At 46.6% G+C, this 279498-nt stretch overlaps 27 protein-coding genes and 1 long non-coding RNA gene across 50 annotated transcripts in view; 13 read left to right on the top strand and 15 right to left on the bottom strand.

The window, feature by feature from the left end:
• The first annotated feature begins 686 nt into the window (after positions 1 to 686).
• LOC117580677 lies at positions 687 to 3835 on the top strand. Of its 2 annotated transcripts, none has more exons than XM_034267295.1 (5): positions 687 to 1788; positions 1852 to 2562; positions 2632 to 3026; positions 3093 to 3331; positions 3388 to 3835. In XM_034267295.1, the coding sequence occupies exons 1-5, from the start codon at positions 790 to 792 to the stop codon at positions 3675 to 3677; spliced, it is 2634 nt and encodes an 877-aa protein (XP_034123186.1). In that variant the 5' UTR covers positions 687 to 789; the 3' UTR covers positions 3678 to 3835. The 2 variants fall into 2 exon arrangements, with proteins under 2 accessions (XP_034123186.1, XP_034123185.1); XM_034267294.1 differs by having other exon boundaries at positions 3093 to 3327; positions 3384 to 3832.
• Positions 3836 to 3907: 72 nt separating this feature from the next.
• Positions 3908 to 11368, bottom strand: LOC117580681 (ATP-binding cassette sub-family D member 3). Of its 2 annotated transcripts, none has more exons than XM_034267301.1 (9): positions 11301 to 11368; positions 10692 to 10862; positions 6655 to 6767; positions 6397 to 6587; positions 6234 to 6331; positions 5708 to 6171; positions 5213 to 5642; positions 4985 to 5159; positions 3908 to 4913 (listed from the first exon to the last, which is right to left on the bottom strand). In XM_034267301.1, exons 2-9 carry the CDS (start codon positions 10802 to 10804, stop codon positions 4500 to 4502), a joined length of 1998 nt encoding a protein of 665 aa, XP_034123192.1. In that variant the 5' UTR covers positions 10805 to 10862; positions 11301 to 11368; the 3' UTR covers positions 3908 to 4499. The 2 variants fall into 2 exon arrangements, with proteins under 2 accessions (XP_034123192.1, XP_034123191.1); XM_034267300.1 differs by having other exon boundaries at positions 11092 to 11351.
• Positions 11369 to 11831: 463 nt separating this feature from the next.
• On the top strand, positions 11832 to 14207 carry LOC117580679 (bifunctional lysine-specific demethylase and histidyl-hydroxylase NO66). The gene has a single exon (XM_034267298.1). The coding sequence runs from the start codon at positions 11961 to 11963 to the stop codon at positions 14061 to 14063; it is 2103 nt and encodes a 700-aa protein (XP_034123189.1). The 5' UTR covers positions 11832 to 11960; the 3' UTR covers positions 14064 to 14207.
• A 29-nt stretch (positions 14208 to 14236) lies between these two features.
• Positions 14237 to 14767, bottom strand: LOC117580693 (39S ribosomal protein L33, mitochondrial). Its single transcript, XM_034267319.1, has 3 exons — positions 14612 to 14767; positions 14446 to 14549; positions 14237 to 14385 (listed from the first exon to the last, which is right to left on the bottom strand). Exons 1-3 carry the CDS (start codon positions 14650 to 14652, stop codon positions 14336 to 14338), a joined length of 195 nt encoding a protein of 64 aa, XP_034123210.1. The 5' UTR covers positions 14653 to 14767; the 3' UTR covers positions 14237 to 14335.
• Positions 14768 to 24643: 9876 nt separating this feature from the next.
• On the top strand, positions 24644 to 55193 carry LOC117580683 (insulin-like growth factor 2 mRNA-binding protein 1). 5 transcript variants are annotated; one of them, XM_034267303.1, is made up of 6 exons: positions 32246 to 33053; positions 50449 to 50622; positions 51009 to 51383; positions 51460 to 52168; positions 52235 to 52390; positions 52457 to 55193. In XM_034267303.1, exons 1-6 carry the CDS (start codon positions 32941 to 32943, stop codon positions 52847 to 52849), a joined length of 1920 nt encoding a protein of 639 aa, XP_034123194.1. In that variant the 5' UTR covers positions 32246 to 32940; the 3' UTR covers positions 52850 to 55193. The 5 variants fall into 5 exon arrangements, with proteins under 5 accessions (XP_034123198.1, XP_034123194.1, XP_034123197.1 ...); XM_034267302.1 differs by lacking the exon at positions 32246 to 33053 and adding an exon at positions 42680 to 43042; XM_034267307.1 differs by lacking the exons at positions 32246 to 33053; positions 50449 to 50622 and adding an exon at positions 24644 to 24693.
• Positions 55194 to 63857: 8664 nt separating this feature from the next.
• Positions 63858 to 66196, top strand: LOC117580686 (mucin-1). The gene is made up of 3 exons (XM_034267312.1): positions 63858 to 64026; positions 64103 to 64930; positions 65002 to 66196. Exons 2-3 carry the CDS (start codon positions 64186 to 64188, stop codon positions 65673 to 65675), a joined length of 1419 nt encoding a protein of 472 aa, XP_034123203.1. The 5' UTR covers positions 63858 to 64026; positions 64103 to 64185; the 3' UTR covers positions 65676 to 66196.
• Positions 66197 to 67184: 988 nt separating this feature from the next.
• LOC117580688 (60S ribosomal protein L22) lies at positions 67185 to 69460 on the bottom strand. Its single transcript, XM_034267314.1, has 3 exons — positions 69340 to 69460; positions 68512 to 69156; positions 67185 to 67458 (listed from the first exon to the last, which is right to left on the bottom strand). Exons 1-3 carry the CDS (start codon positions 69349 to 69351, stop codon positions 67192 to 67194), a joined length of 924 nt encoding a protein of 307 aa, XP_034123205.1. The 5' UTR covers positions 69352 to 69460; the 3' UTR covers positions 67185 to 67191.
• A 512-nt stretch (positions 69461 to 69972) lies between these two features.
• On the top strand, positions 69973 to 72648 carry LOC117580687 (multivesicular body subunit 12A). The gene is made up of 6 exons (XM_034267313.1): positions 69973 to 70127; positions 71213 to 71482; positions 71551 to 71706; positions 71766 to 72123; positions 72205 to 72435; positions 72516 to 72648. The coding sequence occupies exons 2-6, from the start codon at positions 71259 to 71261 to the stop codon at positions 72633 to 72635; spliced, it is 1089 nt and encodes a 362-aa protein (XP_034123204.1). The 5' UTR covers positions 69973 to 70127; positions 71213 to 71258; the 3' UTR covers positions 72636 to 72648.
• A 1048-nt stretch (positions 72649 to 73696) lies between these two features.
• On the bottom strand, positions 73697 to 76681 carry LOC117580685 (rho GTPase-activating protein 15). Of its 2 annotated transcripts, XM_034267309.1 has the most exons (5): positions 76152 to 76681; positions 74660 to 76072; positions 74487 to 74592; positions 74235 to 74417; positions 73697 to 73954 (listed from the first exon to the last, which is right to left on the bottom strand). In XM_034267309.1, the coding sequence occupies exons 2-5, from the start codon at positions 75876 to 75878 to the stop codon at positions 73861 to 73863; spliced, it is 1602 nt and encodes a 533-aa protein (XP_034123200.1). In that variant the 5' UTR covers positions 75879 to 76072; positions 76152 to 76681; the 3' UTR covers positions 73697 to 73860. The 2 variants fall into 2 exon arrangements, with proteins under 2 accessions (XP_034123200.1, XP_034123202.1); XM_034267311.1 differs by having other exon boundaries at positions 73822 to 74417; positions 76152 to 76680.
• Positions 76682 to 76712: 31 nt separating this feature from the next.
• On the bottom strand, positions 76713 to 78466 carry LOC117580905 (zinc finger protein 675-like). Its single transcript, XM_034267666.1, has 2 exons — positions 78070 to 78466; positions 76713 to 78011 (listed from the first exon to the last, which is right to left on the bottom strand). The coding sequence occupies exons 1-2, from the start codon at positions 78388 to 78390 to the stop codon at positions 76713 to 76715; spliced, it is 1620 nt and encodes a 539-aa protein (XP_034123557.1). The 5' UTR covers positions 78391 to 78466.
• Positions 78467 to 78535: 69 nt separating this feature from the next.
• On the bottom strand, positions 78536 to 79838 carry LOC117580690 (3-hydroxyacyl-CoA dehydrogenase type-2). Its single transcript, XM_034267315.1, has 2 exons — positions 79711 to 79838; positions 78536 to 79488 (listed from the first exon to the last, which is right to left on the bottom strand). Exons 1-2 carry the CDS (start codon positions 79717 to 79719, stop codon positions 78730 to 78732), a joined length of 768 nt encoding a protein of 255 aa, XP_034123206.1. The 5' UTR covers positions 79720 to 79838; the 3' UTR covers positions 78536 to 78729.
• A 1294-nt stretch (positions 79839 to 81132) lies between these two features.
• Positions 81133 to 83348, bottom strand: LOC117580684 (transcriptional adapter 3). The gene has a single exon (XM_034267308.1). It carries the CDS (start codon positions 83209 to 83211, stop codon positions 81517 to 81519), a length of 1695 nt encoding a protein of 564 aa, XP_034123199.1. The 5' UTR covers positions 83212 to 83348; the 3' UTR covers positions 81133 to 81516.
• Positions 83349 to 83641: 293 nt separating this feature from the next.
• LOC117580680 (xenotropic and polytropic retrovirus receptor 1) lies at positions 83642 to 89569 on the top strand. Its single transcript, XM_034267299.1, has 7 exons — positions 83642 to 84075; positions 86019 to 86177; positions 86240 to 86638; positions 86741 to 87716; positions 87778 to 87947; positions 88023 to 88156; positions 88214 to 89569. The coding sequence occupies exons 2-7, from the start codon at positions 86109 to 86111 to the stop codon at positions 88488 to 88490; spliced, it is 2025 nt and encodes a 674-aa protein (XP_034123190.1). The 5' UTR covers positions 83642 to 84075; positions 86019 to 86108; the 3' UTR covers positions 88491 to 89569.
• A 144-nt stretch (positions 89570 to 89713) lies between these two features.
• On the bottom strand, positions 89714 to 103582 carry LOC117580670 (dynein heavy chain 6, axonemal). Its single transcript, XM_034267281.1, has 26 exons — positions 102637 to 103582; positions 102427 to 102571; positions 102015 to 102365; positions 101861 to 101956; positions 101678 to 101808; positions 101045 to 101619; positions 100575 to 100985; positions 100115 to 100505; positions 99782 to 100058; positions 99103 to 99717; positions 98583 to 99035; positions 97702 to 98525; positions 97048 to 97642; positions 96826 to 96975; positions 95502 to 96741; positions 95269 to 95448; positions 94945 to 95211; positions 94695 to 94880; positions 94273 to 94622; positions 94076 to 94217; positions 92995 to 93998; positions 92732 to 92912; positions 91910 to 92664; positions 90780 to 91848; positions 90224 to 90694; positions 89714 to 90168 (listed from the first exon to the last, which is right to left on the bottom strand). The coding sequence occupies exons 1-26, from the start codon at positions 103508 to 103510 to the stop codon at positions 89812 to 89814; spliced, it is 12090 nt and encodes a 4029-aa protein (XP_034123172.1). The 5' UTR covers positions 103511 to 103582; the 3' UTR covers positions 89714 to 89811.
• A 1129-nt stretch (positions 103583 to 104711) lies between these two features.
• Positions 104712 to 105262, top strand: LOC117580906. Its single transcript, XM_034267667.1, has 2 exons — positions 104712 to 104870; positions 104937 to 105262. The coding sequence occupies exons 1-2, from the start codon at positions 104792 to 104794 to the stop codon at positions 105260 to 105262; spliced, it is 405 nt and encodes a 134-aa protein (XP_034123558.1). The 5' UTR covers positions 104712 to 104791.
• Positions 105263 to 105479: 217 nt separating this feature from the next.
• LOC117580692 lies at positions 105480 to 106260 on the top strand. The gene is made up of 2 exons (XM_034267317.1): positions 105480 to 105638; positions 105705 to 106260. Exons 1-2 carry the CDS (start codon positions 105560 to 105562, stop codon positions 106088 to 106090), a joined length of 465 nt encoding a protein of 154 aa, XP_034123208.1. The 5' UTR covers positions 105480 to 105559; the 3' UTR covers positions 106091 to 106260.
• Positions 106261 to 122291: 16031 nt separating this feature from the next.
• Positions 122292 to 127230, bottom strand: LOC117580907 (axonemal 84 kDa protein). Its single transcript, XM_034267668.1, has 12 exons — positions 127210 to 127230; positions 126277 to 126365; positions 125771 to 126209; positions 125561 to 125718; positions 125407 to 125493; positions 125149 to 125348; positions 124727 to 125086; positions 124504 to 124660; positions 123304 to 124437; positions 123107 to 123228; positions 122974 to 123049; positions 122292 to 122907 (listed from the first exon to the last, which is right to left on the bottom strand). The coding sequence occupies exons 1-12, from the start codon at positions 127228 to 127230 to the stop codon at positions 122292 to 122294; spliced, it is 3459 nt and encodes a 1152-aa protein (XP_034123559.1).
• Positions 127231 to 131033: 3803 nt separating this feature from the next.
• LOC117581401 (potassium voltage-gated channel protein Shaker) lies at positions 131034 to 243292 on the top strand. Of its 8 annotated transcripts, XM_034268548.1 has the most exons (13): positions 156970 to 157078; positions 157348 to 157386; positions 215803 to 215926; positions 216050 to 216218; positions 216431 to 216527; positions 217257 to 217452; positions 217559 to 217680; positions 218276 to 218429; positions 218960 to 219131; positions 224800 to 224929; positions 240536 to 240726; positions 240967 to 241287; positions 241764 to 243292. In XM_034268548.1, the coding sequence occupies exons 1-12, from the start codon at positions 157023 to 157025 to the stop codon at positions 241278 to 241280; spliced, it is 1764 nt and encodes a 587-aa protein (XP_034124439.1). In that variant the 5' UTR covers positions 156970 to 157022; the 3' UTR covers positions 241281 to 241287; positions 241764 to 243292. The 8 variants fall into 8 exon arrangements, with proteins under 8 accessions (XP_034124437.1, XP_034124441.1, XP_034124439.1 ...); XM_034268546.1 differs by lacking the exons at positions 156970 to 157078; positions 157348 to 157386 and adding an exon at positions 131034 to 131308; XM_034268550.1 differs by lacking the exons at positions 156970 to 157078; positions 157348 to 157386 and adding an exon at positions 155286 to 155347.
• On the bottom strand, positions 140154 to 144541 carry LOC117581402. 3 transcript variants are annotated; one of them, XM_034268553.1, is made up of 15 exons: positions 144339 to 144541; positions 143490 to 143980; positions 143272 to 143429; positions 142610 to 143197; positions 142264 to 142548; positions 142073 to 142201; positions 141838 to 142012; positions 141651 to 141766; positions 141476 to 141584; positions 141320 to 141411; positions 141042 to 141259; positions 140885 to 140981; positions 140676 to 140818; positions 140380 to 140616; positions 140154 to 140316 (listed from the first exon to the last, which is right to left on the bottom strand). In XM_034268553.1, exons 2-15 carry the CDS (start codon positions 143945 to 143947, stop codon positions 140233 to 140235), a joined length of 2889 nt encoding a protein of 962 aa, XP_034124444.1. In that variant the 5' UTR covers positions 143948 to 143980; positions 144339 to 144541; the 3' UTR covers positions 140154 to 140232. The 3 variants fall into 3 exon arrangements, with proteins under 3 accessions (XP_034124444.1, XP_034124445.1, XP_034124443.1); XM_034268554.1 differs by having other exon boundaries at positions 143490 to 143983; XM_034268552.1 differs by having other exon boundaries at positions 143490 to 144045.
• On the bottom strand, positions 150946 to 151736 carry LOC117581403. The gene is made up of 2 exons (XM_034268555.1): positions 151568 to 151736; positions 150946 to 151501 (listed from the first exon to the last, which is right to left on the bottom strand). Exons 1-2 carry the CDS (start codon positions 151644 to 151646, stop codon positions 151116 to 151118), a joined length of 465 nt encoding a protein of 154 aa, XP_034124446.1. The 5' UTR covers positions 151647 to 151736; the 3' UTR covers positions 150946 to 151115.
• LOC117581404 lies at positions 152557 to 153207 on the top strand. Its single transcript, XM_034268556.1, has 3 exons — positions 152557 to 152752; positions 152813 to 153024; positions 153097 to 153207. Exons 1-3 carry the CDS (start codon positions 152671 to 152673, stop codon positions 153154 to 153156), a joined length of 354 nt encoding a protein of 117 aa, XP_034124447.1. The 5' UTR covers positions 152557 to 152670; the 3' UTR covers positions 153157 to 153207.
• Positions 233454 to 235880, top strand: LOC117581406. Its single transcript, XR_004573652.1, has 2 exons — positions 233454 to 233763; positions 234492 to 235880. It is a non-coding gene; the product is annotated as an uncharacterized LOC117581406 (long non-coding RNA).
• A 5440-nt stretch (positions 243293 to 248732) lies between the features above and the next one.
• Positions 248733 to 260050, bottom strand: LOC117581399. Its single transcript, XM_034268542.1, has 6 exons — positions 259798 to 260050; positions 253702 to 254684; positions 251830 to 252452; positions 251309 to 251768; positions 250841 to 251240; positions 248733 to 250760 (listed from the first exon to the last, which is right to left on the bottom strand). Exons 2-6 carry the CDS (start codon positions 253790 to 253792, stop codon positions 249089 to 249091), a joined length of 3246 nt encoding a protein of 1081 aa, XP_034124433.1. The 5' UTR covers positions 253793 to 254684; positions 259798 to 260050; the 3' UTR covers positions 248733 to 249088.
• Positions 260051 to 261015: 965 nt separating this feature from the next.
• On the bottom strand, positions 261016 to 263683 carry LOC117581073 (vacuolar protein sorting-associated protein 4B). 4 transcript variants are annotated; one of them, XM_034267955.1, is made up of 5 exons: positions 263520 to 263683; positions 262944 to 263080; positions 262012 to 262870; positions 261724 to 261952; positions 261016 to 261649 (listed from the first exon to the last, which is right to left on the bottom strand). In XM_034267955.1, the coding sequence occupies exons 2-5, from the start codon at positions 263077 to 263079 to the stop codon at positions 261548 to 261550; spliced, it is 1326 nt and encodes a 441-aa protein (XP_034123846.1). In that variant the 5' UTR covers position 263080; positions 263520 to 263683; the 3' UTR covers positions 261016 to 261547. The 4 variants fall into 4 exon arrangements, with proteins under 4 accessions (XP_034123846.1, XP_034123842.1, XP_034123843.1 ...); XM_034267951.1 differs by having other exon boundaries at positions 262944 to 263083; XM_034267952.1 differs by having other exon boundaries at positions 262944 to 263086.
• A 708-nt stretch (positions 263684 to 264391) lies between these two features.
• LOC117581532 (protein ELYS homolog) lies at positions 264392 to 271660 on the top strand. The gene is made up of 8 exons (XM_034268842.1): positions 264392 to 264533; positions 264670 to 265299; positions 265384 to 265691; positions 265768 to 266134; positions 266193 to 266383; positions 266439 to 267257; positions 267315 to 271218; positions 271295 to 271660. The coding sequence occupies exons 1-8, from the start codon at positions 264452 to 264454 to the stop codon at positions 271375 to 271377; spliced, it is 6384 nt and encodes a 2127-aa protein (XP_034124733.1). The 5' UTR covers positions 264392 to 264451; the 3' UTR covers positions 271378 to 271660.
• A 339-nt stretch (positions 271661 to 271999) lies between these two features.
• Positions 272000 to 279498, bottom strand: part of LOC117581534 — a 13817-nt gene continuing 6318 nt past the window's right edge. Inside the window, exons 1-3 of one of the 3 annotated variants that reach the window (XM_034268846.1) lie at positions 275956 to 276112; positions 273324 to 274427; positions 272000 to 273250 (exon numbers count right to left, since the gene is read on the bottom strand). In XM_034268846.1, coding sequence (XP_034124737.1) covers positions 272304 to 273250; positions 273324 to 274242 — 1866 coding nt within the window. In that variant the 5' untranslated portion in view covers positions 274243 to 274427; positions 275956 to 276112 and the 3' untranslated portion in view covers positions 272000 to 272303. Of the gene's footprint in view, positions 273251 to 273323; positions 274428 to 275029; positions 275903 to 275955; positions 276113 to 279498 lie in introns of those variants that run through there. The other 2 variants (XM_034268847.1, XM_034268848.1) reach the window with 2 other exon arrangements.
• Positions 276630 to 279423, top strand: LOC117581535 (molybdenum cofactor synthesis protein cinnamon). 2 transcript variants are annotated; one of them, XM_034268850.1, is made up of 8 exons: positions 276630 to 276777; positions 276839 to 277608; positions 277666 to 277844; positions 277909 to 278178; positions 278245 to 278403; positions 278472 to 278634; positions 278920 to 279018; positions 279074 to 279423. In XM_034268850.1, the coding sequence occupies exons 1-8, from the start codon at positions 276747 to 276749 to the stop codon at positions 279215 to 279217; spliced, it is 1815 nt and encodes a 604-aa protein (XP_034124741.1). In that variant the 5' UTR covers positions 276630 to 276746; the 3' UTR covers positions 279218 to 279423. The 2 variants fall into 2 exon arrangements, with proteins under 2 accessions (XP_034124741.1, XP_034124740.1); XM_034268849.1 differs by having other exon boundaries at positions 276702 to 276774; positions 276836 to 277608.
• Positions 279297 to 279498, bottom strand: part of LOC117581539 (uncharacterized oxidoreductase SSP0419) — a 12539-nt gene continuing 12337 nt past the window's right edge. The window contains exon 4 of the mRNA XM_034268853.1: positions 279297 to 279498. This exon is cut by the window's right edge and continues 325 nt beyond it. The gene's annotated coding sequence lies outside the window, so the exon portion shown is untranslated.

Genomic DNA, 279498 nt, shown 5'->3' on the forward strand with positions numbered 1-279498 from the left:
CAGACCATTTAAATATGTATGTATTCCCTCTGCTTTCGACTGAGTGTGTGTGTGTGTGTGTGGACCACTTTCACTTTTTCGGGTGCTGGTTCTAGTCGTCGCCGTGGCCGTGGCCGTGGCCTGTCTCATGGTTGAAACGATAAAAAAGCTTAGGCTTATGCTTTCTGCACATTTTGAAGCCAAATCAGCCTAAGCCCATGCCAACCCCCCCTGGCCAAACAATGCCTAGAGCTGAAAGCATGCGTAATTCAGTGCTGTGAAAGGAGTAGCGGGGCTGGCAGCAGCAGCACACATGTGGCCCACGAGAGAGCAGGAAGCAGAGTTGTACGGTCGCTGGGGGGGTGGGGTGTCTGCTGCTGTCCAGCAAAACAAATTTCGTTTTGATTTTTGCATGAACTTTTCACAATTTATGCGCCATTTGAAATGTAACGCACGTGTGTGTGCGTGAGCGTGTGTGTGTGTGTGTGTGTTAAATAACCAAAGCTGAAGGAGACTGCCCAAACACCCCCTGCCTTAGCTGGCTATTTTCAAATTCGAATTTTGGCGCGCTCTTGCTAAAACGAAGCTGTCAACCTTGTTCAAGCCGAGGCTGTCAACTCGAGCAAAAAAGTATAGACGTCGTGCCGCGCTGCCAATCAATCGTTGGCCTTAGCCAGCGCTGCTTGGGAACATATCGATACATGAGATTTGCTATCGATACTACTAGCGCCAAGCGATTACAGACTTTCGAAATAAACAATTTTTTTTGCGACAAAATTTTCGAGTGCCGTGTATTGTGTTGGCAACAGAATGTCTACGCTTAGGAATCCCACAGTGGCCACCATCGGCAATGGCAACAGCAGCAGCAGCAGTAGCACCATCGGCAACAGCAACAACAACAACGAGTCGCCGCAGCAGCACTCGTCGCTGGCCCACCAGGATGCAGGAGTGGCAGAGGCGATTGGATATATGAGAGAATTCAGCAGCCAGGCAGCAACCTACCATCAGCTAAAGACCGAAGAGTCGCTGGTGTATCTGCACCGCAGCATAGCGCTGCTGGGCACAAAGGTGCATCCGCATTACTATGCACCGACGCCCGGGAATCTGGAGCTGGCGCGCTTCTTTATGGATCTGCATGCGCTGATGAGTGCGCTGGACGGGGAGTGTGAGGTGCTGTGGGCATGCGTGGCACTGGTGCAGCACTGCAGCCGGAATCTAGAGGCGCGTGTGGCCATTGTCGAGAAGTTCTGCTTTGTGCCGCTGCTGAGTTTTCTGCTGAAGAAGACTGAGCGCGAGGAGCGCGTGTATCGCTTGCTGGTGCTGCTGCAGGACCTCACCTACGGCATTCACATCGCCTGGGAGGAGCCGTATCTGCCAGTGGTGCTCGAGCATCTGGTGGACATTGTCCACAATGTGGAGGGCGACGGTGACGGCGCGCAGCCGTCTGCGCATGCCCTGCTGGCCCTCTCCATACTGGTGAATCTCTGCTACAAGAACTTTGTGGTGCTGTTGCTCTTCCTGCGCAGCGTGCACATATCCAGCTTCTGTAGGCGCATCATGAAGTACGGCCTGCTCGCCTACAAAATGCTCATCATCCTCTCCGAGGATGTGCACGCCTTTGAGCAGCGCGAACTGCACACCTTCCTGCGGACATGCTTTGCGGGCATCGAGGACTGCCTCAAGAACTGGAACGTCGCCCAGCTGCGCCACATTGTGGACTATCTGCTGGACTCCCAGAGTCATGCGGGCCTCCACCAGGCCATGCTCTCCCACAGCCACTACTGCGAGGATGTCGAAAAGCTTTTGGATGTAAGCAGCAGCCCAGGGTCATAGATCATTGCATTATCATTGTCACTCTCGCATTTATTTCAGCAAATCGACTCACGCAGTACCATGGACGACTTGCACGAGGATACACGAAAGCATCAACAGATCTGCCTGGATCTGATATTCCGCCTCATCAGCTACATTCTGGATCTATCCGATGAGCAGAGCAGTGTTATCAGCCTGGACGCCATTACGCCGCGTCTGTACGAGATGCTCGGCGAGTGGCTGGTCTCCGATCTGTGCGGTGTGGCGGCCATTGAGCTGCTCTCCACGCTGCTGCGTCGTGGCAAGGGTGTTGCCGTAGCGCAGCAGATTGCACGCGAGCCCGCCAATCTCGTCAGCCTGGTGGCCAGTGCCGAGCGGCCCGAGACGACGCCCGCCCATGTCGTGGCCATTCTACGCCTGCTGCTGGATCTACTGTGCGAGCCCAAGACGGAGAAGTTGGTGCTATCGAAAGTTCCCGAGTCGTACTTTGATAAGATTTTGGCCTCTCCGCTAGCCCTGACGCCACAGTTCCTGAGCGGCCAGTCGCTGGCACAGGCTGAGGTGGCAAAGGCCATCTTCTGCCTGCTGCTGCTCATCAATTTTGCCAGCATTGCCAAGAAGGCGTACCTCGAGAAGTGTTGCTCTCTTCTGGAGCAGCCCCAGCTGCAGTACACCCTGGCCCGGGGCATGGCCAGTGGCAACGAGCAGGTTGTGGAGGCCGTTCTACAGATTGCCCGATTCGAGCACTTCCCCAAGTCGGCCGTGGCCAAGGTGAGCGAGATTAAAATCCTTTTACTATTTTCTTTTGGCATCCAATTTGCGTTTGCATCTCGTCCGCAGCACTTGGCAAGCATCAACAGTGTACGACTGAATTGCTCGTCGGCTGCTGCTGAAGCAGCACCGCAGCAGCAGCAGCAGTGGTACACACTCAGCTCAATCCTCAAGTGCCATCGCACGTTCATTAACAAGGAACTGTCGCAGCGCGTCGGGTCACTGGTCGACAACATAAGCGGCATTGTGAGGCGCAACGAGCTGCAGTCGGTGCCCGTGTCGCAGGTGATCGAATTGTACAACCATCGCATCGACAGCCTCAAGAGCGGCATGCTGAGCCTCCAGCAGCGGCTGGAACAGGCCAACAATCAATTGATTGGCAGCACCCAGCTGTCCAATGTCCAGAATGCCGAATTGGAACAGTTTCAGACCAAGAACTATGAGCTGCTCATCAGCCAGGAAAGGCAAGTGAAAGTCCAAAAATAAACAAGTCCAAATCTTGACTTTGTTGCACTTTCCCTCCCATTTAGGCTGCAAATACAGTCGAAGGATCTCAAACAGCAGACAGACAAGCTGAAGAGCAACATGAGCAACTTGCTGAAGCAGCTATCCGAGAACGAGGATCACTTGAAGGCCAGCGAGCGCCGCCTGGCCGTCAAGAGATCGGAAGTGGCCGGCCTCCGAACGGATTGCGAAGAGCTGAAAGCAAAACTGAGCTTAAAGTGCGAAGAGCTCACCAAACTGGAGACCTTCAGCAAGGATAGCGTAAGAGTCAAGACAGCATTCCATTTTCGGTATTGAAACCCTCTCTTCCTTTGCAGACTTCACGCATCGATAAGCTAAAGAAGTCTGTGCTGGCGTATGAGCAGAACATCAAGGAGAAGATGCGCAGCATTGAGGAGCGCGATCGTGAGCTGGCCAAAACGCACAAGAGCCTCGAGGAGCAGCGCGAGGGTCGCAAAAAGTCGGAAGATCTTGTGTCCGTGCTGGAGACACAGCTGCAGGAGAAGAAGGAGCAGATCGAGCACCTGGAGACGGAGCTGAAGGAAACGGAGGATATGCGCAAGACCATCATGAGTCTGATGGAAAGCAAAAAGCCCAAACGAAAGAATTGAACACAGTCCCAGTCCCAGTCCCATTTCCATTCCCATCGATTTTGGACATCTTAGCTTAGTGTTGCCCCTAAGTAAGCAAATTAAATGTACACTCCCTTCTGATTTTTTTTTGTCTCATTATTTTATATTATTTATGTACACATTTAATTGCATTTCACTGCACTGACACACTCGCACGTGTTGCAAAAAGATCCATTTAAAAACAAAACAAAAATAAAGCTCCAATTTAAAACCGAGAAATACAAAACAAAAAAACAAAAGCAAAAGGCATATAAAAGGATAATCGAATGTATAATTTACAAATCACTAGGAGGGACATTTGTGTACGCATTCTATATATATACATATATGCATATATAGTGTATATATTCTGTTTGTGTATGTATTTATATTGTGTATATTTGTCGTATAAATTTACTAAAATTTTTTCTTTGCTATATAGACTCTCTGTCGATAATCGTTTGTCATCCTTTTGGGTTGGAGTCAAGGCTGTTTTACTATAGTTCACGCTTAAATCTCTAATCACCAAACTCTGCTAGCTGTTATCTGTGGGTAGAAGTACAACTAAGAGCCGAATAGAATTAGCCAGGGAACGAAGAAAGGAATAATAAAATCACAAATCATAAAGCGAAGCAAGAAACGACGGTCGAGGTAGAGGTAGAAATAGAGCCGAGAATTGGAGTGGGAGCAAGGATTTGCCAGCACCGAACAAACGCAAAAAAGTGAAAGCCTTGAAGCGGAAATTGCACGTGGAAATTGCATGTTGGAGAGTGAAGAATTGCTGACATCGATCATTGGGAAGCGTAATTAATGGAAGCTAATTTAGGAGCCGAAATGCTCCTTGTCCTGGTCGATTGCCTCAAACTCGTAGCTGCCTCGGCCGTCGAACTGCAGGTAGTAGTCGTGATGGACCCACAGGGATTTACGGTGCGAGACTGTGAATAGCGTGATGCCCACCTCCCGGCAGTAGCTGTACATTTTGCCCTCAACATCCACGGACACGGCGCTGGTGCACTCATCGAGAATGGCAAACTGCGGCCGATGGTAGAAGAGACGGGCCATGGCCACGCGCTGCTTCTCACCACCCGACAGCACATCGATCCAGTCCTCGATGGCATCCAGGCCATTCTCCCGCTGCTCCAGATACGTCAGCTGAACAATGTCCAAATAGTGCATGAGATCCTCATCCGACTGGCCCATTCGTCGCATATCCTCACGCGTGTGTGGATAGATGATCTACGTGGAATAGAGAGGGATATCGTTGGTGTCATGAAAGGGAAATGGGAAATGCAATCAAAGGGAAATACCTGATCGCGCAATGTGCCCAGCGTCATGTAGGGCCTCTGAGGTATGTAGAAGAGCTTCCCCCTTGAGGGCTTCGTCACCTTGCCACCCCACGTGGGCCACAGCTCGCCAAGGATGCGGAACAGCGAGGACTTGCCGCAGCCATTGGGTCCGCAAACCAGAACATTGGTGCCAGATCTACAGGAACAGAGAGTCAAAGACCGAAAGGCGCTTCAGCTGCAGACACTTACTTGACTTCAAAGGTCAGCTCCTTGAGCAGCACATCGCCATTGGGCGTAACCAAAGGCACTTGCTCGAACCGGATGATGTTGTCCTCGAAGCACATGATGCCCTTGTTGGGCCCAAAGCTATCCGCTCCAGAGCCGCTGGCATTCTGGGTTATATTATTGCCATTGACCATGGTTCGCTCGTAGGTGCCCTTGTTCAGATCACCCAGCACCTTAATCAGCTCGGTCATGCGAGCGGTGAAGCCCGCAAGGCGTGACATTTCCCGTCCGGCCAACACCAGGCGGCCAATAGCCTCCGCCAGCTTCACCAGCATCCGGCCGTATGTGTAGTAGGCCTGCAGACGCTGTCCGCTGTGCTCCCCAGAGAGCAGTGGATGATTGTCGGTGAAGAAGGGTATGGACACAGCATAGAAGCCCACAATGGAGGCAAAGTCTGCAACAACAAAAACATTTAAGAGACTAAGCATTGGAGGGAGCCCAATGGGGGGATGGACATACATTTGCCGATGATGTTGTCGATGATGCCCATGCTGACGCGGAACTCAAGGAACTTGCTCAGATGTGCACGCAGCTTGGAGTAGCTGGCCAACAGGGTGAGCTTCTCGCGCACATTGCCCTGATAGAAGGCCACCTCCTCCGAATTGGTAATCAGCCTGCTGTTCACGTACCGGAACTCTCCCTCCAGCTTCTGCTCCTCGACGGTGAGGCGGCCGGTGGGGCGGCGCAGGCGTGTCAAGAACACACCGGCAATCAACAGGTACAGCATTAGAATCGAGGGCGTCTTGCCGCCCAGATTCACCGTCAGTCGGTACACATAGATAAATATATCCAGCACGGGCTTGCTAATGTTCGAGTAAAGATCCGTGGCGCTCTCACAGAACTTGTCAATGTCCGTTGTCAGCAGCTGGTCGGCGTTTGCTATTCTATTGTCCAGATTTGACATTTTGTAGTACGTGTAGCCGCTAAAGAGTAGAAGAAATCAGAATAAGATTTATGTTTCAAGATGCGAGCACCTCAAACTTACTTCAGGTATTGATTGTACAGATGATGCGTCAGATTTGTGCGAAAGCGAAGCTTCAGCTCGCCCAGACTCCACTTCAGGACATTGGTTACCACAGAGATCTGCAAGTGGGCAGGGTACAAAGGGGATTAGCCATAGCCGAGAGTTTAAGCAGTGAAAGTCTTACCGCTGGCAGGGCTGTTAGATATTTGAGCAGAGCCGCCTTGAATTTGGTTTTATTCATATGTATGATGGTGCTCTCCACAACCGTCGCATTCTGTATCATCCAGATGTCGCTCACCGAACGGCCAATCAGTGCGGCGGCCACCAGGACCAGCAGTCCCGTCTCCACGCTCCAGAATCCAGGAATGAGTATGGCTGCAACAACAAACAGAAAGCATTTATAGCGTGCACTCTGTACGGGTCAGGGAGTTAAAGGACTTACGGAGCAACTTTCGCAGCTGTTTGAAGAATACTGAATTGACATGCGCCTTGTTGGCCTTCTTGTCCTTCTTCTCGGCGATTGTGTACTGAATCTTGTTCTCATAGCTGGATTTTCTGCAAGCCAAACGGAAAGGATTTTTAAATGGTAGGAAAGTAAGGGGATTTTCATTGAGGACGGGTGCCTACAATCGAAGACACTAGCCAAAGGTCAGACAGGGGGAATTGCAGCAGATATCGCAGACAACTGCTTCGGCTTGTTTGCACCTGGCGGGGCTCTGAGGCTCTGGGGCTCTGGGGACTGGGGCAAGACAAAGTACAAAGCTCATGCCTGGGTTATCATGACTCTCTCTATGCTGTAGGTGTCGCGCGCAGCCATCGACACAAAAGATGATGAGTCGCGATGACTCGGCCATTTCTTGAATTCCAAACGCCATGGGCCGGCAGCGACGGCTCTCTAATTTATTCGTAATGCTCTTGTATTGTCTGTATTTATCGTTTGGCACTTCCTTATTTGGAAATCCGTGTATTAAACTCGTTTTTTTTTCTTTTCTTTCTGTTCGCCGCATGCGCGGGCGCGCGCTTGCTCGTGCAACATGTGTTTGGGTCCATAGGTCGTTCGATCGGTGAGTCTCCATCGCGCTCACTTACTCTCCCAACACCCCACACGCCACACACCTTTCTTACCTTCACTATCTTTCGATGGACCAAACTGTGTTTTCGATGCTGCTTATCGCCCACCGGCAATCGATTGGCTGGCGGCACATTGAACCCAAACGCGAGATGAGAAAGGTACATAAATACGAGGAAGACAAGCAGCAGCAGATTTTTGGGGCGCTGACTCAGGGGCCGGCCTAATTTCTCAAGGCACGGAGCAAAGTTCAACTGTTCTTGTTTTTCCTTTTGGCCTAGCCTAGCCTCTTGCCTATCTGATCGCTCGTTTCGTGCTCTCGCTTATCGTACTGATAAACATGTGCGAAAGAAATACAAATATACATATGTATTCCAGTTTGCATCTCCCTCTCTCACCCGCTCGCTGCTGACGAACATGTGCCAAACACAAACCCATTCCCGTTACGGAGCGCTGGTATAGAACATGTACACGTGTACGTACATGTACATATGCACGAGAGAGAACTTTCTTCATCTACCGATCGATCGGCTGCTGCACCGCGCTCTCCCAGAAGTAACTGCAATCCAGCTGGCTGGCTGGCTGGTGTCTCTCCGTTTCGTAAATGCATCCCCAATCCGCAATCAGTATTCAAATTGAGATTTAATTTCACGCGCAAAATTGGTTTGGCTCGCAATTACGTGAAACTGCGACATTGGATGTGCTCAAGTTTACGGCAATTTACAGAAGTAGAAAGAGATTTACATTACATAGAGGGAGACGGGGCGAGACGACCAACCTGTTGCCAACAGGGAGAAAGGCTGCAAGACGGAGGACGAGAGAGGTGGGGGCTAGCCCAATGAGTATGCCCAATGTTTGCGGGCTAATTGAGGCGTAATGTAACTACAATATGATAAATCTGACAAACAGTTAATAATAGAAATGAAGAAAATACCAAAGAAAGAACCACAACAACTCTTTTTACCGTTTTCAGTTTACCGTTTAGGTTGTGGTCCGAAATAAACGTTTTTGCCAATGTTACGCAACAGTTACCCAAACCGACACACACGCAGGCACTCATACACACTCGTACACCTGAAGAAGTGAGAAATGAGACGAGAAGTGCGCTCGCTCTCTTGTCTTGTTCGTTTGTCTGTCTACCTGTGGCATATGACGACGCGACGGACTACAACTACAACCGAAATTAGCATTTATTCTGGCTGGTCTGCCTGTCTGTCTTACTGTCTGCGGGTCGGTCAAATACTCGGCGTAGGAATAGCAAAAGGGAACCCGCAAAAAACGAAACCAGAATCATACAAAGTCTCATTTTTATAAGTGTAGACCCGGCATGGCCCCAGCCCAAGCCACAGCCCCGTGATAGATCACACTTGCCAGTCATTAAGGTACCTACTACCGGGTACTCGCACCGCACTCGTGTCTCGTAATATTTATGTTTGATACTCATACTCGGGAGGCCATTCAATTGTGACACTTGTGGCACCTGTCCTCCGTGTGTCCTCCGTAGATGATGCAATTGTTGGCCAACTCCACATACGCTTTCACCCCCACTCCAAGCCTCAAGCTTCATACAGTAGCACCCTGCCCGGCTAGCTGGCTGGCTGGCTGGCTGGCTGGCTGGCTGGCTGGCTGGCTGGCTGGCTGGCTGGCTGGCTGGCTGGCTGGCTGTCTGGCTACGTGTTTAATTGTATTGTAGGGGGCTGCTGCTGCTGCTGCTGTGGCTGGATGTCAAAGTTGTTAGACTTGCGGCTTGGGGTCGTGTAGATTTGCATTTGCGTTTCGAGTGTGCGCCCGCGGGCAGGTAATGCATACCCTATTGTGAGTCAGCAAGCCTCAGCAGAACTGATATGCCACAACGGATCAGGCGTAGGGCGCGAAAATATGCAATACGTCGCATAAATTTACCGGCCATTCCACACAACAGATGGGCAACGGGGAACGGAGAACGGCGGGAACGGGCAGCCCATTAAAATCTTTTTATTGCTTTCCAAAGTGCACACCGAAAGTGTGGAAAGAGCAAACAACAAGTCGATTGCTGACTGATATCGAGACCATTATCGAGACAATTATCGAGTGATCCCAATCGCATTCCCAGCGGAAATACCCACAACGCACAATCTCTGTCTCTCTAATTAATTGCTTTGGTCATGCAAGTAGAATTCAATTAAATTAGATCAGAAATAGATGTAGCATAATGCTGGTATCCGTATAGCATGGATCCGATCCCAGCAAATGGGGGTGGTAACAGGCAATCAGTCTAATCACGTCGAGGGCCGCCACTAACACCGATAGCTGTAGCATTGGTTAATATGGGAATCGTCTGGCCGTCCGGCCTGCAGATAAGATTAGCGTCCCCGAAACCCCAAGTCCATCGAATCGAGAACCCCGAAACGTGGCAGGGCCACGGTCCGTCTGCACATCATGAAATTTCGATTGTAAAAAGTGCTGGCACTGTTGACCACGGGCAGACTTTGAACAGCGAATCTCTTGTGTGGCCGTCGGCTGTCGATCTATGCACTTGTTTCGACCGTTATCCCATATGCAGGCGGCTACTCAGTAAGTGCACTTGGCGCAGTAAGTGGGGATAGTGAAGTGAAAGCCTCAAGTGAGGAAGCAGTGAAGAACCCTTTCCTATACAGATTAAGAGATAAATTGTGGTCGCGTGGGGATCTGCATCAATTGTGGCAATTTGTAGCGAATGATTGGAGAGAAAGCGTTAAATGTGCAACACCACATTATAGAGATTATTCTGAATCTCTCTCTCTTTCTCTCTGAACAAAAAATCCACACACACACACACACACACCCAGCCAGGCAGAGTGAAAGCCTTAACTGGGGCAATGCCCCATTACCCCGCCCTCTTCCATTGAGATCTTGGGAGGGAGCAAGATCAGTCGGAACATAACGGAACAGCTGCTCGTAGCTGGCTGTCCTTGAGGCTAGTGCAGAGAGAAATCGAAAGGCAGGTGGACGAATATAAAATGCATCAAATATGATCAAGAAACCAGTTTCAAAGACAACCCACTACCGGGCATCGTACGATCACACACACACACACACACACACAGAGAGGTATGTAAAGAGAGCGTCAGAGAACCGCAATAACTGCAACAAAAAAGTCAAGTCGCAGTTTCGGTCTAAAGGGGGGGCTGTGACTGCAGGCTTAGCGTAAATACTCGCGTACCGTAAATCAAATTCAATGTCAAGCACAATTTTTAAAAGACCCCGACCGAGACCTTCCCCAATGTTTTGCGCTGGCTGGTCAAAATAATAGCATAGCATAAGCAGTATATAAACAAAACGCGGGCCAGGAGAGCACGCCAAAGAAATTATTGTACTGATGATATTTTGATTAGGTTGTCTGTGTAAGCAATGGGGAATGGGGATCGTATTGTACAGCGGGGGGGACTCACCTCTTTTTGTTGGACATCTTGCCGTATGCAATTATCCACAGGGCTGCCGTCATGCCTGCCACACCAACAATGGCGCTTTGATTGTTGGCCAGTTTGCTCAATGCTGGGGCCATTTTGGTTTCAAGTTGTTAGAAACCAAATTGTAGGATTTGGAAATGTTCGTTTACTCCGCTGTGTGTGTCCCAAGGCACAACAGCAACCATAAAAAAAATATATAAAAAAAAATAAACAATTGCTGTTATTTATCAGTTAACTATTATAGTTTATTGCATGAATTGTTTGATATTGTTATTCACGCACACGCACACGCACACACAGGCGGCACAGGAACACACATATACACAAATATATGGCGAGAGGGAAAGATATAGAGAGAGAGTGAGTAATAAGTTGTAAACACCTGGTTTTGGCCTCACCGCCCTGTCTTTGATTTCGTCCTCTCTCGTCCCACTCTCACGCGCTCAACAGCCCTGCCTATTTACACGCCTTTGTCCTCTGCCCCTGCCTGTCCTGACGACTGGATTGTGCCAAGTGACTGTCACACACCACACACTGGTCCCTTTTATTTATTCAATTTCTGCCCCGCTTATCGCTTTGTCTAGTAATTACACACGGCTGCTGCTTTCGATTCGTGTCGTTTCGCTCTTATTTCCTTTCCGCGCGAGAAAAATATAAACTAACAAACGTGCGACCAGTGTGACTGCGGGCTTAATGATTAAAAATGCCGCCTAACCCTCTGAAATATTCCTTCCATTGTGAAAAAATACCAGAGATTTCCGTTCTAGTAACTACACGTTAACTACACATTTGGTACATATGTCTTATTTGTGGCGGAAGCCAAGGAGCTGTTTCGATGACCATCCACTTTTTCAACTCTCTCTACCCACAAGTTGACAAATTACTTACCATGCCATTCCCACTCGCGTAAAGTTTTATTCTAGTGTTTTTAGTAGACCTATTTTATTTGATAAGCAACACAATACAAATAACTTATCAAGGCTAGCTAAATTGATTGATTCTTGAGTCCTAACTAGCTGGTAATAATGAAAAGAAGATCAAAATCGAGAAAAAATATTGAACATTCACGGTATATTTAGAAATATATATTTGAGGGTCGTGCAGTATATTTGATGGTCACACTGCTTGTGCACGTGAGAGCGCGAGAGAGAGAGGCTAAAATTTATTTTCGGTGCTAAAATTTGAACAAGTCATTGGACGTAACTGGTATTTGACAATCGACTGATTATATTGCATTTTAACAGTGTCAAGATGTCAGAGAAGAAGAAAATGGTGTCGGCTTTTGCCGCCTACCGCAGCCCCCCAACCGCAAAGAATGCACAAAAAGGAGCAAAGAATGCCGGCAAGAACGTGGCCGCCAAAAACACAAACAGGAACGTGGCTGCCAGAAACGCTAACAGAAACATGGCCACCCAAAATGGTGTCAAGCAGAAGGGTCAGGCACAGAAGAACGGCAGCTACAGCGACGCCGCTAACTGCAGTAGCAGCGAGGATGACAGCTCCGACAGCGGCAGCGAGCACAGCCATTGCAGCTCCCATTCGGATGACTCGCACGAGGAATACACGCTGAATAGCCACTCTAGCACAGCCAGCCAGTCCCAATCCTCACCGGAAGCACTGGTCAATAAACGCCAGTCACTGAAGCGACGCCTCGATAATGAGTTTAAGAGCAAACCCAGTGGCGCCAAGCGCACTTCATCCACTCCAGAGGGCCCGTCGACATCGGCTGCCTGGGCCACACTAGCAGAACAGCAGCCAAAGGCTTCCACCAGCGCCAGCAACAAACGCAAGTCGCTGCCAGTTACCACAACACATGCCAAATCGTGTCCACTACCGACCAAAAATAAAAAGGTATCCCAAGGCCACCCGGCGGATGCTCCTTCATGTCCGCTGCTCAGCAAGAAGAATGCGCTACCAGTCAAGGTGGAACCCGTGGCCAGCATGCCATGCAGCATTAACATCGGTTCAGTGAAATCTGAGAACGCCTTGGAGCCACACAAGGATGACAGCATTAAAGAGGGAGAGCGGGCACTGGCTACGCTCATTGCACCGATGACAATGGCCGCCTTCTTGAGTGAACACTGGGAGAAGGAGGCGTTCAGAGTGGCCAGCACAAGTACGGACAGATTCTGCGATCTAATATCATTCAATATGATCGATCAGATGCTGCTGCAGAACCACGTGGAGTACACCACGAACATCGATGTAACCAGCTATGAGGACGGCGTGCGGCAGACCTTAAACCCGGACGGTCGTGCCTTGCCGCCCAGTGTTTGGGCACACTATCGACGCGGCTGCAGCATCCGCATCCTGAATCCCTCCACCTACCTTGTCGGGCTGCGGCAGTTGTGCAGCAAGCTGCAGGAGTTCTTCCACTGCCTGGTGGGGGCCAATGTCTATCTGACGCCACCCGAGAGCCAGGGATTCGCTCCGCACTACGATGATATTGAAGCCTTTGTGCTCCAGGTGGAGGGCAAGAAGCGCTGGCGCATCTACCTGCCCACCAAAGAACTGCCCCGCGTATCGTCGGGAAACCTCAGCCAGGCTGAGCTCGGGGAACCCCTCATGGACATCGTACTGAATCCCGGCGATGTGCTGTACTTTCCACGCGGCTGGATCCACCAGGCCGTCACAGAGAAGAACTCGCATTCGCTCCACATTACGCTCAGCGCCTACCAGCAGCAGTCGTATGCCAATCTGATGGAGAAACTTATGCCCCTGGTCCTTGCGGAGAGTGTCGAGCAGAGCTTGAATCTGCGCAAGGGCCTGCCGCTGAACATCTGGAAGAATCTTGGCGTGGCCAATGATAGTCTCAAGGGGCAGCAGCGCCAAAAGATGATCCAACACATCCAGAATCTGGCACAGCGCATGGTGCCCACCGCCAATCAGATCGATCAAGCCTTGGACCAGTTGGCCATACGATTCCAGCACGAGGCCCTGCCGCCCACCATTGCGCCCGCGGAGAAGAAGCGCACTGTGTTCGGGATACGGCACACCGCGGACGAAAATGGCCGCTGCTCGCATGACTACAAGTTCACAGCGTCGACGGCAGTGCGTCTGCTGCGTGCCAATATCGTGCGCCTCACGATCGACGACGGTGTCCTGCGCTGCTACTACTACACGGACAATGCCTTGGAGTACTGCAAATATGAGCCAAACTTCTTTGAGCTGGAGCACTGCCAGGCCACCACCATACAGAAACTAATTCATGCCTATCCCGAATACGTGAAGATCAAAGATCTGCAGCCCAAGGATACACTTCCGAATGAATTCGAAGAGCGCTTGGAGTTCGCCGAAGCCCTCTGGGAGCGCGGCATCCTTATGGTTGAGAAGCCCTTTAAAAATCATCCATAAGTTGTATTTGTACTACAACTAAGTAATTGCCAAATTCCCTGTTTGGCTCATCCTTTTGTAATTCGTGTTCTCCCGCAAAATTTGCAATTTGTTTGCGTCCCGAGTGTTAGGACAGCGACAGGGAGCTCGAACAAGAAAATGTGTTAAAAATAGCAAATAAAAATATATGTATACTCCAAGAAAGAAATGCAACATTCGTTTCTGTGTGTGTGTTTGTGTAGCGTAACATTTATTTGTTCTGTAGATTATGGATCTGTATCCATCCAGCCTGTTCAGGCGCTGCGAATTTTCTTGCGCTCGCGGTAGAGGCTCTCCTGTTGAACTGTGGGAAGAAAAACATCGATTGGAGTGTATGTAGCGGAGCATATATCACAGTACTCACTGTATGGATCGAAGCGTATCATCTCGATCTTCTCGGCCAGGCGTTCGCGGAACGCATTGTACTGATGTCCGCTGACCACGCTCTCCAGCACGACCATGATCCGTCTGCGGGCGGAAAACAACACAAATTACCCAATTATGCCTGGCCCTCAGCTGAATAAACTTACTTGCTCTTCACCTTCTTGAACAGAACATTGGTGAGGCGCATTTTGTGTCACTAATTTTATGTTTTCTTCTTTTTTTGGGGAAAAACGGGCAAAACGCCGCAAATGTTGTGCAAGAAACAGCTGATCAGTGTGACCGCGGACTCACCCTTAGAAATATACCGACGTATAGCTTCTCATTTTCAAAATATACCAATGGAAAATAAAACAACTTTTGCACCGCTCAATTTAAGCAGGAGAACAAATTGCATACATATAATAAAATTAATAAATAATAGTAGCACCTCTCTCACCTAGTATGAACATGACATCTTTTACCCTAAATGCGTAAAATACCCCAAGTGGCGTGTGGTTGCCAGACAGTCAAATGGCCTGGGCGCCTAATTCAAATTTACTTATTTGCGAGCACTTTGCTGCTGTGTAGACTGTACTTTGTGAAAAACTAACACCACCCAATTTTAAGCAAGCTTTGATTATTTTTCCGAATTTCAGAGATTCGTGTAATGTAATTACTTTGATTATTGCTTATAATTAATGAATGCATTCAAATAATCGGACGCGCCCAAAAGTATGCTATGAAATGTTCGCATAGTCTCGAAATTAAAATTTGAAATTCGTGTGTTTGTTTGTCTAGATTGGCTTTATCTTTATCATTTATCCTTCTTTTCGAAAGCTGCTCAGTTAACAGCTGAACAAGCCAAAACCTGGCTACCTGTACCTTTATTGCTGCCTCCTTAGCTGCCTTAACTAGCTGCTATATTCCTCTAGTCTGTGCGCATACGATCGGCAGAGCCGCACAGCTTTTGGCTTTCCGATGGGAATTGGCCACTGTGGGAACCGCTTTCGCTTCCCAAATCTTTTCCAAAAAACAGAATAGGCTGAAAGATTACTCCATTCAAAGAGCGCTTGCTGCGAACCAGTTGGAAAGGGTCCGTTGTGGCCCAGTCCGGTTCGGTCCGACGCTGCTCTATTGTCGCAGCCAGCACCCAAGTGTCCGCCGAGGTGTCCAAAGGACTATGATCATGGCGGGCCATTGTGGGCAAAACAAAAGAAAACGAATAACAAAAAGCTTTTTCTAGTTTCACAGCTTTTGTGGGCAGCGCTGGACAGCTGTCCGTTCGAGGGCCGGACAGGGTTCGGACTGGACTGGACTGGACTGGTCAGCGTGAGAACTGGCGGACGCGCAGCCTCCCGAGTTGGCCGCACAATGGATATGGAAATGGAATTGAAAATATCAGGCTACACTCTTATTTTTGGCCCTTTTGTTATTCAAAATTAGCCAAAATCAAGGCGGGAAGGACAACTGGCTGGACCAGCCCGAGACCGGGAGATGACCGACATCTGCTGTGGCGGCATCTCGAATGGCGCCCAAAAAACATGTCACCCGACAGATGTCCAAACTGGAATGTGATTTTCCTTCAAGCTATTTTAGTTTTCAAACTAAAAATCAAACGCACAGTACACACGGGAGAGCATGCTCCTGTGTCCTTATGTGTGTGTGTGTGTGTGTGTGTGTGTGTGTGTGTGTGTGTCCCTGTGGCATTGCCTGACAAAAGTCAATGATCGCACGGCTGCAGAAATGACTTTTTGGGAAATGAAAAGTGCCCCGACCAAATCGTAATCAAGCGCAAAGGATCAGCCAGAACAGAGCAGGACAGGACAGGACAGGACAGGACAGTAAGGAGCAGTACAGTACGGGGGATAGCATTGGATGGGCTGGTCGCTGATAATCCGTCTGCCGCTGGATCAGAGCACGAAGAGCCCAGACAGACACATGGGATATGTACGAGTACACAGTCCCTATACGGGACCCGAGGGACATGGCATTAGGGTGTACATATGAGCCACGAGGATTCGCTCGTTCATTCGGAACCTTTTCGGCAATTACCGAAAAAAATAAAGAAGCGAATTAATGCAGAGACGGGCACACACACACACACACACAGACAAGGGCAGCCACGATCAGGGGTGGAGTACTGCAGTGTGTCTGTGTGTGCTTAAGGATACTCTCTCGGGGGACGGACAAAAACTGAAAGGCAAAGGCAAAGGCAAAGAAAAGAGTTTTTTGCACCTGTCCCCAGAAGGAGCACAAGGAGCAGGACGGTACAGAACAGGACAGGGAGAGCGACAGCCGGACAGCAGGACAGCAGGACAGCCGGACAGCCAACGAAAGTTAAGGATAAGCAGTGCAGTTGTGAAGGAGTTTCGTGGCTCGTGGATCGGTCAACGGGCAACGGGCACCGGCGCGTGCCACTCAAAATTCCAGCTTAATTTTTTGCTGCTGCATTTCTTTTCTTTCTGTTTTTTTTGTGGTGTTTCACTTGAGCAACTCGCGGACATAGACATTATGTGGGTGCATATCCGCGATCCCTTGATCCTATCCGATCCGATCCGATCCGCTCCGATCCTAGGGCTCAGCTGTAAATGTTTTCGCGTGCCGCTTTCTCATTGTTATGCAGTTTAAATATGCATTTTTTTATGGCCGCCAGACATGCAACGATCCTTTGGTGCTCAGCTGCCCTGCCCCATGCCCCACCCAGACATTGCCTGCTCCCTCCTTCGTTGGTGTTCCTCGCTGCCAGGGACACTTTTGTTCGCCTTTTGTTTTCTGGCTAAATGCCCGTTAATTCGCGGCGTTAATGAGCACGCGGACCAGCACCCGTACCATAAACCGAAGCCGAAGCCGAAGCCGCCGCATAGTCCTGGGTGGCCTGCAGATGGTCCGTCCCTTAGCTGCTTCCTTGCTCACGCGCCAATATCCCTGCTCGAGTCTCATTTCAATTTTCAGTGTTTTGTTGATTGTTTTTTTTTTTTAATACGAAAATAACCTTTTTATTGAGGCTGCATAACAAGGCTGCAGCAACGGCAATCCGCCGATGAATGACACCCCAAAAAGGGTCCGATGACTGACCGGTTTTTGGCCCGAGGTGCCGAAATCCCCCCCCCCGACAGCATTCGCCACTCATGCATATGAGGTGCAATAGTGCAGGAGACTGCAAGAGATCTGGGCCCTGGGCTCCCTGCCCTACTATTTCCCATATTCCTCCACTCTGCCACAGCATTCCTTTTGCCGAAGGAAGCTTCCGATTGCCACCTCTAAGAAGGTTTCTTTCCATTGTTTCAATCGATTCCTCTTTTCTATCCATTCCGAGCCGTTACTCTTTGATTATTTGCCACTTTGCACTTTTAAGTTGCGTTTCTCTTCGATATGTTGAATGGTTTTGCTCTTCGGCTGGCTGGGGCTCTCTTTTGGTAAATAAATGTTCCTTCTCCTTCTTTCCTTTTTGTGGCTTTTGCTGTAATTTTGTAAGCATTAACAAGCAATCTTGCGAGATGATCCCAGTTTGGGCTGTCCAGCCTGCCAGTTGCTTTTCCTTTGGCCTTTTTTCGTTAGCTGGGACTCCTCCTTGCTGCCGCTGGCCATCAATTTGTTTACTTTCTTGATGTAATATTGAAATTTTATGTTTTCATTTGCACTGCAATTATCAGTTTCAGTATTTCATGTAATTGAGCTGACAACATTATCGGGGCCACACCTTCCTCTATGTGCGGTGCGGCGATGCGGCAACTCTTCATAATTGCTATATTTGAGGCAGAGCAGCCTCCAGCAGGTAAGCTGCCAACAGCTGCCCCAACCGTGTGCCTTTGGGACCACTCTCCACTCTTCACTCTCCACTCTTCACTCCGATTACGCAATCTCAACTCATTAAGCGCTGATTAAGACACTTGGGACCTGGTCCTGTCCCATCCCATCCCGTCCTTTCCCGTTCAGCCTTGCAATCTGCAACCTGCAACTTGGCACCGCTCCGCACCGCAATATGCAAAGCGACAACGCGCAGCAGGGAGATCAGATTGCACAAGATCCTGCACTGCACACTGCCACAAGGGTTGTGGCACGGGGCACGGAGCACGGGGCACAAACCATGTGGCACACGCGTTCTCTCTCTCTCTCTCTCTCTCTCTCTGCTGCACAAGCAGCGTAAGAAGATGGAGAAGAAGGAGGCTGCAATGATGCAACAGACAGACAGACAGCGAGGGGCTGACTGGCAAAAAGGGCACGCGACTTGGTCCTGCATTTACCTCGTTCCCTGTCCCCGTCCCCCCATTTCGTCAGCCTGCTTTGGCTCTTGTGGCACGGCAGGCACCTACCACCTTGGCGAAATGCACTCCTTTATCCTTCATCCCCCCCCTGTTCGTTGTTGATATGATAATTATGAGAAGAGTCAAGATTACGAGTATCGAATAGCACAAGGCATGGGCAACGGGCAACGGGGGGGTGGGGGGTGTGTGTGCAGTTTGACATGACACGACACAGGCAAAAGCTCAGGCAGCAGCAGCAGAATCTATTGCAAAAGCTCAGTCTCTGCCCGCTGCCGCTGCCCGTGTCTCTGCCGCTGTCCGAATTTCTGCCTCTGCATCTGCCCTTCCCGCTGTCTGAGTCACTCCCTCAACTGCATTCCCGTTAACCGTTCACCGTTCACCGTTCACCGTTCACCGTTCACCGTTCACCGTTAATCAAGAAACGAATGTGCTGGGGAACAGGAGAGTGCGCGAATGCGAGAAACGAAACTTTGAATACCCTTTGGCAGAATTGCTGGAACTCTTTTTAGCAACCATCTGAGTTTTGGTTGTCTGTTCAAAATCAGTTTTGCACATTTAATTCCTTTTTTAGAAGGTTTTGTGTTAATGTCCCTTGACCTCCGCCAATAGATACTTTTTGTGTGGCATTGGCACAGCTCTGGCTAGCATGTTAATACCCTTTTGAGGGGAGCTGCCAAAAAAGCGAAAAACCAACAAACACGGGCCAAACACCAGCAGCAGCAGCAGCAGGTGCAACTGAAGGAGATCAAGGATCGCCGATCGGCGATGCCCGATTGCCGATGCAGTCCAGTCTTGTGAGGGCATGGCTGGCCCCAAGGGAGAGTGCGATTGGCAGGCACTTTCGCTGTCCTGTCGGGTGTTTGCAGGCAGGATCGCGGCAGCGCAGGATGCATGTTGCATGCCACACGCGCTTTCTTCTGCAACGAGAGAGAGAGAGAGAGAGCGAGAGAGAGAGAGAGCGAGAGAGAAAGGAAAGCGAAGTGGAGCAAGGGCCCTGCCGTGAGATAGCCATCATCCAATCAGCCGAGTCCGAGTGTTCGTGTGTTCGAGTGTCCGTTTGCCGAACCGAACCAAACCGAGTGCAGAACTTATTAAAAACGCATTGAGGTCATCGCACTAGCAGATGAGGGCAAAGCAAAATGGAACATTAAGAGGAAGGAAGCAGCATAAGCAGGAGACTGACTGAGAAGAAATTAGCTCGTGGTACTCCACTAGGAACTAAAAACAGACAAAGAAGGAATACGACGAAAGAAAACTAAATCAAATAAATACTTGTAGGTGCAACCTCTCATACCTGATTCCTTCTTGCTTTTATCCGTTTGTACAGCTTCTCTTACCAGATCGATGACGTCAGCTCCTGCAGCAGCATCGCAGCAGCAAGGACTCCAGAACCCGGAACGTAACGCTTCGAGGGTCGAGATATATTTACGCACTTTTCAGCTCATCCCAGGCCAACCCAAGCCAACCCAAGCCAACCCGTGTGTTCCGGCACGGGACAACAGCAGCACAGAGCGGATAACGGGCAGGGGGTATGGTATGTGCGAGGGGTTGACACGCACGAGGGTTGCAATCTAATGAAATAATAATAATAAAAAAATAAATAAATAAGCCCAGGGCGGCGCGGAGAGCGGGGTGGCTTTCACATACAACAATTTTCGATCCGCAGCAGCGGCGGCATGACAAACGGGACACCCGTCGCTTGCTGCCAGCACACACACGATAGCTTTAGCACCGACGACAAGAGTGGGGAACGAGGGGAGATGGAGTAGGCTCTAACGATAAATGGATGGATAAGTGGTATTCGTAGAAGACTTGCAAAAAGTCTGGAGCCTGGAGCAGCACGAGTAAAACTGGAATATGCCACACAAAAAGTCCCATCCATGTACCAAAAGTGAATGGTGCATGAATGTCTGCGAGGTAACAGCCTTCTACACTCTTCAGAATCAGAATCCATGCTAAATATTCTCGTGGGTGTTGCCGTCGGTGAAAAACGTTTCGCGTTGCCTCTGCAGTCGGAGTCGCAGGAACGCAACGCAACGCAACGCAGCGGAATGGAATGGAATGACATGGAATAAAATGGAATTGGAATGCTCAGCGTTATCCCAAATCGAAATCGCAACCCGATATCAAAAAGTGCGTCGCAGTTTCGTCCTTGGGGGTGGGTGGTTTATACCATCCATCCCTTCCCACCCATCTGGGAGGGTAGAGTCAGAGCCCAGTCCAGTGCGAGGGCCGGCTGTAAGTACATTGTATGTATGTATGCACGCACGCACACGCACCACAATCACACACACACACACAATACACACACGTGGCGTATCCTCGACCTTGTCCTTGTCCCGTTTTTTGGGGTTGAAAAACAGTTGAGAGTTTCATGAAATTCGAAAACGGGATAGAAAATAATTCGCTTATGTGTGTTCCTGTATCTGTGTGTGGGTTGGTAACAGTCCGAAATTTGTGAACTTCTGCGACTGTTAGGGGTGCGCATCGGATTTAGCTCTTCTGCAGCCAAACAGGATGAGGAGGAAGGTCGCAGTGGAAATGGAAGTGTAAGTGAAAGGTGCAGCAGTGGAAGAGGAAGGTCGCAGTAGATGGGCGAAGGTGTAGACGAAGAGGCTAAACAAGCAAGATCAAAGGAAAGAGGAAATGAGAAAGTAGTGAGCAAAGGATCAAATCAGATCACACACATTATTCTGTAGTGCTCTTTCAGCACTTTCCTCGCACTTTCACCAGAGTCTTCCTTTGTCCCCCTTTTCGCCTGTTCTTCCACTGCCAGCTACCGTCGCTCGTTCGGTCTCCTGTCTCGCTTCTGCCTATCCTGCTCCTGCTCCTGCCGCTCGTTCTTTCTCATTGCTGTTGATCTGCAACTATGATGATTCCTTTCCCTACTCTCTCAGTTTCCTCCTTACTGTCTAAATATGGAGTTAAACAGCACAAATTTCCATAGAATTCCGATTCACCTCTGACCTTTGACAGACACTTATTTCCTGATGAGAAATATAATTATGATCTTGGCTTGTGTGTGTGTGTGTGTGTGTGGGTACACTTGTAAATTTATTTGTTTTGTTTTCTCTCATTTTTGGTACAAAGTTGTAATTTATCTCTCTCTCTCTCTCTCTGTCTGTGTGTTTCTCTTGGTGCGCTTCTTCTTGTTATATTTTTCTCGTCCTTAGCCGCTTCCTTCCTCTCTCTCTCTCTTTGTCTCTGTCTGTTTCCTTCTTCGTGTCCAATTCCTGAGTAGATTTTCATCGCAGAGCTGAGAGCAGCTGTGCCGACAAGCAGAATTTTCCGACATTTACACGAACCAACAGGGAAAACAGACGGACTGTCGGACGGACTGAAAACCCAGAGAGACAGACAGACCGACAGACAAATAGGCAGAAGGAACGAGTGCTTAGAAGAGGGGGGAACAGAGAGAAAGAGAGCAAGCGAGCGAGCGAGCGAGCGTCTGTTTGTGCTCTTGCCACCCCTGTTTTTGGAGTTTTTCCATGAGTTTTCCCGCCTGTGCTCTGCCACTGCCTCTCCGACCACACCGTGTGTGTTGTGCTCGTTCTGTGACAATGAAAATTTCGCTTTTCACACTCACCCTCGTGAGGCGTCGAGCAGCGCGACAGCGCAGCAGCGTCATAGGTCGACGGCAACGCCAACGCCAACGCCAACGTCAGCATCGACTTCGCCGCTTAAACCAAAACCAAACCAATCAGATGAAAAATATACATACGGTTTATCCATCCCGGCTCTTTTCCTCTTTTCCTCATTTCCACATTTCACTTTTCACTTTTCGCCTAGCTGTCCAGAGAGCATTGCTTAACCTTAACACCGGCTTCGGTCCTGGATTGGCACAGTGCATGCCAAAAGACCAGCAGCAGAGGCAGCCAGCTGCCAGCTGCCAGCCAGTGTAAAGAGATCAGTCAGTCTGTCAATGATTGAAAGGAATTTGCAACCAGAGTCAGTACTTAGTCTTTATCTTGTACATATTCACTTTGTAAAACTTCAGGCAAACAATCGGATGGAAAAAAAAACACAAATCGAGTAAAATATGTGCCATGGATGTGCATTTCTTTCAAAGAAAATTGTAAGTTACATTTTATTCAATTTTTGTAGTGCAAAAAACTATCATTTGGCATTTCATTTACATAATAATTAATGATCTGCTTGCATACTGTTAGAAGTTTTTGATGTGGGTATGTGGCTACTGGCTGCGAACAATTGTTGGTGACTGTGCTGTTAACAAGAAGCTGCTGCTGCTGCTGCTGTGCTGCTGCTGCTGTGTGCTGCTGTGCGCTGCTGCCTGCTGTGTAACGGATAAACTGGCGGATTACAGACGCCGCACAGATGGGATGGTCAGCCATTTTGGTTTCCGAGGTCTTTACTTAACTTTCACTACTCTGTTCTCTGTGTGGGTTTCTGTTTCTCTTTCTGTGTTTGTGTGTGTGTGTGTGTGCGTGTGTGTGTGGGTGTTGGGAAAATGCGACGCTGCTGCTCTGCCGCTGGCTCTGCTGACGCTGAGTTTTCCTCGCATTTCCATCGAGCCACAGACATCCGAGGGTCGTCGCCAGTGCCCGGGCTGCCAGTTCACTCGTCGTCGCCGTCGCATTAGTTCGTTCGTTCGACTCTCAACTCGACTCTCAGCCACAGTACCAGCCACAGTACCAGCCACAGTCACAGTTACAGTCACAGCTCCACAGGGTCCAGGTTCAGGTTCAGCTTAAGGTTCAGGTCTAACCACAGCTTCCGCCCCAACACCACCGCCCACCGCCCATCACCCAACGGCCAACGATATAACGGAAAATCGGACGCCGTCGGTTATCGTCGTTTTTTTTATGTTGATGCAACCGCCTCCGGCTGAATGCTAGTGACAAAAATATCAACCAACAAAAATATAAGAAATATTACAAGTGAAAATACAAAGTGAGGCCAATAAATATATACAAACAAAAAAATACAATTCCGCAAAGAAAAATATTCCCAAAAATCAAAACCCCAGCCAGCCCCACCACCATACCACACCACACCACACAATATTGTAAGCAGCTTACAAAAGAAAGAGAGAGAGAGGATAGTGGAGTGGAGTGTAGAGTGTAGAGTGCAGAGCAGAACAGAGCGGAGAGAGAGTCGGAAGAGCAGCATAGCAAACGCGAGATAGAGAGAAGAAGAGACGGCGTTTTTCGGCTCTCCTTTTCTTTTCTTGTTTCGTACACGCACTCCACGCACTTCCAGCTGCTGGCATCTCGCTCGCACCGCCACCGCCACCGCACACGCACATAGCCACCCCAAAAACCAGAGTTGTCACCTAAGCAAAAATCAATAAACCATAGAAAGGAAAATAGAAAGCGAAAAGGAAAACCAAAACGAAAAGAAAACGCAAAAGCAAAAGCAAAAGGAATCCAATCCAATCCAATTCAATTGAATGAAAGCAAAACACACACAGAAACTCAGCCCATGGGGCATGCAACCCTGAACATGCCTAGTCCCCCACCCCCCCCAAAACCCAAACCCAAGTACAATCGGAAAAACTTAGAGCTGTTGCCATTTACACTTCTGTCAGATTCATGTTACAAATTTTTAGTTCCTTTCAATTCAGTTTCAAATTTTTCTCACTTTTTTCCGAAATTATTCAAAAAACAAAAGTCACACTCTCTGACATTGTCCACAACAACCACCGCCCCCAACCACCAAACACACACCGCAAAAATATAGCAAATCAAGTGGAGATCCATGGCCAGATCCTAGCCGCATCAACATTTAACGTGGATGGAATAGACGCACATTTAATTGTGGAATTGTGGAATTGGGGAATGTATTAGAAGCACAAGCAAGAACCAACCAAAATCCCACAAGAAACAAGAAAAAACCCTCTAGCCACCCCCCCCTGCAGTTAGCTAAGAAGAAAGGAAACTCCAATCAGCTTCAGTCTCTATGAATCAATCAATTGAAATCAATAATCCAATGAGTGATCAGTTTACCTCAAGCGAATTCAATTTGTGAGTATATTCCAAAAACCATAATCACAAATTAGTTTGATCGATTCAGCATTCATTTGCTTACAATATTCACAACGCAGTTGAGTTTTCCACACACCAAAAAGGATGTGGCCCACGAGTCTCTGTGAGATCTTTGGCTGCTAAACTGATTGAACATCGATGATGCAGGGAGGGAGCTTCTTAAGTATTTAGTTATATGTAATTATAAAAGCCTGGCATCAGGCTTCTGCAACTTGTAGGTCCTTTCTCGTTCATAATTTTCACGGAAGATTTGTACGCTATGCTGCACACACCCCATCCACAAATAGTTGCAACATTGTTGTAGCTGCTGCCTAGAGTGTGGACACGGCATCAATGGAGTTTTGGGTGTCTCAATGGTGGCTGGGCTCCACTGTGGTTGCGCTTGGATGTGGCGTGCCGCTGGGTTGGAGGTATCCCGTGTCTATTTTAAATGTCGACAGCACGAGACGCGCGTGGCATGAATGAAGTGTCTGCCTCTCTCTTTGCTGCCGCTGACGCTGCTGTTGCTGCTTCTTTCGTCTTCCTTCCTCATTCTAATCTGACTCGTCTCATCTCATCTCGTTTCGTTTCGTTTCTTCTAAATTTAATGCATTCTCGAGTGGGGCCAAAATGCGCGTGGAAGATGCGAAAAATTAAATCAATTTTAAAGTTCAACAGCCCCAAACCCCGTCTCCGTCTCCGTCACCGTCACCGTCACCCAGGGGACAGAATTAGATGCGAAAAACCTATAAGAAATTCCTTGATTTCCTACCCACAATCCCCCCAACCCCCAATGATAGATATTCTCTCGTTTACTTTATCTACTTACCGCCATCTCAACTCTCATCTCTCATCTCATCCCCTAACGGACAGTACTGTACTTTAGATTAGAGATGATTTGTGGCCCTGTCCTTGAAAGCCTTTGGCTTGGCTCTAAGAAAAAGCTTAGGTAGGCAGCTGGCTGCGATCTCTCTCTCTCTCTCTCTCTCTCTCTCTATCTCTGTCTGTCCCTCTCTCTCACTCTCTCACACATTCTGTGGCGTTGTTGCACGCTTCATCTATTATATAATGGTTGGCGTGTCCTGTAGCCACTCGTTGCCATTCCCCCCGCTGAAATCATTTCGCGTTCAATTGTTTAATGTCCTGTGTTCTGTGTTTTTTTGTTGCCTGTATGTGTCTGTATGTGTGTTTTTGTGTGTGCGATAGAGAGCTGGCGTCAGGATACGCCGAAGATTAACCCTAGAACGGTGTCACATTTGTCTGTGCCAGGCCCTGCCATGCCGCCATCCTGCTTTCAGATCATTTTTTCCATATACCCTTGCAGATCCATCTCTTCATCTTTCGATAGATGAAATATTTAAATATTTATTTGTATTATCCACGAAATCAGAATCTCTTGATATTGCAAGATTGCAAGATAAACCAGTTACAAGTTGCATTAAAAAGTTTAAGGTAAAAAGTGCTTCTCGATTTTGTAGCTCTGATTGGAAAATGCGCTCTAGAAATGTCATATGGTACAGACTAAAACCTTCCAGGTCCTGGCAGCTGGACAGACCAATGCAGTAACAATATTTACATTTTATTTCCATTTGCATCAATTTTCCAAGGCATTTCCCTTCCAGCAACTTTCCATCCATCAATTGTCCGTCTATCTGCATTCGCCATTGCATTCGTCAAATTGCAATCCACCACTGAGCCGACAGCGGCCCGCCACAACCACCCAACCACCCAACCACCCATGCAGAGAGCCATTCGCAGAGGGCGGACAGCCAGAGACAGAGACAGGCGGACATAAGAGCAAACGGACATACGGACAGACAGACGGACGTACACGGAAATATGCACATAGCTCTCGACATTGCCATTCGCAGGACTCCCGGGAAGGGTTCTCTTTCGCTCTGCCACGTGGGCTGTTGGGTGGGTGGTGTGGGGGGTATAGGCCTGCTATTGCATACTTTTGCGGGGTTGCTGCCACTCTGGCCAGGCCTCTACTGCTGCAGTTTGCTGCGCGCGCGCCATTTTGTGCCGCATGCAACAACGAGTGCAACAGGCTGGCTGCGTGGGGGTCGTATCGGGTCGTACGACAGTCAACCTTCGGTTATTCGCCGATGATGCCACACAAATAGGGGTGATCAGGATGGTCAGGCTGGAGAAGGTGGACGGACGGACGGACGGACGGCCGCCTGCCCACGCCCACCAACGACGCACTGACGGGCCACACAACAGCCAGGGCTGGGCAGAGCGGTGCAACCCCCTTTGTTGGTGGGAGGATGTTTGTTGCAATATTGGAACGTGACGAGTCAGAGCCATTGCCATAGCCCATGGCCCATAGCCACCCCTGTGGTGGTTGAACCCTCTTGACGATGCACTTTTGTTGCAGCTTTTTGTTGGTTGTGTGGCAGCAGCAAGGAAGCTTTTCAAGCCGCTAATTGGCTTGTCAGGCAAGGGGATTCGGCACGGTGCGGTTCGGCTCAGTTCGGTTTCGTTCGGTTCGGTTCGGTTCGGGGCATGCACTGTCCGCCCGCCAACCCTTTTGGGCGGCACGACAACGCAGGGCATGGCAAAGGCAGAGGCTGAGGCAGGGGCACCCTTTCGACGGTCTGAGATGATGCCTATTAAACGTCAATTAATGTCACCTTGAACAACTGCAATTGCTGCAGTTGCCACAGCCACACACACGCACACACACACACACACACACACACACACACCCCTTTTGGACCCTTTCCTTTTCTTACCTCTGGATCCTCCTCCCTGCTGCCACAACCTCAACCGCTGATGCTGCTGCTGCTGCTGCTGGCACTGCTGCTGCTGCTGCCTCTGCCGCTGCCTCTTCTTAATTCTGATTTTGTTTTGATTGCGACGCGTGCAGGGCTTACAACCAGAAGAAGAAGGCAGGGCAGGGCAAAGAGGCAGGGAGGATGGGAGTGTGCCTGTTCCTTTGCCTTGTGCCTTTTGAAAGTGTTGCAACGCATTGCATGCAACAAGTGACCTTCGGGCCCATCCCTTTTCAATTGGATAATTGCAACAGCAAACGGCAGCGAACGTGCGAACGGGGTATGGAGGGGGAAATTGAGTGGAAAAGCTGTGACAGAATGACGGGAAATGAGACCCATGGAATGAAGGCCTTCCTTTAGACATTTTGTTGGATTTTTCTATTAAATTTTCCATCTCCATATTCAAAGAATTTTCTTTAGATTGGTTCGTTTTTGTCAACGCATTTTAATACAATTTTCCATCAATTCATTTATATCGTGTGTGGGGCACCAGACTTGAAGGATCTCAGCTTAATATTTCCAGTCTTTGATGAACATTATTTTAAGATATTTTCAAGCACTCAAAAATGTTCAAACAATGCCAAAAACAGAGGGAGCAAAACCCTGCCAGTCATTAAATCAATTTTGAAAATTTCAAAGGCCGCATGGGATTATATAATTTTCCAAATAATAAATGTAAATATGTATTTATGAACATAATATGTACAAATGTACATACATACATACATAGATACACACACACACACACACACACACACACACACACACACACACACACATTGAAATGGCGCTAAAATGTTCTCTTTATGTGGGCGCCTAAAATACAAGGACTAATCTTCGTTCTCTTGGACTTGAACTTTTGCCAGCAAAACGAAACAATATATAATAAAAAAAAAAATAAACTCAAGGACATTGTACTAGCCCCCTTCCAGCCCTTCGCAAACGCCTCCCCCCGCCCCACACCATCCCCTGTAACTAGGTTCCCTGTGAAACGAGCTTAAAGCATTTTTGGACAGATTCGTCCTCCCCTTCCCCTTCCCCTTCCCCTTCCCCTTTCCAACTGCTCGCATTTCGTTTGCGTTTTTCAATTTTTGGCAGCTTTTTGCGCTATTTTTTTTTGTTTTTTGGTTTTTTGTTGCTGCCTTCTAAGAAACGGCAGAGGGGCAACAGGAGCAGGACCAGCTTTTGTGTCCACTTCCTTTGCCGCTTCCTTCTTCCTTTTCGAACTTAAGCGCCGCCGTCGTCGTCGTCGTCACCATCTCTCTCCATCCACAATGGTTCCCCCGTTCGCCAGCCTGTAGGTGCGAGTGTGTGTGTGAGTGTGTGTCTGTTTGTGGGTTCTCTTCATTTTTTGGGCAACAGCGACGGCGACTGCGACGTCTTTTGGCCACTCACTCACTCACACTCACTCACTAGCTCACTCGCTCACTCACTGAAATTTTCGGCAATACATACCGCAATCGCATTTGCTTTCGTGCGTCTTCTTGCCTGCTCTTCCGTTTCGTGCTGCTGCTGCCTCTCTGCGGCTCTCCGGCTGCGCGAGTATGCGTGTGAGTGTGTTTGCTTGTGTGAGCGTCGTCGCGACTCTGTCTACGCGCATAGGAATTTGGGCAGCAGCGGCGACGACGATTGCCGAAAAAAAGAAGAATCCCAAAGGCATGTCGCTCGAGTGAAATTGTCGCAGCGCTGCTTCTGCTGCTGCTGCTATCTTCTTGCGTTGCTGCTTCTGTTAGCATGTGCTGCTTTCAGCTCTGCCGCTGCTGCTGCTGCTCTTTGATGGCGGCCTACTATTAGCTCTTCAAAATCCGCTGCTCGTTCCTCTGTTGAAAGAGAGGGTTGCAGTATTCTAATATATAATTTTAATACCTCTTTTAAATAGAAACTATATTATTTATATTTGTTGTTTATCATACAAAAGTATCGAAATTTGAATTGTATGACATTTGGCCTCGCTCATCACGCCAGCATTGGTGCTCTCTTTTTCTCTCATGCGAAATGGTCATCGCACTCAAGCAGCGACGACAGCAGCGTTTTCTCTTGCTACCCTTGAACAACTTGATCGTTATATACTGTATGAAAAGTTTGTAACCAAAAAAACCAGCTAGCGTTTCTTCTCTTCAAAATAAACAACTCCGAAATTAGCGTCGCACTCAAAATCCCAATTCAACAACGGCAGCGACAATCGCGAGAAAACTTAAGCAAGCAACGCTGCTGGTGTCGCTCTTGCTGTTGTATACGAATCATAATCGCACTCAAAGTTCAAAAGCTGCGCTCCCACTATATCTGAGTGCGTTGTACCGCAACATTTAGGCAGACATGGGGCAACATTTAGCAAAATGATTTTTGGCAACATTTGCTAACATTTAAAGGCCCATAGTATGTTGGTTTACCAACTCTCACTCGGAGTCGTTTTCAAGTTCAAGTTGCACCACGAAATAGAGGGTATAGAATCTTTCATACCAGCACTCCCCATTGAGTGTAATTGTTCTTTTCACAATAACAATCAGCTCGAAAACATAGCAAACACTCAAGGCGCGAGCGGCGCTCAAAATCACACTCAAAATCCGAAGCGACAGCGACGCCGGCGGCGGGCCGTACGGTGGTTGTGGAAAAATGTAAAAGGAGACACAGTGGACTTTTGCTGTCTCAATCTTTTCTCGGCCGCGGCAACGAAACAAACAGAAATTTGGTTAAATTTTTGGCGGTTGGCGCTTTTAACCGAATTCATAAAAGTAGTTCCGTTTCCGTTGATATTTGTTATCCCACAGTACCATCCTATCTGTAAGCAACGTAACGTCGCGGCTCCGCGTTCTGCTCCTTCACCAGTAAAAACAAACACAAAAAATCACCAAAAATATACCATTCGCAAATACAACAAAACAATTTGTTTAAACCAAAAACACACGAAAATACCGCCGCACACCGCAAAGACAAGCCATACCTATATTTTTTTTTTGTGTTTGTTGGTTTTGTTATCAGAAACTAAAAACGTATTCAAGTTTTTCCACGTTTCGCGCCACGGATCCGTCATTCATTCAGTCACGGGCGGCCCCTACTGTGTCCCGTCCCGTGCCCCTGTTCCCCATGTGCGCCTACGCCTGCGTCCCCAAATAATTAGAGAAAAACTTGAACAAAAACAACAAGACCCCCACACACACACACAGAGAGCGAGAGAGAGAGAGAGCCACCAGAGAGGAGCAGAAGCAGCAGCAAAGAGTCACAGAGAACGCGCGCGGGGGTGTAGTAAGTGCGAGAGGGGGGCCTTCTCCATACTGTTGTTCTTTTTTTTCGTGGCATATTTTTTGACTTTGACTTGTTTTTTTTCACAATATTTTTGGTTTTACTTTTGTTTGCTTTGTGCGTGTTTGAGTGTGTGGTGCGGGTGTAAGTGTGTGTGTGTGTGGGTGTGCAACAAAAAAATATATCTATCTATACAAAAATGTCCCCTAGATATTGCTTTTCCCATTTTTTTTTGTGTTATTTTTTGGTGCTGCCCCAAAAAAGATCGCCTGCCAAAAAATAAGTAAATTCATATTGAAGAACCTTTTTTTGTTTTTGGAAAACATTCCATTCTGTAAATTTGGCAATCACAAATAATAAAACTATCAAAACGCGCGTAAACACAAAATCAAAGTCAAAATCCACACACACACAAAAAACCAACAGCAGCAGCAACAGCAAACACACAAAAAAAATTCGGCACTCTGACATCATCTGCGCTCTCCTCCCCACACGCCCCTTACCACTACTACTCTACTCTGCACAGCTGCCCCTGCCCGTCCCTGCCCCACTGCACGACACTGCCGACAAGAAAACATCAAAAATTAAAACACAAGAAATATATAGCAACAAAAGCAAGAGCAAGAGCAACAGCAACAGCAACTAAATGTAAGCCACCAGAAAGAAACGAAACAAAACAAAAGCAGAAAAGCAGCAGCAAAAAAATTTCCCCATTTTTGGGCACATTTTTTTTTTGGAGACCATATGCGAGAAGTGGTACTTTTTTAACACACTCACGGGTATATAGGGAAAGAGGGAGAGTGATTGTTGGCAGGGGGGATCCAAGATCAAAGTCATCAGCTTTTGGGGACAGCGCCAGCAGCAGCAGCCAAAAAAAAGCTCTCGCTCTCACGCATAAATCTCTTCTAATGGTCCACCACCACCACCGTCCCACCAATAGTCAATAGCATAGCCCAGTTCTCTCGATGTCTTCTCTCCCTCTCGCGAGTAGCTTGATGACGAAAGCAAACAGCAGTGTGTATGTGTGTGTGTTTGTGTATGTGCCAGCAATGACAGCAAAAAAAGAAAGCCGGCCGGCCGGCGATCTCCCAGCTGTTTTAGTGGGTGCAAAACAGAAGAAAAAGCTGTGCCTGCGTGTCGGTGCCTTTACCAAAAGAATCCTTCCTATCTCGACTCCCTCTTCCTCTCGCTCTTCATCTCTACCTCTCTCTGTCGCGGAAAATCTCGCAGCCATAAGCTTAAGACTACAAACATTTTGCTGACGGCCATCCAAAAACTAACCACACTTTTCCACTTAACACCATTCTCTTTCACAGATTATTCTTCCCTTTTTGGCTCAACTGACACCACATATAAAAACAACAACAACAAAATCCTAAAAGAAAACCAATTTTTGTTTGGAACTCTCTCTCCCAAGGAAAACTAAATTTGAGCGCACAAAAACCACAACGTAAAAATTGTAACAAAATTCAACAACCAAAAACGGTTTTCAACAAATTAAACAACGAACACAAAACAAAACGGGAAACGGTGTAAAGACCCCAAACAGAAAATCAATAAGTAAAACATAAGAAATGCTAACGCGACACCACTAAAAAATCAAATATATTTCAAACAAAGAAACGCCAGACCCCTGACCAAACCAAAAGTTTTTCCGGGCTCAGAAAAAGATTTGTTTCTACGACCAATAATAACAAAAAGCAAGCAAAAAAAGAGTAATCGTCCAGGACATGTGTGAATCGAGTAATTGAGCGAGAAAAAAGCAAAGAGCAAAAAAAGTTCCATCATTCCATCCTCCTCCCACCCAACAACAAAACAAAACCACATGAAAAACACGGGGAAAAGTAAAGAAAAAAGAGAAAGTGAAGACTAAGAGTGAGAGTAAGAGTAAGAAAGGTATTTTTAAAGCTCTTTTCGAATCAAAGTAAAGCAAAGCAAAGCAAAGCAACGCAAATCAACCCTCCTGCAAGCCAAGCCCCGAAATTCAGAAATTCTAAAGTGCTCCTCCCCAAGAAATAAATTTCGGTTTTCACATCGTTTAGGCAGAGAAGAAACAAACACACACGAAAAAAAAAACATAATTATTGCTATAAAGACTACTTTATATATCGTATATCGTATATCGTATATAAACGCGTGCTAAGCCAAAGCCCGGAAAGTCGATCAAACAAATCCAAGTCCCTCGTTAAGCCAACAAAAAAGAATAAACAACAAAACGAAAGCAGCAAACATGGCATCCGAATTGGATCAATTCGCCGACTTGGAGCTATCGAAGGAGGATCGCGAACAGATCTTCGATCCGCCATTGGATCGGCAGCAGTTGGAAGGTGCTGGCACCTCAAGGTATGTAACTATCAAATCACAAGGATACATAAAACATCCTCTATCTGCCATCTCTATGCCAAGAACCTAAAACCATACCCATCTACTCGTACTATCACTGAATTCCCCACCCATTCAAATACCCCCCCCCAACACCATAAACTGTAAACTGTAGATTTGTTTGTGTAGTTTTGTTTGTGTGATGCTTTGTAGCTTTGCCACCCACAAGAACTCAAGGATATACCACCAGGCCCTACTCCTTGCTCCTTGCTCCCCACTCCCATTCTCCCTCCCTGCCAGAGTACTTGAGACGGACGCAACAAAAAATGGCGGCAACCAATTCGTTTGCGCTGCCCACAAAAATCTACTCTACTCTGTGTCTCTGTAAGCTAACAAAGGGGGAAGGAAGGATAGGGATTGGTCTTTCTGGCCAATCCACAATTGCACAAATTATCACGCCAAATAACATGAAGCTTGCCCTTCGCTCGCAACAACTCCTTTTGGACATACAACGCTGCTAAATAGCAGCTAATTTCCTGTGATAAATTGGGCATATCACCCAGTGGCATGCAGCAGCAGCAGCAGCAGCAGCAGTAGCAGCAGCGGCGGTAAAAAAAGGCTCTCAGTGCAAGAAAAAAGACCACGAAAGATCCTCCTCATCCTCTGACCCTCATCAACGTTTCCCTCAAGGCTCAAGTGGTGTAAGCAAACACTGGAAGGAGCAGCCCCAGCAGCAGCAGCGGCAGCCCTAGGAACTGAACGGAACTCTCACCTCCAAGTAGGGTGGTGCAGGGAAGGGGAGGGCAGGGCAGTGCGAAACTATCATCATTGTCACATAAAAACCAAAGCCCGGAGACCCCAAGGGTCTCTCTCTCTCTCTCTCTCTCTCTCTCTATCTGCCAAAACAGTAGCTCTACCTGCATCTAAGCTCTCACCCTTTTTTGATGCTCCTTCCCCGAGATGCCTGAGGAGTCTTCCTTCCTGATCTGACAAAAATTGATATACTTGCCACACCGCACGCACACACGCTGGACTCTGGACGTGGAATCGAGTTCAAATAGGGTGCGAAGAGCGATCAATGGATGGACAGAATGGGGGAATGGGAATTGTCCAACTCAAACCAAACTTCGACCCAAATCTGTTGAGGCTTTCAGCTCAGCTTCCAAGTGCTAAAGAAAATGTTTATCCAAGACCTAAACAGATTATTTCTTCGCTTCGCCATCCCCAAGAAGGCGCTGTCCAAGTGAATGGTTGAATGGTTGAATGGTTCCTGTTGTAACTATGGAGAAGATCAGCTTTGATCCATTGAAGAAAGTATTTTTCGAGCATCATGCACACGACATGCAAGCAATCGCCTAACCTTTAAAGGGTAAAAGATCCCTAGACAATGCCCGAATGCAGCACAGCAGAAATCATCACAGTAAAAACTAGAGCAATCTTATAAACACTACATGTTGAGCCAAAGAAAGAGCTTTATCTGTGAGAGCTTTGCGCTCAGCGGTAAAGCGCATTGCTAGGCACTTATCACGCCTGTGGTCGCTCCCAGGACTCTTTCTCTCTCTTTGTCTAATGCCGTTTAGATGTGCCTCGCTCTCGCTCTGCCTGTGGCTGTGTGTTGGTGTGTCTGTCGGGGGCTGCTGCCACAGCTTGTTGCGTGTTAAGCCGCTTGTTGCAACAACGGCTAAGCTGCTAGGCAAACCGAGCCGAGTAGCAACAGCACAAAACAAAAATCCTTACGAATTTCTTTGAAGGAATTCAAAGCCAACAAAAAGAAAACAATTTAAAAAAAAAACGAAAAAAAAAAAAGAATCTCACACACCAAGAAAAGAGAAGCAGGGAAACAAGAGAGACACACAAAGATATAGAAATATATATATACGAAGAGAGAGAGAGAGAGAGAGAGAGAGGCAGAGAGAGAGAGTGAGAGAATGAAATCGTTTTTCTGTAGCATTTGGTTTAATCCTCCAAAGGAAACATGCCGCTTGCCACAGGAGGCTTTCTGCTTCTGCTTCTGCTTCTGCTTTAGGTTTTTGTGCTTAGAAAAAAGGGAAGGGTTCAGTGTTGTATCTTTGAGATCTTCTCATACACTTCTATATCGTTGAGTTGTGCATTGGTGTGTGTATGCCCCTCATATGATGATCAGGTTTCCTCAGTGGAACATTTTTTGTTTTGCTTTGAGTTGGAGGAAATATGATTTTGGCCTTTTTTTTTTTTTTGTTAGGTTTAGAAGGGGCTTTCCCTTGCCTCCTCCCCATCCACGATCCGTACTGGCCTCAGCTTCTGTTCAGCGTTCTGTTTTTTTGCTTTGTATTTTCTAGGCAGAAACACGTTTATCATATTTCCGCTGAGCGTTCGCCTCTCTCGCTCTCTCTCTCTCTGCGAGTGCTCAAACATTTTTTAATTATACATATGAAGGATGCTGCTTTGGTGGCAGCCTTTTGCCATTATATTTCCATCTGTAGTTCTGTGTGTCCATCTAATGTTTGTTCACTTGGCAGACAAACGCCTGTGACGCCTGTGGATGGAGGGGGGGACTGAGGCTTCGAGACTCTGAGGCCCTGGAAGAGCCAGCCAGCCCAGTCGTCAGTCGTCAGTCGTTTGCCAATTTGTCGTCCATCTACCCTGCCTCCCATCTAATCTCTCTCTCTCTGTCGCTCAACCCTTTTTCATGCCTGGCATCTGTGCTGTATCTTGTATCTGGGTATCTGTTGTATCTGTTGTATCGCTTGCCACTTAGGCGCTTGTTTGAGCACCTTCTCGCACGCTCGCTCCCCTTCTAAGAAGGTTTTTTGTTTTGTTTTTTTTTGTTTTTGGGAAATTTTTGGAAGCAAATTTGATTCCCATCGATTATCAGGCAGGAGGCAGGAGGCTGGAGGCTGGAGGCTGCTGCTGCTTCCTGTTCCGCGTCCTTGCTCGCCTTTTGCTTTTGATTGACAGTCAAATTAGTAGAAGGATCCTTTCAGCTCTGCGGCCAACGAGTATTTTCACTGCACAGCTCTGTTTTTTGTTTGGGGGTAGGATCTCGGATCTCGGATCTCGTTTCTATGTAGATCCTGACAGAATCTAAGCAAATTTCTGCTACTGCTGCTACTCCTGTGGCAGCTGTGGCTGTGCTTCGAGGCCTGACCTTGGTCCATTGCTTGGCAACCCATTCATTCCTTCATTCCACTCTCCGTCCTCAATCCTTTCCCTGTCGTTCGCCCCCGCCTTTGTTTAGCAAGCAAATAAATACAAAACGAAGCTGCAAATACTCTTACAACTAATTCGAATCAATTTCATAGCTGGAATATTGAAACAGATAAGAAAAGTGAAGGAATATCCGCGATTGCCATGGAATAGTTCGATCTCATTATGGTTTCTATGCCCGCTCTTCACCCGTTTCACTCCACACTCCAGAGATTTATTTCTGTGTGCTTAAGCAGCACATAAACCTCCATGCTTTATAGAGAATCAAAACGTTTTGAATGAAATCAAGTACTGGAGGGGCCACAGACAGACGCTGCAGACGGTGGAGGAGGAGACTCCTCTGCTCTGACAGTGGGACAGAGAGTCGAGTCGAGTCGACTCGGCGGACACTTACCTACATTTTGGGCTGCCCTGCCCGAATTGTGGTTGGTATTTGTTGCCCCATATTGTTCGTGGTGGATCTTGCCAGCGGAAGGGCAGAAGGACACCCGAATTCTGATTTGGACTCTGGAGGCAAACAGGATGCAAATGTTTTTCTGTGTGAGGGCAGGTAGGCGGGTAGCGTAGCCCGTGGAGAGTTCTTCTGTGTGTGTGTGTGTGTGTGTGTGTCGATGTCAGGTAGGAGCAAAGTGTGGTAGCGTAGAGAGTGGAGAGTGGAGAGTGAAGAGAGAGAGGTAGTCTTGGCCTGCCCTAATTCCAATATGCTGTAATCACACACACGCAGTTCGTATTTCGGAATCGAATCTGGAAATGACACACAGAACACCGAAAGAAAAGAAGCTGGGGAAAAGATGCAATGACTTGGGGCACCGCTTTTGGAATTAGATTGTTAGATATCGATCCTGAAAAGTGCAGTTTGTTATCGTTATCGGATGCACTCCACTCTCTCTCTCTTTCCCTCTGCCTGTTTGTGCCTATCTGTTTCAAAGTTATCGCTTATCAAGGTATCGATCGTGTGGCATCTAATTGTTGAACGATTGCTAAGTCTCTCTTGCTCTCCCCAGCTCCATCTCTCATGTCTCGCATTCCGCTCTCTCTCTCTCTCTCTCCCAGTCTCTCTTGATCTTGCTCTCTCTTAGTGGCATCACATTCTTGGCCTGTTGTTTCTTTGTTGTTTAACTACATTTTTGTGTGCTCCTTTTTGAGTTTGTGTTCATTAGAAATTTCCAAGAATTTCACAGCGACAACGACACACACACACACACATACACAGGGATGAGTATGTGTGCATCTGGATCTGTGTCTGAAGATTCGTGTTACTGCTGGCTTAGTTTTTCAAACACACCAAAAGCAAAAGCAAAAGTAAAACACGAAATACGCTGCCAGAGGAAAGGAAGGCATAGGGCACAGGCACTGGCACTGGCACTGGCACTTGAGCAGGCAGGGAGAGGCATGCAGGACTGGAGATGCATAGATGGTGCGATCCGATGCGATGCGATGACAGTGAGGTAGTGGGCACACATCCCGGGACCAGGAGGCTGCGTCGGCAGAATCTCTCTCTCTCTCGCTGTGTGTGTGTGTGTTTGGAAGAAGGGTTGCCACCGTCGTCGGGGCTTCCTTTTCCTCCTTTTTTTGTTTGTAAGGTTTTAGAGGTGGCTTTGGCTATGGTGTTCCTTCATTTTAAAACGAAATGAAACGAACATCATCATGATGTTTGCGAGTTTCCTCTCCGTCCAACTGTTCTTACCCACACAGGACTTGGACTTGGACTTGGACTTTCTTTACCCATCCCCATGCCATGCCATGCCATACCATAACCATACCCGTTATTTCGCTGGCGCGATCACTTTCTTTTCGCGAGTGGCAGCTGCTGCAAGTCCCTGCCGCGTGTGATCGCGGGAGCCAGGCAACCCTTTTCTTCCTGTTGTGTCCTTGCGTGTGTTCTCGACACGCAGGTAGGGACATAGAAATTAAGTGATCCGCAACAAGGACTCGACTCGACTCGACTCTCTCCCTCTATTTGTGTGAGAAGAGAAGAGAAGAGAAGAAGAAAGCATTTCACCGCGGGAATCGCGAAAAAGGGTTAGCTTCGCGGCTACCACAACTCGCGATCTCTTTCTGCTACTGCTGCCGTCGTCGTCGTCGTCGTCGTCGTCGCACTATCAGCAATTCATGATCAACGTGGCCGGCGTCGGTCGGTCGGCTTTTAGTGGGGAGCGTTGGGGAACGTGTGGGCAGGTGGGGAGAGGAGGGCCGCTGTTCAGGCCATTGAACCTCCGAAATGAGCAGCGGGGCAGAGCTCTGTGCCCGCTCCCGCTCTCACTCTCACACACACTCTCTCCCTCTCTTCATCTCTTGTGTATTATAAGTTAAGCGGTTTGTTGCCGCCTGTTTACAACTGTTTTAACCGTTGTTCTCGCTTTATTCACTCAACTTTTGCTGGCCGCGTTTTATATTCCTGGTCTTTTTTTTTGCGGTCAGCATATGGTTGCAAATGTACATACATACATACATAGTACATACGTATGTGTTGCTGGTGCTGACAGTGTTGGCAAGCGTGTAATTATCACACATGCATATGTGTGTGTTGGGACACAGAAATGTATAGATGTATGTACGTATGTAAAGGCAATCAATGACCGGAAATAACAAATAGTTGACGCGCGCGCGCGCTCCTGTTGTCTTTGTTGTTTTGCGACAGGGTCGCGTCGGGGGTCGAGGGTCGGATTCCATGCCAAAACAACCGCATGAACCACAACAACAAACACACACACGCACGCATACAAAGGCACGCGTGGCGGTAGCAGCAATGCACGCATGCAGGGCGTGACGTAATCTGTTGCTGCACTTTGCTATGGGAAGAGAACACACAAAGAGAACGTGAAAGGAAAGAGAGTCGCCGACCGCCTGCAATAACAAATGCCAAAACATGCCCGTACACACACGCTCGACGCCTGATCGTTCACATAAGAGAGCAAAAGCGAGTGCAAAACAGAGCAACAATCTTGAAAGAGAACGTTCGTGCTCTTTCTGTGACACTTGACAAACGGCCAGCGTTGCCAGAGTGGTGGTTGCATTTGTGGATCCTAAATGTGGAATCCAATTGATCGTATTAAATACAATGAATAGTACAAATACAAAATTACGGGAGAATAATTTAACAACATTAATTATTGGAAAAATATACTAGGGGAAAATATTTTCATAAAAGCACTTCCTAAAATAACTGAATTTAATTAAATTCACTCAAAACTTGGACTACTCTTGTGCTCCCCTTTCCATCAGTCTGGCATCGCTTTGTTATAGCACGTTATGGTCTTACGTTAATTGCGGGGCCTCTCCGTCATCATTTCTCCTCCTTCACCTCCTCTGTGTTTTCGCAAAACACACAACCATACAAAGAGACACGAGAAACCGAAGTTTTATTGGCGTTCGTTCGTTCCGAAACTTTGACTCACTCACTGTCACTCACTTGTTTTCTCATCCACGCTCTCTCTCTCTCTCTCTCTGTCTCCTCTCACGCCTTTCAGTGGGGCTCTGTTGCTGGCGGCAACTCTCGGCCCACCGCCGTCGTCTTGTTCTCGTTCGCCCCTTCCCCTCGCACCACTCCATTTTCGCTCACTCTCGCATTCTGCTTTGGGGGCCGCCTGCTACTGCTGCTGCTACTACTGGAGCTGTCTGCCTGCCGTTTGTGTTTCTGCTGCTCTTTGGCGAAAAGCAAGCACCAGTCAGTATTGCGAATACACTGCTATTAAGCATTTCGGTTTCGCTGATCAAATGATATTTATATTTTGCAAAAGACTTTAATCCCGGTGAATAACAGAGGGCAAAGTTGTTGCTGAATTTTCGATGTCGTTTGAATGGGGCAACAGGTTTTTTCGTTAGATCATTTTATTGTAATTTTCTCCCATCTGGCAACTCTCGGCCACTACGTCTGTCTTGCACTCATAACGAAACGCAAAATAAGCTCTCCGGTTTAGTACGAGTGCTTTTCCCCACACGAAGGCCAATCTCGCTCAAAACCAACGCAACTCCAACTCCGACGTAGCGTATGAGTGTTACGTGCCGAGCCGATTGAGCGCTTACGTATTTCTATTTTGTCATTCACTCTTCACTCTTTCTCCCGGTCTTTTCGGAATACGCGGCGTAGTTGCACAAATAAAAAGCAACAGAACCGAAACAACAAAAGCAACAATTATAAAATATTATAAGCCAGCCAATTGGTGTGTGTATATAACTGTGTGTGTGTGTCGGTACTTCGTGTACGTGTGGTTCTTTTTTTTAAATTATGTACATATGTATGTGCATATACATGTATATTTTTTCGTATTCTGTCATTTCCACACTACGAGCGCGCTCTCGCTTTTAGGCACAAATTTGGTTAAAGAGGAAATATGATTGATACAGTATTCGTTTTTTTTTTTTCAATTTTTTTTTGCCACTAAAACAAACGAAAAATAGTGCAAGAAACACCAACAACAGCAGTAGCAGCAACGAAAGAACCGTAAAAAAAGCAAAAGTGTGTGTCGTGTCTTTAGCCCCAATCTCTCCTGCCCACGCTATTTCGTAGTTTTTGCCACCCATTTGCCTTGTATTTCTCCCTCCTCCTCCTCCCCTTCTGATTGTCGTGTGGTCGTGCGTTTATCTACAAAAAACACACACACAAACACACAGGCACGGTCGTTCACGTTCAGCAACATGCAGAGACACCCACATATGGAGAGTGGACCGAAGAGCAGACAAGGCATGTCAAGTAAAGAGAAGAGTGGAGTGGAGTGGAGTGGAGTGGAGTGCAGAAGAACATCACACAAAAAACAAAAATAACAAATCTTTTTGCATTGAATACCGTTATGACAGACACCGGTGTGTAACTTTCCGCCGACGCCGCATTTTCTCATCTCTCTCTCCCTGTCTCTGTTGGTTGCCGTTGCCTTTTCACTAAACCCCAATGCCTTGCGTTGAGCACAAGGCAAAGGAAACCAAAACCAACTCCGAGTCGATGATAATGATGATCCCATAAACTGTTTCCAAGAAGAATCTGAAAGCAAAGGCTAAAGCTAAAGCCAGAGCGATACCCAGAGATCATGTTGAATTCGCGCAACTTTGTCTTTGAGAAACTGCTGTGCCACCAATTTGTCCAAAACCGCAACCAAACCAATCGGAGAAGGAAAAACAAAGGCGCTTGTGGCCAATGCGCATTAGGAGATCGCATTTAAGATACCCAACAGTCGGAATTTATTTGTTTTACTGTTTTTGTTTTTTTTTTTGTGCTGAAGAAGGCAGAATATAAACGGTTTCCTTGAATCCCAATTCGTATGCATATTTGTAGATTCCTCATCGGGTTACATCTTCTGCTATTGCTGGGAGCAACTGCTATGGTAGTCGGAATTTGGCAGAACAAGAAATTAAGAAAGAGCTCTTATCTAACGATCCTCATTACGAGTTACGAGAGTGCTGTCTCTTCTCCTGTGTTGGAGCTGATTTTCAAATTTTGCTTTTCTAATATTTTGCAATGTCCTAAGTGTTTTAAAGCAAACTTTTGCTCCATTTCTTTTGTTGTTGGAGAAGTGTGCACCGCATACGGTGAAGATAAATCAATTGGTTAAAAATCCATGTGTGCCATGTGTGGCGCAGCAGCAGTAGGACACTGACCTACTTTGCACGCCTTAGCTTTGTGCAGTCTCTGGCATTTATACCCATAGTGCATATAACGGTAACTGGTGCTGGTTGTGGCCGTCGATGGTGGCAACCCTGGTCAGACCGGACTACTGCGGGGACTGCAGAATGTGGCGGTAGTGGCTGTTGCTAATTAGCCAAACACGTTTTCACATCGGATCACGGATCAGAAATCAGAAAATGGTTCAATCACGGCGATGCGAGACGAGGCGCTGCTGCTTGTCCCACTAATGCGTGATAGGCGATCGCTCTCTTTCTCTTCATATGCTTCTCTTTCTTTCCGTACGTGTGTGAGTGTGTACTTTGTGTGGCTGTCGTGTTCATGTGAGTCATGCTGTGGGAATAGAAGAAAAGCGATACAAAAAGAATCGCAAAGAAAACTAAAGCCCATACGCATGACCACTAAAAATAAAAAGAACAAGAACTAGAAGAATCAGCGCAGTGAGCGAGGGAGAGGGACCAGAAAGCGCTTAAAGAAGAATCACTGGAAGACTTAAAGAGAGAAGGCAGACGTTAAAGAGAGCACAAAAGCTTAAGCAAAAACAAGTCGTATCAGCAAAAGCTTTTTTTTAGAGAAAGAGAGCGCTGGAAGGTGAGAGATTAAAGAGTGGATGGAGTATTGTCAAAGATAAGCAACAGTTAGAGAGAGAGAGAGAGTTAGAAGGAGAGAGAGAGACAGGATGGAACGCGGAAGCAGTAAAATAACTGCTGCTCTTGCACCCCACAAACGTGACCAAAGCTATGCCCTCTCACTTCTAGCGTGCTTCTAACATTCTCTCTCTCTCTCTTTCTCTCTCAATCTATCTATATATGGCTTATTCCCATATGCGAATTGAAATATAGACAGACAATAGAAAAACACACACGAAAAAAATAACCAAAAGAAACATCCAGTAGTCGATCGAGATTGAGTGGACGGTGTCAGGAAGTGCAAGTGGAAAAAACGGCGCGGGCCCTTGGCGACACACGATAACAGTTTGGAAAAGTTAAATAATATTTGTACAATATTATAATCAATATATTCGAAAATCGAAAAAATACATACATAAAAAATAAGCAAAGATGCACCCAAACAACAATATCAACAACATCCACAACAACCAAAATAGACTCAATAATAATAACAATAATATTAACAACAATATACCAAACAACAACAACGTTTTCTATCAACAAAAACAACAAACATTTATACGGTACTTGGATCGGTGAGTGTTTTTATTAGGTCGGGATTGTTTTCCGTCTCCCTCCCTCCCGTCTGTATGTGTACCGTCCGCCTCCCACCATTCATGTACCCCTAACCATATCTACATACATAAATACATATACATTTTCCACTCCCGTATTCGTGTACTCATTTTCATACTCACTCCCACACTTGGGGAATTGCAGTTTTCGTTGCCTTTTTTAGGCGTGGGACTCTTGGAACGGAACTGTGTTGGTCACAACTTTTAAGATGCATATGGCACATTCATTGATCAAGTGCCTCCGATAATCGTAGAATCAGTCAATTTATTCAAAGTCAAACTAATCGGACAAATTAGAGCCAAAAACATGAGAGAGAGGGTTGCAGGAATGATGATACATATGTACATGCATGTGTGTGTACTATGTACATATGTACAAATGTTGAGGCACAGGGGAATGTCCGGTCATTAATCCCCGTTTAAGTGAAAGACAATTTCACCATTGCCCCCGTGTCTCTCTCATTCTCTCTGTGTATCCTTTATGTCATTCATCATTCTGTCATGTGGTTCAAATTAAAATGAATCACAAAGTCGCAAGCGAAGGGCGAAGCTTTGAATACCCTAGCGGACTCGCTTTTATTTATTTTTTTTCATAGAGCTCTCTCATAAATTCCATTAAAAATTCGTTGTTCTTTGTACAAGATCTGGTAGAAGCTACTGTGAATATTTTATGATTTGTATAAATATCATCCTTATGGGGACTAAAATCCAAATACCCCAGTGGAATTTCAGGGGCAAAAAGGGGTACTACGAGTATATGTCTGCATCTGCAAATGTTTGTTTTCGAGCTTGTGATATGGATGGGTGTTGCTGGCGTGGACTGGTTGCTGGTGTGGCGCTCTTTGTCCATTTTCAATGGTCGCATCGCTGTCGTATCCATATGGCAGCTTTGTGGCACGCCCACAGCCGACACCGCCTGCTTGCACCACCCTGTTGCACACAGCGTACGCTCAAGTATTGGCTGCAACCAATGAATACCACCAGCCTCCTCTTCCTTCCTTCCTTCCCTTCATCCACAAATTCCAAGCACACACTCCTTGTTCGCCATTTTGTCATTTGCATTCACTTTTGCATGTTGATGATGATGATGATACTCGTACCACTCGCAAAACAAAAAAACAGAAATAATGAGGCATGGCAGTGGGAAAAGCAGCAATGTGAATGTGTCCATAAAATAGAACAAGTTGGTCATAGATATGCGCATACATACATCTGTGCATAAACATGTACATACATACATACATACATACATACATACATTTGTATGCGCATTCGGGTATATTGTGGTAGGATTAAAATTACAGTGTGTCCACCTCTCCACCTTAAAATCAATAAATATTAGACATGCCAATGCAGCTAAGATATTTCTCCTTACATTTCTCTTTACATATGGCTTATGTTTACGTTTATTACGTTTTGAATCTTCTTTGGGAAACAAACTCTACTAATCTGCAACAAGTGCGTTACTGTGCAGCGAGAAGTTCCACTGTACCAACACTGCAATATGTGCATGGAAAATGCAATGGGGGGTGCAGGCAACACCAATTTAGGTCAAAGCGCTGCTGCTTTTGCCGCTGCTTTTGCCGCTGCTTTGGCTGGCTCTCTGCACTCAGGGGAAACTAGTTGTTTTTATTTTTTCTTTGACAAAAGAAATTCTTCTCAGGCAGTTTTTTGCCAAGTGTAGTAAAGAGTAGGCATGGGAATAGATAAGCTCTGCAAATAAAAAAAAAACTAGCGTTACTTCTCTCTCTCTCTCTCTATCTATCTAACTGCACCACAATCGCAACAGCAACTTGTGGAATGCAATGAAAATAGAACACAAGAAGCACACTCACACTTGCTCACGCGGCCCGACACATTCATGGAACATGCAAACATGCATCAGTTTATATGTGCATGTGTTTACGTGTTTGTGGGCGTCCGCCAAGCAAGACACAGAAATAAAGTTGCAATAAAAAGCCACTCGGGCTGCGTCAAAAGCAGATTTCAGAGTTTTTCATTCATAAAAATTATAAAAAAAAACACGACAGACACAACAACAATAAGGGAAGGAAGAAAGCAAAGTAAAACACACACGCACCAAGAGAGCAGCAGCAGAGTCGGATGCGTGTGTTTGTGAGTGCATTGAGAACATGCATATGTATGTATGTACGAAAGAGATAAAGGCAGAGGCAAAGAAAAAAATACACAACGGCGCCCTGTTGGTGACTGCGGTGCTCCGTCTGTATTGATTGTGTGTGGTGGGGTGGGTGGGGTGGGGGGGTGTAGTAAGAGGGCAGCCGGCTATTTACGGGTGAATTACAGGCCAACCGGTGGCTACCGCTCATTACTTTTTTACTGTATGCTATTTAGTTGGATTAACTCGTTAAATCGAGAAAGTTTAGCACACAGCTGATCTGTATAAATATATTTAAAAATGTTCAACAAAGCTGAAACATTTTAGAGGGATGTGCACTCCTCATAATAGATTCGCTTCTTGCATTGAGTGTTGCTGTCACTTTGCGCGACATTGTTGTCTCTTTAGTATTTCAATGTAAAAAATACAAATATCGCTCAAGGCGAATGCTTTCTGGTCGTGTCATTTATATCGAATGACGTCAAATGACATAAAATCAACGTCATTCGATGTTTAATTCACGTCAATCGAATACATGATGTTGGGTGTGGATTATGAGGGAGAGAAGTGGTACAATTCGGGTCTTTCAAAATAATTTGCTTAGGCCAACCATCCTTGACTACCTCTGAGCAGGAAATTGGTTACTCTGATCGATCCCTTGTAATGTAGTAGTCATAGAAGTACGTAGCTATTGTGGTAGTTATTATCATCATTTGGTAGGCAGAGAAGTATCTCACATTGAAACGGAAAAACAGCAAAAAATCTCTCTTTCTCTCCCCCTGTGACCTCATGGGGGTCTTTTGCTTAAAATCATTCACATTTTGTTAAAAAAAAATAGAAATGAAGAAGAGCCAAGAGCAACAAACAACAAGTAACACAGGAAAGGTGAAATGCAACAGAGACTGGTTAATACTTGCGCAGCTGGGCGCTGGGGGAAAGAGAGAAAGCGAATGGAGCATTTTCATTGGACGTGCACTGCGGTCGCTGCTCTGCTGGCAGCAACGTCAACGAACTGCAGCATGAAATTTGCATGCATATTCATGCAGAGGCTGTGGCTGGGTCTGTAGACGTGACGCATGCTCAGCAGTTACAGTTACATTCATCTATACATAGCTGGAGGCAGCCAGGCCAGACTATCAGAATACCCCACTGGTTGAAACGGGCAGGAGATCAGATTCCAGCAAAAAGAGAGAGAGCAATACAATGTAAAACAGCAAACGCTGCAGAATTCGTCTGGAATTCCGGCGAAAAGAAAAACTGAAAACTTCATATAGCCTGAACCGGCGGAACGAGTGCTGCACAGCCACAGCCGTCGCAGCCTGAGAAATGTAGCGCAAAAGGAAAAAACAAAACGGCAATGACGGAATGGGAGCGAAAAATTAGATCTCGATGGTCAACAGTTTGCCTGGGAGGGGGTGTGGTAAATGGGAATGGAATGCGGGAGAATGGAATGTACTACAGTTCTTTCTTTGGCCTTTATTTTCCTCCTCTCTTCCTATAGTTTCAGAGAGAAAGTTTGAGAGGTTTATACAGTTTAAGGAATCAAACATTTAGTTGCACAAGTACTGATCAATTCTACAGTACATAAAATAAAATCATTTATAAAATCCTAACCAAAATTTTAATTAAAAAACAAACGAAAATGTGCGAAAAAAATAACGACGACTTCTTTCCTCCTTCTTGTCTGTTGCTTCCTATTTGATATCTCTCTCTCTCTCCATCTTTGGATGTTTTTGTTGTTGGCGGCGACTTCGGTCGGGTCGCCGACTGGAATGAAATTACTTCCAAGAAAAATAAACACGATATTAAATGTGCAACATTCCATTCGTAGCTTTTTGCCATTGCCTTCTTTCATTCTCATTCCTCATTCCCATACGCGTCGTCTGTTGCCGGTGTCGCTGGTCGTTGGATTTGGATTGGTGTGTTGGGTGTAGGGGAGATGCAGCAGCCAAAGGAGACGCGTTAGAATATCAGTGACAAAAGGAGAATACAAAAAATATGTAGAACATGTACCACATGAATGTGAGGTGAGGCGGCATTCAATGCCCGCTCCCGCTCTCTTTCACAAGCTGTGTATCTGGCTTGCCACTCGCCAGCTGTCGAACAAAAACAACAACGATTTGACAACCGCGAGCTCATAAGCTACAAGAAGAAGGAGACGAGAAAAGAGTTTCGGCGCCGCAGCCGCAGCCGCAGCGGCAGCGGCAGCGGCAGCAGTAGCATTACAGTACCACAAAATTGGCAGCATTGTCGCCGTTCTTGAGAGTTGGTCACCAGATTCCAAGAGATTTTTCGTTCATTTGATTTTGAACCCTCGACTCGCTCTATCTGTTTCTAAGTTTGTGGTTTTTTCATAATGGAAGATTTGGATATGGCGATATGGCATAATGGCATGGCCTATTATTTTATTTATGCGTCTCAATATATTGAAAGTTCGACGGAGTTGGTGTGTTACAGGTAAATGTAACGTAGCTTTTGGGCGTATTGGGAGGCTCCCCCGCATCACTCCCATCTTCTTTCCATGTAGTTTGCATAATTATTAGTACTCTCTCTGTTTAACATAGGTATCCTTTCCAATTCCTCCCATGTTTGTACTCATGTGGAAGTCACTTCCTCACGTGCTCGTTTGGCTTGTAAAATGTGCTTAGATTTAGTGTGTTTTTTAGGCTGGTACTTACTACTAGCATATATTCACACACACACACACCCAGCCCACGCGCCATTTATTGAGCCTTTTTTGCCTCCAAATTTTAGTTGATGTCTCTTTGTATATGGAATAATGTATGTGTGTGTTTGTTGTGATGCTCTTTTCGCTTATGATCTTTGTACATGTGTTGTATGTGTGTACTTAGCCAAAAAAACTTGCTGCGCGAGCTGTGTAGGACCGACCGTTACTTTGGGTGTTTTTTTGTAGTGTGCCTATTCCCTGCCAGCCCTGAGTGTGTGTGGGTGTGACTTGTTTAATCGCGTGAGTGGATCGTGATCTCCCTTTGGTACTAAATTTAGTGCAGGGCTCGGCACCCATGCAATGACGGGCCGTTTTTGCGCTTGTGTGTGAAGACGCATGGGAAACAGAACATTTCAGTGTATTGGTACGAATCACAGCGTTACGCGTGTACGTGAGAGGCAGCGCCGCGGCAGAGCCTTGTCCTATGCACAAGAGATAGAGCCGATAGGACACTGAGCTCATAAGCTACAAGAAGAAGGAGACGAGAAAAAAGTTTCGGCGCCGCAGCCGCAGCGGCAGCAGTAGCACTGCAGTACCACAAAGAGATTTTTCGTTCATTTGATTTTGAACTCTCGACTCGCTCTATCTGTTTCTAAGTTTGTGGTTTTTTCATAATGGAGGATTTGGATATGGCTATATGGCATAATGGCATGGCCTATTATTTTATATATTCATCTCAATATATTGAAAGTTCGACGGAGTTGGTGTGCCACAGGTAAATGTAACGTATGTAGCTTTTGGGCGTATTGGGAGGCTCCCCCGCATCACTCCCATCTTCTTTCCTCCCATGTTTGTACTCATGTGTAAGTCACTTCCTCACGTGCTCGTTTGGCTTGTAAAATGTGCTTAGATTTAGTGTGTTTTTTAGGCTGGTACTTACTACTAGCATACACTCACTCACACACACACACACACACCAAGTCCACGCGCCATGGATTGAGTCTTTTTTGCCGCCAAATTTTAGTATGTGTGTGTTTGTTGTGATGCTCTTTTCGCGTATGATCTATGTACATGTGTTGTATGTGTGCACTTAGCAAAAAAAACTTGCTGCGTGAGCTGTTTTAGTACCGACCGTTACTTTGGGTGTTTTTTTGTGGTACGCCTATTCCCTGCCAGTGTGTGAAGACGCACGCGAAACGGAACATTTCAGTGTATTGGTACGCATCACAGCGTTACGCGTGTACGTGAGAGGCAGCGCCGCGGCAGAGCCTTGTCCTATGCACAAGAGATAGAGCCGATAGGACACTGAGCTCATAAGCTACAAGAAGAAGGAGACGAGAAAAAAGTTTCGGCGCCGCAGCCGCAGCGGCAGCAGTAGCACTGCAGTACCACAAAGAGATTTTTCGTTCATTTGATTTTGAACTCTCGACTCGCTCTATCTGTTTCTAAGTTTGTGGTTTTTTCATAATGGAGGATTTGGATATGGCTATATGGCATAATGGCATGGCCTATTATTTTATATATTCATCTCAATATATTGAAAGTTCGACGGAGTTGGTGTGCCACAGGTAAATGTAACGTATGTAGCTTTTGGGCGTATTGGGAGGCTCCCCCGCATCACTCCCATCTTCTGTCCATGTAGTTTGCATAATTATTAGTAGTATCTCTGTTGAACATCGGTGTCCTTTCCCATTTTTCACGTGCTCGTTTGGCTTGTAAAATGTGCTTAGATTTAGTTTGTTTTTTAGGCTTGTACTTACTACTAGCATATTTTCACACACACACACACACCCAGCCCAGGCGCCATGGATTGAGCCTTTTTTGCCGCCAAATTTTAGTAGATGTCTCTTTGTATATGGAATAATGTCTGTGTGTGTTTGTTGTGATGCTCTTTTCGCGTATGATCTATGTACATGTGTTGTATGTGTGTACTTAGCCAAAAAAACTTGCTGCGCGAGCTGTGTAGGACCGACCGTTACTTTGGGTGTTTTTTTGTAGTGTGCCTATTCCCTGCCAGCCCTGAGTGTGTGTGGGTGTGACTTGTCTATTCGTGTGAGTGAATCGTGATCTCTCTTTGGTACTAAATTTAGTTTAGTGCATCATCTCATACAGACGCACACACATGCACAAGTACTCCTAAAAATGCTAAATTCTAGATGTTACTTGCGCTGCTACGACTCTGGCTTTCTCTCTCGCTCTCTCTATGCTACTATCTGTCGCTCTCTTTAATGTGTCGTGCTTTTGCCGTGACGCTGCTCTATTTATAGCATTACCGTTATCCTTTCATGCCATTTCATTTACTTAATTTCCCTTCCTCTTCCTTCTTTCTTTCCTTGCTCATTTTTCTACTGCTAATGTCCCTATCCCTACTATCACTTCTCATCACTCCTCTTGTTTTTTTGTGTGTTTGTGTTAACTGTTTTTTTCTTCTGGTGTGTTTTCGGCTTACTACTATTTCTATTACTATTACTACTACTACAACCTACTACAATTACTACTACTTTTTTGTTTTCGTTTTTTCTATCTTTTTTTTGTTTTGTTTTCACCGTGTGTGTGTTTTTTTTCACGCCATTTTCTTCGCAGTGTTACGACATCAAAACTCTTAATAAGCGGCATACCGATGCAAACACGTTTCGAAGACATCGAACCGCTACTGAAGCCCTTCGGCATCGTGAAACAATGCGAAGCTATTTCTAGTAAGGACCAATCTACTCAAACAGTACATATTACATTCGAAAACCCTGAGCAGGCGCAAAGGTATATACCCCCAAACCAAATACAAAACCCGACCCCAATCGACCCCCAGACCCAAACAGATCCTGGCTTAACATCGGGGAATTTTATTGAGCACAAAAACAAAAATATGCTGAAAGCTCTCAGTGAATATCGGTGTTAAGCCTGGATATATTTTCTCTAAAGAGAGAGAGAGATACAGAGATACAGAGAAAGAGAGAGCTGGCGGGCTGGGACTGTGTATGCGTGGGCGTGTGTGTTGGGAGGGGGGGATCCTCTTTCTGTTGTTCAATGTTTAGCAAATGAAAACCAACCCCGATCTCAAAATCTCCACTATTTATCCCCTCTATGCGAAACGCCCACTAATCAACTCTTCTCAAACAAAACAAAAACCCATTCCCATTCCACAGAGCTGCTGGCGGCCTGAACGGAGTCGAATTTGAGGGCAACAAGCTCCACTGCGAGCAACTGGATAAAAACCAGCGTCGCAGTCAGCGCAATCAGCGCAATCCGTACCCTGGAATGCCAGGACCCGGACGTCAGGCTGACTTTCCGCTGCGCATTCTCGTTCAGAGTGAAATGGTTGGGGCCATTATCGGACGACAGGGCAGCACGATCAGGACAATCACACAGCAGAGTCGTGCCCGTGTGGATGTGCATCGCAAGGAGAATGTCGGCTCCCTGGAGAAGTCGATCACGATCTATGGAAATCCAGAGAACTGCACCAATGCCTGCAAGCGCATTCTGGAGGTGATGCAACAGGAGGCCCTATCCACGAATAAGGGGTGAGCACTGATCAATGGCATTTATAACTCTCATACTCATTTCATTTCTTTATGCACTCCTCCCTCCATTCCACAGTGAAATCTGCCTGAAGATACTGGCCCATAACAATCTGATTGGAAGGATCATTGGAAAGTCCGGAAACACCATCAAGCGCATCATGCAGGACACTGACACGAAGATCACCGTCAGTTCGATCAATGACATTAACAGCTTCAATCTGGAGCGCATCATCACGGTGAAGGGTTTGATCGAGAATATGTCGCGGGCCGAGAACCAGATCAGCACCAAACTGCGCCAGAGCTACGAGAATGACCTGCAGGCGATGGCACCGCAGAGCCTCATGTTCCCCGGCCTCCATCCCATGGCAATGATGTCGACACCCGGAAATGGTATGGTCTTTAACACAAGCATGCCATTCCCATCGTGTCAGAGCTTTGCCATGTCCAAGACGCCGGCCAGCGTGGTGCCGCCCGTCTTCCCCAATGATCTGCAGGAGACGACTTATCTCTATATACCGAGCAATGCCGTTGGTGCGATCATCGGGACCAAGGGCTCCCATATCCGGAGCATAATGCGATTCTCGAATGCATCCCTTAAAATTGCTCCCCTCGATGCCGACAAGCCGCTGGACCAACAAACGGAACGTAAAGTGACGATTGTTGGCACACCTGAGGGTCAGTGGAAGGCGCAGTACATGATATTTGAGAAGATGCGCGAAGAGGGTTTTATGTGCGGCACCGATGATGTTCGTCTAACGGTTGAATTGCTAGTGGCCAGCTCTCAGGTATGCCCTTGATTCCTTTTAACTAATTGACTCACACTTTAAACACACACTCACACACACACACAGGTCGGTCGTATTATCGGCAAGGGTGGTCAGAATGTGCGCGAGCTGCAGCGCGTGACGGGCAGTGTCATCAAGCTGCCAGAGCATGCCTTGGCCCCGCCAGCTGGCGGTGATGAGGAGACGCCCGTTCACATCATTGGGCCATTCTACAGCGTACAGGTGAGTGGCTGAGCAAGAATGGAGCCGTGGAGCCAGATTGAAATCCATCCCCATTTATCATTGCAGTCCGCCCAGCGTCGCATCCGGGCCATGATGCTGTCGACGAATCCGCCGCCAGTGACCAAGAAACAGAAAGCTGCCAAAGAACAACTGCAACAACAGCAACTGAGCTTAGCCGGTGCTGCGTCCAGTGGATCCCAGCAGCTTCAGCAACAGCAGCAGCAGCAACTCTCGCCAACGTTGCCGCAACAGCCTTTGCCGCAGCAATCGCATCACCAATCTGTGTCGGCGTCGTCGTCGTCATCGACGCCTCCTGCCCATCATCAGCAGCAACAGCAGCAGCAGGCGTCATCGGCAGCGACCTCGCACCAATTGCAGCAGCAAGCGTCGCCACCACTGAGCGGCAGCAATGAAACTCTGGCCGCCTCCCAGCAGCAGCTGGCGAGCTCTCAGCAGTAAGAAGCAGTAAGCAAATAAATCATTGGGAACGAGGAGGAAGGAGAAGATGTAGCGCCGCAACCAGAAAAATCAAACAGCAACACAACCACAACAACAATTGGAGGATGCTACCAGCAGCCATCGATATCCAGCAATAGCCAAGGCAGGGTTTTCTTTTTTATGTACTACTTCTACCACAACTAATACTACTACTACTACTACCATGAATACTACCTCCGATCCTCGGCTCACATAATTACAAACCAATACCATACCCTACCCATACCCATGGCATACCACAATCACAACCACAGCCAACCATAGACGCCACCTTCGTGCTGGCACAGGCGACCGATCCGCAACAGAAATAGAAACAGAGAAAGAAACAGGTCGAAATCGTCACGTGAAAGATTTTCTTCCTAGTTTATAACAGTGCATAAAAGTTGGGAATGCAACTAAAAACCATCCCAAAAAAAAGCATGCTACGAAATAAAGCAAAATTCTTAAGTTGAAAGAAAAAAAGTGATGCCCCTTCCCCCACTTTGTGCTGTGTGCCATGTATAACAGATATAACAGATAAACAGATATCTGAAGGAGGTTTTCCTCATCCAACAAAAATACTCGACAACAGCACAAAGTCCAACGTTGAACACATTCTACCACCACACACCCCTCTTCCCCCATCCATACAGAATGGTGTGCATGAAGGAAGAGCAGAAAGTGAAAGCGAAAGCAGAAGCAAAAGGAAGGGCAAAAATTGAGAAGTGTATGCGTTATATTTTTTTTTAAATATATTTAATTAAAACAAGTTAATTCTTAATTATTTTTTTTTAAAACAAGCATTTAGTAAGCTTACATTTAAGCCAAAAACAAGAATTGAAAGCCGATGGAAAGCAAGATGAGAAAAGTAAGATCGAAATAGAAAAAGTTGATTTTGTTTGGACAACAATTAAAACAGAAATTATTGTACACATTATTGTAACCAAAACAAAATAAAACGAAACATTCAATGCATAATTAAACAGGACAGATAAGAACAAACCAGAAGAGAAACAGTAAAAAAAAAACACGAGAAATAAAAAGCAAAGCAAAATGCACGCCAGGAAAGTGTAACAGTTATACTATACAATGTCGATGTAGCTGTTACGCCCAACAACAGTTGTACATAGTACATATAACAGAAACCAACCCAGCACTACCCTACTATAAAGCAACTAAGAAATGAAAACTATCTAATGTATACAATATAGTAAGGAGCTGCCATTGTAATTGATGTAATGGATGAAAGGATGGAGTGAGCAAAGCATTAGCAGGGGATATGATTTCCCGTTAATGCCCAGAGCGAGAGCAATGTTTAACTGTACTGTACAGCTGTAAAATAGTCTTGTCGATGCCTGCAAGAGAAAGTTGTTTGCATTGATAGCTCTTTTTTGTTTGTTTGTGTGTGGCAAAAAAGTTACAAGAATTGTTGATTATACTTAGAGGAGGAGGATAGAAGGAGACAAACGAGAGCTAGAGCTAGAGCGAAAGCGACAGCAAGCGAGGAATAAGTGTTAAAGAAAACTATTGTAATGTGTTTGCCTTGAAATGAAAACAAAAGAAACAAAACAAAAAAAATTAATACGAATACGAAACGAAAGTGAAAGAAACTAACTAGAAATGAAATAACGGTGCTGAAATGTTAATTTTTTTTAATCGAACGAAGAAAAGTTGATCGTTACGTTACGTTACATTAAGTGTTACGTTATAACGTTTGAGCGTGTATGAAAGAGACAAGCTGTTATACATGGATGGGACACCACACAGAAAATATAGACAGATAGACATAGACCCAATCCAAAATCCAAAACCCCCACATAAAATCACAAAAAATCAAACTTAAGAGTGCATTTAATGTGGTTCAAACTTAGCTGAGAACTGCAGCTGTAGATCAGTAGCGAAGTAGAACAGTAGCACAGTAATACAGTTAGAGAGCAGCTGAACAGTATCACAAGCCATAGCTAATGAAACCGCAATCCAAGTAACTGTATCCCGAGCAGCAAACAATCAAACTAAACTACAATCAACAATCAAGCCAAAAGCATTCATACATACTACATATAGCAACTGCAATAGCCCGATTCTGTGATGTTTTAAGGCATCATCTATTACCTATTAACTAATAATTAACGTAAATCTTACAAGTACTAGTAGCTATTCCATAGAATTAATGTAACAAAACAAAACAAATCAAATCAAACTAACCCCGAAGCCCCAACCAGCCCAACCCTTTTGTTTGTATAACACTTGCATCAGAGACAGACAAATCAGAAAGAAAGAGAGAAACTGTTATATTCAGGCACCCAAAAGAAATTAAAACTAAAAAGAAAAAATCAACATTTCGGCAAACCAAAAACAAAACAAACTTAAAAAAAACATTTCGGTCAAAAAAACAAGCAACAAGATGAAAACTTTTGAGTGGCAAAAAACATTTTTGTGGAAAAGCGCAAAAAAATCACAAAGACAAAGAAGAACAACATTTTTGGAGAAAAATTCAAGAAGCATTTTAGGCCAGCAAGCAGAGTGTACAAGCTTAGGGGCAGCCCAATTTTTTGAAATATCACATTCTCCTTGCTCTTTTTAAGAAGAAACAAAGGGAAACAAACCACAAGAAGAACTTTGATGAAGAAGATTGAAAAAGTAATTAAAATACCTCAATGTAAGTGCATTATCTTCTACAAAAAGAAAAAACAAAGCAAAAAGAAAAAAAAACACAAAAAAACAAACAAAGAACATTCATAATGAATAGATATCCTACAAATGAGCTAAACAGAAATGAAATAAAAATAAAATATAAAAACGAATGTCGAAAAACCTAAACATTAACGTTAGTGTGTAAGCGAAAGATTTAACGAAGAAAAAACAAAACAGAAAATTGAGAATGAAAGAATCAGAATCAGAGAAATACCAACCAGAAAGAAATACCAACCAGAAAGAAATACCAACCAGAAAAAGCAAACAAAAGAAAATGATTTCAACTTTGGAAAAGGCATATCATCTAAGAAAACTAAAACAGAAAGAAAGCAAGCAAACCAATTTCGATCATAAATCTTACCGGACAGAGAATATCTTTTAGGAACGGTTTGTCCACAAGCGAAAGCCTAATCCCAATCCAATCAAATCACACAGCAACCAATCAAACAAACAAACCAATCAATCAATCAATCACCCACCAAAGCCCCATGCGACAAAAGTTTCGGGTCGAACTCCCCACCCAGATAATATACATATGCCAGACAACTGAAACTGAAACTAAAACAGATAAAACTGAGTAAATCGAGGGATGGGATGGGATGTATGTACGAGGAGCAGGAGCAGGAGCATGAGGAGCAGCTGTAGGAGGATAAACAGATGCAGATAGAATGGGAAGTGTATATAAGAATGTTGCTAGGCATTAACATTGATCTATATATACGGGAATCAAGCCACTATATATATATATATGCGATTATATATATATGTATATGTTGAAAATGCGTGACATTTTGTTTTGTTATACTTGAGAAACTATATATGTATATCTATGGATATATCTTATATTTATATATATACAAATCTAATCATTTTTGTCCCCTTTTTTTATAACAATAATTATTCTAATTGATTATTATAATTATAATTATATTTTTTTTATTTTTTTTCTATGGAAAAATGTCCAAAGTTGTCAATACAAAGACCTATACATATACATATATATAGATATATATAGACATGTGGAACTATGCTTAAAATAACAATATTTATAAAGAACGAAAGTGAGGAATTTTTCTAAAAGATTTCCCGGCTAAAAGGAGGATAATTCGAAGAAGAGAGAAAGAAAGAACAAAGAAATGAAAACTATTATTCCAAATGCTGAATCAAAGAAAAGTCAGATCAGATCGAGGCAAGGCGAGGCGAGAAGGAGACGGAAAGACGATTTATTTAAGCTATAGCTCTGGTTTATTTCGATGGGGGTTAAACATGATATAAAACCACATAATACTATTATAAAACAAAACATAAAATAACAAAACGAACGGAAAACTGAGAACTTGTGAGTTAGCGTGCGCGTTGAAACGTTGAAAACGAAGACAAAGATATGGATAGGGATAAAGATTACGATAGTGACGGAGGAGGACGAAAGAGTTGTAATTTGGGGAATGAATGTCGAGAATGGAAAGTGAACAGCAGAAACGAAATTATTTTTTAGTATTTAGAGGCTATTTTATATCGTTATTAAAGCATTAAATGAGAACGGTTAGGCAGGAAAGAAACCTACATAAAAGCGGAAAAAAGTAAGAATGTTTGGCAAGAGCAAACGTGATTTCAACCCAAAAGAAAAAGGGGAAAACAGATCAAAAGTGGACCAGTTATCTCCTTTGGAATGTGTGTGTGTGGGAACTTCTGTAATTATCTATTTCTTCGACAGTCCTGACCGCTGGCTGTGACTAAATTTAGTCGGCACCATAGCGGACAGTGTACCAGCGTTCTGGTGTACAGTCCCATCAAAATGTTTACCAATCTTTCGATTTAATCTATTTTCTCCTGTGTATTAACATCCAAGTAGGTCCGTTTGCGTTTGGAGCGTCCGCTCCGTTTGGTTTATTGATTCCGAATGAATTCTACATTTTTGCATTGGAGTACTTATGTACTGTTGTACATACATATGCATGCAGAAGGCTTACTTTGCTTACTTTATTGGTACAGTGTACCCTCAATATATTCCCACACTCACACACGCTCGGACACTTCTTTGTGCAGTTTTTCCCTTCGGAAAACATTTAAGAAGGTTGAAATTAAGTTGTGCTTTTGGGCAAACTAAAATAATAGAAGGAAGAAAACGAAAAGTGAACAATTAATGGGAGAAGAGAAAAGGAATAAAGAGAAAAGTACTTTTTTGTGTTGTAAGTTGTGCCAAGTACTGATAACGTTTAAGGTGTGATAAACTCGTTTTTAAATTTAACAACTATTTAAACTATAAAAAAACTACTTACTAAAACAAAACGACAAAAACAAAAAAAAATGAAAATTGATAAAAAAAAACTATTATTATTTAACGACAACAAAAAATGCTTTTGATGTACATTTTATACACAAACACCTAGACACTCTCAATCACACAAACATGCAAACAAAAAAAACCCACACACACTCAGATACACACACACACACACCAAACCACAAAAGTACTTTGAGAACTCGATTCAGGAACAGCAGAGGAAGAAGACCAAATGAACACCCACAACTTCAACCAGAGAAAAAAAAAAACCAAAATTTGCTTTGCCATCACAAGATTTGACAAAATTTAATTAGTTTGGTTTTTTTAAACGTTTTAATTTTTAATCAGTAGAGGAAGTTTGTACCTTTTGATAGACGAGGAAAGATAAAGGGAAGCTGGAACTATACAGAAGAATCTAGAAAGAACTACCGACGGGAAATGAGTTGAAAAGCGCAAGGCAGGGGAATACTTTTAAAAAAAGGCATATTTTTTTATATATGTATGTACATATACAAGAATATTTACATAACAAAGAAAAACAAAAAGAAAAGGAAACGTAAACGTAAAAGTAAAAGTAAAGGGAGAAAATTGATGGTAAAAAAAGTTTTTAGCGGTACAAACACGAGTACAAATCAAGAGTTTTATTATTGTATTTTTTTTTATATTTTTTTGTTCGAATCTTTTTTGGCCATCTACGTCTATGAGAATGGAGTTTTACATTTTTAAATAAAGGTTTTTAAGGCATAATGTACGAAAAAATATGGGAGATTTTTTTTTTCAAATTGTTAAGAAGAGTAAAGCTCGAGAGAGCACTAAGGCAGGAAATCAGGCAAGAGATAGATAGGGACAAGAACAGATGATGGAGACATTCTTTTAAAAGCGCGAAGATAACGATTAACGATAGCGATAGGGATAACGATTTTTAACGTAAGCCTAGCCAGCAGCAGCAACAGAAACAACCGAGAACAGCAGGAGCAAATGAAGAGAAATAACTAGGAGAACATAACCGTTAGCAACGCAGAGAGCAGAGCAAAGCAGTAAACAAGCAAATAGACCAGAAGCCAAGCCGCCACTCACACAGTGAAATTGATGATAGGGAAACGCAGAACGACGAACGCAAAAGAGAGCTAATGAAAACTAAATTAAAAAAAAAATTGAAGCAAAAAAGATGATTTAAGAAAATAATTATAAATGAAAAAAAAGTTCCAATGAAATAGCATTTGAAAAAGAGAGCATAAAAAATAAGAATTAAAAAATAAAAATAAAACACACACTGGGGGTTATTTTGTTTAGTTTCGAAATGAAAAAATTTGGACGCAAAATCCAGCCAGAATCCAGAGCAGCAAACATCAGGAATACCAGCAAGGACGATCAGAGTCAGCAAAGTTAGTCAGGAAGAAATAAATTGAAAGGAAAATCAAACCCACTCTGAAAGACGACGCGACACAAAAATAACAAATCTATACGAAACTGTACCAAACAACTTGGCAGAACGCACAGATTGGAACAGCGGATTGCAAGAAATTGCACGGAACAACAACAAAAGCAACAGAAAAAGTTAAAATACACTAAACAATTTTAAAAACATAAACAAAAAGCGAGAAAAACATTTTTCAATGCAAACGAGAAAGCAAACATGAAATACAACTTTCAACATTTACTATATATTTTTAGCTTTTAAGATCCCATCCCAAAAACGGAAGAGAAATAAACCTAATGTGTCAGCCCGTAAGAGAAATGTACTAAAAAAAAACATAAAAAAAAATAATCAAAGAAAAAACTACCATATTACAAAGCAAAAAAAAAAAAAACATCAAGATATTTTGATACACCGTAATACACCCTAATACACACACAAAAACACACACTGAATTCTCTATGTGAAATTCGAAAGGCGGAGCCACACTCTATTCGTAAATGTAAATGTAAATGTATAACAAAAACAACAACAACAACCAGAAAAGGAACAACAAAACAACCAGAAACAGAAAAATAATCTGCTATTGTTATACGAAAATGCAAAAATAATATGATGTATAGCCAATGAATGGAAACGAAACGCGAAGCGAGTGGAACGAAGAGCAACTAGGAAGTAGGAAGTAGGAAACTGGAAACGTTCCGTTTACGAATCTAGCCCTAGCCCTTACCCCTACCGCAACCCCAAACCGCAACCACTAATCTTTGTTTGTTTGTTTTTGTACATTTCAAGCATTTTGAGTACATGGTATATATATTTCTATATACAAATATATATGATAGTCCTTATTTAATTACGATTTAATATTATGAATATACCTATATATTTTTTATTGTTTCGATTTGTAATAAATTATACACGGTAATCAACTGGAGACTGAGCTACAACATATATTTAGTTACCGTTATGTTTATTGCAAAGATACATACATACATACATACATACAATAACCCCCAAGACACACCCCCACCAACATCATCAACACATACAACACTAAAATGATCCCCCACAAAAAATTTTAAACTCTTAACCGAACCCCCTAAACTATAATAAACAAATTTAAATAAAGTACCTATCCTATACAATAAACAAACATAAGTATGGGATGCAACCCCAGCTATAAAGTTTTACTCGTATCAAACCCGTTGTGTACTGAGCCGTTGGTATTTTGAGAACGGAATAGAGAAAGAAAGGAAGAGAGAAAGAGAGGAGAGGATTTCCAATTGATTTTGTGCCCATAATGGGCATTCTCTTAACTTTAATTTGATTAATTTACATATATCATTTTTTGTTGTTGTGTATTTCATTTTTTCCGGCAAGAGTAAAAACCCCAGAGAAGCATTTGAAACAACCACATGATCCGATTAATCCTACTTACTCCATCCAGCGATGGGTTGCCTGTGTGATAGTAGTTTATAATTAAAGCTCCTCGCTGGATGTGTCCCCCCATACCACACCAAACCACAGCACACAACCCCTCATCGTAACAGCAAAATAAAAATAAATAAATATAAATACACGCATTTTTATAATTTTATTATTTTTTTTAATGGCGAGATAAACTACATAGAGAAAACCCCTTACAAAACTATAAATATATATATATATATATACCATACTTAACAAGATCATGAAAAAAAAACAAAAAAAAAATAACAATGAATATAAAAAGATACAAAAAAAAACAATATTTTTACATTAATTATGTTTATATTTACCTTAATTTGTAATCTTTATCTAAAATTAGTTTAGAGCTTTTTTTTTGCGTCGTCTACATTTTACATCTTACGTTAAGTTCATTTAATTGGATTGTTTTGACGACACGGATGTATGTATCTACATTGTAAATTGTAACTACATTACAGAGCTAAAATATCTATAAATATTATAAATATAACAAAAAAAGAGTAAAATATTATTAAAAAAAACCAAAAAAAAAAAAGAAAAAAACACAAACAAAATTTGTACACTCTTGTTTTTATTATTGCCTTTCTTGATTTGTAGTTCAGTGTATCCCGTATTTACAGTACCTTTAATTTTAGTTTTTATAGCCAGGCAGCTTATTGTTTATTGCTTTTGAGTTCGTTTCCAGAACTCCTTAAATCCAATACCATCCCAACCGATCCGTTCGTTTCCGAAAACGCTTTCGATGTTCAACATTGCCATATAGCCATATAGCCATATACCCATAACCATACCCACACCCAGAGAACCCACAATGCAAACCCTAAATGAATTTAATATGAACGATAAGATGAGATGCCAGAATGGTACACACAGAGGTACAGTTGTGTGTACAGATGACTACACCTGTAATGCCGTCATACTACCCGTAAGCTAACCACGTGCGTATATATGTATGTACATATACATATGTATATATAAACTATATGGAGTAAACGTAAACGTAAACTTAACTAAAAATAAACTAAAGTAAATGAATAATGAATGAATTAACTACCTCAGCTTTGAATATTTCTATAGAAATGTTATTAAATGTATTTGAGCAGGCATAAGGACTATATACAATACCCACACAGATACTAAACATAAACAATGTCAGAGAATACAAAGTTTTAGAGCTGCATTTACTATATAGTAACAGAAACCTAAGTGAAGTACCGTGGGCAAAAAAGTTAAAAAAACAAAAAAAAACATTAAAAACAATATATATTAAGTGTACGTTTTGCATATTCCTATATACATACATAGTTAAATAATAAAAACAAAAAGCAAAATGGGTCAACTTGAACACTACTATAACAATAATTTTGCGTCCATTTTTGTTGTTTCCTATGAAAAAAGATACAAAAATAAATAAATTCACAAAAAATTAACCAAAAGACAAGACAAAAATTGCAAAAACGATGGAGAGGTACATCGATATGGATGTACAATAATCACAAAACTTGTACATATGTACATATACGTATGTATGTATGTGTGTAGTAAAATGTATGTACATATGTATGGATGTACTGTGTATGTTTTTATCTGCCATTAAGTACACACACACACAAAATAACCATATAAACAACATTAAATAGGCTAAAGAAAACAGCTCCCCCTATAGATATATGTAACTTATGTATCTATGTACTACTGGATGTCATTTCTGCCGTTGTAACATATGTATAAGTTTAGTACCAAGTATTTACCAGTGAGTAAAGTAAAGGGCATTTGTTTACCAATTATCAAAATTACAAAAATTTCTTCTTTCTAATTTCAACCCGTACCCCAAAACCCAAAACCCAGAATCCAAAATCCAAAACCCCAAAACAAAATCGAAAAACCAAAAACTTATACCAAAAAATATACATAGATGTATACTCGTACTAATCTGCGTAAGATGTTTTCCCCATTTCGGTGTAATTAAATGTTAATTGCTAGCGCTCAATACGAAAATTTACCACAAAACAAACAACCAAATCTAACTAACACACACACACACACACACAAAACAAACACATCCCACAAGCTTACATTGTATCCCAAGGCCAAGAAGAATATTAGAAAACCTAAATACAATTTTGTGAACATGTGAAAAAAATACAAAAAGAAATCGAAAAGAAATTTACTCAATAAATGATTTTTCGTACATAAGAGAAATGACTAGTGTGATCTTACCTACGGTGACATCTTCACCACAGGATAGTCTCTGTCTCTATCCCGTTCTAGCGCGTGACTCTCTCTGTGCGTGGTGAATAAGTTATAGGTCCTCCCCAGACAGCGGACAGCGTCACCTTCTAAGTAAATTCCCCTTGGTCTTGCTATTTTAAAAAAATTGTTCCCCTTTTGCCCAGAGAGCCATGCAAGTTCTTCCCATTGTCCAAACGCAAATATATTAGTTTGTTTGTGGGATCCCTGAGAAACTGGATAACCTTTGAGTGGAAGCTATCTTTTCTTCATCGGCTCGAGTATCGCTCTCTGGGCCTTGTTTCGCTCCTTCTCAACTATCGACATTTCTCGAGCTATCTCCAGCAGTTCGGCCTGATATTCCTGGTTGTTGATCGCAAGTATTATTCTTCTGCAATAAAATCCTGTTAATATAGGGACAAACATACTATGTACATATGTGTATGTATTGCTAAGAAAGTAACTCACCGAGGGCGTCGAAAAAGACATCGAATGCGATTAATGTCGCAGTTGGTTCTAGTATAGGTAAATAGTCCATCGCAGCTAGTTTTAATTAAAAAAAACAGTCCGGCAAACAAATTAAATGTCGTTGTTATTGTTGCTGTGGCCATCAGCTGTCCTGTTTTGCAAAGTGTGACCAGAGTGCTGGACCGGCTGAGGTTTAAGGCGGGAATCAGAGTTTGTGCCTTACAGGAAATACGTTTGGAGGCAATCGAGGCACTCACACTTTATAGAGCATATTTTTAGAATAAATAAAACTACTTCTTGATAATTTAAGAAACAAAATTGAACTCGATCAGCATTTGCGCGCTACGGCCAGCAACCGTGCGACTATCGAAATGTGAACTTTTAAAGTCTGTCATCGATTGTGAAAATTATTCATCTGTTGAAGTCCGGAACGTTCGAAAGCTTTTCGCTGGCTTGGCGTCCCAATGTCAGACAACAGACAAGTGAAATCAGTTAATAACCGAAGTAAGCAACAATAGCAGCATCGTCAGCATCATCATCAGCAGCAGCAGCAGCAGCAGCAGCAGCCGCAGCCAAAACAGTCGAGAGAAACTGGTTTCTGTAATTAGCATGCACATTTGATCGCTGAATTATGATTAACGTTTTCATTTCGCACAATATTTTGTATCGTTGCCAGAGTCTGCTCCGTATTTGAGGGGCCATTGCACGTATTGAAAATCGTTAGGACCGACCTGTCACGGAGGCAGACGACCGCCGAAAATGGCTTCTTCCAATTGCGCAGTAGTCGCCCTCAGCCTGTTTGCCCTCCTGCTGACGCAAGGGGGCGTTGATGTTGTGGATGCGCGCCGTAACCAAGGCAGCAACCAGCGCAAAACATCATCCTCATCCAGCTCCAACGGTCATGTGACCCAACCCAGCTACAGCACGAACGGACATGCGGCCGGTAACTCGCATGCGGACGTGGCCAAGCTGAGTTATCCCAACTACAACTCGCAGCCAAATCGGCCGAATGTGAATGGGAACGCGAATCCGGGCTCGGCACCGGCTCCACAGGCCGGCTGGAATGTGCCACAGGGTCCGCCGCCCGCCTACTCCGCCTCCAATCCCGTGGGCGGCGCTCGCCCCAATGTGAACGAGCAGGCGCCCTCCTATCATGCACCCAGCTATGGGGCAGCTCCGCCCAGCTATGGTGGCGCACCGCCAAGCTATGGAGCAGCCACCTCGAACGTCCATCAGCCCATTACGGCCACCCAGAACCATGGCACCCAGTATGCCGGAGCCCCACCCGGCGCCACCTACTATCCATCGGGAGGACATAATGGCTATCCCAGCAATCTGCCAGCCGGCGCCACTTACTATCCGTCGTCGGGACATGTGCCCATGGGTGGCGGATATCCAGCCGCACCACAGGGAGCCACATATTACCAGGCAGGCTCTGCGCTGCCTCCAGGAGCCACCTACTACTCTCAGCCTCCCCAGCAATCCTCGTCAGGCCTGGGCTTTGGTGCGTTTAACTCTCTCTCTCTCTCTCTCTCTTTCGCAATCTTTATTGACTCTAAATGGTATTTTCTGCAGGAACGGGTCTACTGGCTGGTGGATTGGGTGGCGCACTGCTTGGCCACGCATTGACACCCTCGGGCGGCAGCTCATCCCAGCCAGCTGCAGCTGCTGCTCCAGCAGCTGCCGGTCAGGACCGCATCATCATCATTAACAATGGAGTGCCGGTGAATGCCAGCGATGGCACCACAGTTATCAATGCGGCCGCAGCGCCAGCCCCAGCCGCCGCCCCAATGAACACCACCCAAGATGCCCAGCCAGCTCCCATGGCGCCGTTTAGTCCGGAAACCTCCAACATGACTGTGCCCAATGCAGCAGATGCAGCTGCAGCTGCAGCACCACCGCCACCCGGTGGCATTATTTGTGTGCCCACAAAGGTCAACGAGACAGATCCGGCCGACAGCAGCAAGATGATTGAGGTGGAGAAGATTGCCTGCTATCCGGCACCTCCGCCGCCGGCAGCAGCGCCCGGCGAGGGACCAGCTCCATTGGCTCCTATGGCCCCGGCCCAGCCAGGGTCACAGCAGATGCAGACACCACCAGCCGCCGCCTCATCAATGGACGCAGCCCTCAAGTCCAACACGAGCGGAGCTTCGTCCGTGACCTCTGGAGGGGGCCTGGGCCTTTTAATGGTTGCAGTCGGCGTACTCGCCATGCGGCTGGCAGCTCCAGAACTTTCCAATTCGTTGTAAATCCTCCACTGACCGGTTTTGGTGCCGTCAGTCACTGCACTGCTAGCCGCCCGCCCACTGCACCCCCTCCCTAGTTGTCTCACTCCGCCCTGTCTGCAGCTTTTTGTGGCCTTGAAACGATTTGTCGCCTGTTACCCAAGAGTCTATTTACGCTGGCCAAGATCGATATTCCAAATGCGTTATGGTCCCGCCCGCCACGGGCGTGGACAAGTTACAAATGGCAAATGGCACGTGTTAATTGCGAGAAAATTGTTAATGTTAATTTATTGCGTACCCTCGTCAAACCTACAGCAGTCAGTATTCAGCGACATCCCAGTATTCCCAGCTTAGTGTCTCGATATATGTATGTATGCAGACAGACATCTAACTGTATACCCCAATGTATTTTCCTTAACTTAACCTTAACCCTGTAACAGTGTCAGTGTCTCCAACAACGAATCTCTCACAAGTGTGAACCAAAATGACATTCGAATATCTAAATACCCTTTTTCTTCTCAATTAACGAATTATGTAAGCAAAAAGTAAAACTAAACAAAAAAACACTGAAAGTGTTTTTATATTTTTCTAGAATTGTAATTGTTGCTCGTTTTCTGTTTTCTTTTGTATTGTTGTATGTAAGCATTTGTTGCACTCTTTAATTGTTAAAATAAAATGCTTTTGACCAACACCCCCCACACACGCACGCGATATGGAAATTGTTTTATTTCACATGGCGTAGGCGTAGGCAGCATTGGGATTCGCCCTTAAATAGTTGTTATTTGATGAAATAGCGAAAACTAGTGCTGGTTTTTTTATTAACTGTAATTGCACAAGCAGCGGGCGTCACTCGTTCCATCCCGCTCACACTCGTGCTCAGAGCACACCGCGTTGGCGCGCACACACACACACACTCGTTTAGGTTAGTTAGTCAGAGGTGCGGTCTTTATTTGGTGCGGTACAAGTATTTCGATTCAAGGTAATAAATAATAAACAAACCAAACCACGTACCGGGTGCACAAATATTTGCAAAAAACAAACAAAAGCCGTGGACAACTCTTGTACATAAATACATACACATGTACACACATATGTATGCATACTCGTCTGCTAAGCGGACATTTCCTCCTGTCAGTCTCTCTTGTCGCTTCCGACGATCACAAGAGTGAGCGAGGTAGATATAGAAGACTCTATATTATAGAGCCATGATGAGTAACGTAACGGTGCCCTTCCAATGGATAAATGGCTGCGATGAGAACGACGCAGCAGACAGCATCAGCAGCCTAATTGCAAATGCAGCTGCACCCAATAATTAGTAGTTAGCCACCGAAACTAAATAATTCAACATTTAAATATCGGGTTTACACAGTTTTTGTTTTATTTTGTGGTACGCCCAAAAAATAGATTTTCAATTAGTTTACAATTTGATGTTTGCATATAAAAACACGACTGTAACGTGATATTTAATAAAAACGAATCAGCCATACAATGCCATTGTAAATGTTTCTCTTGTTGTTTTTTGCTGTTGTTGTAATCCTCTTTACTCCGCATCATCGTCCTCGTCATCGTTGGAGCTGATTCTGAAGTAGCGCAGCTCGTACGAATCCTTCTCGTTGGCCACAACGCGGATCCAGTCGCGCAGGCTGTTCTTCTTCAAGTACCGCTTGGTCAGGTACTTGAGGTAGGCCTTGGAGAAGTGCACATCGGAGCTAACGTGCAGCTTCAACTTGGAGCGCTCAAAGGTGACATTATTGCCTAGATTGTTAACCTTGCCGTTGACCTTAAGGCGAGCCTTAACGTATTTCTCCTGCAAAACATAGGTAAATACAGTTAGCAGGCAACTCGAAAGGACACAAAAGACCAACAAGTGTATTAATGCGTTCGATCCGACATGGAGTTGAAGATGTCTCTTTCAGTGTTAAGGCCAACAGTCAGATATCAACTGAAGGCCCAAATTTAGAAGAGTGACCAATTTTTTAATATGCCACTGAGTACACTGCCATCAGAGCGACGCAGAGCTTCACTCTCTGACGGCAAATCGTCGTGGCCCGAGACGGTTTCTTCCCGTACGGATAATAATAATGATCATGATGCATTTAGTTAGTAGTAGTTACCTGATTGGGAGATGGTGAGCGGGTTGCGATGCAATCAGCAGCGCCCTGCTCTAAAGGTAGCGCGTGTAGCGCTTACGGTTTGCCCACTTGCGGGTGCGGGTGCGGGTGTGTGTGTGTATACGGCTGAGCTTTATCGTGATAGGAATATTCCTTCTTCTCTGTTGGAAGTCTAGCTCTAATGTTGTGGGAAAACCTGCAGTGTCACGGATGTCGGAGCACTTGAGCAGGGCGCACTATGAATTTTGGCTCGATGCGACACGGTTGTGCCGCACTCAACCCGGGGCCCACCACGTGGCGGTACACATAGCACGGCTTGACGCTGTTCACAGACGGTTGCACCAACTGGCCAGTACCAGGTTACTGGCGATCAGTGGCTACCCCGTTGTGCAGTGACCAGAGCCCCTTATCGGCGCACTCCCCTCGGGAATGGGGAGCACTTTAAGCAGAGAGACGCGTGTCGCCATGATAGGCGATTCGAAGAGTGAGCGACGGAATTGTAATTGGGAGACAATTTTCTTCTCTAACTTCTTGTCTAATCTGATTGTGAACATGTACCAGGAGTTGTTAACCGCTAGCGGAACGGATTTTGAATCCGCAAGCAGTTTAATCGCAAATGGAAGTTCGCTATAACCACAACTTTTTATCCAAAGCCCCAGGCAATGTTTGGGGGCAATGGAAAGCTTGGTGCGGTAGCCATAGTTCAGCTGATGGCGGTACTGGGCCACATGGCTCGGGGTGGTACTTACGAAGTCGGCCACATCCATGATGCTGTCCTCAGCGATGTTGGTGCAGTCGATGGTGAAGCGCAAAGAGACCTTCTTCTTCTTCTGGCCCTTGCCGCGGAGCACGTTCTTCTTCGTCACCTTGCTGGGAGCCGGTGCTGCCTTTGCCTTGGGCTTGGGAGCGGCAGGCTTGGCAGCAGCAGGAGCGGCGGCAGCGGCTGCTGGCACTGCAGCAGCAGCAGCGGCGACTGCGACTGCAGCAGCTGCCTTGGCAGGGGCGGCCTTCTTGGCTGGGGGAGCAGCCGCGGCAGTGGAAGCAGCCTTCTTGACGGGCGCAGCCTTGGCTGGAGCGGGAGCAGCAGCCTTGGCTGGGGCCGCCTTCTTGGCAGCTGCAGCGGCAGCGGGTGCCTTCTTGGCGGCCTCCTTAGCGGGAGCAGCCTTGGCAGCAGCAGCGGCCTTAGCGGGAGCAGCCTTGGCGGCGGCGGCAGCAGCAGCCTTCACATCCTTAGCGGCCTCTGGGGCCTTCTTCACGTTCTTGGCGGCAGCGGCGGCGGGCTTGGCAGCCTCAGCCTTGGGCTTCTCAACCTTGCCCTTAGCGGCGGCAGGAGCGGCCTTCTTCTCAGCCGGCTTGGCAGCAGCGGCCTTAGTATCACCCTTGTTGGTCTTGGCCTGCACATACAAAAAAATAAAACACAAACATCAGTTAACCAGTTACGTCATTCGTAGTGCAATTTGTAGCGAAATTTCCACTTTTTCATTTAGAATATGGTATAAAGTTGGATATTTCGTAACACACGCGCACGTTTTTATTAGGATTGAATTGCACTTTTACGATTTATTTTCCGCACTTACAGTTGGAGCCATCTTGTCAGTCGAAAACCACGAAGGAAAAGAACAAAACTCTGGCTGTCAAAATTGACAACACTTCGGCGTTGGCGAAATTGCCGGCCTGGGAGCAGAGCTGTCATTTGACGGCGTTGCGAAGTGTCACGCAATCGATACTTGTGGCTTCCATCTCAAATAGGGAGTGTTTGGCCTATTTTTGCTTGAAACATGTACATGATAGTGATGTTTCTCACAGGTTAATGCACAAGAATATATTTTATAAATTAACATCAATGATAATATGAAGAGAATCCTTTTATTTTCCGTGGTTTCTTTTTTTTCAGCAATAGTTGTGTTATCGCACAATAATATCTGTTGAACTATACATCGATTTACTTTTAATCCTCCTTGCCTTTTTCTGGTCAGCTTTCTGATGCAGTGTTGAAAATATAGCTATTTTCATACAGATCTAGCGTTTTTCAATTTCCAAATACGGGATGAACTGTTAACGAGTGGCTAGCGGAATATAGAATATAGAAATTTTGAAAGAAATCTTTGAGTAATTTTAAATCAATAAAAATATCGTTTCACTGGCTATTTCTCCTTTTTGGTCAACACTGGTCAGTCGGTATATTTCATCGAGAACTCCCCGGTCACACCGATTGCTCTAGTGTATTTAAAACAGCTGTATGTGTGTCGGGCGAATTGTTGATTCGAACAAAACATACATAAAGACGCAATTTTTTACAGATTTTCCATCAATGTTCTGTTAAATGCAATACAACCGGCTCCGGCGTTTGGAACGCGTTCATCAGGTAGGTCTCAGTGTGGACACGCGGGGAGGAGTGAAGTCCGAAAAGTCCCAGAAGTCATACAAAATCCAAGAATAGAGAGAGCCAGGCCAGCGAGAATATTAATTATGTACATACAGCGCACTCTGCATGCGTGTGTGAGAGTGTTGTGTGTGTGATGCTGTGTTGACTAATGGTCGGAATGGTATTGGTGGTGGGGAACAGTGGGGGAAACTTATAATTGGAAATGCCCATAGAGAATTTCGTAATATTAAATGGCTTCTTGGTTGCTTTTTGTATCCAACAAAGTGGTCCGGCAATAGCCCAGCTGCTGTGGGGCCACTTCTTTGTTGGCATTGCGCCCTCGCGCCAAAGTGCAGTTTGGCTAGGAGACAGCCCCCTACACCCCACCCACCATTGGGTTGTGGGCCCGGCGTCTTTGTCTGCTTCCTGCATCAGCTCATGTGTCTGGTCTACGTGTTGGTGGGGCGGGGAGGGGGTAGAGCGCTGTCTCCTCTTGCATGGTTGCAGTTTGCTGAAGTTTTGCTGAGATGACTCAAGGCAAGCGAACGGCAGCTGCACTGACGCCATTCATTCGCTTGGTCTACACTTTACAGTTAGCTCTATCAGCTGTATCTGTCGTGCATATCTTATCAGAAATTTAATAAATACTCTCGTTCATAAAACATTTTTGATAGCACAACGGGATCTGTATCTGTCACTTAGTCAGTGTCAGTATCTTCTTCCTCTGTTTGGTAAGTGCGCACTTGATCGCACTTTGTCTCTGTGTGTGTGTGAGCGTGTGTGAAAGAGAAACTCTCAACGGTCTCCGGCCCTGGCCCTCGCTTTGGCAACAACAAAAACGGCCAACGGACGACCTACAAAAGAACGCCGGCAATGGCAATGGCAATGGCAAGAGCAACAGCAGCAGCAGAGGGAGAGCGGTCGGGCTGGTGCGGGTGCCGACAACGAGAGATCATGAATCACTTATCGCGGGGGAATCGACAGCAAAGCAGCTTAAACGATTTGATTGTACACATTTTTGACACGAACAAAAAACCACTGACTAACATTTTATATTGTGTGTGATTTCTTTTCGGCGGCATCAGAAGACACAAACGGTGGAGCAGCGGCAGCGGCAGCAGATCGGGCAGCATGAACAAAGTCGGCAAGCACATCCAAAGCGGCGTCTCGGCAATCGGCGGTGGCAGTCCTGTGGCTCTCTCAACAGCATCTCTGCTCGGCTCTCCAATAGAAAGTGAAACTGTGGTGTCCGGACCTGGTGCCGGCAATGCAACGAATGTGTTCAACTCGATCATGAGCTTCCTGCCAGACAATCGGCCCATTACCTCGCTGCACATTGTCGAGGATTTTGAGCGGTGAGTGGGGGGAGTGGGCTGTAGCATCGAATGGGAATTAAATCAAATATTTTGTTGCCCGTTTGCAGCTGCCCAAAGAACTTCAGTGCCATTAATCGCACCTATGACCAGGATGCAGATGCAGACCTATGGCGCGACTATAGCATTTTCGGACGCCAGAATACCCGCTATCTGTGCCTCTCCAAGTCCGAGGGCCTGCCCGACTATGTGGTGGAGACACTCCAGTGAGTTAGCTTAATCCCACTCCCAAGCACACGCTCATCATTAAACGCTTTGCTTGTAGGGTCATTGCGGACAAGACGACTCCGCCGAAGGAGTTCTCGCTGCTCTCGCGCACAGCTGACAGCGACCAGAAGGCCTGGCGGAAACGGCAAATCGCCTACAAGCTGTCGAAGCGGGGAACTGTGACCCAAGCGGTGACCGACATCATTCTCTGCTCCAAGCTTAAGGTGGCACCCGACGGATTCAAGCTGGCTGGCGATATCAATGGTGTGCTCATCTGCTACAAGACGGGCGCCATTCCCGTACGCTTGCCGCCGCCAGTGCCAGCTGTAGCTGCAACCGCTGGAGGCGGCGTCTGTGAGGTGGAACAGGCCCTCAATCGCCTCAACCTGCAGGGGCAGCGACACTCGCGCGGACCCGTAAGTGCTTGAGTCGAACGCGAACGCCAACGCCAACGCGAACGCTTTCACATTGAACATGGAATATTTTGTTGTTTTTAGCTGCCGCAGCCACCAACATCAGAGCATCATGACTATGAGGAGATTCAGGCCAATTATCAAATAAATTCGCCACAGCGCCCGGCACCGCCACGTCCAGCGGGTGCCAATGCCAGTGGGGTGGTGGGACGTGCGGCCTATGGCGGAACAGGAACACTGGGAACCTATACAGAACTGGAAGGGGTTCCCTTTGTGATGGATGTCAGGCTGCATCGGAGTCAGCCAGAAACTGATGTGAGTGTGCCAGAACAGGGGAAATCTCTAAATGTTTATCTTTTACTTATGTGCTGTGTTTTCCCTCTTTGCCTTTGTAGCTACCAATACTGCCAGAGCTGACAACGCTGCTTAGATCGTTGGACTATGATTTTCAATTGGAACGTCAGGTTCTGTGCACCATGAAGTCTTCGGCCTCGAAGAATCCATTCTTCAAGTAGATAATCCCGATAATAAAATGCAATCACAAAATGTCAACGTTTAGACGCAAGAGACTCGAAGAGCAGCCGCCATGGACTACCTAGAAATTATTTAGATGCGATTCAGTTTGGTAGCAGATGAGGAGGAGAGTTGTAGCGTAGAATCGTTGTGTGTGCGTGCGTGTAATAAGTATTCCTGTGCCTTCGATGTGTACCCATGTGACCCCCCACACCCTTGCATACCCCCATCGAGTTATAGTTGGAGCCACAAAAACTTAATATGAAATATTTACATCATTATATTTAATAATCCCAGAATTGTGATCAGCAGAAGAGCAAGTGAATGATTTGTTTTAGTTTTTGTTTGGTTTGGTTTTCTAATCATTATGCATAACATATACACACATACATACATATACATATATATACATATATTATGTGAAAGAAAAACCCCTCCATGTACAACCCAATCAATTGTGTTTTTTGTGCGTGAATGTTAAAGTTTGATACAAGTCGAGGCAAAGCAAAGCGCCTGCATATATCCAATTGATATCTACCTTAATGTATAATTCTAGTTCTATTATGTATAACGAGTATATTATATACCTAGTACATACATGCGCGCATACACATACATATATCAAATATATACACAAACATTTACATTTAGTGCAGACCAGTTGGTCTTGAGCATAACATTACATTACATTACATGCAGATGTATGCGGTAGCCTCTATAGAGATGTTTAGACTGTAATTGTAATTGTGTGAGAGAGAGATATACATAAATTCAGTCAGTCTACCACCTAGTACACGAGCACAACAGCAAACACTCCACCCGCAATGTTATTATAAACAAAACAAAAATGACAACAGCAAAAAAAGAAGAGAAATCAGTTCAAAATAAAAAGCAATTATATACACGAAGCAAAGCAGAATCTATGTTAGAGATCCACAGTGGAAATCTTGTCCTTTTTGGTTAAGTTAGTTAGTTGGTTGTTAGTTTTCCGGAATAAGTTATTGCTACTCCCCACAGCGGACAATGAATTCACCTGCATTAAAGCAATGGCAACGGTTCCGCCTTTCAAGGTTCGTAAATCTAATTTATTAACAAGAAATACTCATATACGGGAATATACCTTAATGTATAACTAATGTCATTCACTATATATATACAGTGGCTCTCTCTCGCTCTCTCTCTCTCTCTGTCGCTCTCTGTGTTGCATTGTGCGTGGGTTGTGTTCCATCAGAATAAGTTATGGAATAGTAAATCCGGCTGTGATAGCGTCTTCTTTAAGTTTCGCACACTCAGGCGATGCAGGCGTCGATCGGCGGTGCATCTGTAGATTGTAGGTCGGTTGTTGGTTTGAGGGGTTTGAGGAAGGGATCAAGGAGCGAGCAGTACAACAGGTACAGTAGGTTCAGGTTTAGGTTTAGGAGAATTCGGATTTGGATTTGTTTTCGATTAGCATTAATTTCGACACGAAACAAAAGAGAGACATTCAGGTGGATTCAAGCTGGTGGCGTAGGCGGACGTGGGGATGCGTTTTGTGCGTTGTGCGGGAGTTGCGGCTGGTACCAACACCGTATCGGGGGAGGTGGCCACTGGCCATCACTTACTCGAATATTCGCGAATGATACTCAATCATCAGCTTGACACAATCGGCCAGCGTTTCGCCCTCGCGTAGCAGCTGCTGTATGTCCTGCATGTGCACACCCTGCGGCACCGTATGGAATATGGATGGCGTCACCGAAATGGACAGCGTCTCGGCGCTGATCTGCTGCAGCGGCACCTTGGTAAGCCTGGGACCATGAAAGCATTGACAGCATTGAACGAGAGGAAGGGCTGAGCGTGAGCGTCGCTTCACTTACCGATTAAAGTGACCAAAAATGTAGTCCATGGTGTCCCGATTGCTCTCCGGCAGCGAGCGTATCAGTCTTTTCAATGTATCCAGCTTGTGGGCCAGTTCGGTGAGCACTACGAAAAGGGAACATAAACTTAAGCTTACTCGAGGGATTCTGGCTGGGAATGGGGCTATACGTACACCATTGATGGGGTGTGCCAATGAAGGTCTTTGCCTCGTTTACACTGACCAGCGGAGATTTAATCTCGCGCAGAAAGAGCTTTAGGACACCCGTTAGTGTGTGTATGTCGACATCCGTCTGCCGCAGTGCCTCATAGTCATTCGCATCGATGCTGAAGCGCAGCGTCTGGATCTTGTTGTAGTCACCGCACTGCCGGTATATCCCCTCGATGGGCTGCGTCGAGCGGCGATACTTGTGCTCGATGAGGTCACAGCAATCGACCACGATGCGGGGCACAGTGCGCTGCTGATCGTGCTTCAGCACCAGCTCCAGTTCCGTGTCGAAGCAGGGCTCGTCGAAGAAGATGCGCTGCTCGCGCAGCGTCTCCACGCTGGGCCTGCTCTTCCACCAATTGGACAGATTCATCCAGGCCACCAGGCGCGAGGGTCTCACATTGCTCTTGCCCGGCCCACCACCTGCTACACCGCGTTGCTTCTCTCTGTCCCTGTCCCTGTCCTTGTCCTTGTCCTGCATCAGTTCGCCCAGCTGGCGGGTCAGCTCCAGCAGCTTGGCCTCCAGCTCCTGGCTGTAGCTGGCCTGTGCCAGCAGATCCTGCTCCATCGTGTGCATGCGCTGCTTGAGCTCGTGCCAGCGCTTGGAGCAGCTGCTGCAGCACTCCCGATCCCGATCCCGATCCCTGGCCCGCGCTTTGGCCCTGCCGCTGGCCAGGGGACTGCTGGCCGAACTGGAGTTGGAGGAGCACACGTCCAGGCTGGTGTTGGACACCAGCACCGCCGTGCTCGTGCTCCCATTGGCATCCTCGAGCAGCAGCCTCGTCAAGTCTCTTGTGCTGCTGCTCTTGAGCAGCGCCAGCTTGTTGGGCTTTGACTTTAGCTCACGCACCCAGCGAACGGCCTCCGGTCGTCCGGCCTCGATGCCCGCTTGATCCAGGGCGTTGCCCGAGCCTCCGCCCGCGCTGCTCTCCAGGCGCAGCAGCGTCGCCGAGTTGGTGCTGTGTCCGCGCATATAGTAAGCTGGCGGCGGTCCACCGCCTGTGGACGATGTGGAGCGATCGCGAAAGCAATTCATCAAAGTCTTCTCACGGGGCTGTCGTCTCTCGTGGGCTGCAAAGCCAGCGGCGCCGATTATGATGTGCGCCGAGTCTGGTGTTCCAGGCGTCACTGGCAGAGACACTGGCACTGCCACAAGCATTGGTCTGCCATTGTTTGTCGTCTGCATCGCTGTCGTTGCTCTCTGTTTCTCGCGAGTCGTTTATCGGGCTTCGCTGCAGCTGCAGCTGCACTTGGTCGAGCTTATCGCAAATGCGGCAGCTGACCAGGCGGCAATACCCCCAACTCCCCTGCCTCCCTGTCTGCTTGCTGCTGTTTTGGTGTGGCTGTGGGTGGGGTGGCAAGTGACGTCAGAGACAGCAACTGTGGACGACAATCGTGCGTATAATTAGTTTATGACTATTGAATGGAATGACAGATAAAGCCGCGAATATCTTCCTACTTGGTACTGTGGTAACCCAACTGAGTGCTCACTGTAGCCGCACTCCTTCCGCTTCTCAAGTGCCAATATCCGTTGGCAGCAGCTACAGCAACAGCAACAGCAACAGCAACAACCTCTTCGTTTTGGGTATCGTATAACGCCTGGCCACGCCGCGGTCACGGACACATGGATAATTCTCAGGCAGCTCCAATTTCCGACTGAGCAAAACAATTCAAATCGAATTCTCTGCACTCTCTGTCACTCCCTCTTATCGCCCTTGCCTGCTCTTGCCTTTGGCACTTCCATGGCGCAAAGTGATAAGATAAAGGTCGAGTCGAGCTGAGTCGCGGGAGAGCCAAACAAATGCGGCTGCTTATATACAAATGCGTATTAAAAATAAAACTATTGGCGATAATCAGCTAAAAAAGGTTTCCACTTGGATCCAAGCCCTTCCACTTCCACTTCCACTTCCACTTCCCTGTGGCCTGTTGGCTTTTGCTTTGTTCCGTGAATCACACAATCAATCCACCTTTCTCGCCTTCAATTGTCTCCTAGATGTTGTGGTCTCTCGCTATGCAGTTGCTAGCATAGTTTTGCTGCACGGCCATGTGACTTCATGTGGCCACTAAGTCCGGCGTATTGGGCAAAGCTCTTGGCACATATTTTGCAGCTGTAACGCTTTTGGGGATTATGGATCTCCTTGTGCTGGCGCAGATACTTGCAGCTGGTGAAGGTCTTGTGGCAGATGTCGCACTCCTTGTCGCGCACATTCAGATGCCCCTTGATGTGGTCATTCAGCACGGACTGCTCGAAGAAGCTCTTGCCGCAGATGTGACACTTGCCGCGGGGCCGCTGCTCGTGCCGCCGGCGATGGCGCTCGAAGAAGGACTTCGTGCTGAAGCGCTTGCCGCAGGTGTCACAGCAGAAGGGTCTCTCGCCGGTGTGCGAGCGTTGGTGGACCTGCAGGTCCGAGGTGGTGGCGAATCGCTTGCCACACTCCTCGCAGCCCAGCTGATAGTCGTGCGTATGCCGTCGCAGGTGGATCGTGCAGTTGCCGCTGCGCGAGAAGCCCCTGTCGCAGATGGGGCACACGAACGGCTGGCTGCCGTCGTGCTCGGCCCGATGCACCTTGTAGCCGTCCACACTGTTCAGCAGCTGCTCGCACAGATCACACTGAAAGGGAGCCACATGTGGCTCGAGGAAACGCAGCTGCTCGTAGTAGCGGCAACGGGGCGTGAATACCACACCGGCAGCGCCCTGACGCTCGCACTGGATGCGTCGCAACTTCTCCTGCTGGTAGGCGGTGCGCAGATTTCGGGTGTAACGCTGCAGCAGCGAGGGCTCCAGCAGGGGTATCTGCAGCTCGGTGCGACACAGCGCCAGCAGCTTCTCCTTGGCCGCGTCTCGTACGTGACGCAGGCGGCAGGACAAATCCTGCATGTCCCAGTTGCCGCTGCACTGCCGATAGATCTCAATGAGTTTCAGGCACTGCTGATGGCTCAGATGGGGCACCGGCACGGACATGGACATCTTGGGATGCCGCTTGCGCCGCAAACTCTTCGCCAGGAAGCCCAACTTTGCGTAGTACCAGTGTGGGGCCGTGGGCGAATCCCTTTCCAGACGCTGCCTCTCCCGCCGATAGACATCCTGCAGCCGCTTCGTGTGACCGGCCACCTCTTCGCCCGTTAGCTGTAGATCAAACTGCGCGTTCAGCCGCTCAGCGATAGTGGCGCAGGCTTCGCTTCGACGCTTGTAGTTGCGGTAGGCCAGCATACCCAAGTCCCAGAGCAGACGCTGCTCCTCCACCTGCCCGATGAATGCCAGCATGATGGGGTGCTCCTGCAGCCAGAAGTGCGAGGTGTCTGTGCCGGTTGGCTGCAACTAAGAACAGTAAAGACATGGATATGGGGGATGGGGAGTGAAGTAGTGCTAAGCTTACATCTGCCGCTTCCTGGGAGGACTCCTGGGAGATGCTGCTCTGGCTGGGCCAGTCCAACATTGTCTCTGGCTCAAAGCACTCCACAGGCGCATCATTTGTGTCAGTGGCCAAAGCTTGCTCGACGGCCGGCTCCGTGCTGGCTGTCTGCGCAGCCTCCTGATCTTCAAACAGAGCCGCGTGTTTCGATTCCAGATGCGACTTAAAGTCTTTGAGTGTCCTGCTTTGCTCCTCATCCCGGCAGTAGATGCACTGGAAGGCGAATGCCTTTGTCTGCCGCTTCCACAGGCAGACTATCTCCCCGCAGCGCTGATACGGCGGCATGCTTATCCAAGTTGTTTGGGCGAATTTATTTGTTTACAATTTGCAGCCGGTGTGCAGGGTTGCCGTTGTACTCAGATGAGCAGGGTTACCAGCGTGTGCAGGGGCCAGTGCTGCAAGACGTCCTCCAGTAGTCACTTCGCCCATATTCAAAATGTAGAACTTCATTTTTTTATTAGCAATTATTACATAATTTCGTGCAGAAGAATAAAACTTTCGACTTAATTAGAAATTAGAAATATAGTAAAACAGGGCGTTAGCGTTACAAGGCCACGTTTGAGGCACATTGGGATAAATGCAAACTGATCGAGCTCATTGATAATTCCCCCATTTTCAGTGATCTTAGGGCATCATGCGCAGTGCACCATCGATGCGGATGACTTCGCCGTTGAGCAGGGGATTCTCGAATATGGCCTGCACCAGATGAGCATACTCGCTCGGCTCGCCCAGTCGCTGGGGGAAGGGGATGCTCTTGGCCAGGAAGGTGCGCACCTTCTCGGGCAGGGCCGCCAGCATGGGTGTGTTGAACAGGCCCGGGGCAATGGTGCAGATGCGAATGCCCTGGGTGCTGAGGTCCCGGGCAATGGGTAGGGTCATGCCCACCACAGCCGCCTTGGAGGCCGCGTAGGCAGCCTGGCCAATCTGCCCGTCGAAGGCAGCCACAGAGGCAGTGTTCACGATGACGCCGCGTTGGCCATCCTGGTTGGGTTCGTTGGCGCCCATCAAGCCCGCGGACAGGCGAATCACATTGAAGGTGCCCACCGTGTTGATGTTGATCACCCGCTGGAAGTCCTCCAGCCGATGGGCCACATTCTTGTTGAAGTTGAAGGTCTTCACGGCCGTCGCTGTGCCGGCGCAGTTGACGGTGAGATCTAGGCGGCCGAACTTATCCTTGGCGATCTGCAGGGCTGCACTCACATCCTTCTCCGAGGTGACGTCGACGGGAACAAAGACCACCTTGTCGCCCAGCTCCTTGGCCACTTCATTGCCCTTCGAAGACGGCAAGTCGGCGAGCACCACGCTGGCACCCTGCCTGGCCAGACGCTCGGCTGTAGCGCGACCCAGACCGGAGGCTCCACCGGTCACCAAAGAGACGGCGTTCTGCGGGACAGACAGAGATTTGTTATTGTATAACGCTCCGGAGCAACGAACATGCTAATTGTTCAGGGTACAAGGTGCACATACACATATGTATACAGTTATACAGTTATTCTATTTGCCGATGACACGGGTTCAAATCCCCATTGGACTTTGCACCCGGCCAGGGTATTTCTCTTCATGCATTTTGGGATTGGGGGCACCATAAATAACACTAAAGCATACCTTGATCATATTGATATTGTTTATCAGTTTACAACGTTATTTAGTTACAGAGAACTTTGTACAATGCACAAAAGGCCAGCGACAAGGCGACAAACGTAATGTGAAAGCAGGCAAAGACACCGGTTGCTTATTTATATAGATAGCAGGAATATAGTGTTGTAAACGAACGAACCATCGAGTATCTGTGTCGTATGACACTAGGCCTCACGGGCCATATGACATTAGATCTTGCTAACAGCCTAATTGAAAGAGCAGGGGTTGTTCTTATTTGAAAAGCAAGGTGTGTTAGAGCGAGTTAGTTTGTCGTTTGTTCAGTGGTTCATATTGAGTGGCTCACATATTTACATATGTAGATTGTCCAATGGTCGTAGTACACTACATTTTGACACCAATCTAGTCTAAGTGTAGGTACCTGTTTCGCCAGGCCAAATAAGACGCCATGATTGTGTACCAAAACGATGTTTACTAACACTCAGGGGCTGTCACAGACTGAAAATTAGAAAGTCGTTGAAGTAGTCATCTGGCCGAGGACAAAGCGACAAGAAGGAAATAGATTTCTCCTTTTTTTGCTGCACACCGGCCGTTAAACCAAGCAAGACTTTATGAGCTGTTAAATCCTTTCTCTTGCTGTCCTGCTTGTCCCTTCAATCGTTTGAGAAGTTATGCTTGAACCTCTCAAGCGATTGCAAGGACGAGCCGGACACCACGACAAAGGGTCTGAAAGCTATAATGTCTTCCCTGGTTGAATGGCTGCGTCTAACGCTAATCATAGGAGCAAGCTCAAGAAGAATCTAGAAATCCAAGGTGAGAGAGAGATAGAGACATGTCCTTGCCTGCTGGCCAACCTGCGAGTTTCTTTTTCTTTTAGCAGAACCTGCTACCTGAAACGAGATGCAAAATCCTTGACCATGCTGGTCTCCTGAATGCTGCCTTTACCGATGAATGTTTTGCCATGAGGTTCCACTGCACCGCTCGCAAAAATGAAGTACAACACAGCCAGAACAAACACCCAACCACCATCCATGTTTACCAGTGTATAGAAGCGTTTTAACGCTGCCTTGTATCGGAATATCACATTTGAGACTGCAATAAACTAAAGAAGAGTCGAGTATTTGTAATCTGATTGCGTTTCCGTTCGAACAGAACACCCACAGAACGGAAGAAGGAGGAGGAGAACCGTGTACACAGTGCATAAACTTTGGCTTTTGGTTCTTGTCACTTCTGTTTGGATTTAATTAGCCGCCAGCTAGGAAGGCTGGTCGCTGGCTTATCGAACCAAAGGGTAAACAAAGCTGTGCGCTGGTAGCAGCTTCCGCTGCCGGAGGGCGAGGCGAGGCCTCTTCGCTGGCCCTGTTGGTGGCATCTAGCTCAAAGCGCAGGCAGCGTTCGCTGAGCGAAGATACAGAGATTCAGATACACGGATCTCTAAATTAAAAGGGTAATTTTATTGCCTTCGCGATAACCAAAGCTATACAGAAAGTGTCGTGTGTGTTTTTTGCATGTGAAAGTGGAAGTGCACGATAAGGAGAAGTCTTCTTTTAAGCTACATATTCTACATAAAATCAATATATATATTTATATATATGTATAGCTTAAGTATGTTTAAGTATCATACATATGGCTATGTATGTCTGCTGTGTTATTGTACATCTGTCGGAGCCAAGAGCTGGAGAGGGGGAAGAGAAGAGACTCTCTCTTTCAAACGATTCAGAAACATTGAAGCTGCAAGAGAACATCTCCGCGTTCTTGCCCGATTGCCCGATGCATGGCCACCAGCTGGCACCAGCTCCAGGCCATGCCCCTGTCCTACAATTTTCCGTCCATCATATTGGAGGAGGGGCCTAGGGGCGGCAGAATGTTCATGCGCTCCAGCTGATCGGCCAGAATGCGCTGCTCTTTGGTGAGGCGTAGAATCTCCTGTTTCTCCTCGACGGTGTGCCCCTTTCGCTTTGCCCGATACTGCAGCATTCGCTTGTAGCACTCGAGTATCTCCGTGTCAATCATGTCCAGCTTGCGCTTGAGCTCGATGCGCTTTATTTCGTCGCTGGCCGCCACACGGAGGCGCTTCAGCTCCTCGCTGTTGAACGTGGACACGGTGCTGATCTCCGACGTGACGCGCTTGATCTCGTGCAGCACTTCGTCCATGTCTTCGGGAGGCTGGCAGTCGCTGGCATCCATCAGGCCATTCTCCAGCAGTTCCTTCTTCAGACGCTGCTCAATGCCCACGCCGTGCTTGAGCATCGAGAGTGGTCGGAAGTTGCCGCTGGCTGCAGGAGCTCCCGAGTTGGCGGAGGACAGATGCGAGTGCGAATGAGAGTGCGTATGAGAGTTGTCGTTGCTGCTGCTTGTGGTGCTGTTGCTGTGCTCTCCCACAGCCGCCTGCTCGCTGGGCAACGTCAGCAGCGACTCCTCCATTAGGGCTGTGACAAGGCGTTGGGTGAGGGGACCCGTGATGCTCTCCTCCACCATTCCCTCAGCCTTCTTCAACATGGCCGAGGCATTATGTGACTTGATGCGCGATCCGCCCGGCTGCAACGCCTTCATGTCCTCCTGCGCCCACACTGTGGAATAATGCGGTCCCAGTGTGGGTACGGGCGGCACCAGGGGGCCACGATACTGCTCCAAAAGGTCATCGATGAGGCGCAGATCCTCATTTGTAATCGGCATGCAGTACGGCTCCACCGAGAGCCAGAACTTGTTCGGCATATCGTTCTTTGGCATCGCCAGCTTCGGCAGCTGCGGCAACATGGGCAGGATCAGGTTCGAGGATGGTAGGAAGTCCATGCTGTCGTCTGTGTGCACGGCCATTGGACTGTTCTTTGAGTGCCTCGAGTTGCCGGAAGGGCCGAGGCCGCCCTTTAGAATGGTCATGGATGAGTGCTTCTTGCGCACGCCTGTCGGCTCGTCCCGCTTCCGCTTGGCCAGGCTCGACGAGGTGCCCGATGGACTGCCCAAGCCGCCGCTGGCTCCGCCTACTCCTATGCCCAGCATGGCATTCAGCATGGCATTGTTGCTGGTGCACGGCGGCGATCCAGCCACGCGGTCAAACTTGCGACGGTCGTTGCGTTTCTCATCTTTGTCCACACTGTCGTATTCGGCCTTGAGGACGCGCGCACGCAGAGCCACATTCGAGAGCAGCTGCTCCAGTTCGAGTTGCACTGCATCCAGATCCTCGGCCGACAAATGGTCATCGGAGGGCCGCTGTAGAGCTGCCGACATCGTGGGCAGCCTCTTTGGCATATCCCTAGTGCGGATAAGGGGGATGATAACACCGCTGGGCGTCAGAAATACCTCCGACTCGGCTGCAGCTGCCGCAGACGCGCCCTTACCTCCGCCGCCACCCCCGCCATTTAGAGGCATCTTACCAGCGACTCCACCAGATATTGCCATTCCAAAGGCACCGCCGATGCTTCCACCAGCACCACCTCCGCCACTGCCTACGATACCAGCACCGCCGCCACCGAAATGGCCCAGCTTCAGGTTCTTGAACGTTGTACTCATGGTCGCGTGTCGGTGCAGTAGCAGGAACTGCCTTGTTTTGGCTTTAAATATTTCTTTTTTTGTTTTGTTTTCTTTTTTTTTGTGAAGTTTCTGAGCGAATCGCAATTTGTTTGCGTGAGTTAACAGAGTGCCCAGCGTCTAGCAGTATGCGTTCAACAGCACTGTTCAAGCAATCGATGTTTGCAGGGAATAGCAGGCCGATATTTCGCCATTAATCTCTTTAGGGCTGCTATGACCCTTTTTATATGGGTTTATGATAAGATAACAGACATAATGAGCTCATTTCCGCTGTTGCCAGTTTGGATTAAAGAATATTTAATTAAATTTGCTTAACAGTGCGCTTCACAGACGATATCGATATATCGATATATCCTGCAATAATTTGGCTCACGACTTGCGATATTTTGTTTTGAATAGTTGTTCGCGGAAGAAACGAACGCTATTGCTGCACTTCTCCCACCGCCGAAATAATTATAGTGGCCCAAAAAAAATAGATAGTACAAGTGCAGTTGCGAGCTCTTTGTTTTTGTTATTATTCCGTCGAGTGGCCGTCTGCTCCGTGTGCGGGTGTTCGGGTGTGCGCGCTCTTCTGTGATAAGCAGTGTACTTCATAAATCAGTGACTTGTTGACAATTAGTAATGATTGTGAGTGGATCAGGTGCGCGCTAAGAGACATCCAGTCATTTAACAATCCATCTGTATATATTTAGCAATGTGCTGCTGCAACGAATTCTGTACAAAAGTCGGATAGCTTCTCAACCATTGGCCATTGCCACTCTTTGCAGCGCTGCCCACGGCACTATAGCTGCAAGCTGCATCAGGCAGCAGCGCTGCAGCAGCAGCAGAAGCAGAAGCAGCGCATATGTATGTACATATGTCATTTTATGTAATTGAAAGACTATTCCCCTCATTCTTCGGTTAATATATGGCCTAAATGGCCTTCAATTTTTTTTCGGGTTTCCATCAATTACTTTGAGAAACGCTGCGCTGGCGCTCTGACCCACTGTCACTCATCGTTTGAATGAATCGCGTATCAAGAACAACAAAAAAGGCAACAACAAAGACAAAAACAACATCATCATATTTCCAGATAATAAGGAGAGCGACTTCCAGACACGACTTTCGGACAATTCTGCTCAGTTAACAGTTTTTGTGTGTGCTTTTTTTCTTTCGTTTTTGTTTTTATTGATCAAATATTTGCGTCGTACGTGTACGTGTGTTTGTGCGTGTATGTCGATGTGTCTCGTGGGCAGTGAAGGGAGTCGGGGTAGAGGCGGCTGTGGGGCTTTGTGTGTCAATTTTTGTTGCTTCTGCTGCCGCCGTAGACGCTGTTGCTGCTACGGATGGCAGCACACACATGTTTGATATGGTTAACTGTATAACTGTATCGTTATCAGTGGCAATTAAGCCCCTAGAGAAGGAATGAATCTGTAAGCAGTTGGAGAGGGGTACGGGGCGTAGCGATAAGGGACGAGAACACTCTGTTATGCATTGTTCGGATAACTGTTTAAATCCCCGCTCTTAAACTGTTCAAATCGGCAAACTGAATGAGCATTGATGATCGATCAGCTATTACTATTCGACGAATGCCCTAATCAATCAGCGTCGCGGTTCTATATTTAAACCCCACCATTGACCATTGACGTTAATTGACCAACAGACTGCTGTTGAGGTTGCGGGACTGACCCTGCCATCAATTATCACCTCCAGTGTAAAGCCCACTCTTTGTTCGCTTCGCTTTGCTTTCCCTTCGTTCCAGAAGAAGAAGAAGAAGACGAACGTTCCTGTGCTGGAAGGAAGCTCAGCCAAAACGGGACTATATCCTCGAATGTGAGGAGACAGACTGGGAATGAGAGCGGACTCTAAGCCTTGCCTGAAAAAATATAAAATCAAATAATTGAAAATAGGAAGGGGCAACCACAATGACTGGGTTACAAATAATTAATTACAAAGACTGACTCTACACTGCTCTCCACTACGGGAAAAAACCATCAGCAACTGTTTCAACAACTGTAAATGTGCAGGATTGAATGGAAATAATAATAGCGGGCAGGGCGGAGGCAATATTTATTCAATTGATTAAAATGTTGGCATCTTTCGAGTTTTTTTTGTTTGTTGTGTTTGCCTTTGCGACGAAAATTTTCCAATTTGCTTAGCTTATTATTCGGGCCACGTTAATGAGATACTACACAATAATTCTGTAAAGAGATTGGGGGAGCTTATCATTCGCAGTGCACACACTAACACACACACACACGTACACAAGATGGTGAATGGCGAGGGGGAAGTCGTTGCCATCCAATTGTGGGGCAATCGTCGGATTGAGGCGTTTGTAAACCCAATTTGCAATCGCTTCTAGGCAAATATTTCCCTTACTTTGGATTAGGTATACACACACACACATATGTAAGCTTGTATGTATGTATGTATGATCACGGATCACAGATAGACATGCCCCACCCCCATTAGTATGGCCATCGGGGCGTTAAATTGTGTTTACACTTGAAGAGAGACGATGCCAAATGGCTGCCACAAAACTCAGGGACAGTGAAAATACCTTCAGTAGGGCATATTAATACATATTGAAGATATAGCTTAAACAATGGGAACTGAAAATGGGCAGTTTAATTGACTGAGAACGAGAAAGAAGAATTACTGGAAGTTTCCCCTCCAATGGAACGTTGAAAAATAACTTTGCCCACTGGAATATGGCAAATTGAGAGCTTCACCTTGCAGATAGAAAAAACGACATTCTGAAACAGAGAATAGTCCCGCTACAACTCTCCCCTCATTGGTTGTTCTTGCAGACGCACTTCCAGTGAGGGTCCAAACCGAAAGGAGAGGCAATCCTTGGAACCAGAATTAGAGGCAAGCGATAAACCGGAGCTGCCCTAACCATGAAGTTTGCCGAGCATCTGTCGGCGCACATAACGCCCGAGTGGCGCAAGCAGTACATAAACTATGAGGTGAGTCTCTTTTTTATCCATCCAAAGAGAGATCCTACAAGCCAAACCATTTTATCGTAAAGGAAATGAAGGCAATGCTGTACTTGGCCGTCGAGGAGGCACCATCGGTGGAGAGTGTTGAGGATGATGTGCTAAAGCGGCACTTTGCCAACTTCGATGAGAACTTCTTCCACTACTGCGACAAGGAGCTCAAGAAGATCAACACCTTCTATTCGGAAAAACTGGCGGAGGCCACACGCAAGTTTGCCAATCTGAATGCTGAGCTGAAGACCTGCATCGAGGAGTCCGAGCGGAGTGCGAAAAAGTCAAAAGGACAGAAGCGTCTGGCCGCCCTGCCCGATCGCAAGGCGCGCGAACTGAAGTTAGCCTTCAGCGAGTTCTACCTGAGTCTCATTCTTCTGCAGAACTATCAGAATCTGAATCACACTGGATTCCGTAAAATACTCAAGAAGCATGACAAGGTAAGCCACTCGTTAGATTTACAACCTCTGCAGTGACAGAGGCAGCTCTTGGCACTGAACCTTGACCTCAACTCTTATCTTTTCTCTTTTGCTCGTGTGCAGCTTTTGCGCGTTGACACCGGCGCCAAGTGGCGTCAGGAGTACGTGGAGGCATCGCATTTCTTCACTAACAAAGACATCGACAACATTATCAATGAGACGGAGACGACGGTGACCGGTGAACTGGAGGGCGGAGATCGACAGCGGGCGATGAAGCGGCTGCGCGTACCACCGCTGGGAGAGCAGCAGAGTCCGTGGACCACCTTCAAGGTGGGCCTCTTCTCCGGCAGCTTCATTGTGCTGGGCATTGTGGTGGTGCTATCGGCCATCTTCCACGAGATCAGCGGGGAGAACCTGAAGGTTACTTTCCGCCTCTATCGCGGCCCCCTGCTGATAATCGAGTTCATCTTTCTGATTGGCGTAAATATCTACGGTTGGCGTTCGTCCGGCGTCAACCATGTGCTCATTTTCGAACTGGATCCGCGCAATCATCTGTCCGAGCAGCATCTCATGGAGCTGGCGGCCATCTTCGGTGTGGTGTGGACGCTCAGCATGCTGAGCTTCCTGTACAGCGCCAGCCTGGCCATTCCGGCATTCATCAATCCCCTGACGCTCACCCTGATTATGGTGCTCTTTCTGGCCAATCCGTTCCATGTGCTGCACCACGATGCCCGCTTCTGGCTGTGGCGCATCACCGGACGCTGCATCTCGGCGCCATTCTTTCACGTGGGCTTCGCCGATTTCTGGCTGGGCGATCAGCTCAACTCTCTGGCCACTGCCATACTGGACTTTGAGTACCTCATCTGCTTCTACTTCACCAACGGCAACTGGACGGAGGCCAAGGATGCCTCCATCTGCATGGAGAAGGACTATATCATCCGGCCGATTGTCAACTGTCTGCCGGCATGGTTCCGTTTCGCCCAATGCCTGCGACGGTATCGCGACTCTCGTGAGGCCTTTCCTCATTTGGTAAATGCCGGCAAATACTCGACCACGTTCCTCGTAGTGATCTTTGCCACCCTCAAGTCGTTCCACAGTCGTGAGTGCACCAGCTAAAGATCTTTCTCTTTGATTTCTCATTTTTTTGCTCCCTTTTTTAGAGAACTATGCCAGCACATTTGATAATCCGTATACGTGGCTCTGGATTATCGCCTCGATAGTGTCCTCCTGCTATGCCTACACGTGGGACATTAAGATGGATTGGGGTCTGTTCGATAAAAATGCCGGCGAGAATACGTTTCTGCGCGAAGAGGTCGTCTACTCATCGACGGTGTGTGATTTGTGCCCATTTCCCGCCACTATGGATTATCATTTTATTTGTTTCATTTTTGGGTTTATTTTTCAGGGTTTCTACTATTTTGCAATTATTGAGGATCTTGCCCTGCGCTTCATTTGGGTGCTCTCCTTTTATCTGACGGAGATGAAGATCGTTAGCGGAGACATTATGACCTCCATTACGGGCATACTTGAGGTCTTTCGGTAAGCGTAGAAAATGAAGAGTAAGAGGAAACGTTTACATTTTGTTCTCCCTTGCAGTCGGTTTGTGTGGAACTTCTTTCGATTGGAGAACGAGCATCTGAACAATTGCGGCAAGTTCCGAGCGGTACGTGACATTTCGATTGCGCCGCTCGACTCCTCCGATCAGGCACTCATCCTAAGGATGATGGACGAAACGGATGGTGTGATCAATCGCTACACAAAGACGAACCGACCCAAGCCAAAGAAGATCAAGGATCCGGAGAAGCGCAGTCTGTTGCAGCCACGCGGCTCCATGCCCGATCTTCGTATAGATATTGATAGCAAAAAGTTATAGGCAGACCTACGCCAACGCCTCGATCAAGTTGTGCTTCCCATTGAGCGTTTAATGAGGGATTGGTGTCACGACTCGACCCTAACGATAATGCTAATAATATTATCGACCTTTTTTTTGTTCATCTTTTTTTTGTGCCCATTGTTTAGCTAATTTGTACTATACATTACTATATTTTACTTACTAGTTACGTTAAGTGTACTTAAACCGAAAGGAAAGGAAACTGAAACTGAAACTTAAGCGCAAAACACGCGACAGACGGAGAAAGAGCAGGAGAGAGTGAGTGAGTGAGAGAGAGCGATATGTCCAGCAATAACTAGTTTATAAGATAAACAAACTAATTAAGCATTCCATTTATCCGTTGAAAAACTAACGAAAGAACCTCCTGTATCCCATTCTATCCTATCCATTCCCAATTTTTCACAATTTCAAGCCACGATTTCGGAGCAGCCAGGAGATGCGAAAGATGCGGCAGTATTAGTACTTAGAAAAGGCGAACAAAAATTTAATAGTCCCTGATCCATTTAACAGACATTCCTTTATTAATCACGATATATTGTATATCCTTTATTGTTTATCGTTAGTCAAATTTAGTTACTGTTAATCCGTTATCTGTTATCTGTCCTATTCCCCCATTGTTTCGATTGATGTACCCCAGCCAAAATGGAATATTTTGTGTATATATGCATATATCCTTTATATGTATGTGTATATCGGTAGAGCCTGTGTGTGTGTGTGTGTGTGAATGTTGTTTTCGAATGTTTCTGTATGAGAGATGGAAAAACGGATCTAGCTAGTGGAAGTTACCCACGGGCTTTTCTTTTGTTTAATAAAAAACAGACTTGAGAACGTGCAACGTTTTGTATTTGTACTTATAAAATATCGGAATATCTCATATGATATATGGATGATATATCATCAAACTAACTACCTATCTATCTATCCTTAAATGAATAACTTAGTGTAAAGTGTAAGATTTCCCCCTATACTCTTGTTATTGTTTTTTGTTTATGTTGCCATAACTTGCTCGCATTTTGAGCTGCTGTTCCCCCACAAATTTGTATCGTAGATTAAAGTCGAACAAAAAAGGATAAATCTAAATGTGCCAGAGATGTGGTCTAGCCCCTGCCCTAAACACACACAAAAAACAATCCCTAGATCTTAATCTTAAGAACATTTATTGTACATAAAACATAAACACACACGCACACACACACACACACACACACACACACACACAACAGCTGAGCGAGAGAGAGACAGCATGAGAACAGAGTAACAAAATAAACGACGCCTTTAGGCATGCAAAAAATAGAACAACATTTTAGGAAACATTCTCCACGACACCCGAAACAAGTGCTGTGCCACGCATTACCCAAAATTCGGGCTCATTTTGGCTGATTAGCAGAATGGACAGCACGAAATTCGTCGAATGGCCGGTGGTGGAGAGGACGCCGGATCGTTGCTGGGTCTTGTAGAGCGGCGCCTCGTAGCGCAGCTGCGGCGCGATCTCCAGACAGGGCATGAAACGAACGATGGGCAGGCGGGTGTACAGCTCACCGAACTTGGCATCGCAGAGGCCACCCTGGCTGAGATCCCAGCGTGCCGCTTCGATGAATATGCCATGGACATTGATGACGGCATCGGTGGACTCCTGCAGATCGCCATACAAGCGATCATCCTGCAGGGAACCAGACATAAACAGAGGGGGGAAGGGAAGGACATACAGTACTTACACTTCTGCCCGCAATATGGACCTCAAAGAAGTCCTGCTGGATCAGCTGACGCTCGACAATGTCAAAGTCGATCTTCAGCGAGTCGATGGGCAGCACGCGACGGCGAGCGTACGTCTGCAGTACGCCCGTGAGGAAGGATTGGGGAAAGAAGAAGCCACTGATCCAGAAGGAGCGCGGCGCCCCATTCTCCGCCCAGTGCTGAATGAAGTCGATGCGTCGCTGAAAGTCCGTGATGTAGCTCGGCAGCGGCTTGATGGAGAGGAAACTTCGCTTGGCCCAGGAGGCCGGCACCAGGTTGGCCAGCAGCGCCTTGAACACATTCTCAAGTTCCTCGGACATCACCACCAGACCCTTGATGGCCTTGGCCAGATTCGCCAGGCTGTCGTGAACGATGCCCAGCGCAATGTTGAAGCGATCAATCTCCTGCACCAGCACAGTTGTCAGCGATGGCACCTGTCCCTTGCTGTCCAGCTGCGAGGGGAGAGCAAAGGAAAGGAAAGGGATCAGAAATATCAGCCCATTGTGCACGTTGCACGCTGCACGCTGCACAACCTACCAAAGAGAGTGAATCATGGAGTGGCTCCCGCTTGATTCTCTGCGCCAGGGACTCCTGAATGCGGGCAATGATCTGCAGGCAAATGTCATTCTCCGCCGCCTGACCCTCGTCGGCCGAGGAGCGTGGCTGGCCCAGCAGCAGCGTGCTGATAAAGAAATCCGTCTCCTTGCTCTGAAAGACAATGTTGGCGTTCTGATTCATGCCGAATATCTCGGGATCCTCCAGCACTGGGAAGCCCTGCACAAAGGTCGAGTACTCGGCGAGCGTCTTCTTGCGCGGATCCCGATAGTAGGCATCGCCCCGACAATACCGATACTCTGGCTGTATGATGCGCTCCGACGAGAAGATCATCAGCACCGTGCGCAAGCAGCGCAGATCCCAGTAGTCGGTGACGCGGCCGCCCCAGGTGATCTCTCCGTTGATGTAGAGTATGGCCTCCCAGGGTATATCGTCGAGCACCTGGCGATCGATGAAGAAGTCGAGCGTCTTGAGGCCGCACTCGCGATCACTCTCATTGAACTCGTACATAATGTTCCAGCCGAGGGGCCCGAACTTGCGCCGCTCCAGCAGCACCGCATGGAACATGCACAGCCCAAAGACAATGGCCCGCCAGTTGGCACTCTGGATGTGCTGCTCGAAGAAGTCAAGCTTAAGATCCGCAAGCGCACCAATCACATTCGCCTTGATGCCCTTGGGCGGCTCATTGGTTATCTTCACCGAATTCTGCAGCACGCTGATGGGGAACTCCCTGATGGGCATCGAGGAGAGGAAGAGCCGGAATTCGGGATGCGCTTTGGTGATGCCCAGCGACAGACTTCGCACAATTGTCTCCAACGTTCGCATCCACGAGGTGGCCAAATGGCAGTTCTGCAGAAAGACCCAGTGGCCCAGGCGCAGGCTCATGGCAATCAAATTCTCGGCCACAGGTCCCTGGCCCTGGCCCAGCGATATCGAATAGTACTTTTCCGTGTACTGCATTTGGGTTGTGAACTTCAGGAAGCCCGACATCGGATCGGAGCCTGTGGAGAGCACAAAAATCAGCGGCGTCACATCGGACGTGTCCAGGAAGCTGTCAAGAAGGGGAGGGGTACATTAAAAGGGAACCCCATACCATGGTGAATGCTGCTTACACGGTGCTCAATTGTGTGCCCGTGGCAGAGACTTCGGTGAAGTAGCGGCCAACGGTGGCATGCAGATAGCTGACAACATTCAGCAGGAAGCGCGGCTTCCGGAAGACGGCAATGAACATGAGCTTGTGGAAGATGCGCAGCCGCTTGTTCCACTTGTCCGTGGGCGGTTGCTTGGTGCTGGCAAAGTCAAAGATCTCCTTGTTGTCCTGCAGCTGCAGGAAGAAGGGCCGGTCGATCTCGTTGCTGAGGCCCGAGAATGTGTCCGGGAAGTTGTCCTCCAAGTAGATGCAGGCATCCCACTCCATCTGGCTGAGCTTTGTGCTCGATGGCTGCTGCTTGGGCCGAATATTGCCGACGGCGCCGCGTGTCAGGAAGCTGAACTCCTCGTCGGAGACGCGCTTCTCCTGCCGCTCCACGGACAGGGCCAGCAGGAAGCTGAAGATGATCTTGTGGTTCTCAAACAGGCCACGCGATATGTTGTCATAGATGGCCTTCAGTTCGTCCAACATCAGCGAGGAGATGCGCTTCTCGACGGACTGTGTGGCATGCTCCTGGCGCAGGACATTGCAGAAGATCTGCGTAAAGTACTTCAGGCTGTACTGGTACATGGGATCGATCTCGGCCAGTCCGGCCACCACAAAGTACAGAATGGCACCGCGTGATGACAAAATGCGATAACGTTCGCGCGATGCTGTGATGATTTTCTCCGTCTCCTCGGTGTCGATTAGTCGAGCGGCAATGATGAGGGACGTTTCCTGTTGCCAGCAGATAAAAAAGAGACTTAGAGTAGGGTAGATCACAGTTCAGCAATCACGGACACACCTTGGCATCGTTGAGGGTCTCCACGAGCTCCTCGTCATCGAGTATGTTGCCCTCGGAGTTGAACAGCAGCTTCAACACCTTGTCCTCGAGGAGCAACAGCTGCTGCTTATCGTCATTGATCTTCACCACCAGATCGTTGCGTTGCGCCTCCATGGCAGGCAGCTCAATCGCCACAATGTCGCTGCAAGTAGAGAGAGAGAGAGAGAGAGAGACCATCGATAAAGGATGCCACATAAAGGCCGTGCAGCTCTGGAAATACTCACGCTAAAAGCTGATCCTCGAGTCCACTTTCGGTCACCAGGAAATTCACGAGCGTCACATTGATGCACACCTCGGGCAGATAGTGGGGATTGGGCAGCTTTGTGGTCATGTACAGCTTGAAGTTCTCGTCGTAGTCGATGACCTGATCGCCCAGCTTGAGGTAGATGCGACCCTCGTACTTGTACGTCTCTCGCTGCAGAATGGGCCGCAGGGCCGGATCGATGGTCTCATCGATTTCCTCGAGCAGCACTGGATACCCCTGCCGCACGCTGTTCTCCAGTATGCGCATCATGTTCGCATCTGTCATCTTCACAACTTGCAGATTGTTCTGCTTCTCCATGTTGCGTATCCAGCGATTGGCCTGCTCCTGCGGATCGATCATCAGAGCCCAGCGCAGGGCACGCGTCGCATAGATGCCGTTCTCGATGGAGATGTTGTCCTTGGGCAGTCCGTCCACATTCCACTGCCGCATCTCGTACGCATCGCCCAGGACCTTTAGCAGATTGAACTCCCCGCTGGATGGTATCTTATTCTCGCGACACTTGTTCACCCACAAGGCGCCCATGTCGCGGCGATAGGCGTGCGAGAAGGCGCCCATATAGGCCACGCAGGCGGCTGCCACGAGCACATCCCCCGGCACGCAGGCCAAGTCGGCGGTCAGCGATTTGACTGTCTCGCGCCAGCGCACCTGCTCATCGGACAGTGCGGAGGTGAGGCGTCCGGCGCGATTGATGCGGCCGTATGTGAGATCAACATTGGCCTGGATCACCTGGAATTCGCGCTGCTTCTCATCGAGGTTGTCGCGCAGTGTCTGGATTTTGGCCTCGACGGCGGCCAGTTCCTTTTGCTTCTGCCGCAGCACGATCATCACCTCCTTGAGCTCCGCCTCGGCGGCCTCCTTGCGCTTTATCTTCGGCTCCACCACCTTGTACACCTTCGAGAACTTGTCCATGGCAATCACCCACATGCTCACCGATTTCGCCACCTTCGAAACCTTTTCGAATTTCTATCAAGCAAAAAAAAGGAACCAAATCCTCAGTCAGAAACTAATCAGAGAGAGAGAGGGAGAGCAGCTGTACTCACGGCTGGATTGAAGTCCTTGTGGTCAATGTACTTTTTGACCTTCTTCAGAACATCGTCCTTCATGTGCTCCTTGTCGTATTCGAACAGCCGCTTGATAAAGTTTATGTCCGCCATAATAGCCTTGGCCGAGGCCCAAGTGGGTCTGTAGGGATACAAAATTAGAGTTCGTCTCTCCTGCTGCTGTGTCGTTTACTCACTTGGCGCCCAGAAGGATGCAAACGGCCTCCATGCAGAACTGCACCAGCGCCGGGGGAGTTGTAAATGATTTCAGCTCATTGATGTCCGCCTTGGTGAGGCCCTTGAGGGCATCTTCGGCCTCGCGCAGCGCTGGCATTGCTATCTCCAGATCTTTGCCAGCATCCTCGGATATGGCCTGGGCCACGGCTGCCTTCTCCTTGGCACTGGCCTCATCCTCCATGACACTCTGCTTCACGGTGTCCGCCTGCTTCGTTTCGGTTGTGAGATTCGCCAGCAGCGACTTCATCAGTGCCGATTTCTCATCCAACTGGGGCACCATCACCTCCAGCTCCTTTTGCATCACAGCAATCTGTGGTGGGGGATGGATATTTGTGGAGTGGAGTGGAGTGGAGTGGAAAACATATTTAATGTGTGAGCTTACCACTTCGTTCGTTTCAAGCAGCTTGTTGAGCCCATTGCCAATGCGCTTCCGCTTGGCAATTATCTCCTGGTTCTTGGCTTTCAGCAGATTCTGATAGAGCTTCAGCAGCTCCAAGTAGCTGCTGGGTGTGGTGTAATAATGTCGCTTCATTTCCTTGTAAAAGCGCACCGATGCATCCTCAACAGTCTGCAGCAAAGAATACACAAAAGAATAGATGAAAGTTCCCAGAACTCTCCCTCGTTCTCCCTACCTTATGCATAAATACTGTGACGCTGGCCAGTGCCACGCGATCTTCCATTTTGGGTGCTATCTTTGTGAGCAGTCCGAGGGCCACCGAGTAGAGGGCCTCTGTGGGCCAGCTGGTGAACCAGTCGATGGTTGTGCAGTTGACCAGCGAGGGGAACATGCGGCAGCGTCGACGAAAGGCATCGCCCACAGGGCTCATCGACATGACCACATGCAGATTATTCCGCACACGATTGATGAAGAACTTGTAGATGTCGTCACGATTGCAGGGCTAACAGGAGGATAATCAGAGGACTACGAATCGAATGGGACTGGACTGGATACTCACCTCAGTCTTTTGTGTTTCGTTGCAGGCATCGCGGGCATCCAGTATGATCTTTTCGAATTCATCGCCTTCAAAGAGATTGGGCACCTCGCCCGAGTTGAGAATGTTATTGATGTCCTCCAGGAATTCCTCTTCGACAATCTGGCTGTCGATCATCAGAAAGGTCACGGGATGATTGTCAATCTGTTGGGGGAGTGAAAAGAGTAGAAGATTAAGGCTGGGAGCACCCTGCTTACCCCTGCTATCCGATAAAGGACACGCAAATCCTCGTGGAATGCATTCAGATCGTAGTTGCGCCGCATCTCGATCTGCCAGCAGTTGTACTCGTTGACGTGGGAGGCCAGTCGTGTGAGCGACTGCTTGCCCATGCCTGCGACACCCACCAGCAGGCCATTGCCACGATCGCTGCGCAGCAGGCGGGCCAGTCGCACCGTATGCTCCATGGCATCCTGAAAGAGAATCAGCTTCATGTGCTTGCCCACGGCCATGGAGTTGTAGTCGACGATGTAGTCATTGAGGACGCTCTCGAGCTTCGCCTGATCCTTGATCTCATCGTAGATGCGTTCGTTTTTCGGCTTGCCGAAGATCATGAAGTCCCCAAAGAGGATTGCCGGCTCATCGTCCTGGACGACATCGCGCTTAAAGTGCAGCTGGCAAACGCTCTTCATGAGTCCCTTGAACACATCCTTGTCCTCCTGATTGATCAGGCGATCGTGAAAGACGCGCGTCGTCTCGTGGTAGAACAGCCTCAATATTTGATTCTCCATATTGTAGTGCAGATTGGTGGCCTGCAGTATGCCCTGAATGCACTTGGACAGATCCCGCAGGTTGAATATGTAGTGGGAACGATCGGGCGTCGGCAGCATCACATTGGCCACCCGCATGTAAACATCCACGCAGGCATTCACCATCGGTTCGGATAGAGCGCGTATCGCGCCCGAGAACGAGCCCAGAAAGCCCAGCAAAATGCCATTGAAGATCTGTGTGAGTGTCTCCTCGTTGGGCTTGGGCAGCGAGAACAAAGCAAAGTGTCGCACGTAGCGCGGTGTCAGCGGATTGCGACCACCGCCGGGCGGTGCACAGGCACAGCCCAGCACCACATCGAGCACCTCCTTCCAGAAGAGCTTCTCCCTGTCGTAGAAGCCCTTGAAGTCGAGAAACTGCCGCAGCAGCTCGATGGCCGCCTGGCTCCCATACGTGTCCAGCTTGGGCATATTCACGTCGTCAATGAAGATGATCACCGTCTTGCCCATGGGTGCGCCCAGCTGTGTGCGCTTGCGCTTCTCCAGCGGCCCCTCGATCATCTCCTGGGTGCGCACGCTGCTCGTCTGTGCCGAGAAGTTCAGTATCACCGGTATGACCTTGCCCTCGGACAGACGCTTCATGCAGCTAATTGCCAGCACAGTTTTGCCCACGCCCGTCTCGCCCGTAAACATGACGGGTATGTTTCGCTTGAACAAAAGGTCAGCCACATAGCTGCAGGAACAGGAGGAGGAGGAGAAGAAGGAGGAGGATTAGCTCAAAGAGAAGGAGAGAGAGATGGCTGGCTGACTGGCTTACCCATATTTGGTGGTATCCACTGTGGGCACCTGCATGTCATAGTAGGAAATCTCCGAGCTAAACTTAAACGTGGGCATTATGTCCAGCCATTTGCCCCATTCGCGTGTCTCCAGATCCACGCGATAATTCCACATTGTGTGCGGGGGCAGGCTACAAAGGGGAAGAACGCCACAGGATTAATCTCTACACTGAGGGTTAAGTGTAGTCACGCTTTGAGCTTACTCCATGTTTGGATGCTGGGCAATGGTTCGACTCCATTGCTCCTCGTAGGCCACTTTCTCGGCATCCCTCAGATTGGAGGCAATCGACCAGAGCACGCTCCATGAGAATATCTTTGTGAGCAGATCCTTGGCCTGCTCGTCACTCAGTGCCGGCCACTTGACGGCCTCCAGCTGCGACGAGGTGAGGGCGCAGCACAGGCGCACCTTGGCATTGGTCACCTGATGTATGGTGTACAACGCACGCTTGCGCTCAATCTTCAGCGCCTTCTCAAAGTAGCCCGTGAACAGTTGATAGAGGAACTCGGCCAGGGCGGGTGGCAGCTTCTGGCGCATCTGCACCTCGCGCCACGTATCGATCAGTGGCAGCCAGCCGAGATCAGCGGGATCAACGTAGACCATGCCGCAGCGCGAAACTGTGGCGGGCGAGGCCTGCAGCAGATCCTGCACCTCGAAGAGCATGTGTATCCAGGCGGTAAGCTTAATGCGCTCCGAGTTGGCCAGACACAGCATCTTGTTGTCGTCCAGCACGGTGTTCAAGTTCTCAATCCAAACGGCATCCACGGGGCCATCGCACATGATCCATTGGTGAATCTCATCTGCAAGATGCAAGATAAAGACCGTCTAGAAAGAAAAGATGCAACTCCATGCAACTCACCCTCCACATTGACGGCTGTGCGCACGGCCAGACCGAGGAGACCGTCCTGCCATTCCAATGTCTTTGGATCCACACAGCCGTACAGCTCGTTCATGGACACCGCCTTGGGGTTCATTGTCTGTATGACAACGGGCCGAAAGTTCGGATCCGGCACCTCGATCTCAAAGAGATGCGCCAGCGCAAACTCGAGAGCGTGCAGCACCACGGACTTGCCACCGCCGGTGGGTCCCACCAGCATGACGCCCCAACGCACACACATTGTCTCGTACAGCTGCAGGCACTTGCGTATGGTGGTGGCCACCGGCTGGAGGTTCTTCTGTCGCAGACCCAGCACCAGGCTGGCCTCCAGATTCGGGTGCTGCGAGTCTGGCAGCTCGACGCCCGGGAACAAGTCGCTGAGAATGCCGCGAAAGAGCACGGCATCGTCGGCCAGGAACTTGGGTATATTGGAGTCACGCAGTGCGGCAATCAGCGTGATGTCCTCTCGCTGATCGGGCGAGGCACGCTTCAGGGCGCCGGCCATGACCAGTACAGACTTGACGGCTCGCATGCCAAAGTCGTAGTGATTCTGTTGACTGAGCTGCTGGCTGCACAGCTGATACATTTGCACCATTTTGCGGGCCAAGATCTTGGGGTCCTCGAAGCCCTCCGAGTAGAGGATCACCTCGGAGATCAGCGCATAGTCCGGCACCATCATCGAGATGGGACGGAACAGAGCCTTCAGATTGTCGGGCAACTCCGTGCGACCCGCATAGCCCGGATTCATTGTTATGAAGACACAGCACGATCGATTGATATTGATCTCGCGACCCTCAAAGACGAAGCTATAAAATGGGGGAGAAATAAATCAATCCTCCCAAGTGGAGCTGCCGATCTCTTACCGCTGTGCCTTCATGGCCTTGGCCGTTCGTATCGTTATCAACTGCTGGGCAATCACGGACAGCACCTCGATGTCGATGCGGTTGAACTCGTCGAAGCAGCACCACGCACCGCACTGGGCCAGGCCCGAAAAGAAGCGGCCCATCATCTTGTAGTCGAGGCCATCGGAGCAATTGAAGACGACACACTGCTTGGCCAGGGCCTTGGCCAGATCCTTGGTTGTCTCCGTCTTGCCCGTGCCCGCGGGCCCCGCCGGTGCGCCACCCAAATCCATTTGAAATGCGCCCATCAGGCAGAGGTAGCAGCGATCTGTGAGTGGTGTCAGCACCAGTACACCACCGGCGCCCAAGTACTCATAGTAGTAAGGAATATTGGCGGCCGCCATGCGGGAGTACACGGTCTCCGTTTCATCTTCCCAATAGAAGCGCAGCATCTTGAGCCAATTGAAGTCGTTGCTGAGCAGAGACCATAGAGCAAAGAGCATTGAGAAAGGAATACGGAAAGGACAGGCTTCGTACTTACGGCTTGCACACTTCCTTCTCGATGAGCATGCGCACCGAGTCCTTGGCATGGACATCGATGGTGATCAGTGCGCAGAGTATCTTGCGCAGCAGCGAGCTAATGCTGGTCCGTGTGAGGGCCGCTAGTGCGCCCAGATCCTTAAGGCACTTCTGCTCGTAGCTTTCCATTTTCTCCAGTATGTTGGCGGGAGTCTTGTCCTTGTTGTCGAATATGCGATGAATGTCGGCGGCCCACTGTACCTGGGTGACGGTGAGCACCACCTGATTGGGATGATCCTGGAACCACTCCTCCCGCTCCTTGGCCTTGTAGCACTGATAGCCCAAGCGCATGTAGCGCTTCACGGAGACAAACATCGCCTCCTCCACCTTGCTGAGCCACTCCTCGACGGCGCCGCGCGCCTTCAGTCCCTTGCCAAACTGCAGCTTCTCGCCCTCGGGCGACAGGTAGGCGACAATGTCATTGGTGGCCACCACCTTGTCGTCGCCAGAGTCCTTGGTGCCAAACTCCAAGCGATAGATGGCATCGAAGCACTTGCGCAGATGCGGCTGCACCGCCTGCGGTATGCGGGTCTGTGCCAATATCTCCAAAAGTTCATCGTTCGACAGGAAGTAGAATCTGCGGGGAGCGAAGAGCAGGCTGTAAGCAGTAGGCAGTTGGCAGTGGAGGAACCTTTGCCTACCTGGGAAACACAACACGCTTCACCTCCAGATAGGCCTCCAGGCCGCGCGTTATGAGATCGAGCAGTCGATTATTCTCCACAAGGGCATCGTACACCTCCACACTGGACATTGTGGGCAGGGCGAGGGCCACTTTCTTGGCCTGACGTACAATATCCTTGAAGCACTTGTCCACCTGAAAGAACATTTTGGCCTCGTTGGGCAGCTGGCGCTGAATGTCCGCCGATGCGAATATGGCCTCCAAATAAATCCATGCACCCTGGCAGTCCATCCAGGACTCTACAAAAGAGAGACAGCATTAGATGAGCCGGCAGCAAATGCAGTTGCGGCCTCACCGAAAGTCTTGCCAAATTGATCCATATCCGTGATCCAAACATTCACCTTGCCCTTGATGGGACCCACAAACTTGGAGGCAGCTATCGTATTGATATTCACATTAGCATCATCAAGCACCGCCTGCAGCTCCTCGGTGCCGGCCAGTATGAAGACATCCTTCTCATCGTGATGCGGTACAATGGAGAGTTCGGTCTCCTTCCATAGCGTTTCGATGGCCTTTAGCATATTCTCGAGCTGCATTTCGCCGGTGGCCTGAGAGGAGATCTGCATGAGACTCTCCCCAATGGCCTCATTATCGAAGGCGTGCACATTCTCGTAGCTGGCCAGCACAATGCCCTTCTCCTGGAAGAATTTGTGGCGCAACAGCTCCTCGATCTGTGTCCAGTGACGCTGTGAGTGAGACGAGATTTGTATATGGGATTAGTTCTAGATTCTGATTGTGATTTATGCGCCACTCACAGCCCGGAGATTGGGATTGCGAAGATAACCAATTACTGGTAGCTTCTCCTTGAATGCCTCCGCCGATTTCTGCAGCACCGGCACAATGTTATTCTCTGGCAGATACTTTTGGAACTGCAAACAGTTCTTGATTGTCTTTGAGTTGAGCTCGAGCATATCGGCGACGATTAGGGTGTTGAAATCGGCGGCATACCAGTCGATGAGTGCCTGCTCCCAGTCCATCATTGTCTTGAAGAGATTCTGGCGCATGCGTACGTCATAGAAGGCCTCATCCATCTCCTCGTACATGGTTAAATCGATGCGGAACTCCTTCTGGTAGCCGAGAAACTCCTCGGCACGCGCCTTGCATTCATTCAGTTGTTCCATCAATGTGTCCAGCTTGTTGGTCACCGAAATCCGTTCGGATTTGGCCTACCGACGGAGAATGGCATGGCTATAGTCTCTGCTAAGGATTATCCTGCGATACTTACATCCAAGAGCCACGGTTCGAGCGCCACCACAGCGATCTCGTGTACCTCCTCTTTGAGTGTAAAGATGTCAGCCATCATGGCCTCGTCGAGGCGATTGATGAACTCTTGCCGCTTCTCCTGGATCTCGAGCAGCGTTTCCTTGGTGCGATTCACATAGTCCTCGGTGTCCATGTAGTCCTCCTTGCGTTCGTCGTCGATCGGTATGTCAAAGTCCTTGATAATCAGCAGCAGATCGTGCACATAGTCGACATCCTGGAATATCAAATCGAGCTCCGTGTTGCATGTGTCCAGGAATCGTATGTGCTGCACAATGTCAAGCGTCTCCAGCGGATCGTAGCAGATGCGGCCAAAGAAATCCTGCGCATTCTCGTACAGCTGCGTTGTCTCCACCTCGGCCAGCTTGGGCAGATACTGGGCCAGCACGTTCTGCAGACGCTGGCACACCGGCGTCACGGCCTCCTTAAAGTTCGTCTGCGTCAGCTTCAGCAGTCCCAGGTTGACAAACTCCAAGATCCCATCCAGGGCACGCACATTGTTGCAATAACGATCGCAGTATGCGCGCAGCTTTATCAGATCTGCAAGGACATTTAGGCTGTTTAGTTTTGTCTTTGTTGGGGCTACGAGGCCACTCACCCTTTTCGCTTCTCAACGTTTCAGGATCTGTGTGGGTGTCAATATAGAAGTTCTCGCGAATTTCATGAAACAGTTCCGTATAGGTGGTAGCACGATCGAAGGCTTTACCGAGCAGATAGAAGATATTTTGCCTGCGGTTTGAATATCAGATGAGATCTGGCATCGAAGATCGATTTACCTTACCGATTAAACTGAAAAACGTTGTCGGCGTGCAGCAGCCAGTGCAGTTCGGGCACGCCATCATACAGCAACTCCTCCTGACGGCCCATGATCGATGGCCTGAAGAGATGCTCAGGGTCAGATCAGAGAAGAGAGGGGCAACTCACTGCTTACTCACTTTGTGTACTGCCAGAAGTAGTCGTCTGTTGTAAATGGTCGAATTTCTAGCACTGTCTCTAGTATCAGTTCGGTGATGCGCTGAAAAATGATTTTGATAATATCCTCCGATGGCTCGATGTCGATGCGATCGGGCAACAGTTTCAGCATTGCGAGGAAAAAGGGATGCTGCGGCATGTCCTCCGCCCGCTGCCGCTCCACCGCCATATCCGTTTCAATGTGATTCTCAATGTCCTCGTCCGTTGGACCAGCGGCATCGTGCAGTGCGAGCGCATAGGCCAGATCCGCGAAGCTTTTGGTGGTGACGCGGTACAGCATTTGAAAGACCATCATGTCAGTGAATGTGAGAAAGCTGAGGGAAGAGAATGAAGCATGAATAGTGAGTCGATAAGTAAAGAGTCAGTCTGTCATACTTTGTTAGGGTCTTGCAGAAGGCTCGCTTGCGTGCCCGATCCGTGAAGCTGTGCGCTTCGCGCATCTTCTTCATTGATGGATAGTAGTTGACCTCATCGTCCGGAAAGAAGCCACGCGCCCGTATGGCATGCGTGCAGGCATGAACTGTACAAAGGATTTAAATGGGTAAAGGCTAAGGCTAAGGCTAAGGCTAAGGCTTGGGCACTCACATATCGAAACGCCAAATTCTTTACGAAATCTGTTAAAGATCTTGTGCAGCTGCTCATAGATGCGCATGTGGGTCTCGAGAAAGTAGAATGGATGCCAGTTCTCAATGTTGCTGATGTCCACGAAATTCAGACTCTCCATTTCAACAAGTTCCGTGCGCATGCGCAGTATGGCCTTGGCCAGATGCGGTATCACAATAAACAGATTGCTGTGCAAATAGTTTCGGGCTTCGTTCAGCTTGCGCCATTTGATTGTCTTTTCCCACACTTTGAAGCCCTTCCAGAGCCGAAAGAGGGCGAAGGTCTTGATCTTGATGATGCTGAGGAACTGGCGGAATTCCTTCTGCCACTGGTCGAGGGTCGTGAAGAAGTTCTCCGAGCGGTGCCAGAATGTGACGCCGTGCCGTGTCACCGTGTAGAATGGATGGTAGGGATTCATATTATCGTAGTCCACCTCCCGCAGGCTGTACGGCGTGAAGTACTCGCTGTCGTATGGCAGCATGTAGTCCATGTAGACGTAAGAATCATCCTCGTTGGCCCGAACCCGGTCGATCACCAGATTCAGATTCGGGATCAGCGAAGCGCCTGTCGTTATCTTGATGGTGCTGGAGCTGCGCGACCTGCCCGATATCGAGCCCGTTCGCTGGAAATTGAGTCGCTGCTTTCGTGCCCTGGAGGTCGCTGTGTCCCTCGGCATTATTACGCTGCTCCCGCCAATCATGCTCTTGCGCTCCGGAACCTGCGCTTGACTGACACTGGTGCCGGCAGTGTCGGTGCTGTTTATGTCGCTGGTAGCAGCTGGACCATGAATCTGCTCACTGGTGCTCCATTGCACCAGCGTTTCCGATGATTTACCCCTACCCGACGATCTGGACATGGTTGAATATCGTTGGCTGGAGTCGGTCTATATTGGTATATATTGGCTGCCTCTATATTTTGTTAGATTTATTATGTACTGACAGACATTCGTGTCTGTTTTTTGATTGCCTGCTTTACCAATTTTGCTGTTATTCGATCTGTGCCGAAGGGGAAACGGTTGCCTCGTTTCCTCGTTTCCTCGTTTTCCTGTTGCCATGGAAAAGGCTTTTGAGCTTTCGGTTTAGGGCTTTCCATGCTGTGCTTTATTGACTCTTTTGGGAATGTTCCTGCAGGCAAAATAAGTAAAATAATAATCCCATCTCGGAAACTCTATGTATCAAATATTTCTTACCAAAAGTTTGACGCTCCTTTTTGGCTCTTGAGCTTTGAAATTCGTTTTTTCTATCAACAGAGTTCTGAAAGTCTGGTTTTCTTGGTTTGTTTTCCATTTCTGCAACAAAAAATTGGCAAATTCATCCAACATACAATTAAATGTTGAACTAATCAATGCATAATTTATCAGACCCACAAACTTGGCTCAGAGAATTTAAAATGCCTGCAAAATGTATCTAGAATCTTTATAAGTGTAATCATTCGCTTTGTAGTGTCCCGCGATGCGGCATCCGTTGACATTGCAGATGTCGACCATGTAGTTGGTTGGTTGTTTCAACGCGCCTGCTGATTAGAAAACTCATTGTTCTGCGGCTTCTTATCATCAGGTCTGGCCCAGCGGTCGCGACGGATGTTTGTGGTCTACTTTCTGAAAATAATTTTAAATTTTCGGTAGCAAGCAAAGCAAGCTTCGGTGCTAACGGAAACTGAAACTTGGAAAGCTTTTGGGCTTTTAGTTTTCGTCGCCGAAATGGAACATCGAATATTCTCTGCATTCTGTTGCGGTTGTCTGCGGCGTTGGCCCACTTTTCACTTTTCACTTTTCACCGCTCTCCGGAGTCCATCGGGCAGCCGACGAACTTCAACTTCTGCAGAACGGACCGGCATTTTGGGGCACTCTTTCAATGTTAGCGGATGGCAGGGAGCGATGAGTGGGCGGGGCTAGGCGATTGTTGCTTCGGCTGCTGACCTTCAAATTGAATGAAACTCCCCAGGCTTATTGGGAGTTAACAAATGTTGTTGGAAAATGCTCAACCCAGCAGCCGGCATTGGGCATTTACAGCTCGTCAAAAGTCAAACACAAAAACACTAGAGAGACACTCAAACAAACACAACACAACACAACAGAGATTGAAATTATTATTTAAATTGCTGCAAGTAGAAAATAAAATTCGGATTATCTATTAGAATGGAGAACCCCGATCAGAATCCCTATGCATCGCTGCTGCCACACATTGTGGACATGTTGCACGGCAAGCCACGTCAGAGTAAGTACACAAAAGGGGTTCCAAAGGGGATTCAACTGGGGCACTTACTCATCCTTCCACTTGCAGGCGCCACTTTGGATCAAGTGTGCGCTGGTGTCGAATCGTTGGCTCAGCTGAATGAGGCAATGATGCAGCACATCAGTTGCTTTGACACCCTGCAGGCCGCTGTTCAGTTTGGCATCGAGTTGGGCGTGAACATGGGAATCCTGACACACTCAAAGGACACGCTACGCCTCCGCTCCAAGCTGCATGTGCGCAGCACTGACAATCANCGAGTGGAGGACAAAGTTCACTCCCAGACTGGTTTTTTGGCACCTTCAAACACTCACACTGATGGGGCTGGGCCAGCAGGAAGCTCAGTATTTTGGGAAAAGCCGCTGGGCACGAGTTGATAACACTTTGAGAAGGCATTTCGCACTTTTTGGTAAAGTTTTACAAAGAATTTTACAAAGAATTACAAATATTAACGAATTTTTGTATCTAATATTTGTTTCAGGTTTTTGGGAGTTTACAAATGTTGTTGGAAAATGCTCAACCCAGCAGCCGGCATTGGGCATTTACAGCTCGTCAAAAGTCAAACACAAAAACACTAGAGAGACACTCAAACAAACACAACACAACACAACAGAGATTGAAATTATTATTTAAATTGCTGCAAGTAGAAAATAAAATTCGGATTATCTATTAGAATGGAGAACCCCGATCAGAATCCCTATGCATCGCTGCTGCCACACATTGTGGACATGTTGCACGGCAAGCCACGTCAGAGTAAGTACACAAAAGGGGTTCCAAAGGGGATTCAACTGGGGCACTTACTCATCCTTCCACTTGCAGGCGCCACTTTGGATCAAGTGTGCGCTGGTGTCGAATCGTTGGCTCAGCTGAATGAGGCAATGATGCAGCACATCAGTTGCTTTGACACCCTGCAGGCCGCTGTTCAGTTTGGCATCGAGTTGGGCGTGAACATGGGAATCCTGACACACTCAAAGGACACGCTACGCCTCCGCTCCAAGCTGCATGTGCGCAGCACTGACAATCAGCAGTCTACACTCGGCGTTGAGGTTGAGCACAAGGATCTTCGGACTAGCGTCCACAAAGTTGAGGAACCTCTGCACAACGAACTGCTGCAGGAGCTGATGTTCAGCGTTGAGACTGGTCAGCAGGCTTACAGCGTCGATGAGCCCCTCATCCCAGGCCGTACACTCCGATCTGACCACTGACCCACTGACAATTCCCCCTCCAGGAGCAACCTCGCGACTAAGCGAACTTTGGTGCATTGGTCCAAAAACCAATCAACCACCATTATAGTTTGGAATTAAAGCATCAATTAATGCTTTAGACTTTGACGTTAACTCCATTATTGCTGAGGTAATAAATATCATTCTGGATATTCGCTCTCATAGCTGTCTTTGGTGGAAGTCCCGTGAGGATTCACCACACCCAAGGCCCCAGCAGATAACTTATTCACCACGAGCAGAGACACAAGCGCTAGAAAGGAATAGAGCTAGGCTCCACTGCGGTAAAGACTTCACCCATGAATCAACTATATAGTTGCTTCATAGTCGTGACTGCGCTGCTCGCTCTCTGTTGCGATGCGCTGCTCTCTTCGCTCTACTCTGCTCGGCTTTCTGCTGGTGTGCTTTGTGCTGCGGGTGCGTTGAGCTTTTTGTTCGATGTCGAAAGCGTCATAGATAACGTTGGAGCATGAACGTGCCTGTCGAAAAAGCTCAGGTTGAAAGCCGCAGCCGCAGCTGCTGCGGCTGCTGTTGCTTTTCTACTTCTGCTGCTGCTGCTGCTGTGTCGCGAACAGCGACTGCGGCTGCATTCGTTCCGATTCGGAATACCCGATTCGGAATCCGTTTCGTTTTCGGGCTCTCTGCCCGATTGTCGCCTGCAGAGACGCGGGCATCGTCTGCGTCTGGGTCTCGCACAGACGGTCTCCAGCGCCTCCGCTGCGTCAGTGGGGCCAATAGTCGTTGCGTATACGCCGCGATGTACAGAGCCGCGACACGCGACACGCAAGGCATCGCAGCAGCAGCAGCAGCAGCAGTTGGAGCAGCAGCAGCAGCAGCAGCAGCATTAGCTGCAGTAGTAGGAGCAGTAGTAGTAGTTGTAGTAGGAGCATCAGATTCAACCGTTGAGCCGCTCATTGAGCCCCAGTGCCTGCTTAGCCGTGCCGTCGTTTCCGTATTCGTCTTCTAATTAGTCCGTTAATCCGTAACGCACATCCGCAGACGCGAAACTCCGACTTCGCGGCAGGCTACCACAAGCCAACTTCTAAATTATTAAATTTTGTTTTATTTTTTATTTCTTTTGCATTTTTTTTCCACATTTTTTTCTGGTGATTCAACTTGCGTCGCGCCTCCCCCAAAAAGGGTATACAAAAATAAAGTTGCTCCCGCTTTTCATGGTTCTTTTTAATCAAAAAACTGATTCGTGGCCCCCGCACCGCCGTGTCTCGCGCGCCCGTAACCGATCCATGAGGTAGGTCTCAAAAAATATTCGATTGAAGAATTCGCCCCCTGCTTTTTGGCGGCTACTTTTTCGAGTCGATCCATCCATATACAAAGATATATAGACCGTCTATCGGTCTGATGATTATTAATTTTTTGTTGATGTGCGTTTTTATTAATATTTAAAGAGTCATAAAACTGTTGTGACGTAAATACGTGGCCAACAAATAACTAAAACAAAAAATTAAAGCTCAAAAACTCAAACATCTTTTGGTTTATTTAGATATAGATTTATCTGGTGTATATTTTGCGCGTCGCGTCGCATCGTTAAAACGATTTCATATTCATAACATTGCAGGTCTAGCCACCACATACCGCACCATCCATATCCATACCCATACCCATACCCATACCCATATCCCATATCCATTTTCCATTTGCGTTCAGACATTTTTCATCTCTTTCCATTGGAATTTGGATTTCTAATTTCTGAATATTTCTGTTAGTTTTTGTTGCTGGTTGAGCTTTGATTTGATTTGAGTTTTTAATGGCTTTCACATGGACAAAGTTATGCCAGTGGGGGGGGGGGGGGGGGACAAGTTTTGTCCTCTAGAATTTGTTAGACATTGGAATAACCGAAAGAACCTTGCCTTCATTTGCTAATTCTGTTAGGGGTATACAGCTACAGAAATTGAGAAAAATCTCTAAAATAAGAAGAACCAAAGATTGGAGCATTCAGGCGATTATTTGGCCAACAGATCTGACACTCACATGCAGAAAGGAGTTGGTAGCGCCTCTACCTCAAGCAAGATTTCAATGCTTATGTAAATCCATGCAGACCAGCGATCCGTTTTGGTCACTTAATGCTGCGAATTTGCTCTGGTTTGCGCAGTGTCCTTGAGAGCATGTCTCTCTCTCTCTCTCAGTGTGTGTGTGACATCGGTTGAGTGGGGGCGATGGTTTTCCTTAATAGCGCCGCCAAAGAAATGCTTAATGAAACACACACAGGACCCAAAGACAAAGGCCAACTTAAGCAAATTCAAACACGACGCTGGAAGCCAAAGGAAAAGCTCAAACTTTGCCCCCATCTTCGTCGTCATTTCAGCTGCTGCTGCAGTTGCAGTTGTTGAGGAGGAGGAAGCTGCGTTTTCCATTTCCATATCCCAGGCCATTTTCCAACTTTCAGCCATTAGCGAAGCAAAAACGAAACGAAAATGAAAATGAAACGAAACTACAGAAGACAAAGTCAAGTGGAGGAAGAAGCATTTGGCCCACGGGCCGAGCACGGGAATTCACTTAAATGCGAATTTGGTTAAAGACCAGCCAGGGGCAGTCAGCGGGAGTCAGGGGTAGCCAGGGGTAGATAGCGGTGTTCCACCCCAAGCCTGCAACCAGCTTCCCTCTATCACTTTTGGTTCTGGGGTTGGTATTGGGCACCAGGGAAAGCGAGAAAAAACTCATTGAATGGGGGAACATTTTGCACGCCCCCGGAGCAAAGCCAAAGGGCGGCAGTGCGGTGGCGAAAAGCAGCAGGTGAGAGAAAAATAATAAGTAGGGGAAACAAGAAAGGAAAGCATCCTCCAGCGAGTGTCGGGGGTTAGGGTATACATATATGGATGGATACCCTAACCCTACCCTATATGGGTATGATTTTGTTGCACAAATTTCGCCACTGGCATGGAACTCTTCTGATGTTATGCCATGAAGAACTGTGTCTCAAAGCCATAAGAGCCGCTGCAAAAGGGTATTTCAAAAAGGGGTTGCAGGTGAGACGTGAGGGTGGCGGTGTCGGTGCTCTTGGGTAGGCCGTGCTGACAGCATCTGAGGCCCTCAAGGGAACATGGCAAATTCTTTATCAAAATGTATGACAAGTTTAAAAAGTCTTGCGGAGAACATCAACAAACTGAAGGCAATGTAGGCTGTGGCAGAGGCACAGGCAGACGCAGCTTTAGCGCTTCGTGGGCGTGAAAGGGATTTGAAGTGGAATGTTAAGGGAGGGGCCAGCCAGCCAGCCAGCCAGCCAGCCAGCCAGCCAATATAGGAAAGGATAAAGCCAGCAAGTATGTAAGTAAGTAATGTGGCCCAAAGAGGTAGGCCCAGAGAGGGGCCAAAAGGTGAGACGTGAGAATATATCCAGATGAGAAACGAGCCCTGAAATGGGGTTAGAAGTCAGTCAAAGTGCTGGGAAGAGCAGAGAGAAAAAATGAAATGAATTTTGGAATTGGGTTACAAGTTTGAGAAACGAGAATCGAGGGAAAGCTTAAAGGAATTCGTCGGTCTTTAAGCTAAAGCAAGTTCCATTCAATATCGGGTTTACTTCCCAAATGATTCTGGCACCAGCACTCAATTTTTGTTCAACTTTAAAGAGTTCGTTCTGGCAGCATTTTATGGCTGGGTTGGCCGTATTCCCTTTCTATTAATGTCGGCAAAGCCTTGCTAAAGTACTGAAACGGACTTTGTGCAGAGGAAGAGAGAGAGAGAGAGAGAGAGAGCCAGTGGCTGTGCCGCATCAGAGCCATGGCCAAAACGGATGTGGCAGGCAAACTAGGTTTATTTGGACAACCCCAATCCCCATCAACAGTCTCAACAAACACTTCATCCATCACCCGCACACACTTGCACACACACACACACACACACACACACAACCAACGGTTGGATACAGCTTCATACATACATATTTACATATTCTCGTACATATTTACATATTCTCGTACATTGTAACATCAGAAGCGACCATAATTTGTTGCAAATTTATTGAAAAGCCATAAAAAATTTCCGTTTCCTTTGCTCTTCGCGTTTTTCCATTGCAGCCAGAGGACAAGGAGGAGGAGCGTTGAGAAGACAACAGCAAAACCACAGGGACAGCCGCCGTTCCGCAGAACGCCCGCCAGAATGCTGACGCAGGGCCAGTGGCAGTGGCAGGGGAGAGCGCGCTAAATGAGCTGGAAAAGTCCAAGTGGACGCGGCAGGCAACGGAAACTACAAGGGCGGAGGTATATTCTGGTGCTGGTGGTGGAACTCAAGAGGAACCATCAAGGGAACAACGTCATCCATCCAGCAAATAAGCTAAATTAACGAGACAGCGAATCAGAGAGACAGGGAGAGACGGAGGAGAAACGGTGAAAGCGCCGTGGACGTGGACGAGGAACAATCAATTCCAAACAAAACAAAAAGCTATTCAAAGTGAAAGTAATCTGCACATAATCGAATAATCACAGCTAGTCGTGCGTCTCCGTATTTTTATCCGATATTCGGGCCCGTTATTCGTATCATATTCGTCGTCGTCGTCGTCGCGTTCGTTTCTATGTGCCGTGTATCGTGTGTGTGTATAAATATCGATGTTGAATCCAAAATATATCTACAACTAAGTTTTTGTTGTTGTTTGTTTTTTTTTTTAAGATCTTGATCGAAAATAACTGAATTCAGAGAAAAACGGTGAATGAATGAATGCAATGATTCAAAAAAACAATCGGATAAATGAGTACAAAGAGTCGAACTATCGATTCAAGCAACGAGAGAGCAGTGGCAGTTCTAGAACCATTACGGGTATGCCTGGTCTACGGTCTACATCTGTGCTATCCGGTTATGTTCGGGGTCTTCTGTTCATTCTCTACGCTAAATCAGCGCCCATCAGCGCCAACTACGGACATTAAGAGTTTTCTTACTATCAATTTATCAATCTAGAAATATATGGTTCCACTAATCAAATGCAAATACAACACATAATCAAGTACCAAAACTCAGCTCCGAGTCAGAGTCTCACGGAATGCAATAAGGTGAGTGGAGAGAGTGAATTTGTTATCCTTTGACACAACTGACACAATATCCGTTCGCTTAGGGCAATCATTGGGGTTCATATTTACTTGTGCAAATATTTGTTCCTTCTGAAATATTTCCTTGAACCAAAATCTGTTGGCTTAAAGGGTCAAATTGGAGAGAATGAAAAGTTTTGCCATACGATTTATATTTAAATGTTGGGAGCTCTGAAGTGGTCAGTCCTAATTCAATGCTGAAAAATATGTGAAAACGAAATGAAAACCCCACACCCATGAATGTGGCACTGAATATCGAATGGGGGTACCAGGAGCTGCGGACAGGACACATAATTGCATAAAAAATAATTTAATTTCGTGCATTTTATGAGCACGAAAGCAAATCATTGACCATAATCAATGGTGTGGTGTGTGCCGGGAGTGGACACACTCGAACGGTGTGGAGCAGCGCTTAGCCTCGGGCTGACTGCCGGTTATGGAGTAGCCACCCCTACAACGGTGGCCTGCCTGTCTGTCCCATTTGTTTGTCCCGCTCGCTCGCTCGCGTGCACACACGCGCCAGTCGCCAGAGGCTGGAAGCAACAGCCTCAGCCGCACCGCCGTTGGCTCCCGTAAATGTGAATGATGTTGCCAATGGCCGAACGGGGACTGCCACGGACCATGGATGCATGGTCCGTTCCTCTCGTGCCCAAAAGTACCAAAGTGCTCATAAACATTTTGTGTCCAGTGTTGGCTTTGGGTTGGGGTCTCCGCTTTCCCTTGCGCTACTTTTTCACCTCACTCTTTTTGCTTGTATTTTACGGCCTTCCTCTCTGTTGCTGTTTCTGTGCAAATATTTTGCAGCTTCTGCTTCTTTTTCTGCTTCTTTCATCGCTAATCAAAAACTGCAGCAGCTTTGAAACAGTTTCCAAAAAAAAGAAAACCCACACAGAAAAAGACTACCACAAAAAAAAAGTGCGTATGGCACAAGGTCGACCCACTTTTTTCTCCGTCTTTCTTATTTACTCTTTACCCTACTCTGTCGCTTGGGTACTCCGCCATCTGCTGGGCGTCTTTTGCACACTTCCTTCTTATTACTTTTATTCTCTGTTGCTCTTCCGCCTTTCATTCGTTTTGTTGCAGAAAAAATTGCTGTATTTAATTTTCTCCTTGTCCGTGTCTCTTCTCTTTCTATCTCTCCGTCTCTGGCCTTCTCGTTTGCTCCCAAAACACAAGCACAGCCACACAAAACACACAAAATTACGACTCAGCAGGCCATCTCCGTTCTCCGTTCTCAGTCCACGCTGCTCCTTCAACTGTGTTCCCATTCCGTGGCTGTGTGTTTGTTTGTGTGCCTGGAATTTTCGTTGGTTTTTCCACACTCCAGTCCAGTCCAGTCCCCACACTCACATAATTTAGGCCGCCGCTGCTCCTTTATCTTTTTATTTTCACTCTGGCCTTTCCGTTGTTGTGTTCTTTTCTTTCTTTTGTTCTAATAGAAATTCGCAGCTGCTGCGCAGAGTTGCTTAGGGACACACCACCCATACTGTGTAATGTTAACGAGTTAACCAGCACTGGCGCTCACTGGCTTAATCTATCGATATAAGGCTATCGATCTTGGCTTTTAATTCAAATTTGAATTCAAATTCAAAAATGAAATGAGTGAAAATTTGCAAATTTGTCTCTCTTTTCGGCTGCATGTCTTTGTCGCTCTTAGTTGTTGTTGTTGTTGTTGTTGCTTTTGCTGTTGTGGTGGTTTTTCCAAAAATAAAGTGCGTTTTGGGAGCAGTACGACAAAATGACAAATCCACGACGACGTCGCGTCGCTCTGCGTCGCTGCTTCTAAATCTAAATTTATGTAAGTTTTATTTTTACTTTATGGTCGGTGTCTGTTGTGGTGATGTTTGTTGTTGCTATTGTTGTTGTTGTTGTTTCATTTTGCATGTGTTCTTTTGATTGCGTTTCGCCTCTATATATAACGCGAGTCTCTATTTTTCACGTGTCTCTGCTATCAATCGTATTTTGCATTCGTTTTTTATTATTTTTATTTTGTATCTATGGAATGAATGGTTGAATGGGAAACGAGAGTAGGATCAAAATCTGTATCAATATCCCATTTCCATATGTACACAGAATTAAATGCTGCATTTATCTGCGGGGCACAGGCCAAGAGTGAGAGAGAGGGAGGGGAGGGGGAAACAGGGAATTGCTTCATTAAAATTGTTTGTTCCCCCAGTTTATTTTTTGGCCAAAAAAGTTTGCATTGAATCATGCTTTATGGGCCACCAGCTGTGTGTGTGCCGCCGCCGCCGCCGCCGCCGCATGGTGGCAAAGGATTTCGGTATGAGGTCGATTTATTTTGTGGTTTTTAAACTGTTTCCACCATTGCATATTTAACAGTCCAGCTGCGTCTCTGCTGCAGCATATGAAAACGCAATGAATAAAATGCCACACAGCGTGGAAGCTGAATGTTGTTTTTCGGAAGGCAAAATCAAATTAAAGCATATGTTTGGCTGCCAGAGCGATTCTCCTTCGCCTTAAGCACTGTCCAACAACTGAAAACACAAGGAATTAAGCATTAAGCTTCAAATTGAAAGCTGCAGATTGTTAACAGGCAATAAGACATTGTTTTGTTGCTTGGAATTAATCAAAATAAAACAAATTCTGTATACATATTTGTTTATGGAAGGTCACACAAAAAAACACACAACAAAAACAACTGATTGGCACACGCTTTTGATATGCTTTTGATAGTCCTGCTCCGCTTGTAATCTATCATAGCATTTGATGGGGAAAACTCATCCAAAAAGCTAACAAAAAATGGAAAGAAGAGACGAACATCTGTTGGAAGTGCTCTGCGTGTTCCAAGCACATGGTCAAAGGCATTATACCCTGACATTCGAAAGAGCACTCAAATTTCTCACTCTCTGGCAATGACAGAAACAACACACAAATTGGCAAAAAAAAAACCAAATTAAACAAATTGAAAATGGGCCGACAAGCGATCAAGCAGTGGACGGTGGACGCTTCTTTCTTTCTATTTATTTTTTGTTTGTCTGCAATGTGTTTTATAGGCCCACGCGAACACTCACACACGGACATTATAGTGGATATGTTGGGCTTTATGGTGGATAGACTGTGGGACAGACATGCGATAAATCGTCGCTGATATTTATAGAGGAGTTTAGTTTTCGGCGACGCACCCAAAAAAAAAAAGGCAAAGCAAAAGCGAAAAGCGAAAAGCAATCACGAAAAGCAGGCAATGCTGCATATGACCTTGCCATACCCTTCCCTAAGTAAGAGAGAGGGAGAGAGAGAGAAAGAGCGAGCACTTGGCTTTCATTCTCCGAGATTGGAATGTTGCATGTTGCATGTTGCATGTCAGAGTGGAAGATGCAACTAGGAGAGATAAACAGAGATTTAATATATTCAACATTGGGAATATCCAACAATGGGGGTTCCTAAATAAAGCAGTTCAAGAAACCAAAAGAAGTGCCATGTGCAGGGAAGGTTCTATATAGATTCTTGTCTGCATGCTGTATGAAAAGAGCTTGCTTGAGCCCAAAGATCGATGTCTTTTCCACGATCCTTGCAAATTGATGATAGCCCCAGTGTTAGCCATCGATTGCTTTATCGATATTCATCTGCAGCCTCGTGGCCCACGTATGCACTTGAGCGTTTATCGATTTCCTATTCTGTTTTGATGTTCATTTTGAATGCTTTGTTGCTAAAGTGCTTGGTTTTATAGCTCATAAATTACACTGTCCGACATGCGAATGCGACATATTTTAAATGTATATTCGGAAAAGTTACAGATATCGCAATTTGTTATTAAAAAATAAATATTTGTATGGGGGAATTGCTTGTTCTCAGTATGTTAGGATGTTATCTGCAGAATACATGCAAAAGTCTTGATTTTGTCGCACAGTGTACACATTTTGTGTTGCGCTGAAGCGATGGGGCGACAGATGGTGCCATTAATTTCGCTGGCAAATTTTGAGCAGATTTAATTGCTTTGCAGTTGGTTTGATTAAAAAATAATACGAAAACAATCGATAAATCAATCGAGGCGGAAAGCAAACAGGTGGCGTAATAGGGAAAGCGTTTTAGGAGGGAGAACTAAAACTAAAAAACGAAAACAAAAACAAAAAAAGGAACACAGAAACTAATAAAATTGCTGCTAATCAAAGGTTGCACGAACGATGTGTGGTGTGCTGATGCCGCAACGTTGTTTTTTGCGTGGGAGCAAAGTGGAGTGGTGCTGAGTGGTGGAGCACGAGGAGGGGGCTGTTCGCCCCTGTGCCAACAACAATAACTAATCAAAAGTGAGTGTCGATGGCCCGCGGGGTGGCGTAAACAGTGAAGGGGTGCCAAATGGTTTAGGGATTGTAAACTTGGTCCTGCTCCACACACACACGCACACACACAGACACATGCACACAACATGCCTCAAAGTGGCAGCAGCTGCAAACATTTAGCAACTCGTTTGGGGCACTCACGTAAGCGCACCACAGCCACAGCAAAATTCACACACAAAATGCAATTTTCTGGCTGGAATTTTCGCGAATGTAAACTCAAGATATATGTATTTCTGTGAACTTTGAACCCCAGATGTTGCCATGCCCATTACACCATGAATTGTTCTAATTTAATTTGATTTCACACATTAGTTTGTTAAACACCTACGGGAGTACCCCCAACCCATGCCATGCTGCTCGAATTCATTTTAAATTGAGAAAAATCGCAGCTACGCTGGCACGAAATCACGAAAAGTTTTAATTATTTTCTAACAGGCGAACACACACGCAGCAAACGGCAGGCGGCAAACGGAAGTTGGCAAGCGGCAGACGATGGACACGGCGGAAGTCAGTCCTGGGCGGGAAGGGAGTGCCAGTGGCAGCAGACACAGGGAAAGCTGGAGGGCGAATGATTGGTGTGGGACACCAATTTGATGCTCTCATTGAGCAGCCTTTAAATGAATAGAAAGAGCGATTAAAAAAGGATTTTAGGATACATTTTCAATAAAACTCAATAAAAATTTGAAACTTTAATTTCGAAATAATGTGGATTCGTTGGATCACATTTAATGCAAATTTCCCCTAAGTGAAATGACACAGAGAACAGCGAAATGAGAGATGGTAATGTGAACTTGGTTGGTCCTTGCCTGCTACCGTGTAGTGAGTCACTTGGTGTGAGAGAAGTGAGGTAAATCGAGGGGGTAGCAGCCAGCATTCTGGCACGCCATGGCCTCAGCAGATCCATGGAATTCTACGGCAAAGTGTGGGCCTGTCAAATGGTATTCTGTATCACTCCTCTCTTTCTCTCTCGCTCTCCAGCTACAGGAGAAAGAGAGGGAAATTAAATACGTTAAATAACGTACCACACACACACACACACATTCCCACGGCAATTTGTGGTCATTTCCTTTTTCATCAGCTTGGGCAATAATTTCTATGTCCCCGTTCTCGTTCTCTCTCTTGTTCTCTCATCTATCTCTTTCATCCTTGCCTTCTCTGCTGCTACCTCTGTTTCTGTTTTCTTTGCTAGTTTTGTTTACCGTTAGGTTGCGATACGAGGACACACTGCTCTGCTCTCCAGCCAGCAGAACGTGCCACAGGATGCCACAGCTTAAGAGTTTTGAGGCTGAGACAAGGAGCAGCATTCGCAGGCTAGTGTCGAGGGCGTGACTGGGAAAGGTGGAGAAGGGAGTTGGAGTTGGGCGTGGGGGGAAGATAGAAATATTTTGTGGCAAGCAGAGAAAAAAGAAACACGAAAATCCAAATGAGAAAGAGAAACAACAGACGAGTGCCTCGAAAATGTGATACCCTGCCACAGGCTTTTATTTGGGAAACGAATTTTCAATGCAATTATCGAGACGAAGCCGAAGCGGATGGGGATTTCTCTGCCAGTTCCTTTGAGGGGGTTAATTGGGATTCATTATTGAGCATGTGCCCCCCACACACACACACACAGACATCCTTAGACTGCCTGAGTTGCAGAGCGTACATAACGGGTTTTCAATTAAAAGAGGCAACAAATTCCAGCACACAAATTGCGCTCAATTCATTCTCTTCTGTCGGTTTGTGGTCCATGCAGGGATAGAATTATTAAGTCTTTCGTAAGACCCCCCCCACCCCCCAGCCAGTGTGCCACACTGAACGCAATAAAATATTAACGTTGCAACAGAACATTCCTCTAACGACTGGCTTGCCACTGATTAAAGCGAGCAGCCGAAAACCAGTTTGGAAATGCCGCTGAGAGAGATGAAATGCATAAATTTTGGAATGCAATTTGGTAACTCATGTGGAATAATGCTCTTAGGACGCCACACACGAGCACAGGCCTGTGCATCTCAGTCACACACTCGCCATCTATCCATCCATCTCGCTCGCTCGCTCTTTGTGGCTGCATATGTGTGTGTGTGTGTCGCAAGAGACTCTGGTGGTGGTCTCTGGGACATTTGCATAAATATTGCCTGCCATGGAATGTCATCCATCCAAAATCCTTCCACACACATACACAGTTTCCATCTCTATCTCCATCTCTGTCACTCGCTGTTTCTGCGGCTTGCACTCGCTAGGTGGCGTTGTAATCAACTGTGTCAAAATGCCAGCAGAGCAGAGAGAAAGTCAAAAGTCTTTCGTTGGAAGGAGTGAGGGAATGGAATGGAAGCCAAGTGAAAACACATGGACACACTCTAGGGACATTTCTGTAGGAAATTTGAAGGCAGGTGAAGCATCACCACAGCTCAGCACAGCTTCAACTCAGACATTCTAAATTGAGGTTAAAAAACGAAACGAAACCAAAAAAAAGAAAAGGAAAAGAAAATAAAAACAAAACAAAAACAACAAATACACGGTCCAAGGCAGAAGCAGAAGCAGAAGCAGAAGCAGAGTGGCAGTAGAAGACGCAGCTGGAGGAGAGGCAAAAGGCAAGTGGTAAATAAAACAAGATAGAAATGAGGTGGGGTGGTTAGGCCAAAGCATTTGATACACTCATGCTGGCAGCAGCAAGGTCCAAGCTTGAAGTTTTATTTTATTTTTTATTGCATTTTGCCCCAAGCAGCAATGGGTGGGGTGAGCAGCAGGTAGCAGAGTAACATTTCTTGCAATATCCGTTATGCCCGAACTGCAAAAGAGTAGCAGCAAAGCAAGGCACTGCTGCGACGACAGGTAGACAGACAGACAGCCAGCAAGATGTGTCAAATCCCCAGCTCTCGAGCTCTCCCTCCCTCTCTCTTTCTCTCTCTTTCTCTCTGCCATTTGCTGCGTCACACGCTGCTGCGTTTCCTTTTTACTGTTTCTCTGCTGTTGGGGGTTGTAATTGACACTTAAACTGAAAATTAGAGGCACAATCGAGGCAAAGCGAGCAAGAAGAAGGATCGCGACTGCTTTGACACCCATCATTCATTCAGCGTACATAGAGTACATAGCTATACATACATTATATGTACATGGTACATAAATTATGCCAGACGCGCGGCGACTGTCTCCATTCATGCCACTGGCAAGACGTGAGGCTTTCAGCTAACCCTCCTTGTTGTTGCTGTCAAAGGGGCAAGTGTGAACGAGAGCAGGGTCGCCGACGCCCTTTGAAAGTGTAATGAGAGCAGGGGCCAGAAGCAGCAGCCAGAAGCAGCGTCATTTCAAGTGCCCGCATGCGGAAGTCTCTGCTGCTGCTGCTGCTCTGCTTTAAGCCTTTGCTTGCGTCACAGCAAGCGCCAGCGGGGCTGCCACACTCGTCCTGCCTACGGGAATGCCCACACCAGCCCGCTCTCTCTCTCTCTCTCTCTCTCTTGCCACCTGTTCTGTAATGAATTGTAATTTGAACAGACGCGAACGATGACAGCGAACATGAGTGTACAAGTATATGAGTACGTATCTGTGTGCATGCGTGTGTGTGTGTGTGTGTGTGTGTGTGTGTTGTGAGGCTGCTATTAACTTAAATTACGTAGCACACTTTTGTGAGCATCCTGCGGATTTAACGGCTGCTTCTATTTTTTCCTTCATCTACTGCTGCTCTGTGTGTGCCACAATAGCAAACGCATTAAAGTCGCACTCACACACACACACACCTGCACATGCAACACGAGAGTGGTGGGGGGTGTCTTTCTCCTTCTCTCTCTCTTGCGAACTGAACAAAAACCAGAAACAAGAGTCAGTGCCTCGCATCAGAGATGCCCCTTAACAATGTTTATCTAAAGTTAAGGTTATAGGAGGTAAATAAAATAAATGCCTGCATCTGGGAACCACACATTACCAATTATAGAGCAAGATATTCCAGCAAAAGATTTCCTTTCATGGCCTTAGAGATCAGAGATCGTAACTATTTCAAATGGTTCTTATTGGAAATTGAGAAACCAATATTGATCCATATTCCTCACACTTTTGGGGTGTTCCCCAACAACTTTAACAACGGGCTTGTCATGGGTTTTTTAGGCATATTTTTCTATATAGATAAAAGCATTTTTTGCTGGTTTAATGTGTGCCTTAGAATCACCCTGAAATAAATTACATTTCTAGCTGCAGCACTGCAGAAATTGGAACTAATATTTTTGATAAATTTGGTAAAAAATTAAAGTAGGAGGAGGGTATACGACGTACCCTCTACCTTGTACCAATTTGAGTGCTGAACGATGCCTTGATTAAAGTACAAAGTACAGCATACAAATATAAAGCAGAAAACAAAAAAAAACATGGTCTACCTCCCGGCCATACACAAACGGACTCCCTCACTCTGCCTCTCACGTAGCCGCTCCTGTGTGTGCATGTGGATGGAATGGACATTTGCATAGTTATGTTTTGTCAGTTAACACATGTAATACATGCTACATACATATTCACATATGTTTGCCATGGCAATGGCTTGCTTCAGTTGAAAAATGTGTGAGAGAAAAACACAGAGCTCGGAGCACACAGAAACCGAAACAAGGTGTAGAGAGAAACAAACACGCGCACAACTGTGGCGATTCTGGGAGAAGACTTGGCAAATTGTATTCGAAAATGTTCAATTTATGGAAATATTTTGCATACACTAAAGGGGAGCGAACACTGATTGATGCTCGATGGTTGATGCCTGATGGGTTGCACCTCCAAATGTTTACTCGTAAATGTATGTTAACACAGGCAATGGCTGAGGTCGATGCTGATATTGTATATCCTTTTGCTCACTAATTAGAGCTGCTGCCATACAAAATATATATCGAGTAGCAGTTGCAACCAGCAGCTGCATTGTTCGTACTTCGACTCGTAATTTGCATGGAAATGCCATGGAAACGCTTCGATGGATGTTTAAATCTTTGCATTCTGTTTGATTTTGTAGTGTATTGAAATTGTTGAGCAAACGCTCCAATTAGGGTAAAGAAGAGAGAGAGAGAGAGATGGAGAGAGCAATTTGCTACTTTGTGAAAAAAACTGTTGAGAAAAACATCTGCACAACAGCATCATTAAATGCTGTGTAAGCACAAGGCCCACTTGAATGGAGGTATTAAATCAGTCCAAAATAAGCAAATAAAAAGGACAACCCACAGACCAAAACGAACCGCACCGCACTGGACTGGACTGGACTGGACTCTATGAAGGACCTGCCTTATGATGATGCTGCTGCTGCTGCTGCTGCTGCTGCTGTGGCAATCGATGCCTTTTGAAGTGCTTCCCAAAGCGGCTTTAACTGTTAAGAGCCAACCGCCAGAAGGTCAATAGAAGCCCAACGGAGCAATGAAACGAAGCAAGGCAGCAAAAAAAGTTCTCCCGAACGCAAACAGAATGGCCAAATTTGTGTGGAAAATACTTAAAAATGATGCAAAATAAGCAGCTGGGGATGGAAACTGATACAATAACGGCAGACGATGGCCATCCAACCAGCTCTGGGGCTGTGGACTCTCAGCTTATGACGAATGAATGAATGAAGCCGAAAAGTGTAAAGAAATTTGAAAAACAGGCTTAAAAATGAGAAAACTAATTGAGGAAAAAGAGGAGAAAGCGTACAGTTTGTCCACTAATTGCATCGAATGCTTGTGCCAAAAATGAATGTAAATATGTAGTCCCCTTGGGCACACACTGTTGTCGTTTATGGAAGTTGCGGTTAAGGCTAACAATTGGTCCGGGTAAACGGTTAAAGCGCTGCGACAGGTGCGAATGACGGAAACGGAAGCGGAAACAAAACGTTGCACTTGGCATCCGGCAACCAAAATTCAACAACAACACCCAAACATGGAAGGGAGAGGAAGAGCAAACCCCAAAAAACAAACCGCAACGATTAGGAACATTTTGGCAACATCCGTTGGCAGTGCTTTTCGGGTACTCCATTCCACAACAACAACAAATGTGTCACATGCCCCGTAAAAACATCAAACAAGAAATGACTTGGGCAGAACCAAATAAACAGCGACAAGCTCCTTCGATTGCTGCAAAATCTTCAGATTTATGTTTCCAGCATTTAAACTTTACTGAATTTATTTTGTTAAAGTTAACTGCATAAAAAACAAACTGGAAAGAGTCGAAGGAGTCTCAAGAAAGGGCACTCCCTGGACCTTTGTGGCTTGCAGCAGCCCCACTGCCATGTCTCACGAGTGCCTCTCGTATTGAATTTAATTTAGGGTCTGCTTCTGCTTCGGCTTCTGCTTCCGCTTCTGCGAAAGACAAATACTTTTTAATTATTTATTTATGCATATGCCCGAGGGGGGAGCGAAGACCCGGGACAGGGCTCGACTCTGCCTCATTAACAAAACAAATGACAGCCCCATTTTAGTTGTGCCACTCGGTGTGGTGTGGCAGACAGCTGGGCGCCCAATTGTTGCCACACACTCGCGACCTTCGCTCGGCAGGCGAACAACAATGAACGCGACACACCCACACATGCCAGCCACAGCCACAGCCACAGTCACAGTCCCAGGCTCACGCGCTCCCTTGGCAGCTCAGCCTCTGGGCACGCACACTCAAGTTGCGTATACGCAGCGTTGTCCACCCCTTGCTGCTGCCCGAACATGGAATGACAGGCAAAGTGAAAAAATGGCTAAGGGAGACTCTGGCGCACGCATTAAAGGATAAGAATAAGGATTCGCTGCGAATATGTTAATTGTGCTGCGTGTTGCTGCGGGGAATGTGCCTTAAGCTGCTGACAATGAATGATAATTCACTTATAGATTGATGAGGCGGAACAGGGCCTGTGGATCGATAAGATTCATGAGCAGCGAGAGGCGGGAAGGCAGTCAGTTAACACAAACTCAATGGCCGTATGGCCATCAATATCCTGGCCACATTGTCCCTGAGCACCGGGCTCATTGTGCGCTGCTTCTCGAGACTCGCCGGCTGCGCGTGTGCCTGGGAGAGTTGATAGAGATCCGCATAGTACTCCATGCCGGCAATGCCCACCGCATTGAAGCTGGCCGACACCTCGGTGCAGTCAATGATCGAGGTCTTGAGCGGCGTCACCAGCAGCGTGGAGTAGTACGGCACCTTCTTGCCCTCGATGAGCTCGCGGACGAGCAGAACGGCGGTGCGTGAGCCGGCCAGCAGGTTCCAGCGGGACCAGCTAAAGTTGTGCGATTGGGCGAGGGTCGAGAGGCAGGCGTAGCAGTGCATCTCCATCACGTAGTTCTTCTCGCAGGAGCCCTCCGTATAGCAGAAGGCATCCTCATCGGGGAAGATGTCCACCGCGGAGAGTATCAAGGTGGCTTTTAGCTCTGACAGCGACAGCGTCTTTCCGATCATCTCGGTGAGGCCCTGGGTGCTGCCGCCCTGGAAATTGTTGACCGTGTAACCCGCCGCGCTGATGGTCATGTCCAGGCTGATTAGCGATGCCGTAAAGCTAAACAGAATGGTGCCAGGACTGCAAAAAGGATGGCACAGAACATGTCAGGGACTTGTCTGCTATTGGGCATTTTTGTTGACTTGCTTTTTCATGTCTGGTCGCAGGTCCCAGGTCTGGTAGGGCATGTTGCTGTATTTGTTCAACGCAAAGCCAAAGATGCCTAAGCGAGATGCAGAATAAGAGAGGAAAGGTATGCCCTGCACTGCTCTGCACTCACCCAATCGTCCTGTGCGAAACTGTATCGAGAGCTTGTCCTCGTTGAACTTTGTGTCGTGCACATCGCGAGTGCTCCACTTGCCCTGAGTGATGGCCGCCGTGCTGCTGAGCTTCTGCCTGCGCCTGGAATAGCCAGAAGAAAGGAGTGGGGCAAGCAGTTCCAGGATGCTTAAGTATGCAGGAGGGACTCCCACTTACATCTCACTGTCGCTGTTCTCGCTCTGACTCTGGCCGGTGCCAGAGGCCAGCAGCAGCTCGTGCAGCGTGTTGCCCGCCGTGGAGGCGCCCTCCAGCAGCTCCAGCAAGCTGTCGACATCCTCGTCGTCATCCTCGCTGCTGTCCTGGCCATCGGCTGGCTGCTTGGCGTTCGCCTTCTCCGTATCTGAGTCGAGCGGCAGCTGCGAGTCGCGCACAAAGGAGATGCCCGTGTAGTAGGCAAAGGCAGCGGCCGCTGCGGCTGGCTGCAGGACATCCACCAGCTCCTGGCTGAGCGGCTGTATGGCATCCGCGTCCTCCGTGTCCAGCTGCTGCTGCTCCCCCGCCTCGCTGCCCGCGGAGCCAGTGGGCGAGAGATGCTCCGAGATCTGCTGGATGAGCTCCTCCTGCTGCTCGCGCGGCAACTGCAGCCGCCACAGCCGGTCCATGTCCTCAATGAGCTGCGAGAAGAGGTAGCCACAGGGCAGCACAGGAGCAGCCTGGCGGAACTTTAGCAACTTGTCAAAGCACAGCGGCGGAAACATCTCTGCCGGCTCCTCAGTGTCCAGGAAATCGGCCCCAATGCCCAGGCCCAGCTGCAGCTCATCCGAAGTGTCGACCTCGAGTGCAGTCTGTCCCTGACCCTGACCCTGACCCTGACCCAAAGGCTGACCCAGCCGCACGTGGGTCTGGCGGGCGAGGAACATCACCCGGCGGCGACGCTGACCCGAGCCGGACTCTGCCGGCGTCGTTGCCTCGAGGCGCACACAGAAACCCTGCGGCAGACGCGGCACCACAAACTCCTTGACCAGCCCGTACAGGTCGACGTCGCTGGGTATGGCACGCAGGTCAAAGTCCGTGATCTCGCGCAGCGCCTGCTGTGGCTCCGATGTTGACTTTTGGGGCCGCAGGCGCGCGGCCGGACAGCGGGGCGAACTCTTTAGCGGACTGGGCTGGGCGTTGGTCGAGAGGGGCGTGGCCTCCGTGGGTGTGGCTGTGGTGGCAGCAGCTGCCGCATCCATGGGGGCAGTCGGCGACGGCTTCATGCCATCGGCCAGCTCCATTTCGAGCGTTTCGATGTGCGTCTCCCAGCGGCAGGCGACGGGCGGCTCGAACCAGATGACAGAATCGGGTAACCTACCGAGTGGGGGGGAAGGTAAGAATAGGTGGAAGAGACTTCTGCGAAATGGTAGATGGACCCACTGCAGCGTGACCAGCGCCAGCTTATCCAGCGCAGACTCAATCATTCGCATCTCTGCTTCGATTTCCTCGGGCAATCGTCGCACGCCGGGCAGCACCGGTGGCGGTGGCTTGTAGGTTTGATAGTAGTCCTTGAGCACCAAACTGTTGGCACAAGTAACTGAAGGGAGAAGAGAAGAGAGTGCAGTCGGAGTACGGAGTGGGGAGCATCATCTCTGTGGCCTACTTGTTCTTATAAAGGAACGCGCATTGAGCTGCTTATCCTGTTGCGGCGTCTCGAGAAAGTCAATGCAGTAGACGCCACCGATGATGCGATATTTGCGCAGATTCACATCCGTCTCGAGCATGCCATATGCCTCTGGGCCAATGGCCCTGCGATGCGCACGACTCAGCTCATCCTCGTACTCCGCATACAACTTGTCCACGTCGTAGGTGCGCTCTCGCGTTGGCTGAGAGCTCGCCGAGTGCTGCTCCTGCGTCAGTTGCTCCAGCTCTGACAACGGAATGTCCCGGCCACACTCGTCCAGCATGGCCTGCAGGATCTCTTTGCGCTTGCGCCACTCGCGTTTCGTTTGCCGGAGGATATCTAAAGTGCAAAATGGATAATCGTTGGCATGGGAATTGGCTTCCATATTCTGTTCCTCCTACTGGCATTCTCGGAGCGTGCATGCTTCAGTCGATAGCTGCTGCAATAGTCACTGAAATGATCATAATTCAGCCACAGTCCACGCAGCGCCGAACTCTGCAGGCGCACTGTCGGTGGCAGCGAAATTTGCATCTCGATGGTGGGAAAATCAATCTCATTGTGTGCCGATTGTTCGCCAATGCGTGCCTTCGGGTTGATGGCACTGTCGGGGCAGGCAAGAACAGAAAGTCAATTGATTTGGGGGCAGTCTTTAGACTTACATTTGTGCATCCTTCGAGAAGGTCCACACAAAGCTCTGAAAGACATCCGAGCTGTAGATGTGCTTCGAGACGCCTGGTCTATCGATTCTGTGGCGGAAAAAGAATCAGCAAATAATGCAAATAACTCAATCCTTATCCTCAATCCGATACTCACTCCATATCGCGCTCTATGTGGGACATTGTCTTGTAGGTAAACTCATCCAAATGCTGTCGCAGAAAGACTCGCATCTCCGTCTTAAGTTTGGCCAAGTCCGCTGCCACATGCACCGAGCGCTGCCTGAAGGGCAACATCTCGTCCAATTCGCTGAGAATCTGTGTGCCAAATGTTCAGTGAGTTATCTCTCGAGTGGTCCTGCAGACTCACCCCCAGCACCTCCTTGATGCGTTGGGCATAGACATCACCGAGTCGTCCTTGTTGCTGGCGTAGCGAGATGCGCGTCAGATCTGGCACCTGGGCATCCTGCGTGAGCAGCGTTCGCTCGTCGGTGCGCAGCAGCCAGTTGCGTGCCACACGCTGCCGCTGTGCAATATCCGCATGCCACTGATGGATGTACTTGCGCAGATCACTCGGACTGGCGGCATTCGGCAGTCCATTGCAGCGCATAAATTTCTCCCAATCCCGTTCGTGTCGCTCCCCATCCTTGATGGCTTCGATGGCCGTTCGCACTCCCTCAAAGAATTGCATGCTGTCCTTGAGCTGTGATCTGCGTTGCCGATTCTCTGCCACCTCCTGCTGCTGACGATGCTTGGCCTGTTCCATTTCGAGTTTCTTCCGCTGCCGTGCCTCCTCCAGTTTCTTGAGTCTGTTGTAAGGGAATGGGCGAGGGATTATCGCAGGCTTAGCTGAAATGTGTCCTGGCGCTCACTCACTTTTCCTTTTCCATTTCGATGCGCAGCAGCTCGGCCTGCTCCGCCTCCAGGCGTGCCTTTTCCTTCTTCGAAAGCTTCTTCTTTGGTGGCTATAAGTAGATGGGAGCTGGAGCATAATCTTTCTCTTCATAATTGACTCTCCGAGTGAGGATTTCATGACCTACCATCTTGGACTGCTGCCGCTGCTGCCGCTGCTGCCGCTGCTGCTGCTCTCTGTGGCAAATGGCAACTGGCAACTGGCAACTGGTGTCGCTGGTGCCTGAGGCAACACCATGACCCTCATTCCTTATTGATTCAACACCACCATCGCCTTGGTTACCTGTTGTTACCTGCCCCATTGCTGGGGCAACTACCCCTGCAACTCTGCGTCCTGCTCCGACTGTCATCCCTTTGCCATAATTTCCTTAATTAAATATTCAACGAGAGAGCTTAGTGGCGGCTACAACTGTGTGTGTGTGTGTGTGTGTGTGTGTTGGCCCCCGGGGCAGGTGACAGGATTTGCACGTCGCACGGTGATGCTGCAACACCAGCTGACACCCCCCGACACACCTCGCTGTCTCGCAGCCAGGTTAAACGTTTGTTCATCAACCATTTCGTGATTATTTCTGCCTGTCGATTCCTTTCCCTGACATCCCATACCGAAATCTTGATGAATAGAGCTTCCCCTTACAGATGGACATCACAACCCAAGAGGACACCTATCAAGGATAATTGTTTCATATTATTCGCAAGTTTTCTTCACATTTTTTTGGCAGTGATTCATCGTACGATGAGTGTGATTTTCTTTGGCATTCTTTATAATTGTTCTCTTCTTCAGAATCTCCCAATGCTTTAGGCTAATTTGAGGCTAAAGTGTAAACTCATTTTGGTTGGAACTTTCCCTGACATACTCACTCCCCTTAGCACTTATTTGCCTCTACCTCACTGACATACCTTTGCTTCAGCCCATCTCATCTTTCCTCTGCCTTTCTCTATCCATAAAACTTTCCCATTTCATTTTCGCAGCCTTTGTCTTTCCCTTTTCTCTCTCCAATGTGTGCAAAAGTTTTTGCCTGGGTCTACAATTTTGAGATTAAATTCAAGGGGCTTCCTGCTTTGAGGTGTCCGGTGGACAACGTCGCTTACTTAATTGCCAGACAATTTTAAATGCTCGCTGCCATCAAAGGATAGGCTTCAGTTTGGTTCCTAGGGATTATGTGGGCTGGTCCTTTTGACTTATCAATTTAATGGCCGTGACATTAACCCGCAACAGCACCTGCACCTGCCCCGTATGAAATGTCAAAAACGGGAGAGAAACCGCCTCAGGATGTGTGGAGTATTTGATCCTTTTGCGCATGGCGCAATCTTTGTTGCAAATTGAACAGAAGATGGAAATGGCAGTGGCAATGGAGGGTGCACGTGTCATATAATGCTTCGTAATTTGTGCAAAATAATGTCTACACATTGTATGGCAGCCGGTTGTTATGCCAATAAAGCCCCAAAAACCCGCCTGCTGGCTGCTCCTGGATTGGGACTAAGTACTCTAAGGATTGGGCATGGCTACTGGCTATGGCGTTGGGCACAAACAGAGACACTTGGCAAGTGGCTGCACAATAAATATATATCATACGCACCGTTGACGTTGACAGATAGCCGTTCTGGTGACGCGGCAAGCGACAGGCGACAGGCGACAGGGAACAAACTGTGACATAAGTTGCAGCCACCAGTTATCACACAATGGGCTGCTGTCAGCGGTGCTGACGATCCTTAGAATTTGCAGCAGTCACCAGGCACCACACCACAAGACACCATGCCATGCCACCATCTTTGGTATCCATCTCCTGAATGCCTCACGCTCGAGTGAACTCTGCAGTCTGACAAAATTGGTGAATGGAACAGGAAGCGCAAGAGGGAGAGAGTCTGTGGCAGAGATGAGTTTCGCTCGCTTAACCCTTCCGCAGACTCTTGGCATAATTGCTACATGCCGTTTGTTTGGCCAAAAGTATAAGTTCTTCACCTCCAAAGAAAGACTGCATAAGGGCTGTTTGAGTGAATAAAATAAACAGTTGAAAGTTGAAAGAGTTGCAGTTGCAGTTGAAGTTTCAGCCTGCATGGGCATATCCACTCTTGGACTCTCACATTTTGCACATCTTTTCTGGGCAAGCAGCACATTCGCGGGTTAACGCGACCTGCAATACAATTTATTCCCTCTCCTCAAGCGTGCTCCAATTCATTTTCATTTCCATTTACCATTTTCCATGTATTTTCTGGTGACTTTTTTTCGGTCCATTATTTTTTCTTTTTTTTTTTTGTGGCTGCCTGACAAATTGCTGCTGCTACTGCTGCTGCTGCTGCTGGTCTTGGTCTTGGCCAACAGATGCTACGTTTTTTTTTACCGAGTCCTGGCTGCGCTTGCCTGACATGTCCTCATCCGGACAAATTTCGTTTGCCTTCTAGACGGCAATCACACATACTGAGATAGAGAGAGAGAGAGAGGCCACTGAGAGTGTTGCGATTATTAATTACCCTTACATGTGTGTGTGTGTGTGTGTCTGTGTGCGCTGTCCAGCTGCAGGCCAGTGCCTGGGCCTCGGTCTGGTCCCCAATCTTGATCCCCATTACCATTTTCGATTTTATAATTATGTATTCTGGACTGCTGGGTTGCTGGCTTATATCTAGTGTCCAACTGGGTGAGAATGACTTTGGGCCCTGACAGCCAACCGCCGCCCCAGTGGGAGGCAGACGATGACGATGACGATGAGGATGGCATGGCAGGATGAGCGCCACAGTGCCACAGTGTCACAGAGTGGCAAAAGTGAGGCGAGCCGGAATGGTTTCTTAATGTGCTCACAGCGACGTTGATGGCATTGCAAATGTGCACACGCTCCAGTCCTTCAGTCCTCCAGTCCTCCAGTCCCTCATCCAGTTTTGCTCCTTCGAGTGCTTAGCAGACGACCAACCGAGGACCTCCCTCCTTTTATGTTCGCTGTCAGATTTGGCAGAGAGAAACAACTGCTTAACGCCATTGGAAGGGAAGATGGAGGATGGAGGATGAAGTATGGTGTGGTGTGTTTCATAGGTGTGTGTGGTGTCGGGGCTTCTACTTCCCCTTGGGTTAGATTGAAAATTGCAAATGGCGAGTATCTATATAGACAGAAATTCCCTTAAGCCAAGCCAAATGATTATTCTCGTGCCGAGTTGATGATCAGATTTCGTTGACATAATTGAACTGATGAAGAGAATCCTTTGTCCATGCCACATTTTGTGTGTTGTGTGTGCCATCAGTGTCTCTCTCGCCTCAAGGGCCTCTTGTCTCGCACTTGATGCATTTTATTTGTACCGTAGAAATGTCTCCAATAATTGCAATTCAATTTACTCAAGGACATGGCTAGGACTCATGTGACTCTGCTCCGTAATGAAGTGTAATGAAAGTGGCTTTTGCCTTGGGACTGTGCTTTTTCAAACACATAATTTAATATTGCTTAAAATATTTATATTACAATTATTTATTAATATTATGCCTTTCTTCTCTCGTTTTCCCGCAGCTGCCTGTGCACGCAAAATCTCATATCGTCGTTTAAACGTCTTTCCTATCCTATGAAGTATCAACTACCAGTCCTCAAGGCTACGGGACTACACAATTGCAAAGCCACAACTACAAAACCAACCGAAGAGCAATCGCAATTAAAAATTTAAATCTTCAACAAACAGACACACATTTGACCCCAAAGAGTGACTAGATCCGTGGAGAGCTGGGGATACGATGAAGATAGCTCCACAGATTGCTGAGTGTGGCCATGGGCGTGTCATATCTGTATCTGAAAGATCTAGTAACTGGCCGACATTTCCACCCCAATGAATGAGCTGAGAGCTTAATCAATTCGCTGATCTATGCTGACAAGTACTAGCAATCTAACGGCCAACTGCCAACACTGACCATTAACCAACACTGGTGGGCGGGCAGCAGCACTGCCCAACACTGACGATCGGCACCAATCAGAGCGCTCGCAAGGAAAGAGACTACACACTTTCGGAGGGAGTCTTAATGCTATCGGGACATCCCTTTCGACCGAAAATTTGGCCAAGGATAAATTTAGCTAGAAGATAAATTATACAAGCAAAAGCAAAAGAAAGAGCCGAGGGACGATAAGGATGACTTTTGCATACACAAAATTGAAACAATAATTAGAATTAAAATTGAGACAAACATTCGCTGAAAAACAAACAAAAAAACAAAACACTAAAGGAGATAATGAAAACGCCCATTGTGATTCTTAATTTTAGACATTAGGCCAACAGAAAAGCAAAAAGAAACTCAACCAAAAACTAAAAGCAAAAGGGAAAAGCAAGAGGAAACGAAAACCAAGGATAAGAAATAATCCAGCGAATGTAATAAGAATGATATTAAGCAAGGAGAAGGCAGGAACAGCGCAGGATCAGGATCATAGAGCGGCAGTCTAAGAAGAGATAGAAACACGACCAAACAAAGGCTACTGTGGGCGAAGGAGTAAGAGAGCGAGAGAGAGAGAGTATGCAATAGCAACGCCAGCCGCCCAAAAAGGACAACAACAATTCAAAGTTTAATTCCATCCAAAAGCGAACGGGGAAGCAAAAGCACGGAGGCAAAAGGGACAGGCGTCTCAGTCAATCTCTGAATAACATTTCCTCAACACGACAAAAAGGAAAAGCAACTGCAAACAGGATCAATTGAAGCTGACAGGCTTCGTCCTCGTCCTCGTCTTTGATCCAGAGCACCGAACCCCAACAACAGACCAATCGCGAGTGATTTGCAATTTTTGTGGTGTTTTTTTTTGTGTTTGGTTTTGGTTTTGATTTTGATTGGAGGCTAACGCTGTTAAAGCTGCTACCACTGCCACAGTCAGAGTGCAAAGAGTGCCGCCGCCAAGATGACTATGTGGCAGAGTGGCGGCATGGGAGGCCATGGCTCCCAGAACAATCCATGGATGAAGCTGATGGGCATCGTGCACAAGGAGCGACGCCACACCGAAAACGTCCAGAGTCAGTCCGGCTCCAACGAGCGCAATCTTAATCAGTAAGTACAATAAAAAACAACAGAAAATACTATAAATATACTGAGTCCCAGAAAAATACCATAAATAATACCGGTGAATACCAGATAAAATACTAGAGGCAAAAAATGGCTTCTAAATGGCATTAAATATAAATTCCGACTCCTAAATGGATTCACGAACGAATGGAGAATGCTAAGGGAAACACAACGGAAAAGGGATGAGAATGTTGATGAGGAAAAGAGAAAGAAGGAGACAGATGGAGAGGGAGGTTGAGATTGAGAGCAAACGTGCAAGCAAAAGCTGAAACTTTTAGAGTTAAGTCTTGCATCTGCAGTGACAAAAAAAAAGAGAGAGAAGAACAAGTCCAGAGATAAGTGCGCTGCAACCTGGTTAGGTTCCACGCCCCACTGTTCCTTCGCCTGGCGCTGCCACAGGCCACCTACAGCTGCTGCTCCTGCCGCGACACCATTCAGCCATCAATAAGCACAGTTTTGCATACTTAGGTACATACATAGTGGCAATGCTGTGGGTTGGGAGAGGGCAGCCCATGGCTACGTGCTAGAGCGCAAGAATGTTTGACACTGCTTGCGCACGAAAGTATGCAACGGCCAGTGCTGCCACGCCCTCAGCCCTTGTCTCTGTGTGTGTGTGTGTGCTGCTGAATATCGAATGCGATTGTGATGGTGAATGTGAATGTGAATGTGTATGGTGGGATGCCATGTTATGCATATTGGTCGTAAAACATGAGCCAACTGCGCAATTAAATGGCCCGCAATGCAAATGGAATGCCCCAGGACATGGACATGGTCCACCCAAATACAACAGCAACAACAACATAGAAAAGATTGACCTACGCCTACGCCTATCCCACCCACCAACTGATTCCGTTTTCTGCTTCTATTTACCACACATCAACGCTGAGGACAGAGCTGCACTCGGATTGTCCGTCTGTCCGTCCGTCTGTCTGTCCGTCTGTCGCTCTGCTGCTCTGTCCCTGGGGGCACCTTGTTTATCCAAGTGAAGCGCCCTGTAAATGATATATCCAACTGGTCAGTTGAGCTGCCGCTGCCACACTCCCACACAACCGTCTCCCACTCGCACTGGCACTCTGCCGATGTGGCTGCTGCCGCTGTTGCCATCGGAAAGTGCAGCTCTTTGGGCTTTTAAATTGGCTATAAATGCGCTGGAGCATAAATGGATTTACACACATGCAGCTTGTTGCTGCCCCACCTCCACTCCACCACACCCGGTCTTCAGATCTGCCGCTCTACCATTTCCATGTTGCATGCAAATACATGCCACTGCACGAGCCCAAACGAAAATCGGATCCATTTCCCCCATGCTTCGATGGCATATGCCTACGCCTCAGTCACTTTGCTCGTTTAAAAAAATGTTCCCCCATCTCTTTGGCACTCTCTCTCGCTGTCTTTCGTGTGTGTTGGTGTGTGTGTGTGTGGGTGAGTGCTCTGTTTCAAGGATTCAAGGAAGTGAAAATGGGAAAGGAACTTCCGGCAGCCAGATGAGCTGAGCGGATGTCATCGTAGATTGAAAGATGAAGTAAATGGGAACCAAAAAAAGAATCTGGCAACATGATTTATTTTCTCACTATTCACCGAAATGCTTTTCAAAACAGAGTTGAGAGCTCAAACTATCCATAGCTGGAAAGTGATTTTTCCATCTCTCTCTCTCTCTCTCTGTCGAGGGGCGTTGAACTTTTCAATTGCACCCCCAATGTATGTACTCTGCCCCCGCTCAAGCGGATTAATTGAACTAGTTCCCCAATTTGCCAACTAATGTGCTCTTGGCATCCACAGCATCCTGCATCCGGAGCACCCCCAGCACAGACACACACACACACACACACACCGTGGCACACTTGCACACTCGTACACGGAGAGGGGCACACATACACAATGGAAAACACTTGAAAATGAAAGGATAATAATAATATTTTTATTATATTATATTTTTACTCGTACTCGGTGCTCGTAGTTCTTTCTCTGCTCTCTCTCTCTCTTGCCCGCTTGCATCCACAGGAGTGTGTGGAGGAGAGGTCAGGTCATGGGGTTGGCAACTCTGTTGCTGGGTTCCGGGGTGTTCTTTGGGGTTACAGGGGATGGCTTATGTGCCGCCTCTGCGTTGGCTGCAACAACACTCGAGTGTTGTCGGCAGGGAGGGACAACAACTGTAACTGTAACCAGCAAGTGTTGGGCAACGCTTGCTAACTGCGCGATGATTTCCAGGATTTCAGCCGGATTACTTTTGTGTGTGTTTGTGTGCCAAGTGTTTCGCAATTTATGGCTGGCCCTTCACATTCGGCTGCTCGTGTTTCTGTTCTGTTTTTCAGTTTGCAGTGCCAAGTGGCATATTTGATTACTTTTAAATGATTTTCAAATTGATCATCTTTGACTTATGTGGGTTGTGGCAAACGGAAGTTGGCTCTTGTATCCAGCTCTTGTGTTCCACCAGCCCTTGCCTTTGGTTTTACTGGTTCAGAACTAGTTCCATTTCATTGATTTAAATGTTCTGAACTTTGACATTTGTGGTGCCCTTCCACTTGCACCAGATGGTCCCAAAAACACACACACAAAAAAAAGGATGAAACATTTATCATTTGGCCATAATTTGCCAGCCCCTCTTGGCAAGTACAGTCTCGCTGTTTGGCTGTTTGGCTGTTTGGCTGTTTGGGCACACTTCATGCATAAACACGGCGAAGGTCAGACGATGCTGACATAAAAGGTTTGAGCCCTGGCCTCAAAGGAGGGAGAACGGGAGATGGTTATAGGGTTCCGGTTGCAGCCAGGAGTATTGCTAGTTTACCTTTTCTTTAGCTGCTCCTGCTTCTGCCCCACTTGTTCGCCTTTTTTTGTTGGCTCGAGCAACAGTTGAACATTTGGAAATTTGCATAAATATTTCCCAGCGCCCGCAGTCCGTGGCTGCCACTTCTCCGCTTCCTCTGCCGTGCCACTCGAAATTTATAGAAATGTTGCACGAAACTGTTTCCATTTTGCTTGGGCAGGCTCCAGCTACAGCCCCCTGTCTCTCTCTGTCTCTCTGTCTCTCTGTCTCTTTGTTAAAATCCTTTTGGGTCGGTCCAACATGTACGATTCATATGAATATTTTATAAGCCCTTGTCTCTCACTCTTGTGCGAGTTTTTGTTGCCTGGGCGTTATTTATGCGGGGAGACAAAGTTGAAGTTGACGAAACCATCGGGATCGGGTTGGGTCTGGTTCGCTTCGGTTGTGGTCGTTATATTTAACGCCAATGCCACCAAAAGCTGTGACATGAACAGCAAGGGAAAGGACACGCACGACAGACAGGACAGGACAGCACAGAACAGAACAGAGCAGCACGGGACAGGACAGGACAGGAGAGGACAGCACAGGACAGGAGAGTCTTTCCTCTTGCAGCAAATGGATCTATTTTGCATTGAAATGGAAATTGAAATGTCCGCTGCGCGTCACCACAACGGGAGACAGGGATTGGTACTGGGATAAATTGATAGCTCTATCGGCACATGTCCACATACCATGACAATGCCCCCAGTGCAAGGGAGGGCTCCGCTAATCAGATTTATTGAATCTCATCATAAATTGCAGTCTCGCAGTATCGTCTGTGGTCTATTCTTAGCGAAAGGGAGAGTTCTTCTGCCCACAATTTGTATCTGCCTTCAAACTGGAACAGGGACAGTCCATTTTGGAGAGCTTTCTGCACGCTTATCCTGTTGTCAGGCACACCAGGAGCAGCAGCAAAATGAATTGATTATCTTTTGGACTAAACAAGAAGGGAAAGTCTGAAAGTGTGTGTGTGTGTGTGTGTGTCCACACCGGAAGTGGATTACTGGCAAAGTTGGTTTAGATTTGTCAACGCCAGTGGAGGCATCTGCCCGCGGCATACAGGGTGATGAAAGCCTTTTATCGTTCACTTGTCGTTGAATAAGCGACTACCCAACGATTACCAATCGATAGTCCTTTTTTGCTACATTTTCAATGGTTCTTTGACCGAAAATGGCACCCTGTCATCGTGGGGCTCTGGCTGTTCCTGCGCCACCCCGTCATCGTATTCTGGTTGCCTGTCATCGATTGGGGATTGCATGAGACACGTTCGTTACTTATTCTTGTCCATTCTTCGTCGACGTCTCTGCACCTCTGTCTAATTGCTGGCCATTCGTTTTGGGGCTGGCTAAGTTGCTGGCCGACTTTGCTTATCAGCGCTTTTCGCCGCTCTGCCACAGGCCAGCCACACCCGTTGCCCGGCCACCCATTTGTTAGCCAGGCTCTGGGTAAATCATTTTTCATTTGCCTGTTGAAATTTTGCACTACTTTGTCTGCCACCTGCCACCTGCCAGCTGCCACTCGTTCCCGAGCGTGCCGGAAGCCTGTGGGGCAGAGCGGGGTGTCTGCTGTCTTTTTGTTTTGTTTTGTTTTGTGTGTGTTTTTGGGCCGTTCTATTGAACTTTACTCAAGCGAAATTAATGAGCGGCCCGGGGCCATAACACGCGCCAGAAGCCAGTTCATTACCGGTACGGATTTTGGTGGGTGGTTCCTGGTTTTGGCTGCTGCTGCTGCTGCTGCTTCTGCTCCTGTTTCCACTTCGCCCACTCAAGTGCACCAAAGCGCGAAAAGCATTAGGGGGCAGGGGCTGGGGGTGTACGGACATTTTATTGGCGAACATAAAACGCAAAGTGTCAAAGCGAAACGTTTGCAGACGAGAAGGTTGGGCAACATTTCAATTGGCACGGCCATAAAAAAAAAAGAAGAAAAGTCACAAATGGAACCCTGCTCTAGTGGATTTGATTTAAAATCGGGTTTGGCTCTGGCAACTGGCAACTGGCATCTGCCATCTGAATCTCTATCAATTTTGCATTCATTGAAAGCAGAATTAAATGTTGTGGTTTATTTTGTAGGCCACCAACTCGAGTGTGTGTTTAATATTTATGCAATTTAATTAGCATTCGATTATGCTAATTAATTGCTGAATATTAATTGGAATGCATTGGCTTTACCTCATCGATTGGCAAGTGATTCATGTGTCCATGGAGAGGACTGCAGCAGCAGCAGCAGCTGTAAGCGACAGACGTTCGTCTCGTTGACCATTTGACTTTGATTTGTTGTTTGCACTAGCAAAGTACAAGTGGATGTGGAATGCCTCTTGTTTCTGCATTCACACTGTGCCGCTGCCTTTGGGTGGCGCTTCGAGTTGCGCGACGAACAACAAAAGGAAGCCAGACAAAAAAAGCTGAAAGACAATTCCTAGCACTCAATTAACGCATTTAAAACTACAGAGGAAGAGAGATAGATAGAGAGGATGAGGCAGATCTGAAGAGTAGAGGCTGTGCCACTTGTGTTTGGGTTTTATTTCGAGAAATGGCATTGTGCATCTGCCTTCTGCCTTCTGCCTTGTGCCTTTTGTCTGTGGCACGAAGCACAACCACATCGACAAGGCATTGTCTCTATCCGACAATGCAGCAGCAGCAGGAGAAAGCCGAACCCGTTTCCAATCCCCAGCCCATGCCCAATGCAACCAAATCCGAATCCCAGTCAGAGTTCCACCAATCATTTCTCATTGCTCTGGCATGGAAAAGCTGTGTGCAGGAGGAGACTCTAAGCTGCCACACAATCAATCAAAGAGCCAAGGCTGGCACTGACGATCAAAATCCCTTTCGCTTTTCGCATTTCGCATTTCGCATTTCGCTTTCCCTCCTGCTGGCAGGGCTAATCGTGTGCCCGATAGGGGAAAAGTGCCACAAGTTCAAGTGCTCTTTGGTGCATAATGCTGGAATTTACGAATACGATTGCTGAGATGAGAATCTTCCACTGGTAATCGCTTAACGAGTTGCAGCAATTAACGTGAGACTTGCCCTAAGCTTTTGTTCAGCATAAAACCAGCTTCTTTGTCCTGTTGGCCACCTTTAAAATCGGCCACTGATTGGGCATGAGAGCGCTTTTTGCCTTTCCATTCATCAAAACTTAAGCTGCGGCACAATTCGCCCTTAAATGTTGTTCCGATGGAGCACTGGACCCAGCCATTTATTAGCATTTAAGCAAAGTTATTGGACTGCTGAGGCAGCCCGCCTCTCCTCTGATACTTGACATTTGAGGGCTGTGGGTTCATCAAAGTTTTAGTGGCTCCATGGGCGCGTTCTGCACAGGCTCCCTCCCATCCGCGTTTTCTTACGAGCGAGATTGGCATCGTCCAGGCATCATGATTATTGTTTTAGTTGTTTTAGCTTCAGGCCTCAGGCTCTGATAATTGCTCTCTGTCTCTGCCCGCCCCTTAGCCATGAAACTATATGAATCTTTATGGCCCAGTGACCTGCACACGTTCATGTTCATGTTCATGTTAAGAGACCAAACTACATTTTGCATTTTGATTAAAAAGTAAGCACCCAACCTGCCCCTCTCTCCCTCCCTCTCTCTTAATAGTTCTCGAGGCTTTCGTCAGTCCTCGCCTTCGTTTGTCTTGCTGGTCCATCGCCTGCGCCTCCCCAGGAGACACTCGAGGCGCGGAGCTCTCGTTTGCAATTTAATGAAGCAAACTGTTGCTAAACACAACGACTAAAGTTAGTAGCCGCGGGTGGTTGGTGCAAAGGGAAGGGGAAGGCGACAGAGAGGCACTTCCTGAGAGTGACTCCGCCAGCGTGCAGATGAGCGATGGACGGATGGGTGGATGAGTGGACTTGGCACCGCTGAAGCATGAAAATCATTTGATGAACGCCATGCCATTGGGCTCTAAGGACTCTCCGCCATCCAACAGATGCTCCAGAGAGAGCAAAAGAGAAAGCGGTAAAGCAGCTTGCAAATCTGCTCCAGTGTTGGATGCCCTGTCGACTCTGCGATACCCTCTAACAAAGTCCCACAAATATGTGACACATTTCCACTGCTCTCAAATGCGATATGCCCCACGGATAAGCGTCACAAGTTTTGGCTTTGAAAATGATAAAGAGAAAGTGAAGTGGGGAATGGCAAAGGGAATGCTGCTTGGCCAAGTCAAACGGTTTTTCCGCTGGCATTCGGCCAGTAAAAGAAATAGCGAAAGCCAATTCAATAGAGGAGGGGAAATATTGTATGAAATGTATATTTAAAATTGCATAAATCAAAACACTCGGGCAGCGGAGGTGACGCAGGAGACGAGCAGAGCCACAGTCGGAGCCAAACGATGCTAATTGATTGATGATCGACTCTCGCCAGATGCTGCTCGATTAAGAGCAGCCCAAAAACCTTCAAAAGGTCTGGAAATGAAAATCGAAAATCTAAAGTTACTTCGCAATGGAACACTCCATGACCATCCAGTGTTTGTTGCTCTTTTTTCACAGTTCTTTAGGTCCTTTTTTGGCACATCGTAGGGGGGCCTTCTGCAATCGTTTCTCGGATCGAATCACGTCCACACATACGAGGACCACCCGCTGCTAAAACAACTGAAGGACCTCAAAGGACCATTACCAGTGCCGAAACCAACCTCAATTAAAGCACACTCTTTGGCAATTCCAGCTGTGACTTTTGCTCTGGCCAGTCACAGTCAGAGTCACAGCCATGGCAGTTGGTGGAGCGCATTCGATGGAACATTGACAAAAGGAATCGGAAAATGCAATGGGAAATCGCTCAGACAATGGCCCAAGCGGGTACCAGGAATGTGGCACAAAGAGTAAGGGCGGGCAGGGAGTAGCTTGCAACGCCACGGGGCAAACGAAAAATGCAAATTGTCAAACATGCAACGAAATTGACGAGAAAGACTTCCTGCAACGCAACTCTCTCTCTCTCTCTCTCTCTCTCTCTCCGTCACGCACATTGCACCTTCGGCATGACTCCCTCCTTCATGCTTCCGAGTTTCAGCGAAATAATCGTACCAGCAGCGAATATTGACACTCTGTCAGTGTGTCAATGTGAAGCTTCAGGCTCTGCAGGATATTCCCCCACCCGTGCCAGCTGTGGCAACGATGCCAGCAAATTAACTCAAACCGAAACGAACGCCAGAACGCCTCCCCCTTGCCGCATCACGCTGTGGCACGTCTCAGAAAATGACTGCTGAAAATGGTAGGGGAAAGGGTGTTGGCCTGCGGATGGATGGGAACTTGTTGCTGCATTTTGGCAGCCATTCCTGGTCCAGGTCGAGGTCCGGGTCCGGGTCCGGGTCCGGGTTCGGGCAATTTTTAAGCAGGCATAATTAATGGAAAACGGCCCTCGTTTCCTCGGATAATGTCAACATTATCGCTGCTAATTGGCAACGGGGGGGCTGACACAGACAGAGACACACAGGCTGGATGATGGACACCAATGGTGAGGCCGCTGCCGCCGGAGGGAGCTCTTAGATTTAGCTAATGGATTTACCTCGTCATTTAGTGGATGATTTTCGTTTGTGGCATGACGGACAGGTGGCAGAGGATAAGCATGAACAAAAAAAAAAACACCAAAAGATGATGAATATAAATGCGTACAAGGAAGCTGAAACATGTCAGAGAGGCAAAAGGGCAGCAGCTTTGTTGTCTTTGATTTCTGCTGTATCTGTCGCTTGGCCCTCTCTTAACCCACTTGGCCTGGGCTGAGCTGTACATGAATTCATTTCACATTTGTTAAATAGCTTGCAAAGAGACAGTTGCATTTGCCCACTTGCCATTTGCTCTCTTTCACACTCTCTTGCTGCACAAATACTTTGTGGCACTTGCAAGTAGCGCTTGTCCATTGGCAAATTTACACTTGACACCCACAGATCTATGGCCACTTTGCTCCTATGGTGCTCGCTGACTTTTGCAATTAGCGCAGCGCCAGACGTGAGAACCAAGCGACCAAACAATCGGTTGATCAACAGACAAAGTTGAGCTGTGTAGATTGTGTGACAAAAAAAAAGAAGAATTTTCATTTATTTATTGTGTGTGTGTGTGTGTGTGTGTGTGGCTTAGTATCTACATACATTAGATTAGATTTTGAGCTGTGTGCGGGGCAGATCCTAACTGTTGTCGGATATGAGGCGCTGCTCGTTGTAGCGTATGGGATATGTGAGTGCATTGCCCTTGTCCCACGAGTAGAGTTCCTGTAAAGGTGGCGAATTAGTGGGGTAAAGCCACAGGCCAAAGGCCAAAGAATTATCACTCACAACTGTCAGGGGGTTGTAGCCGACGGTGGTCGTGTGACTGAAGGGATTCGAGAAGGGCAGATTCGTATTGAGCAGCTTTCCCTTGTACAGATCCACCACATATCGGATCTGTGTGTTCTTGTCTGTGGCCGAATCGATGGCATACAGATTGCCGCACACAATAAACATCTCCCCAAACTGATGGTGGTCCAGTGTGATGTTGAAATTGTACTGCATCTTCAGTGTCTCTGCGTCCAGCTGTGTGTGTGAAGAAGTCGTTCTAAAGTGAAGGCTCTCAGGCACTGTACACTACGCACCTTTGCCACCAGCGTGTTGTTGGAGTTGTAGGTGCTGTAGACAACCCAGAGGCCCACCTCGTCCACATTGAAGTCCATGAAGTTGAAGTCCGTGGCGTAGAGTCGATTGGAGGCAGCCACTCCCGCGTAGGGTAATTGTGTGGCTGCAAAGAGGCAGGAATCACTCCACACTGGATGACATTTCTGTGAATATTTATGGCGCTACGTACTGATTTTCTTGAGGCTTGTCAGATCCAACTTAACCACCAGATCGGAGTTTCTCTGATGATAGTAAAACGAGCCATTGAACACCACATGAGCATTGCCCTAAAAGCGGCAAAGGAAAGTAACAATAAACAGTCTCTACGGATCCTTGGCGTCACTCACATGGAAACCCTCGGGTATCTCGTACTTGCGCCTGGGCACACTGTTCATGCGATACTGTATCCGCGTGGTGAACTCAAACAAATTGTACGGATCATTCTCGTTCGTCACGTACGTCTTCTCGCGATCACTCTCGGGCGCTGGATCGCGCAGCCACGAGCCAAACTTCTCATTGACAACCTTGTGGAAGACGGGCTTGCCGACGGCATACAAGTAGCAGGCTGCCAAGAGACAGAAACAAGATGCACTTGAGGATTGCTAATCTAAGTGGCTTCACTCACTCTTGGGTCGCTTGGGCAGTCCCGGATAGCTGAGATTTCCCGTTGGCTGTATCTCAAAGTTGTTCAGTATGGAATCCTTGCACTGGTACAGGCTGTCAGAGAAAGCATTGCCGGTTGTGTAGACCGACAGTATCCAGGCAGGGGCAGGGCACTTACCTCGGATCCGGACACTGATCACAGACGGGGCACTCACTCTCTGGCGGCCGCTGGCCATACACCTTGATGCTGTTGCCCACATACGGCGTCTCGCTGTTTGGATCTTGTGCTGGAGGAGTAGCCCAAGGATTAGTAGAGTCTCTGACAAGTCTCTCAGCCTATGCTGTGTACTCACGTGCTAACTCAAAGTTGACCATGGTGGCATTCAGCTCGTTGCGTGCCACACAATGATAGTAGCCAAAGTCGTCCTTGCGCAGGTTATTAAGGGTCAGACGCATGGAAGTTTTGAAGCTGCAGAAAATAACAGTGTAGTAGGATTACACATCAACTTGCAGTAGATCTCTGTGGCTTTTTCTGCTCACCCATCTGGATATGATTCAATGCTGTACTTCTCGCTGGGATCCAGTATCTTGCCATCATAGGCACGCTCCCAGTAGCGTATGGCCTCGGGGAATGCCTCCACGAGGCACTCGAGCGTGGCGCTGCTCTGATATTCGGCGTAGATCATTTGTCGATACACCGAGATCATGGGAGCAACTTTAAGGCGTAGAATAAATACATGAAAATAGGCACCATGGATGGATGTCTCGTGCTTACAGTGTACTTCCACTATGAAGGTTGCATTGGCAACGGGCGCAATCCCATTGTTGGCGTAGCACGTGTAGGCCGCCATCTGATGCCTCGTGATGTTGGTGAACTTCAGAAACTGTCCGCTGATGGAGGCCACTGTGATGAATGCAATGTTTAGCTTCAGTTCTTCTCTCTGCTGCTCGCCTCTCCCTACTCACTCTCCATTCCATTGACGTTGATGGTGCGTCCGTCCTCGCGGCGCCACTCCACCTGCGGCTGGGGACTGCCGGTGGCCGTGCAGCTGAGATTCAGGGATCGACCTTCCTCGACAATCACCGTGCGCTGGAAGTCCGGTGCGTGTAGATCTGTGATCGAGGGCGGTATCAGCAGATCGTTCGAGGAGCTGCCATTGGGGAACTGCATCTTCCAGGCATTGATGCCGGGCACACCGGGCGTGCCGTTGGTGCCCGGCTTGCCAGGACGTCCGCGCGGACCAGCAATGCCTGTGGGGGGCAGACAATTTTGCACTCTGGAAGCACACACAAGCAAGCATTGATACCCTACCCTTGAGTCCTCGTTCGCCGGGTGGTCCTTGGGCGCCTTTTGGCCCGGTTATGGACAGCCCATCCTTGCCATCCTTGCCGTGCAGCCCGTCCTTGCCGTCACGCCCCGGCAGCCCGTTCTTGCCATCGGCACCAGCTCGTCCCGGCACCCCATCCAGTCCGGGTTCCCCCGGCACACCGTCACGCCCATCCAGGCCCGACCGTCCGACGGCGCCCGCATCGCCCTTGATGCCACGTGGACCCGCCGGCCCCACATGGCCGACACCATCGACGCCAGGTGCGCCCGGCAGACCGACATCGCCGCGATTGCCCTTGGGTCCGGGTATGCCGGGCAAACCAGGATTCCCAGTGGGTCCCTTGGGTCCAGTCTCACCCGGCGGACCCACCGGCGCCGGCGGACAGTAGTCCTGTGTGCCCTTGCAGAAGCCTGTGATTATCTTCTCCGGCACGCGGCAGTAGGTGTTCAGATAGATCCACTCGTCGCCGCCCGGAGCGGCGCCCTTCTGCCCCGTTCGCTTGCGAATCTCCGTGTCCTGCTCCTCGAGCGCCATGCGGTGGTTTGGATTGAAGAACTCAATCAGTGGATCAGCTGTGAGAAAGACAGAGAGAGAGAGAGAGTTAGGGTTGGGTTGGTTTACAAACAGCAGTCTGGGAGTGTCTTGCCATGCATCGAGGCGGGCGACGAGGCAATGTCCCGTCGAATGCGCATTCGCCTCTCCTCTGTCCGATGGCCAATCAGGTTGTCCGTGAACTTGCGCTCGTTCTTCAACTCTCCGCTGCTGCTGCTGCTGCTGCTGATCTTTCGCGTGGTGCTGGCGGTGCTGTCAAGAGAGAGTTCAAAGCTTAAAAGTGATTCCAAGCCCCAATTGGCACACACTCACGTTGTTTCCCTGTCTGCTTCGCGATCCGCTGCAATAATCTGGCTGAGCATTGCCCTGAGGACATCCTCGGATCGCTGCAACTCCGCCTGGAACTGTGCGCGAAAGAGCCTCGAGGAGCTGGGCGTGGGCGAAGACGCGAAGGCATCGCCTGCCTCCTGCTGTGTGTGCGTGTAAAAGACAATGGCGAGACTGGCCAGGATCAGGGTGAGGGCGCCCAAGTAGATGTAGACGAGCACCAGCGAGGTAACCGCCTTGTTGCCCCCGCCAGCACCGGCAGCCGCCGTCGATGTTGTGTCGCCAGCCACCAGCTGGTCACTGGACGCCGCAGACTCCAGACGCCGCGGCTTCACCTCAGTGCTGCCCGTGGCGCTGCTCTCATCCTCATCCTGCTCTATGGAGCGTCGCTTCTTCTTTTTCTTGCTGGCATTGTGTAGACTCTGATTGACGGCCAAGAACATGATGCTGCAGCCGCTGTGGTTTCCGTTCTGCTGCTGCTACACAAATCCCAAATCAAAGAGGCCAAATTTGTCTAGTTTTGATGTTCGATTTAGAATTTCTGCTTTGATTTATGGAGCACAAGTGCAGTTCGAAAATCAAATTTCCATATTTTTAGATTACACAAACAAAGAAAAGCAAAAAAAATATGATGGAGGGGCAACAGGGAGGAGAACTCGGTCTAATTTTAAATAAAAACTCTCGAGACTCTCTCCAGCTGGAAAGCAGGGAAGACTGCTTGCACGGCTCTGCGCTGCTTGTCCACTGCTTGCAACATGCGAGTTTTGTTGCTGCAGTGCCTCAAGTGCAAATTAGAATGGAAATTGTTTTGTTTGTCGTTCGGGTTGTACGTACGTGATGTATACATAAGAGCCGCTCGCTACCAAAACTTTTTCACACTTTTCCGCATGTGGCGGGCACGCCAAGGGGCACGGTGGGGACGGAGATAGAGCGAGAGCGAGAGCGAGAGTTTAAGTGTGAATGAGAAAAAGATGGCAAAGGGAGCAGAGAACGAGAGAAAGAGAGAGCTAGAGCCTTGGTGACCAAACGCGTTGGCGTCTAATGCTCGACTGAGTGACAGTTTCTGTTCCGCTTCTCATAGCCGGCAACTTTCTCACGCACTCTATCTCACTCTCTCTCTCTCTCTCAGCAAAGAGAGCGCGATAGAGAGAGAGAGAGAGCGTGGTGCTTGGGGGAAGGGGCGCGTGTACGAACGATAACAAATCGAGTCTATATCTAGATATGTATATGCATATATCCATTCCCATGGCTATATCTCTTGACAGCTTTACGTACGCCATAAATAAATCGAAATCTTTTTGGGGAAATTTGGAAACTCGTTTGATTTCTGCTAATTTTAGGAAAACTAAAAGCAAATTTGTTTGCCAAAATGATTCTTCCAATATTTGTCCACTAAATATAATCGTTTATAACCGAAAACAAGGCAAATACAAAAGGGGAAGAGAGGCAGAAAGAGAGAGATTGTTGGGGCACCTCTCTGCGATTTGACGCCTGCGCCGTGCCCTTCAGCTTTCGCTGGCAGTTAACGGGAATGCACATGAATGCTACCCAAGGGGGCCTTAAAGAGCGTGAGCGAGAGCGAGTGGAGTTGGGCAATGTCTGGACTGGCTGGCGAAAGAAAACTTTCCTCAACAAGTAAACAGTTGAACGGTGGACAAGTCCCGGCTCTGGGGACACCCAAAGTTCAAAGATAAATGCAACTGCAGCGGGAATATTAACTATATAAACTATAGATACAGATACAGATACAGATACAGATACTAGATGTACATAGATACAAATATCAGTAATTGAATTACAAAAAATTAACTGAGAGACTGTGAGGTAAATACAAAGGCAGTGGCAGTGGCAGTGGCAGTGGCACTTGGCTTTAAAGTTTCTCCTGCCTAATTCTACTTCTTCAATTTGTTTATGGATCAGCCAGCTACAAGCACTGGGAATCACCTTGTGCTTAATTTGCATTTCCGTTTCGAAAGAGAATTCAATTTGCATTGGCCCAAGAGCGAATCGAACCGAAACTCAATGGGCCGTAACGAGCTCGTTAACTTGGCTTTGGCTCCTGGATCCTGCATCAAGGAGCACCAACACACATTCAACATTCAACATGCTGCTGCTGCTCCTGCATTAGTTGCACAAACATGTCACACGAGCCAACAAGAGCCAATGCCAATGCCAATGGCAGCGCGTAATTTGGCAGCTGACGAGCATGCGAAAGCCGACCAGCCGCGGTTTTGGCACTGTTCCGGGTACAACTAGGTGCGGCCACGGCTCGGTGTCGGAGTCCAGCTGGTAAGCGGCTCAGTGCCAAATCATCAGCAACAAGCCGCAACAGCAACAGCCACAACCACAGGCAAAACGACACTGAGGGAATAAACGAGAATCGCCTTGTATTAAGGGAAATCCAACATTTTCTGATCACACTTTTCCCAGACATTCAAGTTTCTCTCAGACTCTATGCCAGGAGACTTTCCCCTTCAAATATTGCAATAATGTTTGGGATTTTTGTTTTCTCAGTGAAGCCCTACATCGGCGCATTAGTCAATAAATCAAAATGTCAAGATGATGGTCTTCGAAGTGAAGGCTGAAGGCAAAGGCAAAGCTAAAGTCAATGAGGGGGAAATCGGCAGATGGAGAGGAAAACGGCCGCCATTAGACCAACGCTTATATCAGGGAAATGACAAATTAAATGACAAGAAACCGACATTAAGTCCCAATCGGGACCACCACCAATCATTCACGCATTAATTTATTCATTCATTCATTCGGGTGTAGCCAAACATATTGGCTTACCGCTCCACCCACCCCTCCACGGACCACTTACATTGTTGCTTATGAGTAATAAATGAATGCAAATGCAAATGCAAATTCAAGGAAGGAAAGAAAGGGGAGAGGCACTTCCGGGTTTTTTATGTGCTCAGCACCGTCGCGTCGGAAAGTGCATTCCGAGTTGGCAATAAAAATGCGAATACGGCAGACAAACAAAAACAAATACGAGTTTTCGCCTCCCAGCAGGAGTTAAAGTTGCAATTTTATTAGCATATTTCGCAGGCTGCCGCCAAGGATTTCTGCCTCTGGTTGCCACAATCAGGCTGATTGAAGCGCAACATGAGCCGCGCAATGTGCAACGAATTTAAGTTTTGACGCGGAATTAGAATGTGTTTTTGGATTCCTAGGGGATTAGGTAGACATGATTATGGCTTGGGTCTTGTGTTTGAACATTTATAGTCTGTTCTGCACAGTTTTGTTCGAATAAAAGGAACTTCTGCTGCGATATTAAATAGTTTTTAGCTCTGAAAAACTTTCGTTAATGGGGAAATCAGAAATCACTCAACAGCAGATGTTGTAGGAGTAAGCCTCGAAAGCACTGAAAAGTGGAAACATTTCCGTTTGGATGAAATTCTAGGGAGATTTTATGGGAGCACATCTGAGCGAGGCAATTAAGTTGTGATTGGGCACTCGCATAGCTGCCTGTAATCTATATTTCTTCAAACTGAAACAAAGCAAAAAACAGCCAAAGATGTGGAAAGCTTTAAGAAATTGTCCCAGGACAAGTGAATGTGTGCGTGGGCGTGGCAAGGAGGAAAATTGTAGAATACACCGCTGGAGTTTCTGCCAGCCCCCACGCGTCTTGTCTCCTTTTCATCAGTTTCATTCTCGGTTTGCATATTTATGAGGGTAGCAGCAAAAGAGGAGCAGCAGTAGGATGGAGCTCTAAAGACAGCCAAAAGCATGCTGAGAAGGGTGGGGAAACGTGTAGAAATCATTGAACAGCATCGAGTGGCAGGCAGCGCTTATCTCTCGTCAACGGGGGGAGTCAACGCCAAACATGAGCCAAAGGCAACGAAGCCAAGACGGAGCGAAAAGAATGCGGAAGCGATGGAGCGCCTGCTTACAGGAGAGTCGAACCCTTTGATACCCTCTGTCAGCATGCTGAAGGCATGTCTCTTCCTTGGTAGAGATGTACTTTTGATTGATTTATTGCTCAAATATGGGATCCATCTCTGACTCGCGGAGAAACTTTTCTGTGCTTTTACCAGGGGCATTTGTTACTTCTATCCTTGTATTAATTGAAGGCTTTTCTATCTTGTTATTTTTTGTTGTTTTTGTTATTTTTATTGCTTAAAAATCCAAGAGAAAATTCGCCTGCTCCATCCAGTGTCTTGCGGAGCAGAAGGGGGTGGGAGAGTGAGTTTTGTGGATGCCGCAGATGCCGAGCGCTGCTGCTGCTGCTGCCGCTGCCGCTGCCGCTGCCACCGAGCACGTGCTCCTACAGAGCAACAAATTCCGAAAAGCCGAGCGATAAACGTTGCTGCCGCTGCCTCGTCGCAGTCTCTGCCGCAGTCGCTGCCTGCGCTGGCGTAGGTGGGTTGCCTGGCCTGTTGAAATATTTTCGAAATTAGAATTTCGAAAAGCTGGCAAAAAGCTCGGTGCTTTGGGGCCAGAGGGCGCCAGGCAGACTCCTATGCGCGCGCAATTTAAATTTAAATTCAAATTGAGTTGTTTATTCATTCTTCGAAAACTTTTTGGGGGCTTTCTTGCCATCTCTCTCGGGTAAAAAGCTTTCTTCAGGCAAAAGCCCGCAATGCAGACGTCACAGTTGACCCTCCAATGTCAATGTCCTGTGCGATTCAAAACGCAACGAAGAGAAAATCTTCAGGAGGAGGGAGAAAAATCATAATAAACGAGGTCATGAGGTTACTGCGCCACTGGGGCATCCGAGACAGTACTCAATAAACAGCCAACTAAGAACTAAGAAAGAAAGAAAAATCGATTTAAAATCAACCGCACTAATCCTTTACTTTGTTCTCCCACTTTTCTTCTCTTTGCAGGTGAGTTACCAATCTTTAGAAGTTTCAAGAAATCAAAGTATAAAGTACCAAGCTAAGGCTATTCGCCATTCAAGTGAGGCCCTGGGTCGGTGTGGTTTGTGTACTGTCCAAGGTCTTTACTCGATGCTACTTTCCAATTTGTAAGCTAACTGTGACCATGACCCCACCCTTTACTAGATCTGCGAACCCAATCCGCAATATAATTTCGAGTGGGCAGTAAAACTCTTAATCTATAATGTTAATATTAATAAAACTGAATCGATATTCACCCACGATCCTAACCCCAGCAAAAATTGCAATCAAGCAAACAATAATATAAATAATACACTAAAAGACATAGGGAAGAGTACATAGCATCGTTATTTGATCACGATTAATAAATACTCAAAATAAATGAACTTCTTTTAGTACTTCTAGTATCGCACATAGAAACAAAAACCTACATATGCATAGGAACCTCACACTTCCATTAATTGAGATCTTCCATCTATGTATGCTAGAGGGCCTCGATCTTTCTTCTCCCTCTGACGCCCTTTGCGCTGATCTATCAACACAGCCTTCTATCAAATCATCCATTCTCCATTCTCCATCATTCGATATTCGCATATTTTCCGTAACCCTACTTGGTCACTCATGTGAATCGCTTTTCGAGGGAAACGGGGCAACATCAGCAACAATCAATCGACAAATGGGCAGCAATGCCAAGAATCGGACATTGAGAAAATGCATTAAAAATGTATCACTCGAGCTAAATCACCAATCCACCCAAAGACCTAGCACTTTGTACATATTGAGTGCTCAAAGTGTGGGAGCAATGGTGACACCCTGCATTGAATGGTATATGCATACGTAGCAACAAAAGCAACCTTGGGAAAGATCTGGTTATCGTGCATAAATCCTATAAGTATTTCATTTCATTTGACTGCTTTACAGGGTACACAAAACTTCGACAGCCGCCTCTCAGACCTTTCCTTCAGTGGGGGATTCATTTATGCTTGTTCCTTTGTCAGTCTCTTATTCGTTTTGCGAGTTTTCTTTTTAAACAAATAAAGAGGCGCATTAAAAACGGTATTGTCGACAATTGACGAAAACAGGGCCAACACACAATCAGCGGAATCTTATTTTGCGGCGTCTGACGGGTTGTACGGGTGGATGGGATGGGTTGGAATGGGTGGATGGGCTTTACGCAATCTTTGGCCGAGTGAGAGGAAAATGAAAATGAAAAACGAGTGAAGGTCGCCGCCACTGCTTGAGTATCTGTGTCTGCTTGAGAGTATCTGCGAGTGTGTGTTGTTAATCAAGTGACGCTATAAACGCATCTATAAGTGTAACATTTGTCTGGCAATAGACAAAGCAGCGTTTATCCCACCCACCCATTCATTGGCACTGGGCTCTTCATTATCATCATGGGTGCGCGTACTCGTATTTGTTTGTTGGCCTGCTTTGTGTCTTTTGGCCACAAATATACAATACTCGTGTTTATGACCAATTGAAATTGTGCAGAACTGCGTCGATTGGTAAATTGATTGATTTATTTGAATCCATTCGAAGTTCGAATCAATTCAAACAGCCAAAGAAAATCATGTGTCACCGCGGAAGCTCACTCCTGTTGGGCTGCCCCATAATTGCTGGTATTGATTCTTTGTGGCATGCAATTTGTGTAATCGATGCCACACACCACACCATTCCATTCCATTCAATTCCCCCAAACAACAAACAAACAAACAAACACTCTCTTCCCACGCCACCCATCAACTTACATCGTTATTGTGTCTCGTATTGTCAAGTGTGCGCTTCGATTTCCCTTCACTTGTTGCCGGTGCTGCTGCTGCTGCTGCTGCGATTTGGAATCGTGAATCATTCGTCGGAGGTTTTTTGAGACAAAACAACGACAAAGTCCTGCGGCGCTGAGCCAAGTGCTTGTCGGATAGGAACCACTGATGGTTTTCAGGGTAAAAATATATGAGAGGAGGCAAATATAAAATGATAGGAACTTGATGGTGGTCTTTGATAATGCACTTATCCAAGAGGGAGTCCTCACATTTCTGGGCCTCTTATTTACATTTCAATAAACCTGCATTTACCGATATCACAGCATATGAATGTACCGTTTGAGCAAGCATAACAATGCACGAACTTTCACGTTCAGATTTGCTCGCGCAACGATACGGTACATGCGAATGCGTGTGAAAGAAGAACCAAAACCAACCGTTGCTTGGTGTTTGCTGCTGCGTTTGCTGCAGTTGCCGTTGCCATTTGCCGTTGACTTTAATTGTTGCCGCAGGAGCATTGCTCAAATATTAATTGGTTTTCTTTGGTTTCTTTCTGTTCGAAATTTCGAAATTATCGGCCTTTTCTTCTCCGCCTTACTCCTTCTCCGCCTCCTCCCCCTGTTGCTGCTCACCCACTCTTACAGAATCTCCGACAGACTCACTTTAGCGATTGTCTCTCTTTCTCTCCGCTGTGCAAGGTGAAGTCTTCACCGCTGGGGAGCCTAGCTCTATTCCTTTCTAGCGCTTGTGTCTCTGCTCGTGGTGAATAAGTTATCTGCTGGGGCCTTGGGTGTGGTGAATCCTCCCGGGACTTCCACCAAAGACAGCTATCAGAGCGAATATCCAGAATGATATTTATTACCTCAGCAATAATGGAGTTAACGTCAAAGTCTAAAGCATTAATTGATGCTTTAATTCCAAACTATAATGGTGGTTGATTGGTTTTTGGACCAATGCACCAAAGTTCGCTTAGTCGCGAGGTTGCTCCTGGAGGGGGAATTGTCAGTGGGTCAGTGGTCAGATCGGAGTGTACGGCCTGGGATGAGGGGCTCATCGACGCTGTAAGCCTGCTGACCAGTCTCAACGCTGAACATCAGCTCCTGCAGCAGTTCGTTGTGCAGAGGTTCCTCAACTTTGTGGACGCTAGTCCGAAGATCCTTGTGCTCAACCTCAACGCCGAGTGTAGACTGCTGATTGTCAGTGCTGCGCACATGCAGCTTGGAGCGGAGGCGTAGCGTGTCCTTTGAGTGTGTCAGGATTCCCATGTTCACGCCCAACTCGATGCCAAACTGAACAGCGGCCTGCAGGGTGTCAAAGCAACTGATGTGCTGCATCATTGCCTCATTCAGCTGAGCCAACGATTCGACACCAGCGCACACTTGATCCAAAGTGGCGCCTGCAAGTGGAAGGATGAGTAAGTGCCCCAGTTGAATCCCCTTTGGAACCCCTTTTGTGTACTTACTCTGACGTGGCTTGCCGTGCAACATGTCCACAATGTGTGGCAGCAGCGATGCATAGGGATTCTGATCGGGGTTCTCCATTCTAATAGATAATCCGAATTTTATTTTCTACTTGCAGCAATTTAAATAATAATTTCAATCTCTGTTGTGTTGTGTTGTGTTTGTTTGAGTGTCTCTCTAGTGTTTTTGTGTTTGACTTTTGACGAGCTGTAAATGTCCAATGCCGGCTGCTGGGTTGAGCATTTTCCAACAACATTTGTTAACTCCCAATAAGCCTGGGGAGTTTCATTCAATTTGAAGGTCAGCAGCCGAAGCAACAATCGCCTAGCCCCGCCCACTCATCGCTCCCTGCCATCCGCTAACATTGAAAGAGTGCCCCAAAATGCCGGTCCGTTCTGCAGAAGTTGAAGTTCGTCGGCTGCCCGATGGACTCCGGAGAGCGGTGAAAAGTGAAAAGTGAAAAGTGGGCCAACGCCGCAGACAACCGCAACNCGCACATGCAGCTTGGAGCGGAGGCGTAGCGTGTCCTTTGAGTGTGTCAGGATTCCCATGTTCACGCCCAACTCGATGCCAAACTGAACAGCGGCCTGCAGGGTGTCAAAGCAACTGATGTGCTGCATCATTGCCTCATTCAGCTGAGCCAACGATTCGACACCAGCGCACACTTGATCCAAAGTGGCGCCTGCAAGTGGAAGGATGAGTAAGTGCCCCAGTTGAATCCCCTTTGGAACCCCTTTTGTGTACTTACTCTGACGTGGCTTGCCGTGCAACATGTCCACAATGTGTGGCAGCAGCGATGCATAGGGATTCTGATCGGGGTTCTCCATTCTAATAGATAATCCGAATTTTATTTTCTACTTGCAGCAATTTAAATAATAATTTCAATCTCTGTTGTGTTGTGTTGTGTTTGTTTGAGTGTCTCTCTAGTGTTTTTGTGTTTGACTTTTGACGAGCTGTAAATGTCCAATGCCGGCTGCTGGGTTGAGCATTTTCCAACAACATTTGTAAACTCCCAAAAACCTGAAACAAATATTAGATACAAAAATTCGTTAATATTTGTAATTCTTTGTAAAATTCTTTGTAAAACTTTACCAAAAAGTGCGAAATGCCTTCTCAAAGTGTTATCAACTCGTGCCCAGCGGCTTTTCCCAAAATACTGAGCTTCCTGCTGGCCCAGCCCCATCAGTGTGAGTGTTTGAAGGTGCCAAAAAACCAGTCTGGGAGTGAACTTTGTCCTCCACTCGCAGGCTGCACTGTGCAGGAAATGTTCAAGCATGTCTTGCTGGGTGAACAAATGCTGCCCCAAGTCATCACATCATTCAGTATCCTCCAGAAAGCTGTGCGCTCTGGCCTGATGCTGGGCATATCCTTGGAGATCTTTGCGGTGCAGAATGGCATTTTGCACATGCCCCAGGGGGGCAAGCGTCCTGTCTTCCCAGTTAGGCTGTTGCAAAAACAGGTGGGCAGTCAATCAGAATATCAATCAATGATTCCTCTGACAAATCTTCATCCTCCTCTTCCATCGTTTCAGACAAATAAATTTTCTTTGGAGGCTCTTCGTCTTCGTCGTCGCCGTCGCAACCGCCACTAGACGGCGTCCCATTCAATCCTTTTTCCCAATTTAGATTTCGAATAAACGTTAATTACATGTACTGGAAAATTGTCATGCTTTGCGTTCAGGAAGCTGCACTTAAATTGGTGGGCCAGGGCTGGCACTTGTGTTTGCTGCGTTTACCGTTCGAATGTATTTTTTCGGTGAACGTTTATTAAACGTCCCCGCACGCTGTTGACGTTGTAAGCAATTTGCGTGGAAAACACTTTGCACAACACTCACCCATAAAGAGTCACCCCTCCACGCCACCACTCAGTCTCCCACATGTTCGATTTTCGGCACTGTTCTGGTTTTCATTAACGTTTTTGTGTTTGTTAATTCCGTTTTGGAAGAGAGCAGAGATATTTTATGTAAGATGTTCTGACAAATGAATACAGTAATTAAAATAGCAATGAAAGAGCATATCTTCAAACTCAGAAATATGAGAAATAGTAGGATATTCAAGTTTGTTAATGCAGAAAGTACAGATCTCCTACCGATCTCCGAGTGAAATTGCAAACCGGAACAGTGTCGATTGGTGCTCTGCTGCTGTTGCTGGCGCTTGGCCCCTGGCCTGCGGTGATGTCCATCCATGTGCCCCCACGTCAGACCTGGCATTCGCATTCGCAGTCGCAGTCGCCGCCGACAACGTCGCTGTCGCTGTCGCAGGCCTCTGCGTCGAGCAGAGGAGCGATCTTCAGTAACGCGCACGCCGGTGAGCGCTTCGCTTCGCACTTGTTTCACTCTCACACAGAAGATAGAAAACAGAAAAGGAGGAAAGCAAAAGAATCGGACTAAGTGCATTGGCATAAGGTGAGGCATTGCCAGAGAATGCGATCGCCTGATAGTTGCCTATTAAGTGTGTGTTTGTGTGTGCGGTGCAAATACTCTCGTCGAAAGAGAGCGTGCATTGGCAGCTGCAATGCTCTCAGGTTAATGCAGCTTCGAAGCAGAGCTTTAACCACTTCTCCCGCTGCAGAACCAGTGCGTATGTCGTGCGTTTCTTTTTTGTTGTTGTGGTGACAAAGATGTTTGTAATGGTGATAATGATTCACGAAATGATAATTTTATTGATGATAATTATGCTACGGAAATTATGTGAAAAATTGTGTCGCATTGATGACGTTCCTCTTCGTTTGTCGTTTGCCCAACGGTTCTTACGCTCTTTCGCTCTTCCTCGCGCAGGGCTCATTTATGCAAGGGGAGGTGTTGTTCTCCCACTTTCTCTCGTGGTCTCGTGGACGCAATTATTTCGGAAGAGATATGTACATATATATAATAGGGGTAGTGGTGATCTCCTCTCCACTCACCTCGAATTTTTTTTGTAATAAACAAAGCCACTATCCCGATATGGCTTCTTGGAAATTCCCTCACCTTGCATAAATTCACCTTGCACTTGCGTGGACCAAATGAAGAATTCTCTCTTCCATCCATCTTCTTACACTCTCACTGCCGCGCGCGATCTTTCTCTCCTTCTCTCTGCTGACGCGTAAGTTTCAAAAATGTTTGAGTGTTGTTTTTTTGGTTTTGTTGTCGTTGCGTGTGTGTTTTTTGTTTTCTTCCTCTTGCGGTGCCGTTTGGAAATGTGAAAAATGTGTGCGACAACTGCTTCCCCACACCCCGCCACACTCTTGCCCGGCCTACACCCACCAACCCATCCCCGTTGACACCGTCGCGCTCTTTTCGGTCAGCGTCTCGGCTGCTGGCGCTGCTGGCGCTGCTGCTGCTGCCGCCGCTGTCGTGGAAAAAGGCGGCCAGCAACGGGAAAAACAACAAAAAACAAAAGTGAAAAATAAATGAAAATTGTCTCGTTTCATTTCTTTTGTCATTTGAATATAAATAAATATGTATATATGTAGATGTCGCTGTCGCTGTCTCTGTATATATGCAAGTAGCCATCCGTCTGCTGATGTACCAACATACATAGTATATGTACATACATATGTGCACCGTTATCACAGATCTATATAGCACAATCATACATGTGCACGTAGTGAATCGTTATAATCGGAAGAGCAGAAATTAAAGAGCATTGCAATTGCAGTTGCCTGCCGATAGATATCTCTGCTATTGAACATAGAAACACAATAAATTGTTACCAGTACACGGCGCGAAAAAGTGGAGTAAGTTAATGGATTGCCTGCATGGCCCACATCACGACGACGAACGGCAGCTTAAGCCAAGCGCCAAGGTAAGAGAGTAACACCACCCACTGCCACCCCCTCGCCGCTGTTCATCGCTCTCTCATTCAAACTCTTCCACAGTAGCGCTGCCTCTCACCCACTGCCGCTGCTGCTGCTGCTGCTGCTGCTGCTGTTGTTTCTGAAATGAAAGGAATGTGATTATTATATGTACAATCATAGCTAAGATCAGATCACTATGGATACTTCAATTCAATTCAAAACTTGTAGCACTACAAGAAAATATTAACATACCTTATGCTGTAGGTTATCCCTTATTAGATGTATCAAAGGATACGTATATTAAAATGACAGGGTATCAAAAGCTTCGCAGCACAAAGTTAGCCTATCTATATGGGCCTTTCATTTGTTTGCCACGCGTTTTCGCGTTTATCTGCGCTATTTGCTAAATCATTGCTTTTCTTTTTACATTAAAATCTGGTTTTATTACTTTCTAAATATTTACTTTGGAGCCAGAATTTTCGCATTTACGACTCGCCCCAGAATACGCGCACATAGCGTAGGCTCAGGTGGCGAATGCTGACGGACAGGGAAATGTTTGACGCCCCCAAAAGGTGGGATGGATCACAATTAATGGAACAGACTCCTCAGTTATTGAGTTTGTGTTTAACGATTACTTCCTTTAGCATTTAAATACGACTTATTTAAGGTCATCTTTTCTTTCAACTGCCCTTGATTCACTTTCTCTGGACTTAAAGTAATTGCTGCTGGTTCAGAGCAGTTGATCATCGATACTGGAGTATGTCTTTGGCCTCATTTCCCATGCCCATACCCATACCCATACCCATACCCATGCCCATACTCGTTGCCTCTTTCGCTGTCTTCTTGGCCGACCTTGCCCCGAAACGAGTGCAGAAGAAGAATAAAACTATTTATGTTTTTCATTTTCATTTCATTTTTGAGGCGCTTTATGCTTTGTTTGTTCCCATCGATTGACGCTGCAGCTAATTAACGTGCCCCAAAAGCGCATATGCCCCATGCCCATGAGTCGGGTGGGTGCACGGCGTGCGGTGTGCGGTGTGCAGATGTGCAGGTGATGATTATTAAGACGGACAAAAGACCTTGACAGCGACTTAAAATGTGCTAACAAGCGTGCTCTCATGTCACTGGGGTCTTAGCTCTCCACACGCTCTCATCTCTCTCTCTCTCTCTCTCCCCTTCTTACTCTCTCATAATTTATCTGTCTCTCGCTTGGACCTCTCTCTATTCACTGTTTTGCTCTGAAGAGCAATGCTGTCAGCTGTATCTCTCTCCCGTTTCCGGCTGTGGCCAAAGCCAAGGTGCAACCCCCTTAAAATTCAATTAGAACGGCCTGGGAATGACCAGGGCAGTGGATCGAAGCGAAGAGTACCCTGGCATTGGTTAGAATTACCGAATCGAATCTGCCAAACGCAAAGCTATAAATGCATCACACACACGGGAGGGTCGTACACTGTCCAAAAAGGGTATGAAAATATTGTGACCATTGTGCGTTGATCGACCATCGAACCATACAGCCATACACAATGTGGCTGCGGCTGTGTCTGTGGCGGTGTCCGCCCGCAACGCTGTTGCACTTTTAAGTGGCGCGCGCGCCCGTTCACATCGTTCCCAGGCCCAGGCCGAGTCGAGTTCGTGGGTTGTCGCGTGGGTGCCGGAAAAGCCAGTAAACTGGTAACTGGAATAATGCATGCGGCGTCCAATGTACGCTCGCCAGCAGAGATGCGTCACAAGAAGAAGAGGTACATCGCTCTGCTGCTGCGGCAGAAGGAGGAGGAGGAGGAGTCAGGGGAGTGTCAGAGCTCCCGGTCCCCTGATCCATGCATCCATGGATACATGGATCATCCCCCGGACTGAAGCGGGACTTACAGTGATTCTGTGATTTGTATTTTCATTGCTAATTCTATTTTCTTTTGATTTTATTTGATGGTGTGTGTGTTTTTTTGTGTGTTGGTACGGAATTATGGAAATGTGAAAATATATGGAAATGTGGATCCGGGTGCCGTAACAGGCAAAAGCAGTTCGTCATGCAGGATAACTATAGGATGATGTAAATATGACGTTCCCCCCGTCCACGTTCCTCTCTCTGTCTCTCAAAGTAGAGCTCCAATTGTAGCAACTGCTATTTGCATTACTTATAAGCCCCCTTTCTCTTTTTAATTGCTGATTCTTTTGCACTTTTTAATTATTAATAAACAAATCTAAGCTTCTCTCCGCCTCTCCAAAAACTATTCGTAAATAGCTAAAAATATTCCCAACTAAATGAAAAGGTTATTCAGGGCCCGACGAGCTTCAATTCAAATCAAAAATCTTCCCTTTTTTTGTGTTGAATTTTTGGCTCAGTGTGTGGAAACATGAGAGAGAGGCCGTTTATGGATTTCTGTGGCAGTTGCTGCAAGGAGTTGGTTGCCACAGCTGAAGTGCCAGAACGGATATGTTAGGCGGCACGAAGCAGCCCCATCAACTTCTTGTCGCTTGCCCCACTCTCTGTTCATCTATTTCTTGCGGCCACTCATTCTCAGGGGTCAGGGGTCTCCCCTTTATCCTCTCTTTCACTCTCTGTGCCACTGGTGTGTGCCGCTTTTTGATTGCCACAACCTTGACGTGAAGCGGAAATATTTGCCCAGCACTTTCGCCTTTGGTTTTTCTTTGTTCGGGGTTTCCATTTTCGGTTTTTGGGCTTTCGACTTTCTGTTTTTGCTTTTTTTCTTTCGTTTTTTTTTTTTAGGGAAATTTTTTAATTGATTTGCCTTTCTTGCTGTTGTTGTTGTTGCTTTTTGTGGCGGTTCTCTCGCCTTCACCGTGGCCGTGACCAGTTAGCCGCAAAAAGCGAACCTCATTCGTCCAGCCTTCCAGCCTTTCCTCGATTTCGCGGCAGTCGTCTCCTTCTCCGCCTCCTCCTTTCTAGCCGCTTTCTTTATGGAGCACACACGCACATGGCCTACGTGTGTACATACGTGTGTGTATGTGTGTGCCCCATCAATTTTGTTATTTTTAGCATGCAAATCGTTTTGTCAGCCTTCAAGGCAGTGGCGGCGGCAGCAGAGCGTCAGAGCGGAGCAGTGGAGAGACCGCCAGCTGACGGACCAGATCCCCCCCATTGATGATGAGCTTCTCCGTCAGCCACGCTGCAATTGCAATCCCCTGCAGTTTTGTTATTCCTGAGACAATGTCGAATGGGTGGATGGGTGGGTGGTTGTGTGTGTGTGTGTTGGGGGTTAGGGGTTGGACCTCCCACGTTGGTGGTTTTCGAGTGGTTCCGAATGGTTGCAAACCAAAACAAAAAAATTGCTTTATTTGTTTGTTTTCTCGTTCGTCATCATTTGCTGTGGCAACACTGGTTGGGAATAAATTTGATCAATATTTCCTTTTTTTTTTTTTGGTGGGCCACAGCCCCAGTTGCCGTCCAACCCGTACCCCCACTGCTTGCGACCATTCTCCTCACGTGCCGTGACTGCTTATTAGCCATGAAGGTTACCAGCGTCAGCGTCAGCTGAGTAAAGGCTCATGCCACATGGCCGCATGGCATGCAACCCCTGCATCTCCCGCCCGTCTCTGTCGTCTCCATTTGCATGGGGCAGCAAGGCATGCTAGGCATGGCAGGCAGGCCACTAACAACAACAGCGACAGCGACAGCGACAGCGACAGAACCACTGGCCATGATCCACGATTTGGTCCAACATTGCGTATGCGTCATATGCTCAATGTTGCCCCATGCCACATGCCCCATTGGACCGCCCGCAGGCAACAAATTGCACTCGCGCATGCAATTTCATTCAACCCTGAGCCCTTGCAACGATTGCCCCCTCGAGACCCCGAGACCCAGAGACCCATAGAGACCCACCCACAAAAAACCAGAATATGAAATATGAATTGGAATTTGAATCGAAATTTCAATGGAAATTCAAGTCAGAATCGAAAAACAAGCATCAATGAGGGGAGATGTGAGATATTTATGATAATGTCACAGATTTCCATGCTCGTATATTATCCCGAAATAAAGTGGCAAAGGAATAGTTTTGGGACTCTTGGTAAACAAATTTGTAAATGAAATTATTATTATTATTCGCTTACTTTTCTGCTAAAGATCAAGGAGCTGGATATTCGGATATGGATAACTCTGGGAGATTGACATTGAAAACAGATTTAAGTGTCTCTCTATGCGTAAGTTTTAGCTTCATCCATGTGCAGCCTCTGTGCCTGTTAGCAGCAGATGGGTTTCAGGGCTCTGCCAGCAGTGGCATTGCGTCGCATCGCATCGTCTACCGATGCACACATTAACATTAATCGCTTGCTCTCTTTCTCGGGCCAAACGGGGCAACTGTTACGAAACCGTTGATGAGGAGCGTCGGAAGGGGGAGTGGAGGAAAGCGGCAAACGAGCAAAACAAACTACGAAAATGAGGAACGCCCGACAGAGAGCCGAGTGTCCGCACGAAGGGCGGGCAGCCGAAACCGAATTGAAATGTTTCGCTCGACAGACCGAATCTCACTCACATTTGCACGTATTCACACTCATGCTTTGGCCCTCACTCACTCAGACTTGGCCCTCACTTAGTCGGCACGCCTTCCGCCCCCTTCTCAATCGCCACTCAATCTGGCTAACCCGCCCATAGAGCTGCTGTTGAACGAAACGTTCTTCCTCTGTATGTAAATCTAGCTGAGTGCAGAATGAATTTAGGAATTTTGGATGGTCAATCGCTATCCTGTGCATCCTTTTTCCATGGTGAAGAAATCTGTACGAGAACTCATTTTGTCTTTTGGAATGGAAGCGCAAGGCTTCATGGAAATGAAATGCCTAAAGGGGTTTGGGTTTTCTGCTTTAAAATATGTTTTGAAATGACAAATAATTTGTTTGTTAATTAGGAATATTTCTTTGCTATTTTTGGGACACTTTCTTGAGTTAAAAGTGGGTTCCACTCTTTGGCGTTCAATCAATCAGGTTCATTCCCTCTCAGTCTTTAACCGAACTCATTCACATTTCTCACTCAACCCATCCCACCCCTCTTTAACCCACTCTCACTACCTATCTCTCTCTCTCTCTCTCTCTGTCACCCTGTCTCTCTCTATCGCCTATCGAACTCGTTGACTCTTTCATACACTTACACTTGAAGTTCACGAGCAGTTGGCCTGTGGTTCGGCTTTTTGGTTTTTCACTCGAGTTAAGCATGTGTTTGTTTGCTTGTATGTGTATGTGTGTGTGTGTGTGCGAGTGTGTGTGTGTGTGGTAGTACAACATTTAGTTAAGTTAAGCGCTGAAGTGAACTCAACTGAACCGAAAACTGGCCCGAAATTGAAACGATGAAACGATGAGGAATCGTTGCCCCGTATGCCACGTGTGTGTGTGTGTGTGTGTGTTTATGTTCGTGTGTGTGTATGTGTTTGTGTGTGTGCTGGTATGATTCAAGTGCTGCCTGCCTGACTTACATTTCTGGCCGATTGTTTGGCATTTTCCGTCTTCTTTTTTTTTTTGGTGAAGACGTCGCCACGCCGCTGCTGCCACTGCTGCTTTTGGTGCTCCTGCTGGTGCTTCTGGTTCGGCGAATAGTTTGTCCCGGCCAGCCAAGCCAGGAAGCCAGTTAACAGAGCTTCGTGCTCTCTTTCTCTCTCTGTCCCTGTCCCTGTCTCTGCCTCTGCCTCTGACTGTGCCCGTGTCTGTGTGTCGCTGTGTGTGTGCGTGTGGCAACTTCGTTGTTGGTGCTGGTGCTGCCACTGCGGCTCTGTTTGGCTCTGAGCATTGTCAACAACGCGGCACAAAGTTCATACAATTGTGACACGCGGCGCGTTAAGCACGTGGCTCTGACTGATAACACTAGACCAGAGGTCAGAGCTGTGTCCCAAAAGGATTGACAGGACTTGAACCATTCAAGAGGGTGCCAGTGCCAGTGATATTGATAGTGCCGCCGCAAGAGGGACTTGCACGAAAACTTGTAAATGTGGCCGGAAATGGTTGCACCGTACGACAGATAGAGACAGAGGGAGCGTGCGACAGAGAGAGCTGACAGCAGAGTGTGCAACGCGTTCATAAAAAATGATTAATTAATGAATAATCCATGAATTGTTTTTTTTTTTGTTGTGCAACGCCTCGAAGCAGGCAACAACTTGCAGTGACAAAAGTGCGTGAGTTTTTGTGCAGAAATAATGTGTTCACATTTTTTGTTCAAGTGCCACACACACACACACACACTCAGAGAGTGAGATAGAGATAGTGGTAGTGCACCCCAGACAGAGAAGGGGCTTAGGTCCTCGGCCCCAGGCAGTGCCTTCGACTCGGTTTCAAAAATTTGGAACTATTCCAGCACGGGCGTTTGCTTGAAGCTGCTAAAAATTAACACAATAAAAACTAGTTCTTTGTAGCTGGAAATATAAACAAATGAAAAGAGACCAAACGAATTTTAACACTTGCCGATTCATTGCTTTATTTGTGTTCATAAATATATTAGTTTGTTTGTTAGACATTTCCTCTTCCAATTGATGCATTTTATAATTTTGAGTTGAAATAAAATGCAGCTTTAATAACAGCAACTAGCAAAGAGGATGCAAGTGTGAAATATTCGTTAGTAAATTTGAAATATATTCAAGCAAAAGGTGCTAAAAGTAAATCAAATAAATAACTAAAGCAAGTGAATGAAATATCTCCGAATGCAACATGCAACAATTCACACTAAATGCTTGCTACAAATTACAGAGCTGACAATAATGTGAAAAGAAAAACAACAACAACAAAAAGAATAAGGAAAATTAAATGGGAAAAAAGAAAACAAAGAAAAACTCAACTAAAATGTATACAAAATTGATGTAATTTGAAGTTGCAACAAACATTCGCTGTGGCACAAAGACAGCGACCATGAATGGCAACAGTGCCCCCAGCAATGAACAGCAGCAGCAGCAGCAGCAGCAGCAGGCAGCTGGTCCAGCACCAGCAGCAGCAACATCGGGACCTGAGGCAGCAGGGGCAGGTGTTGGCAACTCGCCGCGTCCTGCCACAGCGCCGGCACGCACCACCGATTCGAGCAACAACAATAATAACAACAACAATAACAACACCACCAGCAGCAGCAGCATCAGCTATAGGGTGAATCTGAGCAACATAAACAACAACAGCAGCAGCAGCAACACGAGCAACACCAGCAACACCAACAGCAATCGGCAGGCAAGCAACAACAATCACAATGAGAGCAGCACGGGGCTGGTGGTCAACACTGGTGGCACAACAGCAACAGCAACAGCAACACCTGCTGCAACTGCAACTGCCACGAGCAGCAGCAGCAACAACAACAATCACATCTATGTGAATCCGCACAGCTACGACAGCAGCACCACTGGCAGCGTAAGTGGCTCCACGGCGGTGATGCTGCCACTGCCACTGAGCAATCCGTTGACGCTGCAACTGCCACCAGCAGGAGGAGGAGCAGCAGGAGGAGCAGCAGACACCCATTTGCAGCAGCAGCAGCAGCAGCAGCAGCAGCAGCAGCTCAACACGGGTGCCATCAGTCGAACGGGCACCTCCACGTCGACAACGCTGAGCACTTTGAACACATATCTGTTCCCCTGTGGCGCCTCGGACTCGGCGGGCACACTGGGCGGTGGCAGCTGTGATCTGGACAGCAATTTCAGCCAGATGGTCAATGGAGCGGGCAGCAGCGAGGCGGGCAGCAGTCTCAGCCAGAGCACAGCGCCCGTCGGCCTGGGCATGGGCATGGGCTTGGGCGTGCAGCTGGGCCTGGGCTTCATCAGCGGCAGGCGGCGCATACGGCGGCTGTTTGGTGTGCCCGAACCCACCAGTCTGGGCACAAACGGCGCCAATCCCTATGCGGCGGCCACGCTGCGGCGACGCAGCTCACAGCTGGGGCAGTTCGGTAGCAAGCGGCGGGAGCGTGAGCGGGAGCGAGAGCTGGAGGAGATTGAGCAGCAGCAGCGCATTGCCACGGTGGCCTCTGCCAATGCGGCATTCCTCGAGCGACGTGAGATGCAGCTCCAGCAGCAGCATCAGCATCAGCAACAGCAACAGCAACAATTTCTGCCACAGCAGCAGCAGCAGCAGCAGCAGCAGCAGCAGCAACAAATTCAGTTCATGTTCCATCCGTTGCAGCCGGAGCCACAAAAGAAGAAAAAGAAAAAGCCACCGGGTCCGCCGGCCCAGGCCCGGCAGCAGTCATCGCGCACCATGGACGACCCAATGATGAATCGGCCGCGCAAGAGCACGCCCGCCAAGAAGGCCAAAAAGGCCGCACCGGAGAATCCCTATGAGAAGTACCCACAAAATCACAATCCCAAAAATCTAAATAAACAAAAAACAAAAATCAGAAATCCAAATCAGAGCAAGCCAAAAGCACAAAGCAAATCGCTCTTTAGCCACTTAAGCCACGCCTCAAACGCCCAAATGCCAAAAAGCCAAAAATGCAATTATGAAAATTTTGCATTTAAAATATTATATAGAAGCCGCCAACGAAGAACGATGACGAAGCTTTACTTTTTTTTTCAACAATTTTTAATTGAAGCGCTTAACAAATTTTTGCTTTGAATTTAATTAATTTTTGTTGTTGTAAAGATTTGAATAAAACGTTGATGACTATCGAATACTCGACATAAATATTAATGAATACTTTTTAAATACGTTTTTTCCGCTTTGCTTTTTCGCTTATTCCAATGCTTTTAGCGGCTTGTTGATACCCTGCCAATGACCATATTATGTCCACACCCCAACTTGTTCTGTAATCACCATCCCACAAGCACCAATGAATCTATCCATACATCTATCTATCGAATATACTTTGAGGAGCGTGTACACACGCGTATGCGTAATGCTCGAAACAAATTTGCCCCTGGGGGGTCAGGAGCCAAGTCGCCGCCAAGTCAATGCCCCGGCAAGCAGCAGGCGGAAGAGAGCAGCCAAATGGTAGCCGTAAGCCGAATCCCGGATCTATTCTCGTATGGGAATCAACAGACAGCAGACGGCAGGCGGCAGACGACAGACGGCGCCAGGCTCCAACTCTGCTGAACTCTACGCCAAAAATCAAATATAAACCAGTGAGAAATTTCCGCATGGGCGCAACGAAGTTTTGAATGCCTTTTCCTGGATAAAGATTTCGTTACGTGTGGTATGAAAAGAGTTTGAAACACAATTCAAACGGTTCCCATTGGGTTTGTGGATGTCGAACTTGTTCATGGGAAAGGGTATCTATCCGCAGGCACCGATGCTTGGCATTGGGTGGTGGAATTTTGGTTAGGGGAAGTGTAAAACTAAATGTGCGTCTAACTGGAGCCAGCATAAGTCAGTGTCCTGCTATTGTCTCCTGTTTCTGGCCCCTGTCTCTGTCCCTGCCTCATTGCGTATACGCCACCGACTACACAGAAAAGACACTAAAAAACACAAAAGACAAATGAGCAAAATCAAAGTTAATTTTCTATTCTATCCGAGAGATGTTTACGGGATGGCGCTGCCTTTGTTTATTCTCTTTGCTGATTCTGGCATATATTTAACGCTTTTATGTTATGTGAATGTGAGTGCGGTGGGGGAACAGAGGGGGCTGGGTCAACAGGGGGGTGATGGTGGTGGTGGCGGGATTTAAATGTCGCAGGGAAATTGCTTTAATGTGACTTGCGTGTCCGGGGCTGCGCCCTTTGTTGCTGTTTCTCTGCTGTTGCCGCTTGTTCTTTTCTCTGCTTTTCCACGTGTTTCTGTTGTTTTTTCTGCCCCCTCTTTCTCTTTCTCTTTTTGAGGAATTTATGTCAATGCCACAAACGACAAACAACAAACAGCAAGCAATAGGGGGAAGAGAGAGATAGAGAGAGAGAGAGCGAGAATGGGTAGAGGCTCAGTTCGTGGTACTCCCTTTTCTTTGGCCCAAAAAGCATTACTCTGCAGTTTTGAGTTAATTGGCAAGAGTCATACCCTGTCAGCCACCCACCCACCCATCACCCACGTAGTGGCCAACACGTGGGCGACACAGAGAAAGATACACAGCGATTGAGCGAGAAAGAGAGAGAGAGAGAGAGAGAGAGAGAGTGGAGGAAAGGGAACACGCGACGCCATGGCTGCGACATGTAGCCGCCATTTAAATTGCCCGGCAGAGTCGACCTCGCCACACAGAGCCACACACTAGTCACTCCCCCAAACCCCAGACCCCGTCCACCTTCTGCCCCTTCACTTCTACACACTCCTCGCCGACGAGCACTTACCCCTAAAACACCAACAACCCAGCCATACCCCCCCTTCCCGGACAAGAGGCAGACCCGGAATGAGACATGTTGCCCTTGATTTGTGTGCACGGCATGTGGCGGCGTGTTGACTATTTGCATTGCATGCCATGCCGCTCTCTCTCTCTCTCTCTCTTTCTGCACATATATTGGTGTGCTTATGTGTGTGTGTGTTTGTGCGTCCAATAATTTCGTAACATGGCCTTTGTGGCGATCTTTGCACTGCGATAAGCCCCCCGCCGCCGCCAAACAAGGGCAAAAAAAGGACGCGGCGCGAAGGGCGGAGGGATGGGGTGGTAAACTCATTGAGTCCGGCCACTCTCAACATTTTTTCTTGCTGTATACTGCAGGGTATTCACTTTTTACAAAGTGCCCAGCCCACTCGTTGCAGGTGGGTCCTCGGCTAAACAAAATCTTGATACAATCACACTTTTCACTTTATTTTAATGACTTTAAAGGGTATTCCATGCTTCCATGCTGAGCGAACAAATTGCTCTCTCTGAATTTGTCGTTGCCTTGTGTGTGAGCTGTCGAGGAAGTGTAAAGGCCTTTGGTGAGGACAAAACAATTCGTAGCTCCAATGCATTTGCCTAACTACACTTATTGGCTGTACCCTACACTACCCTACCCTATCCTACCCGCTCTTTGGGCCCACTCTTTTAGCCAACTCTTTTGTGTGTTTGTGTTTGTGTGTTGGGCCCAATGCCAAATGACTCGCATATTTAGATGGAAATTGTTGCTATTATCGCTGAATTTTTGCCTAATGGCCGGCAATTATGAATTACTTAATGTCATTCGTAGCCCTTGTACCTTCTACTTGACCCTCTGCTCAACCTCCGCCGAGCAACTCTCTCTGACAATGAACTTTAACAAATCGCGGAAATATCTTGTGCAGTTTCTGCTTAAAAGTTTATTTTATATCTTGCAATTTTATACAAATAGTTTATGCCACACTGCCCCTTGCCACGCCTTGGCTACATCACATTAATTGTCTGCCGCAGGACCTTTTCCCACAACCAAATTGCGAACGCCAAAAAGTATGCTATGGCAACGATTGTTCGCTTACGTTTTGTATTCCTAGGTGTGTTTGTGTTTGTTTGTTTGTTTGTGTGTGTGACCCAACTTTAGCTCAAGAGCCAGCAATTAGTCGACACCCCGCCGTAGCCGCAGCCCCTGCCCCTGCCCCTGCCCCACCTCTCTCGCCCCCGCTGCAGGTACAACCTTGAACTCGCCGGCAAATCGAAGCACGAAACGAGCACAAAGCGAATGAAAGTAAAAGTTGCACGTGCGACTGCTGCTGCTGCTGCCTGCCTGCCACTTGCGGCAGCTGCATGAATAATGTGAATGCACCACCAGCACATCCCCGCCCTCTCCCCTTCCGCTGCTCTGCCCCTGCTCCTCCCTTTTGCCACTGTGTGAAGGTCGGAGCGGTGCAGCGCGGAGTCACAGACGACTGCAGGCCACAGGAATCCATTAGGCCGTGCAACGCGAGCTCAGCTGATGAGCCTGCCACCGTCTGCCTGCTGACGTCATTGGTGTGCCACAGGCCGGCCCTTCTTCCGCACCTGCCATCACCTGGAGTCGCGCGTCTGCCCCAATCAAAGTCTTTGGAGTTGGCTTTCGCCTTTTTCTTTGTCTTTGGCCTACCAGAATTTATTTATTTATTGAGCGCTGCGACAAAAATGTTGTACGAAAGAACTTGCCCCCCCCCCGCCTGCCACAGTGCGGGCGACGACGGCGACGTCAGCAGCGATTTATTTAGCGACAGTTTGTCGTTCATCTTTTTTTTATGGCCACCGCCAGCCACACACTGCCCCCTGCGACCGAATGTTGCTGCTGCCACCACTGAATGTTGCTGCCACTGCCGAATGTTGCTGCTCCTGCTGTCATTTATTTGCCGTCATAAACTTTCAATGGAATCACGCAAGCCAAGTTGCTCGTGCCCCACTTGCCACCCGCTGCCTGCCTGCTGATTTCTTTTATTGTTTCGCATTTGACAACAGTCATTGGCTCCAACCAAAAAGAAAATGTGACAACGACAGCAGCAGCAGCAGCAGCAGCAGCAGCAGCAGCACCAACAATAGTTGGAGACCTCCCCAGTGGAGCAGCACACGCATTACCGCCTCCACGCCTCACGCTGCAGCCTTCAGCCTTCAGCTTCGTTTTGGCTGGCACTTCATGGCTCGATCTGCCCTTCCTCCCATGTGCCCTTTTCTTGGGAATATGCAGCCAAAAGGCGAACAATAAGCAAATCGACTAAAAGGCAAAAGACAAAAATTATTGGTTATAGATCAAGCAAAAGGCTTACGAAGCATTGGATACCCCTGTGCTGATTTGATGCCTTTTGGCTGCTATCTTTGATGATTATGAAATGAAGAATATATCCTATACAGGGTGGCTAGTGCTGCTCCTTCTTCTTAGCTCTATATTGCTTTGGTTTCTTGAGCTCATCTTCATCTTCTTCTATCGATTTTGGTCGATTACTTTCGGGTTAATTCTCCTCCGCCATATTTCAATACATTTCTGCAGCACAGCCAGTCGCAAGCGTTCCACTTTTCGCATTCAAATGGCACCACTCATTTTCTTAGGTATAAAAACATCTTCCATTGAAGCTTCCATCTTTCATCTATTATCTATTATCTTGTACAAGAAAATCCTGCAATTCTTGGCAGCAATCGAATCAGCCGAAATCCTTCGTAAGTATTCAGCAAAGTAGATGGGTATTTTCTAGTCCAAATATTGCATTACGATGTTGTTTTTCTCAAGTTTTTCTCAGCATTCCCTCTCTCTCTGTGTCTCCCTGTGTGTGTTTGTGTTTGTGTTTGGGCACTTCTCTTTGTATAAATAACATTTTTGTCAAGTGGCTTGTATGACAAAGTGTCAGCCATAAGTGTAGGACTTGTGCGCACACACACGTGCTCGTATTTTTATATGTGTATATGGGACTAGGCCTATTGGGCACTCGAGTGGCTGCAATTGCTGATGTGGCTGCTGCCACTGCCACTGCCTCTGCCTCTGCCTCTGGCTCTGCGCTGTTCTTGCAGTTCAAACGCCAAAATGGCAAACAACAACAATAACACTCGCAACCAGCTGCTGCTGCTGCTGCTGCTGCTGCAGTCATAGTCGCTGTTTTGTTGCCGCCTCTGCCTAATTGTTGTTGTAGGCCGACGACTGCCTTTCGCCAGTTGCCCCGAATCCGCCTCGTTGCCCGCATAGCCTGGCGTCTGCGTTGCCCTTTTCCTTTACTCTCTTTTGCATACCCTTTTGGGCGGAGTGTGATCGACTTTTAGCACTGCAATGAACATAAAATCGAATATTGAATGCAGGATACACCCGGATATCTGTGTGTCCTGTTGCAAGGGTATTCAATGCTTCGCTCTGGGTTTTTGCTGTAATTTGTAGAGACTTTTACTGCCATTCCTCGCAGTGTTGCCGCTGCTGCTGTGGTGACAAACATTTTTGTTGGCGTCCTTTATGTGTCGCGTAGCCGCTGCCGCTGCCACGGCCGCTGCTGCCTGACATTTTTCCTTTCTTTTATTTGGTTGTTGTTGCATTTGTCTGCCATTTGTTTTTCCTTTCCCTTACATTTTTCGGCAGTCAGGCACAACATTTTCGGCTGTCGGTCTGGGTTTGTCTGAGTTTTCGGTATTTTTTGGTTTTTTTTCTTCGGTTTTTCGGTTCTGCAGCCTGATGTTGCTGCCGTCCACGTTGCAGTTGCACTCGGCGCGGAAAGCGGAAGCGTTGCTGGCTCCTCGCTCCATGCGGACCGTCAAACAAGTTTTGCGGCATCAAAGTTTCGCCTCATCGTCGCTGTCGCTGTCGGTGTCGCTGTCGCTGTCATCGCCATCATTGCAGTCACAGTGGTCCGGTCCATTGTCCCGGTTGCTCCATCTGATCCTCGCCCGAGTGATTGCTGTCTCCCCGTGTAATCCCTGCGATCCGTGAGTGCCGTTTGTGTGCGTGGGCTCCATCCGCAGCATGGCAGCCGTCGCAGCCGCAGTGTCGTGCAAAACGCATTCCGGCTGGCCAGTGGATTGCCGAGTTCTTTTTGTTGTTCAAGTTTTCTACATTTTTTTCACGTGAGCTCTGTTGTCGTGTTGTGTTCTGTGAAGTGGAGGAGTATCAGCAGCAGCAGCAGCAGCAGCAGCAGCAGCGGGAGGAGCAGCAGGAACAGGATGTTCATCTACAGTGCCATCGTTGATGAGCTGGATAAAATGTAAATATGGTTACAGTGAAGCCATTGATTTCTGATTTCTGGTTTCTGATTTTGTTTTTTGTTTTTTTTTTGCTGATTTTGACCCCAACCAAAAAGAGCATCAGAAATACTCGTAATTGAAATATTAAAAATGCATCCACGGGCAGTGGCCGGAAAGCCGGAAGGCGAAAGGAAGCGGAAAGAAAAAAACCCAAAAATACTCACACACACACACACACACACACACACACATATTCAATTATGCAAAAATTCTGTCAAATTCTGTTGCTCTGGCTCTGGCTCTGGCTCTGGCTCTTTTGGTTTTTCTGTTTTACTTTTTTTTTTGTTGAGTGAAAATCAATTGATACGCAAATCACGTCCACAGTCCGCTCTGCGCTCTCTACAACCATTTGCACTTGCCATTTTCCACCGTGTGACATCGTTGTGTGCTGACCCCAGCCGAAAATAAACTCCATTGACCGTTTGCCACTCGACTGCGACTTTTGCTCGTCTCCCAAAATGCGGCAACTTCGTCTGCCTCTTCGACTTCCCCGCCACTGCCCCAGAAGTGGCGCTCGGTCGCCACCTGGATGGGCATGCACTGAGCGAAACTCGTTGCTCGTTATGGATTTGTCTTGGGATTATATGGGATTTGACCAGATCGATCTTTTACCTCTAACTTTTCTATATATCATTGGCATTTCTCTTCCTTAGAGGCATTTTTCTCTTCGTTTCCATGTCCCCATGTAGCTCTTGATCTGCGACAATTTGTGTATATTTTATTTCTTGCAAGCTTTCCACGAATATGTGTCAGGAATTGATTTCAATGTTGTATCTGCACGTTCCTCTGTGTCGATTATGGATCCATAATGAGCATGATTTCTTTGTTGTGTTTCTCGTGTGTCGATCGTGGAGTAGTCCCAGTTCCAGTAGCCCCAATTTGTTTGGCATTTTTACACCATTTTTTTGGCAACCACTTTTACTTGGCAGAAAGTTTCTTGTAGTTTTCATCTTATTTGTTGGTTCCCCAGCTTTGTCTCCATTAGAGCCATAAATCCGTGTCACACGTTCGTGTGTTGGGGCACTTCCCACTGCGCCTTTGGCCCTCCGTGTCTCTGGTTCGTCAATTCAGCTCATTCCTCGCCTAGTTGACTTGGCTGCTCATGTGTTGTCTGACACCAGACCAGACACCCATCCAGACACCCATCCTGCCAGCCTGTCTATCCATCTGCTTTTGGATGTGGCTTGCACTTTTGTCTAAGCCTCGAGTCGGTGTCTTAAACGGGCCAACGCCATATCTTTCAGTGGCGGAATGTGGAACAGCAGTTGGCTATAATTACACACACGTTTCTCTCTCTCTCTGTCTCTCTCTAGCTGTCTCTTTCTGTGTCTCTGTAAATTGTGTAACCAACAGACAGACAGGCAGACAATAAAAGTAAAAGTAACTGAATTTCAGGCGACTTTCTGGGCCCCGATTGCACCGTCTTTTGCTTCCAAAAATGTGGAATGTGGCAAGCATAAGTTGTTTGCAAAGGCAAAGGTTGCAAAGGGGGAGATCGGGGCCTGACAGGTGGCAGCCACCAAGCGACGTGCACGGTGTGCACCTTGGGGGGTATGGTGTGGCGCCCAAGAAACGTTTAACGTTTTAGTTTCATTCTCATTTTCGCCCATATTCTACATTCCCATTCCCCCCCCATTGCCCATTCTCAATCCCAATCCCCATTCTCATTTCACGTTGCATTCATTTGCATTGCCTGCCACCGGGGAGTTCTTCTACCGTTTTAGTAATCAATTTGTTGTTCTTGTTCTTGTTGCACCCAAATGCTGTCGCTATCGATATGTCTCTCTGTCCAACAGTGTCTGTGTGTAAGTTCGTATGTATGTATCCAGCTGTGTGTGAGTGTGGTTGTGTGTGGTTGTGTGTGGTTGTGTGTGTGTGTGCGTGGCAGTCTCTGGGCGAAAATGTTCCATCGAGACTGGCAGACTGGCAGTTGCATAAACGTCGCACGCGGACGCGGAACGAGCCGGCAAAATCGTATTAAAACTTAATTTTCCTCCTCTTCGATTCACAATCCAACAATTACATAAAGCCACCAGAGGCAGCAGCCAGCAGCCACAGCCACAGCCACAGCATAAGCTGGCATGAGCACTGCGGCAGAAAATGAAATGGAATCCGATTCATGAGTCTGCCAGGCGGCACGACACGACACGACACTCTCGTGCATCTGCCCGCCCCATTGCCCATTCCAAAACGGTTAACCAAAAGCACTGGCTAAATGTGGCAGCCAGCCTCTGATAAGCAGTGATGCTGCCAGTGATGCTGCGCCCTGCATGTGATATTCTCTTTGAAGTTCGATCAGTTTTTGGGTGTTTCGATGGGTATCGCTGCCGCTGCCACTGGCATTGTCATGTCAGCCACTTTTTGTGCTCGTAGTCATTTCGTCGATCGATGGAATACAAACAGCTGATGTGCCATAAAATGCATCCCAGAATCGTGCTGCTAGTTTTTGTGATTTGTTTTGTTGTTGTTGTTGTTTGTGTCGGTTACTGGGTGCGAATGGCATTATGGGCATTGAGGGGAAATTTAATGCACCGAATCAATGTCATATCCGTAATACGAGTAATGCTTTAAAACGCGTTTCGGTGGCTTAAGCACGTTTTACGCACCCATTCACACGGTGTTTGTGTTTGTGTTTGTGTTTGTGGTTGTGTGTGGCTGTGTGCTACGCGCTCTCTTTCGTTCATTCTCTTAGTCTCGTTCTCTCTCTCTCTCTTTCGTTCGTTCGGCTAGCCAGTAACTAATCCATCCATCAGCCATATCAGCGCTCTGTCTCGCTCTGACTCGTGTGTGCGTGTTCGCTCTCTCTCTCTCGCTTTGGCGCCTCTCCTCAGTCCACAAGCCACCCACACGCCTTGTGTGCTCCATTAGTGCGAGTGCTCGTCGTGTTTGACGCTGTATTCTCACGTGTCTAGAGTGGCGTGCTCTCGCTCTCTTTCAAGCAGTGCCAGTGCCAGTGCCAGTTCCAGTACCCACAGCAGCAGCAGCAGCAGCAGCAGCATCCAAACCAACGACACAGCATCACGCAGAGCTAACGGGAAACGTTTTGGCAAAAATGTGAAACACGAAGAAATGTTTGTGATTGCTTCTGGCTCTTGCTCTGGCTCTGGCTGCCTCTGCCACTCTGCTTGTTCTTCTTTGATTTGATTTCGGGGCTGTTGTTCGTTTCGTTTCGTTTCGTTTCGTTTCGTCGTTCGTATCATTCGTCGCAGCATTGTTGTCCCACTGCGATGCGTTGCGTTCACTTTCGTTCGTTGTTTGCCTCTTGGCGCGTCGCGTCGTTCTTCGCTCGTCGCTCGTCGCCTGTCGCTCTGTCACCGTCTCGCTCCTCTATCACTGACTTGTGTCGTGTTCCATTACCGTTTACCGCTTGCCGTTTAGCGTTTACCGTTTGCAATAGTTTGCCGCTCATCGTTATCCGTACTTGTTGTTTATCTCCGTCTCCGTCCCCGTCTCCATCTCTGCATCTTGCACTTTGTCTTGTTTGTTGTTGTTATTGTGCCATTTGAGAACGTTCCGTTACGGCTCTTCCTTCTCCCACTCCCGCTCCACCGCCACATCCTCCTGCAAGTGAATTTCTGTGATTGTCTTCCGCTGACCTGCGCGTAACACAAAACTCTGTTATCTATACATTGTCTCTGTGTGTGTGTGCGAGCCGATTAACAGTAAGGATTTTGATAACAACTTCGTTAGGAGCTTAAAAACATTTGAGCATTCAAATTAAGTTTCTGGTGCCAGTCGTTTCTAGTCTCCTATTAGCTGCAGTGCCTTCATCTGCACTCTCCATGCATCCATCAGCCAAATCTCATCAAACTATAAATTCAATTCAATCTTATCCACAGCATCGACAATAGATAGCTTGGGGCTACAAGAGATGAATCTAAGGAGCAATAATGATGGCAGTCCTCCAGCAAATCTCACGCCTGTGAGTCTCAAACCCTTCGGAGAGCTCCACGCATTCCCTAATTCAATTTGAATCCAAATCCGCTCAACAGTAAATTAAAACTTTAACTCTGACTGTCTTTTGTTCATCTGTAAATGCTCCTAGGGCATCTGCAGTGCTCGTAAACAGATCTTTTGTATTTGTGTGCTCGCTAATGAAAACCATTTTCCTGGCTGAATCTAACCCACAATAATGTCAACTCTTTGAAGAGGTCGGAAAACCTATCAACTGCAAAACGACATTTACCATCTGTGAATCCCACACACACACACACACACACACACACACATTGAAATGACTGGGATTGACCTACCCTACCGTCTGCCTTATCCCATGCCCATCCTCCTCTTCTTCTGGAGCCAAGTTTTCATGTCGATGTCAGTGTGTCAGTGTTACATTGCCAAAGCCGGGTCCATGCCGTGTCCGTGTCCGTGTCCAAGTCCATGAGATGCCGACGTCTCACGAAGCTCTCTCTCTCTTCCTCTCTCTCTCTCTCTCTCTGACCATCTCTTGCTCCTTCTCTTTCCTTTACCCTATTGCTCTCACTATCTCTCTCTCTTGCTGCCTCTCTCTGTGTGTGTGTGTGTGTGTGTGTGTGTGTGTGTGTGCGTTGGGGAAACGTTTTGGCAAATGAAACAACGCTGGGCTGCAATTTACATTTTGGACCGCGCGCGCGGCATTTTCGTTACGTATACGCAATGTGCGAATCGAGGGAAATTCCTCTTTCCGACCAAAAATAAAGCGATAATAAAAACCAACAAAAATTCAAATAAAACAAATTCAAAAACACAAAGTCTGACATACCAATCTGACATTAATCCATGTTGCCATCTTGCTGTGTGTCAGCTTGTGTGTGTGCGTGTGTGTGTGTGTGTGTGTGTGTGCGCGTTAACTGGTTTAGTTGCTTTCCGGTGCTGGTTCCGTTTCTGGCCCAAAACGTAAACAAATTTCCTTAATGAAAAAAAGCAGCGGAAGGCTTGTGCCGTCTGTGTGTTTGTCTCGATCAGGGGCGCATGTCTGCAGTAAGAAGCGGCAGCAATTTTCGCAGCTGTGCGATGTTCTCTCGTCTTTATTTACATTTCTTAAAATTTCAGTTTTTTATTACATATATTCCCCTCTATTTTGTTTGTCACTGTTTTCGGTCGGTCTCTTGCTCTGTCTGTCCCGCTCTCTCTCTCTCTCTCTGGCTGTCTCTCTGTGTGTGTGTATATGTATATCCCTAGGGCATTATGGCGTCGCCCTGGCGTATGCGTAATATTTTGCTTTGTAATTATATGCGATACAAAACAAACGACAAAAATTTGTGTTTAATTAATTAATTGAAACGAAGAAGCAGCAGCAGCAGCAGTGACAGTCACTGGCAGTGCCACCAACAGAGCAAAGCGCCCATCCAGTTGACCGAGTGGCGCCAATCCGCTCGGTGGTGCCCAGCGTGTGTACCTAAGATAATATTACCTTTCTTCCCAACTTTGCTTCCATTTTGACCACTACAAAAACAGCTGCTTGCAACAACAGCAGCAACAACAGCTGTACGTGGTGTGTGGGTGTGCGTGTGGGAGCGAGAGTTGAGTAGAATATTTTTGCGGCCTGCATCCGATAGAGGAACGACCTTGGCGACGCCACCAATGTGTTAGAAGGGGGGGGAATCGAAACCACAGTGCCAATAAAACGAAACGAAACGAAGCGAAACGAAACGGAATGAAACGGAATGAAACACCAGCAATAACAAACTAAATTCGATCCACCGCAAATGTGTAAATCATTTCACAGAGAGCAATTTCCATTTGGTTTTTTTTTTCGGTGCCCCAAAAAGTCGGCAGCAGAAAGTTGTCCGCAAAAGTGCTACAGAAAATACAGAAAAGGAAACCCAAATAAATAAATAACCGCAAATAAAAAGTTGCAGCAGTTGCAACCGAGTTGCAGCAGCAACCGGAAGGGGCACAGAAGCAACATGTGTCACAGCAACCGCAGCTGAACCGCTGAATTGTAATTGCAAAAGAGACTACAAACAAATAAACAAACAAATACAAAAACAGCAACAAATCAACCGCAAGCAGCAGCCATACAAAAATTAAAAAAAAAAAAAAAAACAAAAAGTGCAAAGTGTGGGAACTGGCAGGAAGTGCGAGTTGCCTCCGTTTTGGGGGATGGAAGGTGTGCAATCGAACGTCGCGATAGGCGATACACGATAGATGATGCACGAAAATGCATTCCGAAAGTAATATAATTAACTGCCATGCAGCTAAATGTTTGGCTCGCTCGGGCGCAATCGAGACGTTGTTCTTTGATTGGAATTATCAATAAGTAGATGGGTGGCTTTGCCGCTTTTCATGTGCATACCTCAAGCCATCGACACATCGATGTTGTCTCGTTCATCTGTTTTGGTATCGTGTCTGCAGTGTCTGCAATCGTTGGTCCGTGGACCATGCAACACAATGCCGTAATTGAATGAGTGACGCCAGCCAAATCTATAACCCAATGCCGCACAGCAAATGGAGCTGCCGGCAAACAAAGACCACAAACGACCACAGACACCAAACGGAGGCAAAGTTCCGCTGCCGGTTCGTGATACTCGTACAGTGAAACAAAGCTAACATCGACGCGTACGCGTACGCTTGTGCAGGGGCTGCGAGCTGCCCAGCGAGCGGCGACCAGTGCGCTCAGGAGGAGGAGGAGGAGGAGGCGGCTTGAGGTGTGCTCTGGCCCGGGCAGCGGCCGTCATGCAGCTGCAGGCGGCCAGGGCCAAAGCGTCGCAGCCAGGAGGCCAGGAGGCGGCATTGTAGTCAGCCAGTTGCATTAACACAAAAACACAGACACAGACACAAACCACACCACACCACACTCATATTCACGCACATACCCACAAGCACACACGCACACACGCACACACGCACACGCATACTCGTACAGATCAATACACTGACATTGACGTGGATTCATACGAGACGCATATAGAACCAGAGAGCCAACATGCAGATGATACTTGTTGCTGGCGGGTAAGTGAACAGCCAAAGCGAAGCGGTTCCTCCCCCCATTTCCCCAATCGCCCAATCCCACACCTCCAACGAATCCAGCAATCCATCCACTTTCCCCTCCATCTGCCTTATCAATCCCTCTCTCTCTCTCTCTCTCTCTGTTTGTGTGTGATTCGAATCGTACTAACTGCTCTGAAACTGAAACTGTGCTAACAATTTAAGTGTGTATCTGACAGGATTTTGACTGTTAGTCTGCTGAAAACCATCTGACAGCTACTCTGTTCACCGATCTTCGATCTGCGTTACTCAATCTGTGATCTCCGATCTCCAAATCTCTTTATTCTCGTGCTTCTTTGTTTCCCTAAGTTGCCAATCGCACTCGACGCTCGTAGCCTTTGCTTGGCACTTGTATCTAGCCTAAACTTTAACCTAACTTTGTATCTCTGTAACTATTTCTACATGTATCTACTATTTTATATTCAATTACAGTCTTTTACCATTTGCTAATCTCTATCAATCTTCTTTTCCACAACTCTCTTTTGGCAATTATCTCTCTGGTGACTGATGTGCTGCCCTTTTGTGCTTTCATCCTCAGGTAAGTGTTTATCAATTCATCAAAACCTTTTTACCCTTCGAGCTGGAGATACACGTATGTTTAAGGGTAATTTTGTACACACTTATCTGAATTTATGTTGCTCCATTCATTGAAGGGTTCATTTTATGGGATAAACTATAAAGTTTTGACCATATTCGGGTATGGTTTTTTCTTGACTACACAGACCCCAGTGCTGGTGTAAATAAATTATTTCCAAATAATTGTAGACTCGAATCACGAATCAAATGTTTCCGCAAGCAGTCCGTCGATTAAGCAGTGTTCAAGCAGGGCGCAACTGTAACTGTAACTGTAACTAAAGCTAAAAGTTTTGATCAGTAACCTTAAAAAAAAACTAAAGGAATATTTAGCTGTCTGTTAGCCCATGATGGGTAATTGTTGGTGAGGTCTGATCAGAGGAATTATCTGTATATATTTTTGTATTATCTCACTGAATCCTCACATGGTGTCAAATGTATGGTCCATTTATGTGGTACCCTTACTACTTCTGCCAATAGGTCTTTAGCTTTCTCTCATGCAGAATGTATGATTGAATTTAGAACAATTTGTGCACAGGAAATTCACTAGAATTGATTAAGAGTGGTGAAGTTTCCAAGATATCTCGAGAATATCGAATTTGTTGAGCATCTGCTTCATATTTTTTTACAGGGTTATATATTGTATGTCTAAGGTTAAGTATATGTTGATGGATGCAATAGACTCTGCACTGATCCCAACCTGCTCAAGCTTCCAACTCAACTACTTCCCACTTGCCAGTCCGCTGAAAGTTGTGCTCCAACTCGAAAGCTTCCCTCAAGTAAACTAGAACTAAGTTGAGGCACAAAAGCTGAACCGAAAGCTTTTATGGGCCACGGTTTAAGCTCTCAAAGTTTGAACTTAGCTTTCGCAGATGCACTTTTAGCAGCGGCAAAGCTTTAAGGCAAAGTTCGTCTCTGAGCTTGGCATGAACTTGCCACAGAATTAGCTTAAAGCTCCGTGCATCTACATCCTCTCGCTCCCACTGCAGTTTTCCTTGCGTGCCTTGGTGTGTGTGTGTGTGTGCCGTGTGTTTATTTATTAATAATTGCATTACTCATACGCCGTGTTGGCGCGCTTTAGCTGCAGCCTCGGCTGCCTGCCTGCCTGCAATGCATTCAAGTGCACACGTGACACGCATCCTTCCCACCAGAATGCGTGCGTGTGTGTGTGTGTCAGGGCATAGATTCGCATTATTATAATCAAGTCAGCACCTCCCCTCCACCACTCCCATGCCCCGGACATGACTCTGTGCGGCAAGAGCAACATCAACAAAAGGCGCAAAGAGGAAGGCGAGCATAACGAGCCCGGCGGCATTTTAAAGCACACATTAATAATGGAGGAAGTCAGGCCAGAACAATGCTGCACGGAACACACACACACACGCACACGCACACACACACACCTAGCCACATATGTGGCACATATACATACAGACACATGTACATATGTGGCAGAAAGCAGGAAGAATGGGGCAGGAAGAATGGGGAACGAGTGTCGTCGCTGATGGCTTTGCGGTTTCCCCTTCATTCGATTCGATTTTCACTCCGTTTTCCGTTTTCCGTGTTTCCGTGTTTCGTTTACAGTTTTCACCTAGTTTTTTTGTTTGTTTCGTTGCTGCCGCCACCGCCGCCGCTGGCCTCAGCGGAATTTCGTGTGTGTGCCCCCCTACCGACATCACCTGCCACCAGGGGGCACGCTCCAGTGCCCAAGCGGCCAAGCCGAGTCGAGCCGAGCCGGCCAGAGTGTCGCCAGTGTCCCTCCGGTCTCTTGGGCCGCCGCTCTTCGACCCCCCACTCCTGCTTAGCCATGTTCATTCAGCCAGGCTCTAATTTTTTCTCCATGTTTTTCTCTCTGTTGTTTTCCCTTTTTTCTGCTTTTCTTTTTTGGGTACCGCTTCAGCCGTTTGTGTTTCGTGCCAAGTGGCACTAAAACTGTTTGCCTTTTGCCCAGTTTCTCGCATCCTCTTCTCCTTCTCTCGCTCTCGCTCTGTCTCTCTCTCTCTGTAATCCTCTCTCTGTCTGGTGTGCTGTGGCGTGCTGCAGCGGGAAGCAGGAGGCGGCATAGGAGTTGTACCTGCCACACAGCACACACAGAGGACACAGCACGCAACACGCAAAGGCAGCAGGCAGCAGACGCCAGCCAGAGTGCAGCTCGGGGAACTCCATCGCTGAAGCCATCACCAGAGCCTGAAGCCGCCAGAGCCATCGGAGAATGGAATAGGAGCCACTGCAGCAAATCGCACGTGCTTGCTTCGGTCGCAACTTCGGCTTGTCGTCGCTCCTCACTTCGCTTGGTTTGTCGGCTCGGCATTTGTTTTTTTGGGGGGGGATTTTCCTCGGTCTCGGTCTCGGCTGGGGCCACGGGGCCTCGGGCCTGGCCTCGGCCTCGGTCAAAGTCTCGGCTTTAGCCGCTCGTTGTGGCTCGTTGTTCGTATTCGGTTCGGCTCTGGTGCTGCTTTCTGGTTTCTGGTTGTGGCTCTGGCTCTGGCGCTGGTCTTCCAGCTGCGGCAGCGACACTCTTTCTGGCGTTCTGTTCGGTTCAGTCGTCGCAGTCGCAGTCACGTCGTCACAACGTATTCGTGCATCGCGTTCCGCGCTTGGCGGCGACTGTCGTCTGTCAGTCAGTCAGTCAGTCAGTCAGTCAGTCAGTCAGTTATTCAATCCGTCAATCCGTCACTCAATCCGTCAGTCAGTGAGTAAAACCAACCAAACAACCAAGCAACCATCACCAGCCAGCCAGTCGTCAGTTAGTCAATCCGTTTGTCAATTTAACCATCCATCAGTCGACTCAGTCAGTCATTCAATCATTCAGTCAATCCTGTATCCTTCTGTTAGTCAATCTATCCATCAGTCAGTCAATCTATGCGTCAGTCAGTGAGTTAAAGTTTCGTTTTTTGTGGTTTTTTTGTGTGTTTTTTTTTTGGGGAAACGTTTTTTCCCCTGCCGCAGCTAACTCCACCTTAGCGAGAGCGTGGGCTGGGGGTAGTGGAGTGTGCAGTGTGTGGAGAGTGTGCCAGAGCTTCACTGAGGTGGCATGCAGGGGCAAAGTCGTGCTGCAGGTGCGTGCCGCGTTGCCGCGCGTGATTCCCGTTGTCGTTGTCGTTGCCGTTGCCGTTGTTGCCGTTCCCGTTTGTTTGTTGTTTGTTCAAGTGTTTTCCAAGTTTCCATTTTTGTCAATTTTTTTATTGTTTGTTGCATGGTGCGTGTGCCAGGGAAGAGACAGTCGCAAAAGGTGTTCGAAAACCCGCTTAAAAGCCGCTCAAGCAGCCAGGAGCCAAAAGGATCAGTGCTGAGGCCCACATACCACACCCAGGCCATAACGAGCTGAAACACTCATCAAGCATCAAGCCAGAAGCGGCTCAGCTTTCACCTCTTTCTGTGTCTGTGTCTGTGTCTGTGCTTCTGCCTCTCATTCTTATTCTCGTTTGCCCACTCTTGCGCCCAGATCTACGACCACTGTCGTCCCTGTGGAAAAGTGTGTCTGTGTTTGGTTGTTTACCTTAATTAATGCACTGGCAAACGGTAAACGGACACAAAAACACACAGAGAGAGAGAGAGAGAGAGAGAGAGAGACAAACACAGTCGGAAAGACACACACACACACAGACAGACAGACAGACAGACACAGAGAGACACAGACAACATAATTTGCCTTTGGGGCGCCACTCCAATCCACTCCAAGCTGCAGCCTCGAGCCGTGGAGTAGAAAGAGTAGCAGAGAGAGGCCTAAAGAGCTTGCAGCAGCAGGCAGGAGGCAGGAGGCAGGAAGCAGGAGGAGGCCCAAGAGCTGGAAGGACGAACAGTGCATCTGCGGGGCAGAGTTAATTAATATTTTAGCCAAGAACCAAACAGAACTGAACAACTCCAGTGCTGGTGCTGGTGCTGGGAGCTTACATAAGCCTGCTCGTACTTCAGTTTCCATTCCTATTCCCCGAACCATTAGCAGGCTTCGCCACTTGCCACATGCCACATGCCGCTTGCCCCCTTTCCGATGCCAATTCCAGTTCCAATTGCTTCTTGTTTCATTTTTGGCGAGGCTGAAAACAGAAAAAATATTTTGCAAAATGGGAAATTGCTCATACGACGCGTTGGCGCCGTCAAAAATGAAACAGTTCAAGGAATACGCAGTTGAAAGGGGGACGGGTGGCTGGCCAAGGCGAATTAGAATCAGTGCTGAAGGGGCGAAACAGAGTCAGTCTCGAATTGGAGTCTCAGCCGAAGGCACAGGTCGTGCAAGTCTGCGAAGAATCCGCCAGAGTCGGCGAAGAACCAAACAAGAAGAAGCGCAAGCAATAAAGCAAAATGGGTGCCACAGCAGGAGGGGCACGGGTTGGGGGGGGAGCACAGGGGCACATTAAGTACATGTAGAAGTACGAGTAGCAAGCAGCCAGGCTAAGGGCAGCAGCTGAAACAAGAAGCCAAAACAAGAAAAACAACAAAAAGTTGACCCAATTTGCAATTCTAAATCGAAACCAAAGTCAAAGCTATACAAAAATAACAAAAGAGAGAGAGAGAGAGAGAGAGAAAGAGCAGAGAATATTGTTTCAAATGCAAATTTGAATGAAATTATTCAACCCCTGCAGCACCCCTACCGCGGCCCACCATCGATATCCGCCACCAAACTGGCAACGAACTCATTAAAAAACTTTTCGTGTGTGTTCCATAGAATGTGGTTGGCAGTCTGTAATCCACTTGGGCGTGCGGCACCATCTGCCTGCCTCTCAACTGCCACCTGACTAATTACGAGTCATGCGAGTACTCCTAATCATCTGAGCGTATTCTCAATTGAAGAGAATGCCCGAGGAGAGCCTACTCCACCGATGCTCGACTCCGAGAACAGGCTGACACTTCCAGCTGCAACCTTAAACTGACAGCTTAACTGACAGTTAACCCAAATAAAAGTTGCCTAATGGAATAAATAAATTAACTAAATACCGAGGCCAAGGTAGTCGCAGCGTAGCACTTTAAGGTGAAAAGTTCTGGCAGAGAATTCTCCTCTTTTGGAGCCTGGACAGCTCTTTAATCTATGCGCTCTATCGGCACTTGAGGCATACATTCGTTTCCCTTCCATCAACAATTATTATTGCAAAAAGCATATTTTCTGCTCTGCTTTCTTCTCCTCGTTCTTCTGCTGAGCTGCTGTTGCTCCCATTCGTCTTCCCATTGTGTGTTGCCTCGATTAGATTCAAGAAGTTTGACTCGCACACGCCAAAATTAATTGGGCACTTGAGGAGTTTGAAGACGGAATGAATGTATGGGGTGTAGATGTTCCGTGACGTGACGGCTCGACAGCACACAGGCTTCTTCTGTTAACCCTTACCCTAAGCCCCCCCACTCGACATACCTACCCCAAAGCCCTCAGCCTCGTCCATTGTTACTCTGTCGCTCCTCCCTCTCTCTCTCTCTCTCTCGCTCTCTGTGTGTGTGTGCCACTGGAAGTCTGTAATGTTCTAGGCAACTGATTTATTTTGATTGAACTTTGCATGCAACCAGCTGAGACAGCAACACACAGAGCGAGAGAGAGAGAGAGAGAGAGAGAGGGCGAAGGAGCAACAACTGGCAAGTGAAAACATCATAAAACAAAAGCAGTTTGCGGTGGGAATACAAAAGAGTAGGAGAAGGTAGCTCAAAGGGTTTGAGAAGTATGGGCAGGAGGGTGCAAAGTGGCAGTATAGATTGTAGGCCATTCGCACGCACATTCGCCGCTTTTTAGGCGCCGAGAGACGGCTTAGCCCATGGCTCAATCGTAAATGCGTTGTACGGCCGGCTCCCTGTTCGGCTCCCTCAGCCCACTCCTCTCCACTGTTTGTGAGACGGGGTTAAGTGGTTATGGCAACAGTCTTAACGCCCAGCCCAGTTCTCCCGCTAATAAATCCTCTCGACTCTCCCTTTCAGGAAGCACTCAATAAGCTCCGCCAGAGCCAGAGAGTTGCAGAAGAGAGAGAGAGAGAGAGAAAGAGGGAGAATCCATCTTTGTTTTAGTCCAAGCCTTTGGCTTAGCTGGAGTCTTTGTCTGTGTGTTTGCCTTTGTCTTTGCCCCTGTCTCTGTCTTTGCATTGGCATACTGTGTCTCTGTCTTTGTGTTGGGATTTGGCTTAAAAATTGGAAAGTTAAAGCTCGTCTTTGGACTTGTGTCGAATGTAAGCTCCGATGTTGTTCAAGTTCTTTTTGCTGCTGAAATCCGAAGTGTGTGCCCGAAGTGTAACCTGAATATTTGATTATTTAACTGCCAGTTAATAGTTATGCTCAACAGGAGGAGCATGGAACTGTGGGGTTTCTGTGGCGTAGATACATAAATTGATTGATACAGCAAATGAATTATTCAAACAATAAATTGTACGCGTGCCAGTAAGCCTTTTAGCACTTCATTTCATTTCATATGTGTATTGGCCTCGGGGTTGTGCCTGGTGCCTGTGCCTGGGGCTTTCTGTAGTTGCTCCTCTGGCACAAGTTTCTTTCAGCATTTATGTATGTGTCAGTGCCACTAATCACTTATTATTTATGAATGCAGTCGAGCAAAACGAAAGGCAAAGGCAATTGACTGCCACATAAATTCGAGAGTTTTCTAAAAGAGTTTTCTTAAGCAGAGCAACGTGCCTTAGCCGTACTCTTATTTATTTGTGGTTTAGCCGCACACACAATAAATGAGATGATCCCAAACAACATCCCAGAATGCCTGCAAAGTTTGTCCATTTTACATCTGTCTCTTGCTCACTCGCTCCCTCGCTCCCTCTCTGTTAGTTTTTGGCTTAACTGCCGCTGATTCGGCCATGTACGACGCATATGGATGTATGCACATATGCCGTATGCTTAGCTCTACCCAATATTTATGGCTATATATCTACCTACCAGCTCATACCCTTTAGCTTTGTGCATAGAAATTGTAAATTATTTGCTTGTCTAGGATCTGCTGCTGCCAGTCGATTTTTGGGGGCAGGCTCTGGGAGTGGGCCATGGTCTAATGCCGGTGGTTCTCTGGCGAACATTCAACGCGTTCTACGCACTGCGGCGATGGCGAGTTTTGCCTTTTAATATGCTAAGGTGCTTGTGTGTATTAGTGTGTGTTTCCACCTATACTCCGATGTGTGTCTGTGTGCAAATTGCACGTGCTCTGCGTGATTTTAATTTGAAACAAACATGGGGCAGAAAGTAACAAACACGAAGAGAGTCGAAATTTATGTGTGTCAGTGCGTGTGTGTGTGTGTGTGTATGTGTGTGTGTTCTTTCCTTTTCGATTCTTTCGCTTGGCTTTTAAGGTTTCTCTCGCTCTCTCTCTGTCTCTCTGTCTCGCTTTCTGTTCTATTTTTTTCCTGTGATTTTTGTGAGTTTTTCTCTATGCTTCCGCTGTGCATTTTGCGGCTCCGGCTTTTCACGTTCTTATTTGGGTTTTTCCGTTCTTCTCTCACTTTTATTTCGGTTTTTTTTTGTATTTTTTGTTGTTTTTATTTTTATTTTCTTCCTTTTTGTTTTGCTTTTTTGCGTAATTCTTTTTACGACTCAACAAGCAGCAGAAATATAACCACAAAAACAAAAGGCCACCAAAAAGTACAAGAGAAGGGGGAGAAAATTTATTGATCTGTGTGGAGGGCCGCTTCGAAGCCAATTCGAAGGTCAAGCATACGCACTGTGGGCCACCATCACCATCACCATCACCGTCACCCTTGGCTTTGGGTGGTTTGGTTTCTGTGCTGCAAAAGAGTTCTGCAATGTTATGCAAACATATGCAGCAAAACTCGACACTCAACCTAGCATCCAGCCCCACAATCTTCCCCTATGGCCTACGGCACTCTGGCGGCCTGGTGACGTCACTGTAAATTATTTTGAAATTTGGTGCCCAAAGGGCCCAAGAGCAGAGATCGAGAAGCAGCGAGAAGCAGCTGCTGCAGCAGCTCAAGGCGGAAACGGAAGCAGCGACGGGACAGGCAGGCAGCAGGCAGCAGGCCACAGCACGGCAAACAGAACAGAGTTCACACACACACATGCATGTAGGGTGGGGCGTGGGGTATGGCCACTGCACTTGCCTGCTCCTCCTGTTGTTCCGTGTCAAACATTTTCATCCACTTGCTCGCATTATCCTTCCCGACAGCGGGACAGCGGGACAGCGGGCTCAGCGGGTGGGAGAAAACTTCAAAAGATGCCGCCAGCAGCCGCACAGCCACAGAGCCAGCGAGGAAAATTGTAACAATTGTGTGAACGATGTACGCGGGGTGGGGGGGAGGACGCAGTAACAGTGAGATGGAGGGGGACGGGAAGAGCTAGCTAGCTAGAGGCAGTTGAGTTCAAGTGAAAGCCAAATCCGTGCGACCCAAACGAGCGAAAATGTGAGAGGGAGGTACGGAGGATTGAAACAGATTGAAATGGCAATAAACAGGGCAAAAGGAAATTGCTTCTGCGGTGATGCCAACCGAATCATGAGTACAAACTCGTCACGACTCGGAGCGGAGAAGGGATCGGTAGAAATGCATATATCAAAATAAATCTTCTTTGATCGCTGAGAAGTCGAACAGCACTCCAGACAGTTCCCACTTAATCCCTGCTAGATCTGCCCGGGAATGAAGAGTGGAAACTTAAGAAAAGAGCATTATATTCGACTGAAGTATAGCTATCGGCAAAGGCTTTGCCGTTCGTGCATCCCTCCGCTGTCATCACTGCCACGTTGTCTGTGTCCGCTTCAGTTGCCGCAACAACAACAGCAGCAACACAAATGCTTTTCAAATCATGCAGAAAATCGCAAGAAAAAAAACAAACCCAAGCAACAACAGGGCATGCCCCAAACACGACTGAAGGCACACGCACATTCTTATTGCTCAGTTTTTTTGCCAGTTTTTGGTTGCCTCTTTTGGCTCCTTTGGCTCCTTGCTTGCTGAGCAAAGAAATTTCATTAATGCTTAAGTAGAAATTCACTTCGCATTTCGCAATCGATTAGCATTTGGCCTTTTGGCCACAGCCCAGAGAGTGGTGGCAGCTCCTGTGAGCGCTGTGGCAATGCATTTCAATTATGCACAAGGAACTGCATTACACCTTCCAGTTATACATACCCGACAACCCACAATCCACAACCGCAGCCCACAGTACTCAACCCATAGCCCGCCACACACCATTACCAATGCCATTTCCATTTGCATTTCCATTCACCCCAAATGAAAATCGTTTCCAAGTTGAATAAACATCAACAGGAGGAGGAGGAGGAGGGAAGTCCGGAAAACTTTCTACCCAGAAAAACAGAAGCTCTACACAAATCATTCTTTTCACTAATTAGAAAATGTTCCTAGACAACGGCAAATGGCAAATGGCCGCTGCTCGATAGCTGAGAAAATCTTCGCGGGCAAGGAAACGTTTCAGTGTGATCCAGTTTCAAGTCCATCCATGGATATGTCATTCACTGTGTCCTGGTTGAATATTCTTCAGCTGCCTCAACCGGGGAGTTCGAGCATACTTTACATTGCCCATACGCCCCATTGGACATTGAATGCGCACACGCCCCTCGCTTGTGTAGTGGGAATGGAAGCGGGAAAATAATTAATAGTTTCGCATAATTGGAATAATTGTAGTCGCCGTAATCGTCAGGGTCTTCTTCAGGGGCTGGGTTCATTTTTAAATAAATGAAATGCAATTCGAATTCGAGCAGCGGCATGCACGTGGTCAGGGCAGGACGCTGACTGGCAAATTATGCGAAAATAAATAAAAAGTTAACCCAAAGAAGAGCAAAAGCAACCCAACTGCAAAAGACACATCAACTGAAGCAGAAGGAGAAGGAAAACTAGAAGACGAAGACGAAGCAAAAGTCGAGGAAAACGAAATCACAAATTAAATAAAATTAATTCAAATGGCTGAGGGAAAAAGCAATGAAAAAAAAACAAAATGGGAGCTGAAGCAACGAGAAAACAATAAAAAGAAGCCAATAAAAATTAACATAGAAAAAAAATCGGAATGGGGTATGTCAAGCCACAGGCCGTAGCCGTAGGCCCTGCTGTTGCTCTAGCTGTGGGTCTATAAAAACCATATGCCCCCTGGCCGTACATTCACACCGGGGACACACAGGTGTGTGCAACACACTGCCCGGACCAAAAGGAAGTTCCAGGCTGTGGAAATATCGCAGGGAAGGAGCGCTGCTACTGCTCCACGCCCCGCCATTTGCCTTTTTGGGTAGGCAAAATCGATAGAGGCAACAACCACGTGCAACAGCAGCAACAACAACAGCAGCAGTAAGAACAGCAACATCATCGTGTGCGGAAAGAAATGCAAAAAAGAATCAGGATACCATTGCCGCCGCAGGGGCCAAAGGACTCTTTCGTGGAAATGCTTTCCGCACTTAATTAAAACTCTGACGGTACGGGGCAGAGGAAAAGAAAAATGGTGTACCAGGTGGCAGGTGGCAGGTGGCAGGGAGCAGGTGGTGGCACCCCATCGAACCATCACCATCTCCCTCTCCCTCTCCCTCTCCCTCCAGCCCTCCTCCCTGCTTTGAGCTCATTGATTTCCATTGCACTTAGCCTAATTAAATTTGTGCAGCTTAATTTTTCGTCATCGATTCGAAAATCATTCATTTGCATACGAGTATGTGGCGCACACACACACACACACACTCTTTGTGTGTCTGTGTGTGTGTGAGGAGAGTTCATTAAATTGAACGCAGCAAAAAACTTTCACATGACCAGTCGACAAATTTTGAAAGTCACGTGCCGCCGTCGAGTCATACTCTTGGCACAAAACGAACAAAAAGCAACACGAACAAATGGTTAGCCGAAGCGGCACATACCCCTTGATATTCCACTGATATATGGGCAGCTATATGCAGGCTTAAAACTGCTGATTTATGTTTATTCTGCACTCCTCCTTGGCCTGCTCCCAAATCAGTATGCCCTTCCCTACACGTCATTTTCTCAGAGGTATTTGCTGGGCAGTCAGTCACTCATCCAGTCCGTTTGTTCAGCTTACCAGTGTCCACCCAGCGCCCAGCGGAATAAAAAAAATGAGAAAGCGCCAGAGACAGGGAGACAGGTAGACAGGGGGAATAGGTCTGCCTGAAACAGATAGGCGTGGCCTTTTGGGGGCAGAAACAAGAGAAAGACAGAGAGAGAGAGAGAGAGAGAGGCGGACAGGGGGGGAGTCAACTCGACTCCGACACGAAACTATAAATGTTAATAACCAGCAACATTGTTACTAGTTCCTTCTTCCTCTGCGCCGCTTCCTGCTGTCTGTCGAGGGGCCATGGCGGCAGCTCCAGGTCAGTCCTGGAGTCCTCTTTCTCGCTCTCTCTCTCTCTCTCTCTGCCTTACCGTATGCCTGTCTCTGAGTGCTGGACATGAAGCTATTCGAGGCAGTTCTAAAACAAAACTCAAACTTTATTGTTCGACTCTGGCCTGGCCCTGTGCTCTGTGCTTTGGGCTCTCTGCTCTGCTCTGCTCTGCTCTGCTCTGCTCTCTGTGTGGCATGCCCCGAAACAGTGACTCGCCCTTGTAGTTGCTTGTAGTTGCCACATTGTTTTATTTGCTGCCCTTGTTGTGTGTGTGTGTGTGTCCCTCTCTGTTACATTATTGTTCCTCATTGCCTGCTGGCTTTGGTCTGTTGGACAAAAAAAGTTGTAATGGTATTAGCAAAGCCAAAAATAACGCACACAAAATGTTGCCCAATCGACAACACTATAGGAAACGAACGAGCACACGTACACACACACGCACACTCTGGCCATGAGGGGAATTTAAAAATCCATTGCCTACTTTTTGGGGCTGGTTGGGTTGGTTCGCCTTTGCCTTTGCCTTAGCCTTTGCGCTTTGGGTTGGTTGTCTTTGAATCCTTGCGCTACACTTGATTTCAAATTGTGGTAAATTAATTGTAAAAACCCACAGCTTAACCCTGACTGGGGGCTAACGATCCCCCCTCTCTGGGGCTGTGAAAAGGTGACGGAAACTCCAAAATGCTCTGAGCAGGAGCACACACATGCGACACGCGTGAGACTATGTATCGTATGTGAGTGAGTGCCTCTCTGTGCGTGTGTCAATTAGCCCTGTCCTTTTGGTAGAGGAAGGAAGGAGGAGCAGCACGTGTGTGTGTGTGTGTGTGTGTGAGAGAAGGCCAGCAAAACTGTGACTTTGTCAAGCAGTTTTAGCAGTTTTATGAATTCTAAAAGGTTTGACCAGAATGTCCAGCAGGGCAGCGGGGCAACGGGGCAACGGGCAGTTGGTCTCCTAATTTCTCCTTTGTCTCCGAAACAATAAAGCACGAGGCAGAGGCATGCGATCCTTCGCATTGCCTTGCAAATGCAATGGGCAAAAATTTGGCATAACATTTCTGCCAATGAACTGAAGAATTTTGCACATTTCGGGGGCAACTTGGAATTTCAATTGAAATTAAAACCACAAAAAGAAGAGACACTGGGAAATGAGGAAACAAACAAAAGTTTCGACTAAATATTTGCATGCAAATATAATAATAAATGTGCACACATAACCATACATTTGCGGCTCAATAGAAATAAAACCAAGAGCGAGAAAAAAGCCAAAAGAAAAACTGCCACAAATAAATGCTGCAAAATAAGTGAAGCAAATGTGTGTGCGTGTGTGTGAATTTTTAATTAAAAGTGAATTAAACGCCACAGCCACACCCAAGGCCAGCCAGACTCTGATACGAAACAACTCTCAAGTGCTGCACAAGAGCAGCTTAATGCTTTCCATTAGCTTTAGCTCAATTGCCAGCTGAATATTTGGCTTATTTAGGCATTATTTACGCTAACTCTGAAACCCAACTGGTGAGAGGGCTCAAAAATTGGCGGCAATTACCATGAATCAAGGCATTTGTTTACTCTTCTGGATATGGAACTTTGCAGCCTGTAAGTGGGTGGAGGTGCAGCTAGCTTTCCCCATTTCTCTGGCTGCCCTGACCAAGGGGAATGACCAGACACGCACGCAGCGAATCGCGTTTTTTCCCTCCATTTCGTTTATATTTCCTCTCTGTTTCGGTTGTTGTTTTTCTTGGTGTTTTCACCGCACGACGTCAGCTTTGATATTTTGTCTGTCATTTCCAATTTATTGGTGGGGGGGGGGGGGGGTTGGGCTCCCTGCCTGCCACTATTTTTCTCTCCGTTTTGTGGTTTACCCAACCTTTGGCCAACGCCTAACCCTAACCCCACACTAAATTCCCAACGCGTCTGCCCCCCCCTCGTCATCGTCATTGGCATTTCCGCTGTCATTTAGGAATCGATAAATGTTGTATTTGCCTTTGGTAAATGATTTTCGTTTAGTTTGGTTTTTCGTTTGTCAATGCCTGCCTTCGCGCTCTGCCTCTCTGTCTCTCTGTTGCTCTGTGTGTCTCCACGGTTTCAATCCATTTGCACTCTGGTTGCATCTCCTGGCGGCAAATCAATCAATCAGAATGTTCCAGGGGGCAACCACAAGCGCCGCAACCGCAACCGCAGCCACAAAACAGGCAAACCACCATCCTTTCCACTCCCTTGTGCCACAGCCACACCTCAAAGACTTCCCGCAGATTAAGCAGCTTCCCCTCCTTTATCCCATACCAATTTTGTGCCTGTTGTCCCCCGTGTCTTGTGTGCATAAAACAATAATTTGTGCAAGCGAAAATGCTTGGAAATGTTTATGGCACCACGGGGATCTCTCAACTATATGTTCATGCTGCTCTGCTCTATATATACATATACAAATACATATATACTAGCAGAGTGCATAAATATAGCCACAAAGAGAGAGAGAGAGAGAGAGAGAGAGGAAGAGAAAGAGCCTGGAAACCCGTTCCCAGAGAGACAGAGCGAGAGAGCGAGAGAGCGGCTTGTCATTAGTTTGAATAATTTAGTTTTTTGTGCATTTTTGAATAGATTTTATGTGCTTGTTGAGCGACAAACACACAGGCAGACAGGAAGCGAGTGTTGTAGCAGTGATCCTTAACGTCCTTGTAGCTGCTGTGTGTCTGCCTCTTGCCTGTCCCCCTCTTGCCTTTGTCTCTCACTTGGCCTCTGTTTATTTATTCGTTTCGATTTCCGTTTGAGTGCATCATTTTTGTGCGGTTTTTCGTGCTTGAAATTGAAATGTTAAATTTCCTGAAAATGCAGTTTTCATATGTGAACATTTTGCCAATTGCAAACCTCCACTTGTTCCACCATGAGCCACGGAAACCCACTGAACACAGACTATCCAAACCCATTCCAGGGCCACTCCCACTCCCACTTGCCACACCGCTTTTACCTGCCACAAATGCCACAAATTTTACCTGTTGTCCGAACAATGTGCAAAAAAATACAAAAAACAAAGGGCAGGACGGAAAGCTGCTGCGGCATTAAATAAGCATTCTGTGAGCAAGGGCCACGCCCATCCAGCCACCATTTAAGCCGCCATATCGCCCCCGCCACAATCCCCTTTAGCCGGTCATGGAGCTCGCTTTGTTTTATTGCTTTCAAATTAGCACAAAACTCAATTAAAGTCAGAGGAGGAGAACGAGAACGAGAAGCAGGAGGTAGTGCGGTATGGTGTGCGCGCCTGGATGCACTTCAACGCGTACACACACACACACACACACACGCGAGTCTCATTTAATTAAGTTGATTCTAATTTAATAACGAGTTGAATGGGTTCCTTTTTGGCAGAAAAGTTCCATTCCCCATTCCCAGTCGCAGTGGCAGTGCCAGTCCCATTCAGAGTTCCAAGACCAGCATCCCTGTGGCATGCAACATGCCGCATCTGATTCAGATTCAGATTCAGATTAAAGATAATTCTGATGAGCAGAGTAATTGCCGTAGGAAGGAAGGGATCGAGAGCGACAGACTCTGAATGCTGTTGGAAAAATTGCAGATATCCGAATGGAAAGTAAATTCCAGAATTTATGTGATTTGGTGGCAGAAGTGATGGCATGGCAAATATTTAGCTTGCAGCTGCATTCAAAAAAAAAAACATTTCTTGTAAATACTTCAGTGAATATTTCTCTGAATACTTCTCTGAATACTTTTGTGAACACAAACAGGGTACAATGGATGGCATTTCTGGCATAACTTTCAGCCAAGGGATGGATGCATCTGGCAGGGGATTTCACACGGGTTGAGCATAGGTGAAGGTAACGGGCAACGAGGAATATGAACTTGCTTGTAAGCTCCCCGACAGTGTCACTGTCACAGTCCCAGTGAGGAAGCCCAACCCATCCCTAGCCCCTCCACCAACATCGCCCAGACAACAGACGGCACCGTGCCTCTATTCATTTCCCCATTTCCCCTACACACACACACACACGGAAACATGGCCAGGGCAGTGCGAGAGTGGGAGTGAGAGCTATAATTGAATGGCCATTGGACTTGTCCCTCGTTTTGGCCCTGACCTTGCCGCTTGCTGGGACTACCTAGGGGCCTATGCCCCGCTCGTCTCTGTCTCTGGCTGTGTCTGTGTGTGTCTGCGTGGAACCACCTGCCGCTTTCCTTTGCTGGTATGAGTTAATGCGCTTACATGAACGGGCAACGTCAACGCAAGTGTTTGGCATTGCATTTTAAGCCTCTGTGCAGCCGGCCAACTGTCACTTAATGGCTGCTCCCCGAGCACCGGCACCCCCATAGGCCATAGGCCACACACACACACACCATCGACACCCACTCGAAGCAGCACCGAAACACCCTCAAGCACCCCGGAACTACCATCTGCTGTACGAGATTAGTGCAGTGGACGAGGCACGAGGCACGAGGCGTATACGTGATGTGATGTGTCGCGCATAAATCAATAAACTGCGACCCCCCTTTACCCTCTCTCTCTCTCTCTGTCTATGTAAGTGTGTGTAAGGGTGGGGGTGGGATATTGTTAACTCAATTTCAACACGGAAGCAATTTGCGGCACAACCGCCGTAACCCCCCGGCGCACAACCCTTTTGGGCTTATTAAATGCCGCTTGAGTCGTCGCAAAACTGCAATTTAGCATCTTCGAAAAGTGTCAGACATAATGAGATGAGAGACTGCTGTCTCGAATAGAGATCGAAATCCAGATTGGGGCAGGGGCAGGGGCAGGAGGTTCTGAATTTCATTTTGATAATAGATAATGGGCCCCATTCAACATGCCACATGCTACGCGTTACGCGCTTACCGCCAAATGCCGCTTTTGTTTGGCTGCATGTGTATGTGTGTTCTGTGTGTTTTTGTGTGTTGCCTTGGCTTGAGTTGATTTCGATTTCGATTCAATTCGATTCAATTCGATTCTGTTTGATTTGATTTGATGTGATTCACTTTCATTCTGGCTGCAGTGGAGATGGTTGGGCAGTGGGGCAAAGGTTGTGGGTTTGCGTTTGTTTCAATCTAAGCGGAAAACAAACAACGACTGGGCGGTGTGCGGTGCCCAAAACGATGCAATTATGGGGGGACGGCATTACGCAATACGCTTACATAACCCATGCCGGGAGCCCCAAAGTGTAGAAATCGATTCAAGCCCAGCACCTGTATAGGCATCAGCATGATCCTAGATCCCTCATCCCTACATACCAGATCCAAATGAATATAAAAATGAATGCAGCAGCAGCAGCAGCAGCAGCAGCAGTTGTAGCAGTAGAAGGAAATGCGAGTACAATCGATCGATGCACCAACGAGTGACAAAGAGAGAAACTTTCAAGTGATACGCGGCGGTGCACAGTGTGTCCACAGTGTGTTCTCATTATAATAATCAACATAGTCGTGGCCAGTGGCGGGCGGTGCGCGTCTTTGGCGGCCATTTGGTGAACGGGTGGCGGCTGTGGCATGGCCGCCGTTGCCGGCCTCTATGGCCTCGGTGAGGATCGCCAGCACCGCAAGAAGCAGCAGCAGCAGCAGCAGCACCAAAAGGAGCAGCTCGAGCAAAAGGAGGAGCAAAAGAAGATCGCCGAGCGAAAGTTGCAACTACGTGAGCAGCAGCAGCGCAACTCACTCGATGGTTACGGGTATGACAAAAACCATAAACAAAAACTTTATTTTTAATCCAAATATTTGCATAATTATGTGGGGGATATCCCTTCCGACGATACATCTTTAGATTAAGTCTGAGGATCACTCTTGTCTCAGTGTACTGAGAAACTCTTTCAGGTGCTTCCTTAGTGTGTCCTTTTTGCTGTGGGCAGAGTGAGGCACTCTAATCCGTGTGTCTGCAGACCATATCCATGGTCTGCCGCACATTCAAATAAAGGCTGTGTTTTGTTGCTGCAGCATAAAGGATACGTTTAAAGTTACATATGGCGCTGCTTGCGGCACTTATCTGCATCTGCTGGCATCTGCAGTGGGAAGCTTGGAGGAGCTTGTCCTAAAAGCGCAATAAACGTGACTAAAGTCAAACTAAATCAAGAACAAAGACGAGCAGTGGGGTGACGCAGGCACTTGGGTGGGAGGGGGTTGGCAGCACTTGACGGAGCGAAACTTTCATCTAGATACATTTGTATCCACAGCTCAGGGATCTGGGAACTGGCTGGGAAGTGCAGCTGAAAGCTGCCACCTCCTACTACCCTTGTTTATCCTTTGGCCAATGTATTTGTGTATCTGCATCTGCTGGCTGTACTTACAAAGCAAAGGAGCCAAAAAACGTAAGCCAAAATGTTATTTTGTTCGAGCTGCAAGGCGCTAAGCAGGCTCCCCGCCGACCAACCCGCACACCCTTTCAACTCTCCGCTCCCTTACGCCCTTAACCTTATATGGAGTACGCCTGCCATATACGAGTATGCATTGAATTCGCTCAAAAGCCTCCTAGAAAACTTTTGGGCAGCCGACCGACCACACAGTGCGCCATTTTCTGTTTTTTATTCATTGCTCTCAAAATTGTGTGTTCTCTTTTTGGTTATTTTTGCTGTGTTGAAGAAGTTTCTTATTGGACTTTTGTGTGCCTTTCCTTGTGCTTAAGCTCGTATTTTATAGAATGATATTTTTTTGGCTGAATGCCAAGGAGGGCGGAGTCGAGAGTCCCGCAAGAGGTGTGGCAGTGGCCACAGTGTGCACTGAAAGCCTTTTGGTAATTACATTAAACATGCCCAAAATGCAGCAGCAATTTACACATTTCTCAGGCTTTTCCCCCAAGTCGCTTTGCCACTGTCTCTCTCTCTCTCTCTCTAGCAACTTCATTTGCTATTGCTGCATGTGTCTGTGTGTGTGTGTGTGTGTTTGTCAAGTGACGTCACAGCGCTGCAGCATTCGCCAGAAGTAGCAAAAACAAAAATGAAAACTCTGTTGGCCATAAAAAGAGAGCGAGGAGAATCGGTTAAGCAGAAACATGTGTATGTGTGGCTGTGTGTAGCAGTGTGTGTATGCTGCATCCTCAAGGACATTTCCACTTGTCTCTACTTCAATTTTGTTGCATTAGTGTCAGTAGCTCTGCTGCTCTGCTCTGCTCTGCTCCGTGACACTTATTTTGGTCTGGTTTATGTCCCAGAATTTCGCTAGGCTCTGTGACCCAGTGGACCGGAGACCGTATTGGAGCCATAGCCATAGCGGTGTCGCCTATTGAGACAGAATGTCGCGACAACGAGGAGGCGAACACAGAAAGGAAATGCCTTCTCGCAATTCTCAGTCACATTCTCTCCTTTGGCTCATTGAAATTCATTTAATTGCCAAAGGGGCGGGGCTGAGCATCCACTGGCAATGCATGGCGTACTCGTTTTGCAACAGTATCATCTCTGCTCTTGCAACAATGTGGCATTGTCGAGGGGCAGCAGAGCCATCGAAGCGGCATTCGGATTTCAATTTCCCGCTCCTTCTGTTGCAACTTATGAGTCTCATCGCATGTGTCTCTAGCATGAGTTGAGTGTGCGGCAAGCAGCTTAATCAACAGAAAACGACTGCAATTAATTAAGTGGGGAATATATTCGTTGCCTGCTTTTTCGGGCTGTGATAAGTCCTTGGGGGAATCCTTGACTCCGTTGAGTGATTGCCGGAGACACACTCTTAAGCCGATTAATGTTGATTATCGTGGGAGGCAAAGGGGCAGGGGCAGGGGGTAGGAGCAGCTGGAATACATTTCCATTTGCCATTTTGCCATTTCAATATCATCAAGCACTCGAGAGTGCAACTAATGACGTTGACAAATGCTCCGAAACGCTGCCCGTATATACCGTCTGGCTGTGGCTGTGGCTACAGTCGCCAACTGCCTCCCAAGAGCATCAAATGGCCGGGATGACGGGCTTCTGCCGCTGCTGTCAGATAGTCTCAGAGCCGCAGACACGCTGACGACGAGCCGCACAAGCCCAGTCGAGGCGTCGCCAGAGTTTCCTCACACGAGTCCGTATGCTTTTTCAGCTTCCAACTTCCATCTACCATCCAGCATTACACCTCTGCAGCAGGCCAGACCAGACCAGACCAGACCCTGCCAGACAGAGTCAGTTGGTCCTTTGCCTGCTGCTGCAGTTGGCGGTCGTGCTGCAAATTAACAGCATGACACACATTCAAGTCGAGCCAAGTGCAAGCGAGAGAGGAAGTCAGTGGGTGCCCCCCCCCAGAAGGCAAGCAGTACGAACAGCTGCGCCACCTGCGTCCCAGCTTATTGAGGCTACGTGCCAGGCACTCACGTGCATTCGCACGGCAATCAAAGGCATGGAGAGCAGAGAAGAGAGAGGGAATAAGATGGGGAAAACCAAAAAGAGAGAGAGAGCCTTCGCCTTAGAAGTCCTATAACTAGAATTAGTTGAGAATAAATGTCGAATGCTTTTTTTCCTTTGATAAGCAATCCATAAATTATGGTCAACCGATTCTCTTTGCAGTGATAAAAGCGCATAAATTGCGCCTAAATAAATCCATACATTTTATTCCGAAATCCAAAGCTCTCGTTTTTCTCCCCACAAGTCCATAAATATGCCCTGGAATCGCATTTGCATAATCAGTTATTAAAGTTATCGATTGCCCGCCTAAACACCGCCAATAAATTATCGACAACATCGACAGTTTTGCGAGGAAAGTGCCAGACTTTGCAAGGCGACCATAGAAAACATTTCCAACATTTTGTTGTTTTCCTTTTTGGGAGTTTCTCGAGCGGCGGGAAAGGCAAAGGCAAAGGCCACAAAAGGCAACTTGGCAAAAGAACTTTCCGCTTGCATAATCGAGAGAAAGTGGGGGAAAGTTTTGTAAAGCGACGAAGAGACGCAGTGTGGCAGAGTAGCAACGTGGCAGAGTGGCAGCGTGGCAGAGTGGCAGAGTACGCTGCCAATATAAATATGCGATTGTTATGAAAAATCGAAGGCCAACTTTGAAGCGCCAGCCATATTTCACACTCCACCGGGCACTAGAACGTACGTACCACCCATATTGATATATTGGAGGGCGAGAAAAAACAGAGCAAAGGCTGGATGGCGGTAGCAAGAGACAGAAGCGGGTAGAGCGGCAGATGGAGACACAGACAGAGAGAACGAGTGGCGGCCGGAAGTGACATGCAATTTGAACGGCGAAACGATGCAGCGACGATGAGCAGACTCCGCCAGCCATCCACCAATGTCCCTTGCGCCCTGCTCCCACTCTCATCCACATTCAAATCTGCCACATTTAAATCTGCCTGCAGCCTGCTGGACACTTGGTCCTTTGCTGTGTGGCGCCACTGCAGCTGCAGTTCGCTTCGTTTGCGCCATCAATTTTGCACGTTGTTTTGCTGCGCTGCACACATTTTTTTGGTGCTCGATGGATCCGGCATTTGCCTCATTTTTCTCTTCTGCGGCTCTTTGCTCAAAAATATGTATATTGTGTGTCCTCGCTCACTCACTCTCTCACTCACTGACTGTCTCTCCCCTAGTCGAATATTTTATGCAGTTGCTTCGGGTCCCTGAGAGGGTCCTAGGAGCCAGGAGCAGGCCCACAGCCAGCCGGAAAGTCGGCCAAAGCTGCGGGCAAAATTTTCGGCATGGCACTGACATCCTCCTGCTGCTGCTTTTTTTTTGTGTGTTTTGTTTTGCGTTTTTGAGTCGCTGTTGAGTTGCTGCTGTCCGTTGTCATTCTACCAATAGCGGAATATGCAATGCGATGTGATGAGCTGCGGAGACATGCATCTGCCAGGGATCTGTCTTCTGTCTTCAACAGAACTCCATAATAAGGTCAAAAATCAAAACAGCAAACTGCAAACTGCAACCACATTTCGGTGCTCTATGCCCTGGCAAAGTGCACTTTCGGTTGAGTGCAGCCAGCAGATAGCAATTCAGTTTTATTCCCATATTTGTTGTCTACTTGTTGTTGGCTGTGCTGCCTTTTACATATCCAATTAAAAATTCTTGTTACATGTGCACATAAAACCCACACACCTCAGTGCAATTTTCTCTTCGAGTATTCAGTTTTTAGAATTGTTTCAGAGAGCATTTGGGGCTGGGCTTAGGGCCTTCAATGTTTTAGGAATTTCGATTCAGTTACAGAGAGAACTCTGTTAATTCGGTGGGACAGGATTCCCCTACAGCGAGTGCCCGCCCGGATTCTGGTCGAGTTCTTTATTGTTATCCTCGTTAAGCAGACACCCAAGATTCTGAGGCAACCAGATACCAGCAACCAGCAACCAGCAACCAGCTAGCAGCTAGTAACATGCAACCGCCTCATGCCTGTCCCTGTCCCTGTCCCCTATTTATGCAACACACTCTCCATGCACCACACTCTCCTTTGCTCGGCTCTGCTCTGATCTGGTGGGAATGGTTTGCCATAAATTTGGCAGCTTAACAAGCGAGCGAAAAGCACGAAAGAACGAGCACAAAAAAAAACACCCAAAATGCAGCAACCGAATGCAGGGGCAAGGTGCAACGTGAGAGAGAGAGAGAGAGCGAAGAGAGTTGTGTGAATGGAGAGGGGGTAGGCGCCAGCATGGCGCTGGGTTACAAATGTAAAACAAGACACTCAAAATTTCATGAGCTTCCGCACCCCCCCCACACAGTTTTTGACTTTAGTTTGAGTTTCAGTTTCAGTTTCAGTTTGACTTTGAGTTTAAGATTGGACTGCGGCTAAGTGCATCCCCAACTATGGCTACCATTAGTACTTCACTGCCATTGCTGTTGCTGTTGCTGTTGCTGCTGCTGTTGCTGTTATGCGTGTGCGTCACTGGGCTTGTTCCCCTTTTGGCCATTGCCAAAAATAAATTCCGGCCAGGCCTCGCTGTGGCAACTCTGTGGCCCCTCTGTGTCGCCTCTTTGGCTAATTGATGGAGTCCGACTTTTGCCGCAACCGCAATTCGAGCTTCCCATTTATAACGAGGCAGTCACATACACATACACATGCACATGCACGTGTGTATGCGTAAAGCGAGAACGTCAGAGATATTTTGTTTGTCCTTAGGCATACTTTTCAGCGAGGCCATAATCGATTAAGCGCGCAGACTGGCAGCCTCTGCGAGCCAGATGCGGAAGCTTCTGGGATGTGGCAAACATTTATGGGTGAACAGCGAGTGCAGCAAATATCAGTTTAGTTCTGCTAAATGTTTAATTTCCCTTGGAAATTCAATTGCAGACTGTTCGTCAGGATTCAGTCTGTTTTTTCTCCCAGTTTAAGGAGCATTCCTCCGTAGTCATGGCTTTTGTTACAAAATGCAGGAATTCGTAATAAATTCTGTTCTCTGTTAATTGAAGCAGAATGCAGGACAGTGCTGCATCCTTAGAGCTGCTCCACAACGGGGCGGGGCTGGGTCAAATAGCTGTTAAAATATTTCATTTTCATTTGCTGCCTGCACCTCAAGGAGCCGGCCAAGACGGACTCAAGAATGTTTGTTGCCAGCCCCACCAACATTGTCCGACGAAGATTTTTCCGCCCCGTCTTCCTGACATCTTTCTAATTCTTTAAATTTAAATTGAGCTTCTAATTGAATTGTTTGCCAACTGCAACTGCCAAGTGGCAACTTTTCCAAGCAATGAAACTGAAATGAATCTGGATTGTATGTATCTATATTTCGTATCTGTTGGATGTGCCTAAAAACCCAAAGTTGACTTCCCTTGACTTCTATATTCGGTTGCGAATTCAAGGGTGTCACTCAATCAATTGAATCCTTAATCAGTGTATTCTTCAGTGCAGTGCGCCCCCGAAACCGAGAGTGGTCTCCTTGGTAAAGTTCAAACCTAATTTGGTTGCAGCATCCACCATGCACCATCCACCATGCAGGATGCAGCATCCAGCGAGCCTTTCCACGGCCTTTTACGCTGGCCTGACCTGACTAATTGATTTGGTACGAGTGGTGCAGGGGATACAAATACGGATGCGAGGATACACTCGTATAAACTCAGCTCAATTTCAGTTGTTTGTCCCTGCAGCAGCAGCGATAGCCAGAGTTGCAACGTTCGGCAAGCTGCATGTGCTGCATGTGGCATGGGCCAGTGGGCATCCACATGGTATATGGATTTTGTGGGTTTTGCCTGGCTTGTGGCCATGTGGCATGTGGCGTGTGGCATGTGGCGGGTTAATCGCATTAGACGAGCGCGTGTGTGGCGGCTGCAGCCTTGACAGTCAGACGAGGACAGAGGACGGAGGACGGACGCCACACACATCCTCCGGAACGCTTTCGTACGTCACACGGGGGCGGTGAACTATACTGTGATGTAGGTAATGTGGGCCCTGACGATGACCCTCTGGACATTTCAGCTTTCCTTCCCGACTTGAGTGCGCGCCCAGCATCCAGACAGAAAAGTCGAAGCGGAGCTTTCCGGTGCTGGTCCATGATGGTAGCTTTCCGCTGCGAAGCTACAGCCTCGCCACAGCTTCCGACTTCTTGGCTTGGCTCCACTGAAAGCTCGCAGTGTTGACAGTCGACAGCGTTCCGATTCCACTACATTCCCAGTGCCATAGTTGCAACGGATACAACGGATATCTATGAAGACTATTTCTAAAATAAACATTTAAGTTCGTGAATCGAATGAGTGCAATGAGAGTCTTGTGTTTGTTGAATCCATCGATATACATTTTCACACGCGCTTTCTCTCGCTCTCTGTTGCCATCATTAGCAGCTTTTGACAGCTGAGCAGAGCTTTATTCATTGACAAAATCTGGACAAAGCTGCCAACAGTGCAGTGGAAGCCTGGAATGGCACTGGCACTGGCGCTGGCGCTGCCTGGATGCCCGTAAGCGCGTCTGTCGCCTGACAGCTGACAGGCGACGGTGCTACCATGGAAGCTTCCAGCTCTGCCGTCGTACTCAGCTGTAAAGCGCGTGGCGCGCAGCATCAACAAAAGCGCAGCAGAGAAGAGCAACGGCAGAAACAGAAGCTGAAGCTGAAGCACAGGCAGAAGCAGTAGCAGAAGTAAAGATGGGAAGAGGCAAAGAGGCACACGAAACGTGAAACGAACGGAAATGAAACGAACGAAGGCGTCGCTAGCTGCTCCGTTGAACCGTTGAACCGTTGGACCGTTGGCGGCACGCTTCAGTCTCACGCAGCCAGCAGGTCGACGTATACCGTTAGCCGTGTGTACCGTGTACCGTTTAGCCGCTGCGCCGTTCGCCGTTAGCCGTTCCATTGCCAATTCGTGGTGTGGCGTTCCATATACTGCCGCGGGGCAACCGAGCAGCAGCAGCAGCAGCAGCAGCAGCAGCAGCAGCAGCAGCGACAGGCGACAGACGATAAACGAATAACGAATAACGGGAACGCGAAAAGCGAGAAAGAATAAAAGTCGAACAGAGTTCTGGCTTACGGTAACACACACTAAATAAAAAAGAAAGAAGAACGAAAGCGAAGGAAAGAAAGGCACAAAGAGAGAATTGAGCAGCCTGTTTTTTTTGTGCTTCTATTTTTGTTGTTGTGAGTGCAAAAGAAAGTGAAGAAGTAGAAACAAAACCATGAAGAAAGCGCGAAGAGAGTGCTGAAAACGAGAAGAAAGCGGCAAGACCGAAGGAAATTCGAAATTAGAAATAAGAAATAAGTGTGAGAAGAGAAGTGGGAGAGAGGCCGCAGAGAGGGCCGCAGTGGAGTGCCACAAAAGGCGGCCAAAATAATCGAAGCTAAAGGAATAGGCAAACAGGGCAAAAGGGAAAGGATAAGGCAAAGGGACGGCGTGGCTGGCGTAAAGAAACAAATTTGAATGAAGATAAAACCTATGATAAATCTTAAGATAAATCGAACGATAAATACAATACATAAAATGCCCAGCCCCCATGCGAGTGTTTAACCTTGACACATCAAAGACATCAAAACTCAAATGAAAGAGAAGAAATTACACACTCAATGCCCAAATAGTCATCGTGTATGGTATTTACATATCTATCTGTATCTGTTTCTGTGCATAAAACGCAGCCAGAACAAATAGATGATATTGGTGGATGGTGGGATGGTGGGGATGGGTGGCCAATGCTGCGAGAATGCCCCCGTTCCGAGCATCGAGCATTCCTGTGACATGCCACACATTTCAGCAATAAATCGAACAGCAGAAACAACAGCAGTGCAGAGCAGGGCAGAACAGAACAGAACAAAACAGAATTGTATTTATAACCAAATGAAACTAAACAAGTGGCCGCTACTAGAGGCAGAGTCGAACAGTGGGCACTGACAGTGGCACCGACAGTGGTATCTGTGGTATCTGTAGTTTCCATCATAACATATTGTCAACTCAGACACACACGCACACGCATACGGTGTAGCCAGAGAGAGAGAGAGAGAGAGATAGAGAGTGACAGCGAGACAATGGCAGCGGGAAAGAGCGAGAGCGAGTTGGTGGGAGAAAGTTATTAAGATGCCAAACAGCTGAGTAGGCATCTCCGCCCATTCCACTGGCAGTGCCAGTGGCAGTGCCATGAAGAGGCATACCTGAAGAGCAAGAAGCAGAGCCAAAGCCAGAGGCAGTGGCAGAGGCAGCAGCAGCAGCAGCAGCAGTAACAGTAACAATTCCGCTGTAAGCAATATTTTTGAGGTATATCCTTCTTAAGGACGTTCCAAAGGCAATTTGCTTCTGCTGCTGCTTCTTGTGCTTCTGCTGCTCCTGTCTGTGTGTCTCTCTATGTGTGTGTGTGGGCCTGCCCCACTCTCTATCCACAGCATTCCTTGCTCTGTGCTTTGTGTTCATCTTCTCGCACAGACACAGCCATAGACACACACGACAAAGCAAAAGCCAGCAACAACAAAAAAAGACACACAAAAAATACGAATGCAAAAGGGAATGGGAATGGGGCTGTGGATGGGGGGGCAGGACTCTGTGAAAATCTCTTTAAAGGGTAGCAAAAAAAGAATAAAGAAAGATGGAACTGCTTAGAAATTTAGTTTAGCCTTCAAAAGTATAACCCGACAATCTACATAGAAATTCTCTAATGACATGTCTGTAGAGATGCTACGAATACTTCATGAAACTCCAAACCTCTGCCCAATTGTACTCTTAAAGATACATCAAGATTGCAAATGGAAATCTAGCTAAATGATGTATGATTAATGTTGGTTCAAGTATTATTAATGGTCGTTCACTCCATGACCATATTTATGGGCAATTCGGACACACGCCACACATGGAAAATTCTGCCTAGAAGTAAGAGAAAAACTGTACCCTCTGTGTACCTATGCCTGCCAGCACAACGTATGTGCAATGTATGCACTAATCATACGCCCTGTTGGCCCTGCAATCTGGACTGCAATTTGGCACCAAATCCCGCCCTATCAGCTTGCAGAATCCGGCCAAAATCAATTAGAGGTCAGAGGTAGAGGCGGAGTCTGCTATTCATCTGCCGTTCATCTGGCGCTGTAGGCTTTTCACCTGGCTGCAATTTGGCAGTCGTTGTTGGCAAACGCTCAATTTCGTGTCACCAGCTCACCCTGGTGTCCCCCACAAAATGCCAAAAACAGACTCGCTTCAGCACAGGATTGATAGATGGCTTCCTTCCTCTGGATATTGCCTCAATCTGCAGGATGTGTGAGCATCAAACTGTTGCACCAACACAGGCACAAGCAAATGCAGAAAGACAAACACAAACATACGTACACTGCTATGGCATAGACGGTGGAGAAGCTAATCTAAATTGATTAAAAATCGCTCAATGAGAGGGGGAATCAGGCTTGGGAACCGGCAGACAGCAGATGGCAGAATACAGAGACGAATGGCTACGAAAGGGATGTACTAGGGGGGCAGGATTACGTGGTAGCGCATGGCATAATGCAGTTTGACCATCAATCAATTAGCGTCTGTAAGCGACAAGTGTGGAACACTTGCGAATCCTTGGATAACTAATTGAAAACCGATCGAAGAGCGAGGTCAGCTTACCATCCGCCATCCGCCATCCGCAGTCCGTCTGCTGCCATGAACGATGCCATGGAGTTGTATGTATTTTTATTTGCATTACGTTTTAGTTTACTTTGATTTTGTTTTGATTTGCATTTGTGATTATTTGTTAAATGTTTTTCTTTTTGATTATTTCTTGCATCTGGTCATTTCTCCACCTCGATTTCGAATGCTCCGATACAATCTTGAGCTTCTCAGTCGCTCAGTTGAATATCCTCGAAGCCCCCTAGAAGCGACGCACAATTCATTTACATTGATCAGAGTCAAGGATACTTATGCTGATGGTGCACGCTACAGCTTCCTGTACCAGGCTTTAATTTGTAAAGACATTTTAAAGTCTGTGCTGTCCCTGTCCACATTGTGACTGCAAATTCCTTTGAGCATTGGCTTTCAGCTTAGCTGCTGAAGAAGAAAATACAAAAAGTTGCAACGGAAACTCTTTTTGGCCCCTGGACTTGAGTCTTTTGTTCCCTGCTACATATTCATCTCTGGCATCCCGGCCATCCCCTTTGTTCGTGCCGTCTCGCCGTCCATGCAAAACGCCCCCCGACATTGTGCAAATATGCAACTCGAGTTGCGATTCAGCTTTAACTTCGGTTTGGTTCCATATTTTAGTTCAAATTTCTGGATTTTGCCAGAGCTAGCAGCTTGTATTTCTGATCTTTCATCATCTCGAGCTGCACTTGGACTCTGTTTTGGCCTTTAGCCTATAAGAAGGTTCTCTGGCAGCATCTTTAGCTTGAGTTCATCTGCACCTTCTCCTGTTCATCTACATATACAGCCCCAGCAGTTCTTAGCCCAGTTCTCAGCCACGTTAGATTCAGTTGAGTTCAGTTGAGCTCGCTTCAGTTCATCTCAGTTCGGTTGAGTTGGCCTCTCTCTCTGTCCTGTCATGGAGCGAGGGCCTCCATAAAATGCGTGACAAGACAAAAGCGACACAGAGGCGTGAGTGGATGTCTCCGTCTCTCCTTCTCCTTCTCCTTTTCCTTCTTCATCTCTCTCTGGCTTTGGGTTGTGGGGTGTAAGGTGGGCGCGGGTGAGGGTGAAGTATTTACTGCGCACACCGACAAAAAAATAGCAGAATCAGACCGAAAGAAGGAAACGAAATTCATGACGCTGATGTTGGATGGTGGCTGAAAGGAGGCGGTTGGGTGGGTTTGGGAGGCTTGGGCAATGAGGAGCCCGGCTCGCTGGGGCCTAGCCAGGACAGTACAGCATAGGACAGGCCCGGCCGGCCCTCGGGGACCAACAAACACACACACACACACACACACACACACACACACACACACACATACAGCTGCAACAACACCAAGCACGCAGACGCAACGAAAAACGAAAAACAAACACCAAAAAAGAAAAATCAACTAAAAAAGCGAAGAAAATTGAGACAAAATAAAAGCAAACTCGACAGCTGCTTAACACTCCCGTCTGCAGGAGGAACGGAGAGAGTGAGAGTGAGAGAGAGAGAGAGTGTGAGTGTGGGGGGAGACATAGAACAGGAGCAGGTTTCGGGTGATGTATAGGTAAGAGGCGTCTGATAATAACTGCCAAGATAATGGCAGAAGGACGCTCGAGAGAGAGAGAGAGAGAGCGAGAGAGAAAAGCTTTGACTAGGCGACAGCCACACGAAGCACCGAACAAAGCAGGAAACGCCAACAAGCGCTAAGGGACACACACACAGAGAGAGAGAGAGAGAGAGAGAGAATGAAAAGAGAGAGAGAAAGAGGCACACGGCACAACGGTAAATGAACGCAGGACACGCACAAAACGGGCCATGTGCGTTGTGTCCTTTCGTGCTTCGTTTGGTATTCGTACTTTAAATTGTATTCGTATTCCTGCTCGTATTCATATTCTCGTGCTCGTCTCGATCCACTCTCTTCATGCCCCACCTCCCACCGTCTGTGTGTTGCATAAATCCGCCAACAAGTTTCCCATTGTGCATGGCCGCCCACCCAACACCTTACTCTCCCTCGCTCTCACATCCATCCCATCCCATCCGATTCCATTACATACGTTTCGTTTTCATCGTGTTTCGTTACGTTTCGTTTCGTTTTGCTCGTGTCGCTGGTCTCTCTGGTCGCTCGTTTCCATCCTATCCCATCCATGACTCACGAGAGCTTTTGCCCTCGTGCTGCTGCTGTGTTTTGTTATACACACACACACACACACACACACACACACACACACACACACAGGGGTGTACTTCTGTGGGTGTGCGTGCGTGTGTGTTGGTGTCATTACAGCGCCAGTTAAGCGCTTACACGCTTCAATTTCTCGCTTGCCACTTATGGCCCCAGCAGCATTTGTCGCCTTTCGTCCTTTCGTCCGCGTTTGTTGTTGTTGTTCCTTCGTTAGTTCGCTCGTTCGTTCGTTCCATTCCACTCGTCTACTCTCGTTATTCATTTTCGTCTCGTTTCACTGCGTTGCATTTCCCAGTTTCCCATCGTTTCGCTTCGTTTCGTTTCGTTTCGTTTCGTTTGGTTCTCGGCTCTCCACGTTTTGCGCGCTTCTTCCAGAGGGCACGCGCCCCCGAGCCCGCCCCCGCCACCGCCAGCGACTCCAACTCCGCACCCGCACTGGAAGGCCCATCGAGCAATGCTCCTCGTACTCCTCGTACAAGCACGTACGAAAAAGACGAAATATGAAAAATACAAATCAAACCAACAGGAGAATCACCTCCGGCCAGAGCAGCAGCATCCACCTCTTCCGCAACTTGCCTCTACTTACCTCACCTGCCACTTATTCTACTCTCATCCTCCATCCTCCATCCTGCATCCTACATCCTCTTTGTGTACTCTCTCTGTGTGCTTTTCCGTTCGAATTCAACTCCAAAAAACTATTGGCTGACACACTTTGAGTCGGTTCTTTTTTTGTGTCTTTTTTTTTGTGCCGTGTGTGCGGTCGTGTGTCGCAAAGTGAAAGTTGACTGCAACTTGATGATGTCCTGAAGGACCGCCAATGCGTGAGAGAAAACTTTTACAAATTTAGAAATGATGTGCAAAAAAACAAGTGGAAAAAGTGGATAATGAAGGCATCAGCAGCCATGTAGCTCATAGGCATTGGCATAGGCTTAGGCACTGGCACTGGCACCTTCCCTTGTATTTATAACCAGACCAGGATAAATCCCTCTCTTTCTCTCTCTCTCTCTCTCTCACTACACCCGTGTGTGTGTGTGCGTGCATGTGTGCTTACCTGTGCGGCTGCTTGCTCCTGGGGCACCATCCACCCGAAAGGTTCAAGGTTGTTCTTCCCAACTAAAAAAGGCAACAACAAAAAACACAGAAAACTCGCGCCAAAAACAAAAAACAAATCTCAATCAGTGCCAATAGTTTCAACTGCAAAACGAACCCAAAAGAGTGAACCAAAAGTGAGAAGAGAGAGAGAGAGAGAGAGAGTAAAGAGAAGTGTAGATAAAGGTAAAGACAAATAAACATAAATACAAGCGAAAATGGAGACGAAGGTGTGTTGGTGCGGGTCTGAAAATCAATAGGCAAAGGACATTCAAGGCACACACAGCCAGAGCCTCCTCGCTTCATCTCTCTCTCGCTCTCGCTCTTTTTCTAGCACACACTTTCTCCGATTTGCCACCTCCGTGTCTCTCTCTCTCTCTCTCTGCTCTGCCGCTTTCTTGCTCACTCATTGCCAGCTTCTGTTTCGGTTTCGGCTTTCTTTTGGCTCGCCCGAAAAACAGAAACAAAAAAATCATTGGGCCTATTTTTACAACAAAAATTACATTGAAAAGAACACACTTACATGTGTGCATGTATTGTGTATGTGTGAGGACTGCGCCTGAAAGCGGAAATTAACATTTTCACTAGCTGTTTCCGGTTTGCAATCCAACAACAAAAGTGTAACTCAACTGCCGAATGTACAAGTGTTTTTTTTTTTTGGGCGTCAAAAAAGTAATGAAAAATCCGTTCAGAATCCGGCAGATTGAGCGGAAAGATGAATCTAAATCATATCAAAAGCTAAGCCAAAAACAACAAAAAATACAAAAACAAATCGTAATAAATAAAATATACATAAAAACGAAACCATGTGACAAATGCAAAAAAAAAACCCAACAAATTGATGGTAAAATCCGACACCAAAGTACTGAAGAACCGGAAGAGCAATATGCCGAGAACAGACGACAGGAAAATGCACCTCAAATGGCATAAAAAGAACCGCCAAGTGGCCATTGGACAGCTCTGAGAAATCAACCAAGAAGTCAGTCAATGCCAACGCCAACCTACCACACAAAATCAGCAGCAAAATGTAAAGCAACAAAAAACCTAACGCCAAACAAATACACAAAAAAGAACTATCAAAATCCAAGTCAAGTCTTCTCAACCTAAACTAAAAACCCTGAACTAAATCTAAACTGAAACTGAAAGGGAAAAGAAAACTCAACGAAATCTTACCAAAAGGAAAACATGATCGAAGGGCTTCTTCTTCACTTTACATTTGATTTATACACAAGAAATGCAACAAAACCCAAGAATGCCAAATGCTAGTCGAGCCGCGGGCCAAAACTGAGAAGAGGAACAGCCGTGGGATCAATGCCCATTGATCCTCCATGAAGCAGGGAGAACAGCAGACTGGAGAGGAGCAGCGGGACAAATCACAGAAGGATAAGAAGGCAGCCAAAGTTAGCCAAAGCAAGGAGAGCCGAGGCAAGTTGCAGCTCAGAGACGGGGGCCAAAAAACACACAAGAAAGTGGAGCTGATCGTGGACGGATTGGCAGATCGGCGGCAAGCGACAGCAGGAAGCCAAGCCAGTTTGGGTAGCCAAGCAGGAGTGGAGTTGGGAGACCAGTCCCAGTTGCCCGAGTCCCGCGTAGATCGGGACTGGGGTTGCGCCTGCGCCTGCGCTGAGCATTGGCGCAGTTAGAAATTCGAACAACTTGCTCGTCCTCAACCATTTCCCGCATCGATTTCATCGAGAGATGGGGCCTCACACCCGTTCTACGACCGCGCCAGGAGCAACCGTTGAGCGGTGAAAATCTATCCACCGCCTCGCCCCCTCTTCTGCGCGATAGGTAATAAAGAATTTCTCAATTTCCCACTTTATCCATAATCAAATATAGTATAACCCATGGTAATACTCCCCAAAACTCTTTAAAAATCACTGAAAATATATGTGTAACCTTTTAGAGCCATTCGGTTGATATTTAAAGTCTCTTCTGCATCGTTGGGCACAATTTTGGGCACTGCACTCTGCTGCTGGTAGCCTCCAGGGAGGAGACATGCTCCGCGTGGCCAGGATGCGGCAAGGGAGTGCGGCATGGAGTCAAGTGACCCAATGCACTCTGCAGATACTCGTAACCCGAAACGAAACCCCTTTTCGCGCACTTTTCATTGCTTGCTCTGGTCCGTTCTCATCAGATAATAATGATGAAGATGATGACACGAATGCCACATCGCTCAATGCAGATGCACGCACACAGCTACTCACACACACACACACACACACACCACAGAGAGAAAGCCAAAGGAGGGCAAGCAATGCGGCGTATGCGCAATGTGACATTGACAGCTTCCCCAAAAACAGCAACAGCAACAGCAACAGAAACAGCAGCGTCAGTGGCAGTGGCAGCAAACAGAAGTTTCACCGCATCAATATCATTAACATGCCGCCACAGCCGCAGCCAGCCCCTTAGCCCCACAGCATCCACAAGAGCCACAATGAACCCCAACACCGACACCGTCTCTCTGCCCTCGATTGAGACATAACAATATCCTTTGATGATATCCTGTAATCGTCTCGGTGAATTGAAATGAGTTTGACATTGATAATGTTGCCTGCTGTCTTTCTATGGGAACGGGAATGGGATTGCTGATGGGTATGGGTATCGGAATGGGGATGGCGCGCACAATAAAGCGGTTAACATTATCCCCTGCCACTCTTTCAGTTTCCCTTTTCCTTTACCTACTTTTATATTTTCTTCCCTTGTGTTGCGAGTATTTTTTGGGGGCACTGTCGATGGAGTTCCTATCGCATGCAGCTCCTACCGCAGCTCAGCTCATTGATGGGCCTCGAATTGATGGCCGAGCTAATCGCTGACGCTGAATCCTTTGCCCTTGTCCTTATCCTTATCCGTAAAGCTCTGCCCCATGCCCCATGCCCCATGTTGTTGCTGCTGTTGTTGATTGACGAGGCTTACACTTTCACTTTGCCATTTTACTCTCTCTTTCTCTCTGGGCCAAACAATTGCAACTTGACTTCTCGGCAGTGTTTGCTGTTTGCCGCTTGCTATTTGCTTGACTCATTGTTCTTGACTCTTGATCCCCGCCTGCTGGCTCTGTTGGTATGGCTGCTGCTGCTGTTGGTCCTGCTGCCAGTGCCAGTGCCACAGCTGGGTCTGCTGCCAGCGACAAGGCGACAAGCGACGTCAACGTCAGGCAACAAAGCCATGAACAATGGACAGCGAACAGCAAGCACAATGAGCACACACACACACACACACACACGCACCCAAATGGACATATGTACCTTCACACACACAGACAAACACACAGACACATACACACATATGCATGTGGGTCTTATGGGTCGGCCATTGTGTGTCTCGTTTGCTGTCTGCTCTCTGCTCTTTGCACGCTTTTGTGTCGCTTTCACTCGCTTGACTTTTCCCTCCTACATTTTGTGCTTACATGCTTCATCCGCGCCAGTCCCTTGCATGTACATTATTGTATGCCTTATGTATGCACTGCATTAAAATTAAAACCACACAAAGAATAAGGGATACATGGATGGATGGATAGGGACGTAAATGCTTTTGGGGAACTTCATCAGCTGAATGGAGATTACTTTGATTGTGAGCAAGCGTAACACAATCGATTCGAACTCATTTTGCCATTTTGGAGAGAGTGGGAGTGGGATTAGGAGAAAGGGCAAATCCGATTCGATTGTTCGAAAATAAAAGTCTATTTCTGGTACTGGACTGGTACTGGTACTCCCACTGGTCACATTGCGATGGGACAAAGAGTGTGTGAGTGTGTGCTGTGTGGGTTTATGGCATCGATTCGAGTTCACACATTAATCCTTAGGCTACGGTTTTTCCAAACAGCCTGGTTCCAGGAGAAGTCAATTCGATTGTTGCTGCAATTGAATAATGTGCAAGGGCAGAGGGGCAGAATGCTTTTGGCTCAAAGTTGGCAATGATTAGCAAATCATTGAAAGCTTAATTGTTAACTTTATCGCTTATGCTAGGGTTATGGATCAGGTGTGCTCTTAATACAGACAGCGACTTTGTTTTGCGCTCACTTGAGACAATTGCGAAAGTTTCACCTTTGGCGAAGTTTGTAAATTGCGCGCTTAACAAGTTGGCACCTGTCCCACTCCACTTCACCATTCCACCAACTGCTTTCGTGCTGTGTGTGTGGCTTTATCCTTAGTTCTCTTCCTTTTCGGATAATAAACGACTCAAAGTTTCAAATAGCGGAACATGTTTAAAATGCCTGACGTGCACACAATCGTTCTCTCAGTCCTTCAGCTCTTCAGTCCTTTAGCCCTCCACCAGTCATTCTCATGCCTCACGCCTGGCCACACACGTGCAACAAAGCAAGCACACAGTCCCCCAGGGGGAGGGAGGGAACAAATAGCACAGCTGCAGCACCTGCACTTGCAGCAGCAACGCTCTACATCCATGGGGTTGCATGTTGGGTGCGCAGAGAACCCGAGAAATGGTTGCCAAAAATAACAAATAAAAACAGCAACGCCAAAACAGAAAGCGTCAAACAAGAATGAAAACGAAAAACAACAGCAACAACAACAAAAAAGTAAAGCAGCAAAAAATGGAAAGGCACAAACACGGAAAACAACAAATAAAACAAAGCGAAAACCCACACAAATTGTGCACGCAACTGGCCAAGGTCAGGCAGGGCAGGGCAGTGCAGGTCCGTCCGTCCGTCCGTCCGTCCGTCCGTCCGTCCGTCCGTCCGTCCGTCAGCCAGTCGTGGCCAGGTAACTGCCTGCCTGCTCCCGGCTACGTGCTCTGGCTCTGGCTATGGGTCCGACCCGGTGCCCAGGCCAAGGATTTGCATAACTCGACTCCGCTGCTGCGGCCGTGAGGCCCTGATTTCATCATACCTTTTACCTCTTCCCCTTTTCCAATCTGCATCTGACGATTGATTGCACCGGAACCGACACCGACTCAGTCGGTCGAGGAATCCGTTTCAGCTCCGCGGAAAGTGTGAAATGCACAGCACAACCATGTGGGGGCGGAGCGTACCTTTTCGATGCACTCATTCATTCATTCATTCATGCTCGCATTTACAACTTTTGCCATTCGAATGGCGTTTGTGACGTCAGCGCGCAAATGAGTCTCGCTCTTACCTGGCACAGTTTAAGCTTCCTGCCAGTAAACACCCCACCCCGTTGATGGAATCTTACAAAGGAAACTTTGCAACTCCCAAATAGGAATGTTCCTTGCTAAACCCTTTTAAGCGTGCATTTAAAGCCTGGATTTCGGGCACTGAAAAGTGTGTGTTCTCATCCAATTCTGCTAAGTGGATTTCCAAGTAATTTCTTTGTTCTCCCCCTTTAGCTCCTTCATCAGCAGCAGCAGCAGCAGCAATGGAGGCTTGCTTGCTGCTTGCAATCTTTTGCCAGCTGCTGACTGGGTTTGTTGATTAACTTGAAGATGCATATATGTATGTATGTATACATCATACATAGGCACATGTACATGCATATGTTTGCATATGCCAGCTTGCATAAGCAGGCAGCCAGCCAGTCGATGAGGGGTGACTGAGTGACTCTGAGTGAGTGTTCATCAGTTCAAGGCTCTCGCTGCCGTTTCCTTTTGTGTCCCTCGAGTGTCTGCTCTGTATATGTGTGTGTGCTTTAAATTCCCTTCTCCATTAATTCATACAATTCAGCACATGTTGATGATGTGGCTAAAAATAGTCAGGATGACTTGATGAGAGGAGGCATCAGGCATGGCATCTCTGTTGTTGCCTTGACCGGCATCCACACAGACAAAGAAGACAGAAAAAGAACACACAAACACATACACCCAGTTGCATCTAGTACACAGATCTGAGGGCACGATGTACACTTTGATTTTCGGATTTGCCCATTGCATTGAACTTCAGTCGCTCCACTCCGATTTCCACTCCGTTTCTGCCTTCTGCTTTCGGCTTTCGGCTTTCGGCTTATGCAACATCCACAGCGGCACCTGCCTCACCGCATGCGGAAGTGCACACACAGACACACACTGCCATGTACTAGTGAGTTGTAAATAGGTCGCTGCACCAGCGACTCATCGCATCGCATCGCATCGCATCGACTGGGGTCGTCGGCGGCATTTAGAAGAGGAGGCGACAATGACGTCACAGCCGCATCACCCAGGGCAGGCATCAGCAATAGCCAAAGTGCCGCTGACCTATATAAAGAGAGAAAGGGGTTGAAAAAGAGAGAGATGCAGAGCGCAGGGAAGGAGCAAAAGGAAGAAGCAAATGCCAAAGCAAGAGCAAGAGCAAGAGAGTAAAAGTATGAATAAAGTGCTGACTGACATTTACATACACAGATACACATTTGGCATATGGCCCCATCCCATACACACACACACACACAAGCACACACCCAGAGGAATATAAAAATATGCAAACCCACACACACACACACACACAGACAGACAGGTGCACTTCTGGCACACATATGCAACACACACAGTAATACACCTCGGCCAAATTGTTTGTTGACATTCGCCAAGAACGAACTCTGACCGACTTTACCTGATGCCGGCCTTTTCCTCTCTCTCTCGCTCTCTCGCTCTCTCTCACTATCTACTTATGGCTCTTTGTCGCTGCTTCCCTCAGTTGCCGCTATCGTCTTTTGGCTGGATGGAGCATTAACAGTCCAGTTCGATTGCCTAAGATTAGATTAGACTTGCCATTGGAGCACGTTTACATCCCACAAAAGCTTCAAATGCGGGCTCCTTGCATATCATATTTTCCGATTCATTTAGTTATGTTGCACGTAAAAACATTTACTAGAATTTAATGCCACACGAAGCAGCCACAAATATGACAGACTTACGCGTTTTGTTCCCCTTTAACACTATTTTTTTTGCCAGAGAACATTCGACTGTAACTATTTATAAGGGCAGAGAAAACAAGGAGGCAAGTAGCGAGAGAGGCAAATCGTATTTTGACAAACAAATTGTACGATTTGAATGCACTCTAGCCATCGCTGCCTCTAGCCCCATCTCTCTCACGTCTGTGCCTTCCCTGCCTGTCCATATATTAACCCATGGCTGGCCAAAAGAGTGGGTGCAGCGGCTGCCTGTCGTTCGTGCACTGCACTTACACGCTTAATTAAATGGCACGGCACGGCGCCAAATACTCGTAGCACCAGGCAACAGCAATCCGTGCCTCGGTGCCTGTGCCTGGGTCTGGCTCTGGCTCTGTGCTAGGGTGTGGGTGTGGATCCGCTTCGGGGCCTCGGAAAACCAGCAGCCAGCAGCAACCGCAGCAACAATTGCACATTGTCAGCAACATCAGCGATAAAGGACAAGAAGAGATGGGCGGTGCAGGGTGCAGGGTGCTGGGTTCTGGCAGACAGTGAAGGAGGCATGAAACTCGAGTGGTGGGCACACTGCCAGCTGTGGGCGGAACTGTTCGTTTTTATATGGGATTGTAATACAATTCCAATTACAAGTGTAAACATAAGTATACTGCCAGAGCCCATCTCTATCTATGTGCCTGGACACGGACATGGACATGGACATGGACATCGACATGGCACGGACATGGACATGGACATAGCACATGGACTTTGTTGGCTAGGTTCAGGCTGGGATCGTACTGGCCTGGCCCGGTGCTGTCTTGAGTGCGGAGTTTAATTCGGGCATTTGAAGCTTAACCACCTCTTGGCCAGGCCAAGTCATACGATGCCCCCGGCCCATGTTTTGGCTAAGGCTATGGCTGTCCCTGTGCCTGTGCCTGTGCCTGTGCCTGTGGCTGTGTCTGGGCTCTTGTCCAAATATCGTTAGTGGGGCACATACGGCATACAGCAATTGCAATGGCAATTGAAATCGAGAAGGAGAAACCCAAAGCCAAAACCAAAACAAAAACCGAAAACAAATTCCCCGAACCGCCTCGCAGGCCATCCATTATGCAGCGCCATTGAATATTCAATTGGGGCAAAAGCATCTGGAAAATTGATTCGAGTCCGAAAAGTAATTAAAGACCAGGCCACTGGAGAGCTTTAAGATCGAATCGGTTGAATAATGGAGCTGCGATTACCAGGTTAAATGCGGAATGTCCCACATTCTCACTTCCCCCCTTACCCACTCCGTATATAAATATTTCTCATACGAATCGTATCTAACATTGTTTTTCTCTTCTTTTCAGGTCTTTGCCCAAATTGAGCAGTCAAGACGAAGAAGGGGGGGCTGGTCATGGCTTTGGTGGCGGACCGCAACACTTTGAACCCATTCCTCACGATCATGATTTCTGCGAAAGAGTCGTTATAAATGTGAGTACGAGTGAGCCCAACCCCCACCCACCTGAGAACGGAGCATATTCTCATTCCCCTGAAGCTCATCTTAATTTCTGGCATCCCGAAATATTTGTTTTGTTTTGTTTTGTTTTGTTTTAGGTAAGCGGGCTGAGGTTTGAGACACAACTACGTACGCTTAATCAATTCCCGGACACGCTGCTCGGGGATCCGGCTCGGAGATTACGGTACTTTGACCCGCTTAGAAATGAATATTTTTTTGACCGTAGTCGACCGAGCTTCGATGCGATTTTATACTATTATCAGAGTGGTAAGCATTTTCCTTCTATTATTCTATGGAACATTCTTCTGATCTCTCTCTCTCTCTCTCTCTTCCCTCTTCTGTTTCAATCTCTTCCTTCCTTCATTAATCTGTCTCTTGGTCTGTCTGTTTCTCTTAACTCAACCAAACCCCGAACCGAATTCATTCACAACAATCACTCATCTGTGTATCCTCCTATATACTCGCACTACCATCCACAGGTGGCCGACTACGGAGACCGGTCAATGTCCCTTTAGACGTATTTAGTGAAGAAATAAAATTTTATGAATTAGGTGATCAAGCAATTAATAAATTCAGGTAAGCCAAAGCCAAAGTACACACTGAAAATCCAAACTCGAAACTCCAACACAAAAACTAAAACTCCACACAAATTAGGATTTGGTTTCAAAAATAATTGAATTGGTGTACTGTGGCATGCAGCACGGCAACCAGAACAGAACAGAACAGAACAGAAAGTCAATCACAAGGAAATTAATTTTACATTCGTACTACAAGACTTTGATGTAATCGCAAGTCTATTTATTCAAGATTGCTCCGACTTATTTTGACTCAAGGTTGTTGGGAATTTTAAGGAATTTGTAAGCAATAGAGACAAGCTAGCAATAGAACGAAGAAAGGACCCAAAATCTATGGGCAAGTTGACTATTAATCACTACAATGTTGTTGCCGAGAAGACGATCTGCAGTCGCCATGACCAGAAGGATTCACTTACATTTAAGCCGCCAACTCTACACTTTCAACTAAATTTGTATTGCAGTGCCTCAAAGCTGAGCTGCAAAGTGTTGTCCTTTGGATTTCTGCCATGTCAGTCTAGAGTCCAGTCGGCAATCCTTTGCCATTTTAAGCTTGTTTTATGCGGCGTTTCGATGCGACCCAATCCTGTGTCCTGTTGCCAGTGCTGCCCATAGAAACACACACAAAATACACTTAAGAATTAGGGGAAATAACTGAACTGCATGACGACTAATGGTGATGGGTGTGGGTGTGATCGATCGATCACATTTCTTTGTTTTCTTTTTCTTGCAGAGAGGATGAAGGCTTTATTAAAGAGGAAGAAAGACCATTACCGGATAATGAGAAACAAAGAAGAGTCTGGCTGCTCTTCGAGTATCCAGAGAGTTCACAAGCCGCCAGAGTTGTAGCCATAATTAGTGTATTTGTTATATTGCTATCAATTGTTATATTTTGTCTAGAAACATTACCCGAATTTAAGCATTACAAGGTGCGTACTCCACTCAGCAGTCAGCGGATAATGGATCCAACTGATGCCCCAACTGATGCACACTTCCCTCTCTATTTCTGTCTATCTCTCTCTCCCCGCTCTTTAGGTGTTCAATACAACAACAAATGGCACAAAAATCGAGGAAGACGAGGTGCCTGACATCACAGATCCTTTCTTCCTTATAGAAACGTTATGTATTATTTGGTTTACATTTGAACTAACTGTCAGGTAGGCGAAACCACTTTCACTTTCACTTCCACAACTCCACCACTCCACCACTCCATACTCCTCCATACTCCGTACTCGTACTCGTATGCATATGTACCATACCGCATATAGCATAGCATAAGCTAAGCGAACGAAAGAGATATCCATATAAGTACTAGTAGCACTAGAATACCGATATCTCTCTCTCCCTCTCCCTAACTCTAACTCTCTCTCTCTCTCTCTCTATAAATCTACATCGCTATACCTATCCATACATATATTTATCAACGAATAACTAGAACTCGTTCATGTATATATATATTGATACATATTGATTGAATTTTTGTTTTCTTTTCTTCTCTTTATATTTTTGTCTACGTACGAGTATTCCTTCATTTATAATTTTGATGATCTCTCCAACTATCCAACTCTCTCTTACGTCTCTTATTCTCTCTCTCGTTCTCGTTCTCTCTCTCTCTCTCTCTCTCTCTCTTTCTTTCTGTTTCGTTTCTCCTCTCCATCTTGCTCTCGCTGTCGCTGTCGCTCTCTCTCTGTGTGTGAATCTTTAAACCAAACCAAATCGCTGGTCGTTGTATCGATTATTGTGTGTGTTCAGGTTCCTCGCATGTCCGAACAAATTAAATTTCTGCAGGGATGTCATGAATGTTATCGACATAATCGCCATCATTCCGTACTTTATAACACTAGCGACTGTCGTTGCCGAAGAGGAGGATACGTTAAATCTTCCAAAAGCGCCAGTCAGTCCACAGGTATGAGATTCCGTTTGCCCAATACTCTTCCCACCCCACACACAAACACACATACCATACACATACAAATACTATCTATCTATCAACGTCACACAGAAATACAGTTTTAAGTGTTGCCATCATCATTTATGAGTTGCCTGACATGCTCTAGGGCTGCCTGCCCCCCGCCCTCGAGCCCACAACAAAGTCATGTATTATTTTTTTCTAACAAAAAACGTAACCAACCGATCGATTACACTGCTTTCACACACACACACTTATCGATAACACTCCTCGGAGGTTATGTTCATTGTTGTGTATCCGTATCCGTATCCGCCCCCCACAGTATTCCTATTACAATACTAACAAACAGACATTATTTATATCGATCGATCTATGTACATAAATGATTATCCATCAATTCATTCAATACACACTCACACACCTACACACTTACACAAACACCTATCAACTATACGTATCTGTGTTCTTCATATGTATGCCACCTACTCTATAAATATATATATATATATTTCGATACAAATTTTTAGGACAAGTCATCGAATCAGGCTATGTCCTTGGCAATATTACGAGTGATACGATTAGTTCGAGTATTTCGAATATTTAAGTTATCTAGGCATTCGAAGGGTTTACAAATATTAGGACGAACTCTGAAAGCCTCAATGCGGGAATTAGGTTTACTTATATTTTTCTTATTTATAGGTAAGTTCCAAACAGCAAAAACGAAAAAAACAACCAAAAAAAAAAACTTTAACAAAACAAAATCCAATTTTTGTTATCGATTTACAAGAATTATCAAAAAAAAAACAAAAAACGAAAGAAAATACTGCAAAACGACTGCGACCATCCAACATAGCACAGACAGACTCTCCACCCCCGCGCCCACTTTCTCCAGCCACCAACCCACCGCTCTCTCTCTCTGTCTCTATCTTTATCTATCAATCTCACTGTCTCTTTGTCTTACTGCCCCCATATATACACACACACATATACTCGTACATCCATCAAAAGTTCTGAGAATCGATAATTAAAACAACCACAAAAGATACATATATACATACCTATAGATACTCCTCTCGAAGATGCAGAGATCCAAGAGAGATGTATCTGCAACGTATTTGCGAGCGCAAGCCAGCACATTTATGTTAACTGCTCATCACGATCCCTAAATGCCCGAATACCACAACACCGAACACTAACAGCCCCAGCAACCACAAAGCACAACAAACACCACAAAACATCGGCCAAAGATATACCTAGGAAAACAGCAATAACTCAGACAGCAAACAAAACAGAAAAAACCAAACACACAAAATGATATGTATTGAATATATAATACAAAACAGTGTTGCTTTTTAAGAATTTATCATTTTCGATATTTGATTTGCCACCCACACAAAACGAAACTATACTCTCGATTAGAAGATACGATTTGTAGAACCAGAACTTAAGACTAAGTTATATTTGCCTACGAGCAGTGGCCAAGCAATTAGATATACATACACACTAGTACTTCAGTCAGGAATACTTTCAATCCCCACTTCCACCCAGCCAACCAGCCACCCTTTGTCCCCCAACACACCTAATCTCTGACCCCACAGAACCAACCCAGAATCCACAAACCAGAAACCAGAATCCATAAACCAGAACCCTAGAAACCAGAACCTTCCCCCACAACGAACACACATTATCAAGATTCTCAACGATAGAGATTAGACATAAAAACATCAAGCTAAACTAAAGTAATACTAAAGTAAAGTAAACTAGATTTACTATATATAGTCGCACACACACACACACATGAAAACACTCACAAAAACACACACGAAAACACTCACAAAAATACACTGAGAAACTCCGAGCTAAAACAAAAATTAGAGGAAGCGAAGAGCAGCCTAGAGGCCCGTAGTACAGCCCGTGTACAACTCACCCATTTACGTATATCTAACTTATTTATTGTCATCTTAAAACTAGAACTAAGTACAATCATAGGTCGCCATAAACAAACAAGTGATACTTAGCCATCTCTTATTAATCCCAGCCAGACACCAGCTCAATGCTCAATCTTCCCTTTGCACACACACACGCGCACTTGAAGATACATTTGTACGAGTGTATATGTTTATCCATCCGATACATAAAGATTCCCTAAGAATCTATGACTCTCAAATGTGTGCGTGTTCGTTTGCGTGTGTGTGTGTGCATCGTGTACAAGTATTGTTCACTTTGGATACGTTCGTTGAGTTTCAGATCGATCTTTTGTTTGCGTTCTATATTTGAGTTTTAGTTTTTATTTTGTGGCTCTAGCGATAACCAACAGCAATCTCAATGTACTCGAATTTTAGTCTATTACTCCTGATATACTCTGACAAAGTGCGAAAGGCAAATGCTGTGTGCAATGAAATGGAAATCGAGATCAAAATTGAAATCGAAATGGATATCCCCCATTCGCTGTGCCCTCAATGCCGCGCTCAAGTCGTTGGCAATTTTAAGGACGTCACGTAATTTGCACGCAGAATATATCGTTTGTATCTTTCTATCTCTCCATAGCTGTGTATAGCATCTAAACCTCTCCTCTCCTCTCCACTAAACTCCACTCCACTCTACTCCTTTCCTTACAAAATTCCCCATTCCCTTTCTTCTCCAACTCTGCAACTCTCCTCTGCTTCGGTTGCCTGTTAAACTGCGTTGAAAATACCTTAAAATTGGCAAACTTCTTGGCGTTCAAGCTGTCCAACCAACCAAACGAAGAGTAGAGTGTTGATCAACACTATCGTTGATTTTTGATCCGTTCCTGGATGGATCAAGCAAACAGAAACGAAAAGAAGATGATAAGAAAACCATCTCTTTCGAATAAAGTATATATTTTTTGTATTGTTGTTCATGTTCTCTATCCACCAATAAAAGTTGTTCGTAAATTGTAAACCGTAATCCGTAATCCGTAATCCGTAAACCGTACTCATCATCAACGTTGTCGTTTCGTTGTCGATGTCCATGTCCACAGACTGTGCCGTGGTTGAAATCTTTTGCTTTTAGTTGATAGTTTCTAGCCTCTAGCTTCTAGTTGATAGTTGATAGTGATCCTAATTTCTAGTTGGTCATTTTCATAGCTTATAGTTTGTTGTTGTATCTGTTGAGCGATTAACGTATTAACCAACCATGACTAAGTATCAGATGCGTATGTCTAATCGCTAGTGTACCATATTTAAACCGACATGTGCATAAACAAATCTATATCTACATATATACCCAACAAGCAAATATATCGTTATCTATACGAGCAATATATATGTATGTATGTATGTAAACAACCAATTCAATTACAAGTCAAATTCAATTAAGTGTTTTGTTTATATTTCTGTTTTTTGTTGTCTGTGATCTGTGATCTGTTATCTGTTTCGTTCCATTATTTCTACTTTACGTTGTATCGCCAAAGTTCCATCTCTTATGCAGCTACCTAAACGCTGTAGTATATCGATAATTATCGATTAACGGGCCAAAGGCTGTCGATCTGTGATACACGTAACTGATTAAATATACATATGTATACTGATGTACTGATATTTCCCATAGGATTTATGTTATAATTCAATGGTTGCCTTCTGTTCTTCATGTACCTCTATGTACGTATTCAGTTCTCGTATCATTTGTCTTGCCGTAGTTTAGTCTAAACATACTTATACTTGTACTTACATTTATGTATGCATATAATCGTGTATCGATCTATAGATATATCTATATATATGATCAATTACTAACAATGAAATACTACTTATGATTATTGTATTGTACAGAGTATCTATACATACGTACTTAGCTAGCTCCATGTATCCATTTATTTCTAATCAAACCACAAACCTAATAATATATAATATTGATAATAGTAAATACTACATATACATATAGTTAATCTTGTGGAAAGTTAGTTGCCACCGATTAAGTAGCATTACTAACCACACACACAAACACTTACACATACACATACACTCTGTCTCTCTCTCTCTCACGCAAACACAATGTTTGTGGCCTAAAAGTAGGCTACACACAGTCGAAGTTTGCGCTTTTCCTTTCGAATTTTGTGATAATTTGCAAACCCTTTTTGTTACATTCAAACAAACACACACACAGGAAACACTTATAGTACTTACATAAAAACACAAGTGTCACTTCAAGAACTTTCCAAAATCAATTTCCACACAAAAACAAAAACAAAAAAACAAAAACCAAAAACTAAAACCAAAACAGACATCAATTAAAATTAAATAAAATTCCAGTTGCAGTTATTTCTTCATACCTTATTTTTGTTCCACCTAATCGAATATTCCAATAGTTTTCTTTTAATGCACCAGATTTCAATTCAAACAAAATTAACAACCACAAAAAAAAGCATTTACTAATCTATAGCCATAGTCTTATGTATATCTTGTAGTTGTTTTAAAGAGGAAATAAACCAATTTCTTTGAAAATTCCTTGGAAAAGGTACAAACAAAAGGCCATACACAAAAAAAAATAAACTGAAATTAACAAAAAAAAAAGAAAAACATCTGTGACGGAAAATGGTTAGACCCATCGTCCTGCGAGGACCCATTCCTCCATTTCCCAACAGATTCCCAAGCAGAAACGCACAAATACTAACGACTCGATTGCATACTAACGATACATTAATGAATCTGAATCTCTGTTTGACTCGCCCTGAATTAATTGATCGCAGGCGTGGTCCTGTTCTCGTCGGCGGTCTATTTCGCGGAGGCTGGCAGCGACAATTCGTTTTTCAAGTCCATACCGGACGGCTTCTGGTGGGCTGTGGTGACCATGACTACGGTGGGATATGGTGATATGAGGTACAGCCTATTGTTTAAATTGTCCACACGTTCCAATCCCATAATTGTGCTGCTCTGCCATGGGCACCATTGTGGTGTCATGTGCTGGTGCTCTCACTTCTCACAAGCTACTCTCGATCTTGTAAACCTGCTCTAACATCTATATTCATATATGTGTATCTACTATTTACTATCTCTCTTTCTTCCTCTCTCTTTAATCTGTTTGTCTGAGTGTTTGTAATGCAAGTCTGTCTGTCTCTTACCCTGCCATCAATCCATCCACTTTATCTCTTTTTCTCTGTCTCTTTCCTGGAGCTGTATATGTCTTAATGTTTTGCTTTTGTCACCATGCTATGTACATACCATATTATGTATGAGAGGGCATCGAAGGACCCACAAAAAGGAGCACACCCTCAGATTTGAGGGGCTCCATTACGAAGGCCCCAGTCCACTCTTCGCTCTCACCCCAGCGCTGTACAGTTGCTCCCCCTGTATATTGAACTGAACGATGTGATTAAGCTCCTGTAAGCCCTTCTTAGATGTTGTACTGTGTGATCGCTCGCTTTTATCCAATATTCCAACTCACATAGACCTAACCTCCAACTCTGTACATAAATCTTTAGTCTATGCATATGCGTCCCACATTTTCATTTTCATTTTCATTTCATGTCTCAGTTCCGTTCTTTTGCGTTCCGTTCATTCCAATTATGATTTTTATGTTTCCACTCCCATCCATCCCCACAAATCGTTTGGCATGGTGTCTGTCAAGCTCCTCCTCTTTCATTCAGTTCGTTTCGTTCCGTCTTCATGTGGACTTCTTTTCATTCGTCTTTAGTATTTAACCATGTGTGTGTGTGTGTCTCTCTCCCACCACTTGTCACAGCCAGACAGCAATGAAAGAGTCTGGATTAATTCTCTGGCCAATTTGGTCGGTTGTCTGTTCTGCCTGTGGGCGTTTGTTCTACCACAACTACTCGCATATCACCATAGTGAGAACAATGAGAAAGAAGCTCACCAGAAACCGCTTTCAGTGCCCTCACACGGTCACATCGTCATTTTGAATTTCTGCTTGGGAATTCCGCCGGATTGCAGATTGGGGAAATGCAGTAAATCGCAGTAAATCCTCAATGGAGCATTCACTCGTGAATGATACAACTATTTTTGTTAGCCCGAGACAGCAAAACCAACACAGAGCCAGCCAGGGCTACCGAACTGTCCTGGCCGCAGACAACAAGAAACAGAAAGAATGTAACACAAATGAGCCTCACACCAACAAAACAATCAAAAAAACCAAAACAAAAACCAAACACACCGAAAACGGACGAGCTTCTGACGGACCCCTAAAAGACTAAAAGACTACCCACAACGGACACACCCAAAACTCTCTCTATCTCGAAAAAAAATAATGAAACTTTTTGGTTTAATGTTTATTTTTGAATAAAAAAAAAAATATTGAAAAAATTTAAAACAAATAAAAAAATTATAGCAATCAAAAACAATAAGAATATAATACCAATGCAAAGCAATATTTCTCCCATCAATTTTTTTAGGCGTCGTACTCTTCTCATCGGCGGTTTATTTTGCGGAAGCTGGAAGCGAAAATTCCTTCTTCAAGTCCATACCCGATGCATTTTGGTGGGCGGTCGTCACCATGACCACCGTTGGATATGGTGACATGACGTATGCAAATCTATACAATTCTAACTCTTATGATTACCTTTACGAAAACTCCAGTTATAATTATGATTATGATTTTGATATCGCTTTATTTTCCCGTTCCCGTTTCTGTTTCGTGTTGTCTCTGTTACCGTTCCCGTTCCCGTTACCGTTACCGTTAACATTCCTTATGCTCCTGCCAGGAGCGTGCCGTCGCTTTAGCGGCATTCCTCCTCCCGCTACCACTATATTCTTTTCTATTTTTCGACTACCACTATTTCGTTATTTATGACTAACCCACCGCTCCATCCCACAAAGTCAAAGCCTAAATATAATATTTACTGTAAATGGCTAACCTGACCTAAAGCTCCTACATATATGGTTTTGTAATTCCATTCCCGATTACAATACGCAAAAATCTCTAACCAAACCAAACCAAACCTAACCCAACTGTTGCTATCTCTTACTTTGACTCGCTGAGCTGTTTGTTTGTATTCTGTATTCAGTATTTGTATTTGTCTATGACAAGTTATATTTGTCTTTGTATTTGTCTCTGTATTCTGTATTTGTATTCTGTATTTGTATTCGTCTAACCAATTTTGTTCCATTCCGTTTCTTTCATATTACTTTTGACTCAGTTGACTCGGTTCTGTTTCACCTTCAATTTAGTTTCAATTCGTTTCACATGCAGAAAGCATTTGTCTTTCTCTCTCTCTCTCTCTCTCTTTCTGTTTTGATGAGATCTCAATATAGTTTTCATTTCAATGCTGTTCGAAGCGATTGTTTCAGATTCCAGTTTGCCCTTCAGTTTTAAATGCCATTATTTTATTATCGCAATTATCAATGTAAACGTTGTGTCGTTGTTTAGTTCACCTATGAAAAACCAAAAAAAGATAAGCAAAATATTGATAACCATATGAAAAATACTAGAAAACTGCTGGAAAATATCCCATCAGCTCAGCTCTATTCCACACTCACCGAGCATTGTACAGTGAAGAGTACAGTGCACTCCCATCCATCCATTCTCATCATCCTCGAAATACACATACACTGGCGATCCCCGACAAGGGGGCACACACAAAAACACTTTGAGGATAACGGTAACTTCATTTACTGCTGCGAAAAAACAGTTAATCGAGTTTTGTTCACACCAACACCAACACCAACACCAACTCCAACAACAACTAAACCGATATATAAAAAGTTTCTACAGAAGAGGAACAGGATAGTAGGAGGGAAAGGCGAGCATGCTGCATGGGCTCAATATGCGCCACGCACACCAAAAAACACACACACACACACACACACACACACATACAGACACCTTCTCACGCCCATTCCCACACATAGTCAGCCACACAGATACAAAAGTTTTTAGCTTTAGCTGCTGCCAAAAAAAAATGTGCCCAATGCGCCTGCCAAATCGAATTACTCGAACTGCCAATGATTCCAGTCCCTCAAACCTTGGCCTATAGTCCTGTCCTGTCCTGACCCATCCATCCATCCTATACTGTCAGACGAGAAAAGTTTCTGTTCCACACGCACAAATTTTGTCGATTGTTTCTGTCTGTCCACTTCCAACTTCCACCTCCCACTTCCACCCACCCGCACCAGCGTTTTTCGATCGCACTTGTGCAATAATTATATTTACATACATATCTAACACTACAGCTACAGCTACAGCTACAGCTACAGCCACATCTAAAACAGCTCAGCTGCCTTCACACTTCAAAGAGTTTTTCTCTACCACCATGCGAGCCACCAATATCCACCAATCCAATACGCTACTCCACTCCAAGTTCCAAGTTCTAAGTGTTGTGCCATCTTTCGAGTAATCTTTTGGTTTGATCGTTCGCTAGACTAATGCCTATTTACTCTCATATACCCCGTACCTACCCTGTATATACATCCCGTACTGCCGTACTACCCGCCTCTATCTATCTATCTATCTATCTATCTATCTACATATGTACGTATCTATATCTACCTATATGTATGTCTGCCCAAATATGAATCTCTCTATACATACCTTACCCATCCCCTTATATGTTTACTATAACTATATATTGAAACGAATATCCATATCTATACCTATATCTATATCTATATAATGCGTAATGCTGTATGATTTTGCAATTGCATATAGTATATGACAAAAAAAAAAGAACCAAAATCAAAATAATACCAACGCAAAATGAATATTAAGAACAAACGAGAGTTTTACTTTACATTTCTTATATATTTGTATTTTCATTTTATTTATATCGTTCGTTCGTTAACATCGCTCGCTTCCATCCAAACAAACAAAATACCAATTTTCAAAATATAAAAAAAACTCCAACCAACAACCAACTCCAAAATTCTCAATTCAAATCAAATCAAAATATAAATCAAAACCAAAAAATGTACAAAACAAAAATAAAAACTCCCCAACAACGAAAAAAATATTTTTGCACAAAAATCTCACCACAAAATACCAAATATCTACGATAACAATCGATAACAACAACGAAATGCAACCCCAAAACGACCGAAACTGAAACCAAAACCGAAATGATCTGCATTGAACTTGTATCTTTTATCGTTTGATATACGATAACTGCAATCGATTGAATTCGAAATTGATATTGATATTGAAACTAAAACTGAAATTTGATTATTGAAAATTTTGAAATGAAATTCATGAAATACAGACCCGTCGGCGTTTGGGGCAAGATTGTGGGATCACTGTGTGCCATTGCTGGTGTGCTGACAATCGCACTGCCGGTGCCGGTTATCGTCAGTAATTTTAATTACTTCTATCACCGCGAAACGGACCAGGAGGAGATGCAGAGCCAGAACTTTAATCATGTCACTAGTTGTCCATATTTGCCAGGTACACTAGGTAAGTTCCACCCCTCTCTGTGTGTGCACTCTCTCTGTGTGTGTCTCTCTGTTGTACTCGTACTCGTACTCGTAGCCTCGTGAGCCTCGTGCTCATGCCCGTGCTCGTACTCGTTACTCGTTAATCGTTTACGCATATACCACATATCCGAATGGATAATCCAGACCGCCCGTCCCCCAACCAACCAACCAACCAACCAACCAACCAACCAAGAACCAACAACCAACAACCAATCAACCAACCACAACCTCACATACTTACTACTCAAGTAGAGCAACCAAACAACCGCCAACAAAAAGAATGTGTAGAAAGAAACAAGAATTAGAAGTACCCGTGCCGAATAAAAATAGAAACATTTACGAAGAAAGAAACGAATTGTGGGTGGCATCCCTGCCCTGCCCCTGCCCTGCCCTGCCGCTGAGGCAGGCCAGCGAAGGCCGGACAGGCTGCAGGCTGCAGGCTGCAGGGTGTTGGCTGCCGGCTGCGTTTACGGGCAGCCCAAAACCTGCTGAAACGCAGGCGGCAGCCCTGTCCACGGCAGAGGCAGCGGCTGTGGCAGCCCCACAAGCAACGTACTCTGCACGTACTGTGTGTTTTGTGTGTAAGGCAAGAACTACAACAAAAAACATTATTGTAATTGATGCATTACAACTGTATGTGTGATCTCCTCTTTCTCTCTTCTCTCTCTCTTCTTTTTGTTTCTCTCTTTATTCCGTCCAACAATTGTATGGAAAATTTGAATATCGAAACGTGATCTCCAAACAAATCCAAATCCAAACCGAATCAAACCGTACCATACCCATACCCATGCCATACCGATCCGAACTGTTCCGCTCCTGAATTCCGATGAATTCTTCTCCCACCATCCTGGCATCCCACCAACCCGCTCACCACACACACGCCTGCAATCGATCTCACGACACCCACCACCCCCCGTTCTCCAACAAACACAAAAACACACACACACAAACAACCTTGTATGCCACCGCGTGCCGAAAACTGGGTGACAACCACACTAAACAATTGACTACAAACTACCAAGTAGGTCAACACATGAAGAAATCATCGTTGTCCGAGTCCTCATCGGATATGATGGATTTGGATGATGGTGTCGAGTCGACGCCGGGATTAACTGACACACATCCTGGACGTAGTGCGGCAGCTGCCCAGTTTTTGGGAGCCCAGCAACAGCAGCAGCAGCAGCAGCAACAGCAGCAGCAACAACAGCAGCAGCAGCAACTGCAGCAGCAGCAACTGCAGCAACAGCCAGCATCGTCGACGTCGATGTCGATGTCGATGTCGCTCGATAAGCAACTCCAACATCCCCTGCAGCAGCACCCACTACAGCAGCAGCCGTACCAGTCGCCGACGCAGCCGCAGCCGCAGCATAACGGCTTCAAGCAGCAGTCCACAATGAGCGCGAGCACGGCGGCAACAACGAGTAGCGCGAGCGGCAGTGGGAGTGCCAGCGGCAGCGGCGCCACCACCCTCACCATGAGGCACAATAATGCCCTGGCAGTTAGTATCGAGACCGACGTTTGACTACTGGGTAAGTGTTGGTTAACTCGCTTTCGCACACTCCTCTCACTCTCTCTCTCTCTCTCTCGACCGCTCGCTCACTCGCTCGCTTTCCCTCTCTCTTTCTCTCACACTCATCCCAGCTCCATTTCCCTCTTTCCGGCCCCACCTCTATCTCCCACTCTCCGACCCTCCTCGCTCACTATCTGTACCCAACTAAATCACTTCCACTTCACCTTCCTTGTGCACCTCTAAACAGTAGAGCCTAACTTAGTTAAAGTGTTGCAAAACGCCACAAAGAAATTCCAAAACGGATTGTGCGCACTGCCACAGATACCAGAGACCACAGAGTTGTGCCTACAGACTAGAGACACTTTCTACCCAACTACGAGTACTCAAAGTGGCAGTGCGGACAACCAATCAATTGAATTGAACTGAATTGAATTCCGATTTGATTAGAACATAACTTTTTCTCTCTTTTCTCTCCACGTGGCGCTCCCTCCCACCTACGCGATACATACTCGTATGTCTTTACTTACGTCTGAACCTATCAATACCTTTGACTTGTATGTATGTATGTATGTCTCGTTCTCGTCTCTGTATTTTTTACGTATGGGAAACCAACCCACAATTGTATTTATTGTATATCTGACATATATCTATCTGGTCCGATCTGATCTGATCTGATGTTATGTGCTCTGATCAGGGCGAAAGATGTTAAGTGGTATAGAATTGGCCTTGACAAGAGTTACGTTGGATGCCAGAAACGACTACAAAGAAAGCTGTTTGTATTTAATTTAAGTAGAACAAACAACAAAACAAATTTAATCTATGGCTAAATTAATCTAAATCCTAATTTACATTTAAATTACATTTAATTAAATTATAAACTTAATCTTAAACGTGAACAACAAACACAAAAGCAAGAGCATACCCCAAACCAAAAACAAAAACAGACCCAAACACAAAACAAGCAAATCAAGTTGAAATCATCTCGAAAAGGAGAGGAACAGAGTCGAGGCACCACCCCCTATGTGTACATAAAATTGCATATGTATGTACATATGTACGTACATATAACCCAGGCATTGTCCAACTAAAACTATTAACCCCATAAAGATAAAAGCAAATGAAAGCATAAACAACGAACGAATTGCTGGCGGCAGCAGATGGGAAGGCCCACATAAACTAACTCAAAGATTTTAGATCTAATTCATTGAATGCCATAACATAACTAGCCCTGCATAATCCGACCACACAACTGTAAATAAGTCAGTAACTCATAACACAACAATCAAACCAAAAAGCTGATCAAAAAAGAGCACAGAACAGGTTGAACAGAAGTGTAGCACAGAGCAAGCAGTACTTCAGGCAGTCCGCATAGAATAGGATGGGATGCAGTTACAGTAGAAAGAAAGCAGTCCAGCTGGAATGCAAGCAGTCACAGGCATACAAATCAGAAATAGACACTCCACCCACACACACACACTTACACTAGCACTAACACTGAACTAAAAGTATAGAAAAACTGCCGTAATATTTAATAAAACCCAATGTGTATAGTGTTCAAAGTTTAAACAAAACAAAAAGGGGAGAACCTTCATAGCAACTGCAAACGAGATTCGACGCAATATCTGCTTTTAAATGTGACAGGAAGTACATATACATGTAGCCTAATATAGACAACTAACCAGCTAACTGAAGTAACTAAGCGATAAGCCTAACCACAGCATATGCGTGCATTTATATATGTTTATGTGTATGTGTATGTGTACCACTAAGACAACAACAAAAACAACAGCGACAGTAAACACTAAAGCCCCTCGGTCCTAGTCGGGATCGTCAATCCATCGATTCAGTTGCGAGGATTTTGTTTTTTGACTAAAGCTTCAGGGAAATCTCTAGCCCTCCAATGGCCACACCCACACCTACACCCACCCACTAACCACCAAACTTACCAAAAACTGAACACTTACCTGTCTACTGTACCCATATCAGCTGACGAACAGAACCTGCGATTCTTCTGCTTCGATCCCCCCGAATTAAATCGAAATAAAAAGTACAAATATTCAACTAAACAAAGAAAAGAAAACAAATGAAATTTTCATAAATAATACAATACAAGGAGCAATAGCAATTTTTGTTGTTGTTGTTAAACTACAGGCAAAAGAGCATTAATCCACATGCAACGGATGGATATCCCAGTCCCAGATCAGCTCAACCACAATAACAAACAAAAAACAAACAACAAATGAGAGTAATGAAAAACAAAACGGGAAACGCTCTTATGATTTTATAATACAAAATATTATATATTTAGAGGCCCATACGACCGACTACGTTCAGATAACAAGAGATATACATTTAAAGACAAAACAAAAAAGGCAAAAAAAAAAAAAAAGGGAAAGAAAAATGATGATAAGATGAGCTGCTACCGAGATCCTGCCTGAGACATACTTCTTCAACTGGATTGCATAGGCCCCCAAACCTCTCCCACAACACACACACACACACACACATGCATACACAAATTTACACATAGACAGAAAAAAACGAGTATAAAATGTATGGAAAACCAAGAGAATTCAAATCGTTGACTGAAACTATGCAATTTCAAAATTTTGCATACAATGTATAAATAAATATATTAAAAAGTATAAAAAGCTAAAAAAAATTAAAACAAATTTATATTTATGTATATATGTATATGAGTGTGTGTTAATAGATACATATACTTGCATATATGTACATATGTATGTATATATGTAACCTGTAAATAAAAAGGAACCAGCAGTTGTATATTGAAGATAACCAAAAAAAAAAAAAACCAAAAAAAAAAAAAAAAAAATGTGTACATTTTAAAAGCTTCGAATACCGTCCACGCACACATACAACAATTACACACACACCATGATCAGAATCGGGGGAATGGAAATTAGGGAAGAGAGGGTTAAGGGTTAAGGGAAATGCCTTATGGAACAGCCCACGCCCCCTCCTCCGATCCCACTGCCAGCCCCTCCCCTGCCAACATCATCCATCTCCCGTCCCATCTGCAGTCCCACATCCAGCCCCACTCCCAAGTTAATTGCAATATAGAAGAGAAGAAGAGCTTACCGAACCAGAAATAATACTTTTCCAAGCTCCGGCGAGCAGGGGCGATCGATCGAACTCTGTGTGTACATATATGAAAGACCACACATCCAGAGTCCGAGTTAGAGTCCGAGCCCCCGAGATCTAGCCGGTTCCCCTTCGTGGTAGGGTCTGCCCATTTCTGGCCTATAACTGCTGTAAATACTCTCGAAGCAAAGCTGAAAAGCAAAAGTAAACAGAAAATTCAAATGCTTTTTTGTACAAAATAAAATCTTAACAACCACTCTATAATCATAAACGTTAAATAAATATAACAAAGAACCATGAACGATGCACCCGAGAGCAACACACATGCAAAAATGTCCTTTAGTTGTACTGTATTTAGCCACTCCAGAGTCCTTGTATCTCTTAGAAGTAGAAAGGAGGGAGTCATAGGAAGTAGTGAGGAATGAGAATAAGCGAAACGCAAACACCAAAAGGAGGAAACGATAGGAAGAATAAGGATAGGGAGGAGAACAGAAGACGAGGAAGCTGGAAGCAACAGGGGAAAAATGGATAAAACGAAACAGATCCGCTTAACTATGTTTAGACTATGATTTAGGACAGAGACCAGGGGGCAGAGGAGATGATTTTAGCGTAATAGATACAAGATACAAAATACCACATAGCAGATAGCAGATACAAAGGGTCGAGTGTAAAGTAAGGTTGTTTTTTTTTCCTAGCATTAATCTAGACAATTGAATAAATTTAGCGAACCTATGTATGTATGATAATTGTAAATGAGTCTAAGGATTTCCAATGTATAGCAGGACATAGGATTCGTGTTTAGTTGTATTCTTATGGTTATTCGTTCATACTCGTAATGTTCTTTTCCTACATCTTAAGACTTTGATTTAATCACAAAACTGAGCCACTAAAATTACCTTAAAACACACACAAAACAAGCAAAAAAGAACAAAAAAAAAAAACAAAACCAAACAAAAAATTTTAAATAAAAATAAAGTAAAGAAAACAGAAAAACAAATTGTGTTGATATTAACCTATGAACGCTTAAAACAAAACCAAACAAAGAGAAAACAAAACAACAACAAAAAAAAAGAAAAACAACAAAAAAATAAAAATTTTGGAATAAATGTGTTCAGCAAAAGAAATGTTATTATATGTTTAAATAAATTACAATTAAAATTAAAATTACAATTACAATTAATTCGAGATGGACAAACATTTAATGTAATTCAATTGAGCTAAGTACACGAGAAAAATTTTACAAAAATTCAAATTGTATATATAGAAGCATATACATACATAGCACATAGCCTAACACGTAGCCACACACACACATACCCACACACACACACACACGCACGTGTGCTGCAATCGAGTCACGAGCTGTGGACTAAACAGAAAAGAAACCCTAGAGTAACTCGTACCAAAGAAATTCCAGCCATGGTCTTGCATATAATGAAGCAGCAGACTCAAAACTCAGCACAAACCGAGAATAAAAAGGGAAAGGAAAAGGAAAACGAAAACCAATCTGATCCAAGCCGAGCCAAGCCGATCCTTTCCGATGTTCATCAACTAAAGCCGAAAGCAAAGACGAAATTAAAGAAAGAGTTTTTGAAGTAATTTTTTGTTTTATTTCGCACACTCCGCTGTGCCGCATTGTAAATACTTACTTTCTTACTACTACTAGCTAACACGAGTATCTACTCAACAGTAAATGCATTACGTTTGCCAGCGTATCCGTATCCGAGTCGCATTGCATTCCGTTTCCGTAACGTATCATTCGGTAGATTTTTCAATTGTATTTTGCCAATATATTTGTAGTTAGTCCAACCAAAGTGGAATCGGTAATCGTAACAGTAGTCTTTTCGATCTACCTAGCCTGAAAGCAATCGGTTGACATGTATTCTTAGTTTACATGTTGTTATTCTGTAACTTTAGTCCTGTCTTTGGCATATCACCCACCAGAGACAGCAGCAGCAGCAGCAGTTGACAGCTAATCGATCGCAATGCTAATTTAAAAACCCACAAACAAGTACAAACAGAGGCACACACACAAACATACACACACACACCCATTCGTATTCATAGACTTATTTAGAGCTGAAGGCGCATCTCATCCGATATTTGTATTAGTTTCGTATGCTTGAACTTTGCTCTACTCTCTCCACCCAACCCAACTCGAACCCAACTCGAACCCAACTCGAACCCAACTCGAACCCAACTCGAACCCAACTCGAGCCCAACTCGAACCCAACTCAACTCAACGCTATCGAACTTTACTCTACTCAACGCAACTGTAGCCTACTCTACTGTACTCTAGTCGTAACCTAGCCCAAGCGGACAAGCGTAAAGCTACTACTAAAGATACTCGAATAAACGAAGAAATCTCCAGGAGAAGAAGCAGACATATCGTTGTAAAGCAAAAACATAATTATAATCGTAATAACCAAGCTCAGACACGTGAGAATAACTCGAAGAATGAATCGAATCGAATAATTAACACATGGCAAAACGCAAAAGAAGGAAAAACGCAAAACAACAAAACTGAACTGTCACAACAAAAAGAACAAGCAAGAAACGCTCGACTTCTCCTAAATTTAAACCAGAAACAATCCTTTCAAGTTTTCCATTAAATTTAATTGCAAACTAAACGACAAAACACTTAACACGCATACGAAAAACGAAAAACTAAACGAACACACACAAAAACCAAAAAGAAAGAATAAATAATACCTACTATATACCATATGCTAAAGCTATATTCTATACACGTACGAGTAAATCAAAACATACAAAATAAAACCAGCCACAAATAATGAAAACTATCTGTCAGACTCTTCTCAATGCTTCTAGAAACATACAAAAAAACCACACAAAATTTCTATTAAGGACAAAGACTGCAAATAGAGATTAAAAAAAGAAAAAAATATATAATAATATATGTATAATGTATATGTATACATAAAAAAAATATTGATATATTTGTTAAAATTCTTTGTTGATTGATTTCCAATTTTGATTTGGCCTTGTTTCAAACATCCAAAATATATGTTTAAGTTTAGCTAGAAGCTCCAAGACCCACAGCCGGACCGAACCCAGGCGAATCGAACGGAACCGAACCGAACCGAACACAACCGAACAGAATTGGGAGAACAGCCCCCCAGACCTTAACTGAACCCAATTAGACCTAGATATGTTTGCAGGTACCCATGAGCCCATAGACCAAGCAGAAACCCAACGAACAGAGCATCGGCAATAGCATGAATAAAACACATGAACGATAACGATAAACTGAGAAACAATAACACAGAAAACAGCAGAGAACCAAAAGAAAAACCAGAACAATACGAATCAAAGCATATAAAAGATAACAGCAGATAACACGAGTAATCCACAACATATAGAAAAATAACTTAGTATTACGCCCAATAAGATATGACAAATACAAAAGCAAAACCAAGAAACAAAAAGCTAAAAAAAAACCCACTCAAAAAATAAACCAAAAGGAAAACCAACAAAACGAAAAAACCAAAAGGAAATGTTGTTAAGATTAAAATGAAATGTTTTATAATCGTTATTCAATAAAAATACAAACAAAAAAAGTAATAAAAAATAATTTACAAAAAGAAAGCATCCATCAACCGTACAACAACAACAAAAACACATCCAAAGACGAATGCGAGCCCGAAAATTAAGCTGTTCGAGCAATATGTAGATGTAATTATCCCTATTCCAGTCGTAAATACGTATACATGGTGGTCTCTGACCCCCTTTCGCCCATCATCCCTCCATCCTATCCACCTGTACCCCTAAATACCTATACCAATACCACCAGCCATCTAACATAGCTTGTGTTTCGTATCTAAGTACTCGTATGTTTTTGGGTAGATCTTTGCAGAGGGAGTGGCAAGTATCTAGCCATAGAATCGTTATCCATAACCATAAGCCTAGAATATAGTTGAATACTCGTATAACTAAGAACCCACAAGGTCTAACTATTCCTTCTTCCCAACCCCCCAGCCCTAAGCCCACTCCCAAACACACGAACACATTCAATATTTAAATATTTTTATATAACTACCTTTATCTCGTATAACCATCATGTAAGGAGCACAACATTCTCTTGCGGACATTTCTTAGCGTAGTCTTAGCTCTATTGCCTTACTCCTCTGTCTTAACACACACACACACACACACAATCACACAGACACTTACTCGCCGTCTTACTCATGCGAAGGCGAACGATCAAAAACAAAGCCCCAGAAAACAAAAAACAAAAACCCACCGATAAAACTATAAAAAGAAAATATTGAAATTTTTACTGAAAATCTTGGAAAGTTGAAGTCCGAACAGGTCAAGCCCAGGTCCAGCCAGGCCCAGGCAAGCCAGGCGGTGCTGAATCCAGCGAACGGTGAGTGTGAAAAAAACCCCCGAGTCCAGCCCCAGAGCCCAGAGCCCAGACCCCAGCCCCAGCCCCACCCAATCTCTCTCCACGGTTACCACCATCCGATTTCTGTGTATCTCTTCCAAATCTATATATTGTATATGTATCCACCATATGTCTGTCTCCCGCCCCCTCTCAATGGAGCGGGGGCTGTGGGGTGGCAGTCTCAGTTTTATTTTAAATATATCCATCTCTCTCTGTCTCTATCTCTCTGAAACTCTGTTTTGATTTGACTTTGGTATCTACTATTCGTATTCGTTTTTTGTATGCCTCCATTTTGCCTATCCATTTTGGTTTTGCCTATCTACGCGTATGTATATCTGCCTATCTATCCCCCCTGGATATACATACGTATGCTAAGCGCGCAACTACTCTCGTATATCCTGAATACTACATATATGTATGTATATCTTATGCCAATATTAGATGTACTCGTATATGATATGTGATAATAATACAATATATTAATCGTTTATGGAATATTTTGTAAACTTTTTGCTTACATTCTCCCCCTCCCCTCTAAATGTATAAAAACCAAATGTAAGAAACGCTTCAGCGCTCAGTCTGCTCAGCCTGCACCTGCCGAAGCTCCTGCGCTCCGCTCCTGTTCCCGTTACAGCTACCAGCTACCAGCAATCGCTATCGTTATCGTTATCGTTATCGTTAAGCTATTGCTATCGCCTACCATTACTGCTATCGCAACCAGCAATGCCATCAGCAGCAGTAGAAACGGCCACTGCAACTGCAACATCAACATCTGCAAGAGACCTGCAGCAGCAGCAGCAGCAGCAGCAGCAGCAGCAACAGTATCAGCAGCGGCAGCAACAACCAGAACCAGAACAAGAACATGAACAAAATCAAGCAAAAGAAAATATAACAAGCAAAGAAAAAAAACAGCAAACTATCAAAAGAACAAGAACAACCCGCAGCATTTGGCAGCTCTCGAAAGCTCCGGCTCAGGCTGTACGGCTCCTGCTTCTGCTCCTAAGTCCCGTTTCCCTGTGCTTCCCGATTCCGGTGCATGTGCATTCTGTTGCTATATCCAGTCGCTCGAGATTGAGATTGCAACCGAACCAGAATCAGAATCAGATCAATATATATATATATATATATATAGCTACACTCATATATATGTAAATTGAAGCGCAATCAACCAGCAAATCAAAAGCAAAGTAAATTAACGCAAATCAAACGCAAACAACAAATTACAGTAAATAAAAAAGAGAAATGAAACCAGCATAAGAAAAGCAAAGACAAAACCTAATCTACTCGTAAACCAAAAAGCAAAACGCAAAAGCAAAACGCAAACAAATACATAAGCAAACGCAAAAGCTAAAGCAAAAGCAAATGCAAAAGCATAACACACACAAGGGCGCACGCTTAGCACATTTGCATATATACCAAACTTACTTGCTACTCCTGTATCTCCTATGTCACAACCCCCACTCCACCGCCACCTCCACCACCCCCATACCACAACACAACACAACACACACCGCAGCCACCACTCACACCCCAAAAAACACACACACACAAAACAGACACAGGAATGCACACCATCACCCAACCAACATCCAACATCCAACAACCAACAACCCAACCAACCAAAACCAAACCAAACCAAACCAAACCAATCAAAAGTTGAATCGAAAACTTTTTTGGCTTTTCTAATCACTTTGAACACGTACGTTTTTTTAATCTCGCTTTGATTTTGATTTGGTTCCTTAACTCAAACACTCGAATGAGCATTGAATCAGCTACTCGTACTCTTTGCCTACTTACGATCGCTTACTATACCTACCTATGTCTCTACCTATCTACCTACCTATATGTAAACACCCACCCACACACACACATTGTCAAGCACACGGACACACTCCGGATGTATCCGAAAGAGCCTCCGAAAGCGTCGCCTCTGTTGTGCAGACGCTCTCTATCTGTCATCTCCTACTACTATCAGCATCACACCAGACAAGAAAACAGAAACAGAAACAGAATCATGCATCAAGTACAGTCAGTCCAAACAGTCAGTCAGTCAGTAAGTCAGTCAGCACACCAATCCAATACAGAGAAGACTTGAAAACCATCCAAGAAGAGCAAGCAAGAAACCTGAGAAGAGAAGAGAAGATAAGAGAAGAAAATGCAAGAGGAACGGAAGCAACTCTAGGACCAACTAGGACTGTCTCTCTGTCTGCCCTCTATCGCTCGCTCTTTCCCACTCTCACTGTGCGTGTGTATGTGCTGGCCAAAGCAGTTGGCAGAGTGCGGATCTGCCACTGCCACTGCCACTGCTTGTCCGCAGGGGCTTGATTCGGCTCCGACTGATTTGCTTTGGTCTCTGCACACATCCCTCTACTACGTATATTCATTTTGTGTCAAGTTTAACAGCGACGACGCCAAACGCCGGCACATTTTGTTTATTCCATTTGGCAATAAGTACGCTTCGGTTTTTTGTTAGCCAAGCCAGCCCAGCTATATCTATATCTAACTATCTCTATTTATTATTGTATAAACATATGTAATTATTTATTAGTGTACTTATCCCTAATTTCTCTACTCATACTTTGACGTTCTTGTTTTTTTCTGTCTTTGTTTTGAGTGATTTTTTCCCTTCGTGGATTTGTTTCCCTAAGTTGGTATTTGATTTTGATTTTGATTTTGTTTCCGTTGCTCGGTTCGCTCCAGGTGTCATCAGCCGGAGCAAGATCAGCGAACGATTTGCTTTCAATGTTTTGCATACGAATACTAAGACCAAAACCAATACCACTACCAATGCCAATGCCAATACCTATACCTATACCTATACCCATAACAATATCCATACTGTAATACGAACCAGCTAACGATACTAATACCACCCGATTGATCCCCGTTGCGTATGTACTCGATATCCCCCCAAACTCCGTTTGAGCTTTTCGTTTTTGACTTTTTGCCTTGAGTTCGATTGAGTTCCATTGAATCGTTTCCTTAAATACTTATGCCTTTATCCACTTATGCTCCATCTGTCGAACTTATCTGTATTATTTAACTTGCTCCGTTTGTGTAACCCATCTCTGTTGTTGTGACATGTTTTTGAGTTGACTTCAGTTGGGTCCGGGGTCGGAAATTGACCCGGACCCGGACCCGTACCACGGCCAAGGCCAAGGCCAAAGCCAGCGCCAACGCCAGCACCACAGTAGTGGTTGTGGCTGCGGCAGTGGCTATCTAGAATAGTATATCGAATATATCAAAACTTATAACTTGTTTCTATTTGTTTGTTTTTTTTTACCACCTGATTTACATACTGCGTTCTTCTTCTACGTTCTTCTTCATACCAAAACCAAAAACCAAACCAAACAAACAAAAAAACCAAAACGAAAAAAAACCAAAAAAAAAAATATATATAAAAAAACTAAACTAAAAAATATATACCGAAAAAATATATATATATGCCACAACACAAATTCAATAATTCAACGATTTGAATTTGAATTTTCGAAATGAATTTGCATATTTAAAACCGAATGAAAACGGATTAAATATACAAACGAACCGAAACCGAAACCGAAACCGAACAAAACGAAAACCCCACCACCAATTGACAAATTGACAAACATGAATCGAATCCATGAATATTGCCATTGAACAAAATGAAAATGAAAATCAAAATGAAAATGAATATCGAATGCACATCGATAAATGCATTTAGGCCCGTCGGCTTCTGGGGCAAAATTGTCGGCTCTTTGTGCGTGATCGCTGGTGTGCTGACAATCGCACTGCCGGTACCGGTTATCGTCAGTAATTTCAATTACTTCTATCACCGCGAAACGGATCAGGAGGAGATGCAGAGCCAAAATTTCAACCACGTTACAAGTTGTTCATATTTACCTGGTGCACTAGGTACATACTACTATACTTATTATATCTGCTATTTAACTCTACCGCATAAGAATGTTCTTAGTCTAAGCTTCTCCCAAAATACCAAAATACCAAAATAACCGACTACCGAAAAACCCCTCGAATACCCCACGACAATCCCGTCCCCAACTGCCTGAGTGTCTCACTTCTAATCGTTTGCTCTTTTGTGTATTCCCCTCAAATCGAATACCTCCTCCGCCCCCACACACCCCACTGAAATAGGTCAACATTTGAAGAAATCCTCACTCTCCGAATCGTCATCGGACATCATGGACTTGGATGATGGCATTGATGCAACCACGCCAGGTCTGACTGATCATACGGGACGCCACATGGTGCCCTTTCTGAGGACGCAGCAATCCTTCGAGAAACAGCAGCTCCAGCTGCAGCTCCAGCTCCAGCAGCAGCAGCAGGCGCAGCAAGGACAGCAAGGACAGCAGCAGCAGCAGATGGGCCAAAACGGCCTCAGGAGCACAAATAGTTTACAGTTAAGGCATAATAACGCGATGGCTGTCAGTATTGAGACCGACGTCTGACTACTAGGTGAGTGCTAGCTGGTGCTACGGCTACATATCAGCAGTGATGGGAATTTCATGGGTGCACAAGGCTTAACAAGCGAAAACTACGACAACTAATCCAGTCACGTATGTACTACTTACAACAGTGTGTATTCATATTCATTTAAAGCTTGAAAGTTCCATGCCACATAAATATATGTACTCTCTATTATCTATTGTGTATCGATGATGTATCAGCAGTCTACTAATTATCATTTTGACCGTAAATAAGTCAATTTCATAGGCACAAATAACTAGGCAAGTGTATGTGTCTGCTTCCCATTACTGGCTGCACTGGGCAAGTACTTGGGAGGGATGACTCTATGGCCATCCACATATGGGGGATTACTGTCTCCTAATATTCCTTCGAGTGTACATACATACGTACCTATGTACATACATACATACATACATACATACATACATATATGTATATGTGTTTCCAACATTCTTCTGTTGCAGTCAAACAAATGGAAAATGGACGAAGTTTGCGCAGTGAAATGCTACGTTGGATGCCAGAAACGTCATCAAAAGCAGTCTAATTTAGAATTTTATTAATAACTACAATTAAAATAATAATAATACTAATAAATAATAATAATAATAATTAGTAAGCAGCGTAGTTGTAAATTAAACAGCAAATGTAAAACACACAGCCACATACTACAGACACACACACACACACACACACACAGTAAAGATACACACACACACAAACATACACTCAGTGCCAGTTCACTCAGCTTGAATTAGAGTATTCGTATTCGTAGACACCATAGAGTCAAACTTGGACTGGCTTTAAAGAAGAATTATTGTCCTTGTTTTTTCCTTTTTTATTCTCTTCACACACAGACACACACACACACACACAACACACACTCGAAGAAAATAATGAAAAACTCTACTTGATACCTATGTTCAAATTTAGCAACTAAAACTAACAATCGTTATACTTAGTCAACAACAAAACAACAAGAACAAGAACAACAACAAAACAGATAAAAACACTTAAAAAAAAAAAAACAAAATCCAAAAAAAACTAAAAAACTAAATCGAATTATCTTAGTAGACTAATCTAATTGGAGTTTCTTCCTTTCTTTAGAAGCTAGCAAAACAAAACCAAACCAAACGAAAACATCCAGACAAAAACAACAAACAAACAAAGCAAACAACAAGAAACAAACATACAATATCTACTAATTTTATTTTCAACTTTAAATTATGCTCTATTAATTAAATATTAGTCAAATATTAGTCAAATGAAACTAAACTAAAAACTAAAAAAAAAAACAGAAACAAAACCAAATACCAAATACCAAACCTAAGGCAAAAAGCGATACAAAAACGTGGAGTGGAAGAAGCGGAAGCGATTGCGGCAATGAACAGCGGCTTGTCGCTGTTAAAGCAGTGCTCATATCCTAACCTGCTCTCCAACTTGCAGTACCCAAGCAGTTGAGCCATCGCACAGCTGCACTGCTTGGCAGCAGTTCTAACACTGCCGGGCGGAAGGGCAAATAATACTCGTATAGCCAGGGGATATAGAAAATTGCCTTCTGAGTCGAGCTTGTTCGTTTGTTCGAAGCTCACATCTATAAACTTTCCACCCTTGTCCGATCACTGATCACTGACTTACATTGATTCGCTGTAGTAAATCCTTAAAACTACACGGACGAATGGCATTCGCCGCTGCGTACTTGGAAAATCATCGAATCTTAACAAAGAAAGTTACTTTTAGATTGGCCTCCGTTGCTAGATAAATACTATTCAGATTGGAAAACGATCAAAACCATGGGATACCAACTATAATTTTACTGCCTCGCGACACAGCAAATCAGCTGTTGTACTTGCCCTCATCGACTAGTTGCCAGTGTCAAATCTACATAAGCGGAAGTATCAGCCATGTTCATTCGGGAAGGTCGTAAGGTCAATCCCTCTTAGGTGGTTAAGGTTAAGGTGCTGCTTAAGTCCTGCATTCACTGAAAAAGAGACAAAAAAAACACACACACCCACAATGATTCAAAAAAACAAACACACACACACACACACTGACATGATATTGCTAAAAACATCAAAACTGCCGTTAAGTTTAAATAATGAGTAATACAAAGAAAAGATCATATATAAATAAAAATAAATATATATTAAATATATATATATATATACATACGTTTAAATATACTATAATTAAATATACATAAAGCGAACTAAACTGCTATTTTGTAAATAAATAAGTCAGAGCTGAGCTGAAGCTGAACAAATAGACATAGACGTAAAGTATATACATACATACATATACATATATACTATATATAGATATATATAAATGATTTAATTAATTAATTAAACAACCAAGAAGAGAACCCAAAAACCAACCAAAACCCAACCAAAAACCAACCAAAATCATAGCTAACTAAAACAAGGGGGATACAAGACGAACCTAAAACCAAAAAATGGAAAAAGAAAGCTGCTAACGATACAAAAACAATAATTAAACTTAGCAATTTAACAGACAACCGACAACAAGAACAGCTAAACACTAAAACTTAAAACTGAACAAACCCTAAAAACTGAACGCCAGAAAATGAAAAACAGAAAACGCCACAGTACCGAAAAATAAGCAGTAACAAACCCACAAATGAACCGCGCTGATCTTCCCATTTTCAAAGCAAAACAAAATTACCCCCCCACAAAGCGAAAACTAAATTTACATCAAAACTTTAGGAAAGCCCTGGCCCAAAAGGCCATGCTAGCCATGATCTCTCATCGGAGGCCTTCTGCTTTCGTTAAGTTTAGTTCTAGTTTTAGTTAGTCTTCCTTCACTACAGCGATGACCAGCAGCACACTCGTACTCGTAGTTGTTATTGTATTTCCAAGGGAATACACAAACCTCTGATGTATGATGAGTAGTAACTAAATAGTAAGAGACGCTGGAGGAAAGGGCTATGGGGTCGGTCATCGCTGATCTACTCGTATTACATACAATACTTATATGTAGATGCTATTTCATTGGGGAACACTCTCTCTCTCGCCTAGCAGTTCCGTCAGAGTTGTCAGCTTGTAGTGCTTAAGTACGTGTCTTTCCTATGTCCTCCCTCACATGCACGCACGCACGCACGCACAAGCCCAAAAACACAACACACTAAACACACACAAGTCTCACACACACGCACACACACACACGCACACACACACACACACACACATTCATATTCGTAGGTGTAGCTATTATTACACACGATTTGAGTCGAACACTTCATTTTTCCGTCTTCCTAATTTTTGTGTGATTTGATCCAATCAAAATCTTCTTCTCATTTGAAAACGTTCAAACTCTAGCGACTTCAACTTTTGTCAAGCTTAAAAAACCAAAACTAAAAAAAACTAAAAAAAAATGCATGAGCATTCGATAACTATCTACCAGTCGGTATATTCATGCTATGTAGATGAATTATCGATAAATATCGATCGCACTGATCGCTTCCACTGATTAGGAGGGCAGAGAGATGCCATATCTAAATTTCTCTATACCTTGAATCCTACCTACAAAAGCTTTGCTTCTACTGCTCTTGCTAACCGAAAGGATACGAAATGAAAGGAAAGGAAATGCAAAAAAATATAAGAAACAGAACAAACCTTAATAACTATATAAACTGCACAAGTTCAGGAGCCACAAATGACTTTGGACCACAGAAGAAACATCTCACAAAACAGAAATAAACTAAAAATAATAATAATAGTAATAATAGAATGGAACGAGAAAATGCTAAGAAGAGAATAGGTTTGAGAAGAGATAGATTGACGGGGTTACAGAAGAAGTCGATGAAGGAATGAATACAATACCAAACAGAGAAAACTAAACCTACAGCATGCATATATACATACATACATATATGATATTTATATATATACAGACATATATATATACACATATATATAAATGTGTTTTTGTTAGATATGCGACTGAATAAAAGTTTTTATTGATTTGCTGCTTGTTGTAATTAAGAAGAATTTAAACCGAAACCTAAAACCTAAAACCTAAAACCTTAAATCTAAACCTAAATTAAACGATAATATTTATACCAAAGAAAATCTGTAAATATGTAAAAATGTAAAACGCAAAACGGAGACCCAAAAAAAAAAACAACAACAAAAAGAAAGAAAAAAGCGGGGAGAAAAAGTAAAAAAAGTAAAATAGATCGAATCAATTTACAGCTTTGAAAACCGTCCACACGCACACAGCAAAAGAAAGCGGAAGTAAAAGAGAGATGAGATATGAAAGGAGACAGAAACGGACAGAGAGAAAAATGTAAAGAGGAGAGCAGAGGGAGAGGGAGAGGGATAGGGATAGGGATAGGGAGAGACGAAGGAGGAGATTGAATCAACTAGAACCGATTGAACCTTGATTTTGCCTCAAGCGCAGTCCAAAACAAACACACACACACACACACACACCAGCATACGCCCATATGCAAAGGTGCACAGCCATATGTACATACATATGTATATGTAAACAAAAGTTGCAGTTGCAGTCGCAGTCGCATTTGCATTTGCATTTTATACGTGCCTCATTAGCATTGCCACTTGCCATTATCACAGTCACAGCCAGATGCAGATTCAAGTTCAGATTCAGATTCAGTTTTGTTTTAGTTTGTTCGATTCTTGGTTCGGCCAGTCGATAGAGACAACAAACGAGAAATTACAAAATATAGAACACACACACACACACACATAAATACTCTTAATATTAACATTAATAATAATAACTACACAGTAATCTCATCATAGAACAACCAAAATAAATAATAAATAAATAAATAATAATGAATTAAACAAAATTAAACGTAATACAACGTAAAAAAAAAACATATCGTCTTAAAGTCATGCAAAAGAGCAAAAAAAGAAACAAACAAACAAATACAACTAAAATATTTTTTTTTTATAAGCGTAATTTACAAACTAATATTAAAAACCAATAAAAAAAACAAAAACAAAACAAAAAACAAGAAATCGCTAAGAATATAAAGCTTACTATTAAATCGAATGACGAAGAGAGAGATAGTCGAAGGAGAGATTTTAGTTTTAAATCAGATTAGAGCGATGCGAGAGAGAGCGAGGAAGATGGATAAAAGGATCGAGAGAAGGAGAGGGAGAACCAGGCCAGGCTACAACTAAAAGTGATATAAACCAAAAACGAGTCAAAAAATCCACAAAAAAAAAACACAAAACAAAAAATACCTTGCCAAAATAATTAAGTCTACAAGCAGATGAGGAGATGAGGATGAAGAGGAGAACGAGAACGAGAACGAAAAAATAAGGTGAAGAAATAAGAGGAAAAAACTATGCTTATTAGTAAAAAAAAACAAATCGAGTCGCTCTGCAGCCAGCCAGCAAAAGCAAAAGCAAAAGGGATCGATCGATCGAAGACCAGCCAATCAAGCAGTTCAGAAATCATAATTTACAAGCTGCCAGCTGCTTTCCAGCCACTGCTCCAGCTGAGCCCCCCGTCCGCTTTTCCTTCTTCCAGTAGGACAACTAGGATATTTCCCCTTTCCACAACTAAATCCTCTAACCCCTACCCCTTGCCCAAGGATTATTTTGTGTATGAGGAGAAGAGAAGGGAGGAGGCTTGAAAAGTAGGATGAAGCTTATAATAGTATGAATAAACACAAAGACTGGAATAAAAACAATATGAAAATAATTAAAATAACATTTACACACACATACTTGCATGGGTAGCACGCATACACACACACACACACACTATAGAGAAGAAAATGCATAAAGGAGTGTGTGTGTGCAGGTCCCCAAGCATCTGACATCCTGACATCCCATCCTCATCCTGCTTTGATCGAAGGCCAATATCAGTCACAGCCTCCCATTCCCATTCCCATACGCATTCGCATTTGCAGCTTTTCAAAATCCAAATTTCAGTACACATTTCGAATTCAGTAAAGTGCAAAAACTTACCAGAGAAGCCAGAGAATATTTAGCTCAAGCATGCGAAAAGCAACAATAACGGTAACAATTATAATAAATATGACTAGAGAAATAAATATAATTAATACTACAATAATACCTACTAATAAAAGGCACTTTCAGTCAGACACACAGATACTCGAACACAGCAAAAAGTATTAGTAGAGGCAGCAGAGAAACGTAAAGAGAAAAGTAATAGAAAGGAAAGGAAAGGAAAGGAAAGGTAAGGGCGGGATTTAGAAGAGTGATGAGAGGGCATGATGAAGAGGAGTTAGCAGGAAGCGAGAAGAGAGAAAGAGGGGTAAAGAGAGAGCGGCGCCACTCCATGTAAATTATACGTACAACAATAACGACAACAAAAGAGGGGCATATGGGAAGAACTACTTATGAATTAATGCTAAACAAATTTACATATTATACATGTAATACATATACATATGTAATACATAAGTAAATCAAGTAATAAAACGCCGCTGCAATTATTATAAAATATATAAATGTATATGTATAAAGTATATGTATGTATATACATATATATATGTTGTTAGGATTCTAAAATGAAGTGTTTTATAAATAGTTAAACCGAAAACAGAAAACAGAAAACAGATAAAACCAAGACAGCAGAAAAAACCAAATGATTATTATATATTAAATACGGAGAAGAAAACCAAGAGCCAGAGGTACTAGAAGATGAAACACACAAACACACACACACACACACACACACACACACACACACACACACACACACACAGCTAACAAACAAGATGAAACGAAAACAGAACACACCCACACACAGAGACACACAATAAGAAAGTACGAGTAATCGTAGCAATAAACAATAAACACACAAAGCGAGTGCAAGCACAAAATTTACCGCATGAATTTCGATCAACTTTAGCCAAAAGCCAAAAGCCATAAGCAAAGAGCAGAAGCCACACAAAAATTCAATTCAATTTTTACAATCATTGTAAATTTAGAACAAGGCAAATTGGATTTCGAGTCAAAGCAGCTTAACAAATGAACAAACTTAAATGAATGTTATTAATATTATGTATGAGAGACGGCAGCCAGCTACAAATGAAATTACGTACAGACAGACAACACACACACACACACGCACACAAACACAACACACATACACATCCATTGACATTCTCACAGACAGAGGCAGACACACGTTACTTTATGAACATAAAACAAATTAAATGGAAAAGTATATAAAAATAAATTATGCTAAAAGAAAAATACAAATATACGCGGCTTGATGTGTGTTTTCTTCTCATTTCAAAAGGAACAAGCAGTGTAACGGTAAGTGTTAAATGGAAGCAGTCACTGTTAACCACCCATGGAGACTGCTTGCAAGCAGTGATGTGCAGTGGCGCCCACCCAACATTATTACAACCCAAATGCTCCCAGCAACAAATATAAATAAAAGACGACACAAGGGGAGAAGGAGTATCTTAGAGTCGAGACACTCGACTGTAGTGTTAATTCTTATTCGTAAATCTCTCACATTATAAACTTATACACTAAATCCACCGATTTCATTGATCTGTCTGTCGATCTGTCGGGGCATATATATATATATTTACAGTGTCGAAAGTTTTGGTGCGCCGCCTATTCTCGATATAAATTGGGAATGGATGGGGTCGATAGGACGGCTGAGGGATGCTGTTGGTGTGGATGATGGGGATGGGCAGCTTTGCGGGGGATCGGTATCTGCCCCAGCCACGATCCGGGGATTGCATGGCGCTGCCAGATTCTCATATCACAAAGTGTTCTTCTTCCTGGATAACTGGATGCCGGGAGCTTTAGTGGAGCGCCAATGAGGAGGCTCTGCCTCGACGCCGAACCGCCCTCTCCCTGTTATTCTGCGATGCTGATCCAGACACCGAAACTGTGGTTGACGCTGAAGCTGAGGCAGCAGATGCAGATGATGATGATGATGATGATGTTGGTGTGGCCGACAGAGGTGGTCGATAGGTGGGCAGATCAATAAAAACTGGCCGATACTCGGGCACCTCCGGGCGCATGGACCGGGACTCCGAGTGCAGCATGTTGGTATAGTAGGTGACCTCATTCTCCTGTACCTTCCGTTTCTGCTGCTGCTGCTGCTGCTGCTGCTCCTCCTGCTCTTGCTCCTGCTGCTGCTGTTGCTCCTCGTCGCTCCTCTGGGCGGAACGGGCGCGCATCAGCCGAAAGAGATTTCGCTGCTGGACCGCTGAGCGTCGTGCCGCCTTCTGGGCGCGTGTCTTCCCATTGCCACTGCCACTGCCACTGCCACTGCGCGGTGTCTGGATGGAGCTTGTGTTGTTATTGAGAAAGGCGGACTCCTCGTAGCGGGGAATGTAGCGCGGCTTGCGCTGATCGCTAGCCGGACGTGCCAGCTCCCGGTCGTGTGGCGTCACATTGAAGCCAAAGAAGCGCGGCGCCTGCACAGAGATCAGGGGCAGGAGCGTCTCGCGGGCATAGCGTTCGGCCCGCTGCAGCAGCTCGCCCAAGCGGAACGGCAGCAGCTGCACTGTTTGCGGCTCCTCCTGGCCACCAGTGGCGGAGTGACCCGTGTGGCCAGTGCCCAGCTGTGCCATCTTTTTCGGTGGAGCCACAGACGAGGGAGCAGCTGCAGATGGCGATGGAGGGACTGGTGCAGCGGTCGTCTGTGGGTGCAGCTCTGGTGGGTCGTCGAGCTGCCGCAGATCCAGCTCCTTGCCCTGCTTGACGCGCGGCGTTGTGGCCTTAAGCACCGGCTCCATGATCTCCTCCGTGGTGAGGCCGTAGTCCTGAAGATTTCGACCCCGATTGAAGGCCACCAGCCGCCTGTCCTTCAGCACGGGCTCGAAGATCTCACTCGCCTGATCGTGGTCCGGGTCCGGGTCAAGCTCTGCCGCCGCATCCGACAGACTGCGACTGGACTCGGCCGCCTCGGCCGTCTCGTTGTCCAGCGAATTGCCCACCAGGATGGGCTGCCAGGGCAGCTCGTCGCCCTGGTCGAGGGGATAGGTCTGGTTCTGGGCCAGCTTGAAGCTGGTGCCAAGATTGAAGATGTCCTTGCGCTGCTTCACGCTCTCCACGCCATCCACGGCGGCGGCGCTCAGTCCCGACTCCTGCACACTGGAGTCCGGCACATCCGTGCCCGTGGCTGGTGCCAGTGTGGCCTGTGGCTGTGGCTGTGGCTGTGGCGGCGGCTGGGTGGTGTAGGCGCCATAATCCTCCTGATTGTCCAGCTCACAGTTGCCGGCCTGCAGGCGCATGCGGACGGGGCTGCCGCTGCTCAGCTTGGTGGACGGACGGCAGAGGGAATGGCTGCGGCCGAAGCTGTCGGTGAGCACCACCTTGTCGATGTCCCAGTGGGGCAGGCCCTTGCTCAGCCAGCCGCTGTACGACTTGTAGTGGAGGCTCAGCGTGGTGGGGAAGCCCAAAGCGGGATGGGGCACAATAATCTTGGACACGATGTCGCCGGCAAAGAACTCAGCATCGTCCTTTCTGTGGAACATACATACAGGGGGGAGCATGAAGCATGAGGAGTGAAGCAAAAGGAAAGCAGGAGCATCTGCTGGACTTACTCGGATATTTCAAAGGTCTCATTGAGGCCACCATCGCCCTCGAGTATGGCTTCGAGGCGGCCGATGGTGCGCAGTGGCAGATCGTTGAACGAATTGAAGATCTGCAGCTGGAACTGGTGGGCGCAGAAGGGCTCCTCCTCGCGTGTGAGGAGATAGAGCTGTCCGCGGCCCGTGGAGCGGTCCGCGTAGTAGCCCATGTTGCCGCACCTGGGCACTCCCTCGGCGAGATCCTCGTCGTCCTGGGCGCAGGGGAAGCACTTGCCCTTGAGAAAGTCATCGTAGCTGGCACAGGGGAAGGCGGGAAACATGCAGCGCGGCGCCACCGAATCAATGAAGAACTTGTACGCCCGCCGATGGTTGCACAGCGATCGCCCCTCCTCGTCCTCGGCTGCCTGTGCCGCTGTTGGTGGTGGAGAAGAATGAAGAGTGAGAAAGGACGGACGAGTGCGAAAAAGACCAAAGACTTACACCAAATAAAGTCAGTGACGGCGCCGACAAAGAGATTGGAGCAGCCCGTTTGCACGCGTCCGCCATTTGGGTAGTAGTCGACGTGGCCCATGGGCTGCCAGGAGCCAAGTCCACCGAGAATGAGATTCTCGCCATTCGAGTGGATAACATCGACAAACTCCGCATCGTTGCTGTCCAGTCGCACCTTTGGGTGTTGGGCCTCGAACAGTGGACCCGCCGGGTCCAGGCCCGTGATCCGCGAGAGGCCCGGTAGCTCGGCGCCGGCAAAGCCGGACACATGGGCGCCCAGGCTGAAGCCGATGATGTGGGTGCGCATCAGATTGAGGCCCTTGTGGTGCTGCAGATTTTGGAGCAGCATGGCCAGCTGCTTGCCCACGAGACGCGTGTTGGCCGCTGCCCGCACATAGTTCGGGAAGGTGGCCCCGTTCTCCCAGTCCACGCAGATCACGATGCAGTCCTCCTGCACGACAAGTGTGGGATTAACAAAGGTTGAGGCTGACCACTGACCCCCGACCACTTACCACTGCCATGAGGGCCGTTTTCATTTCGTAGATCCAGACGTGGGGGCAGGCCGAGCCGAAGCCGTGAACGATGACGCGAACGGATAACTCGTCGAAGCCTTCTAGGTCATCAATGGAGGGTGCTGGTTTCTTTTGCCCACCGCCGCCACCGCCACCGAGCTTCTCCGTGCTGAAGGTTGCATTTGTACTAGAAGTCGAGCTGGCAGTAGAACCGGAACTGGAGGACCTTCCGCTCTCGGGAGCACTCGTACTGGCGGAGGCATTGTTCTGCACGCTCTGGGCTTCCGACTCGCGCTTGGCCTTGCCGCGGAAGGCTGTGGTCATGTTGAGGAAGGAGAGCTCCATCAGCGGGCGGTCCGAGCGCTGGCGCGTCGAGTAGAAGTAGAACTTGGTATTGATCTCCTCCGGTGGCGAGGGCAGCATCTCCAGGTAGGCGAACGGGCCGGAATCCTCGAAGCATCCGAGCTCCCCGTAGCACACGCGCTTGACCGCCCGTTTCGAGCGGTGTCCATATCGCTGGCTCTCACGCTGTCGCTCCTCGTGCTCCAACAGCGAGTCATGCACGGCCTGCGACAGCTCCGTAAAGTTGCCATACGCTGCATGCCTCACTTCCTGGCCGATCGCTGCAAGTGGAGGAAGAGATTGGGGTGGGTGAGTGAGAGGCGGGAGAGAAATGGAACTGAGGGGGCAGGCTGCCAACATATCAATGGCGTTCTATGCATGGCAGTCACGTACAGTCCGCCAACACATTTGATTTAATTCGATTTCGTTTGTCCAATTTGGAGGATTCATCATCACATTGCAGGAATTTCAAATATGAAAACCCGCCACGGCTTCAGCAACTGCTTGGCACGCATGCCTTCTTGCTGTTCTGTTCTGCACTGCTTTGACGTATGCACCTCTTGCCTGCTATGTTAAGTTGCCTGTTGTTGAACCCTGCTTGCATGTACCTCTTGTGCCACTCACTGCTTGTAAGCAGTTGAAGATTGGGCGGCAAATACATACAAAAGTAGCCACGAATTGTCATCGAAATTTCTTTAATGACAAGGCGTAAATTATTTTAATTTTTCGCTTTTGAAACGAACGCCATGCGCATGACATAACACCACCATGGATCGTGTCCATGTGTCTGCCCAGTGTGTGTGTGTGTGACTCTATCATTTTTTTGTTTGTGCTATGTATGATAAATCGACGAAGCGTGATTGCGTTTTTAAAATACCCAAACTCTACTCGTACACAGCAAGCAATAACCCAAAGCCCAAGCCCAAGCCCAAGCCCAAAACTGAGTCTCCAGCCCCTCTGAACGCCACACACGTTGTTTGCTTTATAAGCTTGTAGTTGCTGGTGGATCGCATCCGAAAAAAGAATAGGGAAATCATAAAGAACAAACGGTCAGCGATTAGATCACGCAAAAATCCCGAAAAGGAATTCCTATTCATATTCATATTGATCAATTTTATTCTCTGGATAAGTGCAACTGTCCTTGAGTCTGAGGAGGACGGGGAGATGCCAATCTGCAGTCCAATAATGAATACTCTTCAATGCATGGCTCAGTCCAAGGGTAAGTGTAAACGCTACTTAACTGGAGGCTTTTATTGATTTTACCTTCACGACACACAAACTCAAGCAGGGCTCTTACACGAGCGAGTATCTGAGATCTGAGATCTGAGAGGGTTGTGCAATCTCCATTACTCACGAAGCTTACACCCACACAAGTTAGCTGACAGACAGTTAGACAACCAGTGACAAAAAGTGATTCCATTCCAGTTGAAAGCGTTTTCGCATGAAGCGCTAAGTAAATTAGTTAATGTTCATTTTTTGTCTGTCTGTCGCTGGCAATTAGTTAATGGAGCCCGCGGGGCGTATACTCACCATTTCCATTTCCATTATCATTTCCCGTGTGGCATAGGCACAGCGATGCTGCCAGCAACAGCAGCAGATGGCACAGGCAAACATTCGGCATGTTGCCTCCGGTTGTCGCAATTGTTGCTGCTCTCGTTGTAGTTGTTTTTATGCTGTTCGACAAAGCTCTCTCATTGATCGAATCTTCACGATAAGCAGCCACGATACGACACGATCTTGATCTTGTCTTTCAGTGGAATTGCTTTGATCTAGTGAGCATTGCTCTGCTTTCTGGCTGATGGTGTTGATGTTGTAGTTGCAACCAACAACATTCGCTCGCACAGGTTTCTGTTTTTGTTGTCCCAATGCTGTTATGCGTCTCGTCTCTTTCGCTTTGGTAATAGCGAAATATACAATAAACAAATTCACTTTCACTTATTTGTGAACCTGCCGGACAGCAACGACAAACCAAACCAGCACGAAGACACTCTGAAGCTGAGACTACAGCTGACGCAGACTTCAGTCGATGTCGATGGCAATGGTGATGGTGATGGTCTGTGTTTAGTGTTGGTGGAGTCGTGACTTTAACTATGACTATAGGTTCGAGTGAGTGTCTGACTCACTGACACTAAACCAATGCAGACAGTGTCGCCTCGATAAGCTCCCACTCCTCCAGCTACCAGCTCCCAGCTCCAGGTTGAGTTTCAATTTCAGTTCGAGTCAGCTCTGAGGAGTCGGTGTTTGGTCTGTAATGCTTATTAGTTATTGCTTATTGCTTATTGCTTGTTGGTTATTGGTTATTGGTTGCGCTGCGCTTGATTGAATTATGTGGCAAACGCAGACAGCAGCAGCAGCAGCAGCGGCGGCGTTGGCTTTCTCCCGACCGGGGAGAGCAGCTCCCACCTCCAATTCCACTTCCAATTGCAACTCCCAGCCCCAGTTAGCAACAAGCCTTAAAGCACTGCTGATTGATGGCCTGATTGATAGCTTGATGTCTCGTGGCCGTCTGCAATCTGCAAGAAGAAAAGTTGAAGAAGCGGACGTCATATCGCTGGCAATTTTTTTCGAGCCACCAAATGGCGAATTGTATAATACACTGCCGGCTCCCGGCTCTAAACAGGATGTGTGTGTGTGTCTGTGTGTGGGCCATTGACCTTACACTTGACTGCAAAGCATTCTTCTCGAAGAGCGCATATCCCGCCTAACCACTTTTTTTGCGACTGCCTTGCCGCACATGTGGGTCAAGCAGTCAAAGCCGTCTGTTGACTTTTGGCTAATTCACAAACACAGCCCCTCCCCGTCCCTCTGCAGGGGGACTCTGCCTCAATTGGTGGGTCGGGGTCTGTGCAGATGGCGCAAAGGAAAGTGAAAACCAACCACAAAACCACAAGCAAATGAAACCGAAATTGAAACCAAAAACCGAAAACCGAAACCCAAACACAAACCCAAAGCCGTGACTGTAAAGCTGCGTTCCCAGTCCATCGATTAACAAATTTGATTTTCAATCGTCTTCATTTCGCTTTCGTTTGGGTGCGCCGTGAGCCGCCAATTAGCACTTGGCAAGAGTCTCCTCAGGAAATGCTATTAGGCAAGAGATTCGTAAAAGATTTGTAAAGATTTGCATCTGGCAATTGGACAACCACGACCACGATGCGGTAATCGTTGGTTCGAAATGCAAATGCAACCAAGAATGGATTGGGCAACAAGCCAAAAGAAACTGCAAAAGCCAACTGAGACTGAAAGAAGATTCTTTGAAGGAAGATTCCCTGTAGTTCAAGACATCCTATGACCCATAATCCATAGCCAGATGGTGCACCATTTGCTCATTCACATTGGCATCTTCATCGTTATTATCTTTTGTGTGCCATGGGAAACTGATGATGGGCACCGATGAAAAGCTACGTTTAAGTGCCGTTAAAGAAGGAATTGTCTGCCCTACACTTTGTCAGCGTCAGAGAGTTGACAGCTGATGGCATGGCAGAGTAACAGATGGACGGACGTTGCTTTCTGCTGAGAAAGCAGCAGCAGCAGCAGCAGCAGCAGAGAGACAAACGTCAAAATGGAAAGTAACGCACAAAAAGTATTCATGGAAATGCTTCTATGACGACTTTCGCAGACTCAGACTTGATCTAAGTGCTGCTGTGGTGCTATGTCTGGCTGGCGTTGGTGGTGTCGGTGCTGCTTCTACTTTCAAATAGATTAACCTAATTTGATGGGGCCGTGGGGGCTCGCTTTCAGCTTGCTCATTTTTGCAGCTCATTTTGCTCATTAAAATAAAGCGAAGAACGCGACTGGCCCCCCACCAGTTACCTACTTACAACTCGTATGTATTTATGTATGAAAATATATGTACACACTGAGATGGTGATGAAGATGTTGATTGTGATATGGCGGCGGTGGTGGTGTCGGTGAAAAGTGAGACGTGCCAAGAATTGGCTGGGAAAGTGGCTCTGCAAATCGAATCGAATGGGAAAACCGAACCATGCCAAAGAAAAGTGCAGTCCCTCTGTCCATCCAACTGTCTGTCAAACCAGCCGTCTGTCTGTCTCCCTGTCTGCCTGTCTGCCCGTCTGTTGGTCTTTCTGTTGGATTGCCTCCAGCCAATATACAAGTCGGAACGTGAGCCAACAATGGTCACTTAACATTGCCAAATACCATCCACAATGGCAATGCATTGTCTTCCCCCGTTTGTCTTTGGGTTTTTTTTGTTTTTTGGTCATCTTTGTGCAATCGAAATTCGCGTGAAGCGATTTGATTGATTTGTCAAGCTTAAATTTATGTACAGATATTTGATAGTAAAACTTTATGGAGAACACATCGGGAATTAAGCAATTTCTTGTTTAAGTTGTCCGCAGGAATTGTCAAACAGAGACTGAAGCATATTCGAACAGTTAAAACTTGACCCAAAAAGTTTCTATTTCTTTTTTCTGTTGTTCTAAGACATCAAACGATACCCTGAGCTATCCCTTCCCATGGCCAAAGACTGGTGGATTTGGACTCACATCGGGGGCAAAATGCCACCTGCCATACAAAAGACTTGGGCAACGAACTTGCTCTACTACGTGCCCCCTGTCCCTGCCCCCACTGATCGCTTACTGCTGATGGCTGACTCTTGCTGAATGTTGATTGCAGAAAAAACCAAAAATAAAGGAAAACCAAAACCCCAATAAACGAAAATATAAATTTCCTTAGCCAATTTTCGCATGGCAGCAGCAGCGGCAGCGGCAGCGGCAGCGGCAGCATGGAAAATAGTTGTTTCCTGTTTTTGTTGCCCAATTTCAGCGGAAAAGGGAGGAAGCCGAAGACCGAGCCAAAGCCGAACCAAAGCCGAACCAATTTTAGCTGCAAGAAATATCAAATGAGAAAAGAAACAAAAACAGAAACAGAAATAGCAAAAGCAAAAGCAAAAGCAAAGCCAGCAACAACAAAAAGGCATAAAAAGCAGCAGCGCATAAAATTTCCGCTCTGGTCTTTGGCAGGGGAATTGCTTCGTGCTGGCTCGTGTGTCTGGTGGCTGGTGGCTGATGGTCGGTGGCCAGCTCGTTGGTTTGTTCGCTTTGGTAGCCTGCAATTAGCTGTAGGTATTTCTCGTTTGGTGTATTCGGTTCCCCAAGAACTTCCCCAATCCCCAAATTGCCGATGCATGGCACGAAAGGAGAACAGCAAAAAGCGAAATGAGCAATATGCCATAAATCAAATACGTTGTGGAAATCGTTGTGTGTTTGGTGAAGCCAACCCAGACTGCTGTTGCAGTGCAGCAATAGCCAGTCCGCAACAATTACATGCACAGACAGACATGTATGAGTACATGCAATGGGCCAAGTACCAACAAGTGGCCAAGTGTGTGACACAGTTTTCGGGAATAACAATTTCCCAGAGACAGCATCAAGTTACCAGTTATGGTTCACGGCTCATAGAAAGAGCGGGAACAAAGCCACAGCCGAACCGAAACCCAGCCGAACCGAACTGAGTGCTGACCTAATCAGGCACTACGCTATATCATTTGCTGTCTTACGAAACCTTCTGGCCCACTTACCCAATGACAATGAGAAGCTGATTAAATATACCAAAAGCAGAAGCCAAAGCAGAAGATAGAAGAATGATTGTGTTGCGGAATGTAATTAAAGTGCAGTCTGTAGCTCACAGTCCCACAGCACTATATGTACACGTGTCAGCATCCCACGTTCCTTGGTGTATGCTGATGCGCGTGGAGAGATTAGCCAAGTTATCACCACCACCACCATTATCATAACGATATCAGCATGGCACACACACAATTAGAACAAAGATAATTTCTCGCTTTAATTGCAGACACCGTCTCGCTTGGTTGGCCTTTTGCCGCTGCCGAGAGAATGTCAAGAGCAAAAGAAATTTAATTGTTGTGAACTCATTTAATGGTTGCCTTTCTTTGGCAGTGAGAGGGAAAGAGAATCTTTTACAACTTTAACGAGCAGTTACGTACATCAAATGTTGCTGTCATCGTTAGGCCTGGGCAGTGAGTGACACTAAATTGAACATTGAACTATTTAAGTATGAATGTAATTTAGGGAAATTTTCCAGCATTTAGCAGTCATAATAGCTATTTACATTTGCATTTGATTTAATGCGAGGGGCAAACGCTAAACGACCTTGTTCCGCAGGCCAAATCGATTCGGTGGCCATAATCCACACTCAACAATCAACAATCAAAACTCAACAATCAACAGAAGCAGTCAACAAGCAGCCGCTGACAGGCGGCAGGCAGTCATTGTTCGCTATGGTTTAATTATGTTTGTTCAGCATCAAATGCAATACAAAATGGAAAACATGGATATTAAGCAAAATCGACAACTGCCGCAGGCCAAAATAAACTTTAAGCTTGAATTCAAATAAATATATTTTATGGTCGTTGCTGGCGTCGTGTCGCATCTCGTCGCCTGGCATTGATGGAATTTGTAGGTATATGCAATTTAATTGTAAGCGCTCACAAATTCAGTCAGACTCAGAGTCAGAGTCAGAGTCAGAGATTTGTTGTGTGCGCTTAGTGGTGGTGGTGGACCTAAACTTTAAACTATGTACATATATGTATGATGGTTATGTTTTTGGTGGTTGTTTGTTGTTGCTGCGGCTGTTGCTGGCGACGACAATTCGTGTCAATGTCAGCGTGATTTTAGTTTTTCTGATCATATTTTTGTTGTTGTTGGTTTTGTGGCTGCAGCAGGGTGCAGGGGCGGGCAAACAAGTTTCATCTCATCATGCATAACATATGCCGTCGCGTCGAGCACTAACAACTGCAAGCAGTCAAAGCAGTTCAGTCATCAAATGCAGTGTCTGCAAGCAGTGCCACAATGAGAACATTATCTTTTATCTTTTACACAGTCAAACGGTTCTTGATTAGCCTTCAATTCTGCATAAATAGATATATGTAGATATTGTGCTGCCACATTTCTTACCAGGGCTATTGGATGTTCTCGATGTTCTGATTCTATGGTTTATATCTCCTGTGGAAAGGCCCGAATGGAGGTGTTCCTCCTATACCCCCTGTACACTGAAATGCAGGCAGCAGCAGTTAATAAGGCACTCGCATGCTTGAAATTTTTTCAAATGGAAATATGCATTTCAGAAATAGTTTTGCCAAACGGCGAACGAGTGACACAGAAACGATACTTAAAGAGTGGGACAAGAGACTAACGCAAAAACAATGAAACAATGCGAATGGTCGTGGAAATGGCGAAAAGGAAAAACAGCAACAAAATATAAAGCTGCTTCTTCTTTATCCACCTCATCCGCATCTCCTCTCTTCTTCCACCTCTTGTACAATTTTTAATGTTTGTTGTTGTTTTTGTTTTTGTTTTGTTTTTGCTTATTTTGGACCCGGCTCACGGTTTCACTTGAAGCGCGTGAAAGTTGCGCTCTTTACCACCGCCGGCCGAAACAACAAATGAGAAACATGGAAAAAAAATGCAAACAAAAAGCACACCGGAGAGGAGTCAGCCATCAGAAGTGGGCGCAAAAGACCAGGCCCAGGCCCAGACAAAACAAAAACCACAAATTAACCAAATGACAATAAACAATAAAAAAAACATGCACACAAAATAAAATCAAATAAAAACAATATCCACAAAATAAAGCACATCGTTTACGCACTTGTTGTTGCAAAGTACTTCTTATTTTACGCCTGCCACAAAATGTTGCGCAAAGCGCAAGCCGAGATAACTTTTTGCCGTATTTATGACTTTTTCCTCTCTATTTTGATTTATTTTTTTGTACTTTTTTGTAGCTTTTTGGGCAGCACTGCAGGCAGTTTTGGTGCATTCACGTAACGGGACTTTAAATGCGGCGCCACAGAAAACGAAAAGCGCGAACCGAACTTTGTGGCATCGCAGCTGGAGATTGACTGGAAGCCCAAGTCCCACCAACATACAAGACAGAGGCGGCCCCCGAATTGAAGCAAGCGAAGAGCCGACGCAAGCCGCAAAGAGCAACCCGATGCCATGAAGTAACTATAAGGTGGTCTCGTCGGTGGCAGAGTTACTCGTTGTTGCTTGTCGACGCTTGTGAAGGTTGGTTGCGGACAAAAGTTGTTTGCAAGTGTTTACCGTATGTGCGCTAAAGAATGATTTGGTGCAGTTTATGCGGCAAGGTCGCAAAAGATGTGAAATTGTTATTAGAAGAGAAAATTGTGGTAGCAAAGTCAAAATCAGCACACTCCATAGTCGGTGCCCTCACACTTACTTACATAATTTTTGCCGACGAGACCTCCTTATATAGTTGCTTCATGCCCGATGCCAAAGAAACCGAACGCCTGAAACGATCGCACGTAGAGAGAGAGAGAGAGAGAGAGAAAGAGAGAGAGGTATCTGGTAGATCGATCAGCTCTGTGCGAATGTAGTTTACAAGGTGAGAGGCTATCCTGCAGAGCGGCCTCTTTTGGAATGGCACAATAACCAAACCAATGCATCATCCTACTCCCTGCGGCTCTCCGAACTGTGGCTTATCCGAACTGGAGCCGTCGCTCTATGGATGGTTTACCTTTGATTTGATATACCTTGACCTTGGAACCCCAAGGTGTCTTCACCGTACTACGTTCCATTTCAATTATGCATCATGCGAATGCAATTTCATAAAAGCGTTTGCTGGATATGTCGCTAAGAGCTTATCAGGACATCAGCTAACAGCAGCCAGCAGGGGCATTCCTCACACTGTTTAAGCTTCGTTTTGACCACGTAAATCAAAACAGTTTTACAATTTAAAATTCTACATAGAATATTGAATTTCCTGTGCTAATTTTAGGTATCCATTAATGAAGGTTCCAGTTGAATGGCAAGCAGCAATGTACATGCATTCTGGATTGGTACAGTGCCGTACAGTATACACTTTTCGTTTATTACTCATAAGTTACATTTGAATTAGGTTTGCTTGGTTGCTTGAATTGGTTGGCTTCGTTCACTACTTTTATTTCTTCATTTGCTGATCACTTCTGCGGTATGGGGCATCCACACATGCATATACGGGCAGAACACACACTGTCAAACACGTAACGTTCGTCGTGTACATCGGGCGTGGCATGGGGGATGGATCTCTCTTCTATTGCTTAATATTACGAGTACAAAAATACATTGACTTTGTGATTACAACAACATCAGGCTGCTTCTGGTGATAGCCATCTCTCTGCTCTTGCACTCCCTTACTCTCCCTTTCTCTCTCTTTCCTTCTTTCTCCTGCAATCGCATTGAAATTTGAATTAAGTTTAACCGAACATATATAGCTCGCATATCGTTTATCGTACAAAAAAAAAGAACAGGTAATGGAGAGCCCGAAGAAAACGTGTGTGTTGAATTTATGCAATAGGCAACAATTAGAATTAGCTGATGGTGCTGGAGTGTGGGCGGAGACTCTAACCCTCCTGTCCAAAGTCCTCTGTGAATTTGCGTAGCTTCTTCAGATCATCATCGTTGACTGTGGGTTTCGTGCGCGACAGCGACTTCAACATGTCGCGCTGCACACACAAAGAGTTGAAAAAACAGAATGTGAGATGAGGAATACAATTAAGATGTTCCGATTGATGCTTACCATTGTTACGGCCGGCTCGAAGAGCTTGTCGCTGGGCACATCCATCCAGTTCATTTCGACGGCGCCCGCATCGCCTGGAGAGCATGGGATAAGCAGGTCATCGACGGTCTCGTCCTTATTCGTGGGACTGGGTCCCGTCACCTTCTTGAAGTGCGTGGCTGTTTGCACCTTTCGCACGGGCTCCATCAGTGCATCGCGCACCACAATCGAGATATCCGCGCCCGAGTATCTGAAAATAAAGCGTCCAGTTAGATGATTATACAAGTCTGCAAGGATGTATGCACCCACCCTTCGGTTTTGCCAGCCAGCTCCTTGAGATCCTGTTCGGTGAGGACGTGTGTGGTGTTGCCCAAGTGTATCTTGAACATGACAAGGCGGGCATGCGCCTCCGGCAGCGGAATGTAAATGCGCTTCTCGAAACGTCGTCGGATGGCAGAGTCGAGTACCCAGGGTATATTGGTGGCGCCCAGGACCAGGATGCCGTCAGTGTCGTTGCCCACGCCCTGCATCTGCACCAGGAACTCGGTCTTGATGCGGCGCACACTGTCGTTCTCGTTGTCGGAACGGGCTGAGCACATGGAGTCGATCTCGTCGATGAATATGATCGATGGCTTGTGCTGGCGAGCCAGCTCGAAGAGATTCTTGACCAGCTTCTCGGACTCGCCCAGCCATTTTGACATCAGGTCAGAGCTGGAGACGGAGAAGAATGTAGACCTGTTGGCCTCGGTGGCCACTGCCTTCGCTAGGTAGGACTTGCCCGTACCGGGTGGGCCGAACAGGAGGATGCCCTTCCAGGGTATGCGCTTGCCGGTGAACAGCTGTGGGAACTTTATGGGCAAGATGACGGCCTCTTTGAGGGCCTCCTTGGCAGCATCCAGACCGGCCACATCGGACCATTGTACCTGCGGCTTCTCGATGACAATCGCTCCCTCTAGCTTGGCCTGCAGCTTCTTCTTTTCCGGGTCATCGTCCTCGTCATCGCTGTCGCTCTTCTTGTCCTTGTCATCCTTGGAGCTGGACTCGTCGCCCTCCTTTATCGGTTTCTTCTTGCCCTTCTTCAGGTACTCCTTGAGCTTCTCGGCCCGATCCAAATACTGCAGACACTTGGCTCTGATCGAGTCTTTGGCCTTCTCGCCCTGCGCCTCGTCTAGATGTTGGAAGAGTAAAGAGTGTGGAAATGAGCGCGTCCCCGAGCTGGATCGATTTAGCGGACTACTCACACTTAATCGTATGCAGAAAGTACTCTACGCCATGCTCATAGAGGCGCAGTGCCTCTGCATAGTTCTTGTTGCGATCCTCCTCGGTGGCCTTGGTCACCAGATCTATGGCCTTCTGCAGTGTGGTGCCGGATGCCATGCTGCTGCTGCTGCAATAATTAACACATTAAATTATGGTTGAAGTTACTCCAGCCGCAGTGACGTCATAGGGGCTGTCTTTAATAAAAAGGGGGCGGGAGCTGTGGTATTGATTTTGCTGGAGAAACCCAAAAGGAGGCGTCCATGCAACTGCTTCTTTGGGTTCTTTTCCAACTTGTTTTTCTGCTGCCCGTGGCTGTGCCACCATCTCTATCTGTGGTCTGCTGATGGCTTGTCTGAGATTTTTTCCATCCATTTAATCCGGTAGCGATGCTCTGGCCGAGTACCCAACCTCCTGTTGTGGCGCTTCCCCGCACAAAATCGACCTTCTGTGCATGACTAATGCAGCGCTTTGGACAAAAACAAATTGCATGACGAAGGCGGGCGGGCGCCCATAGTGGGGAGATATTTTTGTTGATTCGTTGGTTGCGCATTACTCACATTTACGCTGTCTGTCCGAGCTGTCTGGCTCCAAATCCCGAAAACTAAACTCTTGACGCTCACAGGATGCAGTGGGTCGTCTGCTTGGGGGCTGTTGGATATTGGATATGCAGCTGGGAAACAGAAATAGAAGTATAAACTTTGTTGGAATTTGCGAATGACGACGTCTTCGTGTATTTATCGATAAGATATACCAAATATACCTTCTCATGTTCAATACCGCAAACATACCAAATCCTGAATAATTGTCTCCACTCTTGATGTTATATTTGATATTAACAGCCAGTTCAATAAATTCACTCGCCTTTTTAGTTTTGAAATTAGCTTTTAAACATTCCAGTAATATTAGGTTATGAAAACTAGCCAATTTTAGGGATAATTAATTGATAAATCGGATAAAATTGTGGTTTTAGCGCTGAGAATCCTAACGACCTATTAATATAAATTAGAACATCAAAATCGAGACAAATGGCATGACAAATGGCATACATTTTACGGTATATTTTTATAATTAGTAGGTAAGGATAGTTTGGCATATTGCAAAATGAGAAGTTATATTTCGGTATATGGTCGCACTTCACACACCTGCACAACTCACACCTTGTTAGTAATTTTACCATAGTTGCCTCCATATGATTGAGACTATACTCTCTGTTTGCTAGGAACCCTCTCGGAAATTAAAACATATCTCTATTTTTCGAGCTGCTAGCAACATACCAACGAATACCACACAAATACTATCGATACCACAAAATACTATCGTCTGACTTTCTAGATTATTTCGGCCTGTTTTTTTGTCGATCTGAGTACTGCCTGGCACAACAATTTCTTATCGGTTTCATACGAATATCATCCCTGATTTTTTTAGCGGCCCCTTTTTTTTGATCTGACTTTACTTATTGTTTAGTGTGCACCTAGATTGTATAGTAAAAATGGATTGGTGCGAAATTGAAGTAGACGAGAAACAAAGCTCACAGTTTTCAGACCGCGCAATTCTTGGGCGCGACGACCGCAGTAAGTACAAAGAACACACAGTTATAGACATACACACAAAGCGTGGACTGTGGGTCCACAACAATTTGTAAACTTCTTGCTTTTCGCCATTTATAATTTTTCTAATGTTTCCTATTATAATCCTGCCTGCTTGCAGCCGATTACCTTGGTGGCATCATCTATGGCGGCCAGTGGGGATGGATGACAAACAGGTACGCCAAGGACGCCACTCTGGTGATCTGCACGCTGAGTGATGGCAACTGCATCATGCGTCACGTATTCTGGAGGGAAGTGGAAAACGGTGGCAAGCGCTGCAGCATCCGATGTGTGGAGGAACTCTTTCCGGGCCAAAGTGACGGCATGACACTGCTCGCCGTCTGCCTAGAGTCGTGGAGCGACAAACAGAGCCAACCCGAGAACTGTGACAAGGCCCAGACACAGATTGCCATCCTGTCGACACATTACAGTCAGGTGCTGCGCTACATCGACCTGGATGGCCTCTACTGCAGCACCCTCACATTTCTGGACACCCGAATCCGCCAGCGCACCCGCCTCCAAAACTTTGATGGCTGCCTGGCGGTGGGCACCGATTCGGGAGCGGTTCTACTCTGCGATATAAAACGCAGCGTTTTGATTACAAGTCGCAGTCAGAACATAAGACTCCCACAGAGTGAGACCGAATGTGGGCAGGTGATCCGAAGACACTCCTCCGAGTGCTCCATGGACCAAATAAACACTTGGCTGCAGGAATGCCACAACGACGGCCACTTGGCAGTGGAGTTGGATGGTGAGTTTTAGTTTTGTTTTCCGATGATTTTTGACTTTAATTTCTAATTCTATTTCCTTCTTTGATTAACTTTCGGCGGCACAGTGGCCAAGGGCGAGGTGCGTTGTCTCATTTGCGTTAATTCCATCACTGGCATTGCCGTTGGCCTCAAGGATGGCCACATTGTGATCTACGATCTGGAGAGTTTTCACATTACCACAGTGATACGTCCCCCGGCGGACTTGGCTTGCAGTGTGGAGCGACTCTGTGATGTTGTGCCGCCAGATGATCCCAAGCCGTGCATCTTCATATTCGGCATATACAGTGGGGCCAGCATGACGACAGCTCTGCTCCACTGCATCCACTACAGACACTCCTATGAGGATGCACAGAGCAATGAACTCTACTTTAAGGTAAGCAAGCATAAATCGACATATTTCAGCTTTCTTTCGGGGCATTCACTCTTTGAACTGCCTGCCACTTCCACAGAACTTCAAGAGCACCGAAACGTGCGCTCGTCTGATGCTCGATGAAGGCCATATCTCAGTGCTGGGCTGCACAACGGCCTCTACATTCAGCTTTTCGGGCGACAATGGCACCCTGCTGGTCATCATCGGCTGGTACTCGCACCCGAAGAAGACGAACAAGCTGGTGCTCTTCGACATGAATCAGTGGTACAAGGACGAGATGCCCAACTGCCGGCATCTGCTCGATGAGAAGCCCTACTTTGTGGTCGGCTACACGCTGACTGGCAAGGACCCAGGCCTCGGCTTTCACCTCAACGCCAGATCAATTAAGCATTTCATATCGTTGCAGCGCTACGATGAGCACTTCTATCCGAACTCATTGACCTTTGGTAAGACACTAACTGAGCATCTGGGCAAATCACTTTTTAGAGCATCTTTTTCGTTTAGGTTTGTGCCTGCTTACCGCTAGGGGTGGCCAGTACCATGTCAACGTGGGGTCGCAGCATCGCTTTCTGCGTAAATTGCAGGGCCAGAATGCCACAATTTTTCTGTATGCGGATGACACACACGCGGATATTGTTCGCCTGCGTCTCATGCCTCAGTTCAGTGAGCTAAATCCCGATGCCACATTCTCCAAGGTAGGACCCATACATGCCATCCATAAATTGTACTAATGGTTCGTCTCCCTTTTAGCGGGCCATCTATGAGGAGATCCTGTCGGTGGCCCTCGAGCACGGCTGCATGGGATTACTGAAGAATTGTGCCAAGGGCTGGATCGATGGCAGCTACATGTTCAACCTGTGCATTCCCACAGAACTCACACTGTTGACCTTCACCGCCTGGATTGTGAAGCGCGCCGCGCAGACAAAGACGCGCTGCTCGGAGCTGTGCGAAAACATCTTTGACTACGGCGGCTATCCGCTGGACGAGCGCGAGCGCAAGGAGCTCAAGGTGCTCAATGGCCAGCTGGGCAATTTGGACAACCTGCAGGCGTTCATTGTGAACTTGGGCAAGCGCAGCCTGGCGCCTGCGATCATCAGTGAAATCGAGGATAATGCACAGCGGATTCGCACATTTTACACCTATCAGCGAGTGCTTTTGTTCTTCATTGAGTGGGGACTGGTGCCAGAGGGTCAGCAGGAGCAAGATCAGCATCAGCCTTCGGCTCTGGCTCAGCTACAATCTATCTACGCCAATAGACACACGTCTGTGGGTGATAATCGATACATCAATGGCCTGCTGCGTCGCATTGGCCAGGACACGGGCGGCGGTGCAGCCGTGGCCCTCACCTATCCACCACGAACACTGAACTTTCTCATGCATTTGATGTTGGCGTTCAACACCGATTTGGAAAACAAGCACGAGGTCATCTTGTATCTGCTCTACGATCTGGATGTTGTCCAGACGTCGGGCGTGAAACTTAGCAACAGATTTGAGGCCTCCTTCAGTCTCAAAACGCAGCTCGTGACGCGTGTCAAGTCACTCTGGCACCTGGAGCACGATAATCATGTGGTAAGTGTTGATTTCAGAGTTTATAGAACATCCAATCTAACATCTAATCCCATGCAGGAATGCATGAAAGTGCTGTCGAGCTCATTGTGCCCCGATAATCCATACCAGAGCTGGCATGTGGAGCTGCTGGTGGAGGCGCTGCTGGCCAAGGGCGCCATTTCGGATGCCATGAGTGTGGTGTATCGACCACCGGGTCCGCTTGCCTCGCTAACGCGCTTGAAGGTGCTCATGGCCAGCAAGAACATACCCGAGGCCTTTGAGTATGCACGCCGCAATGACGACGATGAAACGGGCCGCCCGCTGCTGGAGTACTTTTTCCGGCAATCGAATGAGATGCGCCAGTTCAAGGCGCTGGCCCAGCTGTGTCTGCGCGACACGGAGGAGGAGCTCGCCCTGCGCCTGCTCAGGGAGTGCAGGACACCGTTGACGGACAGCGTTCAGTTGATTTTGCTGCTGCAAAAGTCCAAGTACATTGAGGCGGTCTCCTTCATGGATAAGGTGGCCGCCGAGCGGGAGATTGCCGATGAGTCCAGCCGTGCGATCATCTATGCCTACCGCTCAACAATGAATCCCGTTTCGCAGACCCTTGCCGGTGATTATTTTCGCATACGCGAGAACTTGGACGTGGCGCCGGCTGAGAACGTGCATCCGGTGCCCTTTAGCTGTCAGCTGGCCAGGGACTATGCCAGTGGACTGCGGGGCGGCGTCTTCCAGAGCTCTGCCCTCGGCGCACGCTGGGCCACGCTCTACAACACGGATTTAGCGCCAAAAGAAAAAGGACCAATGCCCTGCCACCAGGTGCCCTTCCTGCGGAGCTCGCTGTACGGCCTCACCCAGCTGCCACATCGTCGACGCACAGTGCGCCCCGTGCCCCACCAGGCGGTGGAAAAGCGTGTACGCGAGCAGGAGGAATCTGAGCTAACCGTCGGCACGGGCAACAGAAAAGGCAACTGCACCGCCACCCAGTCAACGATCCTGCAGCCATCGAAGCGCCGCCGCTTGCTGAACGAACAGTTTGTGGAGGGTGTGTGCGACTTTGTTGGTGATAAGTTGAATCCCAAAACGGACCAAGACCGGAACGACGATGAACAGCAGCGGCAACAGGCCAATGACCTGCTGCAATTGCCATCGTATTTGCGTCTCAAGAGAACGCCGCAACAGCAGAAGACGCCGCCGCTGACCATACTGAAGCGTCGAACGGCTCTCGAGGCAGTGGAAGGTACGCCGCCGATGGCCACCTCAACGTCCATGGGGGAGGCAAAGCGATTACGCTTCATGCCGCCAAAGCCATTGCCATTGCCAGGCCATGGCTCTAAGGATGTCGATGTGGACAGCTTGCGCCAACAGGCAGATGAGGTGGATGAGAACGAGGATGAGGAGGAGACTGACGAGATCATTGTAGAGATCGAATCGGCCAGTCATTTTCAACGCCCCAACTCGAACAGCAACCAGTCGTCGTCGTCGTCGGAGGAGGAGGATGAGTTTGTGTCGCCGCTAACTACTCCACATGTTTCATTGGTCAGTCCACGATTGAAGGTACCAGAGTCAACACATGAGACGATTGTCCGACCCAAGGCTCCGCCGGCTGGACCCCAGCCCCGCAGCTCGCTCATTCAAGCGGGAAGGAGCGAGAGCAGTAGCGGATTTGGTAGTTTTGCCTCCATCCTTACGGCCGAGACGGCATCCCACGAGTTTGTTCCCACTGTTTGCTCCTCGAAAATGGGTGCCCAGTCGACATTTTCCATTGGTGCAGCCACCTCCACAGCCAGCGCCACAGCCACCGCCAGCACCTCTGTGAAGATCTCTGAGCGTACCACCATCTGCGGCGAGATGGACGAGACGGAGCCAGAGTCAGCCACAACGGACTGGTACTCGTCGCCGTCGGTTCGGTTGGAGGAGCAAGAGCATAAGGAGCTACAAATGCTGGACACCACTCTGGGCATGTCCACATACGATGTGACGGCACCTGAGCAGCGGGAGGAGTCGCAATTATTGACCAAAAACGAGGATGCTGATCATGAAATGCAAGTGCAAGTGGTGGAGGTGACCGACGAGGATGAAGAGGAAGAGATTCAACTAGAGGAGATCGACGAGGACGAGGCGGAGCAGGAGCAGGAGCACGAGCAGGAAGAAGAGGAGGAGGAGGAAAAGGACGAAGAACTAATGGAGGAGTATCTGCAAGAGACTCAGGATGACGATGCTCAGCTGGCGCCGAGGCCCAGCAGCTTAAATCGAACATACATGGGCAGCTCCGATGATCCGCCGCAGGAGCGCAGCTCCTCGCCATCCCTCAGCCTGAGCAGCATGTCATGCATGTCCTCGGCACACTTCATGCCGGAGATGATGCAGAGTGGCGATGCCATGTACTCAATTGTAATCGAATCCACGGCCTCCGTCACCACATCGCGCTCGGTCACGCACACCCACACGCCCACCTCTTTCCTGCCCAGCGACACGAATGTGTCGCAGAACTCGAGTCCGCAGGCAATGCGCGGCACTGGTGGCTCGCCGCCTGCCCTGTACCGGGCCAATAGCCTCGAGACTGTTGACGATCTGGACACCACCAAGGGCTCTCTGGAGGAGGAGGAAGAGGACGATTGTGTGATCGCCCTCGATGGTACTCGGGTGGGCGGCTATGTGGCCCGACCCACACCCCAATCTGCGCCATCCAGCAGTGCCGAACTGTTCGCCTTCAAGGATGACACACAGAAGGAGCACGCCTCCGGGAACGGTCCCTCGCTCTCCGTTGGAGCCACGGCCACATCTCCATCAATTGTCATCCTGGACAGCAGTGAGGAGGAGGCCTATCAAGAGGATGACATTATGCTCGAGGTTCAGGCTGAAATTAACGCAGAGTCCGAGGCTGAAGGCGAAACCGAAGCTGAAGCTGAAGCCAAGACTGAAACTGAAACGGGATCCGATTCTGGATCAAATACCAGCTCCGGTACGCTCTTATCCACCTCACCATCCCCGACGGCCTCTGGATCCGATTCCTCTTCAAAATCCACAACCATTGGCGCTGCAGCAGCCGCCAAGAAGTTGCCGTTGGCTCCGCTGCCCGAGATTGCGGAGGATATGGAGCTTGAGCTGGAGATGGAAGTTTCCGCAGACCACGAGGAGAAATCTGAATCAAAAGGCGAGCAAAAGGAGGAGCAGCAGGCCGTGAATGATCCGGAGACGGTGGCACATGATGACGACTCCAAACAAAGTCTCACGTTGGCCTTCTCTGACGATGAGGAAGAACGTGCTCCTACAGGTGCAACCGCCGCCGCCGCCGCTGCTCCAGTCGCCCCACGCGCGCTTCGCCCACGAACCAAATCTGTGAACAGTCCAGTCCCGCCAACGCCACCAAAGGCCACGCGACGCGTGCGCCTACGCAGTGATGACTGTCCGCCCAGTGGCTCTGCAGGCAGCCTCGACCGAGACGTGTCCACGCCTAAGCGTCGCCATGCGGCACTGCGCAAGTATTCGCTGGAGGTGATCGACGAGCAGAAATCTCTGGGCTCTCGTAGCCCATCAAGTGTGCGTACGCGTGCGCGCAACCTACTCATCATGGAGCGAGAGCCAGAGCCAGAGCCAGAGCAGGAGACGGACACTCAAGCAAAATCGTCGCGCAGTAAGCGAGCCCACTCCACGGTTCCCCAGTCGACAACCAAGACAACAACTGAGCGCCGACAGATTCGTGGCGCCAGCGAGCCACCCGTGAAGTCGAATAGCAAAAAGCAGACCAGGAAGCGAAGCACAGCCGAGGAGAAGTTGCCCGAAGCTGCCGAGCTGACGTCAGTGCCTCCGGTGCGACGCACCAGCCGACGCCTCAGCTCGGGTCAAAGCGATCACCAGCCGTCGCCCTCGACCACCCCCATACCGGAGACAAGTGGACGCGAGCTACGTCCTCGTCGCATTCGAACTGATTCGTATTCCGTATCATCGCCCGCCACAGCCACACCAACGCCAAAGCAGGGTAAGACTTTATGACTGATCACACTGATAACTGATCAATGATCACTGATCCTTTTTGTTATTTTTCTCGTTTCCAGTGAACAGCGAAGCCAATGTGCCCCTCAAGAAACGCGGCAGACCTAAAATTATGGATGATGACGATGGCAAGTCCAAGAAGTAAATTTAAGGAGAAGATGAACCACCCAACAACACCCACACACCACAACCACGAGCAGACATTAGAGAGACCTCGACCATGCTCTTGTATTATTTCATGGTTACCTCCCGCCTCCCGCGATGGGGGCTTACGTTTTGTTTATGTTATAGTTTTTTTTTATTTGGTATTTGTCCGCATTGACCAGGTACTTATGTTATAGTTTTATTGACCGAAAATTGCTAAAATTAGCGGAAGAAGTGTTTCGAATTTCAAATAAAGAGTTCCAATTAATGGTGTTGAGAATGTATTTAAAGTTTGAAATCTATCGCGTGTCTCGATATAATTGATCGATATCGATGTCGAAAAAAAGCCACAACCAAATTTATGACTGATTTTGTACGCTTTCTAAATGTTTATGCATGTACCTATGTATTTGGCGTGGTGACCATGGTAGGCTCTGTTGGTTATAATTATAGTAGCTCTTTATTTATTAATATTAATTACGAAACGCGTTGCGAGAATCGTAGTTTTCGCTGAAGCTGCCAACTTGTCAAAAGCAACTGCCACAGTGCGACACCTAGCGACGACAAATTAATTGTACATTTAGGATGTAAGTGCACATGTAGTTAAAGAAACGGTACGGTAATTTACAAAATCTTGAATTTACTGTGTGGCGCCCACTTGCTCCCAAGAAAGGAACTAAGCCAAAGAATGTGCGGGTTAAATTTGAATTTAAAACTAAAACTAATTTACTTCTATGTCGATACTTAAGGCTATATAGATATAGATATTTACAAATATATACAGCAATTGTTCTTTTTCGGCAAGAAGGGTGTCCAACGTTGTACGGTGGTCGTGGTCGTCTACGGCTATGATTTTATCTGCTAGCTAATGTCTAAAATCAGTGATTAATATCAGTGGATTGAGTGGATTGGGTGTGCTGTGACCGTCTAGACGAGCGTGGATAGCTCGTGCAGCGATATTGTGATGTTGCTCATGTCGAGCGTGGGCGGGATGCCCGGACTGACTGACCCGCTGGCCTCGCGACCCACCAGACAGCTTCCGGCTCCCCCGCCGAGGGGCTTTGGCGTGGGTGGCGTTGCCGTAGACGGTCGGACAAGAAATGAGGAATTGATGGCTCCGCCTCCACTTGTACCTCCGCCGCCCATGATGTTGTTGCAGAGGAGGGGATTGAAGCTGCCGTGCGAGTGATTCGGTGAGACAGGCGTCACCGAGGTGGGCTGCAGCATGCAGGCATGTTGGCCCTGGTACAGGGCCTGCATTTGTGGCTGGACCAGTGGCGGCGGGGAGCCAGCATGGAACTGCACTGGTGACAAGGTATGTGGCAGGGGCAGGGGCAGTGGCAACTGGGCGGCTGAAAGCAGCGACATGTTGTGTGGCAGGGATCCCACAAGAGTACCGTGCAGCGGGGCGCTCCGATAGCTAATGGTCTTCTCCTTCTGCCACACAAACACATTGTGGACCATGGCGCCGCCACAAAAAACGATGCCCACGCCAATGAGTATGCTGGTGATGATGGCGGGCGTCGAGTGAAAGTGATTGAAGGTGTACAGGATGATGCCGGTGAGGAATACCGGTATGGAGATGAAGAATCCGCTCACAGCGCACGTGCGACTGGCACTCGACTTCTCCAGATACTTGTTGTCGCGCCCCTCGAAGGCGGGCGAACGCAGCTTGACGGCAAACAGGAACTGGATGGCGCACACGAGCAGGCAGCAGAGATTCAGCGAGAGTGAGAGAGCGCACAGGGCCAGTGTCACGTCGTAAACAATAATGAAATCCTCGCTGCTCACGCCCCTGGACAGGGCATCGTCGCGCCCATTCGGCGAGATCTTTAGCAGAAAGATCAGCGAGAGCAACGCCAGCAGCAGGGAACCTAGAAAGATAACAGATGGACATCAGGTCACATGGTCAGATGGTCAGATGGTAGTCTCTCGATTGGCACTCACTCAGGCAGAGCAGACCCAGGCTGGTGAGGGCTTCGCGAGGCGATGGTCCTGGCTTGGACAGTTTCTGGAGCATCTGGGGATGATTCCCCGTCAGATTGTTGCAGTTGCTGTAATTGTGCTGCTGCAGTTGGCTGAGATGTTGCGGCTGCGACTGCGACATCGGCGATTGTGGCTGCATCAGGGAGTGCGACAATTTCGGCTGTGCCGGCAAGGGCAGTGTCTGTTGCTGCTGCTGTTGCTGCTGCTGGTGGCTGCTTGCCAGCATGTGCTGGTTCGTGTAGGTGTGATGGTGCAGGCTCCCATTGCTGTTGCAGTGTCCATTGGGAGTGAGCGGCGTCAACGGTGTCAGCGGTTTCAGTGGCGTTGGCGTAGTTGGCATTGCAATGTTAAGAAGATTGGAGGATGCTCCATTTGCCACGCGGCAACCGCCATTGAGGAGTGTGCTGCAGGTGGACGCGTTCAGAGCGGTTATGTTCAGGGGTTGTGGCTGGGGCGGTCGCAGGTGAATGTTGCGTGCCGTGCTGGCCAACGCCAAGGCAGCTGCTGCGGGTGTTGGAGAACCTGCCCCGACTGCCGCAGCCGCTGTCGCTGACCCAGAGCCATTTGTGGTGGTGGTTGTTGCCGTTCCTCCTGCCGCTGCTGTTGCTGCTACCCCTACTGGAACGGAGGGTGTGTTGTTGCCGCTTCCACTACTTCCGTTTCCATTCCCATTCCCGTTGTTGTTGTTGCTACTGCTGCTGGTGCTACTGTTGGCACAGACTGAAGCGGTGCGCAGCAGCTGTCCATTGAGCGGCAAAGCGACTGCAACCGCTGGCACGGGCAGTGGGGCGCTGATAGAGGCGGGGAGTGTGGCGGTAGCGATAGCGGTGGCGGAGGCGGAGGCAGGGGCACTGCTCGCATTGGAGGCGTGTTTCAGCATTTCCTGTAAATTGGCTTCAAGTGCGGTTCAACGCTCGCTAGATGGCGCCACGATTGCATCCGACTCTGCTGCGCTAGACATCCTGAGCGAAACGAGCAGGTGGATTATACGGATGGATGGATGGACTGATAGATATGATGGATTGGATGATTCACTATATAAACCAAAGATGCAACGATTTCTATCTGCAATGGAATTTGAATCGTATAAAAAACCTCTGCCGTTTTCTTTTTCCTTCTTTTGCTGCACTTTAGTACATGCCTTTTCCACTTTCCCATAAATTATGGCATTAAAAAAAAAGCATTAGTGTGGTTATATTGAGTAATTAGTTGGCGGAGAACTTTTTACAGAATTAAGTCTTGTGTTTAAGCAAAAGAAAAGCAAAAGGAGAAGAGAGCTAACTACTCTCTCACGATGCTTGCATCGAAATGGAAACTTCAATGGAATGAAGCGAGATGCCAAGAGTGGCGCTGGTGCCCTGTAACGGTTCTTCTGCCTTGCAGTGGAAATATCACAACAGCAACAACAACAACAACCACAACAGAGAGAGAGAGTCATGCATTAGGATCGTTTTGGTTCCCACAAAACTGCACATATTCTATGGAACTCTGATTTCAGTTACTCGGAAATTACATGTGTGCATGTGTATGCATGTGCATATGTATATTCCGCTGAGCAAACGGTTTTCGTATTTTTACACAATTTATCACAATTTTGCACTACACAAATAAAACAAAACAGATAGGGAACTGAAAATTGCAAGTCCCAGGTTGTAAAACAAGTTTACCTCGCTGTATTCTGTTTTTGGTGTTTCTTAATTTCCTTTCCGCCTCTTGGCCTGGCCTGTGACATTTACATGGCGGCCATTCTCAAATCACAAAAAAAAAAACAACCGAAACATTCCGCTAATTGGTAATGAATGTGGGTTAAATCAATTTTTAGGCTGCCGCATGAAGACGTCTCCAACTCCAATGCTAATACGAAGATTAACCAAACAAAACGAAACTACGCCGCCGCGGCCGTTCAGTTGAGTTGATGAGGCGTCAAATGAACGATGTGGATGATGATTATTTTATATGTTGTAAATGCATGGATATGGTATATTTTGAAAAACATCAACAACCAACGACCGAATGACAACTACGACTATCGGTCGGGGCGCGTAGTCCGCGTCGCATCAGCCGCTGATTCTAGCCGCCGGGGACCGATCCGATGCCACCTATTCGCACAACCAGTTAACAAGTGAACGGGCGGCACGGCACACAGACGTGAATGTGCAGGTGAGAGAGGGTACGAGCCAACGGCAGACACCACAAAAATACCAATGCCAGTGTGGATGCCAATCGCTGCCACAGTGGACAAAGACCAAGCTGTAACCTGATTGGGTGCCACACCATGGCAAGGAAGTTGCGTTGCCCGAATGCGGCCCACTGTGCAACAAACCTGATCGGCACATGCATACGCACACACAGACACAGCTCCTGTTACACACAAACACACATACACTGATGCACAGGTAAAGAAAAACGATACAAGCAAACGATATCAATGGTCGCAACGGCTTCCAACTTGCTTAGCCACATTCCACGAGCTATAGCTCTGGGCCTGGAAGGGAAGGCTGCTGTCGGTTGTTTTCTCCATCTCCTTGCATACCACACATTTCTCATGGCATAGTAGGTGCGATTATTTCGTATGTAAATGTACATGCAATACCTTATGTTTCTACGATCATAATGGCTGGATGGAAGCACCACACACAGTGTCTTATCAGTAATTAACAAACATAAATGTAAACACCAAACTTCCACTTGACCAGGTAGAATTTCCTTTCAGTTGAATTTAAAATTGCTAATGAATTTTCGGCCAGTGCTGCAAGACGATTTTACAGTCTTGTTAAACGTTCCAACTCGATTTCGCACAAGAATACCGACAAAATACCAGTGCATCAATAAAAGCATCGATAAGATGAAACAAAATAAGGAAACCTACTACTCATCTATTCTTAGATATATTTATATATACATAGAAAACATATGAAGAGTAGTAAAACATGTCAGTCTAAGACAAAGTCGTTTTTATTGAAAATTGGGTATAGAAACAACAAGTGGTCAAATTTCATGCCCACTTAGTAACGTTTTGTTCTATTTCTTTTGGTTGACCTTTTTAGTTTGATCCCTAATTTTTCTATAATTCATTGAAAGAAAGTCATGAAAAGTAGCATATCCGGTTGAGAATTGTTTCATAAATCGGATTAAATTATAGTCTTAGTGCTGAGTATTCTAACTAGCTGGTAATACTAATAAGAATATCAAAATCGACAAAAACGTTTTAAGATTACGGTATGTTTTGATAATGAGTAGGTATATTTCGGTATATTTTTAAGGGTCGTGTGGTATATTTCATAGATAAATCCGCGGTAGTGCCAAAGGCTTTTTAAACAATTTGTAAACAATATTTAAGAGGAAACGAGCAGTTGGCGATTAACTAGGAATGCCAATGACATAATGGATCCCATTACTTTCGGTGTTTTAACTAGTGAGTAGCTTCTTGCTTGTCGCCAGCTGTCTGCGGTAACATTTCTCATGTTTTGGGGCAGTCAGTGACACCTGTTACAACGACCGCTCGAAGGATCGCAGCGGTCCGCGTTTGGTGTCCCAGATTATGCAGACCTTCAGGAATGCTCGGGTAATCGCCAGCGTTGTGCCCGACGAAAAACACCTCATACAGAGCGAGCTGCGCGAGTGGATCGATCGGAAGGATGTTGGCGTCATCTTCACCACAGGTGGCACAGGTCTGGCCCCACGCGATGTGACGCCCGAGGCCACCAAGCCGCTAATCGACAAGGAGTGCACACAGTTGATGATGGCCATAGCCCTCGCCTCGCTGAAAAAGACCGCCTTTGCGGCTCTGTCGCGTGGAGTCTGTGGCATCGCTGGCGATACCCTGATCATGAACTTTCCCGGCAGTGAGAAGGCGGTGGCCGAATGCTTTGGCACTGTGAAGGATCTACTACCCCATGCCCTCCATCTGATCAATGACGACCTGGCCCTGGTGCAGCGCACCCATGCCCAAGTGCAGGGCACAGAGACGGTGCAGGCCCAGATTCACGTCTGCCCGCACAAGACAGGATCTGGCGATGGCAGGGATCGCAACTCGCCGTTTCCTATGCTCCCCGTCTCGGCGGTCTTGGACATCATATTCGGAGTGGTGCATCGCCGCAGCAGCTTGGACGATGACATCTGGAAGACGACCTCCCCGGTGAATATTCCACCATTTCGTGCCTCCATCAAGGATGGCTATGCCATGAAATCGACCGGCTTCTCCGGCAGCAAGCGTGTCGTGGGCTTCATAGCCGCCGGTGATGCGGTAAGTAGTATCTGTTCTAAACAGGAAGTGTCGACTCCAAACGAATTCCATCTGCAGCCCAGCGCCCAACCATTGGAAGAGGATGAATGCTTCAAGATTAACACGGGCGCCCCACTGCCCGACCAAGCGGACTGTGTGGTCCAGGTGGAGGACACACTTTTGGTTAGTCGCGACAAAAACGGAGAAGAGAGTCTGGTGGAGATAATGGTGGAGCCCCAGGCGGCATTGGATGTGCGGTGAGTTTGTAGCTTTGCTCGATCATCAGAATTCAATTCATTTCGATCTACCCACTGCCATCAGACCCATTGGTCACGATTTGCGCATCAATGATGCCATTTTCCCCACTGCGGACGCTTCATCCGTTGTCATTCAGTCGCTGCTGGCATCTGTGGGCATATCCAAGCGCTTGCCCAAGCCCAAGGTGGCTGTCATCTCCACGGGCAGCGAGCTGCTCGCCCCGGGAGAGCAGCCTGTTCCCGGCAAAGTGTACGACTCCAATGCCACGATGCTGGAGGAGCTGTTGCTCTATTTTGGCTTCGATTGCGTGCGCACCGTTGTGGTGAGCGACAAGTGAGTGAATCTCCCCTCCCTCCCTGGCTGACTGGCATTCATTTCAATCAAATCTCTTTTTTACAGCTTGGCGGACACAAAGGCCTCTCTAGTCACTCTGTTTGAGAAGGTGGAATTTGTCATCTCCACTGGCGGCGTCTCAATGGGCGACAAGGACTTTATAAAGACAGCGCTGGAGGAGCTTCAATTTAAGATCCACTGCGGCCGAGTCAACATGAAGCCAGGGTATGGCTCGCATCTCTCCCTCGACTCTCTTCGCACTAAAGTTTTTCTCTATCTTCTCCCATCAACAGCAAACCCATGACCTTTGCCAGCAAGGACAACATGTATTTCTTTGGTCTGCCGGGCAATCCCGTCTCTGCCTTTGTCACATTCCATCTGTTTGCCCTGCCAGCCATCCGCTGGTCTGCCGGCTGGGAGCGCACAAAATGTCCCCTGGCGACCATTCAAGTGAAGGTGAGCGTGTGCCTCTTTCCATTTAAACAAATGGCGAAATTGGGTCACAGTGGAGTGAACCATTTTGATGGTTCTAGAACATGCATAAATTGCTGTAGGTCGTATCTGTCGCCCAGCCCACTTCATTCACATTCAGCACTACAGATACGTTTGCCTCGGAGTGGGGCCCTTATCTTTGTTTTTGTAAGCCACCAGGTTGTGAGTGGCTGATAAGCTCGAGCAATGGTTTGTTTGGTGGCCAGGTGCATACCCTAATAAATTGTTTTTTCTCTCTCTGCCTGACAGCTGTCGCAAGACCTCAGCTTGGATTCGCGTCCAGAGTATGTGCGTGCTGCGGTGACCTCCAAAAATGGTCAACTATATGCCAGCGTCAATGGGAATCAGGTAAATAAGATAGAACCCACTTTAACAGGCACTAAAATGAGTTTTTTATTTACAGATCAGCAGCCGTTTGCAGAGCATTGCTGGTGCCGATGTGCTCGTCCATCTGCCAGCACGCAGCTCCGAGTGCTTCAAGGCAAGTGCCGGCGAGTCCTACACCGCCTCAGTGCTGCGCTATGACTTCATATCCAAGTATGAGTAGGTGCCCTTAAGCACACACACACACACACACACACACACACACACAGACGCATCACAAAAGAATTCCTAAACCAATCGAATGTTTTAGATTAGCACAAAGATTTATTTTTCAACTCGCGCGCATCGTTGTCAGTGCTTTTTGTTGTCATTTTGTTTGTTTCTTGCGCACCGTCAGATTGTATGCATAAACGAGTATAAAATATAAAATATAATATGTATAAAAAGCCTTCCCAAAGGAAGAAAATATCAATTAAACAAAAAACATAATTGTTAGCGTTGTTA

The sequence above is a fragment of the Drosophila guanche genome, unplaced genomic scaffold (assembly GCF_900245975.1).
Source record: "Drosophila guanche unplaced genomic scaffold, DGUA_6, whole genome shotgun sequence".
In the NCBI taxonomy this organism is placed as follows: domain Eukaryota; kingdom Metazoa; phylum Arthropoda; class Insecta; order Diptera; family Drosophilidae; genus Drosophila; species Drosophila guanche.

Bases quoted from the DNA above. Each gene is read 5' to 3' on its own strand.
- LOC117581073 (XM_034267955.1), bottom strand. From the start codon at position 263,079: ATGGCATCCGGCACCACACTGCAGAAGGCCATAGATCTGGTGACCAAG. The intron at 261,953-262,011 runs GTGGGTGCATAC...CTTTATTTTCAG, and splicing joins CTGGCTGGCAAAACCGAAGG to ATACTCGGGCGCGGATATCT. The intron at 261,650-261,723 runs GTAAGCATCAAT...TTGTGTGTGCAG, and splicing joins TCGAGCCGGCCGTAACAATG to CGCGACATGTTGAAGTCGCT.
- LOC117581401 (XM_034268543.1), top strand. From the start codon at position 162,183: ATGAATGGCAACAGTGCCCCCAGCAATGAACAGCAGCAGCAGCAGCAG. The intron at 215,927-216,049 runs GTGAGTACGAGT...GTTTTGTTTTAG, and splicing joins GCGAAAGAGTCGTTATAAAT to GTAAGCGGGCTGAGGTTTGA. The intron at 216,528-217,256 runs GTAAGCCAAAGC...TTTTTCTTGCAG, and splicing joins CAAGCAATTAATAAATTCAG to AGAGGATGAAGGCTTTATTA.
- LOC117580907 (XM_034267668.1), bottom strand. From the start codon at position 127,230: ATGAGATGGGCTGAAGCAAAG. The intron at 123,229-123,303 runs GTAAGTGGGAGT...TGGCTATTCCAG, and splicing joins GAGAACAGCGACAGTGAGAT to GCGCAGGCAGAAGCTCAGCA. The intron at 123,050-123,106 runs GTGAGTGCAGAG...CATCTCGCTTAG, and splicing joins GTTTCGCACAGGACGATTGG to GCATCTTTGGCTTTGCGTTG.
- LOC117580683 (XM_034267302.1), top strand. From the start codon at position 42,897: ATGCACCCAAACAACAATATCAACAACATCCACAACAACCAAAATAGA. The intron at 43,043-50,448 runs GTGAGTGTTTTT...TTTTCTTCGCAG, and splicing joins TTTATACGGTACTTGGATCG to TGTTACGACATCAAAACTCT. The intron at 52,391-52,456 runs GTGAGTGGCTGA...TTATCATTGCAG, and splicing joins GGCCATTCTACAGCGTACAG to TCCGCCCAGCGTCGCATCCG.
- LOC117581402 (XM_034268553.1), bottom strand. From the start codon at position 143,947: ATGTTCTTGGCCGTCAATCAGAGTCTACACAATGCCAGCAAGAAAAAG. The intron at 141,585-141,650 runs GTGAGTACACAG...CTACTCCTCCAG, and splicing joins GGTCAACTTTGAGTTAGCAC to CACAAGATCCAAACAGCGAG. The intron at 141,412-141,475 runs GTAAGTGCCCTG...TTTCTCTGACAG, and splicing joins GATCAGTGTCCGGATCCGAG to CCTGTACCAGTGCAAGGATT.
- LOC117581535 (XM_034268850.1), top strand. From the start codon at position 276,747: ATGGATCCCATTACTTTCGGTGTTTTAACTA. The intron at 277,845-277,908 runs GTGAGTTTGTAG...CACTGCCATCAG, and splicing joins CAGGCGGCATTGGATGTGCG to ACCCATTGGTCACGATTTGC. The intron at 278,635-278,919 runs GTGAGCGTGTGC...TCTGCCTGACAG, and splicing joins TGGCGACCATTCAAGTGAAG to CTGTCGCAAGACCTCAGCTT.
- LOC117580684 (XM_034267308.1), bottom strand. From the start codon at position 83,211: ATGAGTACAACGTTCAAGAACCTGAAGCTGGGCCATTTCGGTGGCGGC.
- LOC117580680 (XM_034267299.1), top strand. From the start codon at position 86,109: ATGAAGTTTGCCGAGCATCTGTCGGCGCACATAACGCCCGAGTGGCGC. The intron at 86,178-86,239 runs GTGAGTCTCTTT...TTTATCGTAAAG, and splicing joins AGCAGTACATAAACTATGAG to GAAATGAAGGCAATGCTGTA. The intron at 88,157-88,213 runs GTAAGCGTAGAA...TCTCCCTTGCAG, and splicing joins GGCATACTTGAGGTCTTTCG to TCGGTTTGTGTGGAACTTCT.
- LOC117580692 (XM_034267317.1), top strand. From the start codon at position 105,560: ATGGAGAACCCCGATCAGAATCCCTATGCATCGCTGCTGCCACACATT. The intron at 105,639-105,704 runs GTAAGTACACAA...TTCCACTTGCAG, and splicing joins GCACGGCAAGCCACGTCAGA to GCGCCACTTTGGATCAAGTG.
- LOC117581532 (XM_034268842.1), top strand. From the start codon at position 264,452: ATGGATTGGTGCGAAATTGAAGTAGACGAGAAACAAAGCTCACAGTTT. The intron at 265,300-265,383 runs GTGAGTTTTAGT...TCGGCGGCACAG, and splicing joins CTTGGCAGTGGAGTTGGATG to TGGCCAAGGGCGAGGTGCGT. The intron at 271,219-271,294 runs GTAAGACTTTAT...TCTCGTTTCCAG, and splicing joins CACACCAACGCCAAAGCAGG to TGAACAGCGAAGCCAATGTG.
- LOC117580688 (XM_034267314.1), bottom strand. The intron at 67,459-68,511 runs GTAAGTACCACC...TATGTTTTGCAG, and splicing joins TCATGGATGTGGCCGACTTC to GAGAAATACGTTAAGGCTCG.
- LOC117580677 (XM_034267295.1), top strand. From the start codon at position 790: ATGTCTACGCTTAGGAATCCCACAGTGGCCACCATCGGCAATGGCAAC. The intron at 2,563-2,631 runs GTGAGCGAGATT...TCTCGTCCGCAG, and splicing joins CCAAGTCGGCCGTGGCCAAG to CACTTGGCAAGCATCAACAG. The intron at 3,332-3,387 runs GAGTCAAGACAG...CTTTGCAGACTT, and splicing joins CTTCAGCAAGGATAGCGTAA to CACGCATCGATAAGCTAAAG.
- LOC117580681 (XM_034267301.1), bottom strand. From the start codon at position 10,804: ATGGCCCCAGCATTGAGCAAACTGGCCAACAATCAAAGCGCCATTGTT. The intron at 6,588-6,654 runs GTAAGTCCTTTA...TTGTTGTTGCAG, and splicing joins ACAGCTGCGAAAGTTGCTCC to CCATACTCATTCCTGGATTC. The intron at 6,332-6,396 runs GTAAGACTTTCA...GCCCACTTGCAG, and splicing joins ATCTAACAGCCCTGCCAGCG to ATCTCTGTGGTAACCAATGT.
- LOC117580685 (XM_034267309.1), bottom strand. From the start codon at position 75,878: ATGCAGACGACAAACAATGGCAGACCAATGCTTGTGGCAGTGCCAGTG. The intron at 74,593-74,659 runs GTACGTATAGCC...CCCTTTTCGTAG, and splicing joins TGGCACACCCCATCAATGGT to TGCTCACCGAACTGGCCCAC. The intron at 74,418-74,486 runs GTAAGTGAAGCG...TCATGGTCCCAG, and splicing joins ATTTTTGGTCACTTTAATCG to GCTTACCAAGGTGCCGCTGC.
- LOC117580693 (XM_034267319.1), bottom strand. From the start codon at position 14,652: ATGCGCCTCACCAATGTTCTGTTCAAGAAGGTGAAGAGCAA. The intron at 14,550-14,611 runs GTAAGTTTATTC...TTCCGCCCGCAG, and splicing joins TTCAAGAAGGTGAAGAGCAA to ACGGATCATGGTCGTGCTGG. The intron at 14,386-14,445 runs GTGAGTACTGTG...TTCTTCCCACAG, and splicing joins GATACGCTTCGATCCATACA to TTCAACAGGAGAGCCTCTAC.
- LOC117580686 (XM_034267312.1), top strand. From the start codon at position 64,186: ATGGCTTCTTCCAATTGCGCAGTAGTCGCCCTCAGCCTGTTTGCCCTC. The intron at 64,931-65,001 runs GTGCGTTTAACT...TATTTTCTGCAG, and splicing joins CTCGTCAGGCCTGGGCTTTG to GAACGGGTCTACTGGCTGGT.
- LOC117580905 (XM_034267666.1), bottom strand. From the start codon at position 78,390: ATGCCGCCGTATCAGCGCTGCGGGGAGATAGTCTGCCTGTGGAAGCGG. The intron at 78,012-78,069 runs GTAAGCTTAGCA...TACTGTTCTTAG, and splicing joins CCTCCCAGGAAGCGGCAGAT to TTGCAGCCAACCGGCACAGA.
- LOC117581404 (XM_034268556.1), top strand. From the start codon at position 152,671: ATGCCTTCTCAAAGTGTTATCAACTCGTGCCCAGCGGCTTTTCCCAAA. The intron at 152,753-152,812 runs GTGAGTGTTTGA...CTCCACTCGCAG, and splicing joins GCTGGCCCAGCCCCATCAGT to GCTGCACTGTGCAGGAAATG. The intron at 153,025-153,096 runs GTGGGCAGTCAA...CCATCGTTTCAG, and splicing joins TTAGGCTGTTGCAAAAACAG to ACAAATAAATTTTCTTTGGA.
- LOC117581403 (XM_034268555.1), bottom strand. From the start codon at position 151,646: ATGGAGAACCCCGATCAGAATCCCTATGCATCGCTGCTGCCACACATT. The intron at 151,502-151,567 runs GTAAGTACACAA...TTCCACTTGCAG, and splicing joins GCACGGCAAGCCACGTCAGA to GCGCCACTTTGGATCAAGTG.
- LOC117580679 (XM_034267298.1), top strand. From the start codon at position 11,961: ATGTCAGAGAAGAAGAAAATGGTGTCGGCTTTTGCCGCCTACCGCAGC.
- LOC117581399 (XM_034268542.1), bottom strand. From the start codon at position 253,792: ATGCCGAATGTTTGCCTGTGCCATCTGCTGCTGTTGCTGGCAGCATCG. The intron at 251,769-251,829 runs GTAAGTGGTCGG...CTTGTCGTGCAG, and splicing joins AAACGGCCCTCATGGCAGTG to GAGGACTGCATCGTGATCTG. The intron at 251,241-251,308 runs GTAAGTCTTTGG...CACCACCAACAG, and splicing joins CGTCACTGACTTTATTTGGT to CGGCACAGGCAGCCGAGGAC.
- LOC117580687 (XM_034267313.1), top strand. From the start codon at position 71,259: ATGAACAAAGTCGGCAAGCACATCCAAAGCGGCGTCTCGGCAATCGGC. The intron at 71,707-71,765 runs GTGAGTTAGCTT...CTTTGCTTGTAG, and splicing joins TATGTGGTGGAGACACTCCA to GGTCATTGCGGACAAGACGA. The intron at 72,124-72,204 runs GTAAGTGCTTGA...TGTTGTTTTTAG, and splicing joins AGCGACACTCGCGCGGACCC to CTGCCGCAGCCACCAACATC.
- LOC117580670 (XM_034267281.1), bottom strand. From the start codon at position 103,510: ATGTCCAGATCGTCGGGTAGGGGTAAATCATCGGAAACGCTGGTGCAA. The intron at 102,572-102,636 runs GTGAGTGCCCAA...TCCTTTGTACAG, and splicing joins AGAATTTGGCGTTTCGATAT to TTCATGCCTGCACGCATGCC. The intron at 100,986-101,044 runs GTAAGTATCGCA...CTCCGTCGGTAG, and splicing joins TCGAACCGTGGCTCTTGGAT to GCCAAATCCGAACGGATTTC.